The 223,071-nt window shown below is 51.8% G+C and overlaps 72 protein-coding genes across 72 annotated transcripts; 33 read left to right on the top strand and 39 right to left on the bottom strand.

Annotated features, from left to right (window-relative positions):
* Nucleotides 1–9,729: 9,729 nt before the first annotated feature.
* MAA_06508 (Ubiquitin-conjugating enzyme, E2) lies at nucleotides 9,730–12,044 on the top strand (the record flags this gene model as incomplete). Its single annotated transcript, XM_007824506.2, has 6 exons — nucleotides 9,730–9,862; nucleotides 9,913–10,455; nucleotides 10,617–10,860; nucleotides 10,991–11,085; nucleotides 11,156–11,910; nucleotides 11,964–12,044. 6 exons carry the CDS (start codon nucleotides 9,730–9,732, stop codon nucleotides 12,042–12,044), a joined length of 1,851 nt encoding a protein of 616 aa, XP_007822697.2.
* A 2,461-nt stretch (nucleotides 12,045–14,505) lies between these two features.
* MAA_06507 (ribokinase) lies at nucleotides 14,506–15,468 on the bottom strand (the record flags this gene model as incomplete). Its single annotated transcript, XM_007824505.1, has 1 exon — nucleotides 14,506–15,468. One exon carries the CDS (start codon nucleotides 15,466–15,468, stop codon nucleotides 14,506–14,508), a length of 963 nt encoding a protein of 320 aa, XP_007822696.1.
* A 1,207-nt stretch (nucleotides 15,469–16,675) lies between these two features.
* MAA_06506 (GRF zinc finger domain containing protein) lies at nucleotides 16,676–17,476 on the bottom strand (the record flags this gene model as incomplete). Its single annotated transcript, XM_007824504.2, has 1 exon — nucleotides 16,676–17,476. One exon carries the CDS (start codon nucleotides 17,474–17,476, stop codon nucleotides 16,676–16,678), a length of 801 nt encoding a protein of 266 aa, XP_007822695.2.
* Nucleotides 17,477–17,989: 513 nt separating this feature from the next.
* On the bottom strand, nucleotides 17,990–19,349 carry MAA_11332 (Heterokaryon incompatibility; the record flags this gene model as incomplete). Its single annotated transcript, XM_011413320.1, has 2 exons — nucleotides 17,990–18,700; nucleotides 18,777–19,349. The coding sequence occupies 2 exons, from the start codon at nucleotides 19,347–19,349 to the stop codon at nucleotides 17,990–17,992; spliced, it is 1,284 nt and encodes a 427-aa protein (XP_011411622.1).
* Nucleotides 19,350–19,929: 580 nt separating this feature from the next.
* On the bottom strand, nucleotides 19,930–22,062 carry MAA_06505 (Sugar isomerase (SIS); the record flags this gene model as incomplete). Its single annotated transcript, XM_007824503.1, has 1 exon — nucleotides 19,930–22,062. The coding sequence occupies one exon, from the start codon at nucleotides 22,060–22,062 to the stop codon at nucleotides 19,930–19,932; it is 2,133 nt and encodes a 710-aa protein (XP_007822694.1).
* A 389-nt stretch (nucleotides 22,063–22,451) lies between these two features.
* On the top strand, nucleotides 22,452–23,858 carry MAA_06504 (UNC93-like protein; the record flags this gene model as incomplete). Its single annotated transcript, XM_007824502.1, has 1 exon — nucleotides 22,452–23,858. One exon carries the CDS (start codon nucleotides 22,452–22,454, stop codon nucleotides 23,856–23,858), a length of 1,407 nt encoding a protein of 468 aa, XP_007822693.1.
* A 390-nt stretch (nucleotides 23,859–24,248) lies between these two features.
* On the bottom strand, nucleotides 24,249–25,067 carry MAA_06503 (uncharacterized protein; the record flags this gene model as incomplete). The annotated part of the gene is made up of 1 exon (XM_007824501.1): nucleotides 24,249–25,067. One exon carries the CDS (start codon nucleotides 25,065–25,067, stop codon nucleotides 24,249–24,251), a length of 819 nt encoding a protein of 272 aa, XP_007822692.1.
* Nucleotides 25,068–25,843: 776 nt separating this feature from the next.
* Nucleotides 25,844–28,114, top strand: MAA_06502 (Fungal transcriptional regulatory protein; the record flags this gene model as incomplete). The annotated part of the gene is made up of 1 exon (XM_007824500.2): nucleotides 25,844–28,114. One exon carries the CDS (start codon nucleotides 25,844–25,846, stop codon nucleotides 28,112–28,114), a length of 2,271 nt encoding a protein of 756 aa, XP_007822691.2.
* A 462-nt stretch (nucleotides 28,115–28,576) lies between these two features.
* Nucleotides 28,577–29,775, top strand: MAA_06501 (peroxisomal targeting signal 2 receptor; the record flags this gene model as incomplete). The annotated part of the gene is made up of 3 exons (XM_007824499.1): nucleotides 28,577–28,749; nucleotides 28,810–29,035; nucleotides 29,113–29,775. The coding sequence occupies 3 exons, from the start codon at nucleotides 28,577–28,579 to the stop codon at nucleotides 29,773–29,775; spliced, it is 1,062 nt and encodes a 353-aa protein (XP_007822690.1).
* A 479-nt stretch (nucleotides 29,776–30,254) lies between these two features.
* On the bottom strand, nucleotides 30,255–32,260 carry MAA_06500 (DEAD-like helicase; the record flags this gene model as incomplete). Its single annotated transcript, XM_007824498.1, has 2 exons — nucleotides 30,255–31,845; nucleotides 31,902–32,260. The coding sequence occupies 2 exons, from the start codon at nucleotides 32,258–32,260 to the stop codon at nucleotides 30,255–30,257; spliced, it is 1,950 nt and encodes a 649-aa protein (XP_007822689.1).
* Nucleotides 32,261–33,306: 1,046 nt separating this feature from the next.
* MAA_06499 (inner centromere protein) lies at nucleotides 33,307–37,182 on the bottom strand (the record flags this gene model as incomplete). Its single annotated transcript, XM_007824497.1, has 4 exons — nucleotides 33,307–33,939; nucleotides 33,991–36,810; nucleotides 36,859–36,949; nucleotides 37,007–37,182. 4 exons carry the CDS (start codon nucleotides 37,180–37,182, stop codon nucleotides 33,307–33,309), a joined length of 3,720 nt encoding a protein of 1,239 aa, XP_007822688.1.
* A 783-nt stretch (nucleotides 37,183–37,965) lies between these two features.
* Nucleotides 37,966–41,472, top strand: MAA_06498 (nuclear condensin complex subunit Smc2; the record flags this gene model as incomplete). Its single annotated transcript, XM_007824496.1, has 3 exons — nucleotides 37,966–37,995; nucleotides 38,050–41,138; nucleotides 41,208–41,472. The coding sequence occupies 3 exons, from the start codon at nucleotides 37,966–37,968 to the stop codon at nucleotides 41,470–41,472; spliced, it is 3,384 nt and encodes a 1,127-aa protein (XP_007822687.1).
* A 249-nt stretch (nucleotides 41,473–41,721) lies between these two features.
* On the bottom strand, nucleotides 41,722–43,273 carry MAA_06497 (MOSC domain-containing protein; the record flags this gene model as incomplete). Its single annotated transcript, XM_007824495.2, has 4 exons — nucleotides 41,722–41,968; nucleotides 42,030–42,138; nucleotides 42,209–42,320; nucleotides 42,389–43,273. The coding sequence occupies 4 exons, from the start codon at nucleotides 43,271–43,273 to the stop codon at nucleotides 41,722–41,724; spliced, it is 1,353 nt and encodes a 450-aa protein (XP_007822686.2).
* A 7,453-nt stretch (nucleotides 43,274–50,726) lies between these two features.
* On the top strand, nucleotides 50,727–53,065 carry MAA_06496 (c6 zinc finger domain containing protein; the record flags this gene model as incomplete). Its single annotated transcript, XM_007824494.2, has 4 exons — nucleotides 50,727–50,844; nucleotides 51,140–51,855; nucleotides 51,913–52,712; nucleotides 52,810–53,065. The coding sequence occupies 4 exons, from the start codon at nucleotides 50,727–50,729 to the stop codon at nucleotides 53,063–53,065; spliced, it is 1,890 nt and encodes a 629-aa protein (XP_007822685.2).
* Nucleotides 53,066–53,629: 564 nt separating this feature from the next.
* MAA_06495 (Mob1 family protein) lies at nucleotides 53,630–55,202 on the bottom strand (the record flags this gene model as incomplete). Its single annotated transcript, XM_007824493.1, has 2 exons — nucleotides 53,630–54,916; nucleotides 54,987–55,202. The coding sequence occupies 2 exons, from the start codon at nucleotides 55,200–55,202 to the stop codon at nucleotides 53,630–53,632; spliced, it is 1,503 nt and encodes a 500-aa protein (XP_007822684.1).
* Nucleotides 55,203–55,624: 422 nt separating this feature from the next.
* Nucleotides 55,625–57,035, top strand: MAA_06494 (NOT2/NOT3/NOT5 family protein; the record flags this gene model as incomplete). The annotated part of the gene is made up of 6 exons (XM_007824492.2): nucleotides 55,625–55,730; nucleotides 55,793–55,876; nucleotides 55,937–55,948; nucleotides 56,005–56,101; nucleotides 56,150–56,648; nucleotides 56,712–57,035. The coding sequence occupies 6 exons, from the start codon at nucleotides 55,625–55,627 to the stop codon at nucleotides 57,033–57,035; spliced, it is 1,122 nt and encodes a 373-aa protein (XP_007822683.2).
* Nucleotides 57,036–57,129: 94 nt separating this feature from the next.
* MAA_11333 (Peptidase cysteine/serine, trypsin-like protein) lies at nucleotides 57,130–59,883 on the top strand (the record flags this gene model as incomplete). The annotated part of the gene is made up of 8 exons (XM_011413321.1): nucleotides 57,130–57,247; nucleotides 57,818–57,925; nucleotides 58,009–58,153; nucleotides 58,460–58,896; nucleotides 58,956–59,289; nucleotides 59,343–59,552; nucleotides 59,614–59,755; nucleotides 59,818–59,883. The coding sequence occupies 8 exons, from the start codon at nucleotides 57,130–57,132 to the stop codon at nucleotides 59,881–59,883; spliced, it is 1,560 nt and encodes a 519-aa protein (XP_011411623.1).
* Nucleotides 59,884–60,730: 847 nt separating this feature from the next.
* MAA_06493 (Ubiquitin system component Cue) lies at nucleotides 60,731–61,390 on the top strand (the record flags this gene model as incomplete). The annotated part of the gene is made up of 2 exons (XM_007824491.1): nucleotides 60,731–61,000; nucleotides 61,106–61,390. The coding sequence occupies 2 exons, from the start codon at nucleotides 60,731–60,733 to the stop codon at nucleotides 61,388–61,390; spliced, it is 555 nt and encodes a 184-aa protein (XP_007822682.1).
* Nucleotides 61,391–63,046: 1,656 nt separating this feature from the next.
* Nucleotides 63,047–65,849, top strand: MAA_06492 (DnaJ domain-containing protein; the record flags this gene model as incomplete). The annotated part of the gene is made up of 3 exons (XM_007824490.1): nucleotides 63,047–63,134; nucleotides 63,207–64,187; nucleotides 64,231–65,849. The coding sequence occupies 3 exons, from the start codon at nucleotides 63,047–63,049 to the stop codon at nucleotides 65,847–65,849; spliced, it is 2,688 nt and encodes an 895-aa protein (XP_007822681.1).
* A 763-nt stretch (nucleotides 65,850–66,612) lies between these two features.
* MAA_06491 (uncharacterized protein) lies at nucleotides 66,613–67,491 on the top strand (the record flags this gene model as incomplete). The annotated part of the gene is made up of 4 exons (XM_007824489.1): nucleotides 66,613–66,672; nucleotides 66,860–67,040; nucleotides 67,217–67,327; nucleotides 67,388–67,491. The coding sequence occupies 4 exons, from the start codon at nucleotides 66,613–66,615 to the stop codon at nucleotides 67,489–67,491; spliced, it is 456 nt and encodes a 151-aa protein (XP_007822680.1).
* Nucleotides 67,492–70,882: 3,391 nt separating this feature from the next.
* Nucleotides 70,883–74,127, top strand: MAA_06490 (Peptidase cysteine/serine, trypsin-like protein; the record flags this gene model as incomplete). Its single annotated transcript, XM_007824488.1, has 4 exons — nucleotides 70,883–71,226; nucleotides 71,307–71,503; nucleotides 71,568–73,865; nucleotides 73,919–74,127. The coding sequence occupies 4 exons, from the start codon at nucleotides 70,883–70,885 to the stop codon at nucleotides 74,125–74,127; spliced, it is 3,048 nt and encodes a 1,015-aa protein (XP_007822679.1).
* Nucleotides 74,128–74,968: 841 nt separating this feature from the next.
* MAA_06489 (Increased sodium tolerance protein 1) lies at nucleotides 74,969–75,883 on the top strand (the record flags this gene model as incomplete). Its single annotated transcript, XM_007824487.1, has 1 exon — nucleotides 74,969–75,883. One exon carries the CDS (start codon nucleotides 74,969–74,971, stop codon nucleotides 75,881–75,883), a length of 915 nt encoding a protein of 304 aa, XP_007822678.1.
* A 664-nt stretch (nucleotides 75,884–76,547) lies between these two features.
* On the top strand, nucleotides 76,548–78,926 carry MAA_11334 (Acyl-CoA N-acyltransferase; the record flags this gene model as incomplete). Its single annotated transcript, XM_011413322.1, has 3 exons — nucleotides 76,548–77,352; nucleotides 77,408–77,829; nucleotides 77,904–78,926. 3 exons carry the CDS (start codon nucleotides 76,548–76,550, stop codon nucleotides 78,924–78,926), a joined length of 2,250 nt encoding a protein of 749 aa, XP_011411624.1.
* A 330-nt stretch (nucleotides 78,927–79,256) lies between these two features.
* On the bottom strand, nucleotides 79,257–79,756 carry MAA_06488 (Adaptor protein complex, sigma subunit; the record flags this gene model as incomplete). The annotated part of the gene is made up of 2 exons (XM_007824486.1): nucleotides 79,257–79,656; nucleotides 79,725–79,756. 2 exons carry the CDS (start codon nucleotides 79,754–79,756, stop codon nucleotides 79,257–79,259), a joined length of 432 nt encoding a protein of 143 aa, XP_007822677.1.
* A 1,030-nt stretch (nucleotides 79,757–80,786) lies between these two features.
* On the top strand, nucleotides 80,787–84,360 carry MAA_06487 (Malate transporter, aliminium toerance; the record flags this gene model as incomplete). Its single annotated transcript, XM_007824485.1, has 2 exons — nucleotides 80,787–83,124; nucleotides 83,180–84,360. 2 exons carry the CDS (start codon nucleotides 80,787–80,789, stop codon nucleotides 84,358–84,360), a joined length of 3,519 nt encoding a protein of 1,172 aa, XP_007822676.1.
* Nucleotides 84,361–84,617: 257 nt separating this feature from the next.
* MAA_06486 (Transcription initiation factor IID, 18kDa subunit) lies at nucleotides 84,618–85,612 on the bottom strand (the record flags this gene model as incomplete). The annotated part of the gene is made up of 2 exons (XM_007824484.2): nucleotides 84,618–85,433; nucleotides 85,523–85,612. The coding sequence occupies 2 exons, from the start codon at nucleotides 85,610–85,612 to the stop codon at nucleotides 84,618–84,620; spliced, it is 906 nt and encodes a 301-aa protein (XP_007822675.2).
* A 710-nt stretch (nucleotides 85,613–86,322) lies between these two features.
* Nucleotides 86,323–87,474, bottom strand: MAA_06485 (Leucine carboxyl methyltransferase superfamily; the record flags this gene model as incomplete). The annotated part of the gene is made up of 2 exons (XM_007824483.1): nucleotides 86,323–87,152; nucleotides 87,216–87,474. The coding sequence occupies 2 exons, from the start codon at nucleotides 87,472–87,474 to the stop codon at nucleotides 86,323–86,325; spliced, it is 1,089 nt and encodes a 362-aa protein (XP_007822674.1).
* Nucleotides 87,475–87,834: 360 nt separating this feature from the next.
* On the bottom strand, nucleotides 87,835–88,641 carry MAA_06484 (methyltransferase type 11; the record flags this gene model as incomplete). Its single annotated transcript, XM_007824482.1, has 1 exon — nucleotides 87,835–88,641. The coding sequence occupies one exon, from the start codon at nucleotides 88,639–88,641 to the stop codon at nucleotides 87,835–87,837; it is 807 nt and encodes a 268-aa protein (XP_007822673.1).
* A 1,418-nt stretch (nucleotides 88,642–90,059) lies between these two features.
* Nucleotides 90,060–91,255, top strand: MAA_06483 (ubiquitin carrier protein; the record flags this gene model as incomplete). Its single annotated transcript, XM_007824481.1, has 2 exons — nucleotides 90,060–90,182; nucleotides 90,314–91,255. 2 exons carry the CDS (start codon nucleotides 90,060–90,062, stop codon nucleotides 91,253–91,255), a joined length of 1,065 nt encoding a protein of 354 aa, XP_007822672.1.
* An 871-nt stretch (nucleotides 91,256–92,126) lies between these two features.
* MAA_06482 (kinesin) lies at nucleotides 92,127–95,067 on the bottom strand (the record flags this gene model as incomplete). Its single annotated transcript, XM_007824480.1, has 3 exons — nucleotides 92,127–92,358; nucleotides 92,426–94,845; nucleotides 94,951–95,067. 3 exons carry the CDS (start codon nucleotides 95,065–95,067, stop codon nucleotides 92,127–92,129), a joined length of 2,769 nt encoding a protein of 922 aa, XP_007822671.1.
* A 2,089-nt stretch (nucleotides 95,068–97,156) lies between these two features.
* Nucleotides 97,157–97,841, bottom strand: MAA_06481 (Ubiquitin-conjugating enzyme, active site protein; the record flags this gene model as incomplete). The annotated part of the gene is made up of 4 exons (XM_007824479.1): nucleotides 97,157–97,280; nucleotides 97,366–97,590; nucleotides 97,672–97,736; nucleotides 97,800–97,841. 4 exons carry the CDS (start codon nucleotides 97,839–97,841, stop codon nucleotides 97,157–97,159), a joined length of 456 nt encoding a protein of 151 aa, XP_007822670.1.
* An 876-nt stretch (nucleotides 97,842–98,717) lies between these two features.
* On the top strand, nucleotides 98,718–100,083 carry MAA_06480 (acetyl-CoA acetyltransferase; the record flags this gene model as incomplete). The annotated part of the gene is made up of 2 exons (XM_007824478.1): nucleotides 98,718–98,867; nucleotides 98,941–100,083. The coding sequence occupies 2 exons, from the start codon at nucleotides 98,718–98,720 to the stop codon at nucleotides 100,081–100,083; spliced, it is 1,293 nt and encodes a 430-aa protein (XP_007822669.1).
* A 709-nt stretch (nucleotides 100,084–100,792) lies between these two features.
* MAA_06479 (PCI domain-containing protein) lies at nucleotides 100,793–102,629 on the top strand (the record flags this gene model as incomplete). Its single annotated transcript, XM_007824477.1, has 3 exons — nucleotides 100,793–101,121; nucleotides 101,233–101,533; nucleotides 101,664–102,629. The coding sequence occupies 3 exons, from the start codon at nucleotides 100,793–100,795 to the stop codon at nucleotides 102,627–102,629; spliced, it is 1,596 nt and encodes a 531-aa protein (XP_007822668.1).
* Nucleotides 102,630–103,638: 1,009 nt separating this feature from the next.
* MAA_06478 (SUN family beta-glucosidase-like protein) lies at nucleotides 103,639–105,158 on the bottom strand (the record flags this gene model as incomplete). The annotated part of the gene is made up of 2 exons (XM_007824476.1): nucleotides 103,639–104,500; nucleotides 104,572–105,158. The coding sequence occupies 2 exons, from the start codon at nucleotides 105,156–105,158 to the stop codon at nucleotides 103,639–103,641; spliced, it is 1,449 nt and encodes a 482-aa protein (XP_007822667.1).
* Nucleotides 105,159–105,494: 336 nt separating this feature from the next.
* Nucleotides 105,495–106,070, bottom strand: MAA_11335 (glycylpeptide N-tetradecanoyltransferase; the record flags this gene model as incomplete). The annotated part of the gene is made up of 1 exon (XM_011413323.1): nucleotides 105,495–106,070. One exon carries the CDS (start codon nucleotides 106,068–106,070, stop codon nucleotides 105,495–105,497), a length of 576 nt encoding a protein of 191 aa, XP_011411625.1.
* Nucleotides 106,071–108,545: 2,475 nt separating this feature from the next.
* On the bottom strand, nucleotides 108,546–111,164 carry MAA_06477 (elongation factor G; the record flags this gene model as incomplete). The annotated part of the gene is made up of 3 exons (XM_007824475.1): nucleotides 108,546–110,773; nucleotides 110,856–110,916; nucleotides 110,976–111,164. The coding sequence occupies 3 exons, from the start codon at nucleotides 111,162–111,164 to the stop codon at nucleotides 108,546–108,548; spliced, it is 2,478 nt and encodes an 825-aa protein (XP_007822666.1).
* Nucleotides 111,165–111,783: 619 nt separating this feature from the next.
* On the top strand, nucleotides 111,784–112,508 carry MAA_06476 (Golgi apparatus membrane protein TVP15; the record flags this gene model as incomplete). Its single annotated transcript, XM_007824474.2, has 5 exons — nucleotides 111,784–111,803; nucleotides 111,879–111,950; nucleotides 112,094–112,152; nucleotides 112,206–112,274; nucleotides 112,336–112,508. The coding sequence occupies 5 exons, from the start codon at nucleotides 111,784–111,786 to the stop codon at nucleotides 112,506–112,508; spliced, it is 393 nt and encodes a 130-aa protein (XP_007822665.2).
* A 292-nt stretch (nucleotides 112,509–112,800) lies between these two features.
* Nucleotides 112,801–113,127, bottom strand: MAA_06475 (uncharacterized protein; the record flags this gene model as incomplete). Its single annotated transcript, XM_007824473.1, has 1 exon — nucleotides 112,801–113,127. One exon carries the CDS (start codon nucleotides 113,125–113,127, stop codon nucleotides 112,801–112,803), a length of 327 nt encoding a protein of 108 aa, XP_007822664.1.
* A 569-nt stretch (nucleotides 113,128–113,696) lies between these two features.
* MAA_06474 (DNA/RNA helicase, DEAD/DEAH box type) lies at nucleotides 113,697–115,949 on the bottom strand (the record flags this gene model as incomplete). The annotated part of the gene is made up of 1 exon (XM_007824472.1): nucleotides 113,697–115,949. One exon carries the CDS (start codon nucleotides 115,947–115,949, stop codon nucleotides 113,697–113,699), a length of 2,253 nt encoding a protein of 750 aa, XP_007822663.1.
* A 2,997-nt stretch (nucleotides 115,950–118,946) lies between these two features.
* On the top strand, nucleotides 118,947–122,396 carry MAA_06473 (pentatricopeptide repeat protein; the record flags this gene model as incomplete). Its single annotated transcript, XM_007824471.1, has 1 exon — nucleotides 118,947–122,396. One exon carries the CDS (start codon nucleotides 118,947–118,949, stop codon nucleotides 122,394–122,396), a length of 3,450 nt encoding a protein of 1,149 aa, XP_007822662.1.
* A 963-nt stretch (nucleotides 122,397–123,359) lies between these two features.
* On the top strand, nucleotides 123,360–124,788 carry MAA_06472 (phosphomevalonate kinase; the record flags this gene model as incomplete). The annotated part of the gene is made up of 2 exons (XM_007824470.1): nucleotides 123,360–123,628; nucleotides 123,708–124,788. 2 exons carry the CDS (start codon nucleotides 123,360–123,362, stop codon nucleotides 124,786–124,788), a joined length of 1,350 nt encoding a protein of 449 aa, XP_007822661.1.
* Nucleotides 124,789–125,122: 334 nt separating this feature from the next.
* Nucleotides 125,123–125,529, bottom strand: MAA_06471 (uncharacterized protein; the record flags this gene model as incomplete). The annotated part of the gene is made up of 3 exons (XM_007824469.1): nucleotides 125,123–125,285; nucleotides 125,345–125,403; nucleotides 125,464–125,529. The coding sequence occupies 3 exons, from the start codon at nucleotides 125,527–125,529 to the stop codon at nucleotides 125,123–125,125; spliced, it is 288 nt and encodes a 95-aa protein (XP_007822660.1).
* A 4,011-nt stretch (nucleotides 125,530–129,540) lies between these two features.
* MAA_06470 (aldehyde dehydrogenase) lies at nucleotides 129,541–131,111 on the bottom strand (the record flags this gene model as incomplete). Its single annotated transcript, XM_007824468.1, has 3 exons — nucleotides 129,541–129,654; nucleotides 129,748–130,632; nucleotides 130,707–131,111. 3 exons carry the CDS (start codon nucleotides 131,109–131,111, stop codon nucleotides 129,541–129,543), a joined length of 1,404 nt encoding a protein of 467 aa, XP_007822659.1.
* An 834-nt stretch (nucleotides 131,112–131,945) lies between these two features.
* MAA_06469 (RNA recognition motif domain protein) lies at nucleotides 131,946–132,893 on the top strand (the record flags this gene model as incomplete). Its single annotated transcript, XM_007824467.1, has 1 exon — nucleotides 131,946–132,893. The coding sequence occupies one exon, from the start codon at nucleotides 131,946–131,948 to the stop codon at nucleotides 132,891–132,893; it is 948 nt and encodes a 315-aa protein (XP_007822658.1).
* Nucleotides 132,894–133,385: 492 nt separating this feature from the next.
* MAA_06468 (nonsense-mediated mRNA decay protein 3) lies at nucleotides 133,386–135,044 on the top strand (the record flags this gene model as incomplete). Its single annotated transcript, XM_007824466.1, has 2 exons — nucleotides 133,386–133,450; nucleotides 133,562–135,044. 2 exons carry the CDS (start codon nucleotides 133,386–133,388, stop codon nucleotides 135,042–135,044), a joined length of 1,548 nt encoding a protein of 515 aa, XP_007822657.1.
* Nucleotides 135,045–135,118: 74 nt separating this feature from the next.
* On the top strand, nucleotides 135,119–135,691 carry MAA_11336 (uncharacterized protein; the record flags this gene model as incomplete). The annotated part of the gene is made up of 1 exon (XM_011413324.1): nucleotides 135,119–135,691. One exon carries the CDS (start codon nucleotides 135,119–135,121, stop codon nucleotides 135,689–135,691), a length of 573 nt encoding a protein of 190 aa, XP_011411626.1.
* Nucleotides 135,692–136,541: 850 nt separating this feature from the next.
* MAA_06467 (aspartate aminotransferase) lies at nucleotides 136,542–138,225 on the bottom strand (the record flags this gene model as incomplete). The annotated part of the gene is made up of 3 exons (XM_007824465.1): nucleotides 136,542–137,612; nucleotides 137,825–137,884; nucleotides 137,998–138,225. The coding sequence occupies 3 exons, from the start codon at nucleotides 138,223–138,225 to the stop codon at nucleotides 136,542–136,544; spliced, it is 1,359 nt and encodes a 452-aa protein (XP_007822656.1).
* Nucleotides 138,226–138,428: 203 nt separating this feature from the next.
* MAA_11337 (uncharacterized protein) lies at nucleotides 138,429–138,990 on the bottom strand (the record flags this gene model as incomplete). The annotated part of the gene is made up of 2 exons (XM_011413325.1): nucleotides 138,429–138,469; nucleotides 138,705–138,990. The coding sequence occupies 2 exons, from the start codon at nucleotides 138,988–138,990 to the stop codon at nucleotides 138,429–138,431; spliced, it is 327 nt and encodes a 108-aa protein (XP_011411627.1).
* A 1,033-nt stretch (nucleotides 138,991–140,023) lies between these two features.
* MAA_06466 (t-SNARE protein) lies at nucleotides 140,024–141,242 on the bottom strand (the record flags this gene model as incomplete). The annotated part of the gene is made up of 3 exons (XM_007824464.1): nucleotides 140,024–140,264; nucleotides 140,339–141,024; nucleotides 141,090–141,242. 3 exons carry the CDS (start codon nucleotides 141,240–141,242, stop codon nucleotides 140,024–140,026), a joined length of 1,080 nt encoding a protein of 359 aa, XP_007822655.1.
* A 1,312-nt stretch (nucleotides 141,243–142,554) lies between these two features.
* Nucleotides 142,555–144,270, top strand: MAA_06465 (Major facilitator superfamily domain protein; the record flags this gene model as incomplete). Its single annotated transcript, XM_007824463.1, has 1 exon — nucleotides 142,555–144,270. The coding sequence occupies one exon, from the start codon at nucleotides 142,555–142,557 to the stop codon at nucleotides 144,268–144,270; it is 1,716 nt and encodes a 571-aa protein (XP_007822654.1).
* A 427-nt stretch (nucleotides 144,271–144,697) lies between these two features.
* MAA_06464 (uncharacterized protein) lies at nucleotides 144,698–145,285 on the bottom strand (the record flags this gene model as incomplete). Its single annotated transcript, XM_007824462.1, has 2 exons — nucleotides 144,698–145,060; nucleotides 145,160–145,285. 2 exons carry the CDS (start codon nucleotides 145,283–145,285, stop codon nucleotides 144,698–144,700), a joined length of 489 nt encoding a protein of 162 aa, XP_007822653.1.
* A 1,301-nt stretch (nucleotides 145,286–146,586) lies between these two features.
* Nucleotides 146,587–148,913, top strand: MAA_06463 (AP-2 adaptor complex, beta-adaptin subunit; the record flags this gene model as incomplete). The annotated part of the gene is made up of 4 exons (XM_007824461.2): nucleotides 146,587–146,831; nucleotides 146,889–146,964; nucleotides 147,020–147,384; nucleotides 147,446–148,913. The coding sequence occupies 4 exons, from the start codon at nucleotides 146,587–146,589 to the stop codon at nucleotides 148,911–148,913; spliced, it is 2,154 nt and encodes a 717-aa protein (XP_007822652.2).
* Nucleotides 148,914–151,861: 2,948 nt separating this feature from the next.
* Nucleotides 151,862–152,732, top strand: MAA_06462 (Ubiquitin; the record flags this gene model as incomplete). Its single annotated transcript, XM_007824460.1, has 2 exons — nucleotides 151,862–152,504; nucleotides 152,572–152,732. The coding sequence occupies 2 exons, from the start codon at nucleotides 151,862–151,864 to the stop codon at nucleotides 152,730–152,732; spliced, it is 804 nt and encodes a 267-aa protein (XP_007822651.1).
* Nucleotides 152,733–153,729: 997 nt separating this feature from the next.
* Nucleotides 153,730–154,179, bottom strand: MAA_06461 (20S proteasome maturation protein Ump1; the record flags this gene model as incomplete). Its single annotated transcript, XM_007824459.2, has 1 exon — nucleotides 153,730–154,179. The coding sequence occupies one exon, from the start codon at nucleotides 154,177–154,179 to the stop codon at nucleotides 153,730–153,732; it is 450 nt and encodes a 149-aa protein (XP_007822650.2).
* Nucleotides 154,180–154,691: 512 nt separating this feature from the next.
* Nucleotides 154,692–156,635, top strand: MAA_06460 (ABC transporter-like protein; the record flags this gene model as incomplete). Its single annotated transcript, XM_007824458.1, has 1 exon — nucleotides 154,692–156,635. One exon carries the CDS (start codon nucleotides 154,692–154,694, stop codon nucleotides 156,633–156,635), a length of 1,944 nt encoding a protein of 647 aa, XP_007822649.1.
* A 271-nt stretch (nucleotides 156,636–156,906) lies between these two features.
* On the top strand, nucleotides 156,907–157,304 carry MAA_11338 (uncharacterized protein; the record flags this gene model as incomplete). Its single annotated transcript, XM_011413326.1, has 2 exons — nucleotides 156,907–157,167; nucleotides 157,242–157,304. 2 exons carry the CDS (start codon nucleotides 156,907–156,909, stop codon nucleotides 157,302–157,304), a joined length of 324 nt encoding a protein of 107 aa, XP_011411628.1.
* An 884-nt stretch (nucleotides 157,305–158,188) lies between these two features.
* MAA_06459 (uncharacterized protein) lies at nucleotides 158,189–160,719 on the bottom strand (the record flags this gene model as incomplete). Its single annotated transcript, XM_007824457.1, has 5 exons — nucleotides 158,189–158,955; nucleotides 159,018–159,392; nucleotides 159,455–159,598; nucleotides 159,842–159,910; nucleotides 159,969–160,719. 5 exons carry the CDS (start codon nucleotides 160,717–160,719, stop codon nucleotides 158,189–158,191), a joined length of 2,106 nt encoding a protein of 701 aa, XP_007822648.1.
* A 1,161-nt stretch (nucleotides 160,720–161,880) lies between these two features.
* Nucleotides 161,881–163,893, top strand: MAA_06458 (Armadillo-type fold domain containing protein; the record flags this gene model as incomplete). Its single annotated transcript, XM_007824456.1, has 1 exon — nucleotides 161,881–163,893. The coding sequence occupies one exon, from the start codon at nucleotides 161,881–161,883 to the stop codon at nucleotides 163,891–163,893; it is 2,013 nt and encodes a 670-aa protein (XP_007822647.1).
* Nucleotides 163,894–164,166: 273 nt separating this feature from the next.
* MAA_06457 (DNA mismatch repair protein Mlh1) lies at nucleotides 164,167–166,533 on the bottom strand (the record flags this gene model as incomplete). The annotated part of the gene is made up of 3 exons (XM_007824455.1): nucleotides 164,167–166,065; nucleotides 166,147–166,326; nucleotides 166,444–166,533. 3 exons carry the CDS (start codon nucleotides 166,531–166,533, stop codon nucleotides 164,167–164,169), a joined length of 2,169 nt encoding a protein of 722 aa, XP_007822646.1.
* Nucleotides 166,534–169,079: 2,546 nt separating this feature from the next.
* On the bottom strand, nucleotides 169,080–172,520 carry MAA_06456 (c6 zinc finger domain containing protein; the record flags this gene model as incomplete). Its single annotated transcript, XM_007824454.2, has 5 exons — nucleotides 169,080–170,302; nucleotides 170,644–170,651; nucleotides 170,713–171,620; nucleotides 172,284–172,365; nucleotides 172,486–172,520. The coding sequence occupies 5 exons, from the start codon at nucleotides 172,518–172,520 to the stop codon at nucleotides 169,080–169,082; spliced, it is 2,256 nt and encodes a 751-aa protein (XP_007822645.2).
* Nucleotides 172,521–182,046: 9,526 nt separating this feature from the next.
* On the bottom strand, nucleotides 182,047–185,263 carry MAA_06455 (Peptidase S16, Lon; the record flags this gene model as incomplete). Its single annotated transcript, XM_007824453.1, has 4 exons — nucleotides 182,047–182,134; nucleotides 182,382–182,551; nucleotides 182,675–184,725; nucleotides 184,795–185,263. The coding sequence occupies 4 exons, from the start codon at nucleotides 185,261–185,263 to the stop codon at nucleotides 182,047–182,049; spliced, it is 2,778 nt and encodes a 925-aa protein (XP_007822644.1).
* A 614-nt stretch (nucleotides 185,264–185,877) lies between these two features.
* On the top strand, nucleotides 185,878–186,848 carry MAA_06454 (DNA-directed RNA polymerase I subunit RPA1; the record flags this gene model as incomplete). The annotated part of the gene is made up of 3 exons (XM_007824452.1): nucleotides 185,878–185,881; nucleotides 185,955–186,058; nucleotides 186,126–186,848. The coding sequence occupies 3 exons, from the start codon at nucleotides 185,878–185,880 to the stop codon at nucleotides 186,846–186,848; spliced, it is 831 nt and encodes a 276-aa protein (XP_007822643.1).
* Nucleotides 186,849–187,172: 324 nt separating this feature from the next.
* On the bottom strand, nucleotides 187,173–188,125 carry MAA_06453 (GCN5-related N-acetyltransferase (GNAT) domain protein; the record flags this gene model as incomplete). The annotated part of the gene is made up of 3 exons (XM_007824451.1): nucleotides 187,173–187,373; nucleotides 187,466–187,718; nucleotides 187,815–188,125. The coding sequence occupies 3 exons, from the start codon at nucleotides 188,123–188,125 to the stop codon at nucleotides 187,173–187,175; spliced, it is 765 nt and encodes a 254-aa protein (XP_007822642.1).
* A 1,138-nt stretch (nucleotides 188,126–189,263) lies between these two features.
* MAA_11339 (uncharacterized protein) lies at nucleotides 189,264–189,705 on the bottom strand (the record flags this gene model as incomplete). The annotated part of the gene is made up of 2 exons (XM_011413327.1): nucleotides 189,264–189,609; nucleotides 189,665–189,705. 2 exons carry the CDS (start codon nucleotides 189,703–189,705, stop codon nucleotides 189,264–189,266), a joined length of 387 nt encoding a protein of 128 aa, XP_011411629.1.
* A 560-nt stretch (nucleotides 189,706–190,265) lies between these two features.
* MAA_06452 (Isopentenyl-diphosphate delta-isomerase, type 1) lies at nucleotides 190,266–191,196 on the bottom strand (the record flags this gene model as incomplete). The annotated part of the gene is made up of 3 exons (XM_007824450.1): nucleotides 190,266–190,501; nucleotides 190,588–190,926; nucleotides 190,995–191,196. 3 exons carry the CDS (start codon nucleotides 191,194–191,196, stop codon nucleotides 190,266–190,268), a joined length of 777 nt encoding a protein of 258 aa, XP_007822641.1.
* A 613-nt stretch (nucleotides 191,197–191,809) lies between these two features.
* MAA_06451 (calcium binding protein) lies at nucleotides 191,810–193,512 on the top strand (the record flags this gene model as incomplete). Its single annotated transcript, XM_007824449.2, has 4 exons — nucleotides 191,810–191,837; nucleotides 191,891–192,447; nucleotides 192,501–192,735; nucleotides 192,794–193,512. The coding sequence occupies 4 exons, from the start codon at nucleotides 191,810–191,812 to the stop codon at nucleotides 193,510–193,512; spliced, it is 1,539 nt and encodes a 512-aa protein (XP_007822640.2).
* Nucleotides 193,513–193,652: 140 nt separating this feature from the next.
* On the bottom strand, nucleotides 193,653–194,828 carry MAA_06450 (Pyridine nucleotide-disulfide oxidoreductase, FAD/NAD(P)-binding domain protein; the record flags this gene model as incomplete). Its single annotated transcript, XM_007824448.1, has 2 exons — nucleotides 193,653–194,660; nucleotides 194,730–194,828. 2 exons carry the CDS (start codon nucleotides 194,826–194,828, stop codon nucleotides 193,653–193,655), a joined length of 1,107 nt encoding a protein of 368 aa, XP_007822639.1.
* A 1,227-nt stretch (nucleotides 194,829–196,055) lies between these two features.
* On the top strand, nucleotides 196,056–196,528 carry MAA_06449 (Acyl-CoA-binding protein, ACBP; the record flags this gene model as incomplete). The annotated part of the gene is made up of 3 exons (XM_007824447.1): nucleotides 196,056–196,167; nucleotides 196,244–196,311; nucleotides 196,355–196,528. 3 exons carry the CDS (start codon nucleotides 196,056–196,058, stop codon nucleotides 196,526–196,528), a joined length of 354 nt encoding a protein of 117 aa, XP_007822638.1.
* An 825-nt stretch (nucleotides 196,529–197,353) lies between these two features.
* MAA_06448 (vegetative incompatibility protein HET-E-1) lies at nucleotides 197,354–201,696 on the bottom strand (the record flags this gene model as incomplete). Its single annotated transcript, XM_007824446.2, has 3 exons — nucleotides 197,354–199,546; nucleotides 199,608–201,210; nucleotides 201,272–201,696. The coding sequence occupies 3 exons, from the start codon at nucleotides 201,694–201,696 to the stop codon at nucleotides 197,354–197,356; spliced, it is 4,221 nt and encodes a 1,406-aa protein (XP_007822637.2).
* A 2,197-nt stretch (nucleotides 201,697–203,893) lies between these two features.
* MAA_06447 (prp 4 CRoW domain-containing protein) lies at nucleotides 203,894–204,709 on the bottom strand (the record flags this gene model as incomplete). Its single annotated transcript, XM_007824445.1, has 2 exons — nucleotides 203,894–204,366; nucleotides 204,427–204,709. The coding sequence occupies 2 exons, from the start codon at nucleotides 204,707–204,709 to the stop codon at nucleotides 203,894–203,896; spliced, it is 756 nt and encodes a 251-aa protein (XP_007822636.1).
* Nucleotides 204,710–207,859: 3,150 nt separating this feature from the next.
* Nucleotides 207,860–209,242, bottom strand: MAA_06446 (uncharacterized protein; the record flags this gene model as incomplete). The annotated part of the gene is made up of 3 exons (XM_007824444.1): nucleotides 207,860–208,173; nucleotides 208,248–209,113; nucleotides 209,169–209,242. 3 exons carry the CDS (start codon nucleotides 209,240–209,242, stop codon nucleotides 207,860–207,862), a joined length of 1,254 nt encoding a protein of 417 aa, XP_007822635.1.
* Nucleotides 209,243–214,946: 5,704 nt separating this feature from the next.
* On the bottom strand, nucleotides 214,947–216,506 carry MAA_06445 (DNA recombination/repair protein RecA/RadB, ATP-binding domain protein; the record flags this gene model as incomplete). The annotated part of the gene is made up of 6 exons (XM_007824443.2): nucleotides 214,947–215,243; nucleotides 215,334–215,656; nucleotides 215,716–216,006; nucleotides 216,060–216,112; nucleotides 216,186–216,396; nucleotides 216,449–216,506. 6 exons carry the CDS (start codon nucleotides 216,504–216,506, stop codon nucleotides 214,947–214,949), a joined length of 1,233 nt encoding a protein of 410 aa, XP_007822634.2.
* Between the last annotated feature and the right edge of the window lie 6,565 nt (nucleotides 216,507–223,071).

Here is a 223,071-nt window from a genome sequence, read left to right on the forward strand (position 1 = left end):
CCTGGGGTGTTCGTGTTGTAAGATCGCCCGGAGCTCGTCGCGTGTCCTTGTACCCCTAACACGGAGAAAAAGGAAATCAGTCATGGCTGGTTAAATACCCTGGGCCTCTCATGCTTCCAGTAATTGCGGTTTCATTTCCACAACCTAAAATGGCCAGCCGATACAACTGTTTGGTTTTCTTTTTTTCTTTTTCTTTTCTTTTCAAGAACAAAGAAAACGCGCCATGCGAATAACATTTGGTAATTATTATTCCGTACGGAGTATTCGTCCAGTGATTGAGGCATCCAATGCGCGTCCCGAGACTGAGATCGACAGGAAGTATCATTGTCATCGTCTTTGCTTCTCCTTGTCCCTTTCTGCCTTTTTGATGTGAAAATGTTATTGGCGACCGCCATGACCCTCTAAATACACCAGCTTCTGCAATCTGCGAATTAGATTTGCCAGCAGGTGCATACCAACTACCTTACCCTTTGGCAGTTTTTGCATGCGTCAGACTTAATTTTCTTGGTACTCCCTTTAATATTCATCAGAAACGTGGAGGCCTTCGGTTACGCAACTGATACGTAGTAAGTTGAAAAGCCATGGCCAGCAGTGATGGGGGCCACAGCGAACAGAGGAAGCAACGTCGCAGGCGCCCAATCCGATGCCTAACAGCTAGACGTCATAAGCACTGGATTAATCCAACGTTTAAACCTTCGGAAAGAGCGCTTATTTAAGGCTGGTATTGTGCCTCGGGCGCAATGGCCCTCGCTGTTTTGTCGAATGAAGCGGTAGAACGAGCATGCAGCTCTAGCACATGACACATGTGCATATGATTGCCTTCGGTGAGGAATAGTATCCGCTTCAAGTCGCATCTGAGGCGGTATGTAGGTGAAGGCAAATCCTGCAAGCCCCGCGTGACGTAGTTGTTACATGACAACTGTCTATAATTGGGACATGCCATGTACCTCACGCAATGTCTCGTTGAGCCGCATTGCGGATATCTCAGCGTGACCACAAGGGTTTGCCAAACCCTGAAAGAAAGACTTCAGTCCGAGACAAGAGGTCTATTCGACCATCCGATCAGGTATACCTTGAGATAGAGCGGGAATGCTAACACTACTACTTTATTAGTAAATCTGGCAAGTCGCAAGTATTCCTCATACAAACTCGCCTTGGCATGAATGTGCAACGCGAGGGCCACCAAAACAATATTGCTTATCTATAATATAACCCGGGTGCCCTGTAAAATGCTAGTGTCAACTACCACAACAGTCCAAAATCATAAGAATAGTGAAGGAGAGCCTGATTTCCCAAATGCGAACAGCCGATGTGACTAGAATACTGACTAGCACAAGAAAACACCAGCATGCCCCAGGAAAAACCCGTGCACAAATGGGTATTCCCTGATGTGCATATCCATGGCGTCTCTGTATGTTGATCGAGTTATCCGACACCGGTGATCCAGCAACACCCAGACATTGCGCAATGGTCCCACGATAGACAATCTACGTACGGACAATAATTGCATGTGAGCAAAGTTCAACGGCAATGATCCAACTTGGCATAGAGAATACTGATGTGAAGAGGAGCCAATGACGGTTGTTCCGACCTTTCTCTGCCTGTGTGGTCCAAATTCCGAAATTGACTATATTGTTGAATCGCCCGGGACGCCAGGTAAATTTTTGCTCTAGTTCACTTCATAAGATTTGCGTAAGAGCGAGTGCTGTTTACAGAAGAATCCTCAACGACCTTCACGTAGTTCACCGAACCATAACGGCGTTTCGCGTCTCATGCTTGATTGCGAGATAGTTCGCATGGGATCTAGTCTGGCGTGCCAAATGGCGCCGCATGCTTGATTTAGCTCCGGATTGAGGATTGGGTGAGTGCCATGTGGCATCAAAGCTTGCTAACCGTCCTCGTATTGTGTTAATCACCGCCGTGGTTGACTATAATAGGGGTGACAGACACTATGAGGATACGCAGAAATCTGGATCTCAAATGGGGCAGCTTTCGCCTGCTAGTCATGCGCCAAAATCTGCCAGGGGGTGCCACATGCTGTAGGAGCAGATTTTGACATGGGTTGATTCTTTTGGACCCTTGGTGACCAGGCTATCAAGCAGTGGATTGGCTTAAATGGGCCCCCATTCTGGTCCGATGCTTTGGGTCGCTGCGGAAGAGTGCCGGAATTGCATCGAGCTCCACCACAGGAGAGGTACCGGTCATGGTACTTTATCTAGCCGCCGTTGTGAAGGATTTGGAACAAGGCGAGGTCAAGCTGGACGCGTGGCGAACGGTGCTCCCTTCCCTTCCCCCTTTTTTCCCCACATGTCATCATTGCCAGCCTTGTCCATCTGTTGTGTGCAGGGCTGGCTGGCTGGTAATACTTGGTGGTTCCCAGAGGTCCGAGTTGCAGACATTCCAGAACAAGCATCCACTTGGATTGGCAGTTGCAGAGAGAGCAACCCCCCCTTTTGGACTTGAAACAGTGGTAGAATTTGCGGAAAATGACAATGGGTCGATTTTCTGCTTAATCACGCCGACCCGGCTTGAAACATGGTTTTGGCTGTTGCTTTCACACCTGTTGGTAGTTGTAAAATAATTTGCATCCCTGCTCTTTTTGAACTGTTTGAAGTGTCCCATCTCCTTGAGATGATGTATGTACACCTTTACAAAGGTATTCGGAATGTCTGTCTTGGTCTCATGTTCAATTCCGATACTCCATAATGATGTACTCAATCCGATATAACACCCGTACGGAGTACTCCGTAATAATGTGGCCTCATGCATGACATGCCGCGCTATTCATGGCTTTTTGGAAAACCCGACAACATGGATACCCAAAAGTGCATGCGTATCGTTCCAAGAGGCAGGGTTGCATCAACAAATGACCGAATTTTCGTGGTGGCTTGACCCTGTAATGCTTGTGCATGATGTGCCGATTTTCTTCTGCAGCGGTATGGCTTCATCCGTGCTGCGAATATGTATGTTGGCTTCCTATTTTCGAGGATGTTGCGACGTTTTGGTAGAACAACCCAAATTTGTGTGGAAATTTGAACATCATCGTAGCTAGTGCGGATGTAGCTCACCGCTACAATCATATGCCTTGTGATCTTGTCAACATGGCTGGTAGTTTGTTTAGTGGCGCTGCTAGTAATGTCGATGGCGGTCTTAGGGCTCTCAAATTTCTGCGGTTCATGTCGTCATTTGTGCAACATGCCTTTCCCATTTTCGTCCAATAGGCTCGAGTCAGCGAACAACAGCAAACTGTCGGGGAGGATTTCCTGCGTTCCGGCTAGCGGGTCCCGGTTCAGTTCCCCGGGGCCTCTAAAGCTAGCCAGTCCACTGAGTGGCTGGTACTTGATGTACCGGAAAATTAAAGCTGGTTTGGCTGGTAAGCTAGCTCCCCTTTGCTGTATCGTAGTAGTAGCATTTAAGCCTATCAAGCAACCACTACCAGTGGGGGCCGAAGTTATACTCGGCCTGTTTAGGCTTCTTGGCCATACATGGGGTAGTTAAAGGGGGGTGTCAACCAAGATGGATGCCAGGGGCAGCGACCCGGTAGGCTGGTTGATCTAGAGCCCATTTATGCTGGACCGTTTGCGGATACACCATTCATTCCTTGGATGTTGGACCGGGGAACCTCGAATATCCGACCCGGTGTCTGTCGCGAGTGAAGATAAATCAAGCATCGGATAGATGAAGAGATTAGGTGGGGGGCTTTTATAGCGCATATCGTCAGAATAGAGACAAAATGAACCACAAAAGAAGCGGAACAGCATGTACTGAACAAAACCTCTAGGGGCATCTTGTCGCAAGGGGCAATTTTGAATAATACATACATACAGTCATGTACTACTGCGTTTTAACCAGATCGAATGTGAGATGGTCTGCAAGGGACAGGGTGGGCACGGGCCTCTTTTTCCCAGAAAGACTGTTGTAAGTGCCCATCTTGTTGTTCCAGGATGTTTTCATTGTCGGCTTTTCTGTGGCGCTCTTATCCTTAGCAGATTTGCTTTTCTGTTTCCATTAGAACTTGCTTTTGATATGCGTTTCTCGGCACACTTCTGATCATGGAGTACATACTTATGCAAGTGCTTGTACGACGGAAGCAATTTTTCCTTTTGGTAGAAGATGCATCCCAGCCACAGACTGTGAAGTCGCCTGATTCTCGGCTCGTATTATGCGATTTCTCTAGCACAGCAAGGGTAACTGCCTGGGATTCCGATCAGCTGACAGGCTTACGTCGTGATACATAGAAGTACAAAAGTTGTTGGGACAATGGGATCTTACCGGAGAAGAAAATCTCCAAACGGCTCAAGGTTCATGCCACGCGGGGACACTCACAATAATTGGACGAATAAATTCTTGCTGACCAGAACGTGGCATGCTTGCAAAATGTCGCATATTGGCCATGCTCTGTGTTGTAGCGATCGATCCATGGTCTTGGCTGTTGCTTGTCATTCTGGCAAGACGATGCGCCATACATTGACCAGCGCAGGAAGAAGGAGCAATGAGGAGGAGTAAAGGATAATTTTGCCAGAGCACATCGACCAGAAAGGAGATTGCTTCATCTACCTTGCCAGCGCTCTGGACCTCTCTTGCCCGATGTTGTGACCAGGCTACACTCATCTTACAAAATTGGAAAGAGCGGAGGAGCTATTGGCAACCTCCAGGCTATTTGGTGATATTGAGATGATGCCTGGTCTTTGCATGACTACGGAGTACCTAGGTAGGCAATTCGAAACCTCAATGTTGCAGTGGCTTTCCTGTGCGTCAATCGAGTTGTGCAAATGCAAGATTACGCTTTTGCTTTGCAATTTTACTCGAACGATGATGGCTTGGTTTGTGGAATCATTCTGTGCTACATTGGCTTCGAGAACAACAGCTCTGTGCCCGAAACGCCGAACACATTCCCTGCTTTCAAGCTCTGTGGACCGATTCGACGCCTGGCTACGTCTGCCGTCATACTCGGACGAGCATTGGTTGGTCCGCCAAGATCGTCGTGGCTTGAGCTGTACACGTCGAACTGCAACTCTGGCCATTGACAATTGAGATGATTTGATCTGAGTCTCGCGCGAGCAGACACGGACAGTCTTTGGAGCATCGTCTGACTGCTGCACCCAGCTCGCCTGATTTCCTCACCGCTCATCGACGCAGTCCACGGGAAACCAATACGGCGACTGCAGCTCTTAACTGATCGATTTTTAAATATGCCTCCGTACAGGGCTGCAAGGCAAGTTCTAGGATAAAATTGAACCCAACCTGCTGAGTACTACGTACAAGAAACGGAATTAGCGCGGTACTGAATGAAATTCGGCATAGGCGCCTAATTGGGCATGCTCGTGGACTGCATACATAGTCATGTATCTTTCTACTTCTCATGACGAGTTCATCAACTATAGTCGTTTGCTATTATTAGAGGGAGACTAATCGTCAGAAACACCCATATAGGCCCGTGATTTAACGATGCAACACCAGCTCAGTACGTATTCCTTACCACGGCGTTTCTTCGCTATTCCCGCCAGTCTCTCATTCGTTGTGTAGTACTCTTTTCTATACCTGAAGTACATCAATCTGATTTGCTCCGTCGTACAGAGTTGAAATGTACCACGGCGACCCCCATCTTCAGCTCTATGCAGGACTTTAGCTGCGCAACAGCCCCATACATGTCTCCAGCAACCAGAGACTCGGATCGACCACCAAGCAGAGGCTGGTAACTACTTCGCACCCGGGAGCCAGCGGAGGCGGATGAGGCACCACAGATTCTGATAAGATATATTTACTTGTCTATCCCGAGGCGATCCTTTTCACGCGAACATGCTACAAGGCAGAGAGGCATGTTACACGATATATAAAGACACTATAACGCCTGAATTGTCTCATGGCGTGCTTGTATACGCCGACTTTGATCTAATCGAGACCAGATTCTTATAAGGCCCTCATCAACTAGTGCATGCTTTGTGACTATTGCTCATTGAAATGACATCACCCCCGCCCCCTCCCTCGTGAGATTGTCTCTGAGATGCTGCAGCCCGCGCTGACCACAATGGCCTGCAGGTGTATGGCTGATACAGGGCGTGACCTCATTACCCAGGCAGACTTGGTCGTTCATAACCGTTGTACGGAGTACAAGCGTGCCCGAGCTACCTGTGCTCCTGTTTTTGACATGAACTGCATTACTAGGCCGCTTAGGTACATGGGGTGAATCTGACTGAATACTGTTTTTCAGCGGGAAGTTTCGTCTCGGAATTCAAATGCCTGATCTGTTACATTTGGCAGGATAATATGATATCTGACATTAGGATCTGTACCGCCAGTACACAACAAGCTCCGATTGGTCCATCTGCTGACTTTGAACCGGAGCAGTTATTGTTTCATGCACCAGAAGATGCTGTCAATGCCATATTAGTGATGGCTTGTGACCTTATCAGCCACACCGGAGTCATTTTCGAGGCAGAAGACGTCGAATTCGAGATTTCACACCATGTAGTTGAGCCAGACCTCCTGCATTTTTTGATGATGGCCTGCGTAACTCTAACGTTTGACAACACGATCCAGTACTCTGCATATCCATGGACGCCATGCCAAGGATCGGTTGTCTGAAAGGCCCCTACACATGCCCCATCACACTAACGTCAGGCATTAAAAAGAAACATTGAAACCATGAATAAAGCGACCTCAGTGGCGTGCGTGCCAAGCTTCCGCCAACCTCTGGATTTTCACTTTTCAATCTGTTTTTTTTTTTTTTTTTTTGGGCTGGCCTACGCAACTCTTTGGGGGAGCATATCTTTGTGTACTCCGTAAGCACCGGCGGCAATGAAACCTGGCCATGTGCTTGCTGGGTGGACACCCCAATGAGACACAAACTGTCAAATCACCCCGGTGAGACATTGGTAGGTAGCTCTCTTTTATACCTACCGCACTCCGTACATACAACTTACTTATGTATGTAGATAGGCATCTAGGTCCCTAGGTAGGCGGTGATGATGCTGAGTCCCTTGTCCCTTTGTTCAGTTGGGCAGGTGAGCGATATTGTGAGACCGCAAGCCACACCCACAACAGCAATGACAAGAGAGAAACGAAGCAAAGGGCCATTGGACGATGAAGAAAGAGGTGTTTGTTTCACACTAGGGCAATGGCCATGACGACTAATCGAGTGCGTACTAAATGCTTGTGTGAGACTTTTGGGCACATGGCTAGATAATATTGCGAGCTTGGAGATGTGCCGCACGAAATGACCACTATGATGTGCAGCTCAACGGTTAAAAACGACCAGTCATGACTCACTACTGTGAGAACTGGTTTGAATGGATCACAAATGAGATCTATATTCCGGGATATTAAAATGCCCCCGCTCTGTGCTTGTCTGATTTAATTGTTTGATCTCACTTTGATTTTGTCGGTAGTACGTACTTGCACAAAGTTAGGAAGAGAAGAAGAAGCCAGAGGAGGCGAGAAGACGACGGCAACGTACATTCGTGTAATTTTGTAGTACTTGGATACCTGAAGATAAGGAATGCCGTGTCGCGCGCCGGGAAATTAGAACACCGTCACTGTTATAACGGCCAGTTGTGGCGGTGGGCAGTCTGGAGCTGATCACAAAAAATGATATTCAAGTTGCTCACAAATTGGAATATAATGCGGCTTGCAACAAATGAAAGAAGTTTGCGCCCGCCGAGAAGAAATGCCCCGAAACTCGGCATGACGTCGACCAAGTTGCACAAAAGGAGCACACGGGACCGCCTTTGTGACGGTGACGGACGAGGATGTATGCACAAGAAGATGCTGAAGGACTTGGGTACTATGTGGTTCGCCATGGAACCGGCAGCATTTGAAGCGCAAGCTGCGCTCGACGGATAGGCAGATGGAGGCCAGTTGTTGCGACAGGCTCGAATAGGAGCCTTTTTCTCGATCTCATGGGCGCGGAGAACCCATGGTAACCAATGGGCCTCCCCAAAAACGAACTTGACGCTGGAAAGCGCATGCAGACTGTCTGCAGCTGGGGAAGTCAGCTGCCATGATTCTGCCAAACCGGGTGCCGTTCTGGGTTATGGCGGTTATGGCCATAATGAAGCAGCAAATGATTGTGCCAGGAGGTCTCGGCCACGCATATGCGCCCCTTCCGCCGTGGTCATCTGACAGTCATGCCATCCACGCGGCGGTATAAGAGTCTGGTGTCAGTGACCGCGTAGACGGCATGTGGTGAGTACCGGCCGGGCTTCTGGCATCGCTTCTGGGCTTGTCGAGGCCGGTGAGGCCGGTGAGGCCGGTGAGGGAAGGGAGGAGAGGAGAGGAGAGGAAAGGGACGTAGACTCGAGGAGGCGGCGAGAAGGGGGGGGGTTGATTGAAACCAGTTGACGGCTGGCCTTGTCATGCATGGTGAAGAGCCGAAACGGGGGTGCTCGTGTGCGTCTCCTCCGTACTCAGTCCAGAGTCGGCAATAAGTGCGAGTTGCCTTGTACGTTGTGCGTTCCGCGCTTTGCGTTGTGCGGTCTGCCTGGTGCAAATGCAAGCGGACGGAACAAATGTTTGCAAAGCTGCTGGCGAACAACGCACAAAGCCACAACGCAATCACGCAACGGCCGACCACAGCCGAGCACGCCAGCGGTACGTGCACGACAGGTCCCTGGAAGCTCAAACGCCCAGGTTGGTCTGGCATCATCGGCGAGATACCGCAGAGTACAGTACATACATACATGTACATACATACATGCAGCAGGCCCTGTGCAGGGTGGACAACACGTCGACAGCCGGGCCCTCGACGGTCCGATATCCTCAGGTGCTTGGGCCGATATGCCTCTGGTCAAGCGGCAGGTGGGTGCCAGGTTTTGGCACTTGGAGGTCCATGTCGCCTGGCTTGAGCCATGACGACATCCAGTGCCTGCCATTCTTGGATGCTCATGTGGGAGCTGGGAGCTGGGAGGTGCTGCCTCGAGGCTTCCATGTTTCGAGGCTGGAGTTGGCCATATGTGGCTAGCAGCCCTACTTGGCTCTGCCTAGCTCTGACTGGCCCGAGGCTGCAGCGCGGTTCAATCAATAGTATCAACCAGACGTTGCCGCATCCGCCGCGCCCCTCCAGCGCCCGCAGCCACTCCCGTCATGGCAGCTTTCGAGCGTTGAAGCTGGAACCAGACGGAGCCTGCCAGTGTCAAAACCAGATGCGCCAACCCCCGTCCGGCGTTGGGCTGTGGGGTGCAGCATGGCATCACCGTTGACGCTGGAGCATCCAGCCATTGACCCTGACCGACCACGCGGCACATGCCAGCAAAGACCAGTTGACAACCGACATGGAGCCCCAGAGTGCCGGTGTCCTGCGTCTGAACCGCTGGCACCACCACTACTACACTGCTACCAGGCGCAAGCCGGCATTGCTGGCTCTGGGCCCTGCTCGCCGCCCTGCACATGTGCTGTCATCCAGACCCAGGCTCAAGTCGTGGCCGGGGCCACTCAGGTCGGGTCTGGTGCTGTCTAATATGCCAGCCAGCTGTTCACTGGTCTGCCCTGCTCACTCCATGTCCGCTGTGGCTGGCCAATCCGTGAACCGACAACCACCAGTTGACCAGACATCCCCCGAAAACATTTGACTGCATTGCAACCACGCTGAGCCGGTATCACAACAATCGGCCGACGCAACCACCCGACACATCCTCTATCAGAAAACCGCGCACACCTGGAGCGGTCTGAACCTGCACCGACTTCTCCGTCACCCGAGCTTCTTCCGAGCATTGCCGAGCCATTGTTGTCGTCATGGCTGGCAAGAAGGGCGAGAACTCCAAGAAGGTTGCCGGCAACGCTCGCAAGGCCGAGGCTGCGGCGCAAAAGGCCGCAGCTGCCGATGCCAGATTGGAGGCTGAGGAATCCGAAAAGTGGCAGAAGGGCAGTAAGAGCAACGCCAAGAAGTAAGTGTGGCAAAACATGATGCGTCTGTAGCATCTCGCGCACGAATACTGATGGAAGCGTCGTCTCCGGTCACCAGGGAAGCCGAGGCCGCCAAAAAGGCAGAACAGGCTGCAAAGAAGGCCGAGAAGGATGCTCTTCTCAAGGAGGAGGAAGCTAGCCTGGGCGGACGAGCCGAACCCAAGAAATCAAAGGCTCCTGCTAAGAAGTCTCGCGGCTTGGACCTCTCCCAACTTGAGGGCGGTGCGCCTTCAACACTGAACGCGTCCGGTATCGATAATGCACTCGATGCCTTGTCGCTGGCGACCGGGTCCGACGATACCAAGATTGACAAGCATCCTGAGAAGAGATTTGCTGCTGCGTATGCCAAGTATGAGGAGCGAAGACTCACCGAGATGAAGGCAGATGGCAGCGGCGTTGGCTTGCGCTTGGATCAACGCAAGCAGAGGATCAGGAAGGAATTCGACAAGAGCCCTGAGAATCCCTTCAACCAGGTTACTATTGCTTACAATGCCACACGTGACGACCTGGACCAAGTCAAGGCTCATGAAAAGTCCAAGATCGAGAAGCGCCTGGGTCAGTGATCCACCAGCACTGAGAATTTCATTGTAACTTGGGTAGCAAGGAAAAATCGAACATCAGGAGCTTGGGTTAGCACTGTGAACAGTATTGATTTGACAAGTTTTACATTATTTTATATAGAGAAAATGATCCCTCTCGACTCAATAAAAAAACAGAGGGAGCGAATGCCTGGCTTTTAATTACACGATTATCTGGGTTACGCTACCCGATGCAGCCCTCATCCAGCCAATTTATGCCCCGCGATATGACTCCTTCTGAGCCCCGCGATGATGTCGCGCGACAGTTCCCACCGGCAGAATTCCTCACCGCTTCACACACCGCCCAATTCAGACAGCTTCCCAAGGCGTCGTCCCCGTTCGGCAACCGACCACATCTTCTGCTACCCGGCAGCGTTGACGGGTGTGATAGATGCAGTGAGGATGGCTCGCCCAGGTGACCTTCCATCATTACGAATACAACACCTAATATCCGAATTGTTGGTCAGGACCAGTTCGTGCGACATTTCAAATGACTAACCGGGCGTGTCCAGTACCGGCTTGAAGCAAGCATGTCCCGAAGGTGTTTTCCTTAGTCTAACCCCTGGAGACCCTACACTCTGGTCAGCAGTTCTGTTTGTTCGCGATGGTTAGAATCACCACCGACCGAGACTGTCATGTGCCTGTCGTAACTAGAAGAATTAATCAAATGGATACAGGACCGTACGCGGCGGCCGTTCTACGGTTCCAGATTTCCTTCCCAGACACATACCCGAAGCTTCCGCCCCTGATTCTCTTCTCGACTGACATATTCCATCCACTCATCACCCCCCTTACGACATATATGTACGCAAAGGATGTTCAAGATAAGGGCACTGGCAGTGCTACCGATCAAGAACGACTACCGCCTGGTGCATTCAGCCTGAGGCATGGTTTCCCACAGTGGTTTGGCCGTGGGCAAAGTACCGAGCCTGGGAGCAGACTGGCTAGCGGCGAAAGACTTGATAGTTCAGGGTCTGACGGGACTGGCGCGCCACCTGAGGGTGTTGTCATGTCGCCGGAGCCATCTCATGCGAGCTCTCCAGACTATAGCCAGACCTGCAAACCAGGCATGTCTATTTACACTATTTTGAAGTATATCCGCAGCACCTTTGATACCCCAGAAGTTCTTGACATGGTTCCTCTAGAAGCCTCGGGAAATCCCGGAGCATGGCATGCGTGGCGCGCGCACAGGCGGAAACATGGCAAACTCGCAGACCAGAAACCCAGCAGTGGCGATGATTCCGATTCTGATGGTGTCCGAAATAGCTCTTCTGGGAAGGCAGAGGAGCCAAGTCTATCGCCCACTACAGCGACTCGGCAGCCTGGTCAGTGGAATTGGGACGGGGTGTGGGAGGACAGAGTGCAAAAGGGAGTTGCGGCTAGTCTTTCTGAACCCGTCTTGTACGGAGGATCAGGCGTGCCTGATGAAATGGTAAGCAAACCACGCCAATACTGACCGAGTGCAGGCTTACAAAACGCATGTAGATTCACTTCCTCGCAATGGAAGAAACGGATTTGGAGTCTGTGAAGGATAATATTCGTCGTACACTCGGCAGTGCGGCCTAATTATCTGACGCTCCTTTGAGCTCAGGATGTGTCCGCCCTTTGCTTTCATCGAGCTGAGGATGCACTTGCGGTGGATGGCTGCCGTCCACAGTCTTTCTCGATATAGGTTCCTCCTCACCACTGAATCACTCCTACTCTCCTAAGTGCTTGATAGAAAGCCTAGTCCTAGCGATTCTCGTTGATACCCAACTTAGACCAGTCTCTTAAATTTCATCACTTGGGTGCCTGGCTTGTCGTATTTTATCTTCATTGTATTGCAGACTGCATCTTCGCAATGGACTGCCGTGGGCCCATGGTTTACGGTGCCTGGGAAACCTCGCATTTCGTTTTCGACGCGTTTGCGGTTTCCCAAGTTGCTCTTGCCACGGCCGCCATAAATCGCTTTCATCACGTCTGGTGTAACGGACGAATCCTTCTCTGAGGGATTTTGTCTTGACCTTCAGCAACGCATCTTCACTTGGCAAATGCCTTATTCACTTCTTCCACTAGTTGCAGAAAATCTTAGCCCGGTTACAGCACATAACTAGAATGGCATCTTACCATGAGCAGTCTATGGAAGGGCGCCAGAAAGCTAAGCAGGATAGGCCAAGTCCTTTGCGTATTGTTAAGCGATGTCGAGGCAATAGCTCCGATGTCGATTTGAGAGCCAATAAAAAGTTAGCAATAGACGACAGTGACAGCGATGTATCGAGTATAACCGATAGGACAAAGCATTTGCAGGTGTGCAAAAGACGTGTACAGCATCAGAGCCCGACAGGACGAGCCGTTTGGGCCAGTTCAGTGGATTTGAGACACCCTCAGACTCGATCATGGGAGGATGCGATTGCCAGATGCCGAGGTCTATTGAGGAAGTCGACTCCAAACATGAGAAACTACAAGCGATACCTACCTGTTGGCCGTTCCAGTTCGTCACAAACAGAGTCAAGCGGACGACTATCGTCAACGTGTTCCTCCCAGCCACGGACGCGCACTGACGGCGATCGATTATCATCAACGTCATCGTACGAAATGGAGCCTAAGACTACCGATGACAATAATCTTGAGCAGTATTGTCAACCCAATGGGGTCTTCCAGTCCCAGGCACCCGGGACCGCCTCTAGCAGGCTAAGTCCGCGGCAGATGTCCCAAAATACGAGAACGTACATATTGTCGCCTCGTATCGTTGCAATCCCGCAACAAACGGAGTTGGATGGGTCCGAAGTTAGTGTTTGGGTTGCAGTAGAAATATCCGGGAAGCTTTCTCAGATATCGCCGAGCAAGATATTGGCACCTAATGAGACGCAAAATGACATAGTGGCTGGAATATATGTCAACCACAAGCTGGGTACGGTTTACAGCCTGCTGGTGTTGGTTCTTCCTTTTAGAATAATCTGCTGATATTGTCGACAGATCGATTCTTTGACTTTGGGTGTCTGTATGATTTAACCGTAGAGGTGTCGGCAGTACCAGGGACTGCTATTTTGGAAGTTGTGCATGAACAATCATGGCCCACGTTCGTCTCCCGGCCGTCGTTGGCTTTTCTGTGTATATGACTAACAAGAAAGATACAGGACTATTTATGCTGGGACTAGTGTACTAATTGTGGTTCATGTTCAGCTGCATAGTGCGACAAGAAGACCCGAGATGGGACACACTCGATCAAGGTCTAATGAACTAATGGAAGAACTAGAACGTCAGTTGGGGAGTGTTCAAACGCAACTTATGAACATTCGAGTATCATACCACCACTCGGCTTTCCCAGAAATCACAAATGCAAAATCACCGCAAAGTGGCCTTTGCCACCTCCAAAGTCGAATGGAAACGACAGCCACGATAGCTATTACGCAGAAATCTGGAGGCTCTCTTTGGTCCCCTCGGGGCAAGGCACCGCAGAATAGCCTGTTTCCTCTGATGGTGCAACATTGGGGAGACGAAAAAGCAATCAGTACGCAGAGGCGCATCACGGATTCTCAGGTCACACGAGTGAAGGACGTTGGGCACGATGTTGCCTCAGTTACAACCCCCAAGGTTACAGAATCTGCTTGCATGACATTCGACTTTGACATGGATTCTCTTTACAGGTCGCCTGGACTCCAACGCTACCTTCTCGATGGTACTTCTATGAACTGGCCACGTGCAAATTGCCTCTCGAAAAGTCGATGGCCACAGTCGGTGGATAAACTACAGGAAGCAGGACGGAGTTCGAGAAGTCCAGTTCGCGACATGTACTATTTCGGGGAAAGGGCAATACGAGCATTGGCGCCGACTCCAACTTCGGAAAAGAATGTGGTTCGAATGCACCCGGCCGTAAGCCAAGGGTCAGATATGGGGCTAAAGCACAAGGACTCTAAATTCTGGGATTGGGGATCGTGGTTTTAGACATCATTTGCACCAGTAGATTTAGATGCAAGCCTAGAAGTCAAGACTGGGACATTTGGACCGCCTTTTTTTTCTCAATTCATCCCCTCCCCAGGAAACGTGTCTATTGCAGCTCGTCTTTCCAGGGAATAGATATTTGAGCCCCTTTTCTTGATACTGTAATGGCTGATGCTCTGTTCGCCGCCTTGACAGCAGCGTCGATGTCGAACTTGCCCTCACCAGCATTTACTATAGATAGCGCATACGACCCGACGAATGTATCGCCAGCAGCTGTGGTATCAACGACATTCGCCTTGAGCGCAGGCACCAGCCCCTTGTTGCCACTCTGAGTGGCATAGTACACACCGCGTCCGCCCAGTGTAATCACCACATTACTTACCCTACGCTCGAGGAAAATGTTGGCAACGCCGTCAAGCCCAGCCTCGTCCTCCAGCTCCGACTCGGGCCGTCCGGAGAGGATAGAAGCCTCGGTCTCGTTCACAATCAAGTGCGCCAACCCGTCGTAGGCACTGGCGGGGAGAGCCTGGGCCGGGGCAGGGTTCAACAAGACGGGGATCCCCTCGGCCTTGGCGGCCCTCAAAGCCTGCATGACGGTATCGAAGGGCACCTCGAGCTGCATGATGAGCAGGTCTGGCTTCGGGGCGGGCAGCTCCTCGAAATGGTGCGGCAGGAGGGTGTGGTTCGACTCGGGCGACAGGATGATGCGGTTCTGGCCCGAGGGCTCGTCGACGACGATGATGGCGATGCCCGTCTTGGCGGCCTTGCGGACCGCGACGCCCGACGTGTCGACGCCGTACTCGGCGAGGCTGTCGAGCAGCGTGGTGCCGTACTGGTCGGCGCCGACGGCGCCCAGCATGGCCACGTCCGCCGACGGCGAGGACAGGTCGCTCGCGCGGGAGAGCTTGGCGCACGCCACGGCTTGGTTGGCGCCCTTGCCGCCGGGCGAGGTGTCGAAGTGCGTCGACGTCAGGGTCTCGCCTGGCAGAGGGTGATGGGGCACGTAGCTGACGAGGTCGATGTTGAGGGAGCCTAGGATGGTGATGCGCGGCCGGTGGGGGGATGCCATGGCGGGCGAGGGCGGTGCTGCTCTTTCGTGCTTGTTGAGATTTACATGAGAAGAGGGAGGGAGGGTGAGGACTATTGGAAACGGGGATGGATGGCTTTAGAAGGGGCTGGTGAACCCCCGTCCAACGTGGGAACACTGGTGAATTTTCTACGGTTTGCGATTGACGTCGTTGCTTCTGCGGAAACTGGTCTGGTGGGTTCGGGTCCAGATGTCGGCGGTTAAGTAGCCTGATTGAGTAAGTAGGTTTTCCAGCATCGCTTGCTGGCCATGGGTCGGTTGGAGCCGCCATGGTGGGGCAGCGGCGGTTGGCTTGCCTGTTGGGTCGGTAGAGTACCTGGGTACCTCGACCTAGTAGTAGCTATAGGAACCTTTGTCTGTACCTACATGTTTTTCTTCTTCGGTGCTTTCTCCCTCTTTTCTTGTTTTTGTACAACCATATCCAGGTTCTTCGCGATTGTGAGGCATGGCGCGCTGCAAACTCACACTGTCGTATGTTCAAGGCTCTTGCGTCTTGCGTCTTTTTGGTTTCGTGGAGAGCCAACAAAGCCGTACCCAATTTAGCGAATGACATGACCCAACCGAATTCACCATACAACGCTTCAGATCAAATCGTGTTACAAGTCAGCAGATGGCTTAAGACGAATGGCCCAAGTCTGCATGTCTGTTCCGTTGATACTGGAGCTCGCCCTCCAGATAGCCACCTCGGCCCGCGCCTCCACTCAAGCAAGCTGTCTGGTGCATCCAGCATGTATTTCGCTAGCTTCCTTCTGGAACACTTCCGCGCGTCTACTTAAGGAGTTTTGGCCCCCGCTTCCCGCGAAACCTTCAATCACAGCATATTCACAATTGATGCATGAGTGAACATTCATATTCATTACTTGCATCCTTTCAAACCCCATTTGCGCTCCGAGCCCGGCCACCTGGTGAGCGGTTGCTTGTCGCCCCGTGCCAGCAACACGGAAGTTGGAACTAAGCCTTCCCCGAGGCGGCGCTCGCCGACGACCGCTACACATTGGGATGTTCCACTACTACGGAACATGTCGGGTGTTGCGATGGCTCATAGGTTGGTAGTTTTGTAGTTTTGTTGTGTTCGACAGGGCCATCAGCAGGGACCTTCTGCTAGATGTATACTGTTCGACGTGTCGTTACCGGACACGACCATGTAGGGATCAATGGCTTTTCCCATCGGATGGCTAGGCGCAGGCAATCATTGAGGAGCTAGTGTCCCGCAAAGGACTACATCTTCTCCAAACGGGTGCCATGATACGTTAGACAATCTAGCCGCAGCTTGCGGTGTTCCCTCGGCATCGCAGACTCTGTCTGGTGAGACGACGACGCCTCCTTTTCCAAGCCAGGTTGGCGCAATAGTCACAATGACTGAATCGATCAGATTGTGATTTGTTGGACTCAGCAACGAGTTGATGATTTGCCCTCCGCCCTCGACCATTACGCTTGTGAGACCTTCGGACAAGAGAGTTTGGAAGACGTCGTTCCACTCAAAGCGTACTCTGTCCTTGCTGGATGTAGCTGGTGCGATGCGAATATATTTCCCTCCGTGCTGCTGTAAGAGCTCGACAGACTCCCTTGGTATCTGGGCCTCGAGTAGCCCAGTGAGAATGAATGGTGCAAGGCCAGCGCCGGAACGGCAGATCTGGAATACTTGATCCGATGAGCGCGGCGTCCACCGCAGATGCGGGTCAATGATTATCGGGCGCGGCTGGGATGCCGAGCCTTCAATGCGGCAGCTTAGACCTGGATTGTCGGCGAGCACGGTTGAGACGCCGACGAGGATGGCGGCGTGTCGGGACCTGAGGTAGTGCGTCATGGCCTTGGAACCCGGCCCGGAGAGGTGTGTGCGAACGCCTGGCGCGAGAGAGAGCGATGAGTCGAGAGACGTTGCGAATGTTAGCGTTACGAAGGGCCGGTTAGACGTTTGTGTATCTGGTCGTGGGAGATGACACTCGAGGGCTGCCGCTGCAGGCGCGGGGAAGGTCAGCTTTTCTGACATGGCGGTACTTGGCATATCCAGTATTCCGGCCTGGGCCATGGGAAGGCTCGAATTTCTGGAAGGGGACCGGGCGGCGAAAAGTGATGAGGAAGAAGATGGTTCAAGAGCACACTGTTAAAATTGTCATGAGACGGCGAAGGTTGAGGAGCGAGAGAGTGAAGTGCAAAGGGAGACCCACTTTACTCGTCTTTGTTGCGAGCGGGCAATGGTTTGGGATGAATTGTATAATTTTTTTGCTCGGCAGCCTAATAAGAAGAGGTTGCTCGTATCTTCTACATACGACGGGTAGCGATGTAAGTGATCTCGCCTTGGCTTGAAACTTTCCCTTGGGAAGGCATCATCATCATCCTTGTCTCATTCTCCCTATTTGAGCAAGCACAAACTGACAGACCAAACCAGAGTGCATTTGACATAATCATTGTTCATAAATACATAGTTGGCTAATTCCAGATTCTCATAATGCATCAAGGAGAAAAAAAAGACGTCCTTCGTATAGTCGACGTGACCCACCACTTATCGTTCAGAATACTTCACCGCATTCCCACTTACAACCGGATTCCCGTCATCATCAAACTCCGCCCACTGGAAAAACGAACATCCTTCTTTCCCAGGGACATTCCCCGCATGACACATCCAAAAGTATTTTCCAAAATTCTCCTTCTTCTTCTGCACTACCCTCAACACACAGGGCACCTTGCATACACACCTCGGCGTATACTTGGGATGCATCCTCTGCCGATAATCCCTATATGTGATGTTGATCCGTTTATTCCCTGCAATCGGATGCGGGTCGATAGATAGCGCCGGCGTCACACTGTGTTTCCACCCCTCCTGCATCTCGGCATGCATCACCAGAAGCGAGTTATGTGGAAGGTGTATGGATATCTGGCCCCCTGCGTCAGACTCGTCAGTTGATTTCGTATCACCGTCCTTCGGCAGCACTCTCCGAACACGAAATTCGCGTGCAACCCCGAGCGAAATGGATCCAATGACGGCCCGTGGGCCAAGATAGGTGAGCTGATCGCTGTGCCAGCCGACACTCTGTTGTGCCCCGTTGTAGCAATTTACAAAGGCAGAGTTAGGGATCCATGGATTGGGAGACTGGTGTTTGAGTTTCTTGCCGTCGGGATACCGGGTTTGGATCCGGTGCTGAATTTCTTGATTCACGGCGGCTTGTACGATGGGTTTCACTTTGGTGAGCTCTGGTGTAATGCGCCGGACGTCCTGCAAACCGTGTTAGAGTGGTGCTACATATGGTTTTGCTTGTTTATATTATCATGTATTGTTTCCTGTCGCTTACCGTCAGTTGGGACCCATTGTAGTAATACTCCGACCTCTGCGCCATCATCTCTTCGTAGCTCTCTACGAAGAAACCTGACGTATGTGGACTTGAGACAACATTATCGAACAATTTAAATGTAATTTTCTCAAAAGAATCGGCTTCTTTCAGGAGTTCTTTGAGGAGAGAATTCGCATCCTCGGGGGGCAGAAAGTTGTGGATTATGGTGCACGGCGTATGCTCCTCGACGTCTTCAGGGTCGTATAAATGCAACGTGCTGCCCTTTTTCGATTTAGGCTTCTTCTTCGTCGGTGATGTGTAATCCCCCGTGGTGTATTGCCTCAATGATTGTTGATGGCCTATTATGCCGCTCTTTCGAGCACCTTGCTGGTATTTGTTGGATTTGAGAGCTTGAGACGCTTGGCTGACTGAACCATCATGAGCGAGGAGAAGATCGAGCAAGGTCTCTTGGTCTACCTCGGGATGTACGGAGGAGAGGAGGACAAGCTTGACCTCTGTCGGTTCATCGTCATCTGTGACGGGTTTCGGCTCTGGGCTTAGCTTTCGCTTTGGCCGTGTGAGAAATGACTTCATGGCACCAATCTGCTTGCTACAAGATTGCACAGGGGACGGATGTTGGAGAGACTCTGTCCCAGTGGTATGGGAAAGTGAAAAATTAACCGATATTTAGGAAGGCATTTCTCTAGCCGCATTTCTATCTCGGCTTGTTTAGTAATTGCCGTTGTTGCCTTTGATGTACAGATGATAGATCTGCGACGTGATTCTGTGGTCTTTGACGTGTTTAGCGCGCAGGCTAGTGACGCGACATCATGTGACTAGCTGCAATCAATTTATTGGGTGTTCCAAGCAACCCTAACCCTTGGCGTTATTTTCCACGTCGATCACAACCCCTTCCCTGGATCAGACATGTGTTTGCTGATGAGCGTACTCTAACAAGTATAAATAAAACTGAATGTGGCATTTTTTCGAAAGTAATTCTGACTTTCTTTTTCCTTTATTGTTACACTATCGCTATTTTGAAGGTTTTTGAAAGTCCTTCTGTTCTGGGCGCTCGTTTGCTCTACTTTGGATTCACGACCTCGTCTTTCCAACGGGTCGGTAACTAGTGAGATGAGCATCTGCTTTGCTAGACGGATATTGTGCTCCCCGTTCTTTATTCCAGCAGTACACATGGACTCAATAACCGTTGACTGGTGACATCAATAGCCTCTGAATCGACAGCCAAGTCCCTCACAGACTCCTTGATATGGCCTGACCTGGCAAGAAAGTCGACGGCGTATCTGGAAGGGTCCTCGACGAGCACTGTGGCATTGAAAGCGATTCCTTGAGATTTAAGTTTGTCGAGAACCAAGTCTTTGAATGGTTCCACCTTCATCAACGCTCCGGATAGCGCAAGGATGCTTCTGCTTGGGTCGGAAACGCGAGCCTTGATCAGTCGTTTCAACAAGTCCACTAGACATTCAACAGCGTCTTGAAGAATATTGAGTGCATCTTGATCGGGATGAACAGGCCTTAGACCCAGGACTGTTACCACGGGAGCAAGGCTTCCTATTAGTAGCCTTGATGTCTGCTTGCCGGCGTTGGTGCACAATATGGTGGAAAGAAGATCTGTTCCATCGCAGTTCAGGTGTTGCAAGACGGCGGTCTGCAAGGGACTGAGTGGCCGAGAAGAGGAGGGCTCACCTTGGCTCTCCTCCAGGCTCGCTAGAACAGTTTGTATTGCTCGCCGGCCGATGTAAAATGCACTTCCGGCGTCTCCAAAGAGATGACCCCATCCACCAGCTCTTCCGACTTGGGAAATGGCATCATTAGGTCCCCGTCTGAACGCTGTAGCAACAGCACCCGTGCCAGCAATAAGAGCAACGCAGCCGTTAATGGAGCGATCAGTGCTCATACATGACGACAAAAGCGAAGTGTCACAGGTCAAAGACAGACTTCCATCCTGGTGCGAGACCCCTAGCAGGCGTTCGAGGCGGCATGTCAGGGCTTTTGCTTGGCGGCTGTGATGCAAACCAGCGATTCCCACCCAGGCCTTTTGAAATCTCGGCCACGTTCCTTGTGAGTGACCATTGAGGGAACCTGCGGCTCTGTCAATCGCAGACCTTATCTGGTCGACAGCTTCCTCCAGGCTCACCGAGTTCAAATTGCAACCTCCAGCAACACCTTGAGCCACAACATCCCTGCGGGAGGCAATGGAAGCAGCACACTTTGTCCCGCCGCCATCCACACAGAGGAAATAGTCTTCTTGTTGACGGACATCAGCCGACTCAACTGGAGCTTGGGCTTCAAGGGTACAGATAAAGCCGTGCAGGTCTCCTTGGACGGTAGTCAACATTTGCTTTGCTGTATCTGGCTCTAACCCGGAAAGCCCAACTGCGCAGGCTAGCTTGATACTGCCATGGCACTTCTGAATGAGGGCATCAATGGTCGTGTCAAGATCATCGATGTCGTCGTTCTCGGTGGTGCCTTGCACGGCAACATGCGGCCTAATGTTCTGTAGCAATGGTCGCCCTTCGCACACCTGGCTCACGATTCGCCTTCCCCTCGCCTTGAGCTTGTCATTAACAGCCCGCACATCGACCATGAGCCCACGGTAAGTCTTACCCAGCTTGATCATGGCACAAGTGCTAATCATGTTGAGGATCTGCTTGGCGCAGCTACCAGCCTTAAGCCGAGTGCTCCCTGTGACAAACTCGGGACCGACCAGGACGGCAATGGGATGAGTGACACCGAGTTTCTCAATGGCGGACGGCCGGCAATTGGTGATAGCCGCTGTAACGGCATTGCGTTCCATGGCTATTTTGAGCGCTCCAAGGACGAACGGTGTCCTGCCAGAAGCTGCTATGCCAATGACTGTGTCTAGTGGACTCAACTGCAATTCATGCATCTTGTCCGCGCCATCGTCGTGCAAGTCCTCCGCGCCTTCAACCGCCTCCACTACGGCCCGGCTTCCGCCAGCAACGACGGCGAGGAACTGTGCCGGGTCTGCGGAAAATGTCGCCGGGAGCTCTGTGCAGTCCATGTAGGCAACTCTTCCGCTGTTACCAGCACCGATGTAAATAAGCCGTCCGCCGGAGCGGAGGCGTGGAACAAGATCATCGACCAGGGCCGCAATGGCCGGTAGGCTGGATGCTATTGAAGATGCCACACGAGCCTCTTCTCGATTGAACGCGACACACAGTTCAAATGTGTCCAAGGACTCCGTAGTGCCAGCTAGAGGGCTGATTGCCTCCGTCTGAAGGGCACCAAGAGCCTCGTGTTGAGGAGGGTCCGTCGATGGCGCCATGGCAAGCAGTATTGTCGAATGTGCAGGGGGATGATGGCCAAAAGTGGCGTTGATGCAGTCTTTATTTGGCCATCATTTCAATCTATGCAGATTGGCTCCCTTTTATTGAATGGTATAATTTCCAGTCGCCCCCGAAATATCGGTGCCGAGCTTCGGTCTACATTCGAGTCAACGGATCTCGGCACCGTGATCCGCCAATATTTCGCACCACCATGGTTTGACCCTGCAACTCGTCTTTATCTTTGAATTACGCATGATGCATTGCAACTATTTAAAAATGCGGCAAGTTCCAGGCAAAATGTGAGGAATGCTTGGCTACATTTCAATCTAAGACATCTCTTCTATAAATCATCATTTGGACTTGGATCTTGCCCATGGCACCAACCGCAATGGATGAAGCACATGTTGAACATGACTCTGTGCCAAAGCAGTCGAGGGTTCAAAGGCTTCTCCATGAGCCGTGGGCTCAGATCATCTTGATCTCAATCATATCCTTCTGCAACCCAGGCATGTATAATGCCCTCACCGGCATGGGTGGTTCGGGCCAAGTCGACGGCACCGTCGCCGCCAACTCCAACGTCGCTACCCATGCTGCCACCGCCGGTGCTGCTTTACTCTTAGTTGGTGCGTTTTACAAATATCTAGGGCCTCGGACCTCGCTCCTCCTGGGAGGCTGGACATATGCTCTCTACGCCGGCTCGCTCCTCAACTTCAACCGAACTCAGAACGGAGCCTTTGTCATTGCCGCAGGTGCTTTGCTTGGTCTTGGAGCCGCATTCTTCTGGGTCGCTCAAGGCACCGTCATGGTGACTTATGCCAATGACGCGACTCGTGGGAGGGCGATTGGCGTGTTCTGGGTCATATTCAACCTCGGCGGCGCCATTGGCTCGCTCATCAGTTTCGCGCTCAACTTCCACTCCAAGTCCGGCACCGTCACCGACTCAACATATGTCGCCTACATTGTTGTCATGCTCTTTGGGTGGTCGCTCTCTGTACTCGTCTGCTCGACCGAGGCACTGTCATCCAAGTATGCCGGCACTCGCATCGCCCGCGAATCCAAGGCCGTCACCTGGGCCAACCTGAAGCAGTCTATGCTCCAAACCGCCAGAATCGTGCTGAACTGGAGAATCATGTGCCTGTACCCCATGTTCTTCAATGCGAATGTTTTCTATTCGTACCAGCAGAATAACGTTAATGGACAGACCTTCAATCTGCGAACCCGATCACTCAATGGCGCTCTTTACTGGATTGCCCAGATGTTTGGCGGACTTCTAATGGGCCTCATTCTCGACATGCGCAGATTTAATCGCAAATCCAGCGCCCTTACAGGCTGGGCCGTCCTCTTCATCACCGGTATGGCCATCTGGGGTGGCGGGTATAAATTCCAGCTCTGGAACGATGAACGGTTACGTCACGGGCACAAGCAGGATATTGATTATACGGATGGAAGTAGGTTCCTTGGACCCATGTTTTTGTACTTCTTTTACGGCATGTACGATTCTTTCTGGCAGTCTTACTGCTACTGGATCATTGGTGCGCAGTCACATAATCCTGTGGTGAATGCGGTTATTGTTGGCACATATTCGGCGTTGAAACCGGCTGGAGGCTCAATGGCGTGGAGGGTAAATGCTGAGGGATACTCTGCTATGACGCAGTTTGCAATGAACTGGGGTATGAGTATTGGCAGCTTGGTAGTCGCAGTTCCGGCTGTGCTAGCTGTTGGGAGGGAGTTGTTGGTTGGAGAAGGGAGTAGCAATGAGGAACAGGTAAATGAAAAGATGACTGGACCTGCGTAGATGGTCTAGCCTTGGGTATTGAATAGCAACGCAGACAGTACAATTGTCCCCAACAATCATAGCATCCTTGGCCTTTATACAAATAGCTCACATTATTATGCGGCCACGGAGGAGCCAAAAGCGGGCCTCTTTTCAATGATTGGCAGTGTGATCTGTGTCCATTAATTAGTCTTTGCCCATCGCCCTTATGTTCTCATAGACCATCACGCGCCAGCAGGTTTACGACATCGCCAAGAAGAGCCAACAACTAGGGGAGCATATTATATCGGTGGAACAAATATCTTTGTGAGTTCGGACAAGAATCTTGCCCTAGTCTGTATCTTACAAATAGATAAACTAAAGAGCTAGAGAATTGACCCTGGGAATTAAGAGTAAATCTCCCATCACACATCACACCCCAGTGAACAGTTGACCTCCCTGCTTCTGCGATGCGCCGTCATAAATACCATACAAATCCTTTAAATACGTCCGAGTCGCCTCCAACCAGGGATTTTTGCCCGCACTCGCCTGGCATGCATCGCCGCAGACCTGGTGATTCTTGCCACCCCAAATCACAAAGCCATTTATATCCTGATTGCCCGTCAACACATCCAACTGACTCTTCCACAAGTCAACAGGGAAAAAGGCATAAGGAGAACCATGGTACTGTGGCCACGTGAACGGATACACAGGAAGGGAGGCATCTATAGCCTTGATCTTGGCAAGAACACTATTAAGAGAGGCATTCCAAGTAGTGAGGCTGCTCGAGAATGTGTAAGCTGAAGGGAAGAAGGCGTGGGCGCTATGGTTGGCAATAAGGCCCTGGTAGTGTCCGTACAATGACGCAGCCGTGTTTCCCGAGAGGCCGTACCACCCAATGATTTGATCACTTGGGAGAACTTGGGCGGCCCAGGTCTGCAGCGTCTTCATGACTTCCAGGTTGTGGTCCGCGGTGGATGGCGAGGTGAGGTAGATGTTCTCGCAGTCCAGTACGAGGGGATAACCGGGGTAGATGTTCCATTCCAGCACGATGGATTGCCATGTCTCTGCGGAGGGAATGGCGTTGTTGGCGACGAGTGGGCTGCAGACGTAATTGGGGATCCAATTGATGTTGGATGTGCCGTAGCCGATGGACGTGTTGGTGTAGGCCGTGCTATCAAAGACACGGAAGTTATTGGCACTGATGGCGGAACCTAAGAAAGAGGATAATGTCAAGATTTTGGCGAGCATTGTGCTTTAGGTTGGGAAGGCGGTTTAAAAGCGTGTAAGTGGCAATAGTAAGATGTTTATTGTTTTTCATTTGAACTAGGGGGTTAAATGGGAATACCGGCTGCTTAAATAAAATACGTAAATAAGAATACGCCAAGTCTGTTGCATGTCGAGTATAGCTCAAGTTCTTTCGCATTAGCATGGATAAGAATTCGCTAGTGTAAACCTCAAGGTGGTGGCTTGACCTTGGAGATGAGGGTTGTCGAAGCAGCTCGGGGACGATATCCGCTACGAGGCGGATCTCGCCCGCGATGGTCCCGAAGAGGAAACTACGAGGATTGCGACTGCCCGTTCCACAGTGGTGTCACTCAGTGGGCCTAGTCCACCACTTATCGAGCCCATCTTTATCAAACCCATCATCCAGCCAATGTTGGTTGCTGTGTTGCATGTTTGGCATGTTCAGGGCTTCCAGCCTTCATTCCCTTCGCCCGTCTACTCCCCATTGGGGCTTTGCATTGAGGCATCGACAGGTCACAGCAGACTCCGCTGCCCTGCTCCGTACAAATCCCAACACCATGGAGCCACTCGCTAGTCGGAAACAACTCAATGGCAACATCCGACCTGTTGAAGGCGTATCTGGGGCCCCCGCAATTGTGGAAGAGATAACGTACCTGGGGAAGTGACAGGGTCCTGAGCCTCCATCGTCTGCATCCTCCACGTGCATGAGTTAGTTTCCTTTGACATTTCACTTCGCCTCATCGACCCGGGATCTATCAGGAAGAATGGCATGATACGAAATGGAGCCCAAGAGCTGTGTCGTTTGTCGCAAACGCAAGGTTTATTTTCCTCACTCATATTCTAGGCAATTTACTGAGACTCGACAGGTGAAATGCGACCGCACACCGGGATCATGCCGTAAATGCATCAAATTCGGCACAGAATGTATCTACGCTACAAAGGGGGATGCCATGAAACCAGCCAAGGGTCATGGTCATCTAGAAGGTACTCATGAAATCACACAAGCTGGTCTGAGACGGCGACGTATTCGCAGGTCCTGCGTAGAATGTCAACGGTCCAAAGCCAAGTGCTCTGGGGACCCTCTGTGCAAACGATGCAATAGAAAGGGCCTGCATTGTCTTTATCCGATTCAAGATCCTGAGAGGTGCGGCTCGAGATCCAGCCTTATTAGTCTAGGAGACGATCGCAATGGCCGCTCATCACACGCGCTGGTTGACACCGATATGCCAACTTGGTTGACCTCGCGGAGCTTACCTCCCGCACATCGCGTGCGTGAACTGCTAGACATATACTTGTCACAAGTTCACACCGTCCGATGCTTTGGTTTCCTGCATATTCCTACGTTTATGGCGCGATTCCAAGACGATGACGCCTTTAATGATGATCGATCCGGGCTCATATATATTCTTTGCGCACTTGCTGCACCCTTTTATTACGCTCGGGCCGTGGTTGCATCTTCAGACCAGGGACCTTTACCAATCACACAGTTTCATCATGCTGGACGAGGATGGGCAGCCAGTGCCATGCAGTGTGTGTGCACCAGCTTCGGCAACTTGGGAGTTGAATGTCTGATGGTTGCTGTTCTGCTGCATGAGCACTTTCTTCGAGTAGGAGATCACGCCAAAGCCTTTCTCATGTCAGGCATGGTAGCACGGCACGTCCAGATCTTACAGCTCAACGTGGAGCACGACGCAGATATATTGTGTGAACAAGAGGAATCTATTCCGTGGGCCGTCAAGGAGAGTCGTCGCAGATTGTTCTGGGCGTGCTACCTGCAAGACGCTTTTATTGAATGTGGCATTGATCAGCTGAAGTTCATATCGACCGACGATGTACAGATACAGTTGCCCAGTTTAGAGGATAACTTTATTCGAAACAAGCCCTGTTTGACGGAGATGCTACGGCAAGGCACCATCCTCCCCTTTGTACAGGGAAGCGATGTGCTGAATAGAAAGCCACAAGCAACAGACGACCTGGACTTGCGAGCGCTGTACATTCGCGCAATGGCGATTCGATCCCGGGTTCTCAAATACGTCAAACATTTGGGTGATGATATTCCCTGGAATACCAGCCAGGAGTCGGGTTCTGCTTCGCACTTTCAGCGCCTGGGGCAAGAACTCGTCGCCCTGGAGTCCTCGATACCGGACGCGATGAGAATGGCACCGGAGAACACCTATTTGTACAAGTCCTCTGGGCGCCTCAACCTCTATTTCAGTCTTCATATTCTCCTTGCACAAACATTCAATGATTTGTATCGCGTCGGTGTAGCTGGACTCGTTTATCCCGTCTCGGCAACAAAATGGATACGAGATAACGCACCCGGTGACTTCCTCAGACGCTGTCATCAGATGTGTGCCACCAAGGCAGCCTACATAGCTACACTGTTAGACGATCTATATAAGTGTCACAAAGAGAGCATGGTAGACATGCCATTTGCCATGCACGCGCAGGTTTGCAGCGGAGTGCTAGTAACGACTCTTGCGTCGTGGATCGAGTTAGGCGAATCCGCAACTTCTTCCTTACTGCCAGAGGCTGGACTCCAGCAGTTTCGACAGATGTTGGAGAGCAATGTACGTGTCCTACAACACCTACGAGCATATATGCAAGTAGACCTGTTTCTGGAATCGGCAGCCCAGGCCATGAAGCGCTTCGACAAGATCACGGAGCAAAACCGGACGAATGCGCATGCAGAGACAGAGCCGACAGAAGATCAAAACCCGCGACAATTTTCACTGGACTACATTCTTAATCCTCTAGGCGTATATCCAATCGCACGGACTCAAGCCAGCGACGGACATAAACCAGAGCAATTTGCTTCGTCGGCGGCGGCAAAAGTAGCTGTGGGTAGCACGACTTCTTCGAAGGAATGGGAGTCGTGTGCAGACGACGTAATGAGTCTTGATGGTCACGACGGTCATGATGCCTTTCAGTACCAGAGTAGCGGCCTTTGGGACTGGGAGTTGCAGACCCCAATGCTGGAGTTGACGGGGTATCCGACGTTTTTAGACGATGCGTTTCTAGGTCAGGAGATTGCGGGTGTGAGAGTTTGAGGGCAGACAAACAAATCGTCATAGTGTGCCACGTTTGAGGATAGAAAGACATAGCCAGCGTTGACCGAGTAGAAAGCTGGGGTTTCCTGCTTACACGCACGTTATGTATCCGTCACGTGGCATTGGCCAACTGCGATGCCAAGTGAGGACGGGTGAATAAAAGAAAGAACAATAAGTGACATGCTCAAGCCACCCCCGTCGATCTTCTCCGCCTCCAAGGACCAGTTGACGGCCATATCCCCACATTACGTCGGCGCCGCCCATTACCTAATACCGAGGCACATGCCAATCTGGCAACCTCAATTCCTCCATCGCCAGCCCAGAAACTCGACGAGTATTTACAGCAAATCCGCCTCCCGTAGCTCCCATTCTCCCCTACGGCCTCTTTTCCTCTCGTCCCCTCAGCTGACCGCGTCAACCCACCATCAATGTGCCCGGACGCAGGCGCCGTCACGAATCACAATGGCGGCCATGCTTGAGTTCCGCACCCAAGGGTACAATCCCTACGCAGTCAAGTACTCGCCCTACTACGATTCGCGCATAGCCGTCGCAACCTCGGCCAACTTTGGCATTGTTGGAAACGGAAGGGTATTCGCCCTGGGGCTCACGGCGCAAGGAGTCCAGGTGGAAAAGACGTATGTTTGCGCCCCAGCTGCCACCCTGGGGCGAGACGGGCTAAACGTATAGCGAAATAGGTTCGACACAAACGACGCATTATACGACCTGGCTTGGTCGGAAATCAACGAGAACCAACTAATAGTAGCCGGTGGCGACGGGTCGCTGAAGCTCTTCGACCTGGGCGTAAACGAGTTCCCCATCATGAACTTCCACGAACACAAGCGCGAAACATTCTCCGTCTGTTGGAACCCCGTCACAAAGGACACATTTATCTCAAGTTCATGGGACGGGACCGTCAAAATCGTCAGCAGAAACTCTCCCAAAATTGCAAAGAAAAAAAAAACAATCAAGCTCCCATATACTAACCGCCCAGTCCCTAGTGGTCACCAACGCGCCCGCATTCTCTCAAGACCCTCCCCATCGGAAACTGCACCTACAGCACATCCTTTTGCCCGTCCAACCCGGCCCTGATATCAGCCGTCTCGTCCGACTCGCACCTCCGCGTCTTCGACCTGCGCACCCCGACCTCGGCCAAGTACCACCTCGTGTCCACGATCCCCGTCCACGCGGCAGGCGCCCAGCCCGGCGTCAACCCGGGCCTCGCGGCCGGCAGCCCGCCCGCAGAAGTCCTCACGCACGACTGGAACAAGTACAACGACACCGTCGTGGCCACGGGCGGCGTGGACCGCGTCATTCGCACCTTTGACATTCGCAACCCCACAGCCGGTCCGCTGGGCCTGATGCACGGGCATGAGTACGCCATTCGGCGACTGGCGTGGAGCCCGCATGCGAGCGACGTCCTCATCAGCGGGAGCTACGACATGACGGTGCGGCTGTGGAACGACGGGTCTGCTCAGCCTTCGGGCCCCTTGGCCGGGGCCAAGCCGGGTCACCAGCTGGGCGTCATGAATAGACACACCGAGTTTGTAACAGGTGTTGACTGGTGTTTGTTCGGGGCGGGCGGCTGGGTCGCGTCCGTTGGTTGGGACGAGAGGGTGTTGCTGTGGGATTCAAATATGTTGATGGGCCCGGGTCCAAGATGAAGCTTCAAGAAGCTCTGACAGATAAAGGACAAGCATCATTCATGGTTACACACTACCGTTTGTGAATGGCGGGTGCATGGAGGCTATACAGCACAGTCACAGAGGTAAGGGAAGAGGCGTTCTGGCTGCAGATACATGGTCTGGCATCATTTCAAAAGAAAGAAAAAAAAGACATGTAGGTACATGGAACCCGTACGAGGTTCATTCTATTTAGGTTTCAAACAACCTTTGTGAAGCGAAAGAGAAATTAGTATTCATCATTGGGGAGACTTGGACTTCCTGAACGCCGCGTTTTGTGTGTTGCAACCCTTGACCCAGTGTTATGCCCGTAGTTGTACATGGTGTCTATTCTAGTTTACATTTGCCCTTGCCATAACTGGCGCATCTCGAAATATTAGTACAATGTTTGTCCCTAGAATGGAGAATGCCCCCAGACCGAAAAACGTCTCGGATTGTCAACTTGTGTCTTCACAGTCATCCTAGAAAGAGGATTCCCTGGACTCTCTGGACTCTCTGGACCCTCGGAAGCCTCTTGATCCCCTATGAGGGTTACCGCGGCTACTGCGACCGAATCCCTTGTCATCTCGCCGTACACGACGTCCCATGTCAGCGAAAGGGTCAGATGATGCATGATCGTCGAAGCGACGAGGCCCCCTGCCTTCCCTGCGTCCAGATCGGTCATCTTGGCGTGTAGCCCTATCCTGGATGTTCAATTCGGTATGAAGGAGGCCTTGGTTACGAGCCCATGAATGTGAAACGGGTGGCGGCTCGCTCCAGCCCCATCCAACGGTAGTCCACAGATTCAGATCTTCAACCAGCTCTTCCCGTTGTTGAGTTGAATTCCCAAAGATTGAGGTATAAGCGGAACTGAGCATCTTTCGTGGGAGAGACTGAGTGAGATCTTGAGCCTCCTGGTGGTACTTGGGTAGTTTCTCGGCACCTTCCTCCGCATCAAAGTTGAAACTCTCTAGAGTTTTGTTCGGCTGCAGAGGGAGACCGCGCAGGAGCTTCCTTGCGCTACCCATCGATGTTGGTGGGAGAAGAAGCCAGCCTTCGCCACCCTTATTTTGTCGAGCTGTACGACCTAGTCGATGGATATACGACTCACGATCGCGAGGAGTGTCAACTTGGATAACATGTGTTACGTTGGGGAAGTCCATTCCACGAGCAGTGACATCAGATGAAAACAAAACACCACTTCTCGCATGTCGGAACATATCAGCAGCCTTTGTCCGCTGGTTTTGGGTGAGTTGAGATTGTATAGAGAAAGTGGGAGTTTTCATAAGTCCATTTCGTCTTCGTTGAAAGCCAAGCTCGGCCCCCATTTCAACGAGGGAGGTGGTATTGAAATAAACAATGGCCTTGAATGGGGGCAGGCTGCGATCCTCAGCCGCCTTGGCAGATTCTCGGTCGATTAGTTCAAACAAGCTGGGAAAAACATTGTTCCATGAAGCCAGTGGCACGACATGCTGTGGTACTCGGTCGTGGGTAAGCGACTCGTTCTCCGAAATGGTCTGGACAAACTCGAAATCATCGGCTCGAACCATTGTACGGGCAAGTCTAATGACATCGTCGGGTATGGTAGCCGAAACCAACATGGTTTGGCGAGTTTTTTCGTTCCGACTTGGGAGGCAGCGTGTAATCTCCCCAAGTTCTTTTTCGAAGCCAACATCGAGCATGCGGTCCGCTTCATCCAGAACAAGAGCCGCCAAATTTGGTGCCTCAATGCCACTTTGAGGATCCTGCAACAAATCATTCAGGCGGCCTGGCGTAGCGACCAACAAATGGCATCCTTGGCGCTGCGTCTGGCGCAGCATAGAACCCTTGTGAGTGCCTCCAACTGCCGACTGGACGACAAGGCCAGTGTACTTTGTCAGACGACGAGCTTCGGCCGCAATTTGCTCGGCGAGCTCTCGGGTCGGCGATAAAACAATGCCGCGAATATCATCCGATCGGGCACTTCTCGAGGCACGTCTAGTAGCCAGAGTTGGGTCTTCTTCGATCATACGCTGAAGCAACGGCAGAAGGAAAGCCAAGGTCTTTCCAGTTCCTGTCTTGGCCTGGGCAACACTGCGTCGGATTAGTACAGAGGAGCAACAGTCCCGACAGCTAGCTTATGTACTTACATATCTGTTCCCTTTAGTGCCGGATTAATAGTTTTGGACTGAACGGGTGTCATAGCCTCATATCGCATATCCTTCGTAATAGCGTCTAGGAGATTTCTATGAACTCCAGCCTGCGACAGGTCGGCAAAGTTGACAACGTCGCTCGGGACAGTCCCCTCGATGGGCTTTGTTTCAACAGCTGCAGCTTCTGCGCTGTAGAATCTCGAAGAGTATGATATGCTCTTGAAGGTAGCAGGAGTCCGCGCCAAAGACACGACACCTCTCGGTGCAATGGGGGTGGCCGTCCGGCTGTGAAAGAACACGGACCGTGTAACGGCGCTGGTGAGGCCAGCACAGTGGCGAAAGCCTTGCCTCAGCATACTGACAGCCTTCTTCGCAGAACGAAACAGATTTTATTGATGCGAAGGACACTTGGCTTTCACGATTGGGAAGGGTTGGAAGGGCAGCAAGTGATGGAGAACCTCAAAACGGGATCCGCGACTCGAGAGAATTTCACCAGGGACTCGCGGCTCCAGAACTTTTTTTTCTCTGTCCCAAGGTGGATGGGTGGCAACTGCCTTTTCCCCACAAGATGTCAGCGACTTGACCAATCAGGTTGATATAATTTCCCTACCCCTGCCCATTCTTGAAGCAAGTCTAAAAACACCATGAATTGAATAGCTTCATGGCTACAGTTAATGTAAAGCAAAAAAGAGATAGAGAAAGGCAAGGGGGGAAATAAGTTAGCAAGATATAGACCCGAAAGACACCCCAGTTGTCCGTTCTTCAAAGGTCAACAAACTCCACCACAAACGCGACAAATGTTTGCCACTGCGTGAACCACAATCTCAAAGCAAGAGATTCTTTCCGTTTAATCGATATAATCCCGTATAGATAAAAGAAACATCATTTAATAATATTACTTTCAGAAGATATCATGTCTCCGGTGGCATTGGTGTTGCTGACGTCTCGGGACCCCCTGGTTTATTCTCCCCATATGTACGCTTCGCAACGGCTCCGGGGACGGCTGTGCATCATGGCTGATAACAAGGGAGCTAATAGACCATTCGGTTTCGAGATGCATAGGGTTTAACAGCGCCAACTGACTTCATATCTTGTTTAGTCGCCCTCCGAATGTTACCAGGCGTCTACAACTCGAGACAGTACTTTGACCGAAGCACAAGAGTTAACGCAGCATCTAATGCTTTATTAACAAGAAGAGAAAATGCCGTGAGTATCAATATCAAACGCCAGCCTGGCAGACTTGATCATTCTTCAGCTCATGTCATTGATCATTCCAACCCAATGCTATATGCAATTAACAATCCATAAAACGCCGAACACTGTCCTCTCTCCCATGAACTATGCCTTCTCCTTGACCTTCTAAATGCCATCTTCCTCCAAAGCACGCATTTTTACTCTCAACTTAAAGCATGTCTTTGCTCATCTCATAAGACCAGCCACCATCCCGCCTGAGCTTGTCTCGGGCTGCCATATCCTTTCTAATGTCATCTTCTGTTAGTCGATCGGCCCCAGTCCAGTTAGCACTCGACGTTCTGGCCCGGAATTTGTGCCACCTATCTTTGCTCTTGCTGAACACTTCTTCCATGTTGAGCGGTCGCGGCGGTCCAAAAATCAGTGAAGGATCCATAGTCTCCTGATTAACCAGGGCTTTTCTAAGATCTGGCGAGTCCGCCCAAGGCGCCACTACAACACCGTTTGCCTCATCATCCTCACTATCGTCATCTGTTTGAATTTCAGGTAGTTCAATCGCTTCACCATTCTGGAAACGGGGAGAAGACCTCGGCACAGACTTGGCAGCGGACTTGGCAGTATTGGCAGGGCCAGGTCGGGCAGGAGTCTTATAAGCTGGGCCTGCGGCGTTCGGGTTAGGGGCAAACGGAATGGCACCCTTGGAGATTTGAGCCATTTCTAGTGGGTGGGACGCCTTCATCTGGTTGGCATGCTGGGCAGTTATGGTGGCCTTGAAGAGGTCGCGGGTAGCACCATGTGGTGCATTTGTGTAACCGCTCTGAAAAACAGTCTTGGACGGTAGCTCCTGTTCGATGTTAGTTAAAATTGCTGTCATTGTTTCGAAGGGGCTGCGTACCTTCTTGAATCCAGCTGATGGTCGAACAGGGGGTCCCATAATGTTCTTTTGGCCAGATGCTTCAGCTTCATCATCAAAGGCGTCACTGGTTCGTCGTCGCTTAGCGTCGTTGGTTTGATATGATGGGCCCCCGCGGGATTGAGGGCGTTTTTCATGGCCATCATCGCCTTTCTCTTGGACGAAGTTTCTTTTCGAACCGGCTTTGCCCGTGTTGGATAAGACTGCATTGACTGGCCTACCAAGCTCATCTTGACCCCAGTTTGCAGTGGATGTCATCCGAGACTGGGGGCGCGCAGGTTGACTATCCTGGCCCATCGCAGAGTCCGGTGGACCGTTGGGCTGGGAACGCGCAGCAGGGGGTGGCGCCCTGGTCTGCTTCGCCTTTTCTATAGCAGCTTTTCTCTGAGCATTGCCCTTGGTCTGGGATTGGGATTGCAATGCGGCCTGTTCTTGTTGTTGTTGCTTTCTTTGGCGTTCAGCCTCCTGACGTTTCAGCTGTTCTTGCCTTCGTTGCTCTTCCTGAGCTGCGGCTTTCTTTCGTTCCATCTCAGCCTTGGCGTCGCGTCTCTTCTGGGTTTCCTTTTCTTCTTGTTCCTTCTTCCTGGCAGCCACTTCTTGCGCCTTAGCTCGGCTGGAAGGAGCCGCGCCTCTCAAGCTTTGTGTTGATTGTTTTAGTTGCAGTGATGCCTTGCTAGCTTTGCTTGTAAGTTGTTGTTGCGTTTGGCTCGCAGAGAGACTTGATACATCGGGCTGTGCAGTAGACAATCGATACTGTGAATGTTGAGATCCTGTGTTAACTCGAATCACAGTGGGGGCCTGTTTTGGCCGAGTTTGTGTTTCTCTTGTAAATGGTCGCTTGATTTCCCTGTTGCGTGTAGCGTGAGTTGGACCAACAGAGCGAGGCGCAGACGGTGGTGGCATCGAAGGGGCATCCTCCATGTCAATGTCTCTGTTCAGAGACGTTGTTTCTTCCCCAGAATCTTTTGCATTACGATGTCCAGTCCTTGCAGACTTGGGTGTTTCCTTAACTGCTGACCGTTCATCTTCCTTCTTAGACGCAATTTGCATCTCCATGGCAGCAACTTTCTCCTGTTCCTTGCTAAACACACGGGCTTTCTCGCGTTCCTTTTGCCTGGCCTTCTCAAGTTTCTCATTTTGCTCCTCCATTCTTTTGGCTTCCTTTTCACGCCTCTTCTCTTCTTTCTCCTTCTCAACAGACGCTCGCGTACGCCGTGTCAACCGCGTGGGGCTTGCATCTTGGTTGGCTGGCGCACTCTGGGATGCCTGGGAACCAGTTCCTTGCTGGGAGACAACGGATTCTGATGACATAAAAGAATGAAGACCGAGACGGGTTGAAGTAGGAGACATCAACGATTTCCCTTCGGCGCTGATAGCTGCACTACTGGCGAGCAGTCCTCTGGAGCTTTTGAGAATAGACGAGAGCTTATTCTTAACCTGCTTCAAAGGGCTCTCTCGCAGTGCTCGTGAAGGTGACTTGAATGTGCCCAAAGAGCCAGCTTCGGCCACAGTCAGAAGACTCGGATTGGAGACAGACACAACTTTCTTCAGATAGTGAGTATCCTCCATCGCGGGGCGCATGTTCGGTACAACCGGAACAGAGGCAGACTTCCCATGCCCATATGTATGCTTGGCACCATTGCCTCTGCCCGGACGGGCAAATTGCTTGTCGACCTCGGCATTGTCGTCATCTGACATGACAAAATCTGTTTCGCCAATAGTCTTTTTGCCCTGAATGCCCTCCATAACGTCTGCTGAATGGCTTTTTGGCAGGCTTGGCCGTTCTTCATTTGCCGCTGCTAGAGTTGCTGGTGGCTCGATCCAATCATCGTCGTCATCTTCTGGGAAAGCCCCTGGTGTGGATTGAAGCGTGTTCAAGGGAATCGGAGAAACCGCTTTAAGGGCAGGGGCCTTGCTCTGGGGCTGTGTTTGGACATTCTTCGCTTGAGATTGGCCAAGCATGTTGATCTGGTCTTGAAGCCGTTGGGTGTAAGTTTTGTTGTCCTGATTTGTAATAGGATGCGAAGGGAGTTCATCATCCACCTCCATTTCATTTTCCTGGGTCTCATCTCGGTCCGGCTTCGTTAAGTTCCCTCCAAGACTCTTCCCTCCTGTCGTTCGATTGTAGTAGCTAGTCCTGATGTGGTCGAGATGGCTGGTTCGGGAGGCCCGCGCGCCATTGCTCTTACCAGCTGCGAGAGGCTCCCGGGCTGGCAACGATGCAAAATTTAAACTGCTCTTACGAACTATAGGCCGAATAGGACTAGAGCCGTCCGATGCTGATCGGGCATCATCATCAGGGTAATGTGCACCCTGTTTTGCTTCCAAGCTCAACTGTCGTTCAGGTGACACATCATCTTCGTATTCTGATTCGCGATGGAGATTGAGTTGTGCTTTAGGGATGATCTTTTTTGATGTATCTGCAGAAACTCGTGCTGTCTGGTCCTCTCTAGCAGTTTGGAATGTCTTCTCAGGCGAAGGTTGAGTGGAAGCGTTTGCCAGGCTATTCTTCAGTGGAACTGTCGTGGTCTGCACAGCGCCTTGTTGTAGTGAGTCTTGTCCATCATAAGAGTCTGAGTCCATATGAATATTCACTGGGGCAACATCTTGGCTTCCAAAGTAGCCAGAGTCCTGTGTCCCTTGCATGGCTGACTTCTGTGAGAAAACTGGGACACGAGCCGGGGATGGTCTGAGGGGACTTGGGGAGCCTCTCGCTGCATCATCGTGTACTCCGGGAGATTGCAGACGACTTATGGGACTCGAGGCTCCGTTTGGAGTTGCAGAGAAGACCTCAGAAAGAGGCTATGCCTTGTTAGCTTTCGTCTGTTGTTTGAGTGCGGTTCAACATACTACGCGTGTCTCTAGAGGGTTCGCTTTTCTAGCGGTTCTCGGCGTCTTTCCGCGAAGTTTTGCCGGTGTTTTAAATGTTTCTGCAAAGTTTCTGAGAGACCATCAGCCATCAAATGTCCAACGTCCGTTATCGATAGAAAGTGCATACATTTCATTTTCATTAAAGATGTTTGCCATGTGCTCGTTGAGCCAGTCGAGTTCATTTCGGGCGGAGTACGAGAACTCATCAACCTCCGATTGAGTGATCTGTAGAGCTGCATTTCGTTCCTCGGTAATCCATCCTGCAGAGCCAACTTGCAAGCGCGGTCCTCGCATTGCCGCCATGATATCTCGCGTTGCCGACCAAGGCAGGAGTATCGTAGAGGTTGTTGGCGTTCGATATAGTTGAAACGATCGATATCATGAAGACATCTGGCGGTATGTGATATAAAACGACTTCGACTAATGAGGCTGAAGGGAGAGTCTGAGTTACAGGTGGCCAAGGTAGGTCGATGTTGATGGTGGAGAGCTCTGACGCTGGATTGCCCATTCCAAGCCGTAATGTTTTGATTGATCCCGGATCGGGTTAGCGCCTTATGGACAGCCCTCCTTCCACACAGTCGCGTCCGGCCCGGCACTAGCTGAGGGCATTATGAGGGCTGCGGCTGCGGCTGAAACGGTCAAGAAAAATGGATTTGGTCACGTGGTGATAGGCTGCTTATCAGATACTAAACACGCTTTGTTTACTTTCACCGCGTCGTCGCCAAGGTGGGATGTTTGGTGGCCGACAGCAGCCTCAACTTGACTCGCATGCAGTCAATCCATATTTACCTTCACAGAAGGCAACTGCGCAAATATGAGGGTAATAGAAGTAATTATTGACGTAAGTCAGCTCGTTTTTTGGCCACCAAACACAGCCGACTAATATTCTTGCATAGGGCTTCAAGTCGTACGCCGTACGAACGGTAATATCGGGATGGTAAACACCAGAGTAAGCCATGGGAATACGTTAACAGCGTCGCTAATGTAAGTGATAGGGACGAGAGTTTCAATTCGATTACCGGCCTTAATGGCAGTGGTAAATCAAATATTTTAGATGCCATTTGTTTCGTCCTGGGCATCACCAACATGTCTACAGTCAGAGCACAAAATCTCCAGGTATGAGCCGCCTACACCTTCAGATTTTGAATCATGATATTAACGTGTGACTAGGATCTCATCTACAAGCGCGGACAAGCTGGAGTCACAAAAGCCAGCGTAACAATTGTATTTGACAACCGAGATAAAAAAAAGTCACCGATCGGTTTCGATGAATATGCCAGCATTAGCGTGACACGTCAGATTGTGCTAGGCGGCACTTCAAAATACCTCATCAATGGGCACCGAGCACAACAGCAGACTGTTCAAAATCTGTTCCAGTCAGTACAACTCAATATCAACAATCCTAATTTTCTCATTATGCAAGGGCGCATCACCAAAGTCTTGAATATGAAAGCGGTTGAGATCCTTGCTATGATAGAGGAAGCTGCTGGAACCAGAATGTTCGAGGACCGTCGAGACAAAGCACTCAAAACTATGGGCAAAAAGGAGCTAAAACTTCAAGAGCTGAGAGAGCTATTAAAGGACGAAATCGAACCAAAGCTCGAAAAACTTCGAACAGAGAAGCGAGCGTTTCTCGATTTTCAGCAAACACAAAATGACCTTGAGCGCCTAACAAGAGTCGTTGTTGCCTATGATTATATCAAATGCCAGGAGAAATTAAAGCAATCTGCAGCAGATTTGGAGGACAAGAAAAAACGTCACAAGATGTTGGAAGAATCCGCGACTCGTCTAAGGAGTGAAATATCACACTTGGAGGAGGACGTGAAGAAGGTCCGAGCTCAACGGGAAAAAGAAGTAAAGAAGGGAGGGAAAGCCGGGGCCCTGGAGGAAACCGTCAAAAAGCATGCAAATGAGCTGGTACGACTTGCCACGGTCATGGACTTAAAAAATACCAGTTTAGCGGAGGAAAAGGAGAAAAAGCAAATGGTCGAGAAGACTGTCTTAGAGATGGAAACAGCTTTGAAAGACAAGACGGCTGCCTTTGACGATGCCAAGGCATCATACGATAAGGCAAGAGACGATCTTGCCAAGCAAACTCAAGAAGTTGAATGCAAAGAAGAGCTTTTGCAAACACTTCAAACAGGTGTCGCTTCCAAGGATGGCCAAGAGAGTGGCTATCAAGGCCAGCTACAGGACGCAAGGAATCGGGCCACAGCAGCCACGACCGAACAAGAACAGGCCAAAATCAAAATTGCACATCTGGAAAGCCGACTGAAGGAGGAAGAGCCACGCGCTGAAAAGGCAAAAGAACAGAACGCCGGCCTTCTTCGCGACCTCGACGGACTAAAGGGCCAAGTGAACCAACTTGAAAAAGAGCTTGGGAAATTGGGTTTTGAACCTGGTCAAGAAGAGGAAATGTACAAGCAAGAGTCACACTTGCAACAGACTATCCGAGGCCTTCGCCAGGACTCAGACAAACTCAAGCGCCAAGTTGCCAACATCGACTTCAACTACGCTGATCCCGTTCCGGGTTTTGACCGATCTAAGGTGAAAGGCTTGGTCGCGCAACTTTTTACTCTTGACAAGGAACATACTAGGGCCGGTACAGCGCTTGAAATCTGCGCAGGTGGCCGACTTTACAATGTAGTCGTGGATTCAGAGGTCACGGGTACTCAGCTGCTTCAAAAAGGAAAATTACGAAAGAGAGTCACCATAATTCCCCTGAACAAGATTGCCGCTTTTAAAGCGTCAGCCGAAACTATTGCGACTGCACAAAACATCGCTCCTGGGAAGGTTGATCTTGCGCTTTCCCTAGTCGGATATGACGAAGAAGTGTCTGCAGCAATGGAGTATGTGTTCGGAAATACTCTGGTTTGTGCCGATGCAGAGACTGCCAAGCGTGTTACTTTCGACCCCAATGTCAGGATGCGAAGTATCACTCTAGAGGGTGATGCTTATGATCCTTCCGGTACACTATCAGGAGGTAGTTCGCCTAATTCTAGCGGTGTCTTGGTGACGCTGCAGAAATTAAACAACATCACTCGACAGCTCAAGGAAACCGAGCAGGCGTTAAAAGAATTGCAAACCAAGATTAGCAAAGAAAAATCAAAGTTGGATCAGGCTCGTCGTATCAAGCAAGAACTCGATCTAAAGAACCACGAGGTCAAACTCGCAGGAGACCAGATTAGCGGCAACTCTTCATCTTCAATTATTCAGGAAGTTGAGAACATGAAGACCAGTATCACTGAGATTCAAAACAGCATTACTGAGGCTAAGTCTCGTCAGGCCGAAGCTAATGCAGATATCAAGAGAATTGAGAAAGACATGAAAGACTTCGACACAAACAAGGATGCAAAGCTTATTGAACTCCAAAAATCTTTGGATAAGCTGCGGGCTAATCTTGAGAAGAACTCTGCAGCAGTCAAAAGCCTGCAAAAGGTGCATCAAAGTGCTCAACTTGATCTGGAACAAGTGGGAGCGGATCTGTCCGCCGCCCGAGAGCAACTTCAGGAAGCCGAGGTTGGGATCAAAGCAGCGCAACAGGATGTTGAAAATCTTTCAAGACAGCGGGCTGCATTGAAAGAAACACACGACACTGTCCAAGCTCAACTAGATGATGAGAGAGCCAAGCTAAATTTGTTTGACGACGAACTTCGTTTGTCAGAGGAAGCCATGCGATCGAAAAACGCTCGTATTACTGAGGAAGGTCTAGAAATGCAAAAGCTTGGCCATCAAATCGAACGATTCCATAAAGAGCGGCAAGCTGCCGCAGATAACGTTGCTCATCTGGAATCAGAGTACGAATGGATCCAAGACGAAAAAGACAAGTTTGGCCGGAGCGGCACGCCTTATCATTTTCAGGACCAAAATATTGGTGAATGCAAAGCCACACTGCGAAACCTTACAGAACGTTCGCAGGGCATGAAGAAGAAGATCAACCCCAAGGTTATGAATATGATTGACAGTGTCGAGAAGAAGGAAGTCACTTTAAAGCACATGATTAAGACAGTCATTCGCGATAAACGGAAGATTGAAGAAACCATCGTCAGCTTAGACGATTATAAGAAGAAGGCCTTACATGAGACTTGGGAGAAGGTGAATGGCGACTTTGGCCAAATTTTCTCAGAGCTGCTTCCTGGGGGCAGTTTCGCCAAACTCGACCCCCCTGAGGGCAAGACTATTAGCGACGGTCTTGAAGTCAAAGTGTGCCTGGGTAAGGTGTGGAAGCAGAGCTTAACAGAGCTGAGCGGTGGCCAGAGGTATGGAATTCAACGCATGGAAGATCAGAAAATTCTTGGACAAATACATAGAAACTGACCGGATTACAGATCTCTTGTTGCCCTCTCGCTCATTATGGCACTTCTTCAATTCAAGCCTGCGCCGATGTATATTCTCGACGAAGTTGACGCTGCTTTGGATCTTTCCCATACGCAAAATATTGGCCGTCTCATCAAGACAAGGTTCAAGGGTTCGCAGTTCATTGTCGTCAGTCTGAAGGATGGCATGTTCCAAAATGCCAACCGAATATTCAGGACACGCTTCAGTGAAGGCACGAGCATGGTTCAAGCCTTGACTCCTGCCGATATGAAGTAATCGATGTAGACATGTTTAAAGTCATCATGAGATACGAAAGTGACATGAAGAAGTATTGTACATAGATCATTGGACGGGATATTGACGAAGAGCGTTTATTTCTTTATTTTAGCTTCATGTGCCTGCAGATATTTGGTATCATTATCTATTGGCCCCTTACGGGGTATACTTATGGAGTGGTTTATCTAAGTTTTCTAATCTAAGTATTCGGACCTCTTTGTAGCCTTGACCTTGGGATCACATTGTCCATCACCGCGCGCTTTGTTTGACGTATAAATGAGATCCACGTTCGAGAACGTCAACCTCCATACCGACTTCCAGCACAGACTCCATTTGTTCTAGATTACTGCTTGTTGGAAATGTAGGCAAGAGTTGCATGCCAAGACAGCCCATCTTAGGAGCACCGGCATCAATATCCCGATACTTGCGGAGGGCACGATCTGGTTCCACAATGTGCCGAATACCCGTGGCAGGGTCGACATTTGGTAGCTTGCATCTTCATCCCACATGTTAGTGTTCCTGGCATCATTCTCCCATCTGGACGAATGTCACTTTACCTCACAGTTCTACATGAGACATCAAACCTGCTCATTGTTTCGCTTCTGCCGGGATGTTTGAACTTGACCGATTTCCAGTCATCTTCATCATATTCCTTTAAGCCAGAAACTAGGTTTGTTATTTGTGAGTCAGTATGAGGCAGTTTATCTGGAGCAAGGGGCCTGTGTTGGTCAAGTACCGATTATATTGCCCCGGAACCGTCGAACGTCAATGCGATCAATGAATCTGTCCTTCTGAATCTTTGACTCTAGCGCTCGAATACTTGTCAGATTGAGCAGATGTACCGGGAACTATGATGTCAGTTTACTGCTAGTTTGGGGGCGAGGCAGGGGTGGTAGTAGGGGACGTTGTAATTTACTGCATCGTGAAAATCTATCTCCGCTGCATGACCTGACATCTCGTTTCCCGGAGCAGTTCGGAATACTTTTCTGCGAGCAGATGGGTCGGATCGGAAGATACCCAGCGAGTGCTTGACCCCAAGATACGTGGCAAGTTCGGCCGGCAGCTCGTTGGACATGTCAAGTGCATAGGGAGCGTCCACCCACACCTTGACATTTGCAAACTTATAGCCTCTTGCATCAATTTCCTGCTTGGATGGGAATTCCAATGGCAGTATGAATTCCTTCTCCGGAACCGCGCTCCAACCGCGACTAAGCTTGGCAACAAGAAGTTGTACCAAGCCCAGGAAGCCCCTTTCCTGCCAGGGAAAACGGACAGCAACAAACCCGCCTTGCAGGCTGCCCAGAAGTCTGCTCTTCTTGCCCGCATCCGGTAGCCATATATCAACCTTGACGTTGGCCAAGAGCGGCAGCTGCCTCAGTGTCAAGAATTCCCACGCGCTGCTCGAGTCCGTCTGTGCACCTGGTTCTGTAACGGCGGATGTAGACTTGGGCTTCAACTGAGCAAACGTGTAGAGGCGGTCGTGCTCCAGGCCGGTGGGTAAGACCTTGGCCCTGTCCAACTCTATTCCTCTACACGATTTGATGGGGTAAATGTACAGACTCTCGATTTTCGGTGTCTTTCCCGCCTGCGGCTTATGTCTGGCATCATATTGCGAACGCAAGTGGCTCTCACGCTGCGGGCGGCCAAGTTTGCTATGTGTCTGCCGTAACGCATCACTATGGTCGACAGGCACCGGCGGGAATAGGATAAGAATCGGAACCAGGAAGACGATGATGGTGACAACCATGAGGAAAATGGCGCCGTAGTCGAATAGACTCGTTATCCTGGAAAGGTAGAGCATCTTGCCGGGCGATGTTATGAAGCCCCGCGGTCAGCCCTTCAGCCAAGTGATTTGTGCGAGTGGTCAGGTCGCAGTAGCTTGATTTTGTTCAGGGGTGGCGATTCGAGGAATGTGATTAGATTTATGAGATAATTCAGATGCATGGACGGAAGTTGATGTTCAAGGCCCCTGAATACAAAGGCCTGAAACCGTCAAGGCGAAGCTCCACCTGAGTCGAGGTTCAACTTTGGTTATCCACGTCACAGGAATGAGACCGTCACTGCGTAAACGCTGACCATTAGAGACGAGTCTCGGCGTTGGGCCTTTGGTCGTTATTTCTGACTGGGACGTGTTGCTTTGACGTTGTTGAATCGCTGCCGGACTCTAGGGTAGTGGAAATGCTGGGGTGTTGAGTTCGGCCTGGTGAGAATTTTCACGTCCGTACGGAGCACTGGCTATGCAATAAACGACGACATAAAGTACTGAGCTTGAGCAGAAATGAAGCCGCTCAGGTGCTCAAGGGAGTGTTGAGTACTGAAATTTGCATTCTTGTTCTCCATCTACTGTTCTTTTCACACTGCCTCTATTTTCTCTATCTGCTACGCCCAGGACTGGGCATATGCGTCACGCACTGCAAGGCCATTCCCCATTGGGTTGCAGCTTGCGCCGCAGGGTAGGTGCGATCATGACCAAGGTGCGTGCTTGCCTGGCAACCTGGGTAACTTCTCCGTACTCCGTAAAGTAGATGGTGGTGGTAATGGGCTCCCTTTACAGCAACAACACCCAACCCTGTTGTGACGGCTGATGGCGGGATATCTTGTTATTCCCGCCTCCAGCAATTAACGTTGCTTGTCCGAGGTGCCATGCACGGTCGACCTCTCGCACATCATCAAGCCGTCAGGTTACACGAACTTAGCACCCCCGCCGCGCTTGTTGTGTCTGGTCGTCCAGTCGGAGACTCTGGCTGGAATCAACATCCTGGCAACCCACACCAGCACGATGTGATTGCCCGTCACAATGCCTCCAAAACGATGACTTACATGGCCTCGGACTGTTGCTTCGTCCTCAGCCAAGGACTCAAGTGCAACAGCATCTCTTTGCCAGACGAGCCTGAGTGAAGGCTGGATCTGACAGCTCCTTTTTCAATCAACAATCATGCACAGCTGTGGGCCCCAATCCAGCTCTTCCCTTGCCATCACCACGACAGCACCACAGAGTCCATCCATGACATGAATTCAACGCAAACCATGAGCGGATTGCTCCGCCCGGCCAAGTCCGTCGACATCACACAACTACAGTGCTCTGTTGTTTGGAGCTAATTGACCCCTTTCTTCAAATTGAAATCACCCTGTATGACCCATACTGTCATATTCTACCGGGCAAGCATCACATGAATCGAAGTGATTTTTTTCTGCACACCAGCCGCTGTTCCGAGGCATGGACCCTCGACGCTCCTGGATGATCAATCCCTGGACCTGTAGGATCTGGCCGATCACTCGTACACCATGCCTGCCTGTCCGTGCCACTTTCCGCGGCAGAAACCACATTTCTCTCACTCTGGGCCATTAGGAGGTGGAGGTACACAGCATGTACGGTGGTGTATGTCGGCGTGATTCCGCCCCGTGTTTAGCGCCCAGAGTCAGCGCCACAGCTGCTGAATATCGATCCATATCATGGGCCTGCCTGCAGAGGATGCATTGAACTTGTCAGGGCCCGAGATAACAACGAACAGGAAGACGACACCAGGGGACTAGAGACAGTGCCTCCCCGGGGCGGAGACTTGGCTTGATATTAAAGGCGAGGAAAAAGGAAAACCGAACGGATGAGGCAGGTTGATGAAAAGGCATGAAGCTCGCAAGACCCGAGGGCGGTCTTCTTCGACCGAAGATGTTTCCGAGATGGACATCAAACAAAGTTTCATATCAGCAGCATGCTCCGAATTATTACAAGAGGTGCAAACGAAACATTGGAGACAAATCAGGCAACCATAGCGTATGGAGCGAGGCCACTTGTCATGAATTCAATCTTCCATGTCATATCATCCACTTCAGGCCCGAACTGGCACGCCACGCAGCTTGTTGTGAATGCCATCAGTACTACGAATCCCTGGTGATAGCATCTGTCTGTTAAGTGACCAAACTCTGCGCGGTCGGGGACCCTTCAAAGCATCGCCCCTGTCTGCTTTGATCACTTCGCCGATTGAGTGGGTGGAGCCTTGTACGGTTGCACTGTTTTGGACATCAACATCTTTGTCGCGCCTTCAGTCAATTTGGTGTATTGTACAAGACGGAGTCTTATATGCCCGGGACTTCCAGGCCCTGGAGGACACAGCAGCTCCCGTCGGAAGCATTGAAAAATTTCCGGGCCCGAACTTAGCGGTTGATGGAGTAGTACTATGTAAATGTCATCTGTCCATCTCTTGCCTGCCGCTGGACGAAACTATCCCCGTCTTCGACATGCCAATGTCAAACCTTAAGTTGCAGGCGTATTACATACATGCATATCTTGACACATTTCTATTCACTTATATATAGTATTGAGGGTGACTCAGACACATACGACAGGCGGATAAGTTCAGGTAATAATCCGGGCGCAGTGCGGTTTCTGACACAATTTTTTAGTTATCGTGACAAAGATCGTGGCAACCAGCATGGCAAGTTTCCTTGTCAACAGACTCAACACAAAGCGGTAATCTATTGAACCCTGCTGGGCAGAGGAACTTCATTCGGACGCGACCAGTCTGCCAATTCCAGCGTCTGTATTCAGGCGGAGGATATCTATGCAGCATGCCTCCAGTGGTGAGTTGCAGATGGCCACCGGTATTTGCCAGCTACGCGCAAACAGAGTCCTGACAATCATCCAGGAGCTAGCCCTAGAGAACCGCTTGACGATAGGGGACCGTTGCGACCAATGCTAAGCTTAACCAGCCTAGGTCTGATTGTAGTACGAATGTTTTCTAGAATGGCCGGATCATTACAGAACCCCTGTCGGAGAGAACTCTACCTGCTTCATCGTACTAGTACTCCGTACTCCGTACTCCATAAAGAGGGCTGGATAGCCGCCGCAACAACGTAAGATGCTGCGGATACTACTCATCAAATCCTTGTCCTTGCCCAAAGTATAGTGTTATTCTGGTTGCCTGGCTGTAATTACAGGACCAGCTAGCTCTCTCCCCTCTGCCCAGGCGCCAGGATGTTATCTCTTTGTATGTATGTATGTATGTTCGTACACTTGATACTACTGCTAGTCTCAACATGCTAATACTGGCTATTAATGCGGCTAAGTTTGACATCACGGCGCCACGATGACATTGGCACGAAAAACTGCAGTCTCGGCCCTTGTTCTGGAGTTGTCTTGCAGAGGAACCAGGTGCTTGACATTTCTTTGCGTCTACCCCTGTTGGTAACTAGTAGTATCTCAGCATGGCCGCACTTACATACAAAGTACCTGGGTAGTTTAAGCCAAGCCGCCGATCGACTTTGCGTACGTAATTCACGGGAGTTGCCCTGTGGGGGGGTAACTTGAAGTAAGTGGGCAACCGTCGTTGATGTTAAGCATACTCCGTAGAGTAGGTACCAGGTGTTAACACTTGACGGCTGATTTTCGGATAGAGGACTGGTGGACATTGTTGCGGAGCATGGTGCATACGAACAGGCCAGTCCTGTGTTGCGTCTGTCATGCCGAATCAAAAGAGAACCGCAGCAGGGTCCAGGACTACTACCTGGCAGTTAGCTAGACCAAACCCGAGCGAGAGGCAGTTGAGTGACAGGTGCTTCTGTGGATGAGTGGGCACGGGGACGTTCTTTCAACCAAGTCATCGGGGCAGCCGCGGGTTCCTGTCAATCTTCCAGCATGCCAATGCCAGGCTTCTGACTCGCACCATTTCTGCACCTTTCGTACCGCCGTGCACTGACGCCATGCCGTTCTGACCGCGCAAAGAATATGAAAAGAGTCTGTCCACCTGGCAGCCACACCGTAGAGCCAAGACTGGGGGCCTGGGGATACGGAGTGCCGGTGGCAGGAGAAATGAAGTGACCCGTCCACTGCGGTTGCATGCTCCTGGACACACTTGAACTTTCGAAGGAACTTTCGCAGATTAGCACTGGCAGGTGAACAAGCATAACGGCGACTGGATGAGATGAGCCCCAGCAACCAGCACCTCCTGCAAACCTGAGAAAACGAACGAGTATGCTGATGGATGGCCGAAGAGGTGGACGGAAGCAGCCTCGCAATACCCAACCTCGACTTGGCAGATCCTCCACAATACGTCGAGAACTTGAAAGTAGGAATAGTGGAAAGCACCGTAAAGTCCTAGCACTGGTCCCGCTGCTATGACATGGTGGTTGGGTCGCAATCCAGGCCGAGACCTCCTTGCTACAGAGAGTCTACTGAACAGCAACATCTTCACGACGCATCATCTGAGATGGCAGCACCATCACAACCAGCCCAAAACCAGTCACCAAAGACAACAGATTTCCACGTTGCGGCAGCGGGAGATATGTATTTGCAGTGGCTCACGCAGGACGTCAAAGTGCAAGTATGGAGTATCTGCACCAAGTATTACGAAAGACTTCATATGGATACACATGTACTATGTATGTATGTGGAAGCCCTGTCTGTTTGATGTCAGAGGCGCCACGATGAAATCATCCTGCCCGCCTTACTAACCGGGCTAGTCTGCACATGGCATGGATCACGGTGAATTAAGCATTTGAGAGATCATCCAACCACACCTACGCGGAGTATGGAAGCACATGGGAATCGCGGCTTATTGCAAACAAATCCCTACAAGGAGACCCTAGTAAACCCAGACGGGATGGTCCGTTTTGACTCTGCAGCATGTACGTCCTTTCTACGCGCTGTACGTATTCGTCCACCTCAGGAGTTGGAGTTCCATCTGGAGCAAGTACGTCAACAAGTATATATATCAAAGAACAGTGTTCGGAAGCGCCAGCCATTGTGCTTGGCTGAGCTTATGCATGACTGCGGACGACCAATTGTTGTGGGATGAATCAACCCTTGACGTTGCGGATGGCTTTGCAATTACATCCGCAGAGTTTCCAGAGTTGGCTTTCAAGATCGACTCAAATTAGTCTCAGCCGCCCCAGGACAGCCGCTCCACCAGGGTTAGCATGGAGGAGATGGTGGAGTACCACCATCACGTCGTATTGTCTGGAGGAGCACGTAGGCTATCCTTGCCATGTTCATTTGCAAGGCTTCTGTCCATGAACCCCCCACAGGCCGGCATTCCGACTGGAGCAGATGGACTGGCAGTCGAATGTACTGGAGATCACTTGCTTTTTCCGGGAACTGACATTCCGCCTCTCATCCCGACACTGGACTGAGTCTGCCGAAAGCAAGCCTCTCTCTGCATACACCCAAGGGCTCTTGACCGGTTTTGAACCTTTGATAGTAGTGAACGAACCACCTGTGGGTTCCTGTTCCTGTGGCCGAGCAACGCAATTATCACAACTGACATTTCACAACTTTGGCCTGCATACTCGGGACAGCCTACCGATGCCGTTCACAATACATACATACTGTGATAATATCCGGTTCAAGCCCGTTGGCCAGCCCGTTCGCCCGCCCCTTCGGATACTATAATACGCCCTTGTATTGTATCTATGAGAAATGGAGTCGAGGCTTGCTTTGACTCGTCTTATTATCTGCCCGGCATTTATCTAGCGGATGGATCCATATCATTTGCCATGCTCAATCAGCTAACAATCCACTGTGTTTGCCCGTGTGTTTTGGAATCAAGTTGGGATCTGTCCTTGGCAAAACTGTAGTCCAGCTTGAGAAGGGAGAGGGTTGCGAGCGAGGGTGAGTACTACATATTCCGTACCTGGCTCTAAAATATCCGTCTTTATTATGCTGCCTAACGTCAGCTGCCCAAGGGGTAGAGCTTTCGATTCCAACACCCATTGCCTCTGTTGGGTACCTAACCAACTTGCCCGGCCGCTGCGACCATTCAGGTGCCCGAGTAGTGTCGCAAGCGTTCTGACTGAGAATATCTATCTAGGCCAATGCTTCTCACTTCTCTCTCTACGACCTGTGGCCGTAACTAACTGAGAATCCGCCTACTACCTTGGAGCGAAGAGCTCCGTCTCCACGCCACACCACATCATATTATACCCGCAAAAGACCACCGTTACAAGACATCCTCAATCGCGTAAGGGTCCTCCGGCTTGTGTATGACGCGTCCGGCTCAAGGCTTGGGCTCTTTTATTTATTTATTCCTTTTCTGTGTGTGTTACTCTCTTCTTTTCGAATCCAGGATCTGGTGTGAACCTGTCACGAGCAACGAAGATATTGTGCCTCATCCCTTGCCGCCGTTGGCAGCTACAGTTACAGATACCCATCATCCTTGCCAACGACGACGTTCACAAGAGTCAAACTGACTCCTGAAGGTCATTTCTGGTTCTCAATATCGGGTCATACCTGCAAGCAACGCACCACTTTAATTACCTTGACCTTCGGAGTGTGGCGGACTGGTGGTTGTGCGGACCAACCCGGGCATCTGCCGTTGACAAGTTGTGTTCTGGCACTTTTGGACAAGGCTACCAGGGGTAACTGCAACTCCCTGTCATGTGCCCCATCTAACACAACCACTGCTTCCGTCACTATACAGGGGGTTGATGCTATTCGAAGGAAGGTGTTTCCCCCCCTCAGACGCCCGTCTGGAGGACAGCACCCACTTTTGATGTACGAGCTGGCCCCTACGACGTCTCCGTAAACTGGAAAACGTTCGGAAATGGTTTCCTTGCCTGGTTTCCTTGCTTAAAGATACATCTCTCAGACACACCTGCAAGATCTCAAATTCCCGCCGCGCCTCCGGACTGATTGTCGTCACATTCTTACAACAAGGAACAACAAGCCACCTCCATTCCGCTTCTTTACCAAACATCGTCGCTGGGCTTTGCGGCCGATTCGTGGCATCAGAACCGGCAATCTTTGAACTCACGCTTGATAACGTCTAATGCCATCGGATCCCGTGACCATCTTTTCAGGGCTAGCACGCCTGGTTACATTCTTTGCCTTGAGCACGGCAAACAAAATCAAGGCAGACCCACGGCGGTGCCAAAACAGTCAGTCCCCGAAGCCGTCCTCGTCAAAAAAGGGTGTTGCTGCTGACTCTGCTTACCCTAGCGGGAGTTGATACATCCTCTGTTCCATGACACGGCTGGATAACTGTGGGATCTCCCCCAGACTTTACGCGACTGCTGCGGTATAGCTCCGCTTGGTGGCAATCTAAGCCCACACCTCTGCAGCGAAACACATTGTTTGCCCTATTGAGTATGGTATATACACCCCGGTGCTGGAAAAGGCTGCATCCATCGACATATATACCGGCATCACTTAACATCATCCCCAAGAAGTCGTCATGGATGAGTATTATCACCATTTCCTGACATCAATGTCGGGAGTGGGAGGTTATTTCCCTAGCAATCCCGAAGAGTTGAGCATGTCCACCATGCCAGGATATCACGTTCCAATATCAGGCACGATGATGCAAAACCCATATCATAATTTGGGACATTTGGGAACGTATCCTGACCAATCCCATCTTCATGCGTCAAAGACTGGGAAAGGTAGGAAAAAGTCTATCACGGGTCCGACCTTTGGAACTGATCATGTCAAACATCGACGGACACGGTCAGGGTGCTTCATGTGCCGGAGCAGGCGCGTAAAGGTAGTACCTCCATGCTCCAAACAGTATTGCCAAGTCAGAGAATCATGCTAACCACGGCTTCGAGTATCTGTAGTGTGATGAGACCCGTCCGATATGTGAACGTGAGTAGATGCAACTCTCAAGCCGAGGGTATTCTTCTACGGTGCCATCTACTTCCCAAACCCAACTCCTGTCGCAGTGCTAATAACCATCAGGTTGTAAAAAGGGCAACCGTGATTGCGTCTATCCTGACCCGCCAGCTTCAAAAAGCTCCAAGTCCAAAGACAATAATACATCTCAGAAGACGAGCCCAAAATCATCGAATGAGGGGGACGACGCTGATATGGACCGGGTCACAAACTCCCTTCAGACGATCCTCGACGAGGACGAACCTGAAGAATTATCTTCTGAAGAGAGGTCCGATTCTCAACTATCAGGAAGCAAAGCCACAGGTTCCTCAAATCGCAACGTCACCACGCGGCAAAGCACTGAAAGCTTATCACCGGACGGAATCAAAGATTCTTCTCCTTCAGTATCGACTGGCGGCAGCAGTGTGACTGTGGCCCCGTCCATTGACCTAAACATACCTACGGATGGCCGTGCCGATTGGTCGCATCTTCCCTTGGACTACCAACACTACCTGAATTATTTTGTGGAAAATATCACCAGCTTTCACTATAGCATCATGCACGATGCTGATGACTTCTTTGGTACTATTCTGCCTTCTCTAGCTGTTCAACACGAACCTCTTCTTAATGCTGTTGTTGGCTTTGCAACATATCACGCCACCCTGCAGAATCCCGCTGGCAAACTCCAGGACTTCTTGAAATACTACAATAAAAGTGTCACACTTCTCCTGGAATCTATAAATCGAAAGGAGATGAACAATATCCTGAACCTGATAACCATTCTGCAGCTATTGACCATAGAAGTAAGCTCTTCTTGCAGCCTGACACGGCAAGGAGAGAGATGCTGACTATTACTACAGGAATATTTTGGTGATTGGATTAATCTCATGGGACATCAAAAAGCGGCCTTCCAAGTTATTCGAAAAATATTCACCCCTGACACGGTTATGCACACGCCAGTTGGACGAGCCTGCATCGATTGGTACACCCGCTACGACTGTTACGTCGCCATTATGGGTGGGTTCCCGACTGATCTGCCACGGGAGTGGTTCAACCGAATGAACGAGTACAACGAGTCGCAACTTGGCGCCAGCCCCGACGAGTTTCGCTGGAAAATTAGTTCTCGATCTACTCAACTTCGCTCCATATCGTACGATATGTCTATGCTCTACGCACGTGGTAGTCGCGGGCAAATAGGACCCGAAGACTTCACCAAGGAGCACAAGAGAATAACCAACGAACTTCTCGAGTGGAAATCGACCTGGGATGCCGCCCTTTCGGTGCCGGAATATTTGGTCACGGACTTTTCTTACCAACGCGACGTGGTTCCTGGTGACATCGTGAATCCGTACATGCTAGGTCTTCTTTACGAGCAGCCACTCTTCACAAATACCTTGATAACCACTGAATGGACCTCTATCATGATTATGCACCTATCGCAATCGTCGGACATCCCTGCGGAACAGGTTTTTATAGAGATGGCAAAACATGCCTACACCATATGCCAGTATTTCGAGACTGTAGAATTTTGGCCACTGAAACCCAAGGGAGCCCTAATACCACTGCAGCCTTGTATTTCCATTGCTGCTCTCTTCCTGCCGCGAGACTCTCGTCACCAGATGTGGGTTCGCAGGAAGTTTGCTCTACTAGACACAATGGGGTGAGTATAGCCCGTCTCCTAACCAGAACCGGCGGCGCAATGCATTAGTTGCCTTGAAACAAGAACTGCAGAGTCACTGTCTAACACCATGTTCAAGATTTATACACCCTACTACACGACGAATCAAAATGGCGCACCTGTTCCGTGACCCGTCCTGTGCCCATTGGTGGCTACCAAACGACGAAGGGTTGACTCCAATATTGCAAGCAATTCGCACTTTTGCAGACGAGCGAAACACAGCAGCTGTGAACGCCCAACAGGAAAATATTCGGGAAGTCCGCCATTTATTTGCCAAGATGGAGGCCGCCGAATTAGCCCTAACAGCGGGCAACGATGTGACGGGCATGTCTTGATTTGGATATTGGCGTTGTACGTGTGAAAAAAATTTGGAGAAACAAAAGAGCAACAGGACCTAATATTACTGATGAAAGGAGGACTTCTACCTACCTTTATACTGGTAGGGTATTTCTTGTATATTGTAAACAACAAAATATGGCGTTCTCTAGGAAGCATGGCGATGCTTGAAGATTATTCCCCTGATAGATGCTAGGATACAAATACCTGGCGTGTTGAACATAATAAAAGTGTTTTCCACTAGACGGCTTATTACGTGTCAAACATCATATAAATCCGGTGGTTCGCGTCTTTTTTTCTAGAGCTGTTTTCAAATTCGCGACAAAATATCCCATGCAAGTCACAAAGTCCTCCAAGTTGGAGGCCTAAGAAACACGATCGCTGTTCGAATTTGGTGAATTATACAATATGCTCTCATTCGTAAGAGGAATCCCGAATTTTGAGAAAGGTGTGTGTGCGAGGATTGTAACGCTACAACTACCATTATCCTACTTGGAAACATCCCACCACTCCCCGGGGGTAATGTACCATGCACCAGGTCATTCATTCTCGTGTCATGCTGTTTACTCTGGATCAGGGACGTGTCCAGATTCTCCAGCCATGTCCTCTGACTTGGTCTCCTTGGCTGGTTCCTTTTCCTCCTCAGCTGACTCTGATGGGTCGGGGGCGGTTTCGTCTGTCGGTTGTTTTGATTCCTCATCGTCAGTTTTTGTCTCTGAAGAGGATTCCTCGACATGAGGTTCGGACGGTCTTGTATCGGTTTCAGCGGACGGAAGGGGAATGTTGGACTCTTCATTTTGGTCTTCGTCTTGATTGCTAGCGAGCTCAGGCTCTACAATTGTCTGATTTGCCTCTTCTGCTTCTGCTTCCACTTCCGCTTCCGCTGGTGCCGGCGGCTCCACTGGCTCTGGAGGGTGTTGTTCCTCTGATTTGGAAGCCCCTTCTATGACGGAGCGCTCAACAATGACAGGTACTTCTGCGCTTTCTGGCTCCTGGCCAGTTGGGCGAGTGTCAGAAATGTGCAGACTTTCCATCTTGTTGGAAACGTTGTCTGTGTCTTCTTCGTCCGCTTCTATTACGGTTGTCACGGCACTGCCTGTCGAAGGACTACTCCTAATGTGTCTTCGAGTGTTGGTGCGGCCACCGGGGTGCAGACCGTCATCTTCTGTTCCAGCAGGCCGCTGCTGTGATGCCGGCTTGAGAATAGCTGGCGGGGGCTTGTCGGCCTCGGCCTCGATCGGGGGCGCTTCGAGACCCTCGGCTTCCGGTGGGAGCTTGTAGTTCTCAGCCGGGAGCAGATCGTACTGGTCGCACACCGTCTTGAAGAAGACATACAGACCGGTCTGGCTTTCCACGGACCAGAATACGCTGCGGTGCTGGAACCAGGCGTGGGCGAAAATGCGGTGTAGTCTTCTGAATACATTTACGAGATTTTTCACTCCGGCATTCTTGCTGTGAGCATCGCTGAGGACTGCGAACCGACTGGGGAAGAGCTTTTGGTCGGACACGACGTTGGCTGCCCAGTCGAGCGTGTGGCAGCAGTAGTCGATGGCGCAGCAGCTCTTGGGTTGCTCATGGACCGCGCATAGAAACTGCCACTCGGAAGCTCGCATCTCGGGACACGTTTGCGCACTGCAAGGAGGGGTGTCGAAGAGGAACCCTACGACGAGTTGGTTGCATTTGGAGATGAGGAATCGACAAAGCTCGTAGAGCCAGATGGTGCGATCGATGCCCGCGGGAGGTTGGGTGAGCTGGTGAGCTGTCTCGCGCGTTATCGCTTGCGTGCCAGAGGCTGTGCGGTCGTAATGCAGGGCAGCAAGATGCTCCTGCAACTGAAAGGCTGAATCAAGCTGGCGAGAGGCTGCTCGTCAGCGATGGATTGCAACATATTTGTGTGAATAGAGCCACGATGCTTCTCACCTCGCTCAGAGGCACCAAAGGTGGCCCGGCAGCCATATCAGCAGCCTTTGTCCCCGGATGTATGCGACGCCTGGAATTGGCATCCAAGACGGATTGCTCCATTTGTGTAGCATGAGGACTTGCCGGTGCTCCTCCTGATGGCGAGTTTGGGCTGATTTGGATCTCGGCGGGCGGGGGAGGGCTCGGCAGACGAGGCGAACTGGGAGCCAGCGCCATTGTCGGTACTGTTGTGTGATTGCTGGAGCTCTTAGAAATATGGCCAACAATTGTTGTCGTTGTGTTGTTTACAAGCTGCAGATGCCCGCCCAGAGGCAATGACAGGCTCGGCGCTTGTTCGCTTGATCGTGTGCGTGCTTGTCTTTGATAGGTGCATCTGGCGGCGAGTGCTGTGTAAATGCATGGAACCTGCGCTAAGTGGATACAAGCGGCTTAGCGGGGCATGCTTGGAGGCGACGTGAACAACGCCAGCCAGACTTGCCATGAAGCTCGATCCACCACGTGAACGAATTGGTGGACGCGGCTTGCATTTGGGGAGCGAATTACCTTTGTCCTTTGTATTTTTTTTTTACTGAAGTCTCGCCCTTGATCTTCTGATTGATCCTCTTTCGTCGCGTATATAGGGAACATCGCCGGCCGTAATGGATTTCGATGACGATGCCCCTCCAGAGTTGGTTGACACTGCGGGGCAGATTGAACAAAATGGTGAAGAAATTACTGTCAAAGTCCCTATTACAATTGTGACTGGTCTGTGCTCTCAGTCTTAAAGGGAGAATCGAATAGTACGCGTGTTGCTGATGCAAAATTAGGTTACTTGGGAGCTGGAAAGACTACACTGTTGAATTACATCTTGACGGCTCAACATGGCAAGAAAATTGCCGTTATTATGAATGGTTTGTGTCTTGAATTCACCTTCAGCGGAACTGGGCTAATCCTCGTTTCTTGCCTCGCAGAATTTGGAGATTGTGCGCAAACGAAGCAGTGATCCATCCCACATAAATGAATTCTAACACCTCAGCAGCACTGGACATTGAAAAGTCTCTTACCGTCAACCAGGGAGATGATAGGGTGGAAGAATGGCTAGAAGTGGGAAACGGCTGCATTTGCTGTTCAGTCAAGTAGGTGGTGGTATGGGGTTGACAAACAGTCGATTCTAACCTTGGCAGGGATACGGGCGTAAATGCCATAGAGTCTCTTATGGAAAAGAAGGGCGCATTCGATTATATCCTCTTAGAAACCACAGGCCTCGCAGACCCAGGCAACATCGCGCCGTTGTTTTGGGTAGATGATGGGTTGGGAAGCACGATATATTTAGATGGAATCGTTACCCTGGTCGACGCGAAAAATATTCTGCGCAGCTTGGATGATCCGACTGGGAAAGTTGAGGGGCATCAAGACCATGATGACCACGGGCCGCTGATGACGACCGCGCATGTGCAAATATCTCATGCAGATGTCATCGTTATTAATAAGTCAGACCTTGCTACAGATGCCGAGTTACAGCTTGTCAAGGCGCGAATCCAATCCATCAACGGCCTAGCAAAGTTGCATGTTACAGAGAAGAGCGTCGTGCCCCAATTAGAAGGACTATTACTTGACCTGCATGCATACGACCAATTCAACGAAGCGAATGAACGGCTCAAAGGCCACAGTCATCTCGATCCCGTAAGTCAGCGAACAGAGCATTGCCTTTACTAGAGAATGAGTCATGTTGGCTAAGCAGACCAGACCATATCAACAATGTCAATTCCAGTGCCCTCCCTCTTGCCAGGTAAGGTGGCCGAGGTGGACAAGTGGTTACGCTCTGTGCTGTGGGACAACAAACTGCCGGGAAGCGAGAAAGAAGGGGCGTTCGAGATTCATCGATCCAAGGGGCGCATAGTCTTGCGAGATGGGACGGCCAGGATGTTGCAGGGTGTGAGGGAGGTGTTTGAGCTGACCGACGCCCCAGAAACTGCGCAGGTGCAACCAGAGCAAGGCAAAATTATATTTATAGGGCGAAGGCTTGTAGAGGAAGATTTTGTACGGAGCTTTAACAATGCCATCAATTGAGCAGCCATGAAGGGCAAGCGAAATTAATCAAATCCCCAACGAGACTGATGATATATTGGATGAAGAAATGACGGCAAATTACGTTGACGTCGTCATGTCCCACTGGGATCTTGCTGCGAGTTGCCGTCAGCCTTGGCACAAGCGTGTGAGCGTGATTGGCCCGGAGCCGCCTTCGGCACGGACCCACTTGAATCCGGCCAGCGACTTCGTGGGTAAGTTAGCCTTGTTAGCCTTTCTGAAGATCGATTCCATCACAAGATCGGGGACTAAGCAATCTTCAACCTTTAAACGGCGAAAGCAACGCACACGTTACATACCAGACGAACAACACCCTTCAAATAGAATACGGATTTCTCTGCGACGCGAATTATAATATTGGTTCCACGCGATTACGAAGACATTATGAATCGGCCAGGTAGGACGTGCCCAAGTCTTCTTCCGCATGATCTTCAATCCTGCCACCTCGTTACGTCGCCCGGCCCCGTCTTTGGCCAGAGTGCTATGCTAGCTGGTGCATGACGGGGAAGACTTTCGTCCGCAGATTTGGAAAGGAGTTGCTATATCTCTTGCCTGGCTACTTGCCCTGCAAAGAGCGAAGATTGGGCCATCTATGAAGATCAAGCGATTGACGATCATATCGTATTAGAGGGCATTGGGCTCTTTCAGCGTATAGTCAACAGTTGGCGCATTAGTCTTTGAACATTTAGAGGCTAATGCGTTCTGCTTGGGCAACAAAAAAGATGCTGTCAAGGAACCGGACTAACGCGATACATTGGAAATAGGAACGGTGCCGCAGTCTCTCAGAGGCATGCCTGGCAATTTTGGCGGTCAGCAACAGCCTCAACTACCAGGACGATCGGTATCGAGCCGGCTGCCAAACGGGAAGCTAGGTATGATTTTGTACCGGCGTTAAGAAGCTGCAGCCGTCGATCACACGACCGTGAGGGCTGACACTGTTCATTTACGAAATTAGCAAACAACGGATCTGGCTGGGCATTCGGTGGAAATATACCGATGGGAGGTGCTGGATTCCAAAATCAAGCCCGGCAAATGGGAGGAAATGTGAGTTTTGCGCAGAGCTTGAGCGGGTCGCAACCTGCCACTCCGTTGGACTTAAAGTACGTGCTTTCCGTTTGTCTTCTCACCTCTTGTTCACCATTTCCATTCTGCGTCACCAACGCCGCCCTCGTCTGGATTTTCTTCTGCCTTTTACCTCATCTTGTTGCTTTTTGAACATGCAGACCACGACAGGCATATGCAGCGGACTGGCTGGACTAAAGCCACCAATGCTACAAACATCCAACTGGGATTATGCCGCCGTTGTCAAGGGGTAACCTTTTTTTTTCTCTCTCTGGGTGTCACCATGACGTGATACCTCTGTTCGTAGCTTACTTCAAGGGAACGCGTGCTGACAATCCTTACAGCGAGTTCCCGTCGCTGTCGAACAACTCACAGCTCAACAACGCCAACCCTGCATCGATGTGGTCGTCGGGAGCATCCCGAAACTTGAGTGGGCCTATTCAACGAAATCAATCGACTCCCGTCTCATCTCAGCAAGGAGGCCAGGATGATTTGTTCGCATCAGGCTCATCGCGTTTGCCTTTACACCAAACCTCCTTTCGATTTGGTAACCAAGGGAATATGGCGACAGCCTCCCAAGGACAGCCAAGTAGCGTTGATGATTTTCCTCCGTTAAATAGAGCTGGAAATGGGGAGATTGGGTCGGATCGAAGTGGAAATCTGATGTCATTGGCGTTCGGATCGCAACAAGGAGCGTCAGGAGCGCAGAGGGGTAATGGCCTTCTAAATGCTTTGTCCGCCAATAGTCGGGCAAACGATGTGCGGTCGCCTCCCGGAGTTGGTGAGTCGTGAACCAAGATCCTCTCGGATGAGGTTGACTAAGCGAGCTGATACCTGTAGCATTAAACCGCGGCCAAGACCCGAAGCGGCTGGGAGCCGACGACGATAGCAGACAGAAACCCATTTCCAGGGAAGACGGCTTAGGCAAATCTACTGTTGATGACACGAATCAAAACCCCCTAGGAGCAATCGGAAACGAGGACTCGATTGCAAAGTTACGAGATGTGAAGGAGAACAAGGCCCCGGACGCGGTAGATCCTCTTGGCGGAATGAGTGCCGTAGACAAATGGGGAATCAAAGGACTGCGGACATTAATGAACAACTACCCGGATTACCAGGCAATGGTAGTTGGCATGGATCCCATCACAATTGGACTTGATATCAACTCGCAAGAGTGAGAATGTTCCAGCTTCCAATTACGCAGTTTGTCTCACTAACAAAGCGCAGGATGATTTCGACACAAGTTTACTCGCTCTTTGATGATGCCCCCCCTCGGCCGACAGTTAATGGTAGCAAGTTCCGACTTCCAGAGTGCTACAATGTGACGAACGTCCAGCCAATTGAAAGCAAGATTCAGAATTTCAACGAAGAAACTCTGTTTTGGATATTCTACAGCTGTCCCGCAGATGTCAAACAGCAGATGGCAGCGGTAGAATTGTAGGTCGAAACTTTGGACTAGTAGTTTTGGTGTGTACCTTGGGTTAACAAACGTGTGTAGGCATTCTCGAAACTGGAGATGGCACAAGAAACATCAGATATGGCTCACCAAAGATGAACACATGACCCCACAGATCCTGAGCCCAAACCACGAGCGGGGATTCTATATTGTGTGGGATACAGACAACTGGCGAAAGGACAGGGTAAAGAACTTCATACAGCTTCCACGACTTAGAACGTTGATGGCTAACTTGGTTTGTTTTAGCGAGAGCTCACTCTGTTCTACGGCGACTTGGATACTACATTGAACCAACCGCCTGCAATATCTTAAACTAGGGCACGGGTGGCGGAGGATGGTGTATGTTTATGCAGTGGAAATCGGGTTTGCTTCATAGCTGGTCCTTAGGACCGGTCGGCGTTCTGCCACAAAAGAACGGGGGCAATGGTTCTTTGCGGCATATGAACTTGGTTCGGTGGCCGGAGGGCTGGGAATGCATTATCAGGTTGTTATCGGCAGGTTTTTTGCCATATTTTATGGTATATGAAGCATACGATTGCCGCTCCGCAATATATGACGTTCCTGGGCAATGTTTCATGGAAACGCTACGAGCAGCCAGTGACGTGAACGTGATGCAGTGATGCTTGCCACAAAGCATATCTGTCTCTTAAGCTTTGGAGATATCAGTGCACAACGTGAGAAAATATTTCTCGAAGAAGCGGATTGCCCCATACCCCTCTGTTGTCCCCGGACGTCATGCGGGTATGATAAAAGAGAGTGTGGTGTGCCTTCCGTGGTGCAGGTGGTTCTGACTTGGAACCAGTTATTGATTATTAGCCGAGGTTCCACCACCCTACTAAGCCAGACATTACTACCAGGTGCACACCGTCAATAGCGGCTCCGTTGGCACGGAACATTTGTGGTCCGACCACTTCACATCGCGTGCTCTATAGACCTCACTCCTTTATTTCTATCCACGAATCATCGATCTGTCGACCTATAAGGGCACAACGGTCAGTGGCTTGCTAGTTGTCCATTGCTATCAGTTAAACTAGCACCACCACCACGCTGCTGCATAAGTCTCACGCGAGATACTTTTGCCACTCGACCTGACTGGGCAAACCAATCTGGCGAGTGACACCGGTTTGTTCCTCCGCCCACAGGCTTCCCGCGACCCAGCATGGCCAATGAACAAATATCGCTGCCATACCTGGCAGGAATCCTACTCCTGTCGGGGCTCATAATACGATACCTGTTCTTTTCCGGAACGCAGACACCTCGGCCGACAAGGTCACCGGAGGACGTACGGAGGTCACGAGAAACAGCAGTAGAGCGGATACAACAGATGTTTCCCCAGGCGGAAAGACGGAGCATCTTGTGGGATTTACAGCGTAATGGGGGCAGTATTCAAAATACTACGGAGCGAATCTTGGCTGGGCGGCTTGAGACTGTAAGCACATCATTCTCATCTGCAGATGCACCGGAATGCGTTGCCAATGGGATCTGGGTTGGGCGTGGGATCTGGGGATGTCGGCTAACATAGGGTATGAAATAGCCTCCTGTTACGTTCCAACCACCCCCTCCGCCAGGGCAAGCTACGGCCGGAGCAAGCACTGTTTCTGCGACGAGACAAGCCGACAAGCCATCACAACCAGACCTAATAACGCGATATAACCTAAAGAGCAAGATTACTGAAGCAGCATTTGAGGAGGACGCCAAACCGAAAGGCTGGAGTTCGAATCGGGACGAACGCCAGGCGTCGTTGCAGAAACGACGAGATGAGATGATCTTGGCAGCGCGGCGGAAGATGGAAGCCAAGATTGCAGCGGAGAAAAAATAATTAAGGGGGGTGAGATGGGACTGGAAGAGATGGTATATTTTGTACGACGAATATATTTGTTTTCAGCGATGCAATTCACTCGGTTATGCTGTCACTTGACCACCAGTGCTGGGGGAACCACTGCGACCAATAAAGGTGGCTTAATATTGTCCTTTGGGGTTCCGATGACAGCTCAATGTAGAAACTCTTGACCGGTACCCGGAATTTGTATAGTATGTGAGGGTTTTTTTGGTGGGCTTTTTTGACAATCAACACTAGCTGCTTGTTGAAGTTGACATGAAGTTGAGAATGAGACTGTAGGTTTGTGTCTACATTGTGTATAAGTAGGTATGGCTGGGGACCGTCTAAATCCTGGCTGGGAACAAGCAAGTATCATGTAAACTTGAGCGCCATGACAGTGAAGGATCGCATTTCTTACTAAGCAGCTTATAACAAGAGAAGCGCGTCAAGAATTAAGCTGTCTTTGATCTTGACTGTCAACGTCGCCACGTTTGGAGGGGTATTCTGTAAGTGTCAGGTACGGGGTACTCTGTACTTAAGTACCAAATACTTTGACAAGGACCTGGTCCCTGAAATAGCAACGACAAAGGCGTCATGAAACAATCATCAAGCGATTGATGATCGGATTTGGATCAAGGGAGTTGAGACCACATAGTCGACGTGACGGAGGAACTTGCTTGCGTACGCAGTAGATCCTTGGCATTTCTCGCTTGAGACTGGTACTTGATATGCCTTGAGAGTGTCTGCTGGAATGGACCGTGGTGGAGGCCGCTCGGGTGCCGAGTCTCGGCCAAAACCAGCAAATGTTCCGTTCACTCTGTATAAACGTGCCTGCCTAGCAGCCTAGATGCTCCGTATGGACGGAGTAATGTTGTGCAATAAACCATTGAGTTGCGATGACGTGCGTATTCATCAACTAACTACTGCGTACCTAGGTACTTAAGTACTCAGCCACATTCAACTTTGCAGCGGCGCCATTAAAAGACGACCCGCTGCGTCACCGCGGGGACCACATGCAAACTGCAAGTGCGATTTTGTGTACCAGACACCAGACACCTTGGCTGGTCCCGCATCCTCCCCAGGTCCAGTCCGCTGGTCCCTGTCAACGTGTGATTTATGCGAAGCCAACCAATGTGAATACTTTCACGGAAGCCCTCTCGATCCTCGACTTTCCTAATCTTGAGCTTTTCCTCTCTTTTTGGTTTCTTTTGCACTTCCCGTGGTATTTCAAGATACAGCCCTGGTCTGTCTATTCCTGCGTTATTTTTCAAGCTGACGTCAACTTCGCAAACTTGGGTAAGCTACGCATTCAACTTTGGCTCAGACTGGGAGGCCTTCCGAAACATTCCACCTGCAGGCTCGACGGATGATCAAAGCTCGCTTTGTCGTCTACCTTCCCTATTGTATGGTTACTGACCACTCTCAGCTCTACTTATTAGATTAATTACCTTTTGGTGTCATACTCGAGTGGCTTCGTCGCTCGCACTCCGCGAAGGAAGGGCCGACCTGGGACCAAGCGCTTCACCACTACCAGTCCACGGACGTCGACACCCGATAGACAACTCTTCACTGTCATGTTGATTGAGAAAAGCCTGCTAGAATTCGACTTCAGTATCCCCGTTTACCATCTGCAGGACCCGGCCAACGCCTTCTTCAATGGCAGCCCAAAAGGATTACTACGCCGACCTTGGGATGCCGCGTGATGCGGACATTGAAGCAATCAAGAAGCAGTATCGAAAGTTGGGTGAGGATAAATACTCCCACACCAGATAAACGAAATCTCCTTGCTTCAAAGCATGCTGACTCAATGATGCAGCGTTAAAATATCACCCCGATAGGAACAGCGGCAACGAAGACGAAGCTATTGCCAAGTTTCAAATCATCCAGGAGGCTCATGAGATCCTCTCGGATCCAACCTCAAAGGCGAAATATGACGCTACTCTGGGAAGGAGCCGATATCCCGGGGCCTCGGGTGTGAGGGGAAACCCTTGGGCCGATGTTGGCCAACAGTTTCCCACGCCTCCACGACGATCAACGGCCGCGAGAAACGCAACCTCAGGGGCGCAGCGGTGGCAGACAAGATTCTCGAGCGGGGTGCCCCCTACGGCAAAACAAACTTTTGGATCCGATCCAAATGCGAAAAAGAACGCTGCCAAGGCGTTTGAGAACATGCGCAAGAATACACGGGGCGAACCTCGTCCATCTGAGCCGCCTCCACCGCCTCCACGACAACCACCAAGAACGGAATCGGCGAGACAACGACAAGAAGCCTCTTTCGGCTCCAGGAAGTCTGGTTACTATCCTCGGTCGACTATGCCTGGGGACGAGGCCCCTGTATCAAATGCAAATTACACCAATTCTGAACGACGGAATGTACCACAGCCCCCGCCTCGAAAGCCAGTGCCAAGCCCAATGCCCGATCCGTTAGGACAGTTTAGGGAGAAAGGAGCCTCGTCTGATTCACGTCACGGTACGTCTTATACTTCTCGAGGAGGGCAAAAGACAGATCCTTTTGCTGCAGTGCCGTTAGGCTGCGCTAAGAACGCTCGCGACGACAACCTTGCTGACGAGGGATCTGCTTCAGATGACAATCAGCGCAGCTCTAATGTTCCAAGACGACCGACTCAAGAAGAGCGGGATGCAAATCTTCGAGTACCGACAGATGGAGGCCAACATTCTCAAAGTGCGGACGAGGGTACGAGAACGTATGCCAATACGTCGTCTGAGTCACGGGCCGACGCGAGATTCGACGCCGATCCTACAAACGGGACTGCGAAATCTCCTATGGATGATAATTGTAAGTTATTTCCGCATGTATAACACGCTGCAACACACCAAAGCTTACGCGCCATTAGCAACGGGCAACAAGGATGAACCTACTATGTATGAAACTCCTCTTAATCACCATCGTCATAAAGTGTCAATCTTTTCCACATATCCAGGCTCCACAAAACCTGGGATGGCGTGGACATCTCCGACAGCCGGTCTTGATAGTTCAGGAACCGTGTATCAACAAAGGTCTCCGAGTGGGAAAAAGGGTGGCAGTGTCACACTTTTGTCGTTTGAGCGACAACAGACCAATATCTTGAATAGGCTTATCAACAATAAGGAAGGCCTTCCGTGGCTCACGGAAGAAGAAGGATGCATTTTGTCAATGGGTTGCTACACAGAGACATCGAAACATGCACAAGCAGCTAACCGAACCCGATCACATAGCTTTAGCTTCCCTATAAACGATGACACTTTTGCGGAGACTCCAAACGTGCCTGGCGGACACGGCTTCGCGAAGAGTAGCCTTGATGACATAAACACCAGTTTTGTCAAGGACGACAACTCGAACACGTATCAGTTCAATGCCGGCACGACTGAAGAGGACGCCAATGTGGGTTTTATGCCCTCTTCGTGTACTCAACGAGCTCGTCGCTCGACGATCAAGCGTCCAACCATGCATCACAGTGATAGTGCTAATACAACCTCTCATGCTGCGCAGGTCGAGGGTGGTTTTAATCCCGATGGATGGAGCGACAAATTCAATGCTCAGACGTTTGTCCCACAGCCACAACCTGGCCCGTCTGCTTCGCCAACACGCGCTAGCCGCACCAACTCTAGGAAAACAAAGATTAGGCCGATGGCAGGGACAGCAGCGACAGTTGAAGAAAGCAGTAGCGAAGACGAGACCTACGAATGGCGCGGAAGAAATGCAGAGGCGCAAGGGCAGGCACCAGCGACTGATAGCCCGCAGGCTATGGATATCGATTCGCCGATGTCCTCTGGTGCATCTGCAACTCAAACGGCACGAAATATCCCCGTCGAGCCATCTCGACCAGAATGGCGTGCCGGGAAAGTAGCTGGCGGCATGGCTAACGATGAAAAGCCACAGCGACCGGCAAAAGTTCCTCTGGACGCAAATGCTGCGGGTTCGGAAGATAGTGAAGAGTTTAGGGCGAATTTTGCAGACCTTAAGAACGTTCCGCCCTTCTCCCAGCAAAAAGAAGGTCTCGAGTCCTTCGACGGAATGAAGGATAATTTACCTTTCGAGAGCAAAGCATCTGACGGTCCACGAGTCAAGGTACCAAGACCTGTACCTTTGGAGTTTCCCTCAGTCCCACTGGCACCCCGTCTGCCTCCCACAGTCGCTATCGACGGGATGAAACCAAACACTGCCTCCTGGACGAAATATGTTGGCAATTTTGAAAGTTACTTGCGACAATGGGACACGTTCAACGGGCTAGTTGTTGATCATTTCGCTACTAGAAAGTTACTGATTCAGAACACGAGAGCAAGCAAGGGATATGGCTTTTTGGCAGCTCGTGGAGATGCCGATTTACAAGCGTATTATAGCTGGGTTCAGCAGGATAACGATGTGCGAAGACAATGGGTCAGTGTATGTGAGGAGCATGAATCACGGCTGCGAGAATTTATGGCGTTTAGAGACAAGATGAAGGACAGTCGCGCTTGAGCCCGGGTGTTTTTGATCGGATTGCAATTCTTTTATACTTAGCGCGAGATGGAATAGTCGCATTTATTGTGTATTTGGGAGTTGGGAAGAGAGAATACTCCCCTGGAAATAAACGATACCCATGGATTTACGTGGTAGATGTATTTTCCTTGCGATAGAGCTTCAAGCATAGAGAGGGGGTGGCCGTCCATGCAGGCAGGGTGTCATGAGAGCTTTCATACATGGCTCTCTTAGGATATGTTTATTTGCTTACCTGAGTACCTACGTAGGTAGTAGTGATCCATCGATACTTGTCGTTAACACAATACAATATCTAGCTCACTACTTCTTACCTGTTATTTTATCCGAACAGACACGTTGCCCTAGTAGCAGTAATGACCAAGACCATAACAGTGCATCAAGACGTTTGTTATTTCCACAAGGAAAAAATATTGACTCCGCCAACCACGTGGTGTGCCCTGTTGCGATGTTCACCGGGACCGCTCGCTTTGCGGATCAACTCACTTTTTAATCACTTTTGGCTTCAACCACGGAACATCTAGCAGGCTTCCATGTACATTGTGCACATCCGCATCATCGGAGGATCTTATTTCTTCTCCGCTCTTCTCCTTTCCCTCGCGGCTCATCCCTAGACCTTACTACTCCTTACCTGTCATCTCTGCCTTGTCATTTGCGACTCTGTCAAACATTCATCTAATACACATTTTCTTCTCACTCTCCTACACAACAACCGCTGGACAAAATTCTTTTCCCTAAACTCGAAATGGATCCAAACGGTGACAAAGTCGACGGCAAGGCCCTTCCCTGGACCGAAGAAGCCAAAGTAAGTATCTGGTACTTCCCACTCATTGACACAAGGTGAATGAGGCAAAGGAGCCAATGGACGGTGGGTGTCAAAGTAGGAATTTGTCCATCATAGAGATGCGTGTGGGGGAGTAGTGTTCCGTGATATAGGAGCATCATGCCGGGATTTCGGCCTCGGCCTGCACCTGCGACTGACGGGCATACAGTTCCAGTTCCTCATCCGCATTGTCGCTCAGCTTCGCGAGAACGGACGGTCCATCAACTGGCAGAAGATCGACATGCCAGGCCGTACTGTCAAGTCTATGCAGAATATGTGGACAAAGATTAATAAGATGATTGCGGAGGTTGAGACGGAGAGCGGAGATGCGCCAATCAAGAGGCCAAGTCGTGGGTTCCCCCCTATTTCTTTTCTTCTTTTTTTGTCTCTTCTGTTCGCTTCTACCTTGGTTTCCGACTACTTCTTCCTTTTCACCTGTTTGAAGAATTAAGCGGTCTTGAGACGCTTTCCTTGGTTGCTGGCTTGCCGTGGAGAATTGGGAACTTGATGACTGATAAGCCGGCAGCTCGCAAGAGGACCCCGAGGAAAGGTCAAAGTGTCGCCGCCTCAGAAGATGATGACGAGCGTTCGACCCCGGCAAAGTCTCCTCGGAAGGCGGTGCCCCAGAAACGTGCCTGTGAGTCCTCACTGTTCGTGGTAATAGGCAACTTGGGACTTGGGACTAATTCTGGTATAGCCACTGGTAGGGGCGGTAGTGCCAAGAAGCTCAAGAGAGGAGCCGATGACATCGACGACGAAGACGACATGGTGTTCAAGCCTGAGCCCGAAGTGGATGTATGAATCTTGTATTGTAGACACGAGCTTATGAATTCAATTAGCTACGAGGGGAAAATGGTTGCTTCACTAGGGGATGATCTGGGTCAGGATGGGAAAAGCCAACACGCAGACCGAGAATTGAGAGTATGAGTTGACATGTGCTCGGCAGAGCGGTATTTGCTATTGGGACGAAATTATTCATATCTCGCGACAGATTCGTACAGGGCGGCATCAATGGGCCGTCGCACCATGGTTTGATGATAGGTTGGGTTTGTGACGAGGACGGGAAACAGCATACATGGTATGCGTGTCGTTAGGATGCAGTCGAGTTGCTAAACAGGCTTCTGCGAATAAGAAAAAAAGTGCATCATTCATCCCCAACGGATATTCATGGACGGACTGAGACACAGATGGCCGGGGATACTTGACTCTTTTCCCCGCGGCGTGAAAGACGACAAAGTAGACAAAGTGCGCTTGTCGGGAATAAAGTGTCTCTTGTCCCTGCCCTGCCCTCAAGTGTGGCCATGCGGTAGCGCCATGTCTCTCTTCGATTGTGTGGAGTAATCGATTAGAATATTGTTGTAGTAGTACTACTTGTGGTGGTATGGTGTTGAGATTTGAGATTTGACGAGCCAGGCCCAGTCCAAATGTAGTGCTTGCACCAACTGTCGCGTGACAGCTCCAATAGCCACACGAATGACGCAGCACGACTGCATAGTCGTCACCTCATCTTTGGGCACCGGCACAAGAGCTTGCCCCGGCACACGCTGACTGTCCTTTCCCTCTCGTCTATACTCCGCGTCATCATCACGCCTCAAGAAAATCACATTTGCATTTGGTGTGTTTTGAACGCGACTACAACCAGACGGCACTATCGAGTCTCCAGAATGGTCGACGACAGTTAAATGGGTATGTAATTTATTTCAAGTCAACTGGTGGGTCTTGACTCTTGACAAGTCGGTACTAACCGCAATCGTGTCAAGGGCGCCTTGGAACTTAGCGACGATTCGGACATCGACATCGAGGACCACCCCAACGTCTTATGAAAATGCTGTCAATAATAAACTCTTGCGGCGAGTATCCGATCTGCTCCAGTCTTTGGAAGCGGCTGGGCCGGGAGCTCACAGCAGAAACCCTGTCGAGATTGCATTCGAAATGAACATGGCGCTGGCTATGCGTAACCCTGAGGACGATAATCCTCCAGCGTGTCTAGAAGGTGTCAAGGGGTCGAGTCCGAGCAACCCTTACCTGCACATTCGAAGATGATCGCCGGGTTACTGGACAAGACGAATAAAACACTGGATGAAAGGGGCACACTGGCTGCGGAACGATTCGACAGCCTCGAGGTCTGATTGCTCAATCAAACAATAAACTGGAAGAATCAATAAAGGCAGACGGAACCAAGATCGCCAGCGAGAGCTAGACGGGTTTGCAGTGTCCTTCCAAGGGATGACTTCACCAGGACATCGCGCCCAAGAGGCTTTCACCAAGGATGTTAACGAACGATTTCAACGTATCCGACAGCTGGTCAAAGAAAACGCGAAGCAACGTGCCACTAAAGATGAAGATGTAGAGCAAGTCATTTCCGAGCAGTTTACCCCCAACATGAGAGCTGCACTGAAAACCGGCTTGCTAGAAGAGGTCAAAGTTCTCGGGAAGATGAGAGTTGAAGACGCCCAAGATGTAGTCGCTCTTCTAAGTGACGTGAGCTATTCCTGCATCCTTTCTTAGCTTAACAACGGTTCCGCTAATGCATATGTGCGCGCTTTCTTTCGACGAAAAGGCTGGTTGCCTGAGTATAGAACCTGATATCATCGACACGACTGCAGAGGAAGGCCAGGAGCAGTTGAAGTATGTTGAACAAGTCGTGAACTCTGAACGTCATATTCCAATGGATCCGCAGTGAATGAAGACTAGACTCGTAGTCACGGAAGGGATGCACTTTCACAGCCATTTATCTCTGCCCATAAACCTTGGAGCCTTGGGCAATCCAGTAGCCAAGAACTTCTGGGCTGTGCGCTGTGAACCTGTGAGGGCACACTTACCTGCAGCCTGCCTTTAATTTATGATGCCTCACACAGCTGATGGTAAAGGTGGAGGGGTGTACCGGTGCATAACTCCCGCAACAAAGAACGGGCGCTCATCCCAAAGACCCCAGAGGATCGCCGGTGTAGCCAAAGTCCTCTTTGAGAGCTTGAATTGCATGCAGCAGCATCATATGTGCTAGGCAGGGATTTGCCAGAGACATCCTGCTCGAAGTTGTCTTCCGGCAAGTCCAAGTCCGTAAAAGATGGACCAAGATTGACCTCGGGTTCCTCTAAGCGGCCCTCATCATCGGCATATGTAACATGATGGCCATATTTTGGTTTCTCCCGTATTCTCCCGTCCATATTAGGTTGGATCGAAGCGGCATCTCATCTCCAACACTGTCACGAGATTGACTCTTATGCAGCGCCATTATGGTGGCGATTCTTGGGTTGCAGTAGTTCGGGGTACGAGTTTGCAGAGCAGCAGATGGTGCACTGCACTACGAGCTTGAAGAGCGAGTTTGCAAAGATGGCGACGGGTAGAGATGAATAGCACTCGGCGAGATTGGCGATTACAGCCATGAGTCGTTTACGTGGTAGTGTGAAAGTTAAGGGCTTTCTCCAGCAAAATATATCCAATATTGGCAACAGAAATACAGTTGACATCAACAACAATAGCAACAATGGGTCTTTGGGGGGGGGGGGGGGGGGGGCATGGCTCTGCATACAGTCTGGTACTAGGCACTAGGTACCTAGGTACTTAGTGAACATACTAGACACTAGCAACAGTCGACCCCATTCCCCGTCCCCTGTACCGGGTTGGTCCTTCCGCACCCATCAATCACTGGCCGAACTGAACTGGTCCAGGCCATTCCCTGCACTAACATTGACCGTACCAAGCTGCCACACATGTGCACCCTGATCGAAGGTGTGGGCTGCAACAATTATCCTGCTGATCCACACCTTGTTCTTTTCCTCATCTCAAAAGCTATATATCCTCACATCACATGGACTGACTGTCCATCCACCAGCCCTCCCCCTAGCTGGCGACCATTTCGAGCCGCCCCAACCGTTGATTCTGCTTCTAGCGCGCTACTCCTCCGTATTTGGATGCATCGTCACACCCTGTCGATTGGGAACTTCTTCACGAAAATCACGAGCCCACTGTCTCCTCCTTTCCCCCAAGAGACGTCGTCTCATTAGGAAGGAGCTGACTTCGCAACATCCGAGTTTGCAGCAAGCAAGTCGCCATCTGAGAACTATCACCGTTAGATACTAGAAAGCGATCGTTCTTTTTTATACCCCCCTTCTTCCAGCCTTTCTTTCCTGGTCTCTTGCGACTGTGTCGTCGCAAGATTCCCATGCCCATTTAAAAAAAGCTGCCCAGCATGAATGGAACAACAGCCTCAGCGAGAGGCAAGAGAAAGACCCAAATCTCCCCCGAAAATTCACCACCAGCTAAACGAATCATCAACGGCAAGCTGTCCCCTGGTGACAATACTCCAGATGTCGCTGAGATTGTACAATACGACGGCGAGTCAGAGAGTGATGACATTCACACCAGTGCTCCCATATACATAGGCACCCCTGGAAGCTTGAGCGAGTGGCAGGACACAATCCAAAATGTTGTGCGGAACGTTGTCGCAATTCGTTTTTGCCAAACCTGTTCTTTCGATACCGATCCAGCTTTGACGAGTGAGGCTACCGGTTTCGTTGTGGATTCGGAGCGAGGGTATGCGATTTCAAATAGTGGCCAGCACTTGCCCACATGAGATTTTTTTATTCATTCGCGTATGCTAACCGAAAATATAGATATATCCTTACAAACCGGCATGTCGTTGGCGCTGGACCTTTTTGGGGGCATTGTGTCTTTGACAACCACGAAGAAGTGGATTGTTATCCCGTTTACCGCGACCCCGTACACGATTTCGGTATTCTTCGATACGACCCTAAGGCGATCAAATATATGATCGTTGATGGCTTAGACTTACGTCCCGACCAGGCCAAAGGTTTGTTTCTTCGTACAATAGGTGAATCAAGACTGTTGGGGAGTGGACTGACATGCTCTACCAGTTGGCGTTGAAATCCGAGTAGTTGGTAACGATGCCGGCGAAAAGCTTAGTATCCTGTCAGGCGTGATCAGCCGCCTTGACCGAAATGCTCCCGAATACGGGGAAGGCTACAGCGATTTCAATACATGCTACTACCAGGCCAATGCCGCTGCCAGTGGTGGTAGCTCCGGCAGTCCCGTTGTAGCCAAGGATGGTTCTGCTGTTGCTCTGCAGGCTGGTGGCCGCTCCGATGGCGCTTCGACTGACTACTTCCTACCACTTGATCGACCATTGCGCGCTCTTCGGTGTATCCAACAGGGAAATCCCGTCACACGTGGCGATATCCAGTGTCAGTTTCTGTTGAAGCCATTTGATGAGTGCCGTCGACTGGGTTTGCAACCTGAATGGGAGGCAGAGGTGCGGAAAGCCTTCCCTGATGAAACAAACATGCTTGTTGCCGAGATCGTTCTGCCATCTGGGCCATCAGATAGCAAAATCGAGGAAGGTGACGTCCTTGTCAAGGTGAATGGGGAGCTCATTACCCAGTTCATCAGGCTCGACGACATCTTGGATTCGAATGTAGGCGAGTCGATCAAGTTTCAATTGCAGCGTGGCGGCGAGGACATCGAAGTGGAAATCAAGGTTGGGGACTTGCACAGCATCACCCCCGACCGCTTTGTCTCAGTCGCTGGCGCGAGTTTTCACAACCTGTCCTACCAACAGGCTCGTCTCTACGCCGTTGCCGTCAAGGGGGTATATGTTTGCGAATCTGCCGGGTCTTTCAGGGTTGATAATACGGACAACGGCTGGATTGTTCAAACCATCGATCACAAGAAAGTTCCCGACCTCGACACGTTCATCCAAGTCGTCAAGGCAATTCCTGATAAAGCAAGAGTAGTGGTCACATACAAGCACCTTCGCGATTTACATACCCTCAACACGACCGTTGTATACGTGGATAGACACTGGTCGTCCAAGATGAAACAGGCAGTTCGAAATGACAAAACGGGCCTCTGGGACTTTTCCGACTTGGGAGACCCGCTGCCACCGGTTCCGCCAGTTCGTCGTTCGGCATCTTTCATCGAACTAGATCACATGCCTCATCCTGGCATCGCAGAACTGATCAAAAGCTTTGTTCACGTAAACTGCACTATGCCGGTGAAGCTGGATGGATTTCCCAAGAACCGAAGATGGGGTATGGGTCTAGTCATCGACGCTGAAAAGGGTCTCGTTTTAATTTCGAGAGCCATTGTCCCATATGATCTATGTGACATTACTGTCACCATCGCAGACTCCATCATTGTGGAGGGCAAAGTTGTTTTCCTGCACCCGCTTCAAAACTATGTCATCATCCAATATGACCCAGCTCTTGTGGATGCCCCGGTTAAGAGTGCTAGATTGAGCAGTGAGCACCTCAGCCAAGGTGCCAAAACTTACTTCCTGGGCCACAACAGAATCGGTCGTGTTGTGCACGGTGCTACAACCATCACTGAAATCACAGCTGTCGCCATTCCGGCCAACACCGGCGCTCCCCGTTACCGTGCAATCAATGTGGATGCTATTACCATTGACAGCAACCTCGGTTCTACTTGCAACAGTGGTGTTTTAGTCGCTCCTGATGGAACTGTTCAGGCTTTGTGGCTTTCATATCTTGGTGAGCGGTCTCCCTGCACCCAACGAGATGAGGAGTACTATCTCGGACTGGGGACGCCAACCTTGCTGCCTGTCATCTCTACCATTCAAAGGGGCGAATCGCCGAGACTGCGGTTACTGTCGGTCGAGTTCAGAGCGATTCAAATGTCTCAGGCGTCTGTTATGGGTGTTTCCGACGACTGGATTAAGAAGGTGACGCAGGCCAACCGATCTCACCACCAGCTCTTCATGGTCAGCAAACGAACTTTTGAAAGAGTCAACCAGCCAGTTTCTCTGCTAGAAGGCGATATCATTTTGACTTTGAACGGCAAAATTTGCACCACAATCTCTGACTTTGACGTCATGTATTCTAATGAAGTTCTCGACGCCGTAATTGTCCGAGAGTGCGAAGAGATGCCCTTGCAGCTGGCCACCGTCCCCGCAGATGACATTGAGACCGACCATGCGGTGTCATTTTGTGGTGCTATTCTACATCGTCCTCATCAGGCTGTCCGCCAACAGATTCGCAAACTTCACAGCGAGGTGTATGTGTCTAGCAGAATCCGCGGCTCGCCAGCCTATCAGTATGGTGTTGCACCTACCAACTTCATCACACATGTGAACAAAGTGGCTACACCAGATCTGGATTCATTTATTGCTGCCACCCGAAAAATCCCTGATAATACCTGTAGGTCCTACACTGAGCCATGCACATACCACCGCATTCTGACCTTTGTATAGACTTCCGCCTAAAGGCTGTCACGTTTGATTGCGTACCGTGGGTAATAACAATGAAGAAGAACGATCACTACTTTCCCACGATGGAATGGATCAAAGACAGCAATGAAGCATGTGGATGGCGTCGTGTTACTTATGAGGGAAAAGAAATTTTCCAGGGAGAGGCTGTCGACGGTGTACTCCCTATTGCTGAAGACACAGATATGGAATGAGTTGTATGCGGTTGAAACGTGCCACTCAGGCATGATATCGATTGTCACGGTGCTTAAAAACCGTGGGTTGTAGTATTATACTGCATAGCACAGGCCGGTCGTAGTACCAGGACCTAGTGCATTGGATACAGGCGTTACAAGGCTATGAAGGAATTCATGATAATTCTTTGGAGCTAACTTACAGCTGTGGTTACGGCAGGGATGTGGATTTTCTCTTTTCTGTTTTGCTTTCGTCATTTGGTATGATACCGTTGAACCACAGAATTGTCACCGATCTGTTACATGCAGAGTACACTAGAACGGTTTTGATTTAGCTTTTGGGGCCCCGTATGGCGGAGGCTAGTGTTTGAAAAGAATATACATGAATAGAAAGCTGCTCCTGAGCAACTGTGTAGATGGTACTGAGTTACATTTGCAGTACCATGGCTGTTAATGATCTCCGTGCATGTAATGTAGTGTGCAGGACTTATTTATGCCCACTACGGAGTAGACGATGCCAAATACTAGTGGTGGGGCAGAGCTGCCCCGCAATAAGCTTCGAGGCTGGCCAACAGCTCCGGACATCAAGTCGACCAGTCTGGTGTTGCACAGCAGGCTCTGTCGCATTGCAGGTGACATTGGTAGGCAGCAGAGCTGGATTTATCCAACCTCTTCCATTCGTAATTTAGGCAACTCTTTTTTTTCTTAGCCGTGACCTTGCGCCAGGCAAGCGGTGAATCCGACACCATCCAACTTATATTATCTACCCAAGTCGCCCGCTATGCCTCCCGCACAATCCATCCTGGTGAGCTCCAGAACCTCCCACGGGCCACGACCCCGCCATATCCATCGGTGACGCAACATGTATCCTGAAGCCATGAAGCTGACCAACACTGATTCGTCGCAGACCAAACTGAAGGTTCAGCTCAAGCTCGCAATCGCGCGACTGCGAATGGTACAGCAGCGCGATGAGCAACTGGGCAAGTCTCAGCAGCGGGCAATGGCCCAACTTCTCGAAGCTGGCAAGATCGATTCCGCCACCATTCGCGTCGAGAACATCATCCGCTCCGATATCACAACCGAGCTCCATGAGATGTTGGAGCTCTACTGCGAACTATTGCTCGCCCGTGCGGGGCTAATGGAAAGTTCCGTGTGCGATCCTGGCCTAGAGGAAGCTATCAAGAGTATCATCTATGCTGCGCCAAAGACGGAAATCAAGGAACTCGCGACAGTTAGACAGCTCCTCGGGGAGAAGTACGGCAAGGAGTTTGTTCTCACAGCCATGGATAACTCGGATGGCAAGGTGAATGAAAAGGTTGTCAAAAAACTAAGTGTCGAGCCGCCAAAACAGGAACTCGTACAAGGATACTTGGAAGAGATTGCGAGAGCATATGGTGTTGACTGGCCAAAGAGGGAGAAGGTCACGCCCCCCGCGGAGCTAATTGATGGTTTCGACGAGGGTGATGACGAGGATAATCAGTCGGGAGGGCAGAAGATTCTAGCAGAGCAGTTGACGACCGGAAGAAAGCTGTCCAGGGGCGAGGAGGAGCTGAACAAGGCGACCCCGCCGCAAGGTTTTGCTGGTCCCAGGAGCCCTGTGACGGTTACGCCGCCGAGGAGGACGACGGAGAATGTGCATCCCAAGGTGACGCTGGGGTCGGTCGAGTTGAAGCCGAATAAGAGGATGGAGGCGGCGGCCAGTAGAAAGGAGCCCGAGGGGGCGGTGCCCGATATAAGTGATTTGGAGAGGAGGTTCGCGGCTTTGAAGAAGAGGTGACGGATGAATGGCACGGGGTGGTTGCAGAGACAAGGAGGCATGCGTAGTTATTTGTACCACTTGCAGGCGCAATATGCTCACAGCGTTCATTTTCATATACAGTCAGCTTCTGGCGAGATGCTTAACAACTTGAATAAATAAGTGCCGAGCACTTGTTATGTTGAATACTTTTAGATACTAGGTACCTAATCTATAGGTATGCATGAGTACACGTTCACAAGTCCTAGTATCTTAGAGTATCGCGCGCGATATGCAAGCATTCCGATGGGCTAACAGGCTTAGCCTCCCGTTGCAAACCGTCGTGTATTCGGACCTGAAATATCTTGATATAAATATATTTCAACGTTCTAAGAAGTATGCTAGGTAGCCACTGGGTACCTAGGTACCTAGTAGATATGGATCTAGGAGTTAAAGTCCTCATGTTGTATTGAGCAACTGTCAATGGCCGTCTGCCAGCTGGCAGGCAACTCCCTGTCTTTTCCCACACGCGCCTTCTCCTTTTAATCTTTCCTTTTTTCCCCCTACGTTCGAGACTTGAGATTGTTTGCGTTCTCGATTCGCCTTGCTGTCTGTTTATTGGCAACCCTTTGGAGTCAGCCATTTATTCTTGAGCGCTTAAACGCCCATTATGTGCAGCCATTGGTCTCCCAGAAGCATCATCGAAATGGATAGCCCAGACTGCACGCTCAATATTCTCCGATACATCGTGGGATTCAGCGGTCTTCGGGACTTCAACGACCTTGGCAAAATGAGACTAGACACTCTTCACAGTCGGATCAGAGCCGTCAATAAGAGGCTCTCACGATACAATGTCATATCCATGTGCATCATTTGGCTTCAGACCAAGGCTTTGCAGACACCGTTCTCGACACTTCCAATCGAGACTTGGTGCACCTCCTGGGCTAACCAGCGATGCAATGAAGAGGATGTCCTTAATTTTTGGAAGTATTCTCTGGAAAATATCTGGCTCTACCATCAACGATGCGATCCAGGGTCAAGAAAAATAATGACCAGGCTTTATGAAGAGATTAAAAGTCATCTGTGTCGGGGCCAACCTTCCCCTAATAAGAAGCAAGCAGGTGGCTCTGGTTCTTATCCTCAAGACGCATTTTTAGGGAAGACTATGGATAACCACTGGGAGCCACCCCCTCCGGTCGTTAAACACTCTGTTGCTGCGGTAGGCTGCGCAGAGAAAACGATCAAACTAGGCTGGGAGCCCGGTGAGAGCCGGGATGGTGTCTCTACACATCAGACGGCAAAATTGTGCTTGGATAGAACGGAGCTCCTCAAGAAACGAACATCTGAACTTGTGCACCTTGATGAGACGCCTGGCCAGGAAAAGGAGGCACACGACCAGGCTGCCCAGAAGGAAGGCATTTTAAATAACTTAGAAGCCTCCAAGGCCCCGGGTGGTCTTAGCTTGACAAAACCTCTTGCCAAGGATATTTGTCGAAGATGTCACACGGCAGGTGAGTGTATCTAGCAATTTTTGCGACATATTCATGGCTAAACAGGTTGCCTTAGGGCATGCCATCTCCGATTGTCCCACGATCAACGACTCATCGTGGGATCCCCCTCCACATCCAAGATATATTTGCGCTATTTGCGGAGTGTCCGGCTCTCACTATGTCTGGGACTGCGAGTGGCGTCGGCCCAATACCCAATGGAGCACATACAGCAAGAGGAATCAGTTTGCTACCGAGAAGAACACGCAAGTCCCTTCTCAGGTGTCTCCTCATCCAGCAGAAGTCATGAGGGGGTATTTTCTAACAAAGCCGACGCCTACAAAACATTGTGATGATTTTTTGCCGTCGGTCAACATGGAACAGAGTAAACTGGCCCTTCGCCCTGGTGTTCGTGATGGTTTGGACTGTGGGCCACAGAGTCGCCCCAGGATGAGTATTGAATCTGAAAAGAGTCGCCAATGGAGCATTCCCCGACATGAAGTTGGTCGCTTATCCCCCTAGGAGGAGGTGAGTATAGATGATTCACGTTGTTTTCTCGGCCTAACGCCGCCTAGGACAATTGTGACTCGTTGGATGAAGAGAGAGATGCTACAAAAACAGTGGACAACGAAGCAGGTGAAGTACCTTGCCAAACCGCAGATGATTTTTTGTCCAGATTCGGGCTCGCACTCAAGAGGAAATTTTATCAAAAGACTTCTCCTGAAGAACTGATCAGTCTAGAAAATGAGCCGATGACCAAGAAGCTCAAAACAGGCCTTGAAGATGGCGAAGTGTTGGATGGCAGCCATTCGCCATCCCTTTTGACCAGCCGGATACCTATCCCGGGTGCAAATGACAAAGACGGGAGCTCCGTCCCGGAACCACAACCGGGCGGTCCTGAGAGTACAGAATCGATGAATCCCGCCAGTCGTCTTGGCCGCAGCCCAAGTGTCCATGACCTGTTTCCGAATCGAGAGTGGGAGCACACTACCCATGAGGCACGGCAAACGGCAATGGAGCTGTGGCAGAGCAGCAGTGACAATATCGAACTTACTACCGGAGCCGAAAATGAGGCTCCGTTGGTCGCAGTCAAGCTGGAGGATAGTCATGGCGCCATTGACCATTCCATTGCAATTGAAGGTAATAAGAATGGTGCCGCAGCTGGCGGCATTGCGGGAGGGGAGGAAGATGACAGCATTTCCTCTGTAACAAGCCTGTCTGGTTCAAACAAGCAACGTGAGGAGTGCGATGATATTTGGCACGTCGCTGCGTGCCAGTTGCACCACCATAACGGCGAAGCTATTTATTTTGCCAGCATGGAGGTAAAGCAGATTGGCGACACGGCTGACCCTTTAGTTGCAGCTGAAGACAAGAGCGACGCCGCGGTTGTTGGCGCTGTTGAGGAAAAGGAAGAGGGGAGCGCATCTGCGACAAAGGCTCTTGTTGCAGGTGAGGAGGACAGGGGCCGAAGTAGTATTGGGCACATCATTGCAGATAATCTGCAACGGAGTAATGTAGCTATTCAGCCCCTTGATGTCGAGGCGAAGCAGGATGGAAGCGGCTGTGAACTCTGTGAGCATATCGAAGTCTTGGGTTGAAATGATGTTGAATGTAGTGATAGTCGATGAGGGCAAGGCAGAAGTAAACAACCGACAGCGTGACTGGTGTTACGCCACTGCTATTTTCCTCTCGAGAAAATTAGATAATTGAATGTAATGAAATTGACCTTAAATAACCAAGCCACCCAGCAATGTCGTCCATGGTATCCCGGTTAATCCTTCCGCAACGCCCAACTCCATGATGTAACTTGAACCCTCAACAAGGGATATCGTCAAGTGCTATGCAATAAAATCTTGAAGAGGTTGACCCTTCAGCGAAGCCAAGCCATCTCCGCCTGCATTTGTTCTCTGTCCAACCAGAAGGGACAATCACTCCAACTTGTCCAAATGTTCTAATCTTGTCAAAACAACTTGCTTGCTTGTCTCCTCGATCTCACCGGCCAAGAAGACCTCATCCAGTATCGCATACACTTTATAAAAGTTAAAGACAAGGTCCAGCTCGCACACGTTTCCGAAAAAGGCATCCAGCACCTCGACGAAGAAGTGGATGGCCTCGAGGTACGCCAGCTCGTTGTCGTTTGTGTCGACGCACGCACAGAAGAAGAGGCCGGCGTACCGGCGGTACACAATCTTGTTGTTGCGGAACTCGACGAAGTTGGATTGGTATTTTTGGTCGCGGGGCGCCACGAGCCGGTGGACCTCGCCCTTGAGCTTGATCTTTTGGTCGTCACTGTAGGGGGCGTACCATTTTGCCAGGCGGGTTTTGCCCCTGGTGAGAAGAGGTTTGCATTAGCGGATTTGGACGGGTAGTATTAGGGGGGGAGAAGGGGGACGAACTGGCGATTTTGGATGAGGATAAAGGACAGCATGGCGGTGGCGGGGGTTGGCCGGCTGCGTTGGACGTTGCGGATGTGGTGGTGATGTGTCTGTTGTAGGGAAGGGGTTCGGAGCTTCGGTGGTTTGGCTTGAGGGGGGCGGTCGCGTGGCGGGGCGCTTGTTGGTGAAGAGCAGGTCTGAGGAGCACTGACTGTGGTTTGACGTGATTGAATATTGGCATTTCCGCAATTACTCCCGGTTGTAATGGGCCAATTATGTCAATTGAGTGAATCGAGTCTACGGCGGCATAAGTTGGGATCTACCTGCCCAAGTAGCTGTCTAGTAGTCATACAGCACAGAAAAGGTTGGTATGCAGCCAGGCATCTTGTCGGTCAGTTTCTCTACCAGTTGATATCTCTGTCTCCCGCTGTGGGTTGCCGATGGCAGGTGTAAGTGGCCCTGGAGGCTTGGTGTAACTCTTACATACAATGGAACGCTGGTTGGTTCCTGGCATTGTACTCGGCACGGTACGGAGTACATTTAACGCTAAGACAGATCTCTTTGCTGAAGCAGCATCAAATACATCTACCAAAGACGCACAGGGCTGCCATTTTTAAAAGTCTCTGGATCGGCGTAGTTGTTTGGGTACCTGGTTCTTCATCCCTTGCCGGTCTCAGTCGCTCCTTCAGTTTAAATGGCTCCATCGTCAACGGCAAGTGTGGGGAGCCATGGTGAACTACTGTCAACTAGTTCAACTTCTCGTGACCAAAGCTGCCGTCTTAGCGTAGTGTCATGACTTCACCTCACATTGTCGATCCGCCCCCAACCGTCATGCCTAGGCTAAATTGATGGTACAATATAAGTCTTCTTCAGTCCCAACGCTTGAGTGGACTGCAAGACTCTTTGATTTTTGCCTTTGAGCTTGTTCCTATCAGCCTGCGGCGGCCCGCGTATTGCGTTGTGGTAGAGATTGCAAATTTTTGGTGCCAACCAAGTCTGGCCAATACCTCAAATCCTCTCGGAACATTCTCGTCGGGTCGCGATGACCGCTGCAATGGGATTCGGTTCACAAGTTCGCAAACTATGGCAGCCTCGAATCCATTCCGGAGCCTGGTCATAGCCATTTGGGGCGATTGGCAACAAAATGCATTGTGGCAGCGGATCGTCAAGTATTCCCTCGCCTGCACCATTGCCACCATCATTGCTATACTTCCTCACTTCAAAACCACGGCGACATTCTTGATACCCATGGTTGTTGTGTTTGCCCATCCTGGACAACGAATGGGTCGCATGATGGAGGAGCTGCTCATGACTCTGTTTGGGGCGCTGTTGGGCCTGTCATGGTCACTTCTCGGCTTGTACCTGTCGAGCCTCGTTCAGGATATTAATGCACCCGCAGCATATACTATCCGTGCTTTGTTTCTTCTGGTTGCTGTGTTGATTCACGGCTTTGTGAGATCTATGAGCCCTCGGCTCTTTAATTTTGTCTTGTTCCTTCTTGTTGCTGCATTGCTTACGATTCAGCTACCGAGCAACGCAACCACATCCTTATTTACAACCATTTATATACCTATTTTGCTTGGAGGTGGCGTTTTGGTGGTGGTTAATTTGGCTCTCTTTCCGGAACTATCCAGCAGTTACCTTGGTTCATCTACGATTGAGACTCTGTCGACTACCGTGGACACGTTGGCACGAGCGACTCACTGGTTTATCACACCAGGCTGTGATGCTCCTGAAGCAGCAAAAATCAGCTCAAATGCTCTCGCCACAACTTCTACAGCCAGGACCAGCAGGACCATGAATCGAGCAAGACGAAAGACCATGAGGAACATTAAAGCCTTTGCTTCAGAGTTCCCCAACCCGTTTCATACGGGCAAAAGCCAGGCAACAGTTGCTACTATGCCTGTCCACCGAACTACAATGGCTTTTCTCACAGCGCAAAAGTCCAAATTGCGTTCACAGCTCTCCCGTTGCAAAGCCGCTCAAGACGAGGTCAATTTTGAGATCTCCACCTCACCTCTACCCCCGATCGCCATGAAGCCTATTAGTGTACGCTACATGACAAGTCTTGTCCAGAACATCATTACACTCATAGGCAATTGCGAGAATAAGTTTGTGCTTGTTGGTAACGAGGACCATCTTGGCATCTTGCCAGACTATAAAGAGAGCACTGAATCGGAAACGCCAGACTTTCAAACAAGAAGGGCACAACGAACCCATCCAATTAGTCCAAATAGAAGGGAAGCATCACACCACAAAGAGCAGGTCAAGATCGTCAAACCAGTCAGGGAGATTGAAGCAGGCAGTTCACAGCTTCTCGAGATGACTATCCAACGTATTCGACTCCCAGTACAAGATTTCCAAAGTTCTATAAAAGAGGCAGTGAATCTACTAATAGCATGTCTTGCCTATTGTTTTGAAGTTCCAAAACTGCCCTCTGGATCGCCCGCGCCGGACGGGATACTCTTGGAAGAGATTGATTCCCGGATCGACGAGTTCTCTGCTTGCATATCCGCTTTCGATGCAGGATCTGCCCAGGCACTCAAAAAAGCCATTATGGATGAATCGGGGCGTGCAGTAGATTTCATGCCACGTATGGAGACCTTCCTTGTGTCCTCATTCATCCTTGCACTTCGCGACTCGGCGACTCAGATCCTGCACATGCTTCGACACGTAAGAACGCTTGTAGAAAAAAGACAAAGACGACATAACAAATTTCGGGTCTGGGTTCCTCAATACAGGAATATTCGGAAATGGCTAACCTCCGGCGGGGAAGCCGATGCCATGGTTCTTCCCAAAGAAGCAAAAAAGGCAGCGCGTCAGGGACTTCAAAGTCCATCTTCCGAGGAAAAGGCCGAGCCATCAAGCGACGAAATCAAAGCTCCAGTACCGCCTAATGATGAGGAAACATGCTCTGCAGTCGCTGGTAGCCACAAGACTCAAGAGAAACAAGACTCGTCAAGCAAACCAACCCGTCGGGACAGGAAACAGTCCCCGCATGGCCGTGTTGCGCAGTTTCGAAGCACAATAGCAGACGTTTTGGAGTGGGTACAGCAGTCTGACGACGTCGAATACGCATTGAAGCTGGCAATTGCAATATTTTTGGTCACCTGGCCAGCTTTTGTTTCTTCTTCGAATGCCTGGTACAGTGAGGCAAAAGGGGTGTGGGCTCCCATGCAACTTATTCTTGTATTCGAGGTTGCCATTGGCACTTCGTTATTTGTTTTTGCCGTTCGGCTTTTTGGTGTCATCTTTGGTTGCGTTGTTGGATATCTCTCGGTGGAAATTGGACGAGGCAACCGTGTTGCTGCTGTGGTGATTCTTCTTTTTGGTATAGTTCCGTCTGCATATGTACAGGTTGCTACCAAATATGTCAAGGCAGGGATGATATCGATTGTGTCGCTGGCAGTTGTTGCTTTAGGTGAGCAATATAACACAGAGGCCGCAATGTGAGTAACGAACTGACTGTATATCAGCTGCGATTAATGAAACTACTGCAGCCTCTGAAGTCTTCTACAAGCGACTTGTTGCGTTTCTAGTCGGTGGTCTGGTAGCTATGGTAGTTGAGACCCTCGTCGTGCCTGTGCGAGCCAGAGACCGCCTGGTAGAGTCCCTATCTACATCGGTTCGCCAAGTCCAGAAGATGCAAGCCGCCGTGGCGGTTGGTATCGATGACCCAGAGCGGCCAAACTTTCGGTCTTCCAAGCTTCTGACCCGTTTTAGCCATTCTCGCGACAAAGCTCAAGGGGCACTAGCAGCAGCTGAGATGTTCTTGCCGTTTTGTCTCACTGAACCACGTCTAAAAGGGAGTTTCAAGCCATTGGCGCCGATATACAAGGAAATCATTTACGTCCTACACCAGATCATCGACCGCATGGATAACGTGGTCCAACTCCGCAGAGTGTATGGTTCATCCATCCTGGAGGACTTGAACCCGAAAGTGTACACGTACCGTAGAAACGTTGCCGCGAGCAGCACTTTGATCCTGTTTTCAGTGCATGAGGCGCTAACTACGTGGCTTCCACTACCTCAATTCCTTCCATCGGCTCGTCTGGCTCAATTAAGGCTCATCAGTCGTATCCGAGAGCTCTTGATAGCGCAAAGCCCAAAGGGACCGAAACCAAACATACTTGCGTACCACCGCCGAAGGCCCAATCTCGATGAGGACACTGCAAGTCTAATAACCCAACACAAGTTTCTATCTTGGAATGCCAGCACATCTGGTCAAATGGAGATAATTGAGTATCTTGAAGAGCTAGCAGAACTGGTAAAGTTGTTGGTTGGTGTTAATGCCTTCCGAAGCGGTTTGCTGGAGCGGCCGCAATATCGGCAGTATATTCGACAGCTGGAGACTGAACAAGATGAGGACTTGGACAGGGTTTTGTCCAAAAGTTCACATGCTTCTAGTCGAGTAAATGGTGAGGGGGGTGGCCTAGAATTGGAGACGCTCAGAAGACGGGCAACCGCAACAGAGCCACAAGGCATTGGCCAGCCGTTAGGACTAAGTCAAGTGGAAGGCGAGCCAGGTCGTGGAACCGATGACTCGGAGGATGAAGACGAAGCCATACCAAGAAGTCTACAGCGAGTTGGGGCAAGATTAATGAGAGACGATACGGTAGTAAGGAGACGGCGATTTACAGTTAGCCACAGCGCGTAGCATAGCAAAAAGTTCAAAAAGTTCATTCCTTGATATTCATCAAGGCGGATCCCACGCTTCCTGCTGTGGTCGTTGAAACCATCTATAGGTGTTCAAGACATGTCCAAAAGTGTCAGGCGCCAACGCAATGCTTCTCCGTGGTACATCATTCAGACCAAAGTCGTTACTAAACCAACGCCAACAAGCCCAAGCCACCACCCAAGGTAGAAATACAGTCGAACAAAATACAAAGCCGCCGGAGGCGAGCCGCAACAGCCTCAAATGATGTTGAGAGGTGTCTTCTGCACAATCCTGGTCCCATTCAGCATAGCCCTCGTCTTCTTGGGCCACTGCTGGAAGCGTCTAAACGCTTCCTGGACGTGCCTGGGCTCGACGGGGGTCTTGCCCTCGCTCGGCGGATCAAACAGTCCCCCAAGCTGCAGCTTCCTCTTCTTGGTCCCCGCGTTGTCCGCGCCGCTCTGCGCCCTCGCCGTGTCCTCCTGCTCCTTGACCTTGAGCGCCACCTCGGTCAAGGTGGCCACCATCTCGAACGTCAGGAAGCCCAAGATGTCGACAATATCGTCCGACGGCTTGCTGTCCGTCACGATGCCGAAGCCGGCCCACTCCCTGAAGCGCTTGCCCTTTCGCCATGTAAACGACGCCTGGCGGTACTCGGACCACGTGACGTATTCCTCCTTGGTCATGGCCTTTGTGCGCTCGTCGGCCTTGCGCAGGCGCTGGAGCGTGATGTAGTTCATCTCCTCCTCTTCTTCGTCCTCCTCGTCGTCGCGCTCGGGGACCTCGACGGAGTAGAAGGATGCCGGCTCCCAGGGCAGGCCGACCTTGGCCTTTTTGTTCTTCTTGGCCGCCTCGTCGACGGGGCCGCCGGGGACGACGGCGTCGTCGCCACCTGCGAGGTCCGCGTCGGCGCCCTTGTCGTCGGAGTCTTTGACGTTTTTGCGCACGTCTTTCCAGGAGAGGAACGTGCGGAGGCGGCTGACTTTGGCTTGGTCGTGGCGGATTTGGAAAATGAGATCGTTTGTCGATATGGATTTGGAGCCGCGCCGGGAGGCGAGTTCTGTGCAGTTGCGGAGCTGGGGAAAGGCGTTGCCGGTGAGCGTTGTATTTCGGAATAGGAAGGGGATTTGGGGAGAGGGGGGGTGAGCGCGATGCTTTTGCTTACCAGTTCTATCACTTGTTGGCGGACAATGTCCTCGATGATGCTAGTAGTTTCCACTGAGGGTTCGCCGGTTTCGCCAGAGACGTACATCATCTGCCGGGGTTAGCGGCGTTTTACTTCTCGCACACCTCGGCATCTTGGAAGGCCGTGATATGTTTTGGAGATGTGGTACCTGACTGATTTCTTGGCGGTATTTGTACGCCTTGTTGTCCCTGGAGTCGGCCATCCTTGCGACTCAACGTCTACCGAGGAAACAAGGATGGATGACTTGAGGTGGCTGAGGTGATGAAGTGCTCGACTTGTCTACCCTGCTATGGATGTGAGATATACAAAGATGGATGCCTGATCGCGTCACAATTCGGTGATGAATTTTGGAGTTTGGATTATATGCGAGGCTGGTGAAAGACATGCGCAATGAGCGCTGGACTGAAGGGCGACGGAGAGCGAGAGTGAGTGAGAGTGAGCGTGAGGCTTTGTATCCAAAGGTGTCTTTGGTACGAGCGTTCAGAACGAGACTAAGAAAGGGCACGCCCCAAAAAGTAGCTGGACGGATTGCTAGTTGAAGCAAGGTATACAAGGCCGCAGCGATGTATGTGTCGTTGGCAATAAGTTATGGGAAGGTTTGGTTTGCCGCGAACTCGGAGCGAGAGATCACCGCACGGGTACACGTGACCCACTTTCCGAGTTCAAGGTTGAAGGTTGACCGCATTGACACCATCTCTTGACTTTCCAACCATGGAATCGAAGATGCCGTTTCGAATTTCCAACTGTATTTGGGTCGAATTTACCATTTTTATTATTATTCATTTTTGACCTTGAATTTCTGCGGATTGATTCCTATCGGCCAAGGGACCAAATGTAGCACCCCTAGCTCCCCAGACCACCACATAATGTGCCGCCAGGAGCTTCCATTCTTCGACTTCGTCCAGCCCCTCTAAACGATCTACTCTCTCCCTCTCCTTCTCATCAACCCACTTATCCCACGTATTTTCAATCGTGGCATACCCAACACTGTCGAATCCCGAGTGCCGCAGCCTTGCCAGTTGCCCTTGCTGGTCTTTATATGTCTGCAGAGAAGGCATGTAAATGTGTCGAGCTTTGAGATTAGAAACCATCATGTCGCCAAATGCGTCATGCAACGGCATCGGTTCATACAACAATGCCGCGAGGCTATGAATCCTGGAGCTGAAAAAGTTTAAAACATTTTCAGAGTCTTGCTGCGTTAGATAGCAGAGGCAGCATTCAGACAAGAGCAGGGTTGGGACGTCGCTGCGAATGTGGGACGGCAGCTCTGTGATGGACTCGGATATGCTGCGTAGATCTAATGCGTGGCAGTGATACTCGCCGCCCTTTGAAGGCTCGGCGCTCCATGATCCGCCGTCGTGAATGCTCAGGTCATTGAATATGCGACGTAGTCCGGGTGATGATTGGGTGATGGCCAACTTGCGCCGGCATGTAGGTTCAAAGTCCACTTCGTGATAAATGAGATTTTGGGCACCAGGCTTTTGCAGCATGTGCAGTGGTCTTGTGTCTGTTCCAGCGCCAAGAGATATCACTTGCTTCAGTGACGGCCCGTTGTGTGAGAGGAAGGCGTCTACCATGGCATCTAGGGACTTGGTTCGCATATAGGTGCCTGTATGGCCATCAGTATCTGTTCATATGGGCGTTATGGTGGTCTTGGTGCCGCGGTACAGACCTCGATTGATAATGGGCAGCCGTCTTGTCGGGGGCCCGGTTACGAAGAACCGCGCATAGGGATCTTCCAGGTAGCCCAGTTCGACGGCACTCAGCCGTGACACAGCCGCATCGGTATCTGTGCCCTGAATAGTGGCATCTGGAGATACTCCCGTGGATGAGGCCGATGGACCAGCCTGGCGTCTTCCCCTGCCTCCACGGCCTCCGCCGCGACCGCTGCCCCTCAGGGAAAGGAGATTCGGTATGGATGGAGCAGCCATCTGCCGTGAAGGGCTGCAGTTGCAGTCTGGTAGGAATACGGATGGCAATTTACGTTGGCTTGGTCTGGGCAGGCACGGCCGAGCGAGAGGCTCTCCGAGGCCGCAACGCGCTTGCAGCAGGAAGGAGCGGCGCAAGTGGTCTAGTGGCAGTTGCGCCGTAACTTGGCAGGTTTTGACCACTGATCAGCAGTGATCACCGATGGCTGCCCCACCACCGGCAGACCATCAAATTGCTTTACATACATGCAATCGAGTTATGTACTCTACAGGTTGCCAGAGCTCTCCGCAGCTGCCAGGCACTTTGATATCATTACTCATCTCATACACTTATCTCATACAATCTCGCCCAGCGTCTACGGCTTATTCCTTCCAAACAAGAAGAGTACATAATAGCGGATACGCTTGTAGGCTGCGCCATCCATCATCGTCGCCCTGGAGGCCAATCTCCTCTCGCCATGTTTCGCCCGGAAACTCGCAATTCTGCCACACAATTCTCCCCGCCATCCCTCCAGCACGGGCCGCCTGTTCATAGAGGCTCTTTTTGAGATGAAATGTCCCAAATTCAACCTTGCTATCTGGCGAAACAGAGCCAAACACTGTTATCGGGAAACCAACCCCCCCCGGAAGCACGTTGCCGAATTCGTAATGAACACCCGTTTGAGCCCAGGCGCTGTTGTTCACGCCAGAGGCGAAAGATTCCAAGTCATCTGCGGGGTGCATACATATGCCGATAAAGACTCCGTTGGAGTTTAGATTCGTGGATATGGTGCGGAACATGGATGCCAACTGATCCAGGTTGCTGGCGTAGTTGAGAAACCAAGCTCCAGAAACCACATCAAATCCTTTATTCTCTGCGCTATATTCTTGTGGAATGATTCCATTGCCCTGCACAAATCGAGCTTGAGACGCGTATGGTGTCTCGGCTATTCGAGCCTTGGCCGCATTTACCATTGAGGACGATATGTCGACGCCCACGACGAAGCTGGCCCCCCATTCAAGAAGGAGACTCGAGTAGAATCCGGTTCCGCATGCTAGGTCAAGGACCTTTGTGCCGTGGCGTTGGAGGAACGGCTCAATGTGCTTGCGAAAATTAAACTGCTCGAGTTTGTTGAAGGGCGTCTTCTTGATGACATCATACTGCGTTCCGATAGCATCATACTGAGCCATGTTCTGAAAATATCACGACGGCAACTTTCTGGTGATGACGGCCACGCCAGACGGGGACAGGCAAGAGGAAAGGTGCAATATACAGAATGGTAAAAACGAAGAAGAGCAGCAGCCACAAGGTTTATGTATCACCCAGATTTGGAACAAGCGGAATGTTGAAGAGGAATGGCCTCGCACCCGATCCAAGGTGTAACGTAATAGAAATCATCACGTATGTATTATGAGTCTCCTTGCAATAAAGCGCCATGATGGTGGATCGAGGGGCGGCATACGGGAAATTCGCCTCTCGCTATAAAGGCAGCAACTTTGAAATAGCACGAGGCGGTGGACGCGAAGTTCCAGAAAGAAGAGAAACGCAAACCTTGGGCCCGTCGGCAGTCCAAGGCAGGCTCTAATCTAAAGATGGTTTCTTGGAGTGACAAATGGTGTTGGGGAATAGACCCCCCAGGCCAACCATTGTTTGTTGGTCAAGTCAAAACCTCGGTACGGTGCCGTTGGAACGGCTCGACTTTTGAGGATGAAATCCTTCGCAAATATTTGTCTTGGAGCCGTGCATCTCGGCCGTTAAAATGCCCCGCGGCATCGCACAGAGACCCTTGTCACTTCTCACGCAACATGGAAGGCAACGACGGGGACTCAATCTGCGCGAGCATGGTGTGAACACGCTCAACTTCCAAGCTCCAGTATTGGTCATGTCTCGAGTACTAGTAGTTACTTCGTACTGTGATTCTGTGAATGTGTGTGTGGCCTCGGCGGCGGCGGCGGCACCCACTGGCGGCTACCGAGTACCTGGCCATTGCTGGTGCGGAACACAGCATTTGAACACACGACGAAAGATAATAAAGCAGACCGTACGCTGTTTGTTTCGGCCACCTGGCAGACTCGCCACTGGGTCGTGGCCCGCCGAAATAAAAAGGCTCACTGTCTGATTGTTCCGGCATTGATTATCGACGCCGCGACGGGGCGAGAGGCGAAGCTGTTCGTATCACACTTGTAACATGTTGGCCCAGGACGAAACAGTGGCCTGCGCAACTCCATTGGCCCTCGATCCTTGGTCAGTCAGCTTCCAGGCATTAACAACGGATTGGGAAACGGCCGGAGTGGATGCAGGGGGCAGTGATGATGAATGAATGAATGAATGGATGAGGCTGAACTCGTACTCGTGCCAGGCTCCAGCATCCCGCGGCCAACTGTTCTCAAGCTGCTGCTCTTCATACTCAACGCCGCCCCGCATCTCCTTCCTCCATGTCGCTTCCGCCATAATCCTGGATTCTCACCATTGATTTTCATTTCATGTGTTAAAAAACATTCCTGCATCCGTTTGCAGTTTATCTCAACAGCTTCTTGATCTCTTTTGTCGCCTTTTTTTCTTTTCTCTCCCTTTCTCTGCCGGCATCGAGGTCGGCGTCCCACCCACCATGCAGTTCCACGTCAAGCGCACCCTCGAGGGCGGTCATGATATCAGAGGCTACGAGCTGCCCTCATGGGCGCTGCTCGTCTTTCTCGTCGATATCTTGGCTCTGATTCCCGTCTTTCTCCTTGTAAGTTGACTCTGCGAATAGCCCATGAGCCGAGTCGATCGCTTCTGCACGGCTCCGTCGATACCGCTTTGCAGCATCGCCGTTGCCACCAAACGTGGCCCATCATGTTCTGACCCGAATCTCCTCAACAGTTCCAGTACACCTTCAAGCTGGTCTACCCCGTCTTTGCCATGGTAGAAGATGAGAACCCGCCCGCCTACGAGCCCGTCCCTCTCGATCAGCCAGTGTCCGGCGGCGAAGAGGGCGTCGCGCGCAACAGCTTCAAGCCCACCAACGGCCGCCCTCGCACCGTCACGTCGTCCTTCCGCGCCATCAACCGCCTCCTCATGGCCAACGGCGGCGTCGCGGCCAACTTTCGCGGCTTCTTCTGCTACCTCGCCCAGGTCCTCCTGACCACCCTCCTCATGGGCATCTTCACCGGCACCTTTGGCGGCTACCTCTTCCCCGTCGCCACTCTCCTCGCCTCCCTGGCCCTGGTCCAGTACAGCACCGCCTGGGTTCACATCGTCATTTCCGAGCCGTCGCCTCTGCCCTTTTGGTCCCGCCTACCTCCCTTCCGGCGCACCTTCGAAGCCACCTGGCAGGCCGTCACGATTTTCTGGTTCGCCAGCGAGGTCACGCGCTTCGTCCCCGTCGTCATGGCCCTCGTCCTCGGCATCACGATGCCCCAGGGCGGCTTCAACGAGCCCCTCGACATGGACGCCCTCGGCCCCGGCTTCTTCGCCAAGTCCCTCGTCGTCACCGTCGTCACCGTTGCCGCGTCCGTCTTCGTCATCATCCCCGCCTACGTTGTCCTCGTCCGCGTCCAGGCCTCCCTCTTGCCCGTCGAGCAGAGCACCATTATCCCCTTTGACCGCTCCTTCGAGGGCAAGGTCGAGCCCGAGGTCGTTGGCGGCAAGGGCTACGCCACCGTCTCCGACGCGTGGACTACCTTTAGCAAGACTTCGTGGCGCCGCCTCTTGATTCTCTACGTCAAGATGTTTTGCCTGAGCCTGGCCGCTATGGCCTTGTTGGTCGCCGTTCTGGTGCCCCAGACCATCTTCATCGCCAAGCACAGCAAGGAAGTGCGCTGAGTTTTGACAACCAAGCCTGATAGGGACAGCGTAGAATGAGGACCCCTGGACAGCGCTCCATGTGCTTTGCCTGCGCTAAGGGGCGGCTGTGCTTATGAACATTACGATCTTCTACTCTATTCCTGTTGTTTCCTGAAACTCGTCATCAGTCGCATCACAAAGAGCGTTTCTTCTCTTTTTCTTTTTCCCTCACTTGGTATTTATATTGAAACAATATACAAAGCATATCGTCAGTCGTTGCCACTCATCGTATAATTCAAGACATGTCGCAAGTATGTTTCAAAAGTGGTGTATTTACTTGTGCATATGTAGTGAGTCCACACGTGAGCTCTACAATCATAAACTGTCCATCAACCAACTCCATCTTCAAAGCTCCATCAAGTAAGTACCCATGACTCCGCTTCTCATCCTTTCTTTTCAGCCCTTTCTCAGGGCGACGCCTTTGTCCAAATATTTCTTTCCTCTTTGCTCTTCCATTGAACATGCCTTGTCCTTCTTTCTCAAAGGCCCGTTCCGTCATAAATCCAATCGTGATTGCCACCCAGTTTATCTATGTTGTAGAGGGGCGAAGGAGTTGGGAAGGGGAGGGGGGTGGGGGTGTGTTTCGTGCAATTCTTGCACTTTACCTCGTGGAAGAGGTAAATGTGGTAAATAACATAACGAACAAGGAAAGTTTGGTCAAAATAACAAAGAAAAGCCCATTGGTAATACCATAATGTTGCTAAAGGGAGGCGTATCAACGTGTGAGAGGACATGGGAATCGTCTTTTGCTTGGAATATATCAACTGAGTGTCATGGGGTATGTTTGGTGTAATCTATTCGTAATATCTACTCGTTAACGCCCTGTCAAGAAGCAAAATGACGTGCAAGATTACGACTTGTTGAAAAACCAGCTACTTCGCTTGTTTGTGGCACCCTCGTTCTGCAGCGACTGAATGGTAGGAACGTTGGGCCCGTCGCCGCCGCCGCCGCGGAGGGGCTTGGCGATACGACTGCCAGCGGCAGAGAAGCTGAAGCCACCGGTAGTGGCATTGAGACCCTTCGTGCTGCCGGCCTTGGCTGCCTCGAGGCGTTCTTTGACGGAGGCGAGTTGAACCTCGAACCTAATGAAGTAAGGCGTCAGTTACCAACGTTATCATAGATGGACGGATACATTTGGCGGCTACATACTTATGGTTGGCGGCTGCCATCTTCTCTTGGCTGTCTTGCAGCAAGCTTTCCAGGCTCTGGATGCGCTCGTTCCTTGCAATGAGCTTACGCTCAGCAATAGCAACCTCCTTCTTAAGAGCAGAGTTCTGTTCAACGAGCTGGCGCTGGACCTGAGTGAGCTGCTCAAGGTTCCTCTCCAGGAAAGCCATCTTCTTCTGCTGTGCCCGGTTGTTGGATGACCGGAGTACATTGTTGTACTGCTCACGAGTCTCATCCAGCGAGATCTCAAGCTCCACAACACGCTCACAGCGGTTCTGCAAATCTCGCATGAGGCTCTTCTTCATGACATCAAACTCGGCAATCTGTTGCTGGATAGTCTTGCCGTTGGTTACAGGGGTAGCGCCGCTGCCGGTCTTGACCTGTTGCTGGAGGTCCTCGATCAAGGTCTTCATCCTTGAGTTCTCAGCTGCCTTTTGGGCAGCATCAGCCTTCAGCTCGTCAATAAGCTCGACTTGAGTCGTTTGTCGGTTGGCATAGGCGTGCTCCAGGCGGGCCTTCACCTCTTCGACATCGCTCTCGCTAAGGTTCTTTGTCAGAAGATCTTCATACTGCTGCTGCATAGCCTCCAGCCTCTCTTCTAGTTCGTGCCTCCTTCGAGAGTCCATTTCGCCAGATGATGAGCCAAACATTGATAATTCTGCCTGTCTGACAATGCCTTGCGTCTCCACAAGCTTGGCACGAAGATCTCTAAATTCATCCGGTGCAATGTTGTCGCCCACCGAGCTGATCTCGTGTAGCTTCTCAATGTGTTGAATAGCCTCGCTAATGGATCGCTCATTGTCGCTGAAAACATCGCTCCCAAGATCAAAACCAGCCATCATCTTGGCCATCTTCTCAGCCTTGCGTTTCTCCTTCTCATCAAAGGCTGCACCTGTTTCCTTGGCATTCATCTTGATATCAAGCAGTTGCTGCTTCACATCATCCAGCTCCGTCGTCAATTCCGAGTTGGCCTCCTTCAAGGCATCCATGGTAATCTGTGCCTCCTTGCTCTCAAACGTCAAGCGCTCGAGTTGCATCTTGAATTCGTTCGTCTCCGTTGTGAGTCGTTCATTCTCTTTACCCAGTCTGCTGTCGTGCTCCTTGAGGTAGGTCATCTCCTCCTTGGTGTCGCGCAAGGTCTTCTCCGCCAGCGTCACCTGGGACTCCTTCTCAGCCAGCTGATCTTGGAGCTCATTTTCACGGCGCAAGAACTCTTCGCGTTCATCCTTTTCCAATGTCAAACTCGGGGTTGAAGCGCGGTCGGTAGCAGCAGGCGTTTCTGCTCGGCTCTCGGCTGTGAGTCTAGATGGGGTGGAAGGACGGGGAGTTCTGGGCTCCGTCCTTGCGCCGACAATACCGTCGCCGGGCTGAGCCCATTTCTCCTTGGGGACCGATTCTCCAGAGCGCCATAGCTGAACTTCCCCTTCGAGTGTAGAAATATAGTTCTCGAAGTTTGTGACTTGACCTTGGGCCTTCTTGAGCAGCAGCTTGAGCTCGGCGGGGCTGAGTTCGGCATTGACCTTTGCCTTGTTCTTGATGGACTTTGCTCTTGTGCCGAATCGTAGTGTGCTCAGCGTTTCGGCATCGTTGTAACTGCTCGGTGAGCAGTTAATGATGAGGGTGGTCCGGCTGTTGCCACCCAAGGATTCTTGCAAAATTCTCGTCAATTTAGAGTCTCGGTACGGAATGTGAGATGATTTGCCGTCGGTCAAAGCATTGATGACCATGCCCAAGGCACTCAAACTCTTGTTAATTTTCTTGGCTTCTTCGAGCGTTTGTCCACTGGCGCCCGTCTTTCCTACCTTTTCACTGCCTGCCAAGTCAACCAAGAAAAGCTGGCCGCTCTTCGCCGAACCTGTCTCGACATTCTTCTGGGTGACAGTAATAACGAAGATGGAGTGCGATCGTGAGGACTCCTGGTTCATGTTGGTAGCGGCCACAGCTCGGGCGTTTCCTCCCCTCCTCATGACTTCGTAGACTTCTTGCACGCTCGATACGTAAATTTCGAGCAAGCCCTTGACATAGACGCCACGGTTCTTCTCCTCATGAACGGGTAGGTTGTCGTTTTGGGGGGCCAAGAGATCTCGAATTCTTTCCATGTAAATCTCCATATAGCTGACACGCACGGTATATTCGATTGTGCTGGGGCTAGACATGATGCTGGCGAAGATCTGTTCAACAATTCGCGGGATGACGCCTCGTCCGTCGTCGTCGTCTATATTCGTGCCCATCATGGTGTACGATTTGCCGGCACCAGTCTGGCCATAGGCAAAGACGGTTCCGTTGTAGCCATTCAAGATGTCGTCTACGGTGGGTCGGATGGAGAAGTCGAAGATGTCCTGCTGCTTACATGCCATGTCGAATACTCTATCAAAGGTGAATCCTCCTTGAGCCTCTTTGGACTGTACACACTGTCAGCTAGGTCCACGGATACAAGACTTTTGGGCAAAGGCGGCAAGGGCCAGTCGTCAGGCACCAGTGACAAGACGAGGGGAGGGGTTCCATACGTCGAGGGAACATGAATCCTCTGAGCTAAAGGTGACGATGGGTTTTCCACCCGACTCCAGCTCGATCCGGTTTTGGGGCCGGAATCGGGCCACAACTTTGATGCTATTCGCAGACATTCTGACGGTGGTATTCGTGCCGCGGTGTTGTTGTGATCATGGACCACGCCCCTCGTGATGGAGGCACACAGGTCAGGGGCGGTGGGCACGGGCAACGCGCGAAATGCAGCGACCCCAAACGAATAAGGCGAAGCAGCCTCCAAAAGAAGGGCGATTCCGGGTAAAAGACGAGAGCCGCACAAAGGGATTGATGCTCCTCAAAGCGAGCGGACGTGTCTTTGCAGTGCAAAAACAACGACTGCCTCGGCGGTTGGTTAGATCAAAAACATACAGGGCAAGGTTAGGGCCTTGTGTTGGTGAGGGACGCGCTTTGGGGCGGTCGAGCTTGTGGTTTACGTACCTGTACCTGAACCGCAGCCATCCATGCGCGGTCGCCAGATGCGGTTTAGCGTGCTCGCCGCCCTGAGGCCTCTACCTTGGAGTCTTTCTTGATGGCCAAAATTGAACCACGCACACTCAAACACTCAGATCTCGGCTTGCCGGAGACCATGTTTGCAGCTTGGAGAAGATTCATCAAAGGCAGCGTGAACACCGCGTGGAACGTAAAGCAGCCCACTTGGAATAACTCTTTGTCACGCCAGGTCTTGTTTTAAAGACACAAAAGCATCGTCCCATCTACTGAGGGAATTGAGAGACGTTGGCTGTCTGTCGAGTACATGCGTGCATACGAAATACTCGATAAAGAATTGTATACTGCGTACCTCGCGCTCGCCTCGCATGGCTCATCTATCAATCATGGGTACTCCGTACGCGGTAACTAGTTCATAAGTACTTGTCTAAGCCATGACGCGGCCACGCCACCACGGGCGCCGACACACACAATGTCTTGACCGCTGTTCGCAACGATACGAAAATGGGCTAGCAGATGCGTTCCACCTTGAAGCTTGTCTACTCTGATAATTTTTCTAGATATGGGTCTTTCGTCTTGAACGGTAGGCGGTTGCTATCATCCAAGGCATTGTCGCACAGACTGGTCTGACCAAACAGCGCCCTTGTGCCCTTCTGCCCTCGATTACAATTCCGAAACTGTCGGCCACTGTAGCAAGATGCTCGTGTGGCTGGCCCGCAGACTCGTTCATGTTGCCATAATCTACCTGTCGTGGAGATCCTGGCGCATAGCATAGAGTTTCGATGAGCGGCGGGAATGGCGTTCTGCTAAAGCAGCGTTGCGACTCGAGGGCCCAGGTACTTGCCCAGGCACCCAAGTACATGTACAGAGCAGTGACTTTTTTCTGCTCACGCACATGCACATGTATGTGCAGTATGTATGCGCCGAAAGCAAGGGTCCTTCTTGTCTTTTCAAATCGCGGGGGCGTTTCAATGTCGCACGATGCGCGCCCGGAGTAGGGCGCACAGAACGCCAGTGTCTCAACGGCCATTCTGGGCCACGCCAAGACCTCGATTTGATATTCTGCCGTTGCAGCAGCCAGATTTTAGTGGTCGTTCTTGGCTTTGATCAAAAATATTGGGGATAGAACGAAACAGCTTTTGAACTGCCTTGTAGCATGACTTCGACTAGTAGCCGTACGGAGTATGTATTTGGCCATGGTCCCGCAATCGTCCGACTCAATACTCAGCCAATTCCAGCCGGTGAAGACTCTAAGAGTATCAACCGACCTGCTTCGGAGCTTGCTTGGTTCGCACTACGGCACTTCCTCAAACAGCAAATTGCAGTGGGCTGCCTCCTCTGCGCCCTTCATGCAGTTGTTAGACCCCGTACTCCGACCGTAAATAACGTCAAATTAGGTCCACATGCGCTATAAAGCACTTGTAAGCACTTTTTATGGTACCATCATGCACCAGCACCGGCGAAACGCAAAGGGCCAAGACTGTGTCTGATAAATGACTAAAAATGCCTTCATGCTATCTGATATGCAGTTCCCTTGGTATAATCAGTCCAACACCATACACCAAAAACGCCTGCCAAGCCATGTCCACCTCCTTCACAATTCGGCCGTCCCTAGATGAGCCGACAAGAGGAATACTTGCAGTGAGTGTTTCATAGCCGGAATGTATCTGAGATGCCCACATATAGATTCGACCTACGCCCATCCGTCCGTGGCCAACGTTGAACCTCGTGCACCAGTCACTAGTCCTCCCAGCTTTTCTCGACGGTTTCTCTCACCCTCTTTGTATATTCTTTGCGATTGTCTTTGTATAAATTCGAAGCTTCGACATTCGCTGGTGACCCAGTGTTCGGATCGTTGAGCAAACTGACCAAGAAACACGTTAGTACATGTCGTGCAGCTTTAGAGTCAAATCACATCCACTCGTCTTCTTGTCACACGGAAAGCATACCTTTGAATACTCGTCAAGACAGCCGCAACGTCATATGTCGGACTCCAGCGGTTTTGAAGGATATCAAGACACAGTTCTCCAGTCGCATACACGTTCGGGTGGAACATTTGACTGATGAATTTGACCTGTGGCGGCTTGTTGGGATACTGTTCTTCAAATTGCATAACCAGTCGAAAAGTTCCATCTTCGAACGGCGTATCAGCAGGTCCAATAATGACGGCATTCCTACATCAAGACGTGGTCAGCAGCGGGCTAGGCGTCGGGATGTTTGACCGTGGCCATCGATCGTGAATGACGGTGACGTACCATGTCATCACATTATCAGGAATAGGGGAAGCGGAAACTCCTGCAGGAGGATCTGTCTGCATGCGCTGCAGAGCAAGAGTCAGTACTTGATGCTAAATGAAGCACATAATGACAGGCGAGTGGCAAACCTTGAAGTCACGCATCAGACGACGCCTTGCTGCGGTAGACATGGTATGATCGGCCCAGCTTTGGAGCTGGTTATGTGCAAAGGGAGAGGTGAGGCGGCGTTAGGCAAGTAGAGGTCTCGAGGATGGGGTGCGACGCAAGCAAGACACTTTCCAGCTAGTGTCTCGTCCCAACAGCTTGAGGCTTGACGGAGACTTTGACAGGCGGATGGGATGTGAACAGAGAATAAATGGGGTTTGGTCATCGATGAAATGGGCTGCTGAATGGGCTTCCAAGGTAGGACCTGAACCGCCCCAATATCGGCGGCCTGCCAATCACGCAGCATCAGTCCCAGGCCAATCATAGTGCTGCCTGAGATCTGAAGGCACAGTTGAAATCGGTTAGAATGTATCACGTGACAAGATCTCGACGGCCCTGTCGCACGCGTGCGGTCGCAAGACCGAATGAACAATTGTCAACCGGAGGCAAGCAATGCACACTGCGGCCAAATTCTCCTCATCGCAGGCCGCTCGACACAAACGGCAGCTCGATGCAAATGCCAGTTCAGGCTCACAGCCGGATGCGACGTCATGCTGCTGGCTACTTACATAAGTAAGCTGTCCCGTGTTCCGCGCCATGCCAGGTGAAGGCGCATCTTGCTTTTGGTGTCGGAAATTCTCCACCTCGGTTCCGTCGCTGGCTTCCTAAGTCGTTCCAGGTCGATCTGTTCCTTCCCCGGAATGCCGGACTCCCCCGCTCTAAGCCGAAGCGTACCGAGCTAGCCACCTAGAATGCCACCACCCTACTAAATATCTAACCGTCGCCCAGTCGTCCGACGAGTTTGAGCTTCTTTTGTGTTTTCCTTCTGCAGTTGCCTCCTGCCACTCACGATATTCTTAGCCTGGCCAATTACACCATTTGGCTCGCTTCGCTCTTCCACAATGTCTGTTGCACAGCTCAGATCGCCACGCCTGGCCAACCAGCTGGCCCGACATGTGAAAGCGGCTCGCCACTTTTCCACCAGCGCTGCTTTGCGTAAGGAGCTCCAGGATGCTTATATCCTCAGTGCTTCCAGAACACCAACGGCCAAGGTTAGAATCTAGCTTCTCACCTACATGTTGTTCCCGATGTGTTCCAGGCTGAAACTAACTAGACCCTGCCTAGTTCAATGGCTCATTCTTGACTGTGCCTGCTCCCAAGCTGGGTGCTGCTGCCATCAAATCCGCCGTCGAGAAGTCCAAGGTTCCTGTCGAAAAGATCACTGATGTCTACATGGGAAATGTCTTGCAGGGCTCGGTTGGCCAGGCTCCTGCGCGTCAGGCCGCAATTTTTGCTGGTCTTCCCGAGTCCATTGAGGCGACCACCATCAACAAGGTCTGCGCTTCCGGTCTGAAGGCCGTTGCCATGGCCGCGCAGAACATCCAAATGGGCCTGACAGAGGCCCAAATTGCCGGCGGCATGGAGAACATGTCCCAGGTTCCTCTCTACTTGCCCCGCGCCAGTGGACTTCCCGCCTTTGGCCATGTCAAGATGGAGGACGGTCTGATCAAGGATGGTTTGACTGATGTCTACAAGCAATTCCACATGGGCAACTGCGCCGAGAACACTGTCAAAAACCACAACATCACTCGCGAAGAGCAGGATGCTTACGCAATCCAGTCCTACAAGAACGCACAAAAGGCCTGGGCAGACAAGGCCTTTGCCGACGAGATTGTTCCCGTCACAGTTCCAGGCCGAAAGGGCGACAAAATCATCGACACCGACGAGGGCTTCCTCGACGTCAAAATTGAGAAGATTCCCACTCTCAAGCCTGCCTTTGTCCGTGACGGAAGCGGCACCGTTACTGCCGCCAACGCATCCACCCTGAACGACGGTGCTAGTGCTCTGGTTTTGGGCAGCAAGGCCATCGCACAGGAATACGGGACCGGCTCCCGAGTCCTTGCCAAGATCTGCAGCTATGCCGATGCTGCCATGGCTCCTATTGACTTCCCTATTGCTCCTGCCAAAGCTGTCCCTATTGCTCTGGAGAGGGCCGGCATCACCAAGGACCAAGTCGCTGTGTGGGAGTTTAACGAAGCTTTCGCCGCCGTCATCCTGGCCAACCAGAAGATTTTGGGTCTTGAGGGCGCCAGGGTTAACCCTCTTGGAGGTGCTATCTCTCTCGGCCACGCCCTGGGTAGCTCCGGGTCCCGTATCCTCACTACTTTGCTGCACCAGCTGAAGCCTGGTGAGTATGGTGTTGCGGCCATCTGCAACGGTGGCGGTGCTGCTACGGCCATGGTTGTACAGAGAGTCGAATCCGTGTAAAATGTATGTGTATGCATGATGGAAAACAAGACGGCATGTATATCGGAGAAGAGGCAAGTATCTGCCACATGTATCTGGAGTGGTTGATTCAGCATGGAATGTGGCGAGTTCAGGTCATGAGATGATTACTATACCAGCTAAGCGCATTAAGGGAATGGATGGACATTGGGTAGCCATTTTGAATAAGGAATTACATGCAAATATCGGGATCAATATGGAATTGGCGGCGTATGCAAGCTGAGGAAACATTGGCAAACAGATGTTGGAACCTTTGTTCGCTACGACGCCTTGTTGAGAACATGTCCCCTGCTGAAGCGGCTCGAAAAGTGAAGCCAGTGTCCATCTTCCCATGTCAAATGGTCTGGTAAATTTCTGGTTATTCTGAGCCATCAGGAATGAGTGCAATCCATGGCGACTTTCTCTGTTTCGCGGCTTGGAATAGATTCGCATCCAAACGCAGCAATTGCCCAACAGAAACGAGAAAATATTGGCTTTCGTATACTTGCTACGACGTCGGCTTCAATGCGACGACTTACACGGTCCTCGCTCCATTGTTCGTTCATTCGAGTCCCCAGCCGCCAGAGCATCCAGTCGTCGGTCCCCACCAACCAGACATGGAAACCTCGACTCACTCACGTCTCACACCTTCACATCCACGTTGCCAACCTCACTCACCTTCACATCACGCGCAGCACCCCAGCTGCCCACCATGTCCCTCGTCGCCCAATTCCTCACCCAGATCAACCAGTATGTGCGTCTCCAGCAAGGCGACAACCTCCGCGCCTGGCTGCAAGTGGAGCCCAACTCAGCAAAATCCTACTACGACATGGCCGCCGAGCTGCGTGCCAAGTTCAACACAGCCAGCGGCTTAGAAGCCGCCATCGACACGCATTTGCCCGTCGACGACGACGTGCCGGATGGCCAGGCAGCAGCATGGCCGAGTTTCCAGTCATTTATGAAGGATTACCTTACGCTCTGGCGGGATATCAATTATGACGACTTGCTGGGAACGCACGAGTTGCTGACAGCGTTGGTGAAGTGAGTTTTTGCTCTGTTCCGTTCCGCACTCAACTCACCCCCATGCCACGCGCAGCATACATGGAACTCTTGGACCTTTTTGTTTGGCCGAGTTGCTAACAAATCAGAAAGCTCCTGCGGCACGGCCTTCACGCATCCCACCTACGGAGCCATGCTTCTGCAAGCAAGCATGTCCTTCTCCGTAACCCTGGCGCGCTTCACGCTCCAGCTCAACAGACGCCCTGATCTTACGCGGCGCATCCGTTCTGTCGACGAAGATAGCGGCGGTAAGTCCGTCGCCGAGTCGTCTGCGGAAATTATCCAAAAGATCTTCACCACGTGTTTGACGGATCGCTCCGTGGGAAGGGTGCCGGAGGGCAAAAAGGTTGGCGTGTACATGTTTGCCAATCTTGTCCTGAAGCTCTTATTCGCAGTATGTCCGTCCTTGGCCCTTTTCACCTCTCACTTCTCTCCTTTGTCAAAATTTAATGCATCTGCAAAGAAGAGAAGCAAGGAAAAGCAAACGGGAGTAACACGCGACTAATACACACCTTGGCAAAAAGTGTCGAAGAACAAACCTCGCCAAGATGATATTCGTCAACATATCCACCATCTCACCCCCCTTATCCCTCTACCCTGCCTCCCAACGCGTCACCTTTCTCTACTATCTCGGCCGCTTCAACCTGTCCAACCAGCACTACCAACGCGCCGCCCTGTGCCTCGAGCAGGCCTACCTCCAAACGCCGCCGCCGCTCGTCTCCCACCGCACCAATATCCTGACGTACCTCATCCCCTGCAACATTCTCCTCGGCCGCTTCCCCTCGAACCTGCTGATGCAACGGCCCGAAGCGGCCACGCTCAAATCCGTCTTCGTCCCGCTCTGTGAAGCCGTTCGCTCCGGAAACTTTATCCAGTTCCAGCACCACCTTGCCACCCACGAGACGTGGCTCTTCGAAAAGGGCCTTTTGCTAGCTCTGACGCACCGCCTGCGCCCTTTGCTATGGCGCTCGCTGGCTCGCAAGACGTTTGTCCTGACCTATGTGCCGCCCGCGGACGCTTCTTCCCGAAAAGCAGCCACCCTCGACATCAGCCACTTGCACGCAGCGGCCGTCTACGTGCAGCGCAGACTAGAAGGCTGGATCCACTACCATCCAAACGCCCGGGGCAGGCCGTCGTCGCAGGCAAATCCGTTGTTTATGAGGGCCGTGACGAACAACGTCCAAGAGTCGGCGGAAACGACGCTTGTTCCTCCGCCACGAGGGCCGACCAAGCTCCGCCCAAATGAGGGTTTGATCTGGGGCAATGCAGAGATTACGCTGGACGATGTGGAGATGGTGGTTGCCACGCTGGTGCAGCAGGGCCTGATGCATGGGTTTGTGGCTCACGGGCAGGCGAGGTTTGCGATTATAGGGGCCAAGGCCAAGGGCCCTGTTGTCGCGGGGTGGCCCGTGGTTTGGCAGGCCATTCAGGAGAGGAGGTATGAGGAAGATTTTGATATCAACGAGGTGCCTGGGTGGGTGAAGGGTTGAGTGTCAGCGTGGGTGTGAGTGTCAAAACTACAACACGAATAGAATAGGTGGTGCTCCGAGTTTTTTTGTAACATGGCTGGATTTATGTTTGGGCAAGATACCCCTTGATGAGAATTACATTGCATTTACTACATCACGCAAATACCCTACGTCATCAAGTAACAAGGTGAGAGAATTCCAATTCAATGCTGTCATCTACCAGCCCCGAAGTAGCTCAATGGCGCCGTAGGGTGCATATTCATAGCATAAGAATCTCATCTATATATTGAAAATAACAAAGTTTTTCCTTTTCCAACCTCGAGGTTACGCAAGGCTAGGAGAACTTGGCTGCAAGGGCACGTCTAGAAGGCTGCTAGTTATCCCAAGGATCGTCGTCCATTTTCCAAAGCATCTGCGCTACCATACAGATTGTAAATGCATCAATCATATCCCTTGAAAAATAAATAAACGCTTTTGTATCCTTACACCTCCAATCCCCACCAACAAAACGTTTCCCGCAGTCAAAAAAAAGGCCGAAGTCGAAAAATGTGAAAGCATCTCCCGACACGAGAGGGTATCGATGAAAAATATGGGTGAAAAGGCAGAGAGCACTTTTCAAAGAAAAGAAAATGTAGAGTGTGCGAACGTGTACCGCAAAATAGATACGATGGGCTCCGATAGAGGTGTCAATAGACAATAAACACTATCGCCGATAGGATTCGGTTTGATATATAGTAAGAAATGAAGCTAAGATCCAAATGGCACGCTTGAGGGAGCCCAAGTCGGTCATGGGTATAAAGAAATGCCTTTCGCGGATAAAATTACTAAAAATTGAAGCCAGCCACAATAAAAGGGACAGCTTGATCCCAACAATTGAAAAATGACGAGCAGCTCAACCGAGGATATTGACAAAGTTGATCGGTATGCTCTGTAGGTTGTAAATACTCGGTCAAAAATTTGACATCGAAGAGAAGATGTGGCTGGCCATGAGCATGAAGCGTTACAAACGTCAAGACAGAGATTATTCCAGCTAGAACAAGCAAGCGGCTGCGACGAGGGCCACGACGAGGCCGGCCACAGCTGCACTGCCTTGCTGCCGGCCAGCTTCTCCTTTCTTTTCGGTGGGAATAGGGAGGTTGGGGACGGTTGTCTCGGCTATCGAAGTTGTGGGGGCTGTGGACGACGCCAATGTGGTCGTGGAGTTGCTCAACGAAGTACCGTTTTCATGGAATATACCAGGGATGAGAGTAGGAAGAGCATATGATGTTGTTGACGATGAGGATGACGACGACGACGACAATGAGGATGACGATGAGGTCGTCAATGTCGAGGACGAAGTTGTTGGGACGAGTGTCGTGGTAGGCTGAGAAGTCGTAGTCGGCGCGACGCTGGTGGTGGTTGGCTTAGGGGGCGTAGACGATGTCGTAGGGATCTGGGTCGTCGTAGGCTGCTGGGAGGTGGAGGGCGGGGGAGGAGGAGGGGGGGGAGCAGATGAAGACTGCTTGGGTGGTTCCTTATTACCGCCAGATCCATCGAAGGCCACAATATGGGCAGAGCTGCCCTTGGCAACAGTGACGACACAGAAAGAAGAACCACCGGCACCGACAGCGGCATCTTTGCTGGCAACACTGCCCTCGGCAGCGGACGGATCGATCTGGCAGGGCAAGCCAGAACAGCCACCGTCGGGACATTCAATCTTTACGCCGAATCCAGGCTTCGTCCCCTTGAGGCCGGATGATTCCCAGATAGGGTTCCATCCAATCTTGACAAAAGTTTGGCCATTGCTGTCGGTGTTGGCGCCAGCAACGTAGGGACTCCAGTTACCAATGGCTTTGTCTTCAGTGCCCCAAATGCAGCCATCGGTACCAGTACCAGGAGGGTTAATGTAAAAGCTGAATCAGTCAGTTCGAGTTTCTATCTGCATGAATATGTTCCATATACATGGGGAAAGGGAAAGTCTTACTGAGCGGCAGTGCTCTGCCAGTACGAAGAGCCAGGAACAGCGATAACAGCTTCAGACTTGACAAGAGTAGGGATCAACATGGCCTCATTGCCAGGTAGAACAGTCTGACACCAGGACATGTGACTTTTGCACTTGTTGATGGCTTTGACGGACCCGGTTCCTTCAACACAGTTGGGCTTGTTGGGGAAAGGCTTCTTGACGTTGCCGTTGTCGTCGCAATGCAATCCACCATTCATAGAGGCAGGATAAGTATACGTCGAATCCGGATCCCATTGATTCATAACCATGCCGGGCTTGCAGGCAATAGGACAGTAGCTGCCTGGCTTACACTCTTGATCAGGGCTCATAGCCCATCCCGCATTCTTCTGATCAGGGGTGACAGCAACGAGGTTGGGGTCATCAGTAGGAAAGGCGCAGGTTCCTCGCTTGACTAGGACGTTGGACTCGGCTCGCGAGTGAACATGGCCGTGAGGATGAGCCAAACGCTGGTACGCCTGGTGCATCCGATGATGGTGAGAGGTGGCATCGCATCCAGCGATGAATACGGCCGCTGTGCCAAGGATGACCTGAAAGATCAGGCTCTTCATGATGTTGTATGACTTGAGTTGACGGACCAAGTTGAGAGGGCGTTGGCAAGTATACAAGGGTCCAAAAGTCTATCGAAGACTGGGACGTTGAGCGCCAGGTTTCGTCGCGTGGTTGTCGAATGCTGATCCGTTTCGAGAGTGGCGGCACCTGGCAACGACGAGGGTACGTTTCAGTTGGAGGGCGATCCGTTTGTTTCGAGTTGTTATCCGTTATATTACTGCTAGAGAAGACGTGGTTCCATGTAAGAGAGCGGCGTTGACGTTAGACAGTCAATTTAGTAATGAGCGACGAGGGTCAAAGGAAGGACGAAAGGAAAGAACAAGTAATGAGCGAATTCAGTAACCAGGCATCAGGAGTTTAGCAAACGGGCTTAAGCTCTGGAGATGGGGAGAGAGGACAAAGAGGAGGAGGAGTGAGGGCCAAGAGACGGCAATATCGAGCTGAGCACCTCGAGCCACCCACAACTCCCAATCGAGAATTGGGGGAGACGGGGGGACGGGGAACCCGGGGGGTGATTGGGCGTCCATCTTGGGAGGAACTTCTGGAGGGCCGCATCCAGCAGCCTTGTTTGTGTCCGAGGCCAGGCTCGAGGCCGGATGATGAGAAGAAGGCGGGGGGGCGCGAAAAGCGAGTGCTGGTGAAATTGCGCTCCATCCGTGCCCCCAAGTGTGGCGGCCTGACTGTGAGACGTCTGCGGGCCGTTGCCAATCGGCGGGAAGCTCTGCGCCTCCCCCAGTCTGGCAAGGCGGTCTAAGGCAGGAACGACGCAGGTACAAGACCGTTGCTGGCCAACCAGGTGGCGCCAACGGCCAAAACGAAATGAGGGCAAAGCCACGGGTCGCAGAGATGGGTTGGCCGGAAATGAAGTCGACAACCAAAAACATGCGCCGGCCCGCCCACCATTGATCCATCGAATATCCATCCATCCTCGACTCCTGCGCCTGCGCCTGTCCATCTAGCTTAGGACAGCCCTACACTGGCCCAAACCACGACACACAAGGAATAATAATCAGTCCCGAGTACACACGTACATACGGAGTACATACAACGCCGGTCCACGCCTTCGAGCAGCTCTACCTACCAACCACCTAGTAACTACCTACTCCGTACCTACTTGGGTACTAAGGGTAGTCGTCTTTCTGTACGAGCGCTCAACTGTCACGACTTGTTGCTGCGGGCTCATGTACAAAGGAACGCAATTAAACACTGGACGGGGCTCGGAAGCATAAAGGAAATTCTGATAATTGCACTGTTTCAAGATGGCCCTATCATTCGCCGCCAACGCACAGACTTTCAACCCTGGGCAGGGGCCATCGGTCCAATCAGACGCACGCGATGGTTTTGGCAAATCTGGCAAAAATCTGACATCTGCTTGTGGCACCTGCGTCCTGTCCAGGACTGTCCCTGGCTAAACTAAACTACTAGTTCTGTTGACCTGGGCCACACTCAACATGTGGTGATGGCGCCTTGAGCTCTGTCAAGAGTACTGTCTGGTTGTATGTACATACTCCGTACTGTGAGCCACATTACATCCTGAAGCGCGTTGGCATGTGTTGACATTGCTGAGACATCTATTCGCGCTATGATTCCGAGACGTCCTGATTGGGAAGAAGGGGGAGAGAAATTAATAAACAACGCATGATGGGGCACCTCATAAAAAAAAAGAAACTGGCAAGCCGGGTCCATTCCTCTTCTTAGACCCTCAGCCTGGCCGTGGTTGCAGCCGATTAAGGACAGAGACTGCCGAGTATTACTACCGTCACAAACGCGATTAATGCAGCATCCTTGTATTTAATGCCCACGACCCTACCGGCTCGTCTCGCCTATGTATGCTCGGGCCAAATCATGCTCCCTTGTTGCCTGGGACGGCTCTTTACGTCCCTGGATCGAATGCGTCATTTGGCTTCTTCCCTCCGATCGCTGTGGAGGAATACTACAGGCATCTTTTCATGAGTCAATTCTTGTCGCCGCCCCAAGCAATTCACTTTTTGGGTTCCCTGATTTGGCCCCTACGGAGGCAACCTCGTCCTTTTGGGCGAACCAAAGAACAGGATATGAGCTTTTTCGTCTTGAAGCGTCATACGTGGCTTCTTCCACTTCCGCTGCCATGCATTAATAGTCGATTTTCACAAATCCAACGTTTCCTTCCAGGATGCGGAGTGCTACATACATACATAGGCTTGAGCCTAAACTCCCAGCTCCGAAAACTTTGTAGATGATGATGCTGTTGCTGGTGGCCCGACCTGCACCATTACTTTGACCTAGTGCAGGCTTTGAGCAAAGGGAAAGGAATCGGAATCGTACTCCGTACAACCATTGTACAACCATTGTACAACCATCATCTCCACGCACAAGTCGTACGAATATCGCACGTGAGTTGACTAGCACAACATTCGAAGTCACCATGCAACCGCATGATCATCCATGATGATGCTCCCTAGCCATGATGGGCTTGTTCCGTACTCCGTACAAGAAGCATAATTATTCATGCACAGTATCTATGTACACAAACCAGTTCAGTGAAGCTTGTTTGTGCCGCATTCCAGCCTCAGAGTAAACACATTGTCGCGAGACGATGGACGAACCGTGAAATGCCCTCCAAGCCGGTTGTCCGGCACAACGGCTGTTTAGGGTAGGCAACCACGAAGAAAGGCCGACGACCAACCCAATATGCGTTGCAAATGATTTCGGCCTTGACATGAATATTAGGGGCCTGTGTAGATTTATGCACTCCGATGGGGTGCGGTATTGACAAGTGGCGTAGTGAATCAAAAGACTGCCATCATGCCCAGCGATCCATGCATACGATCATCATGCTGACCTCAAGCCTCATGGTTCCCTAGTATTGAGATCTGTACATATCCTTACCATGTTGTATCCGCTCTGAGACGTTGCATAGGAATACCAGAACGGCACGCTCCTCGATATGGCAGGCAGCTTCGTGGCCACATCAGAGCTCGAGTACGACCATGGTCTCGTGAATTGTGGTGACGAGTATTTCTCTTGCTCGTATCGGCGCCATGACACCTCACGCGCGCAATGTTTTTAGTCCATCGTGAGCTAGGTCGAAAGATGCCCATCAACAGCCAATTTTGTAAACTAGCAGGGAATAGTGTACATACGTTCTGTTGCTGTTGTTGTATCCTGCATCGAGTACATTTCTTGGACGACTGTTGTGGCACCTTCACTCTCCTCTCGGGATACTCGTGTGACGCGGCTAGCAACATTATACAACACTGCTGTCGCATTGATATACTACTACCCTAGCCATCATCCAGGCATTGAGCATGACACTGTCATGTTCATCAAGGGACATCTCTGTTCCATCATACAAAGGCTAAATATTACACATACACATACATGCATACACATCTACACGGGGTAGCTCACAACATCTTCTCCCTGTGCCCGACCACCCTCGCAAATGAGTCGAAAGACATGGTCATGGAATGGCGTCCAGCGGTCTTACTTCGTAGGTGGTCGTCGTAGTCTAGCATTTCCTTGTATGGCACCTTGGCTACAATCTCGACCATCCTGTCCGTCGACCTCTTGCCCCTCAGAGACGTCACTGAGTCGTACGGATCGGGTGGAGCGTAAATCTTGGTCACATCAATCAAGTCGTCGCCCATGGACTCGGCAGACCTATCCTTGACTTCAAGGACTTGCCCGCCGGCGCCAGCTGTAATGTCGTGCTGGACGGTTCCGGCCGTCGCTTCCGGGCAAGTAATGTGCGTAAGCATGATGGGCTCTAGAACCCCAATCTGTTGCTTGTCGAAGGCGTCTCGAAGCGTATTTTGCACCGCCGTTCTGGCGACACTGCTGAAATGCCCACCTGTAGGGCTTTCGAGTGAGCCCTCAGAGGTGTCAAGACTGACCTTGACATGGCAGCTGTGAACCGGCGAGGCTCGGCGAGGACCCCGTGCCAATCCAGCAATGGCTCCGTTAAGAAGCTGATGTCGAGCCTCTTCCACGTCAAAGGCCAAAGTAGACGATTCCTGCGACTGGGGAACTTCAATCTCATAAATATTGCCGTCTATTTCAATACCAGATTCCAGGAGGGCGTGCCGGTTTTCTTCATCAATAGGCTGTAATATTACTGTACAGGCAGCCTTGCCCGGTTTGCTGGCGACCGGTCTATCAAAGACTGTGTACTGTGGTTTGGTAGGTTGAGTCACACTTTCCTTGTAGTCAACCTCGATTTGACCAAACTCAGCATCGATCCTATGCTTTTGTCTAATGTTATAAAGAGACACATCCAGGTGGAGCTTGCCCATTCCCTGAATTGTGAATTGATCCGTCTTTGAGTTTCGGCCCCATCTAAGACTGGGATCTTCTCTGGAAGCATTTTCCAGCGCCGTCTGTAGCTCCTGCGCCGCGACGTTCCCATATGGTTCCACTTGTAGAAATGCCACCGGAGGTGGGATTTCAGGAGGTCGAATCTGGACATGGCGAAGATGCTCTGGAACCGGTTTGCCGCCCACAGTCGTAATCAACGTATCTCCAGTTCGGGCTTTCTTCAGGCCTCGGAGAGCGCCGATTTGCCCGATTGTGAGCTCTTGCACATCTTGTGTTTTTGATGCCGATATCTGAAGGATACCCATGGGACGCTCCTGGGCGTTGATATTGGTATTGAAACTCGAAGCATTACGAGTTAGGGTGCCGTGGTAGACTCGGACAAAGCTGATGACACCTTCCTTTGGATGAGTGACGACCTTGAAGATGGATGCTACAGAGGCAATGTTTGCTGCTGTCTTTTTGCCCTTGCTGTCCAAAACGCTGTGAAGCCCGTGTTTGGCGGACCCAACTCGCACCTCAGCATCCGGTCGTTCTGCTGGGTTTGGCAGATAATCGGTGATGGCGTCCATCAATGGCTCAACACCGATATGGCGAAAGCTAGAGCCAGCGAATACCGGAATGACCCGTCCGTCTCCGCTTCGAATGGCGCGCCGGATGGCCTGCTTCAGCATTGAATTTGGAATATCAGGATTCTCAGCCAGGAATTCGTCCATGATTGCCTCATCAAAATCGGCCAGGCCCTCAATTAAACGTTGCCTTGCCAGCTGCATTTCGGCCAGTAGGTCAGGGTTTGAAGCAGAAAGCCTCTCCTTCAACTCACCTGGTCCATAGTGAATCTTCTCGCGTTCCGACTTCCATCTGTACCCGATGCTGTTGATGATGTCTATCACACCAACAAACACTTCCTTTTCCCACCATGGGATTTGGCATACGAGAGGCCAGCCCTTGAGCCTTGTGCCAATTTCCAACACCGCTTTTTGGAAAGATGCACCCTCACGGTCCAGCTTATTGCAATATACGATGCGAGGAATCTTGAATTCTTGCGCAGAGCCCCAAACTCGTTCTGTGTGGGCTTCAACACCTTTGACCGAATCAATGATGCAGACAGCACCATCGAGAATGGGAAGACATCGATCAACTTCGAATCTAAAGTCTTGATGGCCAGGTGTATCAATCAAGTTAACCGTCTGGGGACGAGTGCCAGGAGTACAATTCTGAGCTTTCGGCCAATTGAAGGTAATGGCGGCAGACTGAATCGTGATACCTCGCTCTCTCTCCAGCTCCAGAAAGTCAGTGACGGTGTTTCCAGCATCGACATCTAGAGGTTAGGGTCAGTTGATGAATTTGCCTTTGGCATCATGGAATATCACATATCAAACGGCGCATGTATCGCAACTCACCTCCAACTCTTTGCGTGACGCCGCTGTAGTAGAGCATGCGCTCTGTGGTTGTTGTTTTACCCTGAATTTCGCAATTAGTCAACCATTTACAAAACAATACTACCAATTGCACCAACATACGGCATCAACATGAGCAATTATACCGATATTGCGGATGCTCTGTACTTCAGCATCTTGCTGGGATGCAGCTTGGCTATGCAGAGTGCGTCGGCTGAGCGCTATTGACTTGAATACCACGCCGTGTCCTAAATTATGCGCCAGTTTCCTCCGAGAAGGCGACATCCTCCGACACAAGGATAGAATAATCATGTTGAGTTATTGCCGATGGGATATTTTGGTCATCGGAGTCCACTTCATTGGGGTTCAACGCCCAACGAGTCCGCCAATGTCTACACTTAGAGTACTGTGACAGTCATGGGATCAAAGAACCTCGGAGACTTTGTACTGTCTTTGTTTCGCAAATTGTCCCACGAAGCCGTCAGTTGTCGCGACAGCCAGCAAGCAGTATTGGAGCTTGGCAGTCGCCAGAGTGGCAGAATTCCTGAAGCTCAGGTTTGTGCCTTACTGACCATTCCAGCTCAAAACCGGTAGGCGGTGAATAGCCCCTTCCACGTTGCTCGCTTGTTGCTGCCTCTTCTAGGCCCACTTATCCAACCCATCATTGCGTCGCCCCTGATGTTGGACACTTCAGCCGGTAACGTCAGTGTCGGCGTCAACTCAGTCCCAATCGACTCTTCACTTTACCACCACCTCTTTTGCGACGCGCAACCAATTGCTCCAGCCATCACCGCTCCGCCCTAGAGCATAAAGCTGTTGCCTGGATCTATATCGATAGCGCCCCCCTTTGCCGCTTGTATTTATATCCGTCTCTATCTCTGGGCTTTGCGTTATCTTGTAGACCGCAGCATCGTATCCCTCGTTCATCATCATGGAGCTCTCTGACATTTTGTATGTGTCGCATGGCAAGCAGCTTTGCCCTCCCCAAACTCGACAGCCACTGACGTTTGCATGTTCAATATATAGTCGAATTGTCAACTTGGCCGTTGCGGTCATCACCATTCTCGGTGGCATCGCCTCGATTTTCGGCTTCCAGCTGTACGTTGTCGCCGCTTAGAAAAGTTTCCATCCTTGCTGGCGGGGTTTCGATTCGCGACTACGATCGCAGACACAGACGCTCCCGCCTAGCGCAATCCTCTAGAAGCGACGTCGAGACCACATAAGCTAATAGATGATGACAGGCAATCGATTATCCTGGGCGCTTACATGATCGTTTTCGGTCTTGCTATTGCCTTGCTTGGTAAATGTCTAGTGACGTCAGTTGTAAACGATACTGCAGCTAACAAATCTCAGAGTTCCAGATCCCTCCTCAGGTATCTCGATACGCCAACTTCCTCTTCTCCTTCATTGGAAGAGGTATCTGTAAGTGGAAACATAGACGAGACATGGCTGCGGCTAAAGTAAATCTAACTCCATATCGTAGTCTATATCCTTCTTGGTGGTCTTCTTCTTGGCGGGCACGTCCTCAGAAACATTGCTGGCAGCATTGTCGGCATTGTCGGTGTCGGCTACATTGCTCTCGAATTCATCCCCTCGATCGAGCCACCTAGCAACATGCGCGAGGCCGATGCAGGCTGGGGTGCCGAGCAGGTCTAAGCAACGATGCCCGGAAGTTCCCCTGAAAGGGAGCGCTGCGCTTTTTGTTGCATAATCCGTGGCAAATGTCACGACTACAGTCAAGAATGACTCTGGCGAATCGGTTTTGAAATGCTTTGACACGAACCCTCATAGAGTGTGAATGCAAGTACTTTTTATTGGGAAGAAAAAGAAGAAGGATTAGAACGGTACGGTTTGTTCGACTTACGAACATGGTACGGAGAGGCGCAAAGTTGATACGAAGAATTAAAAAAACACCAAAAGTATTATTCCATCCGTGTCATACTATATATTACTGCTTCTTGTTCCAGTTTCCGGCATTCTCAACCCCCCCTGCAACACTATTGATACCACCCTGAAGACCACCTCCAAGTGAAGTAATTCCGTCGCCCACTGGCCTGACTGTGTCGCCGCCCACGCTGTTCACCGTATCTCCCAGTCCCTTGGTCGCAGCCCCGGTGACGCCTCCAACCGTTCGGGACACGCCGCCGACAGTGTTGCCAAGCGTGCTGGTCAGGAATCCAAGTCCGCCTTGGACCTGGTCGCCAGCATTGTTTGCCTGGTTGGAAACATTATCAGTCGCATTATTGACTGCGCTAGTAGCCTTTTGATCTGCCATGATTGTTTGTTCTCGGATATGAAGTAGAAAAAATTGTGTCTTTTTTTGTTTTGTTTTCAGAGATTTGATCTTTTTTTTGCAGTCTAAGATCCCTCTTATCAAGTGGAAACAACCGAGATACTCGTGATATTTATACTTGTATTCAGTGGTGTACAATGATTCGCGTAAACAAGTTTCCGGAGGACCAGCGTGATAATCCTGACGTCATGTGGGTGGTGGGCTTGGCATCATCATGGCAAAATCCCCAACGTCTGGCGAACCCGCTGAGTGATAGGCACTAGTGTGCTCTAAGGGGCCATGCGAAATCCTGTTTACATGAAATCCGGGGCTCGGGGCTACTGGGATGGATTGTGCGTTTTAGGAAGTCAAGTCCTTGGATGGATGGGGGGGGATCGTGTATCGTTGGGTCAACGGGAATCTCATGTGATGCTGCATATACTATTCAGGAGACGAAAACAAGACAAAAGACATGATTAGGCTTTTCGCTACGCCAACAAGAGCTAAATAATGTATTTCCATGTGAAAACCAACCCCCCTCTTTCTTTTGGTTTGGAAAGGCGATGCTCAACTTAACCAATGTTGAATTCATCTGCGGCGCCACTCATCAACATCATGCTCTTCTGCTTAATAATATCCATGGCTGGCCTCTGATCCACAGCCGCTGATGAAGTGTCGTCGTCCTTGAAGGAAGAGTGGCGATCCTTGTGGTTGGCCGAGCCCTTCTTCTTCTTGGCTTTGCGATCGATACCCGCGCCTATGCCGCCAGGTGGATCGCGGAGGCCGAAGCTTTTCGCGACGTGCCCCAGGTGCAGCTGCGTGATGTCAAAGTGGACTCGTTCTTCACGGATATGTGTTGCGTACGCTCTGATATGAGACTTGAAGCCGTTGCGTGCGAGCTCCAGGCGTTTGTTGTCGTTGAGGAGGCGCTGTTCAAAGTGAAGCTGTAGTGATTCAGCTTTATCGTGGTATGATTGGCCGTCTGTGGGGGTGGCGGAGGTTTCGACAGGGAACTCAAGCTTGTTCATTAAGCCCGTCTTGAGGATGTTCTCATATGATTGGGACGAGGGAGGGGTCGAGGATTTGAGGAGCTCAATGTAGCCTTCTTCGGTCCCGGGAAGGAGGAAGAGCGTGGCGTCGCCAGATCTACCGGCACGGGCTGTTCGTCCCACGCGGTGGATGTGGTCGGCGAAACTGAATGCTGGATCGTACTCAATGACCAAATCCACGGATGGGATATCTAAGCCTCGAGATGACACGTCGGTGGTGATGAGCAGGGATGGCGACTTGCAGGCGGAGAAGGATTTCAGGGTTGCTGTCCGGATCGGTTGAGAGAGCGAGCCATGCATTCTATGCAAAATGACGTCTGGGCTTGCGGGTGACGTGATGTACGCAGCCTTGGAGACTGTCTTCTCAATTAGCTCCTTTTCCTTTTGTGCAGCTGCTGGCAACTCTGTCTCGTTGGGGTTGCGGAGCATTTCATAATGGAAATCAACGGTGTCAGCGCATGACATAAAGATAATGGCCTTCATAGTGCGTCCACGCCTGGAGAAGACAGATTTGAGGTATGACGTGAGCGTCACTAGACGAAGCTTGGAAGGAACGATAATGTACGTTTGGTGTAATTGGGCCGGGGCTTTGTGAACAATGTCCTCGTTAATTTTGTCGTCGTCGCTCTTTTCGGTAGCCAAAAACGTTGCATCGGCAAGACTCATTTCTCCCAGCTTTTGAACATTCATCTTCATAGTAGCTGAGCACAGCACAGTGACTCGTCTCGCGGGCAGACTCTCGAGAGATGTTCCGTTTTCTGTAGTTTTGGCGACCGGGACATTCTTGAGAGCATCAATGGTCTTTTTCAAATCCTCCTCGAAGCCCAAGTCCATCAGTCGGTCACCCTCGTCCAGAATAAGCCAGCGGACAGTGCCCATATTCAGAGCCTTTGTGTTGTCAATGTGATCAGCCAGACGTCCGGGTGTAGCAACCAGAAAGTTAACACCCTTTCTAATCCTTGCTTTTTCGGCCTTTTTGGACTCTCCACCAGTGATTGCGGTCGATACCAGCCATGGAAAGAGTCTGATAAGCTGCTCAAGGACGGTATGTGTTTGCTTCGCAAGCTCTCGGGTAGGTGAAACGATGATGGCAAATATACCGGAATCTCGATGTATTTGTTTGCCGTCGCCTTGACTGCTGAGCATCAGAACTCGATGCAGTATGGGGAGGAGGTAAGAAAATGTCTTTCCGGAACCAGTTTCGGCTTGTACAAAGGCGTCGCCACTATTAGACAGCATATGCGGGATGACTTTTTGTTGAATGGCGGTAGGACGTTCGAGGTTCATCTTGGCCAAGGCATCGACAAGTCGAGTGGAGAGGGTCAGTGAACCAAAATTGGCAACATCGGTGAGTGGCGCATTGGTGGGTTGTGGTGCTTTCCATTCTTCTTCTTCTTCTTTTTTACTTTCGGTCGTCTGAGCTGGATTGAAGGAAAAGAGGCGCGAGATAACCTGGCGATTACCCTTAGCCGAGGGGTCGGACTTATGCTGATCGGGACCATCATTTTCTACGGCATCGTGGCCAGATCGATTATATCGAGAGGTTTGTCCGTAGCTTGGCTGAATTCCTGATGTGTCGTGATTGACTCTTTGCCGTTTTGACGATCGAAAGCTGTCGTCGTTTTGCGTTTGGTCGGAGGAGGGACGGGTTTGCCGCAGGTTTGCGCTCCTCTCAGCGCGCTTCCTGTCTCGCCATCGACCGCCTTTATATTTGACCTGGGTCTGGAGAGGCCCAGAGCCCAGCTCAAAATTCAGAAGCATACCATCATCCGCCATGATTGATAACTGTTCGTGGTTCAATTGTTGATAATGGTGGGGCTGGGGCTGGATCTTCAACATCAGAGGTGTCGCTGGTTTATTTTTTTTTTCTGGAAAGCGGTATCCAGCCTTATCGATAAGATGGTGGATCCACCCGGGCCAGCCTGCGTGAGTGACGATGTACAACATGTGTAGTACTACTCCGTAAAAGGGTAAGGCAAGAAGAAAGGCATGAGTATACAAATTAACCACCTAAGGGTAGTACTAGTAGATTGATATTACACCATCAGGATGGCCTGCGCGGTTTGATTTGGACGGGCCGGCAATCTAGATGCCAAGAATTCAATGCAAGTTTGACCCAAGAGCATGGACACGGCGGGCATGGATCGAAACCTTTTACATTCACATGTGGATGCTGTAAACCTTTGTAGTACCTGTCCAAGCAGCTATCTATTCACCTAGGTACGGAGTAGTGCTTGGGCATTGTCGGTTTATTCTTAATAATAAATGAAGACAAAACTTGGTGAACATGACCACATCTGATATTGCGGGGTGATCCAAACTCCCCTTGTCGCATCTCATGGTTTGATTCCTGAATGTTGGCCTAAATCCGAGTTTGCTCGGGAACGGGCTTCCAGCATACCAAACCCAACTGACAGTTGATGAACTGGACCTGGCGTTTCGGGGCCGGGCTTCTGAAAAGACCGAGATGCGATGGCTCGGCGACTCGTGGCTTGGGTGCTGGACCGTTAGCCTGGCGTCCTGAGGTCTCCGGGGCATCCGAGTGTCCTGGCGGGAGATTATCGTGCCAAAGGCCATGTGACGGCTAAAGCCTGGCAGAAGAAGCTGGGGATTGGAGAGATTGATGGCCCGCTAAACTACAGGGCGTCTGGTACTGGACACGTAGGGTCCCAAGGGTCTGGTAGGTGGACACTTACCTCCATGTCAGTACTTATGGAGCCAAGTCCTAGTCTCAGGCGCTGGCTGGGTACAATCATTGATGTAATAGGGCGGTGCCCTGGCGGCTGCCGGCGCTGACATGGACTTGACGGTTTCAGGGCAGCTGGGCGTTGCATGTGCCACTGAGTCACCGCCGCTAGTTGGTGAGGGTTGAGTTTCCACAGAGCACTACAAAATAGCATGAACTTGACCGTTGACGTCTCAATAGTAACAATTGATGTCGCCGGTCACTGGTGCATCCCGCCAGAACTGTCTGCCCACAGCGAGCAAACGTGCCAGTGTCTCTGTATTCCCTCTCTGGAAAGCAGAAGGACATTGCCCTGCTCCTTTTGCCCCCCGTGCATGACATTTACGTGAAATTAGAGTGGTGAGGACGAAAAAAGGCCCGCTTATGGAGTAGAATTTTCCCAAAATTAGGCCTGGGCTTTCTGGCCAAGCTCAAGATGCCATGGGCTTCCATCGGATGCGACCCGACAGGCTGACAGGCGGCCGCTAGGCTTCCCGGCTTCTTCCATGGCCTCCACCGAGGGCAGGCACTCGCATGCGACCAAGGCCGGTTTCTTCTCGATGGTGTGGATGCGGCGCAATGGACAAGGTTTCGCCCTGCGCCATGGTGGTGGTGGCTTTCCAGCTAAACATCATGTTCGTCATCCCGCAGCGTCGGCGCGCACGTAAGATGCCTGGCAGCCTGGCAGCTGTCGCGTGTGCGGTTCGACGAGGACAACATGGCCTTGCAACTGCGTCTAATCAATCTGTCCGACAGTTTGGCCAGGCTGCCATTCGGGCTGCCGTTCAACCGTGTGCTTCACATCGGCCGGGCCATGAACGGAGTACGTACTACTACATCTTTTGCAGACCGAGTAGGGCGTGGTTGGCTAGTACTCGCTACTCCATACCTGCGCTAGACAATGTTTAGAACAGCCGCGAACGTTGGCGCTCCTGACGCGATTCCATGTGGACATGAGGTAGGAAATTTATGCATCTTGGCCGACAACAAACTTGTTTGACGCAGGAGCTTTTTCGTAATAAATAACTATTATTGTGTACCTAGGCACGTATATTATGCATATCTTTGGGCCATGGCTTGTTATCTGTCGCCCTGCCACACTGACCCGTTTTCAATGGGCTCCGGCCAGTAGCTGGTCAAGTCTTGCGTGAGCGTGTCCGGAGCAAAGTGGTTAGCAGTACTACTGCGTACTCCTACATGCACGACATTACAAACTGGGAAGCACACAACCGCTCGTGTATGTAGAATGGGTGATGCCATCAATCAACACGCCAGAGGCCAAAATGACAACCGAGGGAGCTGCACACCCACCACTTGCTAGTGTCTGCACCTCAGCACGCAGCCCTGCCCGTAAACTTCCAGGCAAAAACATGAGGGTGATGTGCGGCATTTGGGGCATTTGAGCACAGATGAGTAGTACTTCGTTTAGTTGACAGGCTGACGGGCGCTCAGGAGGCACCTGGGGCGCTCAGTGGCTCCCCCCTGCTCTTCCGTATCCTCCTCTGGCTAGTCCCGCGCGTCGATTGCGCATCCATGTCAATTGCTCCCGTCCAAACCGGCAACTGGTCTTCAGTGGCCCGCATGTTGGCCCGTTCACCTTCAGAAATGGAAACGCCCTCGCTCCTTCCCAAGGGCATCCCCACACCTGTCCCTCTTAACTACACGGTACTTCGCTCTTCATCGCCCACGCCATTTCCCCCGATCCCACCAGTCCATTACTCATACCAAGATTTGCCTGCACCATCCAAGGCCAAATTTTTGCACCTCGTTTTTGCTATTGGCATTCTTTTCCTTCCTTCCTTACCTTTCTTAATCTCCAAACAATCATCATTTTTTCCTCACCTGGACCGCGCGTTCGTTTGACGGCAAGATCGCTGTCAAATGAACCTGCAATCGACGTATTTATTTAATCTCCCCGTGCGTACTTCTCCTCTGCCCTGTAACCGAATCCCGTTGTGCCCGCAAGCACAACTCTGAATACATGGGAAGAGAGCCTCTCCTGCTGACACCCAAAGCACACAGTCTTCTCCCCCCCAGGTGTAATCTAAATGCCCACCATCTATTCCTCGCTGTACTCGAATTTTATCCGTCAAGGATCTACTGTCGCAAAGTCCATCACAACCCATGGCTACGCTCAGTCTTTCGTAGCTGCTACTCATCCACACGTTCTCAACTCGCAGAACCGCCCGGTCTTTGGACGTCGACATACCAACCGACTCGGCCTTTCCGCCCTCCAGTTTCATTCGACTTTCCACAAGGATCTCAACGGCGCTTCCGACCACAAAAATGCGCATACCCATTTACCGTTAGACGCCTACTTCGAGGCCTTGCAAAAGCACCAAGCTAGTGGCGAGCTTGACAAGGAATGGACGCAGTTTGAGTTCCCAAAGCAGATTGAGTGGAAGCCTAGCGCCGCCACCGTCCTCCAAGGTGAGGATGCGGTTGTCGCTGAGGCAGAGGCTCTTGCGGCATCGGAAACTCACTCGGCTATTTCTGCCGAAGATGAGGCTGCTCTCGCACACATTGACGCCGCTCTTGAGAGAGAGCTTGAAGCGCGGAAGCTCCTGGAGGCTGCTGAAAATGCGCCTGCTGTCGGGCAGTCTTCTTCGGTGCCTCTGTCTCGAACCGGAACACCCTCTGGCCGGAGATCCAAGTCTCCAGCTATCGCTCGCACTTCGTCGCCCGATGTCGACCGCCAGTCCCAGTCTTACGCTGACCACCTCTTCAAACTGTCGGCAGCTGGACGATATGCCGAGATTCCTGCCGTGTTTGAGGCCATGCTGGCCACTGGCGTTAAGCCCATTGCCAGCGCATACAATGCCCTGCTGGTAGCTGCCATTCATATTCCTAGCAAGAAGATCGAAATTGTATCCAAAGCACTCGACGTCTATGCGGACATGGTCCGTCGCCGGATTTCTCCTGACAGCGATACATACGATATCCTTGTTGGCCTGTTGGCCTCTCGATCTGTGGAGGTGTCTGAGATGAAGGTGGCCCTGGAGGACAAGCGTCAAAGATTTGGTGGCATGGACGAGCCTGGCAAGTTCATGCTCGCTTCTCACGAGCTTGAACATGCCATTCTTTGTGAGGATGATAGACTTGATCTTGCCATGAAGCTCTTCAACTCATCGGTGGACGTTGATGCGGCCATGTACTCCTCTGAGACATATCACCAGTTGATCTCCGCCTGTGCCGAGTCTGGCCGTGTTTCAGACATGCTTCGACTTTTTGAGCACATGGAGTCCACCAAGACAGTGCCATTTGCCTCTATTTTCCCTACTATGATCAGCGCCTTTGCTGAGCGAGGCGACCTAGTCAGTGCCGTCGAGTGCTACAACGAGTACCGTAGCCTGGCCGTTGCCCAAGACGGAGGCAAAGCTACTCTGCATGACCGCGTCGACTCCGAGGTATATGCGGCTGTGATCAACGCCTATGTCGTCTCCGACAAAATTGAAGGTGCTATGAAGTTCTTCGAGAAAATCGTCAAGGAGTATGGCGTTCGTGCCAAGGACATCAAGGATGCGTTGGTCAGCACAGGGTTTGTCAAGGGCTTCATTTCTCGAGGCATTTACCAAGAAGCCTTCCAATGGGCACAGTCTGTTGAAGCCGAGTCACAGTCCGAGGCTATGATCCGAATTGCCACTGTCGCAGCGGACCACAACGACAATATAACCGCTACCGAGGCTTACGCCAATATCGTAGCTGACCCGCAGGCCCTCGTCACACCTACGACGGCCCTTTTGGCCATGAGTATCCGAGGTGGCGACGTTGCTGCCGCTACCAAGTACTGGCATGCGCTCAACAACCCCGAAGTAAAGGCTACTGTCGACTTCATTGAGCCCACTGTGATGTATGCTGTGGCCTTGATTGGATCTGGACAGGTCGCTGAGGGTCTGGCTCAATCTGAGATGATGTTTAAGAGAATTCGCGCTTCGGAAGCTGAATTAGCTGAAGAGATTGACGAGGGCGTTGACTTCATCCGGCGTTATATGGAACGCCGTGGCCTCACCGATCCTCGTGAGATCGCGTCCCAAACTCACAACGGCACTCCCTTTATGCCAACACCTTCTGTTGCTAGCTTTGAAGACACTTTCGACCCTTATGCGCACAACACGGATTTCAAGGGCTCTTCTCTCATTGCTGAGGACCTTGAAGGTGGCCATGGGCGAAAAGGCTCTCGCTTGAATGACGCCCTTGGACGTTTCCGCAACATTCGCCGTGCTGGTCGTCATCCTCGCTACATCACCTACGCAAAGTTGATTTCTGCTGCCGCTCGAGATGGAAAGATGGACTTGTGTCACGAACTTTTCGCCATGGCTCGAACAGACATGCCCTTGCTGGCTCAGTACGCAGTTGTTCGATATGGCTGGTTCTCTATTCTCGATGCCATGGTCGCTGCTTGCTTGACCTTGGGCAACCGTGGCCGCGCCGAGCAGTACCATCAGGAGCTCTTGGAAATGGGCGCCGCTCCGTCTGCAAATACGTATGGTCTCTACATTACGACCTTGAAAGACTCCACCAGGACTTTTGATGAGGCTTCTGCAGCTGTGCAAATATTTCACAGGGCCAAGTCCGAGGGTGTCGAGCCCAGCTCTTTCCTCTATAACGCTCTCATTGGCAAGTTGGGCAAGGCCCGCCGTATCGACGATTGCTTGTTCTACTTTGCTGAGATGAGGGCTTCAGGAATCAAGCCCACTTCGGTTACATATGGAACCATTGTTAACGCTCTGTGCCGTGTAAGCGACGAGAAATTCGCTGAGGAACTGTTCGACGAGATGGAGGCGATGCCTAACTATAAGGCACGTCCTGCGCCATATAATAGTATGATGCAGTTCTTTCTCACTACCAAGCGCGATAAGACCAAAGTACTTGCCTACTACGAGCGCATGAAGGCCAAGGGCATCGCTCCTACTTCTCACACTTTCAAACTTCTTATCGACACTCATGCTACATTGGAACCCGTCGACATGCCTGCCGCTGAGAAGGTCTTGGAGGTGATTCGTGCTTCCGGCCAACCGGAACCTGTCCACTACTCTTCACTAATTCACGCCCGCGGTTGTGTACTGCATGATATTGACGGGGCCAAGAAGCTATTCGACTCTGTTGTTCGCGAATCACTGGTGCCTGTCAATGCAAGCTTGTATCAGGCACTCTTTGAATCCATGGTTGCCAACCACCAGGTTGCCGATACCGAGCCTCTCCTTGCCCAGATGCGACAGAAGCGGGTTGAACTTACGCCGTACATCGCCAACACCTTGATTCATGGTTGGGCTGCCCAGAACAATATCAGCAAAGCCCGTGAAATCTATGATGCTGTGGCTCGTGAGAAGCGGGAGCCAAGCACTTACGAAGCTATGACGCGGGCCTACTTGGCCGTTGAACAGCGCGATCAGGCTGAGACTGTTGTCTCAGAGATGCGTACTCGTGGGTATCCTAGTGCTGTGGTGAACAAGGTCTTGGAACTCCTTGGCGGTGGCCGGGAGGCCCCTGTTGTGTAAAGCTTTTTGCTTTAAAATTCAATGTGGGTATATTGAGGGTGACATTTCCTTTGTTTGATGGGCCTCTTGTTTTGATACCCTGTTGCATTGGTTAAGAGGTGTTATGGGGTGTCGCTGTTAATATGAGGCTCAATTGCCTGTTTTTGATTACATACTGGTTTCTGGTTCGTGTTTTTTGTCTCATATCGGCATGGCGTTTAGGGTCTTACTAAAAGAGAGCGGCCTCTGGATAGGCTGGGCGTGCCAAGGTTTGAATGGCATTGGATTCCGTGGGTGGTCACCCACTTATAGACACATCTCCACTCGGGCATGATAAAAAGCCATTTGAGAAGCAACACATGGGTCAACGGGAAAGGGAGGGCGGTCATCGTGGCATGCAGGAATTGGGCGGCTACGATAAAGCAAGGACATGATCCTGTTGCTTGTATTATATAGACCGGATAATAAAAAAGATCTAATGCCTTATGCCAAATAACCTTTGCTGCTAGTATATCATGTGTCTTGGTCGTGCGACGGGAGGAGAGTGATGCTGGAGGTATGTATGTACTCGTTCTACGTACTGTATGAATAGATGTTGAAAGGCGAGTCCCACACTGTGATACGATGCCCCACCCATCAAGTTTCCCACTATGACATGATAATACCTTGATAACTTGCCGAGCCAAACAGAGTTTACCGACCATGCCGCATTCGTACGTCACAAAAGATCCGTGACGTCTTGGCCCTTTCGTCCTAGCTCACGGAAGCTCGAAAGCTCCGAATTGCTATAATCTCAACGGCTTCTAGAAGTCGTTTACCGGCCAGGCCTCTTGAAGAGTTCATTCTCTCCCCAGCATCGCCAACTACACCACCCCTCACTAGCTCCCCCTCATTTTTAGCGCGCAAAAGCCGAGCTTTGCATGCTTGACCCCTCCCCCATCAAGCCGGACGCCGAAAAAGAAAACAACCAAGAGGGAACGAACCATGGCAAGCAAGAATCCCACCGTGGCCGTCTCGGCGCCCGGCAAGGTCCTCCTCGCGGGAGGCTACCTCGTGCTCGACAGGAGGCACACGGGTCTGGTGTTCGGCCTCAGCGCCCGAATCAACGTCGTCGCGGGGGAGATTCACACGAGCCAGGGGGTCCAGCTGAACGAGATCATGGTGGACAGCCCGCAGTTCCCGGACGCGCAGTGGCGATACGGGTACCATTTGGCGCCGGAGGGGGGAGGCATCCAGGTCACGCAGTTGCAAGTGTGAGTGGCATTTACCAAACGGGCGAGGAGAAGCATGAGATGAGAGTCGGGATCCATGCTGACTTGTTTCAATACATAGGGGCTCTGTCATTTGCAAGAATCCGTTTGTGGAGACGACGCTGAGCTACGTGTTCACGTACATCCACCGCCTCATGAGCCGGGTTTCTTCGGACCACAGCCTCAGGCCGGCTCGGCTCATCGTGCTAGCTGACAATGACTACTATTCTCAGGCTACGCCGAGGAGCGGCGAGCCGGGGCGCTTCGCCAAGTTCACGGTGCCGCTGGGCGGCGCCAACAAGACCGGGCTGGGGTCGTCCGCCGCGCTGGTCACGGCCCTCACGGCCGCGCTGCTGAGCCACTACCTCCCGTGGAGGCTGCTGGACATCACGTCGGCGCCGGGCAAGCGCCGGCTGCACAATCTCGCGCAGGCGGCGCACTGCGCGGCCCAGGGCAAGGTCGGATCGGGGTTTGACGTTGCGGCCGCCGTGTACGGGTCGTGTCTGTACAGGAGATTCTCGCCCGGTGTGCTGGGCCAGCTGCCCGAGGCGGGATCGCCTGGCTTCGCTGAGAAGCTGGTGTCGGTGGTGGACGGCGTGGCTTGGGACGTCGAGGTGCTGACCGAGGGGCTGCGCCTGCCCAAGGGCCTGGCCCTGCGCATGTGTGACGTCGACTGTGGGAGCCAGACGGTGGGCATGGTCAAGAGGGTGCTGGCCTGGAGAGGCAGAGACGCCGACGTGTCGTCCAGGTTGTGGGACGAGCTGCAGGCGCGAAACGAGGACCTGGCCGCCAAGTTGAGAGACGGAAACGTGGCTGACATTCCCACCGCCGTGGGCAAGGTCAGGGAGTTGATTCGCGAGATGGGCAAGCTGAGCGACGTGCCCATTGAGCCCGAGTCCCAGACGGAGTTGTTGGACGCGTTGGGTGCCCTTGAGGGTGTATACGGTGGTGTCGTCCCCGGGGCGGGGGGCTTTGACGCTCTCGCTCTGCTGATGAAGGATGATGAGGAGACCAAGAGGCGTGTGGAAGAGAGGGTTGCCGAATGGAGTCGGGAGAAGGACTCCAAGGTTCGCTTGTTGGATGTAAAGGGTGAGATGGAGGGCGTGAGGTGTGAGAATCTAGACGTTTACTCTGGATGGATAGAGATCCATGATAAAGATTAGAAAGAACAGATAAATTTCAGCTCGCAGTTAGCCACAGTGTAGAGATGAAAAAAGGAGAACAAGGAACCTTTCATTTGCCCGTTGCCAGAACCAAGCACATTACCCATGCTACAATACTCTAACTCCAGGGAACACCGTTTCCTCCCTCACTTAACCAATTCTAATAATATTCTCCAATTCACAAGGTGTCCTCTCTACGCCATCCTGTCTTCTAGTGCTTTCCATTTCTTTATTCAAACACAATTGACATAATCTTGCTGAGAACCAGCCGCGACACAAAAGAAAATGATGGTACACGTGTTGTCGTCGACACAAATTAAATTACTCGATTCGCCTAATACCACAGGGGACGTGTCTCGATCTCCATAGTGGCAGGCTGCACGGGACGAAGTCGTGGAGACGGGCGGGACCTCTTGTGGTACTCGGATGGTGATTCGGGACGGAGTTCGAGGACGCCGATGCGCGAGGCAGCTGCTTTCTCTCGGAGGATGGAGATCCTTCATCTTGTTAGTCTAAAAGCTTCCAAACAGTTTCATAAGAGGAATGGATTACGTACTCTTCTTGAGACACGCCAGGGAGGGTAGCGGGTTCGAGCTTCAGGTCAAAAGGAGCAGACTAAATTGTTAGCGATACACTGGATAAAACTATTCTGGCAGCATGAGGCCAAGCACATACAATCTCAATGTCCCGTCGGGCTCTTCTTCGTTCCCGAAGCAGGCTCTGAAAACGTGTGTAAAGCATGACGAAATTGTTCTTGACGTGCATATGAACACTCCCCGGTCGATCTTCCCGAACAAAAAACCAAATATTCAGGAGCGTGATGGCCGTGTGCTTTTGTGAGAAATGTCGAGATTAGATGGGGTAATGGTAAATAGTAGGAAATGATGTCGAATTTCGAATAATCGAGTCCAGCCTCGTGGGGGCCAAAAATCCAAATGATGGTCTATGTTCTTCCAAAACGTGCTTTTATTTGTTATTTTCTCCTTCTTTTATATTATCGACCCTTGATAAGATGTGACAAGGTTGATTGATGTGGCGTTTTCGTGACCCGAGAGGCTGGGACGAGAGCAATCTAGAAGAATGTCGAAGCGAGAGGAAGAAGAAAATAAAGACAGAATGTAATAATGGCGTTCAATAATTAAAAATAGTATAAAAATGTCGAAGGTGAAAAAGCAATGTTCAACTTAGGGTGATGATTGACGAGACGAAACGACAAGCGAGAGAAGTCGAGAAAGGCAATATATTCGTTTGTTTGGTGTAGATGTTCAAAAGAGTGGCACGCTGACTTGGGCTACAGGCCGGTCAAGCGGAATTATCGAAGTGGGAAGAGGATGGAGGTCTAGAGAGGATGTTGAGGAGGTGATGAGGTTGAAGATGGAGATGGAGGGGACAGATGGTGTTATATTTAAGATGGGATTTGCTCTGCGTATCGTCTAGCCAGCGTGTTTCGAAGGGGCGGGTCTGAAGTGTCTTGCGATGCAAGCGTGCTTAAGGGAGCATATTCACAAGAAGACTCGGAAAGGTGTTTTCCCCAAGACAGGCGTTTAGGAACTGGAGGGACCGGGGGGTTGAGAGGCGTGTGAGATTCGAAGTCCAGGTTCAGGAACAGAGACACCCGGGGGTGGCCGAGAGTAAGAGAAACCTGAGGGTGCCGACCCAATGGCGCGGAGCCAATGGCGAATTCCTGACGAAAGGGCGAGCAAAAGTCCAAGACATGAGAGGGTCTTGGATATTGAAGCCTTGAAGCCTTGGAGCTTCGGAGCTTCGGAGCCTCGCAGCCTCGTTGGGGGCCGGCCACAAGACAGGAAGGATCAACTCACGATGGCTCACGATTGGACTCGAGAAAAAGGGACCCAAAGGTTGTCGTCGTCTAAAGTACCAACTATGGCGTCGCTTTTGGCTCGGTGCCGTCAGGCGTGGTGGTGTACCTGATGTGCCTGACGTGCCTAGTGGTGGTACGTCGTATCTAATGTATCTAGCGTGACACAACATCAAGGGTCTTGTATTGGTGCCAAACCCGAGCGAAGAATGCATCCTCGTCTCCTTCCCAAACGTCGAACAACGGAGGCAGTGGTGCCACGGCTGCTGGGCCCTGCTGGGCTTGGTCGGGCTGAATCAGGAAAGAAGGGGTCGTGCAGCCATCTTCATAAATTGGCAGGCGCGTGCCTTGCAGGAAGCTCTGCAAAACAAGGAATCGGAACCATGCTGGTGGGATTATTGGCAGGGCAGCCTGTTTCCCGCGTAACCAAAACAATGGGGGGGCACGATGCCTGTTGCTTATTCCTTTTTTCCCACCTTGTGCTTGCTTGTTCTTCTTTTACATAATACAATACGGAGTACTACGCGTCTTTGTCCGGTGACGTTATTGATTGTCAAACCTAAAAAGTGTTGTCGGGTCGGCTTCCGCTCCGAGATGAGAAAGAGATGGAACCCCAGCGACGGTCTGAAATTGGGCGGAGCCGCGGCAGCCATGAAGTGAAGCAGACGCCGACAACAAAACAAAACGAGCAGGGAACATGGCTGCAACAATTCTTGCTGGCCCAGCCAGTAGGCAGCGTGAACGGGCAAACATATTGGAGGCCAAGAAAGGTAAAAGTTGAAGTTGAATGGAGCGGGCCGCGTGGCTGACGCTGTTGGAATGCCACCAGTTATCATTCTCTTGGTCAAGGCCGTGTCGCCTCGTATTGTTCGATAAGGACCGGGGGCTAGCTGGAATGCTTTTTGATTTTGATTTATTTTATTTTATTTTGCCCTATTTCACTTCAACTGCCTTTGTTCATTTCTGTACCTCGTATTCTCCGATGCCGCTCACGCCCACCGTGATTAATTACAGGTGCGCAGGGAGAAACAATGAAAAAACATTCGTGGCCCAACCAACACATGGGGCCGCGTCGGTGCACGGAATTCGTCTTTTATTTTCCTCCCCTCGACATGAGGCTGAATAATTTACGTATTGTAGAATCTACCAGAGGATTTGTGCATCCACAGGCTAATTACTAGACGGGCAAGCAAGGGTCTTGACGTGACATGGCAGCTTCTCCCTCGAGACTTGACTCTGGCATCATCGCGGGTAAAATGGGCAGATATGCGTCTCCTCTGCATGTTCCCTAGCTAACTGCCAGGCCAACTCCCTCGGCCTCCTTGAAATCTTTCTTGCAGCCACCGCCGACCAAGGCTCGATTTGTCAATGGGCACAGACAGTGGAGTTTTTTTTTTAGTTTTTCTTTTTTTTTTTTTTCCAGGCCGTCGGGGCGGGTGTTCGCTGCTTTCAGCTGGAAGGCAACCGTGCTGGCAATTTCATCCCGGTTGCGATGCGTCTGGCATCGAATGATCCACCTCGGCAACACTGCAAGCAGCAGGGCAGCAGGGCAGCAGATGGCCTGCATCGACGGCCACCGCCGCCCGCAAAGCCACCGCCGGCTTCATTTTCCATGCTGAGCTGTAGATGATGTAATGCGCTGGCCCGTCCGTACTCGGTCGGCACCGCGTCAATAGTACCACGTACGTTGACCCAAGCCTCGGTCAGCCTATTCACGCCTCTGCCTCCGTCCATGGCGTCCGTCCGTGAACCCTTCACCCCCAGTCCATTCAATATTCCAGTCTGGTGACCACCGCCGCGGATAATATCTGAACAGAACATCCACCTCCACCACTTTTTGACAGCCAAAACACTAGTAGCAGTTTCCGTCATCCTCCCTTGCGTGGCGAGCCTGTCTTACTCCCTTAGCGAGTCAACGTCACAGTTCGAATCAAGTCCCATAATCATACAACAGGTGGGACAGTGTTAAACACCCAATGATACTGCCACCACCACATACTACTACTAGTCCTCCAGCGACTTGCCAAACTCAATTTGCACAATGCCCACAATGTCCTGATGTCCACAGGCACGTCGAGACTTCCGTGATCTACATGCGCACATCAACTAGCGAAATCCCGCCCCGGCTTGGCGACGAGTTTGTGTTAGGACCCCGAGACCCTTTGCTTTGACAGCATGCCAAGCGTATTGGTGCCGCCATTTCTGCGGGAAAATGGCCATTCTGACCAATATCGGCGCCCAATACTCCGTACTCCGTACCGTCTCTCGGCTGTATGAGATTGACGAGATTGACCGTGTCTGAAGTTTTTGGTGGTGAATGCAGGGCACGCCAGTGACTTCTCAGCCGTCAACCACATCATCATACGACACTGGCCTCGCCGCTCGTCTGAGCAGAGACAGCTGAACGCAGAGAGATTCTCATTGACTGTTGCCGTGCTCCAAGCATTCATGTTTTACAAGTTCGTTGTCAATTTCCGAAACTCCTTTGCGAGGACTCGTAGCTCTGGTCCCTGCGCGGGTCGGGTCCCATATTCCGAGAGTCTAGTCATCTACCGCACCATGCACCCCAGCATTCAGCAATCAGGAACAATAGTTACCAATACTACCACCGACAGGGGTCTCCCCACCAGTCGCTACTTCAAGGGAGATCTCGCTAATCGCCTGATCGAAGCCCAATTTAACACGCCCCCATCTCTCGCTCTTCCTCCTTCCCCGACCTGGTGCCTGGCTCTCTTCCGAGTGAGTCCATGCTCTAAAAGGCCGTCTTCCAATGCTTCCTGGCGTTAGTTACCATCCGGCCTCGGTGCCCAAAACAGCTCAGTCGCTCCGACAGACGCCATGTTTTGCACGCAAAGGCCGCCGAGTAGAGCAAGGGAGGTCAGCCTCAAGTCGCACCAGCCAATCCACCGACGCACCGGCACGGTGGAAGCTGCTTATTGCGGATATTTCTTCATGTGGAAGCTCTTGGATTTGACAAATTGCTCAAAACCGAATCGTCCCAATGTTTGGCCCTTGCCAGAGTTCTTGAACCCTGTCCAGGCGAGATCCTAGTGTCTTCAGTCAGCAACTAAAACAAGGGAATCCAGATGCAGATTCACTCTTTTGCCAACACCGCGCTTTGGTGCCAGGGATTTACTCACAGGACTGGGGTAATCACAACGGTTCACAAACACAGTACCCGCCTCCACATCTTCTGCCAACTCGTATCCCTTTTCCGTGTCTTTGGTCCAGATGCTAGCAGTGAGGCCGAATTCACTATCGTTCATAAGCTTGATGGCCTCGCTATCGCTCTTGACCTTCATCACCGGAATTACTGGGCCAAATGTCTCCTCAGTCATGACCGTCATTGTGTGGTCCACCCCAGTCAGCAACGTAGGTTTCACAAAGTTGCCTTTAGGTGGCGGGTTATTGAAGCTCTCGTTGTCTGGCGTAGCATCCTTGGCGCCTTTGTCTAAGGCGTCCTTAATGTGTGACTCAATTGCCTCTTTGGAACGCCTGGAAATGACAGGACCAACGTGAGTTGTCTTGTCAAATGGATCGCCCAACTTGTAACCTCGAAGCACCTTTTGCACGCTCTCGACGAAGGCATCGTGAATTTTTTCGTCAACGTAAACTCTCTCAAGCGAGCAGCAGCTCTGGCCGGAGTTAAAGACAGCTCCATCGACAATCTCCTCAGCAGCCCAGGCAACATCTACGTCGTCTCGGATGTAGGCAGGGTCCTTGCCACCCAGTTCCAGCCCAACATTCACAATACGGTCAGAGGCAGCCTTTTGAACAGCCAGGCCGCCGGCCACAGAGCCAGTGAAGCACACGTGGGCAATTCTTGGGTCCCGGATCAGTGATTCCATGGCACTCGGCGAACCGCAGTGGAAGTATTGAAGGACCCCCTCTGGCAGCCCAGCAGCCGCAAAGAATTGAGCGACGTGCTCCACGATGGTGGGAGTTTGGGGAGATGGCTTGAGAATTACCGTATTTCCAGCCAAGATTGCGGGGATGATGGAGTTCATGAGAATAAGGTAGGGATACTGAGACACCATTAGCGTTAGCGTTTGCCAAATTCTACGACAGCAGATTCTGCGGCAAGCTCTGAAGCACCTACATTCCAGGCAAAGATTATGAGCACGGGTCCGACAGGCAACTTGCGAATGAAGCGCGTGAAGCCCCTTTCTGGTTCGCCTTCCGTGTCCTTGAGGGCCTCGTCGCTAATTTTAAGCAGGTATTCGGCGCGCTTGATAGCCGTTGTAATTTCCTTGCCAGTGAAGGCAATGGGACGACCCATTTGGACGGTCAATTCCTCTGCAAGCTCAGCCTCGTGGCTGGAAAGCTCCTTTAGGAATTTCTTGACAATTTCTTGTCGCTCCTTGAGGGTAGTCTTGCGGAAGCTCTGAAACGCCTCGGTGGCGACCTTGGGCATCAGGTCAAGTTCTGCGGCGGAGACTCCATTTCGAGATAAGATAATCTCGTTGGTATTGGGGGAGACGGTGTTGATTACTTCGACGGACATTTTGGCGGTTTGTGTTGGCTAGCTGAGTTGGAGCAAATTTTCTGCTTGTTCCAGAGAGCCGTCGCCCAAGAGGTTGTAGTTGGTTCGAGGTCGTGGATGGCTCTCGAGGGTGAGGAGATGTCGACGTAGATAAAGTGGGCAAATAAGCTCAACCATGACCTCACCTGCACTTGCACTTGCACACCAGTTAACAATTCAAGAGCCCCACGTCACCCCACGACACATGGAGGCATCAAATGGAGGAGCTTCAATCAGGGCACCTAGCCGCCGTGATGATTGCATGAGCAGCGTCTGATAGCCGCGTAGGGGCCGTAGGGGCGGCAGGGACGCGCGCACCGAATTCGGCTCCATCAGTGAGAAGCCAGATGCCCCGCCGCGGCAAAGACTTGAGGTGCGGCATCTTGTCTCCTGTCAAGCAGCGCAGATAATCATGAACGGGGAAACTACAGCGTATGAGGTGTAAGCGCGCCAGAGCTGTCCCGTCCACGCCACACATGCGGTAGACATTCACTCTTCAAGGCGCGGACCGTTGATTCTTCAATGTTGTCCCATGGCGGGGTCAAGCCACTGCCATGATGTTGACTTTTAGCGATTCTGGAAAGAAAGACGACAGCGGCGCTCACCACCTGCACATTGATGTGAGCAGTTGACACCCAAGGCCAGTGCACTCGCTAGGTTAGTATTCCATGTCCAGCCAATGGCAACGCCCCACCTACACTATGTGCAGCCTCTTATCGTTATCGCTCTTTCGACGGCAACTTTTTTTCTGGTCGATTGACATTCCCAAACAGCTTGCAACGACAAGTTCGTCCTGCCAGCACAACCACAGCCAGAATGGCCCCAGAAAAGAGAAACGAGTTTCTGGATGCCCCCGAAAGCGACGATGACCAAATTGACGACTACAACTCCGACGATGAAATAACAAAAGGCCGTCGCAGTGCAAAACGGCGCCGGGTTGACAGTGATGATGAAGATGCTGGTAGCGACGTCGACCGAAGTGCCAGCGATGACCAAGGTTCAATCGACCAGGATGGACAGGAAGACGATTCCTCAAAACAGGTCAAGAAGTCTAAATCAACATCTCGAAAAGAATTACCCAAACTAGAGACGGGCCTTCCCGACATCACCAAGCCCTTGACAAAAAAGAACCTCGTCGCTTCTGAAGAAGCCATTAAGAAATCTGGCGTGGTATACATGTCCCGCATACCGCCAGGGATGAAGCCCTCTGCCCTACGATCTCTCCTGTCGCCATATGGGAGGCTAAATCGGATATTCCTTGCTCCCGAGGATCCCACTGTCCGCGCCAGACGAAAGCGTGCCGGTGGCAACAAGAGGGTGCTGTTCACCGAGGGATGGGTCGAGTTCGTTAAGAAGAAGGAAGCAAAGGCTGCATGCGAATTATTAAACGGACACAATGTTGGCGGCAAGAAGGGATCTTTTTTCCGCGACGACATCTGGAACTTGGTCTATCTGAAAGGTTTCAAGTGGCATAATTTGACGGAACAAATCACTACCGAGAACGCAGAGAGGACAAGCCGCATGAGAGCTGAGATTAGCAAGTCGACCAAAGAGAACAAGGAATTTGTTAGGAACGTGGAGAGAGCCAAGATGTTGGATGGTATGCAGGCCAAGGCGAAGAAGAGGAAGGCTGCCGACGCGGAGGATGAGCCTGTACGACAGGGTGAGCGGTCGTTTAAACAGGTAAAACAGGTGAAAAGGGATGATAAGATGGCACAGGATCAGCCAGAGAGCGTCACGAGAGTCTTGAGCAAGATTTTCTGAGGGATTTGTTGCCATGGGTTTTATCTTGGATGTATTCGCATAGCGTTGTATTGACTGGCAGGATCTGATATTTGATACTTGCAAATTACTTGCTTCGTAGATGAAAGGAGCACGCACGGTGATGAAATGTACGAGCGCTGTTCCGACATGTATTTGATAGTTGCCTCAATTCACAAGGTACTTTCAATTCAGTCTTTGGTTTGATCCGCGTGAATGTCCTGTCGGTTTGTCTCGCCAGTCTCGATTTCGGTTGACCGCCATTGGCCCACACACAGGCTTCCCGTCCGCCGTCTAATCGTGGTTTCTCGCCCCCGCCGTCGATAAGATTCTTCAGACGCTTATCAAGCAGCGGGGCAAATAATTTTCTTGACCCCCGCGAGTCACCACCAAGCCAAGTCGTCGGCTGCTGGTCCCAGTCTACCTAAACTCGGCGTCAATCTCACTTCAGCCAAATCCTCATCTTCATCCGGCGTCTAACCTTGGCCATTCAAGATGTCGATGGATCTTGATGACGCTCCGGTCCCTCTTGGGCCGGCGACACAGCAGACAGCTGCGACGTAAGTTCCGCCGCCTTTACATGCCCTTTTTTTCGCTCTTCTTTTTTTTGTCGGTTCTGTGGGCGAAAATCGCCTCTCGAGACGAATGACTAACTTGACAACTGTGCCAAGTATTCTCTGCTGCAACTGCGGCGCCCCTATTGACGGAACGACTGCCACCGGCGCCCTCTGTTTCAACTGCGTCAAACTCACCGTCGACATCTCCCAAGGCATCCAGCGCGAAGCGACGCTCAACTTCTGCCGGGACTGCGATCGATGGCTGCTCCCACCGAACAGTTGGATTGTGGCCATGCCCGAATCCCGCGAGCTGCTGGCCCTGTGTCTCAAGAAACTACGAGGTCTCCACAAAGTCCGCATCGTTGACGCAAGCTTTGTCTGGACGGAGCCACACTCTCGAAGAATAAAGGTCAAGCTGACGATCCAGGATGCCGTTCAGGATGGCGTCTTGCTCCAGCAGAGTTTTGAGGTTGTGTACGTGGTGGCGACTCAGCAGTGCCCTGAGTGCGCCAAGTCATATACGGCCAACGTCTGGAGGGCGTGTGTGCAGGTGCGACAAAAGGTCTTGCACAAGAGAACGTTTTTGTTTCTGGAACAACTCATTATGAAACACAACGCCCACAGAGATACGCTCAATATCAAGGAGGCCAAGGACGGTATCGATTTCTTCTTCTCGCAAAAGAACCAGGCTGAAAAGTTTATCGACTTTCTGAACTCGGTTGTACCCGTCACGGTCAAGGCATCCCAGGAGCTCATTTCTCAGGATGTCCACACCTCCAAAAAGTCGTACAAGTTTTCTTATTCCGCAGAGATTGTGCCCATTTGCAGAGATGACTTGGTTGCCATGCCCATCAGGCTCGCCAAGCAATCCGGCAACATCTCGCCCCTCGTCCTGTGCCACAAGATTGGAACCTCGGTCTATCTGATGGACCCCCAGACCCTCCAGACCGCCGATATTGCCTCGCCGATATACTGGCGCGCCCCCTTCAGATCGCTTGCCGATGCTCATGAATTAGTGGAATTCATCATTATGGACATTGAGCTCACCAACACCCGAAGAGGAAAATGGGTCCTCTCCGAAGCCACCGTCGCCAGAGCATCGGACCTCGGCGTCAACGACAAGACGTACTTTACGAGAACACACCTGGGCAACTTTCTCCAACCCGGCGACTCCGCCATGGGGTACCTCCTGACAGGCACCATGTTCAACAACCCCGAGTACGAGGCCATCGAAGAGTCCAACACGTACTCGTCCACCATCCCTGACGTGGTGCTAGTCAAGAAGCACTACCCGCGTCGCCGGAAGAACCGCCGCCGCAACTGGAAGCTCAGGCGTATGGGCAAGGACGAGGGCGAGCTCCTGCCCAAGAAGGCAGATCAAGATCGCATGGATCGCGAGTATGAGCAGTTCTTGCGGGATGTGGAAGAGGACGAGGAGCTGCGTGCTGCCATGGCTCTTTACAAGAACGAGAAGAAGAGAGCAGAGGAGGAGATGAGTGTTGCGGAAACAGAGGAGGACGAGGATGACGGTACTCCACAGGTCAATATGGACGAGTTGCTAGACGACTTTGACGAGCTCACAATGCAGGACTCTTGATGGCAGTGGCTGGAGGGTAAAAGAGAAAAATAGTGAATTAAAAAATCAACGTTGGCGTTTTCTGCTGGGCGTTCATGTCCCCATATCTAGGCATTCCAAGTCGTGTATTTCTCGCAACCCGCATTCATAACCGTGACTCTGTAAGCTCTGCCGCCCCATCTCAAAAGAAGCCAGGTATCGTATCCCGCTCCGGCCTCTTGGGCGACCGCGTCTCCCGCTCACCCGTCCTCCTGACCATCTGCTCCCTCGACTTCTCCCGCCTCACCCGCCTCTGCCTGACGCCAAAAGGATCATCATCGTCATCGCCATCGCCATCGCCATCGCCATCATCCACCGCCCCAGCAAAAGACGACGCCTCGCCATCCCCCCTGCCCCCAACCTCCTCCGGCAGACGAGCAGAAACGACAGCCTGTCGCGGCCGCACCGCCGCGCCCAACCCGACGCCCGTCAAGCGCGCACCCTGCCCGCGCGGCGTCTCCATCAAGCCCTGCAGGCTGCTTCCCCCCCGGGTCCCCTCGCCGCGCACCAGCCCTCGCCGCGCCGCCGTCCGCGCAGCACGCCCCCTTCGCCTCGTGGCCGTCGCCGTCGCCGGCCCAGGCACCACCGGCCGCTCCATCTCCCGGATCGCCGCGGCGTTCTGCGCTTGAGGCGTGTGTACTCGGCGCGGTGGAGGTGCGCGGTGAACAGGCCCGCCGTGGCGAGCAGCTCGTCCTCCACCATGCGGTACCTGTCGTCCCCTGCTGGGCCGGCAATCATGAACCTTTTCCCCCCGGGGGGATGATGAGTGAGCGGGTGAGACGCGGGGGTGCGGGCGTATTACTGGAAATTTATTTCTCTTTTACTTACTGCTGGGCTGGCGGCTCTGGAGGCGGCGATGTAGACGGACTACGTATCCTACTGGCACCTGTGTGTTCCTGGTTAGCTCTTTTGCACGTCGAGGGTTTTCGGGTGGCGGGAGGTAGGTGCTACCGTGTTCCAGGGAGCGACGACGCGAAACGAGCGGACGGGTGGAAGCGTCTGGCGTGGACGTGGAGGGTTCAGGACGAGGGCTTTGCTTCTTGGGCGTCGTGGTTGGCGGCGAGCCCTGGGGTTCCGTTTTCCAGGGGAGATTGCGCGGCATCGTCGGGCATGGTGGCTATGGTGATTTGCGGCTGATGGTGTTTTGTTTAAAAGTTGTTGTTAATGTGTTGAGTGAAGTGGCGTGGGGTGAGGTTTTCATGACTTGTCAAGGGTAGGCAAGGTACGTGAGTTGAGTGGTTCTTTTTTTCAAATCGAGCTACACCATGTTCCGTCACATCACATAAACCATTATTGTCTTTGCCGCGAAACCTTCATCACTACTATCTAGTGCGTTATTCAAACCTCTATATTTCTAGTACACAGACCGGGTGTTCCAGCTCTTGGCCCCTTGTACAAATGAAACGTGCTACATGTAAACACAAAAATCATGGCTTCCTCCTTTTCCTTCATCCATGTGATTTCATCTCGTACTTTTTTTTACTGCACCTCTCTCACAACCTTGTCAATTGCACTAGCCACGTGGTCAATGTTTTTCGAATTCAAGCCGGCCATGGAGATACGACCGTTCTTAGTCATGTAGATGTGGTAGTCCTCGCGGAGTTTGAGAACCTGGGCCTCTGACAGACCAGTGAAGCTGAACATGCCAATCTGGTCGGTGATGTGGTTCCACGTTCCAGGGGTGCCGAGTTTCTCGAGTCTTGAGCGCAGCTCGTTGCGCATGGTGATGATGCGGCCGGACATGGTCTTCAAGTTGTCCTCCCACTCAGCAAAGAGCTTGGGGTCGTTGAGGACGGTCGCAGCAATACGGGCGCCATACAGGGGAGGGTTGGAGATTTCGGATCTCTGGAGAATGGCCAACTGGGACCCAATGCGGGAGATGGTGGTGCTGGCGTCAGGTCCGGGGCTGGTCACGAAGTGGAAGCATCCAGCTCGCTCGCCATAGAGGCCAAAGTTCTTGGCGAAACTCTGGCAAACGACGGTCTCGAATCCTTGCTCAACAAAGTAGCGGATGGCGGCGGCATCCTGGGCGAGGTTGCCAGAAGCGAAGCCCTGGTAGGCACAGTCGAAGAAGGGGAAATGCTTCTTCTGAGCGATAATGACAGCCAGCTCCTTCCACTGGTCGAGGGTAGGGTCGACACCGGTCGGGTTATGGGCGCAAGGGTGCAACAGGATAACGGAACGGTCGGGAGCAGCCTGGATGGCAGCCTTCATGCCCTCAAAGTCCAGGCCATTGGTCTTCTTGGAGAAGTAAGGGTAGTCGGCAACCTGGAGGCCAACGTTTCCAAAGATTTGCTTGTGGTTAGCCCAGGTCGGGTTGGACAGGTAGACGGTCCTGTTGCCCTTGTAGAACTTGGCGAGGAAGAGGGCACCAAGATGGACGGCGCCGGTGCCGGAGATGGTCTGGATTGAAGTGGCCCGTTTCTCTTGGAGGGCGGGCGAGTCGGCACCGAGAATCAACTCGGCAGCCTTGGAGGTGAAGTCGGCAATGCCGGCAATCGGGGCATATTCGTGGTTCAACTCGGGGTTGTTTCGGAGAATTTCATCAGCCTGGCAGAGCGGCGGGTGTTAGCCATGAGACACGGTTCTGGTGGTGACGCATGCGGGGAGCTCTGGAGCGGACTGGGGCGGCCATTGGTGTTGGCATGGGGGGGTCATGATGGCTTCGTCACGACCAGTGGCCATGGCTGACGGAGCATCAGGCACATCAGGCACCAGGCACCATGCACCGGGCAAAGGGCAAAGGCAGCTTGGTCACGTACCTTTTTGACTACGGGGAGAACCCAGGGCTTCGCATTGTCGTCGCGGTAAGCGCCAATTCCCTATTCGCACAGCGTTAGCATTGCACAGCAGGAGCGTTGCCAAGCCAAGTAGAAAAGCAATTTGAAGCTCGAAAGCCGGTGCTACTGCACCGTCCCTGTCTCGTGGCACGTACCAAGTCGACCTTGAGGGAGCTCTGGTCAGCCTTGTAAGCGCGTGCGAGGCCAAAGAGAGGATCCTCGGGGGCCTGCGGCACGGTGTCGGCGGGGAAGCTAGTTGCAGAGGCCATGGCGGGCGAGATGTGGTTTGCAATGTTGTTTATTCTCGCGAGCGAGGACGATGAAGAAGGCGAGGCAGACGGAGAGGCAGAGGACGACGATGAGGATGAGGATGGAGGAGCCATGATGGCGAGGATAGTGGGGTGACTATAATAACTAATGGGCTGATGGTGACTGGCGACTGGCGACGGGTGACGGGGACTTGGCGACAGGCCAATTCTCCTCCGTTGTCCGTAGTCTGCGGTTCTTCAATGTTCCAGCTTCCGCAGTCGCAGTCGCAGGACAAAGACGGCCGCTTCTGGTCTTCACCCCGTAGAGCAAGGGTCAGTCAGGGTCTAGTTGAGACACGCAAGAGGATGCAGCGGCGGGCTGTTGGAGGTTAGCCAGAGCTCGAGCGATCACGCAGCGCGGCAAGTGTTAAGTGTGAAGTGTCAATGTTCAGCGTTCAAATGCACAGGGGTGTCATTGCAGCCGCCCTCGTCCATTTGTCGCACAAGAAGGACCAGTGGCTGGCTCTTGGAGGGCGGCGGCAGACGCAAACGCGCAGATGCAGCGCTCGGCAGCCGTCGGAGGGGCCAGTGGCAGACATGGACATGGAACGTACAGGTTGAGTCAATCTTCAGGATCGCGGCGTCGACGTCTCGACTCTCAAGGTCAACTGGTCCCGAAAGCGGCGGGCGGCGCCATCGCGCGCGGGGGTCGAATGCGCTTTTATGGCCCGCAGGTGGGCAAAGATGCCGAGTCCCCAGCGCTTCTGTGCGTGGCATGGGCGTCGTTTTGGCCGAGGCCCTTCGGCTCTCACGGGCTCGCAAGTGCTCGTTGATGTGGCCTGTGTGGCCGGGGCGGGTGTCGGGCCCAGATGATGCCTCGACAGTCGGACTTGACTCCATGTCTGCTCCAAGGGCCAGCAGCAAACAGGTCTGGTCGCTGCCGCTGCCGCTTGCCGCTGCCGTGGGGGACGGGGTCCCGGAGCGCAGTTGACTGACATGTGCCACTTTGCCATGGCAAGCACAGTGAGTGGCACGGAACGCGGAGCATCCTGCAAAACACAAAATGCACAACTACAAGTTTATGCGATTCCTTCTTGGCATGTAGAATAATAATGCCTGTACTAATAATAGTAATAATGCACCATCTGAATTCGTCTTGCTAATGCGTAATGCAGCCCGCCTCAAGTTCCTAAGGTCATTCATGAATTTGCCGTGGCTTGCCTGCGGGCACTGCGCAACATCGTCTATTCTGGCACGGTGTGTCCTTCTTCTTCGAGCCGTCCATTCAATTTTATGACTTATCTCTCGTCTTGGTATACCCACACTTCCCCGGCTTCGCCCGCCATGGCCTGGCACCCCTTCTCCGGTCTCCTGACCATTGTCTCTAAGTAATGACCAATTGATACATGTACCTTTCTGCTTCGCTGCCCACGGAGCGCGCTCTCCCAGGTTAGGTCCCCGCGGCCCCTTTCCGAGATGAACGGGTGGCAACGGCCCCCCGAAACTTATGAACGTCCCACTGCAAAGGCAGGCAAAAGCCACTGTGCACTAGCTTCGTATTTAACCTACATAGATATCTGGAACTTGCAGATACTACTGTCCCCATGACCTTGAACTTTTTCATGGGGAGTGGATCGACGTCCCCGAGTCTGCGAGTCTGCATCTGGGGTTGGAAAAAATCTGGGGGTGGCTCATCAACCATCTGAAAGTCCCCCACACATGCAAGGAGCAATACATAACTCGACAAAGGGGCCCGTCTCTTCCTTCACATGTTCCCCGCCCGACACCGTAGCGACTCTGTATTATAGTCCACACTACTTCTTAACCGAGATGGCTTCTCTTTTAATCAACATGCTCGGCTCGCAGTCACCCTCATCTCCAAGTCCCAGCGAGATTCCGTTGCTAGATTCGGTCGGCAAGCCCAGCCCTTCCTTCATATAATGAGATCCCACAGCACCAAGAAAGCACACAACCCGCTGGCCGCAAAGAAGGTATAGCGTGCCGTGCTGGGCCGTTTCGTAGCCTTCTCAAGCTGCTTGTTACCTCCGCCAATGTTATCCGCGGTTGATAAAGAGTTCGTGACAAGCTGCTCAATGTGCTCGGATTGGATCTCTAGATTGTTGACCAGAAGGGACTGGAGCTCGGAAATCTCGACCAGCGACTTTTCTGCAGTTCTGCCACACTGCGTTAACAAAACAAGACACGGAGAGACACCCTACTGAAAAGAATTGTGGGTGACGGCACATACCTGACCTTGTCCAACGTGCTTTCGTAATGCTGCATCATGTCCTGATTGCCTTCCTCAAACATTTGCAACTGCTCCTCGGTCAGGCCCTGGGTGAATGCAGACGCCTGAGTGGCCGTCTCGCCTGCCAAGGCCGGGTCTTCAGAAATGGCGGCCGCCATAAACGCCTGTTTCGACACGGGCGGAAAGGGCGCAAAATCTCCGACCGGAGGGGATAGCATGCCGCGAGACTTTTCCACTTCTCTCGTCAACCTCGTCTCCATCATGTCCTGCTGCGTGCGACAGCACAGCTCCAACCTCTGTCGCAAGTACCACAGTATGCCATCCCGGTGAATGTCTGTTTGTTGGGCCTGGGCTTCCGCCGCTGCGTGTTCTGGCGACCTGCTTGCGATGCTGCCGCCCGAGGCCCAGGAACTCAAGGCACTGAAGCCGCTCGCATACTTTTTCCGAATGAGGGCTGATTCCGTCTCTCGGCGAAGCTGCTCGGCGTCTTCCAGGCCACGGATGCTCGCGTTGAGCTCTCTAATCATTTGCTTCGCATTGACGTCGACGTCTTCCCGCTCGCGATCGGTCAAAACCTGCGGCGGGCCATGAGCCGTGCGGCCAGGTGTCCTCCGCGGCTGGGCTGTCGACAGGTATGCCTGTCGGACATCCCTGAGTTCCTTGTGCAAGCTGGTAATGTGCGAGTTCTGTAGCCAACACATTGGGATTAGCAATTGGGGTGATGGGAATTTACTCGCAAGGGCGGACTGACTATGCGATATGCCTCTTTGACAAAGCCTTCGAGTACGTCGACGTCGAGAGCAGCTTTGCCTGATGTAGGTGCGGCGTTGTGCTTTTGCAGTGCATGATTGAAGTCGTCGGTCAGATCTGTGGACGGGAGATGGGATGCCGCCGAGAAAGCCATGGTTGACCGGCACAATAATGCCGGGTAGCTCCTTTGTATGTAGCGCAACTGCGTGGCTTGTGGTGCTGTCGCGATAGCAGTCGGGTGGGATGAGATTGGCTACGTAAGGTGTAAGGTGGGAGCTCTCCGAATGCTGCTTAGTCATTACACAGTGTATCGACCCAAGTGCAAGTTGTAATTACGCGTAGCCTTGAGCCTTGAGCCCGATTCCCCGCCAGATGCGGCTCTGACATTCATGTGAGGTGTACATACTTCGTATAGACCTTGCTTGACAAGTTGGAAGGGAGGGACAAGAAAAAAAAAAAAAAAACTCAGAGTGGCATCAATGAGACTCCGTCACACCGGCGGCGGTAGTTGTTCCATCCACTCGGCATAAATTTCATTCCAATCTCGAACGAACTGAAGCTGCGATCGGCAACGGGTGGGTGGTCGGAAAGAGTTCATGGCATGCTTAATTTAGCCCTAGCTTCGAGTATCAATCTGGTTCCCGTCGAGTCATTGGCTGGATTCGTTCTAGAGGCATGCAGGCGACAGAAGCCCCCCAACACCTGGAGGCAAGGTTATCACTGTGGACGTTGGTGCTGTTGTCTGGCCGCATCAAATTGCTCGCAATATGGCTACTCGCAGGTGCTTGAGTGGGTTCAGTACTCCGTACGCTCTTTTTTTTCCATCTCTCCCACTCCATCGCCTAAATACTGAGACAAGTTCGCCGTCCCGGTCCTTGGCTGCCTCACAAGTACCGAGTACCAGACCCTTTTGATGCTCGGAACCTGGCCGTGCGCCACCAGGGCGGGAAAAAAGGACTTGTCCAGACTGTCTGTTGGCAAGCGCCAAAAATCAACGGAAGTCGACCGAGCACTACTCGCAAGTCGTCATTCGACGCTTCACGCTCGGTTCAATGTTCTTGCTGGCAGCCGCTCTGGCAAAGCTAGGATGAAGACGCCAGGCCAGACGAGACGAGACGGGACGTTGACTTTGACGCTAATCAAACTTACGTCTGTATGTACATAAAACAAACCCAACGTCGGAAATGCAAGACGACACGGACTTTACCACCGGACATGTCATCCACTTGGACGTCCATGTCCCCATATTACCAAGTGGCCGGGCCTGAGTCAAACCACCAGACAACACAGACAATCTCTCCCCACAGCTGGTGCTGCCGATATGGCGCCGGGCCCGAAACTGGCTCCAACTCTGGTTTATTTTTAATACCTTGCCTGTCCCTCTCCTCCCGTCCTCAAGCCTCTTCTCTCCAGTGCATGCATAACACGGGTGATGGGGTTGTCGTCCATTGCTCTCGTCTGTGGCAATGAAAGATGAGAGGGAACCCAATGTTCCCGTGTCCGACCCGGATTGCCAGAGGGCCGTCGCCGCCACGGACCCGGTGGACGCGGCGCCGGCGGCAGAGCCAAGCTTGAGGGCAGAGCCGGTATCACGGGCTGTATCAACCCTGTCAACACCATCGTCACCACCGCCACCCCAAGTCGTTCACCAACCTGACCTGCACCGTGTGCCCACCGCCGTTCTCGAAAAGATGGCAACCGTCCCGGCCAGCCAGGTCCTCACGGGTTCCCACGATGTCGAGGCTGTGTCTCGCGTTGCCAGCGCGCCGTACAGTGCCTTCACACGCCGGACCAAGATATGGATTACTACCATGGTCACCATTGCCAGTGTCATCTCGCCAATGACGGCCAACGTCTATTTCCCTGCGCTGGACTCCGTTGCCGACGACCTCAACGTGTCAATCGCCTTGATCAACCTCACCTTGACCACTTACATGATCTTCCAGGGGTTGGCGCCCACCATCTTTGGCGACTTTGGCGATACAGCAGGTCGCCGTCCAGCATTCACGCTGGCCTTTACCATTTACTTGTTTGCCAACATCGGACTGGCCTTGCAGCGCGACTACACTGCTCTCTTGGTCCTGCGCTGCCTGCAATCAGCCGGCAGCAGCGGCACCCTCGCCCTGGCGTATGCCGTTGTTGCTGACATTGCTTCCAGCGAAGAACGCGGCCGCTACATGGGACTTGTCGGCGCGGGCGTCAACTTTGGCCCTGCCGTCGGGCCAGTCCTGGGCGGCGTTCTAAGCCATGAGCTTGGATGGCCCTCCATCTTCTGGTTCTGTGCCATCTTCGTCTTCGTGTGGCTCATCCCATGGGTCTTGTCTGTGCCGGAAACGTGTCGCAATGTTGTCGGCAACGGCTCTGTGCCGCCGCCAAAATGGAACATGACGGTGATTGATCTCCTGCGGCCGGGCGGCGTCAACCAGAGGCCAGCGTCGGCGCCCAAGGTCAAGATTCGCGTGCCGAATCCCCTGCGCACTCTGTCCATCGTCTTCCAAAAGGAAGAGGGGCTCATCCTCTTCATATCCGCCATCATGTACGTCAACTTCATCCTCATTGGTGCCACGCTCTCCATTCTCTTCAAGGAAATCTACGAGTACGACGACCTCGAGGTAGGCCTCTGCTACCTCCCCTATGGCGTGGGCTGCTGCATGGTCATGCTGCTGCAGGGGCACATTCTCGACCGAAACTTTGCCCGCATCGCCAAGAAGTTGGGCATGGCGACGAGCCGCAAGAGGGGAGAGGACATGCTCAGTTTCCCCATTGAGTCTGCTCGCATACAGCCCCTGTATCCTGCCATTACCGTTGGAGCGGCTGCCCTTATCGGATGGGGGTGGTCGCTGGAGGCCGAGACAACCGTGGCTGTGCCGCTGGTCCTGCTCTTCATTGTTGGCATGCTGGTGCCGTCGTCGTTTGGTGTCCTCAACACGCTGCTGGTCGACCTCAACGAGGACGCACCGGCCACGGCCGCCGCAGCCAACAATCTGACCCGATGTCTTTCTGGCGCTGCCGCCACCGCCATCGTGGACCAAATGTTTGATGCCATGGGCCGCGGCTGGACATTCACCTTGTTGGCTTTGCTGATGGTCGCATGCCTACCTGGGTTGCGCGTTCTGGAGAAGCGTGGTCCTCGCTGGAGGGCAGAGAGGGCAAGGCAAAAGGCAGACAAGCAAGATAACTAGACTCTTGCCAAGACGATGCGAGACTGGAAAGGCAGGTGACGCTGTGGCCGAGCATTTTAAGCAACCAATTGATGACTTGATGATAATGACAATTTCCGTCTCAACATGCAGGCGGGGAATGTAGAAGATACCATACCACAGAGACTTAGCATAGCGGGAGCGAGGACATTTATTCAAATATATTGTCCGTCTTTTGTTTTCCTTTTTTCTTTTTGTTCCGCTTTTGACACGGGTTTCATCTCGTTGGTGATAGTACATACCGAAACCGCTACAATGCAGTGATAGCCTTGTCCACAGATTCCCTCAATGACTCCCACATTAACCAATCTGATCTCGTCGTCCTGCCAGAATGACCACGTTAGCCTAAAATGTCCTTCTACAGCCCCAGTATAAATCCAGCGAGGCATCCAAACGCTACGGCAGGTACTTACGGCAACAGCCCCATTGAGTTCACCTTCCAGATACCCACTCCCAGCGCAACAAGCTGCATCGCCACATACACCAACTTCGTTTGCAATATCTGAGCGGCGTTTTTCTCGGTATTGAATCGTTCAAAGGCCTGGTTGGTAGCCATCAGGCCTGCGATGGGGTTCTTGAATGCCATAAAGACCATCATGATGCTGAAAATTTGGAGCGAGTTGCCGGACATGTACATCATGATGACGGTCATAGGAAGTGCTTTGACGGGACCGAGGGCGACCTCCCATGCTTTTTTAAGCTTGAGGGTTTCCATTTCTTCGCCAGTGGGTGCCTTTCGAGGAGGTTGGCTTTTGCCATCCTTGCTGGGTTTCTGGTTCATTGGTCATTAATATATAATGGAGAGAAATGAGGTTGAAGATAACGAGGAGAGCACGGGCAATTCGCCATGCCTCCCGAGTTGCGAACGTACCTTGGAGCCCGACGGGCCTGAGGAGAAGCCAATGGGGTCGGGGACGCCTGGGACCCTGGCTTTGGCACCTGGAGGTGAGCGCAGCTGCGAAACCCAGGTGGGAACATTTGAGTCTGGTGAAGACATTGCTATTGCAGACGTAGACGCGAAGCGGCTCGATTGATTGTTGCAGTCGGAGTAACGATGGAGGTTGAGGCCTAGACACCGCGTTGAGTAGGCGTCGGTCGTTGATTGTATCAATTGGTGGCTCCGGCACGTGGGTCCTTATCGATAGCACCTTGGATTCTCTGTGCTCCGAAAATAGGCAGCTCCAGCATGGTCTCAGTGGACATCCGACTGCTCAGTGTCTGCTCGGTTACTTTACAGTGGGGTCTAGGACCCTGACTCAGGCTGGTACAGGTCGATGTAGTTACAACGTTCAAGTCAAGTTGGCAGCACTTGAGCTTGAGCGCAGACGCCGGCACGTTGGCACCGCTGGTTCGAGTACCCCTTTCGACTCGGGCTTGACGGAACGAGAACTCAGCTACAATTGTAACCTGCCTCTTGTCAACTGGTTGTCGTTACGAACCCGGCGAAGTTGAACCACATCATTCTCGACCCAAGGCCTTTGTGCTGCCAGTTTTATACGCTTGGGTTCATCTCATCACGACGTTTCTATTGACAGCACGACAAGGGTTGGTCCGCCGGCGCAAAGTTTCCCTTGAAGCTACATGTGACGATTTCCCACCCTCCAACAGCAACAGACTGTGCGGTCGTATCTCTTCTTGACTGGTTGGATCTCCCAACCGGGCGTGCCGCCCTATCAACATTTGACGCTTGGGACCATTGATCATCGAAGCATACACTGGGCGAAAACCAGCCTCCTTAGACGACGAATCTGCACAACTCTGTCAGAGTAAAGGCTGAGGGTGGTGTGGACGAGTGAGTCCCGGCGACCGGCACGTCCATCAGCATTTTGCGTCGCGTGACGAAGCAGCATCACTCCCATCGCCGAGACGAAGAGCAGACCACCACCACCACCACCACCACAGGCCAGCTGTGTTTGCTACGTAATTTGTAACCTGGTAACCAGGTGTCCTGGGTCATCGCGCCATATAACCACAACCGCCAGCTACCACCACCATGTCTTCTAAAGACAGTGGCGGGGACTCAAAGCTGTTCGCTCGAGTAAGCTTGCTCCCATCTTCTTCTGTCATACATTTGCTCTCCCTACTTTGTTTTCTACCACCTTGCGACCTTATCCTGTACTTGCCCCCGGGAAAGACTCCTGACCGTTGTCACTTTGACACTCAACCGACCCCTCTACATCGCTTAATAACCTGTATTGGAAGTGCAGTGGCGACATCGCAGCGCCCTCCGTGCCTTTGTCTTGCTCATAATATGCTTTCTATACTCTGCGCACCTGATCCTCTGCCCATTGCGAGATGATGGCTGTATTCCCAATGTACATGCCACCGTTGGCATTCGATAGACTAAGAACTCCACAGGGCAAAGTAGCCGAGCTGCGACTCGAGCTGAACAGCGGCGGCAAGAAGGATAAGAATTATGCGATAAAAAAAGTTGCCCTCAAGAGAATCGTTGCGAACATGACGATGAGCAATAACGATATGGTGGCGCTGTTTCCGGACATAATTGCCTGCATGCACATTCCCAGCTTGGAAATCAAGAAGATGTACGATGCCAACACGCCTAGCATTGGCCAAGCCATGTCGCGACTAACAACGTCTAGGTGCTTCTTATACCTGGTCAACTATGCTCGAGTACGACCGGAAATTGCCGTCAAGGCCATTCCGGTGCTGGAAAATGTAATTGATACCTGAACTCTGCGAGATGGAAAAGATGATGCTGACTTTGTATTAGGACATGGAAGACCAAAATCCCTTAGTACGAGCCCTCGCACTGCGAACAATGTCATATATACACGTCAAAGAGTTTGTCGAAGCAACAGTTCCTATCGTAAAGCATATGCTGCGCGACAACGATCCATACGTCCGCAAAACAGCAGCCTTCTGCGTTGCCAAACTTTACGACCACGACCGACAAATGGTTGAACGGTCGGACCTTATCGATAGACTAAACTCTCTGCTACGTGATGATAATCCTACCGTTGTTGCTAGTGCGTTGGCGGGACTGATGGACATCTGGGAAAGAAGTGATGCTATTAAGCTCACCATTGACTATAGCAATGCATCAAAAATGGTGGCAATCTTGCCTGATTGCTCAGAGTAGGTGGCTTGACAAAATCCCAAATCCTGGTGGAGTTGAACCATGTTAACACAGGAATAGATGGGGCCAAACGTACATTCTTGAGGCGTTAATGTCCTATGTGCCACAGGAAACAGGCGAAGCTGCTTTGCTGGCGGAGCGCATTGCACCACGCCTCTCACACTCAAATTCATCTGTTGTGTTGACATGCATCCGCGTTATTCTGTACCTGTTGAATTACATTGCAGACCAAAAGCAAATCACTACACTTTGCAGAAAGCTTTCGCCACCATTAGTTACTCTTCTCGCCAAAGGCCCTGAAGTCCAGTACCTGGCACTTAGAAATGCCCTGTTGATCTTACAACGACGACCCGAGGTGCTAAAGAACGATATCCGAGTATTTTTCTGTAAATACAATGACCCAATCTACGTCAAAGTCACGAAACTGGAACTCATTTTCATGCTTGCCAATGAAAACAATATTGATGAGGTGCTGACCGAGCTGCGAGAATACGCGACGGAAATTGACGTCCACTTTGTTCGAAAGGCCGTTCGTGCGATAGGAAAGTTGGCTATAAAGATTGAACCAGCGGCTAAGCGGTGTATTGACCTTCTATTGGAGCTTGTCTCAACGAAAGTCACGTACATTGTTCAGGAGGCGACAGTGGTCATCAAGAATATTTTCAGGAAATACCCCAATCAGTACGAGTCCATCATCGGCACCTTGTGCGAGCATCTCGATTCGTTAGATGAACCAGAGGCCAAGGCTGCAATGGTCTGGGTTATTGGACAGTACGCCGATCGTATTGAGAATAGTGATGCACTTCTGGAGGATTTTCTCTATACATTCTCAGAGGAGCCTGTTGAGGTTCAACTGGCTCTCCTGACAGCCACGGTGAAGCTATTCATTCAAAGACCAACCAGAGCCCAAGAACTGGTTCCAAGGGTTTTGAAATGGGCGACTGAGGAGACAGACAACCCCGACTTACGTGATCGAGCGTACATGTATTGGCGACTGTTGTCAACAGACATGAACGCAGCGAAGCAGATCGTCATGGGAGACAAGCCGCCGATCACTGCTGAAGCAGAGAGGTTAGAAGCGCCGACCTTGGAGGAAATGTGTCTCAATGTCGGAACCCTGGCCACCATATACCTCAAACCAGTCCAGACAGTCTTCCGGTCAGCGCGCCCACGGAAACTTCAAGAATCACCTGCGTTGCAAAAGCAGAATTTGCTGGTGGATGCAGATAATCAAAAGAGCATCAGCATGTTTGGTCGTGGCGGGCAGCCTACAAATATTGACTTGAGGAGTCGTAATGCCGCCCCTGCCAACGGGGAGGGCAACCTGTCGCAAGCAGTCAGCGATGCAGACGCATACTTTTCCAGTATTGGAACGCAAATGGCGGCGATGACATTAGACCAAGGCGAGGATATGTTTGGCGGCAGTAGCGGGAATATGACGGGCTATGTTGTCAGTGCTCATGCACCACAAGCTGTGCTGCAACCGGCGCAAGGGGCAGGGAGTAACGGCGATTTGTTGGCGCTCTGAGATTGGAGACAGGTTGAAGTTGAACGGACGTTTTGGCAGGACTTTCATGTCAGGCGTACATTATAAGCGAAGAATTATCTTGCAGATAGTGTCAGTGACAGTGGACATAACAAATCTTACCTATGGGTGCACGGCATTTCAATATACGACATAAAGCCAACGTCTCCGCACATTTTCTTTTCTTTTCGCGAAGACGACAGAGCAGGTTGCTTAATGCAGTAGCATTCTCTCGTATACGGAGTACCCTGTACCGCTTCATACATGCGGGGGCTGTCCAAGCCAGCAAATGTGTTGAATACCTCACAAAACCGTCTGGTTGTATGGATACCTACCTAGGTACCTAAAGTAGGTAGTGCTTAGGAACCCAAGTTAGATTAGTAGGTCTAAAAGCCGGAGAAAATTCATATGAGAATTATCATGTACCTATTTGGCATGCTGCCACGAACCGCATTACGTGATCTGGGCACAAGCTTGTATCAAAGTTTCTCAATCTTCTGGTTCCTCGCTATTTGCATGCTTTTTAGTTCTTTATGTGTATTCATGATAACAATAGTACGCAATGGCCTGACAAAGCTAGCCCCTGAACTATTATGGCGAAGTGCTCTATTGGCCTCATCTATTTTGATAGGAATGCCTGTAGCTGATCTACCTGCTGGTCCGACAATGACCACGGGAGGTTTTGTTTCTGATGATTTGGAAGACGATCGGATTACACTATTCCTCCGTCCGGAGAAGCTTGGTTCGTTGTAAAAGAGAGCCTGAAGAGAGGCTAAGCTGAGGAGATGGTTAGGCGGATCCATTATACTTTTTGTCAATCTTCAGCTACTTAAAACTACGGCTGGATATTGGGTGCTACATTTACTAGCTATTCCCAGAGCGTTTTCCAATAAATCCAATACATTTGTCTTCATGTTTTGTATTTTCTGTAAGCACGGATGGTAGATTCTCACTACGGTAGGAAAGCAAAGCAGGTATTTCATACCGAGTGTGTACCAAGCGTTGTGACGGATGGCGGTGCGTCGAATTAAGACCAGGTCAACTACTCGTACTTCAGATTCGAAGTACGGGGTATGCAATCAAGTAATACGATCCTCGATTAAAAACATTGGCTGTGTTGGTGAGCCCAGCCCAGGCCGCGATGAGGAAGAGGATGCACAATCTGGAACACTGAGCCACCAACTCAGCTTTCAGCTCTTAGTGGGTATACCAGCAATCTGGTTACGCCTTACTGCACCGCAAGGGGCGAAACGCCAGCCCATCGATGCTGTGCCCAGCTGTCGTGTTTGCCTTTGCGTATAGAGGCGAAGAAAGGGGAGGGGGCTGTATATCTGTCGTTGGAGAAGTTGACGCCACAAACATGCCACACGCATGTGAGTGCTGGCAAGCTCATGTTCGCGAGCTGAAGTTTGTTGGGCTCGGCCTTTTAATTCTGGCGGCGTGATTTGCGGAACCGGGCCGTGTTTTGGGCCAGCATCATGAGGCACGCAGAAGACGAGCAAAGGCTGTTCATGCCTGCAGGGTTCAAGGCGTGAGCACGGAGTGCTAGTGCGTATATTGTGACGAACTGGACGGGGAATCGTCCATGCATCTAGATTCAGGTGGAGAAGGGAGGCGGCAAGGTGTTGATTAGATCTTGGACGAGCCTTTGTCTTCTTCTCTTTTCTCTCGTGGGGGAACTCGCATGCAAAGGAGGCAAACTGCTGCTCGTTGCACCGACATGGGTTGAGGGATGCCGCCGGCTATTTTGAGATGGATGTTGTCTGCTCGGCATTTCTGTGTCGACTCTCTGCGTGAATGAGCTCATTGTGACGGAGCGCCCAATTACGACTGGCCGTGTCGAGATGGGTGTGCATGGCGTTTTACCGATTGGCATACAAAGGTGCTGCTTCGACCTCACGGCGGCTGCGGCTGCTCTGGCGCAAATGCATTCGAGGTTTGTGCTCAACGTTGAAGGCTGTTTGTATGTACTACTCGGTTGTCTGTCTTCAGTGGGTCTGAAGAGGCCTCATTAGTACGGAGTATTAGTACTTGCATTCTTAGTTGCCCCGTCCTGTTGTAAAGTACTTAAGTACCTAGGTAGGTTGCAACTCAACTAGAGGCCCGCTTAATGACGGTTGGGCACAATGTCCCACGAATAGATCTCAATCATTACCCACGGCCCACCATCCCCAGACCCGCGACCTTCTGTTGAGGCAAACACTAGCCCTTGAGCTCTTTGAAGATTGACAGCATGAGCCACAGGGAGCATGGACGAGCCCGCAGCTGCACGAACATGATAGCCACCAGTGCCACCACATGCCTGTAAAAAATCAAGTTCAAGACGTTTGAGGATGCTCTGATACACACCGCTCAACCCAAAAGATGGCAGTAGCCATCTCTGTATACAAATATTCAATGTTGCGTCACTGCACACAAGGACCTTGAGTGTATACAGACGAGTAGGTGCACTCCCATGTACACCTGCACGCTGCACGCTCGCATGTGTACTTTGGCGCGGCGTCGCAAGCCCGTCTTTCCCTCTCACACTCTGTGTCGCTCGTCGCTCCTTCTTGTCTACGCAGGAGGACCTGACATGGAGCACTTGAGAAGCCGGGCTTCCGTGTGTGCCCCCACTCCCGCCTGCTCCGGCGAGCCTGGTCATCCTCGTAGTCAATCCGTGACTTTGCTCAACCTGACATCTACATCATCATCTTACCACTAGTCTCCGAGGACATCCGACCTCCTCTGCTGTTTATCGCTCAAGGCCAGGTCGAGGGCCGCTTGATCTTGGAGCCCATATATGAATTGATTGCCCCAGCATTATCTTATACGCCTGCGCTTTGCTTGCGTCCCTGCTTGCTGGCTGCAGGACCCCCGTCGTACAGCCACCCTGCAGTCCCCAGTGCTTCTGTGTCTTTCGGCCACCGCCGCCGCCGTTGTTGCTGCTGCGCATCTCCATGGACCCAGCCATGAGTTCTGCCAACAACCACAAAACCGTCGGTCTTCCCGCTGACAACACTCGACTCCAACAGCCCAGCGACGCCGTCCCCATGGAGAACATGGCCCAAGGAACCACGCCGGCCGAGGACCTAAAGCCGGCCGCCCGTGTCGATGCCTCCAAGGAGTCTGAGATTGTCGCCACTGAGCCACTGCCAGCATCCAAGGCAATCCCTACCGATCCCGAGCAACGCAGCACAGAAAATGAGGACAACACTGAGGCCGTGTCAAAGGGCAAGGAGAAAGAGGAAGTGGCCCCCGTGCCGCCTACTAAGGAGAGGAGCGATTCCATCATGGCTATTGGGCCTGCGCAGGACGATATTCATACCACCCCTGGCCAGTCGGACGGTCCTGTCTGCAACATCACCCTCCTGCTGACTTCGGGAAGCCGTCATCCGTACAAGATCGATGCCAAGTATCTCACCAGGAGAAATGTTGCCATGCCCGACGAGACAGAATCTGGACAGCCAGACCCGTTTAGTATCAGCATCTACACCTTGAAGGAACTCATTCTACGAGAGTGGAGAAGCGATTGGGAGGCGAAGCCTGCTAGTCCCAGCAGCATAAGACTGATTCACTTCGGAAAGCTACTGGACGATAAAGAACAGCTGAAGAGTAAGCCATTTTTTCAAATTGAGCCATGGTGTGAAGAGTAAAGCATTTCTCTAACCCTCAATGACAGAGTACCAATTCAGCACAGAAAGCCCCAATGTAGTGCATATGAGCATTCGTCCTCAGGACCTGGACGAAGAAGAGCCCAAGTCGGGAAGCAAAAACCTTCCAGGCGGAAGCGGAGACGGACAGCGATCCAGACCGGGTGGAATGTGCTGCGTCATCTTATGAGGGCCTCTCCTATCCCGCTGATCTACCTTAACTCACTGCACTTTTGTGGATATTTGTTTTAACCACGACTAGAGAGGTGCTGTTTGCGATTTTTGTGCCGGCTCATTTTATTGCCGGAGCCTTTTTGGAAAGACAGAACATACGTCGACATGTACATTTTCCACGACGAGCTGGCTATCGAACTAAAGAGGCCTAGCGAAGCCTGAGAATGGCGTCCTTTACCTGCAAGGGAGTCAGCGGCCTACCGAGTCTGTGGCATGCAGCTTGGTAGCCACAACATAGTCACCTCCCGGCTTGAAGAGCCAATCAACATACACACACTCATTCTAATACTCAGCACATCGTTTTGGGTTTATTCTATTTGGAACTGGAAAGCAGCGATTGATGGGAAACATGATGGAAGAACGCAAGGATTACCGGAGTCAACATTGGCGCATCGTCATGTATAAATGATTTGGCTATTTTTATCATTGTCAACCTTTTCATCCAGAGGCCTTGTTATATATATTTGTCAAAAACGTTGGGTATAGACCCAATCAGCGCGGGCCTTTGGAGACTAGGCCGTCTTCACCAACAGGATAGAGGAATTGCAGTCAATTCACTACTGTTCTTACAAACTTGCGAATCTTGTGACTTGCTTGTGACCGGATTTGCCCACGGCTTTCAAGCACGACATGGGAAAGTGTAGCATTCAAGTTGAGGTATTAGAACATCCCAAGGACTCACTCACTAATTAGGCACGTAGTAACACCTTCAGTATCCCGAAGCATATTTCACGACATGGCATGGCAGCCCTTATCCACGCCGCTATATCGCAGTATCTTGGGCGGAATTATCACAGGGTTGGAGTAGACAAAGTCGAATAGATTTTGCCCCCCACTCTGTAGTCCAAAATGGTTACTGTATTGTGTCGTAATAATGTTACACATAATCTAGCCGCTTCCATCATCCGCATTCATGCCCCAGAAATCCAGAAGACCGCAGCCCGCTTGTTCTACTACTGAATCTTGAGCTTCTTCTCCATCTCATCATGAACTCCAGGAACACCCTTCATCTCCTCGCCGGTGAATACATCCTCCCACGTAATCGTGTCTTCTCGTCCCTTCAGGATGTCCTCGTGTACGCTGGCCAAGCCGTTTCCAAGAGCCAAGGGCCGCCACTCGCCGTCTCTGACAATCTTGAGCTCCATGCCCCGACGGACAGGCTCGGCAATTCCGAATGTACGACGGAGCGATTCCATGCGGACGGCCTCCTGGGTCGCCTCCCAGTTCTTGAGACGGGCTTCGAGAGGGTGTGCGGAGGAAGGCTTGTTGGCGGCCGCGTCGTAGGGGGACTGGCCGACGCCGTGGCGGAGAGTATCGTGGACGCCGGGGGCGGAAGGGGCGGACGAGGTGTGCGATGTGTGGGTGAAGGACTCGGGGTTGGAGTTTGCGGGGACGATGCGCATCGACTGTAAATGTTAGTCTTCTTGGAGATGCACGAGGATGGGAAGGCGAGGTCTACCATCTTGACGTAGGTTTGTGGAGGGAAGAAGTTATGTGGTGTATCTTGTGCGGTTGTTGATTTGGGCCTCGTGCTGGTGCAAGGTGTAGGGCGAGGATGGCAGTGAGAGCGGAGATGGCAATGCGTGGTGCAGGTTGGCGTTGATGGTGGTGTCTGTGAGTGTCGATGATGAAGCTTGGAGCTGCCTTCAGGCTACGAGTAGCCTCGCGTCCGTTGGTTGGCCGGTGCTCAAAGGTACGTACCTCTGCGTTCTGACCCGCGGTTTGTCATGTCAAAATGCCAATTCATCCCGGCTATTACCAAACCATACGGAGCTGGCTACTTTGAATTCAACTTGAGTCACACTACGGAGTAACATCGATGCCCTTTGCCGAATAGGATCTCGCTGGAAACCCAAGTCGGGATGTGAGGCTTCCGTCACAACCCATAGGCAACGGTTAGGCCGCACCAGACATTATGAGATCCATACCCTCGCGGCTGCCCATTATTCGCATTGCGAATGGCACTTTTCATCGCCATCATCCAAATTCCCAGGTTTCTCATGCCAATCCATCCTTATTCAATGGCCTATCCTTTGAGCTGCCATCTTCGTCACTCCAACCGCACAATTGGTGCGTCGTGGGGCCCTCGCTCTCGGGAAAGACGACGTTTCTCCAAATCCTCCGAGGGCGATTGCTTTGTGAGCCGCCTACGGCTCGATCATACCCATACTTATCCGGCGAAGATGTATCCTTGCGGCTGAGGAATCCGCAAAATGCTATTCGGTACGTTGGCTTTGACGCGGAAGCCGCCGGGGGTGGACTGGGAGGCAATGTGACAACATCAGCGTACCTGTCGGCCAGGTATGAGTCGAGGAGGGAGATTACTGATTTTCCATTGAGAGACTTTCTCTTGGGGAATACGGAGCTGAATCCCCTCAAGGCACCGCTGGGGGAAGATAACGACGGCGCCGGATCGAAAGAACTGTTGAACAGGGTGGTTACGGATTTGCGATTGGGCCATTTGCTGGACTTGCCTGTTACCTTTTTGAGCAACGGGCAGGGAAGACGGGCACGAATTGCACGAGCCTTGCTCACACGGCCAGAGGTTTTGCTTCTGGATGAGCCGTTCATGGGGCTCGATCCGACTACGGTGTCGGGACTCAGCCCGCTGTTGCAATCGCTTGCTGAGAAGGCAACTCCTAGATTGGTGATGAGCGCGAGGCCGCAAGATCCATTACCGGAGTGGATTACGCATTTGATTTACTTGAGAAACGACTGCCAGGTTGCATCAATGGGACCTAAAGAGGTTGTGTTGGACGGTCTGCGGAGGTATGTTCAAGGAGTGAAGCTGGGCGGCCTCCTGGAAGACGATAAACTCCCAATCCATACACTATCTGAAGTTGGGCGCGTCCTGGGGTCAAATGTGCCATGTACTCGGACAAACGGAAGCCAGGGCAGCGAGCACGAGTTAACTCCTGCAAATCCCGACGCAGAGCCACTCGTCGAAATGGACGGGTGCCGTGTACAATACGGGGACAAGATTGCCCTGGGAAATTGGTCGCAAGAAACGCCACAGGGCCCCAAGGACGGCCTCGTCTGGACCGTTCGAAGAGGCGAGCGCTGGGGAGTTTTTGGCCCGAACGGCTCCGGCAAAACCACCATCGTGTCTCTCCTCGGCTCCGACCATCCGCAGGCGTACTCCATGCCCATCAAGCTCTTTGGCCGCAGCCGTCTGCCAGAACCCGGATCGTCCACGAAACCCTTGACATTTTGGGACATCCAATCGCGCATCGGCCACTCCAGCCCCGAAGTCCACCAGCACATGCCCCGAGGCCACACCATTCGCAAGGTCATTGAGAACGCATGGGCAGCTACATTTGGCGCGCGGCCGAAACTAGACGCCAGCGCCAGGGCAAAAGTAGATGCTGCATTGCGGTGGTTCACTCTCGAACTGCGGCCTAATTCTGAGTCGAATCTACGCGGGGACGACTTGTCGTGGGCGGACGAATACATGTTTGGAGAAGTCTCCTTCTCGGCTCAACGCGTGGCGCTCTTTATACGATCCATGATAAAGTCTCCCGATGTGGTTGTTCTAGACGAGGCGTTTAGTGGCATGGATGATGCAGTCCGCGATAAGTGTGCTTTGTTCCTTACAGATGGGGAGAACAAGATACACGCTGGCGGAGAGGTTGTTCGGAGCGAAGTTGGGAAGAGGGGAGAGGTCGTTGTCGAGGGGCTGACGGATCAACAGGCACTTATCTGTATTGCTCATGTCAAGGAGGAGGTGCCGGACTGTGTGAGGGAGTGGATGTGTTTGCCAGAGGCGAATACAGGGCGTAGGGCGAGGTTCGGGAGGCTGGATGGGCCTTTGGGTCATGATGAGAGGAGGTGGTTTGACGTGTGGGGGTTCTCTGCGTGATGAGTTGATACATCTCCAAGGCTGTGTCGGGAGAATGACGATCTTGTGTGAACGTAGATGCTAGAAGATGCTAGACATGCATGATACATACTCCGTACTTAGAGCTTTTATGAGCGACACACGATAAACCGCCGATTTTCCATTTATCGAAACACATACCGCTGAGATAATTTGATCCCATGGCATGTTTTCCTTGGTAGAAAAAAAAGGACTCTTGATTCCCCCGGTAAAAAACCAGCCATCTAAGAACGCGGCGTAAAGGGGAGCAGTGATGGAACGTCGTCCTCACATGACGCCATCCCACACTTCAACCTCCAAGACCACCAACCACCACCACCTCCAGCTACCAAAACTTCCTCCTTCACAATCGCATGACCGACACAAGCTCGGAAATGGGGGCAAAACCAGCCACAATGCCGACCGCACCCCCATCGCGCCCCCCCACTACCTACCTCGACGACGAGGACCTCAGCGTGAAATGCTGCACCCCAATCACGTCGCTCGTAGCGCCAGTAGAAGTCGGCAACATAGGGTTCGAATCTTCCTCCTCCCCCGCCAAAACAACCGACGATTCAATGAAGAAGAAACAGCACTAACGATCGACAGGTCCGGGCGCGCCGGAACATCGGCCTTCTTCGCATGGCCGCTCCTCGGCCCGCTCCTCTTTGAAAACGAGACGAGCGACGCGCGCGACCACTGTGCCAATGAACGGAGTACGTCTCTGCCCTCCCCCCCCCGCGATGCGAACGCAGTGGCTAATTGCGCAGCGTTCCTATCCTACCTCCGTCTATCCGTCTTCATGGCCATCCTGTCCGTTGCCATCACGCTCTCGTTCCACATCAACTCCAAGCCGACGGATCTTGAAAGACGCATATCCAAGCCTCTCGGGGCCATCTTTTGGGTTTTCAGCGTCGTTATGCTGGGCCTAGGGCTGGCAAATTACATCAGTACGCTTTTTTTTTTATTTTAATTTCCTTCCTGGGCAAGAAAGAGGGAATAAGTTGGCAAATTGTCGAGGACGGCGAGCTAAGTACTGTGCGTAGAAACAGTGAACAAGTATAGCAAGAAGGCGGCCATCGTGCAGACCGGGTGGAGGACGCAGCTAGTAAGTGCACACAAACCATTTCTGCATTCACCCCCCCATCTACTACATTTGGATACGTGTAGGGAGAGAGCAAAGAGAAATGTGCGGGTACTAATTGCGTAGATTCTGGGGACATTGGCCTTTTGCATCATCGGCTCGAGTATAGTTTTACTCGTCACCACCAGAATTCGTCATCAGGGAGGGGGTTGATCTTTGTGTTTTGGATATCCCCATATCGTTTCCAGCCAGGGAACATTTGACTGTGAGAATAACATGCCGAGGCATTTACAGAATCTAACACTGTGATAAAATACTTCGAGGTGTCTCTCATTTAGCCCAAGTATTTACTGAATCCAAAAGGACACTAATTCGCCCAGTTTCGCTTTGTTTTGCACGTTGACAAGCATAAATAATATACAGGCACGACTCATCCCAACCCAAGGACACAGAAACACAACAAAAGACCATATCACGCCTTGGGTTTACAAAATAGGTCCCCCGCCATGTTGTTTGCAATGGGATGATTCTTCAAATAGTCCTCCCCGCACTCACCAACCTCTCTCCGGAACAATGTAGTGTACTCACCTGCATCCTCGGCAATGCTGTCTTTCGTCTTAGCCTGGCCATCCCACGACAATAGTGGTAGGGGGCCAGGTGATTGCAGCTCCCCATTGTGAGGTAGGGTCTCCAACATGTCGACTGGAGATACTGGGTCAAAATCCTTGTCCACTTTATCTGAGTAGTCTTTGGGCGACTTTGGTCTCGATTCATCCTTTGAGTATTCCTCTGGTGCATCGGGAACGTCGCTATGCACGCCGATGATAGCTTTCGCCGTTTCTCGGCTAGGATACAGTGTAAAGTATCCTCTTACGCGTGACAGCCGCAGAGCATATTCCAGCCATGCGGGATATTCCTTGCTGGCCTGCTTCTTTGCCAGTAGGGCGGGTGTTGAAGACATTGATCGTTTCTTGTAGAGTGTTTGCGCCACGAAGTGATGAAGCTCTACCCACTTTCCGCCCAAAAACACCATGGCCTCGCTGTTGGGCCGCTGCCACAAGAAGGCGGTCTCACCCGGCTCGTCTTTGTCGCCGTGGAGTGGCTTGGGAGGTGTGAACGGCTGGGTTCCGTCTATTAGCGTAGTTGGTACTGAGAGGCTGATGCCCAGTAGGCTTGCGTGGTAATCTTCCATCCGAGCAAATTTTGAGTGAAGCTGATACAAAAGTGAATATTTCACGTCTAATATTCAATTAGTGCGAAGTCGGACTAGGGGTATTAGGCCGAGGGAGACGGAGACGAACATTGGAAGAATTGGGGCGTAACCTCTGTATGAGGAGCTAGCACCAAAACATGAGAGCGCCGAGGGTCAGTTGGCCAGAACGATTCGATGAAGCGCACAGAACTATCTTCCTCTTCCATCAGCTGTCGCGTAATTCGGCGACGGAGTGAAATCATCTGTGGTCTTTGTCCGTCGGATGGAGTTGGACGCGGCCATTTGAAGTTTGCAAGATAGGACTCCAACGGCGCATCCGCGACGAAAGGAAGCTCGACGGTAATGTGTGGGGTCTGAATACCAGCTAAGTCTGCCCTTGCAATCGACCTGAGCAGCCTCTCGAGGTTTGCTGTACCGGTGGGTGCTGCATGAATCAAGATGTCAAATCGAACATCATTCCAAGCTACAAGATTTCCAGTCCGGTTAATTCGATTACCTCATTATGCGACGCGCCCTTGAACTTACCTGACAGAGCTGCTGAATCTAGTTTGGATATCCACGCGAGACTTGTTCGAGAATGCTCGGGTAGCTCTATAAGAGCAGATTGCGTGGACGAAACCTGGTCTCGGACCGCGCGGAGGAAGTAGCTTTCTTCTCCGTTTGTGGAATCTATGAATACCGCTTGTGGGTGCATGTGGAAATTCAAAAGATCTGAGGATGACACTATTAGCTTGAAAATCCTTGCGACCTAGAACAAAGCACAGTAGGGCGACAAAATATTTAACCACAGTGACTAGATACCCAGACGGCGGCGAAACATAACCAGAGATGGTGAAATGTAGAAGACTGCATTTGATGACAAGCAGATATATCTTGCTAGACAGTATCGTGGAGCGGGCGGCAACAACGTACACAGTGCTTTCACAATGGCCAAGGACATGCGACTCTCTGTCGACATTTGGTAGTGGTCTGGGCGAGCATCTATTGCGCAGGGCATTAGAAGGCGATCCAGACAATCTTCCACGGCAACAAGTCATACCATGTAAAAGAAGCGGGCACGTCTTGTCGATACCATTGACCTCGAGGAGGTCCTGCATCGCAATATCCGCCGTGCCGATAAAGGCAAAATGAACATAGCTCTGGCGCTCCATTGCCATTTCGCATGCCATAGGTAGCAAGGTAGAAGCGCTTTTGAGACTGGCAGCTGCAAATAGGACGTTGCGATTACGGGGTGAATCTCCGCCGGTCGTTGCGATGGCTCCCAGTGACGAAGCCAGTGCAGGATACCGTATTGGGCCGTCATATTTGGGAGGAGACTTGGCACGGCCGTTGTCAGGCTTGTGACCTTCCTTGCTTTCTTCATCAATGGACTCTTTCGGCGATGAAATGCCTTTCTGTTGGCCATCGACCTCTGCAGGTGGCGGCTGGTGCGGAGGCGATGGCTTCTTAGGCGCACCGTCAAGATGCGCCGTCCGCGCTGGATCAAAGCGCTCCTTGTAAGCGGCCGCGACGGCGTCGGGATCGTCTCTGCTTCCCGGCAGGGCAGACGAACTTGGCGAATGGGCGCGGTTAAAGAGGTATACAAGAAACACCATGACAAGCGCATATGCTGCAAGGCGTTTCACCCAGGTCCGGCGTGGCATTCTAGCCGATTGCCACTGCGCACCGTAGCTACGGCCATGGTTGGAGTGCCTGGGTAAGGGGAGGTCATCGTCCTTCTTGGATATCTCGTCGGCATGACGCCATGGGGGCCATAGATGCCGTGGATGCCATCCGCGCGATGCGGGCATGATGTGAGGTTCTCTGGCTCCAAGGTACCCAGCAACCGAAGACGATGTGATGATCAGGATACAGACACCATGTCAGCAGCCACAGCTCACAAGGGTCCGGAGCTGGCCAGGATTGCAGGGTGCGATAATGGCAACGGGAAACAAGGCGGGCGCGTCAAGTCAAATCACGATCTTGTCTTGACTTACGGAGTACTCCGTACACGGCAAGGACAGATATGGATCTGCGACGTTTGCTTTGGGCCGCAGAGAAACATATAGGGTCATCGGGGGATGACTGAGACGAGGAAAAGGATCTGCGTCGGGACTCCCCGTCATGGGCGTATGCAGGTGTGTGAGTTGGTGATGTATGTGAGCGCGTTGCAGGAAGAGGGATTGGATTGACTCAAATTTGCCAGATGATGTAGTTGGCAGGTGGCGTACGGAGTACGGAGTACGGAGCTCGGTGTGCGGTGTGCGGTGTACGGTGTGTGATACACGGTGTGCATTGCATGGTAGGCTTTCATGCAACTGGGAAGGTGCCCGGATACCTGGTTCCCGGGTTAGTATCTACTGATGGGACAATGAGACGATGAATAGGTTGCAACCATGAAAATGCTGATCTTGGTGTCTCAAACCCTGGGCAGATGTGGTGAGACGAGACTGCGGCGCAAACATGAGTTGAATGTCGGGACGCGGCCAAGACACGACGGGACATTTAAGGGCCCTGGGCGGGCACTTTGCACCGGACGGCAAAGGTGACCACTTTACCCAGCTAGGCAGCTGATTGAATTTGGCCAGACCATGTCGAAACCGTCTAATACAGGGTATTACTTGGTACACACGTACTCTGTACGGAGTACGGAGTAGTACTACACGAAGTACTATTCCGTAGACATGCCCGTGTCGCCGCCGTTGACGCCACATCTACCCAGCGGGGCATCCGCTGTGGGGTCGTTGGTGACGATGGGCAGCAACACCAAGACACAAAAAAGACATGGGGAAAAAAAAAAGTTGCGTCTGTAAGCTCTCGCGTCGAGCCTTCACGCCGCCAATTGGCACCAGCACCGCCTCTCTTCCGTCTTTCTTTCGCGTTCTCCCTTCACATAGCTACAGAGTAGGACGACTGGGGACCAAAAAAAAAAAAGGAATTTTCCAATTTAGACCCCGCCCAACCCGCACACCATGGGTAAATCGCGTCGCAACCGAGCCGGTACCTCTCAGCGACGAGACCCCCTCGCCAAACCCGTCAAGGCACCCTCAGACCCTGAACTCGCCGCTCTTCGAGAAGCCAAGATCATCCCTGTCATCAACGACCTTCAGAATCCCGACCCCAAGTCTCGCTCTGCCGCTGCCGTCGCCGTCGCCAACATCATCCAGGACACCAAGTGCCGCAAGCTCCTGCTCCGGGAACAAATCGTCCACATCATCCTCACACAGACTCTGACCGATGCGGCTCTCCAAAGTAGAGCTGCTGGATGGTGCATCTTGCAGGGCTTAGTTCTGGAGGAGGAGGATGATTTCTGCGTGCACCTGTTCCGCTCTGATATTCTGCCAGCTATCGCACACGCTGCTAAGAATGTTTCGGACAAGTTATCGTCCCTCGGTGCTGGCTCCTCAGAATTTTCCCCGCCAGAAATGCCCCTTGTCTTCGGCATTTCTGCGTCTCTGATTACCTTGCTTACTACATTGGCCGAGGCTGCTGACGATATTCTTGAAGCCATATCCTCCAACACCACCATCATTGACTTCCTCTTCGTTCTTGTTGCCCAAGACCTTCTTGTTGCCCCAGCCAACACCGACGATGTCGAATCCGACGGTATTTCAAGCCTCCGAGACGTTGCCTTGGCTTGTCTTATGCTTCTTACCGAAGAAAATGGCAATCTGGCCAAGAAGATTGTCACCAACTCTAAATGTTATCAGGCCATGTCATCTCTCAAGAACCATGTCACCGGCGAGGGCGTCCTGGCTTGTGCCACCCTTCACAATGTTTTTTCTGCGCTTGAGGGACTCAAGGACGCACCCAATGTTACCGGCGCAGACGATTCTCTATTAGTTCCCACACTTACCAAGGCCATTGCGACTATTCAGCCCGATCAACAGGCTGCTAATGGCAGTCAAGGCAGGTCAAACCCACTGAAGATGCAGCGGCTGGCACTCGAAACATTGGCCTCCATCGGCACGACTCTGAACTCTGCCAACGTGGACACGCCCGTTCCCGCAAAGCCTGACGCCGAGGAACCCAAAGACGACGAAGACATGGATGATGCCGATGCAGGCGGCTCTGACGCCGAGGGTGAAGACGACGACGACGACGAAATGGACCAGGATGCGATGGAAGCCGATATGGAAATGGTCACTGGCGTAGATGGCGACGATGACAAAGCCAACATCGACGACATGCCCGTCCTAAAAGCCCTTCTCCAAACTGCCCTCCCTGAACTCATTCGCATCTCCTCCTTCCAACCAACCAACAATGACTCTCTGCAACTCCATGGTCTCGCCCTCTCCGCTCTCAACAACATTGCCTGGTCCGTCTCACTCGTCGACTTCTCCGTAGACCAAAACGCCGGCATCCAAAAAGCCTGGGCCCCCGTCGGCCGCACCCTGTGGGAACAAGTCATTACGCCCATTCTCTCCAGCGACACCGCCGACGTCAATCTCGCCACGCAAGTGACGGGCCTCGCATGGGCTGTATCCCGCAGCCTCGGCGGCAGCACACCCCTCATGGGCGACGAGCACCGCAAATTCATCTCCCTCTACCGGGCCACCAAGTCCATGGAACCCCAGGATTCTGAAGATCCCTTCCAGCGACTTGGCGTCAAATGCGTAGGAGTGCTCGGCCAGCTCGCCGCCGATCCTGCCCCCGCGTCTCTGAACCGCGAAATCGGCACGTTCCTCATCACCCTTCTCACCGGACTGCCTGATACACCCGCCGCCGATGCCGTCGAGGCATTGAACCAAGTTTTTGACATTTACAGCAGCGAGGGATTCGCGTACGACGGGGAGGTTTTCTGGAAGGACAATTTCCTGAATCAGCTTGAGGCCGTGCTGCCCAAGGCCCGGGCAATGGTCAAGAGTGTCGACAAGAAGACGCAGCCTGAGCTGAGGGCCCGCGCGGACGAGGCGGTGATGAATCTGGGAAGATTCTTGGCGTACAAGAAGAAGAACAAGCCCGATGATGTCAACGGCTCTTGAAAGAGAGAACGAGGTGGAGAGGAATGAATCATGAATGAGACATGCTGCAATCTAGCAATGATTTGTTTGCTAAAAGGGGTTGAACATGGATCATATGCATTGGAATAGTAGACTGAAGACTAAAAGTTGACTCACTGGAAGCATTCGCAGTTCCACATTACGAACAAGAAATCCTGTCCAGCAAATATAATACATTACCGTATTCCCCAGCAAACAGGGGACAAAAAAAGCACTACACTTGTGGCTCTGCCGATATCGACGCCTAAAAATTCCTCAGCACCGCTCAAACACCTTGTATAACCCTTTCAAGCTCGCAACCTCCAAGATGCCCCCGTCCATGAGCGCCTTTGTCGCCACCAGCTTTGTTTTGAACGCCGGAAAGAATATATGCTCTACTACCCATCTGACATGCTGCCTTCTCGTCTTCATCTCTTCGGGGATTTCCTCCTCTTCCTCACCCCCACCCGGAGCTGGCGGGGTAGGTAACTGCTCCGGCACGTAAAATGTGGCCAGCTCTCGCGTAAAAGAATCAAAACACTCCTTTTCATCGTTCCAGTTGACGTTGGGACCGAGTCGTAGCAGGAACCGAGGGAGCTTCGACAGTGGGGGCGTGTAACCCTTCAACATCAACGGAATAGAAATCAACTCGCCTGTTGGCGACACTTCAAGAGAAAAGTACTCGTGAAGCATTTCCCTGCGCTCAATGAGCTGATTGGCAACTTTATCAACAATCTTCTCCACGGGGAAATCATGGTCAGCTGCCCCTAGGACTTTCTTTTCGGTCTCAGCTGCCATTTGCAGCAGGTCTCTAAGTCCCAAGGGAGGACTAAATCGAATAACGCCAAAATTCCCAAAATCTGTAAGTCCCAGTTGGTAAAAATATTCAAAACATGTGTGGCCGTAGTCTACCAGGTATAGTCTGACACCGCTCTGAATAGCTGCCAGCCTTCGACTATCGTCTACTATGCCAACAAATGTATGTGATGCGAATATTTCAGTTAAATCGTGATGTATGTTGTCTCGTACTTCGCTGCGCAGTTCCTTTATACTTTTTAGCCGGCACGCAGTCATCTCTCGGTCATTCGTTTCGTATTCAATATTTTCCGGTACCGCCAGTGGCTCTTCCTCTTTGGACGTCTTTGCCTTGGATCCCTCACCACCATCAGCGTGGGAGAACATGGTAGTAATTTTGCGTGCATACGTATCAGTTCGGACCAAATCGTTTGAATTACGCCTTCTCTTACCCGTCACCATGATTCTCGGAGATGGCTGATCCTCGTCTATGGATTCGGGTACGGGTTTTGCTCCGGGAAGCAATGTTTGTGTCTTAAAGGTTCGGCTAGTATCGACATTTGCTAGACGTGACTCCAGCTCGGTGCAAACTGCGTGGAGGATTTCATCCTCATTCAGGAAATGAACCTCCCGTTTTGTTGGGTGAACATTGACATCGACTCGTGCAGGATCGATTTCCAAACTAAGATAGACAAAAGGGTGGCCACCCTTTGGCAGAAAATTCAAATAGGTCTGTTCGATTGCTTTTTTGACATTTGCAGACTCGACGCTCCGGTTGTTTATGAAGAGGAGAAATGTCGTCTTTTTGATATGATAATTTGCGTTGGTCGCCAGGACCTGAGCTTTGAAGCCCCAGCGTGCATCGGATGCAGAAAAATCGACCAACTCATTGGCGACGCTGCTGCCATATATCTGACGCACTCTATCCAGCGTAGTAGCTTGGCTTTGGATTGACAAGGTGTTGGAAGATTCACCAGCCTTTTTGCAAGTAAAACCGACGCCTTGACAGTGGATGGAATAGCGGCCAACCATGTCGATAATTTTGTTGAATTCATCAGAATAGGATCGGAAGGCTCTTCTTCGAGTTGGGATACTGAAGAACAAGTCCTCCACTGTGATTTGAGTCCCTGGTCGACCTGCGACTCCCTTGGGCTCCGCGGGCTGGCCAGGTTTGGGAGCAACCATCTTGCCATCTAGATAATGTGCGCGCCATGCCAATGGTGAATCTTTTGTCTTGGTGGTAACTGACAGATGGGCAATATGGCTTATACTAGCAAGGGCCTCTCCGCGGAAGCCATAAGTACCAATGGATGACAAGTCCTCGAATGCTGTGATTTTGGATGTAGTGTGGCGTTCACAGAGGATAGCCAGATCCTCCTTCTATTATCTCATATCAGCAAAGTCGGTCGAATCACGGCAATGAAGCACTAGATGCCAGCGGGGGATAATGCATATATATACCTCAATCCCACAGCCATTATCTGTGATCTGGAGGAGCTTCAGGCCGCCATCTTTAACGAGGATTTCCAACGCCGTAGAGCCGGCATCCACTGCATTCTCGACGAGTTCTTTGAGAGCGTGCACAGGGGCGACGATGATCTCGCCGGCTGCAATCTTATTCACGACGTCTGGATCCAACGCCTAATTTGCAGTCGGGGCAGAACGGTTAGCAAGCAAGATCTATCATTTGTCACTTTTTTCCCTTCTTCTTCCCGGGCAACACCCAGAAAGGGGGTGAGCAGCAAGATGTCAATTTACCTTAATTCGCCGAGCGGGCCGAGGATCGTCCGGAATGTCATCTGCCTTGCGTTTCCTACCCGCAGGTGCATCCAGATCCATTTCCTCCATGTCTTTGATATACACCAAGCCGATGAAGAGTCACGATAACTTGACGGGATGCGTGCCACCAGTGGCACCAGCACACCAAGACTAGCGTGGCCGCGTACCGCTCGCTATGCGGCTATGCGGCAGCATGGACAAAACCACTGCCAAGGCTTCGGGGAAAGCCGCAATTCCGACCAGAAATAGACAACGGTTTCAAGAGGCAACGCTGACAAGAGAAGAGACAGGACAAGAACAAGGGGGGGTGGCGTGAATAGGCGATGGTGAGAGAGAGTGGGGTTCGTAAATGTTCAAGCTTCGCGGGACCATCGAATTCAAACGGGACCCGCAGAGACGCGAGGCTTCCGCGCCTGCACGTGACCGTGCACCATGCGCACCCCGTGTAGTACGGGATTAACAAGGGATGCACAGCAAGCGGGCAGCCCATTTTTTCGCTGCCAAGCTGCCCAGGCCCGTCCGGTCTTGTAAAGGTATCATGCAGATGTTCGGGGTCGACGCATTGTCCGGGTGGAAATGGGGGCCAACTAGCAACGGGATGTGACTTTGTCTCCGGACTATTGAATACCTCTAGGTACTTGACCCAAGGTATGTACATACATACATTGAGTACTTGGATGTACTAGTAGTACGGAGTAGTAGTACTTGCTACTAGTCTGCTGCGACCGTCCCAAGTGCCAGCGGATGGTCCGGTCCCCAGCGGCCCAACGGCCCCGACACCAAAAATCCCAGACCACTGATATCCCCCGTTGCCAGCCGTCGAGTCGCTCACTCTGAGATTGGGATCTTATCTGCCGTGTGCCGCCGCCCATTACACTCATGTTCCCCCTCCTTTTTCCCTTGCAGAAGCAGCCACGCAAAAAACTATCCGCACGCCACACAAACCACCATCGAGACATCACGCCATTACTGATTCCGCATGTACAACACCAAGCTGAAGCTGCTCTCATTTGCGCATTGAAGCCTCCAAAAAAAGAGTGAAATTGGCCCCCACTGTTGAGATTCCATTGGGCCGGGGTTTTTGGACCCTGTTGACCTGGATCCCCCGCCCCCCCGGTCCCCCAATTGTCTTGGACCGTGTACCACACCCTTGGGATGGCGGCTGTGGATGGCGGTGGATGGCTGTGGGATGCTTGGATGCTTCCATGTCCCATCCTGGCAACCTGGCTAGCGCAGATCTCGTCCTCCCCGTCCGGATGCGCGACGTCGGAACCCTTGGGGCGTCGTTGAATGCACTCATTTTCAGTTGCGATAGGTGCTTCCTGTGCGGGGATAAGGCAAGAAAATCAAACAAAACCTGCCCGCCCTGGCTCGGGCCTCGCATGGCCATGCCAGCTTTGCCATCATCTGATTACGACCCGTCACTTTTTGGGCAAGGATGGTGGGCTGCGGCCTCAATGCTGTGTCTGGTTTGTGCTCGTGCTCGTGCTCGTGTTTGTGATTGTGCTTGTGCTTGTGCTTGTGCTCGCTTGCCGCCACATCAGACTCCTTCCTATATGTACCTCCCCTTGATCTGGCCCAAGTTTCTCCTCCGTCCAAGTACTTATGTACATGCAGAGTTTGCTCACCTACTTTACTTTAGGTTGGCCAACGAACCAACACAACACACTCGGCAAAATCTGGCAATGGCCCCCTGCCTGGTCGCCCGGACTGTCCTGCTTGCATCAAGTGCTAGACAGTCACTTCTCCGCTCTGCTCCTCGTGCTTCGTTTTTCGTCATGCTCTACGCAGAACCTGGCTATGTACTTCAACGTGTACCAACACCTCACAAGGCCAATAGTGTGTCATGGCTCATATGACAAGACGAGATATCTGAACGTATATCACCAGCTTTGTTCTTAATAATGTTATTTGGTAACAGTTTAAAATTTTAAACAAGCATCTGATTTTCTTGTTTGAAATATCGTCCAACAGTACAGAAATCTATTTCTTTGCTTTCCATCTCCCGGAGCTTCATCGTCGTAGACGAGGTTGTTCAAGCATCTTTGCCGTCTAGAAAGGGAGGCAGATTCGAAAAACGGCCTCACGGCTGAATTCTCATCGAATGCTGTTGTCATTATTTTGTGTGCTTTCAAAAACTCTTGATAACAAAATGCAAGGTCTAAATTCATCGGCATAAATATCATCTAGCCAACTGGTCCCTCAGCCACAATATATCATCCAACATCCAAGACATGTTGTGACCCTGATAAGCGTCCATGGCACCTCATGGCTAGTTCTCTTGTGTCTAATTCCTGCTGTATATGCTGCAGTTGAAATCCGGGTGATTGTCACATCCATTCGTATGTTATCGTTTTAGACCTCGCTTCATCAAAGCTATAGTCATTTATTCTCCACAGCTCGTCAAATGATTCTTTCTCCGATAGTCAATGTAAACGCTTCTAGCCGAATGCGTATCAATTTTAGCCGTCTTAGCTGATTCAAAATCAATGCAAACTTTTCTACAACCGCAGCCTTTAGGGTCAGAACTCGAAAGGCAAATAGCTACAGTGTAGACAGTCTTGGTACTTGGGTCCAATGAAACTGGCCGCAGCTTTTTAAAATTTTCTAAAATTTCAAGGCAAACGCTCCCCTCGAAATCTTGTGGGATCATCCGGTTTGTCAATCAAGACCCCTATGTCAACACGGCTTGACCGTTCGTTACGGGTCCAGGTTGCTGGTTCACGAAGCGCTGGTTGCTCTGTTCGAGATCGTATAGGGGGAAGCTGAAAGCCTTGTCGAAGGCTCGTATAATTTTGCCCAGCGGATTCTTGTTGGGTAATTGGGTATGATCGTCCTCTGTAAGGTTGCCTCTCCATTGCCCCTTCGTATTGTTGTCCTGCTTGATTTGAACCTTGCTCTATAAAACCTGCTAGTCTTCGAGGGCGACTTGATGGTTCTGCAGCTAAATTAGCTGTATGGAAATTCTCGCTGGATCGATTGCGGATAGGATCAAATGGTGGACGTTGTGTAAAAAATATCTCCGGGTTGGATCGTTTATACGGTAGATTCGATTGTGCTCTGGGTGGATTGGAGGTAGGGGGTATCTGTGGTTGTCTTGGTGGGATGTTAAGTAACAGTACAATGAAGTAAAAGGAGCCTTCTTTTGCCAGACCCGCACGAATTGCCATTGGTCGGGCGTAGCCATTTGAGCCTACAAATGCCATATGGTCATGAAAGTTCAGCGGAAACCGCCCGAAGTCTTCAATAGTAAACCCAAGTCCCTGGATACTCTGAGAGCCGGTGCCAAGTATTGGAGGTAAATAATTTGGCTCCCGTCTCTTCTGCTCATTATTGAAATGGCTTTGGATTTGTGACACCTTTTCGAGCTCAGCAGGTAAGACTACATCCCCTAAGTTGCGGCCAGCCATGTTTGGCAAACCAGCTGCGTCCCAGAACGATACAGACCCTTTAACAAATTCGAGGGCCATAGTCAAATAGGCAACAGGTTCTGGTGATCCTGACGTAGCTGAAAGAGAAGTATTGTAACTATTCGAATCCGATGACGATGCTCGTTCGCCAGGCCTCGCCGAGAAGCTATTACCGGTTGATATCTCTGGCTGCCGAAATGATGGATGTCTCTCATAAAGATCGTCAAATAAAGGAGGGCCAGTACCAGCAGAGGGATAAATGCTCAAAGGGCGTCTTGGAGAGACATCCTGGGAGTGCGGTGGTCGCAAAGGGTCAAAGCGAGCATCTCTGTCATCTCGTAGTCGAGGCCTCCCACGTTTTTTATGCTGTACGTCAATACAAGAGTCTTCTTTTCCGTTACTCATACACCGAGAGCAGGGCCGTTGTGCTATTCATCAAGTCAGCAGTGAAATAATTTTGAAGTAGGCAACCCCAAAGTACGAGAACACTCTGCTTATAAACAGTGACACTAGATTCCGCATTGCAACTGAGCGACATGTTGGAATACAGTAGCATTTCGTGTTCTAGGAGAGGCAAAGCATGCTACAGTTTACTGGGACTCCATCGACCGGCTTAGTGGTTTTTCAGAAATACAGTGTCAAGTCCCTGGCTACAACTCATGGCCGCGGGCTCGATAGTGAAGACAATGCAAAAATCTTGGGGGAAGGGCATATCAGAGCGATAAAATGTCGAGATTGGAAAAAAAAAAAAATCATATGAATCACATACCATCGCATCTGTGCAGTGTTAAAATACTGTATAGTGATCGAGGAAGCAATATTTCAGGGGCAGGCTTACCGGAGATGTGCTCTTTTGCAGGGAACACAAGCTGAGGCAACGTGACCTTTGGTTTTGCGCTGAGACTTCGGAGAGCCCATCGATTGATTTTCTGTCGAATTGGGCCCGCTCTCTACAGACTGCTGACTTGTAGAACTGGTGCCAACTACCATGGAGCCATACTGGTGAAGATGTTGTCCCTTATTGAGGTCAGGGGGCTCGCGTGAAGAATACAAAGCCGCTTGCGCCGCCCGTCCGTCCAATCCTTGATATCCATACGGGGGTTCCATATTTGATTCTGGCCGGTATTGTACAGATATGCGAGGGTGGTATTGTGGTGGTGGCCGTCGCGGCGGCGGAAGTTGTAACCGTAGATCTACTGGTCGTTGCTGTCCCGAATTCGTTCGATAAACATCTTGCGAGCTGGTGGTTGTGGAATACGCGCCAAAGCCTTCACTTCGGTCATAGAAATTTCGAGGGTCTTTTGGCGGCAGAGAAGGAGACCCTGACATCGGCGGAGAGGGATACGCCGGTGCGCGAGCAGATATCTCTGCCTTGGCACTTTTGGTGTCCCAAGCCAGCGTATGGTCTGAACCGCAGTCTAGGAGCAGTAGACTAGGATGGGGGCTCAAAAGGGATGAGGATGTGTCTCTGGAGCGGCTTGTAGACAGCATGGAAACAGCAAAGCAGCATTCCTGGTTTCTCTCTTCGGTGATGGGATCTGCGGTCTCGGAGCCTCGAAACCCTCTCGCGAACTTTCCAGTATCTTGGCTCGACTGAGAGAATGGCGTTTCAGCAATACCGAACGGAAGGGCAATATATGACAGCGCGTGAGACCTTGGGAGCTCAGGAACCAGTCGCTGCTGGTTACGGATGCCACTCTGCTGGCAGTGATGATGAAGACGGTAAGTTAGATGCGGTTGTCTTGTCTACAACGACAATCAATGCGTTGTCTCGACGAAGGTTCTGACGACAGAAAAGCTCTGCTGTTCCCACGTCACAGTCGCAAAACGTGGTTATGGCCGAAGGACGATATGCTGCTTCGGAGTGATAATTGACGAGTGAGATGCCGGACAACGGTGCCCAGACTTCATATAACAAATTTGATCCAGGGCGGCGGGTGTGAAACGGAGTGCAGCACCGTGATACTCCAAAGGAGGTAATATCAGAGCGCTTAGTGATACGGGCCCCCCGAAGCCTGTGAATAGATGTTGAACGGGTTTGAGAACCCAGGGAGTGATTGTAGCACCTCTGGCGCGACAAACAGCCGGAGGGGCGTTGGAGGACTGTAGCCAAGGTTTCTGCCGTCGGAGAACGGATAGTGGGATGAATGACTAAGTCCAGAGCATGAGTAGACAGAGCGACAGCCCAGGTCTTGTGTGACTGGCAGACGTGCTGGAGCATAAGAGGTAAAAACGAGAAGCAGGGGATGCTGGGGGTTGGCAAGCAGGGTTTCGGGGACAACCCTAGCCTGGGCGTTTGAATCAAGGTACTGTATGCCGACGATGCCACTGCTAAAACTCAATGACACCGGGGTGGTATGTCATAAATGGACAGATTGTTACCCTGCCAAATGCAACTCACATACATACAATATCTCGATATCCACGTGTCTCAAAATAAGCCTTCCACGGTGGATTCGAATTTCTGTCTTCACTGCCCTCGGCGCCTTTGCTTTCTTTGTGTAAGATTTGTGATCTGTAATAAACGCTTAAGACATCTTAGAATTGGGAACGGGGCCGGAAACGAGCACCAGATACAAATTACTAAGTTGCGTACGGAGTACATACATACATGGAGATCAAATTGGTAGGGGTGGGGGGTGTCATGTCTCGCTTCTAGCCGTACGGTGCCAGTTCGGCTGCCGGAGGCCAACACAGCTGGTATCCTACTTGAGTATGTATGCTGTATGTACATCCGAAGGAAAGGAGTCTTGACAATGTCACAGACCGGTTGGGAGGAAAGCCACAAAATAACTGCTTTGCCTGATCACTGAGAGGAGTGTGTGTGGACGACAGGGGGCGGGGCGACTCATGGCATCGCTTTAACATGCGCCAGACCAACCTAATACAAGGTGGAGAGAGGGAGAGGGATGGAGAAGAGCGGAATCAAGGACGACTTGTTTCTGGAAGATGCTGTGATTGGGGGGGATCGGGAATATCGCGACCTTGACAGCGTTGGAGAGCATTCGGGATTGAGAGTGGTGTTTGAGTGGACATACTGTGCACATGGAGGACAGGGATAGGAGACATTCAGAGACTGCTGAGGAGGGGCGTGTGATGGCCAAGAGGCGAGTAGAGGAGGGACTGGCTGGCTTGTCTCCGTGACAGGGTTGTCAATCAATTCTGGTGTGGTTTACTCCGTATGTTGCCTGGCAGTTCCTTTGCCAGGGTATCAGCCACTTGAGCACATAGGCACATATGTACGAAGTATGTACTCGGGTTTTGGTGACGAAAGTAGCAAGCTACTACTAGCTTGCTGTTGGCACAGAGCGATGAACGCCTCAAGAACCTGGCCTGGCGGTTTCAGCGCCACAAGGAATCGTGAGAGCGGAATTCGAGTCCAACTGCTGGGTACGTGCGTCTGGGGCAAGCATCCTGTGCGGAAAGTATCAGCTTAGCACGACATTGGCAATGGGGCCTGTACTCGGAATTAAAATAGCCATGGACGTACCGAGTACGCAGAGCACGGATGGCCAGGCCCCATTCCATGTGTTGGGAGCTTGTCACCCAATTGCGAGTCGAAAGAGTCTGGTCGGTTGGAAAGAACATGGGATGGGAGCTAGCTGGTGGGGAAGGCGAGATGGGCTCCCGATGATAACTATGCGCCGGATTGTGGGCGTTTGGCCCTAGTCTTGAACAATACCCAGCGCAAAGCGAAAAATGACATCAAATGAAATAAACACAAACTGACGGTGAGGTGATCCGGCAGGGCCTTTCCTGGAAGCTCGGTAGGGACGTTGGGTCTGTACAATGGCATAGCATGTCGTGGTGCTCGATCCTGGATAATTCAACATTAGCATTGCTTCTATCCTTGTTCTCGAGTCTTTTATCGACCGTCTCACCTTATTGATATGGCCCAGATGGGACTTGTGGGCAAGAAGCAGAAAGGCGTCTTCGGATTATTAGCCAGGCACACCAATCGACGCATCAGCCACGCAGACTCCCTTTTGTGGACATTGGGTTAAGGACGCCTCACCAAGTGACCAGGCCTAGCAGGCCAAATATAAGGAGCTGTCATGTTCCCAGTTGGAATCGGTAAGCCACTACAAATTCCATGCGAGTTTTATTAGCGGTGAAGCGCTTTCAGGAGTTCAGAATACTGGCCAAGTCCATTGCTGTAGGTCAAACTCATATAAGCCATCGACACATTGCAGCCTCCAGTTATTTCCAATCAGCCCAAGAATAGCTTTCCGGGGACCACTAGTGTTGGCAACATTGTCAAAAATGGAAGCAACTCAATGAAACGGGAGCCCGCCGACTGTCACATAAGGCAATGATCTAGGTCAGCCCAGCTACTCAGTTCATGTGTTCGCCAACTTCTTGGAAGCTAACACATGGGGTCGGAAACTAATAAACGAAAGAGAAAAAGAGTTCTAGCTGGCCGTTAAATTATATATGGTGTCATGTCGAGCTCATGAGTGCTGAGAATAGGATGCATACATAATGTAGCGTTACTGGTCCGCGGCCCGGCCCATCTCAAGGGCCCTGTTCATTACCACATCTCATGAAGTGAGATTTCAAGCGGAATGTATCCTAAAATTGGCGGAATGCGCAGTATCTGGACAGGGCTGAGATGTGAGAGACAGATCGCCAAACCGCAGAGAATGTTCGATCGCAGATCTCCAGCCACGGCAATTGAACGGCCACAGGTTCCGACTCGATGTTCGGTTGTCGGTGGATGGGCAGCGAACAGCGCTCAAGGTGGTGTAGCAGTCAATTGGGTTCAAGCTTCAACAATCCACAGACCCACAGGCTGCCCCGAAGGCGGCAGTCCAGGGCCCACTCCAAGTTTTTAAGATCCGACAAGCCGTCCCAAGTCCAGCAGAAGCCAAAAAGCTGCAAGAACAGATCATTTCGTGGTCCACGGTGAGAGAGTCTGGTTGGGTGAAATACCCCCGGCCATTGGACCCCAGCCCAGCAGCATGGCAACGGGCTTGGCCACCACGAGGCAGGGCGCTAGGCAGGGGTGAAAGGAGCCATGGGTGGTGGGCAACGGCTCTTGCGTCTCTCAATGTCCAAGCCAGAGGAGAAACGAACAGTAGGAGAGTCAGTCGCTGCAGAAGTCTTCAAACCGGGGTCATGTCGCCTCGTCGTCTTAGTGTCACACTTGATCCATCATCTGCATTGGCGATCTTGTCGGGGTCGGAGGATGAAATAGCAAGGCAACCTCCACTCGGTGCTGCGTGACTGCTGCTCCTATGAATTTCGAGTGAAGTTGGTCTTACTTTGCAAGTGCCGTCACCAGATCTCCAACCCAAACGCCGCCCAAATCCACAATGCCCTGGCGTCTCCGTCGCACCACACCATCATCCATGATCACCTGTAAGAGTGGGTGTGTTATTGCTAGGAGGAATGAATGAGTTGGTCCGAAGTTCTGGTTGCAAGCGCCAAGAGGACAGTAGAGCCGGCATATTTGGCATCGCTCATGGGCGCTTATTCAACATGGTTGGCGACAGGAGTCGAAAAGTTTGAAATTGCGTGTACAAACAAGGAAGTTCTGGGCAGAGGATAGTGTCTCGCATTGCAATTGGTATTTGGCTTTAAAATGACGAAAAAAACCACCATCTGAAAATGATGAGTACATGTAGTTAGAACAATGGGCAATCGACTGTGCGGAGGGGATAGAGGGAAGGCTCCCAGGGTCCTGCCTTGCCGTGGCAAGCGGTCTTCCTGGCTCCTTCCCCAAAGGGTGCCTTGGCATGCGCTCCTGGAGTCCGAGTCCTGCGTTAAGAAGGCAGTGGGCAGGGGCAGGGGACGCGTGCTTAATCATGATGACTGATGATTGGGTCCAAACTGGTTGCTCCATTTCGATCCAGGGAAGCCACCCTCTGTACTCCGTACATGGCACGCAAATCCAACTGCAAATAACCATGATTCCGCCTCGAATCCGGGGTCCAATTCTAATCCTAACGACAACTACCTACCTAGGTAGGTATGATCATTCTGTCAGACAGGGAATCGGCGCCCCTTCATTCTCAGCTCTAATGAGCGCCGAGCAGAAAATGGTTGAATGGCCCGGATAATTTTGCTCCCACTTATCTCCTCCTCTGAAACGCTTGCATGGTTGCCCTAATAGGTCCGGAAAGGTAGCCCACGCGGGTTTGCCACCGATTTAGGTCAGTATTAACACCCACATGCATAGGATATACTCCGCGCAAATACTCCGTACACATGGCTAGGCTGCTCGGTGCTTATCCTTTCGGCCCACTGATGAGCATGGAGCTGGAAGACTTTGGACCACTCCGGGCTAAATTGTTATTGGCAGCAGATGATCGTTTCAGCTGATGACCGTCTCAAGCAAGGAGCAGGTTGGTCCGCCACACAATCCTACTTGTACAGTTTGGTTCCTGTGGAACTGGGAGCACCTCTGTATTAAGCGCAGTCGGTGTGTCCCATCATCGCTTCATTGAGGTGGCTGGTCTCACTAGCCGTGGCGTTCGTCTAATCTGGATCCTTGATCCTCGACACCCAATGCGACTTGCGGAGAGTGAATTTTAGCTGCACGACAGGGCAAGCCTCCACGACGTCAGTCCAAATGTGGCCCATCCGCTACCACTACCATGCAGAAGCAAGACAAGTTCATCGACCGGAGTCCACTCCGAAGCGTTCGTTATCAACTTATGTGCCAGGCATCGAGCATCAAGTGAAGTACGTGGGGGAACATCACCATCTGATTACTCCCACAGCAAACTATTCTTTCAACCATAGTTCAGCCTCTGGCTCTAATACGAACTGAAATACTCCGTACACATCTCAGTGGACATCATTGGACCCTCAACTCCAGCCTCAGTTGTGGGTAGCAGTACAAACTAAGTACCTTGTTGTGGAAGCTGGGCTGGTTTTTTTTTTTTATCCTAAAAAAAAAGATGAATGAATGAAAAAGAGAGAGGGTATCAACTCCCAGATTCAGGTATTTGGTTCACCGGCGAGTGATAGCCGCTACCAGAGGACTCCAGGCTCTTTGTTTTAGTCTTGTCGTCGTATAGTACCGCCATCCTTCGTTGCAATCGCTTGCAGGCTTGCAGCAGTGACCTCGCCGGCATCCTGATTTTCTGTCTTATTTTTCTCGTTCACCCAGTAGTGGTCTGAGTATGATGTTGCAACTCGAAATCAGTCACTATCGTGCATGGCAGGAATCTGGTCTGACAATTTAGAACCGCACTTTGATATCCCGCTAAAGTTGGAAGGACAAGGGTAGGTAGGGTATTTGGCGGTGCGCATTTTCAAGCGCAGTGGGTTCAAGATGCTGGCAAGTCCCGTCGCGCCCGGAAAGGAAGGCCTTTATGGTGGCATTCATGAGAACGACCAACAACAGACTCTCGGGGCGGGTGAGCATCTCATGCTTGGTGCGGGAAATGAAAATGTTGTTTCATGGTGCATCGGATCTAGCCATGATCAGCAACAAACTCATACTCCACTCTCTCTTCCTTGGTCTGACGATGTCGAGGCATGTGCTACAAAGACAACCGCAGGTAAATGGTCAACCCGCGTCATTGCTTCGGCACACAATCAGAGATACCCGAGGGCCTGCTTGCCGAATTATCGGCCATGTTAAAGGCACGCGCCGCGTTACACAGCCTGAAACCAGCGGGTTGACAAGCGAGACTGGAGACGAACCCCTTCGATGAGACACATACTTTCGTATTCCAGTCGGAACACGCCCTTGCCAGCGCCCAAAAAGCTCCGACCGACTTATGCGAAATGAATGGCCATATCGAACTAGAGACAGGTACATATGTACGAGGAAGAATGCAATATTATATGTCATAATAATTTAACTCCATGGATACTCTCCGATATGATGATACGCTCGCTCATATTGATCTGACGGATGTTGGTCTTGGTACGAAAAACACTGAAATCTTGTCGGCCTAATTCCGTACTCTTGGAAGGCGGCGCAGGCCTTGCGCAAACTATACGACAGGGATTCCGCCTTGGAGCGGCTGCCTTTCCTATCGGGATGATGCAGCCATCAGACCCATCGAGCGCTGAGCCTGTTGCATGAAGATGATTTGGGAAATGACACAGCCTGATGAGTGTGGGGCGACCTCGTCCATGCGACATTCTTGGACCACGCATCTTGAGCGAAGCACTCCAACTACTATTACAAGCTGTATCCTGCTTGTCAAGCATGAATATTAGCAACTGGCACGGCTACCAGTCAGTCAGTGTCTTGAGCATTCATCCGTCGGGGTGGCAATACAACAATCTATCGTTCCGCACCCCTAGGTCGGACTTGTTTCGCTGGCTCGCTAAGTAACAAGCCCCTCGGACCTATTACTCTGGTTGTCCGTTGATCTCACAAAGCTGTGGGAAGGACGATGAAGTCTCACATGCAGTCATTGGCGGAACTCACACGGTCTCTCGCCCCTCAGAGAAAGTACGGAGGACCGAGGTCGCAGTACCTCAACCCTTGGGAAAAGATGGAGCAAACAAACAGCAACTCTGCGAGTACAAAGCCGTGGGTTCCTGCAAAGAGTGCGAGTCAGACGGACTACGATATTATTCAGTGGGATTCAAGTTTCCTCGTCCGTTAGAATTCAGGTTTGCGTTTGTCTCAGATGCTATTGTCCAAGGTCCAAAGCCCTGGGGCCACACCATTTCCCCAGCATGAAGCTGCTGCCCTAGGTCCCATTCCAAATCACATGAATGTGGCCCGCTTCCCAGTCCAGCTCACTGCCACGTGCCAAGGAGGTGAATAATATCCCTCTGGGACACTTGGTTACACAACGGTGATCCATATCGTTGTACGGAGTAATGGTCGGGAATCTGTGGCGTGGACACAGGTCCTCTTCTTGGGTAATGATGCCGACAATGCCGGGTGGGAGGGGGGGGTTATTTAACCCTATCCATCGAAAGCGCTTGCTAGTTTCGGCTGATAGCACACCATGGGGACTTGGCGGCGATGTTTTGCCTCTGAATGGTCTACGGACAAAGTCAGCTGCCTTTAACTTTAAGCTGGGGCAAAACGAGTAGCAGTTATTCGTCCGGGGCCACCTAGCCGCCTTTAGGCACAGCTCGGGCTGCGTCAGTCTGGCTAAGCTCTCTTGAGGCTTTGTCCTTTCCTCTTATTACTCCTAACAACTGCGGGAGCGTCCCGTGTGGAGTGCGTGAACACCATCTCCGCCCACAGGGTCCTGCTCATGCTAACACAGTGGGACCATTTTGTCCCAGGCTCTGGCCGCGGACCCGTATTCTTGTCCGATCTTACCTAGGTAAATCCAAATTTCAGATTCTTGATCACGAGGCGGCTCTCATATCTGACTGCGGGAAATGACAGGTCAGTTGACAAGTGTGTTGAATCGTCCTCCCTCCTTCTGTCAAGGGAGCTGGCTCGACGTCTCCAACCCGCTGCCCCATCCATGTGTGGCGGGTAATATTATGATACCTAGTACTACTTTCTTTCTTTTCCTTGCCCAGTTCATTCAAATGCTTCCTTGGTACCATGCCATTCCCACATAAGCGATGCCACCTCTCAAAACCGGGCCAATCAATCACCAATTCTACGCGTAATGCGATTGGCAATACATAGTAGCGGTCGGTGCGAGGTAACAGATTAAACTTTTTCGTGCCCGGTTTTTAGCCAAGGTGGACAGGGTACGATGTCATTGCACACCCTATTCCCGGACATGTTTCCCGAGGGAGTTGGGAGGTGCTAGGGTTCATGTGAGTGTCACCTGTCTCTCCCACTCATCAAGGATGCTTCTTGTTGTATAGTAATACTTAATACTACTACTACAGTACGGATGCAGGCTTGCCAAGACCGGGACCAGGGGATATCTCTCACTCACCAGATCAGTAGGCAGTACTACTATCCAACATGTCTCTTCAGCCCATCGATCCAAAGAAACCTCCGAACAAGATACTTGCCGAGGAAATAGTTTAAAGAAGCCAACTGCTAGTTAGTTGGGGTCGATGTAACAGAAACCCGAAGGCTGCAAATGGCAAATGGAACAGACAATCTATCCCAAACATGCCCATCCCCATCAGGCAAGGATAGCGAAACACACTGTTCCTTGGCAGGCTGAAGCTGGTGTAGCAGACTGAGCCATACATACATACATCCAACTAATGTGTGTTTTAACATGGAAAGTTGAGATTCCATGGGGTAGACATGATAGATAGGGTGCGAGAGAGGACAAGAGGAAACCGGGCGACAAGAACAAGATCGCACATGCCAGTCAAGTCAGTCAACCTGAACTCTGGCACGCATGCACACCAACATGTCGCCCAAAAATATACAGCGCGACTCGACAGTACTTTACACTCCCCTAGCCACCAGTGCATCGATGCACTTGGACTTGTACGAGCTGGCACCGCTTCCTTCTCCCACTTACTTGCATTACAGAGGCTGAGAAGGCGTCGTTAGCAGCTGTCGGATAAGATTCAGACCCAAACCATGCAGTGGCCCGACGTGACACGACATAGACGCATGCAAGTCGGGTCGCACATGAAAGAGAGGAGCACCGAGTGTTCAACACCATATTTTATCTACTGAACACATTACAATGGCCATGTACGGAGTCTACACCACCCGTTGAAACAAGGCGAATGGCACGAATCGCTACGGAGTAACTAATGACTCGGAGTAACGGTGGCCGTGCTAACATATTATGTCTTATGTACATACATCGCCCAAATCTATGCCGAACTTATTGCCCGTTGGCAACTAAGTGGACTAGCTTAAATGGACGGGGACAATGTTATCGGCCATAAACTAGTATGGACGGAGTATGCATGTGCATACTATGACATCCGAATGCGGAGTGCTCTGTCGGAAGATAAATGCTTCTCCGCACTACGGAGTAAGGGCCAATCCAATGTGGCTGATGAGATTGAAGCACACACGCCTCGGTGTGGACTGGCTCGAAACAAACCTTGACCTGGCGCGCGCAACGGCGTTGATGCACATGGGCTTGCCGCAAATAAACTTGGATGAAATGTCGCCAGAAGCTCCGTATTGACATCATTTGCCGCCATAGCCTGGCTCGAAAATGACCAGGTCCTCCTGTCCAAAGAGCTTCTGGAGAGGGACAAGCATGGTTCATGTCGGAAAAGACATCGGCTCAAGACGGCAAACTCTAAACGAAACAAACATCGTGGCCATATTTCAAGGTGGCGTGCAGTAATTATGTACAGTGCATCTTCTGTCCTGTCATCCCGCCGGGTTGGCCCTCTTCTATAAAGCCATCGTACGACATGCATAAATAGCACAAATTGCAAAAGTGGGAGGAGCCAGGAAACGAGATAACATGGGGGTACTCCGTACGTGCTGGCTAATGTCTGGTTGCTGATTGCTGAGCATACGGTATACCTCACCGGACGACTTGTTCTTTTTTATCTCTATAGATGCGGACTGGCTCGTGGAGACTCGCTTACCTAAGAAAACTATATGGCAGGGGAGTCTCCACGAGCCATTCCGCATCTAAAGAGATACTCACCCAACAGGAGACCCAAATGTGACAAAACCCGTTGCAAAACCACATGACCAGCCGAAATGAGGCGTATCCTCCGCCTCCAGACCCCCTTTGCCAAGTGATATATTCCGCACATACGGATACAGTTACTGGACAAAAGTCTCGATAATAACCTATTTTTACACTAAAATTTATACTTTTAAAGGTAATATTATTAATAAAAATAATAAATTCAGGTATAAAATTGCTTACGGAGTACCATCGTGACTGTTGTCCACCTACTGTATATACATGCACTGTTTATCTGATGGGGTCGACAAACTGCCCCTATCCTAGTAGTTTTACTGGACCCCGTGGTCAGACGGCATCGCCGACTCTGGAGTGTAGCTGTGGGACCCTCAATGCCAGGGAATTCAAGAAAATTAAAAATTAAAAACATTTATAACTTATGCATTATCTCCGCGCCTCCTCTGCTGGCCATCGCCATTGCCGGGTCTAGGTAGATTGTCTGGTCTGGAGCCAAACTAGGGGTCCTTGTTCCATCACAACCAGCTCAACCAACAACCGACTAACGCCGCATCAACGACGAGGCTACAAATGAAACGCGAAAAGGGCGGTATCAAATAATGCTAGTTTGGCATGGCATTGCTGATTCGTTGAATAGCACTAAATAGTAATCCAAGCGCAGACATCAAAATGGGGTTCGATATACACCCTCACAGCCGGCTCTCAATGCCGGCGTAGTGACTATCCGCGGCCCAGTGGGAGTCCGGCCATACTAAGCGGATCGCTTCCCAGATATGACTATATAATTGAAACGTTAGTTTAACTTTACTTGTCAGCTTGACGTGGTGCTTGGGCCTCTTGGCCTTGGCCCAAGAGTGTGTGCGTTGCAATAACACCAAAAAACCGGGAAATATGTCGGACAAGTTCGAAACCGCTCTTCGACAGGCAATCAAAGTATACAATATCAAGCATCATGCACCGCTTTTCTGCGCTGAAGAGCCGGAAAAAAATAAAAAAATACAAGGAGCAGGCAGGAAACTCATACCTAACGTGTACAATTTGTAGGCCGTCCTTGACTTCCTGCGGCAAATCCTTGACGTCCTTCCTGTTCTGTGCTGGAAGCAAGACTGTTTTGACGCCCGCCCGGAGAGCCCCAATGAGCTTCTCCTTGATGCCGCCAACGGCCGTGACACGTCCGCGAAGAGAAATTTCACCCTAAACAGGATCATGCTGTGTTAGCAAGAATTGACTCACAATGGGGCCACTCTCGTCTATGCAAGTGACTGTTCCTGGACAAATGACTCGAGACAATAAGGAAGAAAGGGGCTGGTAACATACCGTCATGGCCATTGTTGGAGGCACAGGCTTGCCAGAAAACAAGGAGATGAGAGCAATAGCCTGTCCGATACCGCTGCTTGGCCCGTCCTTGGGGATCGCACCAGAAGGACAGTGTACGTGAATGCTGCGGTCCTTCATGATGTCCGTCGTAGGCTCCGGAGTGAGACCCAACTCGTAGGCATGAGCCTTGACCCAGGTCAGGGCGACTTCCACACTCTCCTTGAGGACATCGCCAAGCTTGCCCGTCAGCTGTACCCTGCCATTGCCAGGCATGTCGGCGACTTCAATAAACAAGATACTACCGTTGCCGCCGGTGCTGTAGGCCACGAGACCTGTAACAATACCAGGGCGGCTGATCTTCTCGGCAATTTCCTCTTCAAACTTTTCAATGCCGAGAATGTTTTCAATGTCCTCGATTGTGAGAAGCGGCTTGTACTTTTCAATACTCCCGCCATCTCTTGCCTCAGCATACTCCACAGCTTTCGCACGGCATACAGACCCAATCTCTCGTTCCAGGTTGCGAACCCCTGATTCACGAGTGTACGACTCGATAATCTTGGAGACAACATCCTTGTTGAAGGTGACTTGGTCCTCGACTAATCCATTGGCTCGTATCTGCTTGGGAACGAGGTGCTGCATGGCAATATGACGCTTCTCTAGGGTAGTGTAGCCCGGGAGATAGATCATTTCCATGCGGTCCAGGAGCGGCGCGGGAATGGTGTCCAAGTTGTTTGCCGTGGCAATGAAGAGGATCTTGGACAGGTCGATCGGCATGCCTATGTAGTGGTCCTGGAAGGTATGGTTCTGCTCTGGATCCAAGACCTCGAGCATGGCGGCCGAGGGATCTCCGTGGACGCTGGCCATACCGATCTTATCAATTTCATCTAAGAGGAAGACTGGGTTGGCAACACCAACCTTTCGCAAACCTTGAACAATCAAGCCGGGCATAGCAGCAACATATGTTCGACGGTGTCCACGAATCTCGGCTTCGTCTCTAACGCCGCCGAGAGAGATGCGATGAAACTTCCTTCCAAGTGCCGTGGCGACGGACTTGGCCAGACTTGTCTTGCCAACTCCAGGCGGGCCGACGAGAAGCATAATCGGTGACTTGTCCACCATCCTCTTTGATTTCAGGATCTGGAGTTTTGCGCTGTTCCCCGGGTTCGCAGCGCTCTCAGTGGGCGGGTTGCCAGAATCATGCTCAGGGGCAATCTCTGCCTCGGCCTTACGAATTTGCTCCTCAACGTCGTCGTTCAAAGACTGCTTCAGACGAAGAACGGCGAGATACTCGATCAACCTCTTCTTGACCTTGTCCAAGCCGTAATGGTCATCATCAAGCTGTTTCCGTGCTCTGTTCAGCGTCTCAGGGCCCAGACGATCATCTGTTACTGCTGCCCAGGGGATCTCTGACAGAGTTTCAAGCCAGTTGCGCGTAACTTGATATTCCTGATTCATGGGCATCATTTTCTGCAGCCGTCGCAGCTCTCTATCAACAGTCTTGGCCACCTCGGCTGGGAGCTGGGCATTTTGCAGCTTCTTTTTCAGCTCATCAAGCTCATTGGCCTCTTGCTCGTCTCCCTGATCGTTGCCAGATGGCATCTGACCAGCGCCCGAAAGGAAGTTGACGCCGGGAATTGGCAGACCCGGGCTGTTCCTCTTATTAGGATTGTCATTTAGCCTGTCGAGAATCTGGACAGGGACGGAGGTGAATGTAGTAATCTTGAAATTGTTCTTAATGCCCCCTACTTGCCGCTCCAGCAGCTCAATGACCTTTGTGATTCTGACCTTGACATCCAGCGCAGCTAGCACGCCCAGCTTCTCCTCGTGGGACGCCTCGACAAGGTTTGACATGAAGTCAGCCAGAAGCCCTGCTTCCTTGATCTCGCGTCGCATGATGAGCATTTCTAGCCGTTTCGTAAGCCCGGGTGATAATGCCGGCCCATTCTTAGTACGTGGTAACAGCGACGAGATTCTTAGGATGGTAACGAGTTCGCGAGACTGAGCTTTGAGCAAGCCAAAAAGATCCTGGAGTTGTTTGTCGGCCATATCAACTAAGAAAGAAACGCATCGTTAGAGCACGCCGCTGGATCACTTGGCAGGAACATCAAATTGGGACGTACTTTCATCGCTAAAGTATGTAACCTTGCCCTGGAAAAAGGGTCGCTCGCGAGAGATGTTATCTACTCTGACACGAGAAGTACCTTCAACACGGAGCGCAAACTCGCCGGCACCGCGCCCATCAATGCCGACAATCTTGGCGGCAACACCAAATCCGAAGACATCGGCCTTGTTGGCACTGCCGGGATTCACCTCGGCAAGCTGCGAGGTGTCAATCTCCTCTCCATTGTTGATGAGAAGCTGGCCCGTGGGGCCCACGAAGGGTGATGAGAGCGGAACGCAAGCGATGGGTATACTGTCGATCCGTCCCTCCGGGCCTTTGGCGGCAGCTTGTTCGTAGACGTGGGCGAGGAGCGCGGGGATATCGGGGCGGCTCGAAGTGACAGAGATTCGCTGAATTAGGCCAGGGAGCAGGACGGTGCCTCTGGCGAGCGGGATAATGGGGAGAGATGCAGTCTGTGATCTGCCCATGGCGCAGCAAGACTGAGCACGAGGACGTCGGTTATATATATACGTGTACAAACAAAGCTGCCCCAAAGAAAAGTTACGGGTGTCGCCGGGAGGCCGGGCTCGTGATGTTCGACGATGAACGGGGCGGCGTAAAAGCCTGATTATTTCGCACGAAAGGAGTCGAGGTACAATATGTAACACGTAAGACGCAAATGATGCACAGGCTGCGGATGAATGAGACAGAGACAATGCGGTGGTGGATGAATGATGGTCGAGGAACGGAGTCGTCTGTCAGATGCGAAAAGCTGGGGAAAGCCCAGTCATCACCCGCCTTGTCTCCGGCTTGGATCCGAGCTCGAGACGGAGTGCTGGAGCCTGGAGCTCCGCGCCAACCAGTTGCCGAGGCAAAATGACGAGGTCGAGGCAGGCTGTGGGTCTCGGACTCTCGATAAGCTTGATCATCTCATCCTCCTTGCCCCAGCAGCGAACAACCTGCTTACTCATCTCGTCTCGCTGCAAACGCCCCACACCGCGGGGCAAATCCAATTAACCAAAGTCGCGCCCAAAACGCGTCTCCCACCGTCACAGAGGCACCGTGAATTCTTCATACGCAAATATCCCCGTCCAAACCAGTCATGTGTACGTTCAAACACTGCAAACCACTCCTATTCCCGAAATAGACCGTGTCCATGTCTTCTAACAAGATACACAGCAGCATATGCAGGCTACTCCAAAACGAGCTACGGCGCCCAAGGCGGCGATGACTCGGGCGGCTTCTTCGCCGGTGGTTCACAACCAGGCAGTCAAGGCGGCAAAGTAAAAAAAAAAAAAGCCCTTTCCCTCTCCTTCCAACGGCTCTCTAACGTCCCATGTTGCTCCCCAGTCATACCAAGATGAATCCCTCCGCCCCGTAACCGTCAAGCAGATCCTCGAAGCAGACGAGGCCTTCTCCGGCGCCGACTTCAAAATCGACAACACGGCCATAACCCAAATCACCTTTGTCGGCCAGGTCCGCAACATCAACCCGCAACCCACCAACGTGACGCTGAAAATCGACGACGGCACGGGCCAGATTGAAGTCAAGAAGTGGATCGACGCGGACAAGGCAGACGACGGCAACGCAGACCAGTACGAGCTCGACTCCTACGTGCGCGTATGGGGCCGCCTCAAGTCGTTTTCGAACAAGCGCCACGTGGGCGCCCACGTCATCCGGCCCGTCACCGACTTCAACGAGGTGAATTACCACTTGTTGGAGGCGACGTACGTGCACTTGTACTTGACGAGGGGCCCGCTGGGGCAGGACGGCGCGGCCAACGGCGGCGGGGAGAGCATGTTTGTCGACGGCGGCGCGTACGGGGGCAACGCCAACGGTGGTGGTTCTGGGCAGATGCTGAGCAAGGTGTCTGGCTGTGGGCCGCTGGCGAAGAGGATGTTCAACTTTATGAATGGGACTCCCGGCATGAACGAGGGGGTCCATCTGAATGTGATTAGTAGCTCGACGGGCATGTCGGTGAGGGATGTGCTGGCAGCGGCGGATGAGTTGCTGGGCCAGGGCTTGATTTACACGACCGTTGATGATGAGACTTGGGCTATTTTGGAGTGCTAGGCAAGCGTGGACAAGACGTTGGCGACCGTATGGTTCGGTTCGGGCACTGCACTGGGTAAATACAGGTGTTTTTCGGGATAAAGGCACAGGTAGTCATGTTACGATTTCAATTTCTCCTTAATATGCAAATACTATGAGCTCAACGCGGTAGGGAGGTTTCCAGTCTCCTTTTGTTCAAGTATTGAAAACAGTCTGAGATTGCCAAATCCTACGCTATCCGTTTAAAGGAGTGTGAAGAATGAAATCTTGCAAAGCGGTAAAGACAGTCTCACGCAATCAAATAGCACAAAATAGAAACATTAAACACATCTGGTCAAACTCCAATCAGTCCTTTTCGCCCCCCATATCGACCGAGCTACTAGCCTTGTCGTTTTGAGGCTCCCGCAGCATGCAGAACAGGCGGATAGGAACCGGACCACGAGTCAGGACGATTTCCTTTTTCAGTTCGAATCCAAATTTGGCGTAGAATCGGTTATTGGACTCATTTGACGACTCGAGGTACATGGCACGGTTTTCAGCGTCAGCCTACAGTAAAAGAGGCCATGTCAGCATCTACTGTCCATTTTTGGGGCTGAACGGAGGAAGGGGGCTTAATTTTCATCTCGTCTCTCTTTTACCTTTTCCATGATATGTCTTAGCAACTTGGTGGCATGTCCCTTGCCCCTCGAGCTCTCCTTGGTGCCCAGGTAGCCCAGGTAATAGCTGTCGCTGTTGCGGTCGCCCAACACCTCAGCCTTGGTGTCATGCAGCGCAGGATACAGCTCATTGAAGAGACGTATCCGGCTCTCACGAGAGAGCTGGTACCACAGACGCCAGGTTCCGCTGCAGAGCGTGGCGAGCCAGTCGTCGTTGGTTGTCCCTGGGGGCATCCTACACAAAAGAAAACGTCAGCGTGGTCCGCAGCCGGCAATGGTATGGCCGCCCTGCAAAAGAACAAGGATCGTGAGGATTGTGTTTCACACTCACCACAATGCAATGGCGTCGAAGTCTCCGCCGATGGCCGTTGCAAGGCCCCTGAGCCGGTACGAAACATACGAGTACTGCATGAGTCGGACATGCAGCCTCCAAAGCTTCTCGGACGGCCAGCAAGTCGCGTCATCCACGCCCATGACATACAGGGACAGCGGATCGGCAGCGAAGCTGTGGGCAAGAGCAAGGCTGGCCTCTCGGCGCTCATGCAAGGTGAGTTCGCGAACCTCTGTCTCCCATGTTGGCGGAATCAAGGACAACCGGGGATTAGGATGAGGGCGGGTTTGGACGTGGTTGACCTGCGCCATGTTGGTGGGCGTTTATGTTTACTTCTACCTAGCTTGTTAGACTGCAACAGAAGACAGAACAGATGGGGGAAATCATTTTTTTCTTTTCTGGGTTCGATCTCGCTTTCGGGGGCCAAAGCGAGAAAGGAAAAGGCATCAGTTGCAATCACAAAAAGGTTGGCACCCAGTCACCACGGGGCAAAAACAGAGCTGAAGGATTGAAGAAGCATGGTGAGAAACTGGCTGCTCGTCTTTTTGGATCTTGTCTCTGCTTTTTCAGCTGAAAATCATGCATGGGTTTTCTTTTCTCTTCTTGTTCAGTACATTTTGCAAACTGTGGCCCAGTCACTAGTTATTATGCCAGCAGAGTATCGTTCGCGACGAGTCATGCCCAATAAATGAGACGAGGGCTGGAGGAGCGTCAAAACGATTTAGAGGAGAGGAGGGGGGACGAGATTGGGGTCTTCGCAGAAAGCCTGAAAGTGGTTGTATTGAGGTTCTATGTGCGTGGAGTGTGAATCCGACGACACTGGTGGCGGATGCGCACACAACAGAGGCGAGAAGCTGGTTTGGTAACAGCTGCCAGGGAGGATGAGGTTCAAAGATGAATGTGTCGAGTATGGTTGAAAAAAGTTAAAGGTATGTGCTTGGGGAGAGTCGGGCCTAAAGTATGAAAGGATAGGATAGATAAGCAACTTGACCCGCTGGGGTAAAACAACCTTAACTTATGGACTGAGACCAAGCCTGCCGCGCCTTCCATGTCTGGCCACGAAGTCTAAGACATGAGACGGGGAGTCGAGCAAGAGGCTTGCGTCGGTGTCGCTCACCTACCGAGTCCGGCATTTCTGCGCCCCGAATCACTAGCCAAGCACCGGGAACCGTAAACACTGCCATCTCGTTGGCCAGGAATACCGGGACGCTGGTCTCGGAGCAATCCATGGATCACAAGATCATGCAAAGGAGGGGCGGAGTGGAAGCCGTAGACAAGTTAGGATGCGGCTGTGTTCTCTTGGTGGTCTTGGTCTGGTGTCGGCCACCTCGGACACCGGCTGCCGGATGAGCCAGCCGGCACACCGTGAGTGCCTCCATGTCCCTCATTGCGCGCTCCACCCATTGCTGCCAAGACGGCTCTATCATCAACAAGTGTACCGGTAGTGAGTCATTCATTGCTTGCGGTTTCAATGCTCTCGTCACTCAGCCACCAGACACGGCGCGGAGCTGTCAAACGGGCGCTACCACGGGCACTAATACCACGGGCGCTGCCAGGGACCGCTAGCACGTGCACCAGGCCGTCCAGCACCGTGGACACCGCTGAGGCGGCCCAGCTACGGGGCTTTTTAGTGGATCTGCGTGCCTCGCTGCCACCAGCCGTGGACGCTCTTTTCGCCGCCGAAGAGCGGGCGCCTCGGCCTCCTTTGCACAGCGCTTGAGCTCGAGCACTGCCAGGCTGACCCTCCGTGCCCGTGCCCATGGCTTCGCGCATCACATCCGTTACGTCACGGGCGCTGCAGCGCATCAGCCTTCACTCATCATCCGTGTACGCTTGGCTACGTGGCTCACCGAGGCGTCACCTCGACCATACCCCTCTGTCCTTCCTGCATGCATTAATGGTCACGCTACAGTGGTGCTGGGCGCCGACGGGATTCAAAGCTTCAATGGTCCGTGACTCCGTGTGCGCACCACGATACCAGACACGATGAGCACGGCAAGGCTTGGCGCCCAAGTGCTGCGTCAGACGGTCTATGCAAGCTGGCGCTGTTGCTGCGGACTAAGCTGCTGGTTATTGGATGCCATCACCCGGATGCTGTGATATTGATCGTCCCGAAAATGACCACGCTGGAATTGACGACACACTCTCCGGTCCGGGCCCAAATGCATTGCCGCTAAATGTATGTATGTACTTTGTATAGAAAAGCTGCGTGTCTGCTTTACATAATTATCTTCCAACCAAGTCCGAGTCTGCGGCTTATCCGCCCACAGGCCGACGCCACAAGCATTCAGCCGCTGTCAGCAGCTATCCTCCTCTCGGGTGACCCTCTCTCTCTCCTGCCATGCCAGCGACTCGCAAAGATGTATGTGTCCGCCCGCTCTGCATCTCTATTCGTCCCTTTCTCTCTGTACCCCTCACACACATGCACACTCACATAATGCAGTGGTCACTTTACAGCATGCGTCGGATTTCCTGCTCGTTGGTGTACTTCTCCAGACCAGAGTCAAGGCTCGCCCACCACTCAAACAGCATCGAGTTGCAAATGAGCTTGAACCAGGGGGTGAACTTCAACGAGGGGTCCTCGAATAGCTTCTTGAGTTTGTCAGCGCTGACGTACTGAGTGGCCTGGACCTCGTTGGGGTTGGGCTTGAGATCGACGTTCGTCTTGATGAACAGGATGTAGTCAACTAAGTGTCCGGTTAGCAAGCACGTTATTGGGCTCCCATTATCCAACACGTTTTTCATCTGCCCCTCAAGCAATCAGATTGCTTACTTTCATGTTCTCCCCACTTGCCGTCACTGGGAGCCTTGTAGTGAATACGTGTGAGGAATCGGAACTTTTCGATTGGAACCTGCTCCTTTTTAATGCCCAGCTCGTGCTCAAGCTTTCGCTGCGCCGCACGCTTCGCTCCTTCAATAGCATCGGGAAGGTTGGAGCCAGTCTCGCCGGACACGGCCAGAGGGTGCGAGCAGCAGGTGTTGGTCCACATGTCGGGGAAGGTGATCTTTTCGGAGGCACGCTGCTGGAGGAGCAGCTCGTTTTTGTCGTTGAACAGGAAGACGGAAAAGGCCCGGTGCAACAGTCCCTTGTCAATGTTGGACATGAGGTGGCCTGGACGGATACACAATTAGCATACACCATTGGTCACTGGCTTCGTGAGGAACCCCGTCACATCATACAGAGCTTTTTGCTGGCCTTGCCTACTGGCATGTCATTATCATCCAGCACAATGCACACCTCGTCCATCAGCCGGATCTGCTCCTCGTCGTGGCCGGAAAGTGCCTCCGAGCTGGTGTCGATGTCGGGGAAGAGGCGGAGGATGGTGTCAGCCGTCATGGGCTCTGTTCGGGTCTCAGTGACCGTGACGGTGGTGGTCGCCATCTTGGTGTTATTTTCGAGACTGTGGAGAGTAGATCAAGCTCGTCCGAGGTTTTGCGCTGCCGGCCTTTGCGAGAGGACGCAGGAGAGTCCAGATGTTGTTGGTGTCGTCTCGGCGGGAAAGGGTCCAATCTCAATTTAACCAACATTTCGGTTTGCCCCTCGAGGCACGACGTAAATTGCGGGCGTCCACAGTTGCATGTGGGGCTGTCATCCTGGTCCGTTGACCCACGACAAGTGACAAACCACGCTGCGTCGACTGGTCAGTATTCGGAGTCTCAATGTTTTATTTGAAGACGCGGCAACTTGTTTGCCCCTTGAGACCAATCCGAAACTATCCAGTTAACGATTTAATTAACAAAATAAAAGAAGAAGAAGAAGAAGAAGAACAGCAAGTATGTACTATACTATTCAAGGAGCCCCCACCACTTGAACCAGGCTGTGCCGTGCTCTGTACCATTACAAGATCCAACTCTGGCTTCCTACATATTAACTACGGAGGACGGAGTACAATGGGAGGCCAAGGTATCTAGCCTTGCAAAACAAGATGCCGGTATATCTAAAGGTATGTACCTAGGCACCCGATAAAGAATGTCCTGACAGAATGTTTTGCTCCATGGCTGAGTCATCAGCCAACTGCCCAGGTACCTTGCTGGAGGGGCTTATGTACATGTAGAGCCTGGCCTTATTAGACCAGCACTTGAGGACAACTGGGGCTGCACAGTCACTGAACACAGCCTCGGGCTAACTGAAATCAGCACAGTGCTGTTAATTGAATCTGGTCTGGTGTCTGAAGTGTACCGACAAGTCCACAACCTCAAGCCAGGAGCTTCGTCACTCAAGCCATCGTGTGTGCCTCGTCTTCCTTGGTCTTGGAACTTTGGCATCCTTCATCCCCTTCACGGCGCACGCAGCCATACAACAAACCGCACAGAGCGTCCATCTCCAACTCTCATCCGCACCCGAATTGACCTGCTGCCGCCCGACCCCCGGCAGCCTCAGCGCCCGGCAATCATGGCGCCTCCCAAGATTGAGGCCAAGGAGATTGAGACGTACTGGAACATCTTCTCCGACCGAACAGGCGGTGGCCAGTTCCTCACCGGCGAACAAGCAGCCCCGGTTCTGAAGAACAGCGGTCTCCGCGATGATCAGCTGGAGCGCGTGTGGGATTTGGCCGACGTTGACAATGATGGAAACTTGGACTTTGAGGAGTTCTGTGTCGCCATGCGACTCATTTTTGACATTCTGAACGGAGTATGATGCACCGACCACGAGACTCAGGCTTTGCGAATACTTATGATGATCAGGAATATGCCGACGTCCCCAAGACACTCCCCGACTGGCTGGTCCCCGAGTCCAAGGCTCATCTTGTTCAGGCAACTCGTGCCATCGCCGGCAAGCAGCCGCAGTTTGAGCAGGTCGAAGACGACTCAGACGATCTAGGTCTCAAGGATGGCTTTGAGTGGTACATGAAGCCCGGGGACAAGGCCAAATACGAGCACATTTATCAAGAGAACCGGGATATGCGGGGTGAAGTATCATGTGAGTCTCGTCCGGCTTTTTGCGTCCGTCTGCGCACCCTCTCATCTGCTTCTACTAGTCAACGCCCTCGAAGAACTCTACGAATCTCTCGACGTCCCCGACACCGATGTCAGATCAGCTTGGAACCTCGTCAACCCCTCCGCCGGCTCGACTATCAACAAAGACGCCTGCCTCGCATTCCTCCACATCCTTAATTACCGCCACGAAGGCTTCCGCATCCCCCGTAGCGTTCCTGCCTCGCTGCGCTCCAGCTTCGAGCGCAACCAGATAGACTACCAGCTGGACAGCCAACGAGCAGGCACCAACTCACGATGGGCCACCAAGGCCGACGACTCTACCTCGACCGGTCGAAAGACGAAATTCGGTGAACAGTACCTCACACGCCTGGGTCGAAGCGGATTCAAGACAGCTGGCACCGACTTCTCGACGGAAAAGACGGAAGATTGGGAGGAGGTTCGGTTGAAGCGACAACTTGCCGACTTGGAAACCAAGATTCAAAAGGTTGAGGACATGGCCGATCAGCGGAAAGGCGGCAAGAGAGATTCCAAGCCTGCACTTGTAAGGAGGGAACTCGACCAGCTGCTGGACTATAAGCGCAGAGAATTGAGAGAATTGGAAGAGGGGAGGGGCAAGAGCGCTGTTGGTTCAAGCCTGAAGAGCGTGTCAGAAGATTTGCAGACAGTGAGGGAGCAAGTCGAGGGTTTGGAGACGCATTTGAGTTCGAGACAAGCGGTATTGGATGATTTGCGGAGACAGATTGACGCAGAGAAGGCGTGATGTATTTTTTGTCAAAGAATGGAGCAGGATGTTGGATTCAGCGAACCTATGTCTAAAGCATTAGACGAAAATCTAATTTGTACAGCGTGCCACACAACCCCTGGACGACGTGCCATGTCCATCTATTGTCTACCTCTCCATCACCACATACTCCCATCGACGTACTTTTTCGTCCGCTCTACCCCCAGCGTGCGGCCCTTGCCGAGCCACGCCGCCAGGGACGGCATGGGGACGAAGCCAAACCGTCCCGCGGCCCTGGAGCGGCCCGTCGAACAAATGAATATGTCTATCGACGGGCCATGGACAGCCTGCTGGTCTCTACCTCGTAGCACCAGATCGATATTCTTGGCCACGCCCGCTGCCTGCGCCTCCGTGATGAGAAACCCAGCCCTCGGCTTCGAAACCGCATCCCCAACCGCCCACACCGTGCCCCCGGCTTCCTGGGCCGCAACGCCCATGTACTCATCGACATGCACGTAGCCGCTGTCGTTCAAGAAGCCGCCCGGCAGGTACGCCGTGTTGGGCACGAACCCCATCGTCGGGAGATACAGGTCCGTCTCCAGCTCCTCGCCCCCCTCTAGCCTCACGACGGTCCTGCCTCCCTCCTTCTCCTCGGTGCCGGCCACCCGCACGCCTCTGCGGATCGTGACGCCCAGCTTCACCAGCTCCCTCTCCGCCGCGGACGCGATGCCGTCCCCGCTAAGGAGCTGCTCGCCCGACGACAGCAGCACCACCGTCTTGTCCCGATACTCGAAGCGTATCTCGCCCGCGAGCTCTACGCCCGTCGCGCCCGCCCCGGCTACCACGATGTGCGGCGCCCTTCGGATACCGTCTGCCGCTGTGTGCAGGGCCTCGACGCACGCCTCGTGGGTGGACGAGGCTTTCCACGGCATCGAGGGCGACTTGCTGGTCGATCCTGTCGCGATGACGAAGTAGTCGTATGCAATGGCGCGGGTGTCGCCGGCCGTCGAGAGGTGGACTGTTTTGGAGGCCGTGTCCAGGCTTGTAGCTTCGCCGAGGACGAATTCTACGCTGTTGGGGGGGTATTGCGCGAGGCCGGGCTCGATGGGCTGCAGGATCTGCTCATCTTTGAGGACGCCGGGGATGACGGCGCGGATGGACGCAATGTTCCAGTAGAAATGGGAGTTCTATTACATTGAGCTTGGTTGGAAGTGAGAAGGGGGGAGGAGGCGAGGCACCTTTGTGATTAATATTACTTTGAGATCCGGCTCGTGAGGAAGCGTGTACTTGAGCAGACGGTGAGTGACGGCAAGGCCGCCTAATGAGCCGCCGAGGACGACGACGGTTTTGGACATTTCGGAGACGAGCGGGGCTCGGGGGAAGTGACTGTGATGGAAGGATTTACGATGCTATGCGTTTTTGTTGTTGTCTACCTGCTCCTTCCCATCTTGTCTGTGTCTGAAGTTGTCTCGTCGGGCGACGATGTATGACGACTCGGAGTTTCGAAGCTCCCCCAGACTCGATTTTATCTGACCTACGGCACTGTTTGTCCCAAACAAGGATCCATCAAGGTTGCTTCGTCATGGCGTTCAAAGACGTCAACGTGAGAAATCACACCGGCTGCTCTTCAACCCCCATCTTCAACATCCATCGTTGCGGCGCACCTTCCAGACCCACCGCATGCTCCCACCCACCGTTGACGCTTTCATGTGAAGATGATTCATCAGACCAGCACAAGCCAAGTGAGCAATGCACCTCCGTACGCAGCACCAAAATACTGCATACGTGACCTTGTCACACCTTGGCGAGCTGTTGGTCCTCTCTCCCAAGGAACTGGGAAATGCTCCCAACAGCATAGAGTTTAAACCCAGACCGGCATTCAGCCATATCCCACTCCCCTGGCAAGGTACCCGTGCTTTTCCATGCGGCCAACAGGAACCGGTGACGCCCAAAAAAAAAAAGGAATGCAAAAAAAAAAAAAAAAAGCCCACCGCTCTTATACAACCACAACATCGCCCTGAACAACTCGTCTGCCACGTTCGTCTCATCGCAACATTACTTAAGTACACATGCCATCAGATGCCAGAAGCAAGCCCCCCAGCACGAGACGCTAGCCCCTCAAAGGGAAACGCTCCAATGGCCCGCAGTGTCTTGACACTTTCCACTTGTGCCTGCCGTTGAGCACCTGATGAGGGAAGAGCCCGCTCCACCCGCCAGACACCAAATGGGGCTTCATCCTCACAACTCGGCCAATGGACTCGCCAAAGACGTCACCTGCCTGGGCCGTAGATTCCCCCTCTATTAGGCTTGGTGAAGAGAGCTTTTTGTTGTGCTCGTGGTTTGTGTACCCCGCCGAGGAGCTGGGGAGTGGCAGGTGGGGGGGAGAAGGCAAGTCACCAGACAGCTGACCAGACTCTTCCGCCATTTTCCCCTTGCCCCAACATCTCCAGCTCCACGTGTTGAGGGACAGTCCTGATCCTTTCTCCGTCTTGCATACATCTTGCTTCAAGTTGCAAGCTTCTTTGTTTGTTCTTTGTAAGCCCCATCTATTTTCCTAAAGTAACACTGCTTCATCCGCCACCATGTCGGCCAAAACTAGCAACCCGGTCTTCAATAACGCGGCCAATGAGGAGGTCCAAAAGCTGCCGGGGATGGGAATAAACCTTTCAAACGACCAGTTACTTGAACTCTACGGTTCGTTTTCCCAGGGAGATTCATCGGGACTGGTCAATCATTGGGTACTGGGGCTAAAATCCATTCATGATACTAGGCTACTACAAGATCGCTACTGGCTGCGACATTACCAAAGAGCCTGCCCCTGGCATGTTTGACATTCGCGTAAGGAATCGCCTCCGTCCAGCTTTCGCACTCTGTAATGTAGTATTCCTGTCTTTCCCAAGCTTTGGTTGCTAACGTTTGTTTTGCCGAGCAGCGGAAGGAGAAGTGGAGGAGCTGGAAGGCTAAAGTCGACGAGGGAAAGACCGCAGAGCAAGCTCAGGAGAAGTACATTCAGCTCGTGGAGGAGTACAAGAAAGGGAAGAAATCTGGCCAGTAATCTCAAACTGTAATGTTTTGGCGGAGTGGGATAAAAAAAAATTGAAATGCACCATTGGTGTGTATTGAACACGACGTACAACGAAACCTGTGATAGCGTGTGCTGCGCTGTTCGCAGCAATTCCTAAACGCTTTCCATGTAGGACCCTTGGGTGTCGTTGGCACATGGCATAGGCTAGTTTGGAGCACTATCGAAAGACTATTTATGAATTTGCACCCCAAACGTCTGATGCTTGGTTGGCCGTAACTGCGGGAGGTCCGTGACAAAGCCAATAAAGCACATCCTCGGAGTTGAACGTTGGATAGGCAGCCACCTTGCCAAGCAATACAAATTTTACAATCAGTCAGAGGGACTCATCGCTTGAGCTTCACGATGCGTATTCTTGAGGAGGTCCGAGAGGGCTGGCAAGTCATCGGGTAATGGGGACTAACTTCATTGATGCTACTAGCTATGCCTCTACAAGACCGCGGTTGGCTTCGACATCACCAAGGAACCTGCCCCTGGCATGTTCGCATCTAGGTCGGGTTATTCTACGCCCGAGAGGGCCCAGAACAGTATGTGACGAGGGTTGAAAAACTCAAGGAGGATCACAATATCGTGTAAAGTTTGGATGCAAAGAGTCAATTGAGGAGTGCACTAAAACTGTCCAAAGCATAAATCAACACTAAATACCACAGTCCGCAAGGCTAATTCATCCTCAATGAAATGCTGCTATGTCTGGTCAACGTGATTTCGTCAACCTATAGTCCATCGCAAAAGTCTTTCGTCGCTTTACCTTTTGAAACGGTACTTTGGAAAGGTGTAATGCGATACATGATTACATTTTCAGGGTTTGGCTCGCATTGGCATCTTGTTAGCGTCAAACTGAATAAAGCCCAGCCTGTCAGAGAAGCAGGACCCAAGGACGACAATATCGTCAAATACTGCTCTTGGGGAGTTTCGAAATTCCATTGGGACCCAGACTAGACGCTCGCCATTCCAGAGAATCCAACACGAATCCCGACTAATTGAATATCCAGAAACAACGTCTTCTGAGTTGACGTTGACTGTTTTGTCCGTTGCAAAATTCAGGCAACTTCCTGGAATCGATCCTATGTCAGTCAAGAGAAACTGCGCTGTGGCGTCGAGTGACAGACGATTTGATATCTGTCCAGTGCTGATGGTCTGCACACAGTGACCCGAAGCTGTACAACAGATGCGAATGTGAGCTCCTTCCCTCCTGTATTGCGAAAACGCTACCATGGTAGAATCTGGCCAAAAAAGCGCGGCTTCGACAGTGCCCCTGACGCCATCAAGTTGCGTTACTCTTCCCCAAGACGTTGTATCATAGATATATGCCCCGCCAATAAATGCCACAGCCAGAAGTCTTCCATCTGGCGAAAATTGGGCTGTTTGAAAAGGGCCACCGCTTGGAAAAGGCTTCAAAATCTTCTGTATAGGGGATTGGAGGGGAAAAGACCAGATTTCTAGGGCATTATTATGGCCAAAGACAACATATTTCATATCGGGCGACACCAAAACTTTTTCACCTCGCCCAAAACCACGAGGTAGACTCTGTAGCCGCAGTCGAACGGATTCTTCTTTGCCCAAGTGCCAAAATTCTACACCCAAAGTTTCACTGCCACAAACAAGGTATTGGCCGTCCTTGGAAAAGGCAAGGGATGTGACACGGCCAATATTGGAAGAGAACTCAGATATCAGCTCTCCTTTGTTTATATCCCAAATTTGAATAGAACCTCCAGATTGTGTCGCTACTCGAGTTGAATCAGAGGAGAAGACGATAGGATCCGAAAGGCAACAACCGTTTTCGATTGTATGGATGCGCTTTTGAGTGGCAATGTCCCAGACTACCATGTCGTCTCGATAAGACTGCGATATCAAATACTTACTATTTGGGGCGATGTAAAAATTTGTTGTGGAATCATCTACTTGAACCCCATAATCCCCTACTGACCAGAGGCAGACAGTGCCATCCCATGACGCTGAAGCAACCATGGATGAGTCCGGTGAAAAGTCAACACCATGAGCGGCGCTCTGATGGCCATAAAAGACCTGTATGGGCTCGCCTGTCTCTGTATTCCATATCTTCACAATTGCAGACTCCTCACATGTGGCAATGAGGGAGTCGTCCGGCGAAAATGTCACGCCCCATACCTGGTCGATATGTCCTCTGAGGTTCATTAATTCTGATGACTTGAGACACCAAAGCTCGACACAACCACTTCCTAAGCCCGCCACTGCCATCGACCCGTCGTTCGAAATAGCACATACATTGCTGCAACAGTCGGTTTCCAGTTTGCCTATCCGCTTTCCATCAACAGTGCGCCAGATTCGAACGCTGGAGTCATAGGACGACGTTAACACGCGTGTCGAATCCCGGGATATAGAAACAGAGGAAACCTCACGATCATGACCGCGGAGCTCCATGGTACATTTTCCAGTAAGAGAATCCCAAATCCGAGCAGTTTTGTCAAACGATGCAGAGACCACAAGCTTGGAGTCACTGGAAAAAACAGCAGACGAAACCTTTCCACTATGGCCTCTAAGTTCTTGTACGCATTCCTCTGTATCAACATCCCATAGTCGAATGATCCCGTCGTCGCAAGCCGCAACGACAAGTCTTTCATCGTGCGAGAACATTGCAGAACTGACTCCAACTGGATTATGGATTACTTGTAAACATTCTCCAGTATTCGTATCCCAAATTCTTACTGTTCTATCCGCCGATGCAGATACCATACGTGCACTAACAGGCGCGAATTTGGCGGTATTGACTGAATTCGTATGTCCCTCGAGGATCTGTAGACAGCTACCCCATCGGGATTGTGTATCTGGCCAGGAGCGAATCCATTGAGGAATACTATTGTAAAATAGGTTTCTGATAGAGCTCTCTTTAGGGGAGAATAGAAGAGCCGATGAATACAGCTGTAACGGGTATGAGGAAATTGTTCCCATGTTTGCCAACAGAAATCGGTAGGCGTCTCCAATCAAGTCCGAAAGTTCTTCACTATTTTGAGCCTGTTGTTTTGTCAACGCCAAATTTCCTTTCAGGCGATGATCCGGTACCATAGACACTTACAGCCAACAGCCCCTTCAAAGCCTTCATCATGCCGATGGTCTCCCTGACTCGTCCCATTAAACTGAGAGCCTCGATCCAATCCACAAATCTTTTTTTAAGAAACTCATGAGCTTCACCGTTGTTGCTTAAGGTGGATTTCGACAACTGAAGATGCAGCACCCAGTTGGCGCAAGCATACTGAACATCGTCGGGTATACACTCATTCACTCTTTCCGGGTCGATAGAAGACTGCAACGCCGCCGGATCCTCAAGGTTGCAAATATTTTTTCGGAGAGAATCATCCATTAAGCGAAAACAGTTGGAGGCCATTGTGTCATGTGCGGTACTTTCATTTACCCAGAAAGGATTATCGTCCTTCTTGTCAGGATCCAGGAGAAAATCCCGAAATGATAGATGTAGCAATCTGACAGGAGCATCCGACACCTTTGGCACGCTCAACACGGAATACAGGCCATCCAATTGATGCTCAATGGATCTCTTGGGAATACACAGTATCCTCTCCAGTGAGAGAACGGAAAGGGGACGGGCCAAAATGATAATTGACCCAACAATCGCTCGAAATTGCTGCAGGAGCTCGACTTGTTCCTTTTTGTCAAGACCCTCAATCAGCGGGTCCAACACGGGGCGATAGGTAGCATCAAGCTTTGACTGCTGCGTTCTAGTCTGATAACGCAACACCTTCGCAAGCTGGTCGTCTGGGTGCCAACGCAGATCTGCGAGAAAGCGGCAAACAGTGGCAGCAAAAATAAAGAGAGGGGTAGCCATCCTCACCAGTGCCTGAACCGTCTCATGACCAGGCCATGTAAGTGGCAGGCGTCGGTCTTCTGACACTGTGACATTGTACTCTCCACGTATTTTTGCCAGTTGATGCTCAAGGAACATGCTAATATCATGTTGTATAACGTATTCGGGCATCTCTTGAAGTGCCACGTTCCGGTACAAGATGTTAACCAAGCTAAACCCAATCCGAATAGGCAGCTCAGGTCTACTTGTGACGAAGACTCGAATACGCAGTGTCTTGAGAGTGCTAGTTCGGGACAATATGTGAATTACACGCCGAATGTCATCGTATGAGCCGCCGCATTCGTCCAATGCGTCTATGAGTATCACTAACGTAAACGACTTCAGTGAGGTAGGAACGATTCTTGACAGTGGTTGTAGTATCAGTTTGTCGAATTGTTCCAGCATCGCCTTCTGGAATATGGTTGGGTCAGCATCTATCGCATCCTTCATGTGTGTGGCCGAGTCAGGCAATCGGGTCGTCAGCTGGGCGGCAACGGTAGTGAAGAGTCTGCGGAGGTTATCTCTGTCCGCCTCACCTCTCTTGAAGAAGAAGCTAGCGCCAAGACAACTGGTCCTCGCAAGTATTCGAGAAACAGTCCGTGCAATAGTAGACTTCCCAGTGCCAGCCATGCCATTGAGCCAAAATATAGACTCAGCATATGGATCGTCCACCCATTGCGTTATCGAGTCTAAAAGAGAGACACGAGTATTTTCCATGCAGGTCGGGTTGCCCTCTTCACTAAACGAGTCGTAAGTTGCTCCGGCTGCTATGGGCAGGCGACTCAAGACAGCTTTTTGATCAAGACTCAGTAGGACGGACCTAAGATATATATGTGTTAGTACGGTAGAAAGGGGAGGCTTAGCGTTTTTCAACAGCTCACGTTTGATCGACTTGCAAAGCAAGTGATATATTCTGCCCACACCGTCCAAGTTGCTTGACGGCTTTTTCCACATCTTTGCTCTTTAACGGCCATTTGAGCGCGCCAATTCTCAGCCTACGGAATATTTTTTGGCCCGACGACGGGCTCAAATCGTCATTTAATTTGCTCAAATGAACCCGTGCCTCTTCAATCGCATCCAAGAGCTTGCTCGACGTCTTCAGTCTGTTCCCACAGGGGCCATCGAGTAAATCCTGGACACTGCTGGTCGTCTCACCGAGGTTGTTGACCTCTCGTAGTAGACGGTTGACTTCGAACTTTGCATTTTTCACCCCTTTCGAGTACTGGAAGCATATTGCTGCCACACGTCCGGATATTTCGATCACGGCTATGACGCTTGAGGCGACGCCCAGAGCCTCCAACGCCATGGCACCAACAAAACTGGCAAGGCAGTAAGATGTCGGCCTGAGATGTAAGATTCCATGATGAGGGGAATACAGGAACACACGGAGATGATCTCATCACTGGTGGCCTCATAATGAGACGCTTGAGATGGGGCATGCAGTTGCTTCAGATTGTGCAAGGCATATGCCAAAATCAGGCAGAGTTCAAGTCAGGCGCTTATGCCACAGGATGGCGTCGAATTAGAGACGGAGCTGGAACAAGGGAAGAACTGCAAGCTAATCGGAAGCTGCCGCGTGGGTAGCTCTTGCTTGAGGGTGCATTTAAAAGTGGCGCAGACAACGATGGCCATGGATTCATGCAGGAGTTTCTGCAAAATTTTTGAAATGGGGAACAAAGAATCAATTGTCACCAAATAACCGTCTTGGAAGACGGACCCAGTCTACTCATCCGGAACTGACATCTGAGACGTCTCCAAGCACTCTCTGGGACGACAATTCTAGCAGCAAACAACATCATACCTGCGAGGAACTTCTATGTAGCAGACCTCAGCCAAGGTTTTGCAATGGCGTCAATCCGACCAGAGCAGCCAATACCTCACTTTATCCACGAGAGGAGATATGGGGCACACCAGACAATTCCTCAAACAACCTGACAGGTTCCAGCGACTGTTCAGACCAAAATCGACCCAGCTTGCGCCTCGAACGATGAGATTCCATGTACGGAGTACTAACTCTGTACGGAGTTATACTTGGGATCTCCACAGCAGAAGATGCCTCTACTAGAGCGGTCCGCCTCGATACCGCCAGCGATGCTTATCTCCTCGGGCCTGACCTTCCAACTCAGCATCTCTTCCCTTGTCTTGTCATCTCGCTAATCCAAGTTATCTCCAGCCGATGCACCAGCTTTTCCAATGCATCTATGGAGTACGGAGCACTCCGTACTCTGTACAATGCATCAAATTACCATCGATACTACCACACAGCACGGGCGAGTCATCAAACTCCCAACAGCCATCGCCGAGAGCATCGCGCGACATGTATTGAGCCGTCCACTTATCCACCATCAATGAACACTTCACAACTCATACATAATTCAAATTCACAAGTCAGCACAAGTGGAGTTGCTCGTATTTGCGATCGCTAACCCAGCCGTCACAGCCACCTCCAGATCGAGCCCAGAGACGGCGCGACGGCTTCTCCCGCATGCTCTGTTCCCCACAGCCAAAACCACATCGCCACGCACGGTCTACTCATTGGCTGTTTGCAAAGAGGCCAACGAACCTTATTCAACCTCATGCACAGGTCTCCCCGCCTGTCCACAACACATTCCAGACAATCAATGCCCTCGGTCCACTAAGCTTCCCCGGCAGAACGCGAGCCAGGACGCGACAGAATTCCTCGCCAAGACATGCTAGAAATGTCAGCTAAACCACTTCAACGTGTAAACAAATGTCGGCCTCAACACCACCACCATCACAGGTAGGGAGGTAGGGAGGTAGAGGCGAAGCAGGACAAAAAAAGCGTTAGAATTGTGTGCAAATACTGAATTACTAATTGTCTACTAGGCCACTAGATCTAATACGTACATGCGTCAACCTCCCCCATCCAGATCGCTCTAGACAAGATAGGACTGCCGTTCTGAATCTTAAGCAAATAGGTATAATGGTGATGTAAATGTACGAGTGTTCCGAGCACCATTGTCCTCCACCAAACCACTTCAACTCGGGCCCCTTATTGAAAAAAAGAAAAAACCACCAAACCGGGCTTCACTCGAGCAAAGAGCAGCCTATAAAAGGGGAATCATTGCAAGAAAAGAAAGAAACAATCAAACCAGAAAGATCAAGTCAAAAAATAATAAAAGATGATAATAAAAACAAGACACAAAAACTGGAGGCCCATTGTTCGCAGGCAACTCAGAAAAGTTACACACACTTCTAGGCGAGGCAGCAGGTTTTCCTTTTTCGGATACCCTCCAAAAGAAAATTGCTCAACGTCCCAAATGCTGACTGGATTATGTTAGAAAAAGAAGTACCGCCGTTGCCATTGGTTCGTGAAAAACTCGTAAACTCGTGGTTGCGATTAAGTATGTAATTGCCGCTTGTGTTCCCTGGGTTAAGATCATATCCTGGTAACCTAACGCCTCCACTCGTGAAGAGTTTCTTGTTCAGTTGCCGTTTTTTTCTCACACTCGCCCGCGCATCCTTGACACTTCTGCTTTAGTTTACAGAAGGGCCAAGACACCAGCAGCGACGAGCAGCAAAGCGCTGACACCAGAAGAGGTGGCGGCATTGACGTTGGTTGGAGCAGGAGGAGGGGCGCCAGTGACGGAGGGAATGCCCGCGGAAGGTTGGGTAGGAACGTGGGTGCTGATGGTGCTGTTAACAGCAGTCCAGGCGGTGGACTTGCCGGTGCTGGCGGTGAAGATGGACGTGGTGGTGTTCGTGTTCTCACTAGTAGTGATGACGGGAGTGCTGCTCGTGGTGCTGCTCGCGATGCTGGTGCTCGTGGTAGTCGGAGGAATAGAAGTGGTGGTAGGCGCTTGCGAGGTAGTAGACGGAGGAGGCTTGGAGGTCGCAGCGACGAGACCAGAGATGGTGTACGCAGCGGCGCAAGCGGTCAAGTCCATGTCCTTGGGGCAGCACCAGGTCTGGGCCTTGGTATCATGAGTGCAGTAATAGCCATCCTGGCAAGAGTCTATTCACACCGATTCGTTAGCATCGCCGCGCAACTTGCTCCAAGAGCGCATGAACCTACTGCCAGAGTCGTCGGTGCAACAAGACTCCCCCGCCTTGGGGTTGAAGCAGTGGGCAACATCGGGTTTTCCACCGGCGCATTGTTGGTAATCGGCACCGCAAGACTCGGCGCAAGTGTTTCCGGCTTTGCACTGCTTCTGGTCGGGCTTGTAGCCGCTGGTGTCGCGACGCATCAGGCTCTGTCCGGGGAGTGCCATGACAGCCAGGCGGTATGGCTGTCGGGCCTCGACGGCGACGGCACCGGTGGCCAAAAGGGCGATGGAAGCGACGGTCTGGAAAAGCATCTTGGCCGGTATTGACTTGTAGCGAGGAACGAAGTGATTGATTTATCGACGGCGTTTCGGTGGAGGGGTCTGGTTTGTTTGTAACGAACGTGGCGCACGCGGATGTTTGCGAATGGCGGTTGTGTGTAGTTGCGAAAAGAGCGGCACAGAGTCAAATAGTACTCTGGGAGACGGCGAAGTGATGGGACGGAGCCCGGCGCGCAAATGGCCTCGAACCGAAGAGTTTGGGAATGGACTGAAGACGCAAGTGACGATGGCGGAAGGGAAAGAAGGAAGAGGAAACTGGGCGTCGCGATGGGTTGGGGCGCTGGAAGAATGGCGGGCAAGAGGATCGGCTCCTTTTAATTTCCCCTAGCGCCGTGGTGCATCCCGATGACCAGCAACTTGACCGCACCAGTCCACGACACTCAACACTTCGGCTCCCGTCCAGAACTTGCAGTCGCCGACTGGAGCCACGGCTGGCCTTGGCCCATTCACAGCTCTGGCTCGTGCCAGCCAGGCCCCGGCTCAGCAGACGGCCTGCGCGGCGGCCTGCGCATCTCGTGGTCGCGCGGCCAGCTGTCTGTCGTTTGGTGTTTGCGTGTCTCAGCCGAAACCCCAGGTGCCAGATTTGAGCATCTGGACCCAGCGGATGGCGATCCACCAGGGGGCACTCTGAACCGCTTGGCCAGGCACAAGCGCCAGCTAGTCCCGCCAGGCACTCATCGGCAGTGGCCTGCAGCCAATCACAGGGCGCCATCGCGTACTCGCCATGCCCTGTTTTGGCCGCACTAGGGGCAGGGACTAATGAATATAAGTGGGTCCCCTTTCACGGTTTCCTGGGCCACAGATGACAACTGCCTTTCAATGATGCCTGCACAGACTGGCTCACGGGCAGCCACCAATCTTTGCGACTTGGGCTGCTTCAGATTGAAAATACACTTTTTCACCACATGCAGCCAACCGTTGGCTTCAAGGCGCCAGTGGCTGGCCTATCCTGGCGGTGAAATTTTTTCTTTCTTGGCCCTCACGTGCCCTGTGCAGCAACAACCACACCATTGTTGACATTTGGCGGCCATCCAAAATATCCAGCTTAGCATTGAAAGCAGGCCGCCTTTTCGAGTACCACATGGTGCGGTATGTGTTGGTGTTCCTGTATGATCTGTAGAGCCTTGGACAGCTGAAATATGAAGCTTGTGCGAAGAGCATCAGTCGTCGCGGACTCAACCATGCGAATAAGTCACAAGGTGTTTAGGACCTTGACAACAAAAACCTGAACTTGGAAGGAGCGACCCCAAAGCAGTGGTAACTCTGAGTAAAGGCTAGGGAGGCTCTTCCGCTGTCCTGAATTAAAGCCCATCGCCACGCGACACTGAGGAAGAGCATCCAGAACCAACCATTCCTCGGCCACTTGCGGCGCTAAAGTCCACATGCAATCTTGTGGACACTTCGCTCAGGTACCCGTCTACCCGTCCAACAGTCCAACAGTCTAACGGTCTGGTCTAACGGTCCAAGTCAAGCTTCTTTCCTCTTCGGTATTGCCTACTAGTGCTCCAGCAATTCGCCTGCCAAGCTCGACACCGAATCCACGTGCTGGCTCCAAAAACAAGAAGCAAATAAAAATAAATTCGTCTTCTTTGCGTCTCCTTTCCATGAGAGGCCGACAGCCTTTGGTGACCACCTCTGCGGCCTCTTTGTTGTTCGGCTCAGGTGCGATGGAACAAACAGCTCCGTACTACGTAGTCTGTCGGAGCGAGCCAACGCCGCCAAGTGTACGAGGTCAAATGAGTTCGTTTCAGGTCGTTTTGCCCGGGCCGGGTACTGACTATCGTATTTTTTGCGAACTTTGTTTGCCGTTCTGTGGGTTCCGCCCCCAGCTTCGCACGGAGTAGTTTATCTTGACTTAAACTTTGGTTCACTGCATCCTCCACAGAGCGTAAATATGACTCCGAGAGATCCAGCCAATTGAAACCGCACAGACACTCGGAAGGGTATCATACGCTGCGCGAGCTTCTTGGTCAATTTCGTTTCTTCTACTCCGTACTCCGTATACTGGCCGGCGTTGATGATTCTAGCATCCAGCCCGTGTCTGCCAAGTCCACCACATACACTGTCTTACAATGTCGCATCTTACATTGGCGATTGCCACTAATACGGATTACAGAGGGCACGAGAAATGAAGGGGGGAATAAAACAATCTCCACTCAGTCTCCTACTAACGAATGCTGACAAGGACCTCACGTTTGCTCTGGCCCTCGAATCAAAGGGATACGCGACATTGCCTTTGAAGTGTGAAGGGCAGTACGGAGTGCTCCGTAGTATTTCGGACTCATTGTTGAAAGGGATATTGCCGCGTAATTAAGAAACCGCGTAAAATACACGTTCGCCTGTGAGTTTCGTGGACGGCTCGCTGCAGCGATACGAGACTTGTCTTGGACACGGCGTCTCTCCTCGAAGTTTTTGCGCCCTTCTCGTCACCACTGCGTGGCTCATGCAGAAGTCGAGTTGTACCCCGTCACTGCTTATCACCCTTGGGCGAACAGACACCCCGGCAAGGGGGCAAGTTCAATTCGCAGCATCTAGAAACATTGCATGGCCTGCGTTGCGAGTAAATCGGCCCCCTTTTCCTCACATCCCCGGCACGACTTCAATTCATTTTGGCAAGGCGACAGTGTGAATCCATATTTCCGCCGTATGTATTTGCGTCCTCGACCTCACTTCCTTTTCCCCAGGACATACGAACATGAGTGTCCAGTTGAGTCCATATGGCCTCACTGCAGCTCACAACTCTATAATGACGTCAGCAGTTGCAATCGTGGGAGAGGATACCCCGAGACACCACAATACCCAGAACAATACTCACAAAAGTAACGGGAAAGAAACGGGCAGCAAAGGACACCAAAATAAGCCGGTTATACTCCGTACACATGCACCTGTGATGCCACCACTAATACAATTTGCGTTCTCTCAGCCCGCCATTCCCCAGCCACCGTTGTTCCGACAAGTCCTGTCCCTCAACAACCACCCATTTACACGTCGACGGTTTCTGTATGCTCGCTGTTATAAAAACCATGTCCACCACTCGCTTTTGCCCTTCCCGCTAGTGATATTACACATTTGCCCGTAGTACCTACCTTGCTGCGCCGCCAGACGAGAAGCCCGGGCGTGCCACTACTCGCCTTCTTCACCGCCCATCTTGGCGATCCATTTATTCATGTGGGAAAACTTGTCTTCAAACGTCTTTTGCAGCTTTTCTGCAGCCAGCCACATGGGGTCCCCCTTTTTCCAGTACGTGTAGCAGTTTTCAAAGATTTGCCGCATGTCGGTGACAAAGGCGTCCTCGGTGGCGTACTCGCGTCGGTCCATTTTGGCCTTGATGGTCGTGAGGTCCATGGGCCGCTTGACTTTGTCAAAGTAGTCGGGGACGCCGTCCTCGGCCGGCTCAACGGGGTCCCTGAAGGGGCCGACCAGTCGTGTCCAGAAGCCTGCTCATTCGCGTTAGCACGTTACTTTTGTATTTGTGGGATGCCGTATACATATGGCTGCTCTTGTTCCTGACCTGGTCCCGAGAGCATCCTGGTGAGCAAGTCGGCGCAGAATTCGAGTTTCTGACTCGTAGAAAAGTTGCGGCTGTCGACATAGGCCGCGCTGGATCTGCGCTTCTGCGGTTTCGGCAGAGGCGTGCGGGATGCTTTGCGGCCCAGCGACTGGTCCGTCCTTGCTATGATGGTCGGGGGGCCACTCAGGCGGCGGTTCTTCCTGATGTTGTTGAGGTCGTCCTCGCTCTGGTCCTCCAGGTAGTGCACGTTTTTCCTGGGCAGCTCTGGCGCCGATACGACGGGGGACTGGGACGGTGCCGGTGCTGGTGCTGGCGCGGGCGTGGGCGCGGCCAGCTCGAATGAGCTCATGGCTACGACGAGCTCACTGAGGACTTCCTGCGGCAGAGACTTTGCAAACTCGGCCCGGGAGTCGGACGATCTCATGTACTCGGCTGCCCAGGACAGGAGCAGCATCCGAATAGACGAGCCCTCGGGCGTGTCTCTCCAGACCTGCACCAGAAGCGGTGTCGAAGGAATCCGTTCAGTCAACCTCCGGCACTCGGTCATGGCTTCGAGTGTTTTGTCGCAGAGCCCGTCAACGCCGAGTTTGTGGCCCAGGTTCCAGAGGCCGACTAGCGAGTCGTACGATGGAACTCCTTCGTCACCTGACATGACTTTTCCGGTGAAGAGGAAGTTTTGCGCCAGCCCAAACACTTCGGGCGTTGCGTCTGCGAGTTTGACCACGTGTTCTACAGTGTCCTCAGTCTGATTCCCCGCAAAATACTTCCGGTAGAAGTCGGAGCGGTGGCAGAGAAAGTCCTTTTGTATGCCAAACGGTTGCTCTTCAGAGCCAACTAATATTATCACAAAGATGGGGTGTGGTTGTCTATACAATAGTTAGCTCGACTACACTTGCGTGTCGACAACGGAACTTTGCTTACAACCATGAGAACTTGGGCTTCTCTGCTTTGTCCGCCGTAGCGGCAACGCTGCCAGAATTCGCTTCACTAGACATTATGATCTTGTATGATGGTGATATCAGTCTTTGATGAAATAAGGCAGCGGTGCATTATGAGAGATGAACATTATGAGCAGACGTAATAGAGATATTGTAGGTTGGGGATACCGATGGGAAAAGCTGGGTCGCTCCGATCCAACACTGTCCGCCGCGGTACTCGGAGGTCACAGTATGTCAAACTCGTGAGAGACGGGGGGTGAAATGATGATTCAATGTTCTGTTAAAACAGTGACTAGGGAAAATCATTGCGTACCGAACGATCCAGTCGCCGGCGAGACTCGTGTGATCGTAACGGGTTACTCACCACCGCTTCTGCGACACAGGCGACTCTCTTTTCATTACTCAGGTGATTAAAACAAACACCGTCCCGGGTATAAGTATATTGAAGTGAAAGACTCACTCCCGCTGATGCCTAGTTGGCCATGCACTGAGAATGGTGAAGCACAACAGGATGATTTCTGAACCATTAGGTTGGAAGGGGTTGGCGGTTCGTCATTGGCCAATTGGTGCTTACGTGATGCACCGCTTTCAGCGCCGTCTGCAGACGCTCATTAACGACGACACCGTCACAGACTCACACTAAGCAAAGCAAGTATATATGCTGGTCGTTTAGCCGTGACATATGGAATGTTAATTTCTTTGGTTTTGAGGGGCTTGTATGGTTGGAGTCTCGCAGGGGGTGGGCGGGAAACGTCAATCAGCGAAATGCAATGGTGTTCAGCCAAGTAGCCAGGACAGTGAATGCCACGTACTTGACGTCTATATAAAGATCACAGACCGCCCTACCAAAATCGAAAAAAATCAAATCCAGGTCTATTTTCCGGAGAAGAAGGAGTTATGATTCATCTCTCCCCAGTCACAAGCAGCTTCACCAACACTGCCAAGTTCGTATACTTCGCCAGGAAACAAGTCTACCCTATAGCGGTCTTGCGATTTTGCATCAACCAAAGCAAGCCACATCCGTCAAGAGAGAAAACGACCTACGTCCATTCTCAGTCAAACGTGAAGACACTCTGCGGTAACATGAAGCTAAAACAACCATAAAGGTGTTCTATGGCTTGACAAATACTGGCGTTCAGGGATGGTCTTGGAAACAAAGGCGACTACAAACATACGATGGCACGACTATTCAACCACCTATAGTGGGAGGCAAAAGTACCTAGGTATCCAACCAGGTTAGGTACCTGGCCATCGCGAATCTATAATATACTACAGTATGCTAGCGTACACTTCTAAGTGGGCAGATATATTCTACCATAGACGGTATGCTATCGTCGAGGAGGACAACTACACGCAACTCAGCTACCAGGAATGGACAAGAGGCGCCAGAACTACGACTCGGACAACACGTTGAAAGGCGATATGGACCCCCCTTTCTCTCCATTTCATGCTTGGACGGTTTCATGTTAACTATGAAAGGAGACACAAATATATGGGTTGATCTTTAGAGGACTGCAACTATGCATTACGGGGGGAACTACTTCGCAGCACAGGAGCGATATGGCCTCGTATAGGATCGAATTCCCCCATCATCAAGCCCTCGGGATACATTGTCTCGCGAGACTTGGTCTCCAGGCTCGTAGGCTTCAACGACAGACACGCGCGTCTCATATGCCACAGTCGGCGAAATGGCAGGATATCGCTCCGAGAGCCATCTAAAGAACTTGGGAACACTGGGACGGGGCGGTCAGAATGTTTCCTCAGGCCGGATGGAATCACAATGCGAACAACTTCAAGAGAGCGTCTACAACTCACACCGGCCGCCAAGTAGATTCGAATGCGCATTAATCTGCCACAAGAGCACCACCAACTCAACCAGCGTGTACCAATGGCAACTACCTAAAACCACACCGCCGGCAAACCACCCAGGCAATGCTCAAATCTAGAGACCATCAAGTACGTTGCAGAGTACTGCGGACGCATCTCAAACCGGGACGAAAACAAACCGCGAAAGATTCCCAAGTCTACGCAGACGCCCTCGATGAAATCGCCACGGCTTCGTCAAGCATCCAGCACCCAGCATCCAGCCACTCTGGGCGATGCAGGCCTGTCCACGACATGGCTTCCAAAGTCGCCGACAACTCGCAGCAAACAGCGCACCCAAATAGAAGGCAAGCCGGACGACCAATCCCTAGCACGGAATGTCGCAAAACGACTACGCAAGCCAGTAAGCCACAACTAAGACAAGCAAGCCCAGAGCTCTAATCTTGGAACAAACACCCCGGCATTCGCATCTCGATTGCCAGTTCCCGGGTGGCGCAACGCACAGGCATAAGAGAGGGGAGAGGGGAGAGGGACAGAGATAAGGAGGCACCTAGTACGCTGAGCATTCACATGGCAATTTTTTTTTTTTTTTTAAAAAAAAAAAAACGAGGCTTGAGCTCAGCTAAGTTCTGATAAGTGTCTCGCCGAAATTTCCGGGGCCGCCAAAAGCCAAACGTTGTCTGGAGCAATTGTGTGGGGAACACATTGAATTCATTTAGCATGTGACGGATGACGGTATCAGCAACCCCGGACATGTGGTCATTATCAGCTGTTTTATTTGCACAAACGATAAAGTCGAATGATGGCGACTACAGCCACCAACTCCTCCTCCTTATGTACGTACATACATACACAAGATGAAACAAACCGATGCGCCGTACTCGGTACATAGCCGCGGCATTTAGCCGAAAGGAGGGGACAGCCAGGGACATGTTTGTCCTGTTGTAGTACGGAGTATGTAATGTGCAACTACAATAACGACGCTGTAGATCTGTCGCAGGTAGATTATCGACTGATTATAGACGGCGTATGTCGGCGAATCGCGATGCACCACCGCTCGTAAAAGGGTGTGAGAAGATGGTGCTCCAACCAAAGAACCAAGGCATGCGGTATAGCAAGGCGGCAAAAAAACTTTACTCGAATGCAGCTTGCCTCACACGGCCCGAATCCAGCCTTCTTTTCGTGCTTGTCAATCCGGCATTAGTCTCGTCAAGTCGCTTGCCCGGCCGCAGACAGACATGCACTGCAAACTTGATCACACAGCAGCTCCTGATGCCGAGGGACAGACAGGCACGATGCCGGGGCCGGTAACGACGTGCCGGCCTAGTGCCGTCGGTCGGACACCCCAGGCACACCCGGGAATGCAGATAGCCAATACTAATCTGGGAATAGGAACACGGGCGAATCTGTCAATGTGTTTTAGTGTGTCGGCAACACGGGGGAACCTCTCTTGAGCCGCCTCCCGGAGGTCTCCTCTGGCACACCGCACACCGTGGGAACGTTCCGTTGGCTCAATTCATTGGCACACCTTCTTCATTGTCACACCATCCGGGTAGCGATCAGCGGGGGGAGAGCATTGCCATTGCTCCGCCGAAAAATAAACCATTTGATGCAGAGTACTCTGTAGTGACGTGACATCTGCACAATGCGGGATCCGGTTGCCATTTGTTGGGTTTGCCTCTTGTTGTTGGTCGTTGTACGGTTTGTCCTTTGGCGGAACCAGCGTTTGCTGTGAGTCTGTGACAGATTCGCCCCGACTTTGGGGTAAAGTGGCATCGGCAACCGGCCAAGACCCCATGCGTGGCATGATGGTTCGTCCAAAGGCCTGATGTATCGGGTTGCGAATCAGCCGACTAGGGCATAAATGTGCAAAACAGACAGGCATTACATCGTCCCGATCGACTGATTCTGCCATCCACTGCCAACTGCTGCCTCCCTGCCGGATGCGAGAGCTGCGTTTCCGGCTGCAGGGCATCATCCATCACCCAACTCCCCGTGCTTTCATGCCATTTGCACCCAACCGAAGTTGACGAGGTGCCTTGTTCCCGTCCCCGTCTTGGGTTGCAAAAACTGCGCCAGACCATGTTATCCCGCGGCTCCATCAGCTCAACCTGCGGCTACATGTGGAGATGGTTGCTTTATGCCGCGAGCCAAGGACTAATTTTTTTTTTTAAAGATGCAACTGTTGCCAGAGTACGGAGTTTATTATGCCTGCCTGAGCATACAATTGGTGCCGCAGATATGGAGTATACGCACCCCAAGTAAGATCGTAGGCGGGCCTCGTCAGACCCCAGAACCAGGCATGTTTCAGGCGTTTCAAGAAAGGCATTGTTGGTTTGGGCGTGTGCTTCTGTTTGAGTCATCCTGTCAATAAGCGGCAACTATTTATGGACGATCCAATGGAAGCGGCATCAGGCAAGTTGGAGGGCTTTGAGTTTCGCTCCCACCCTCGACAAGACATTTTGTCATCATAAAAGATCACTGTTCCATCTGCTGTGGCTATAACCCTTGTGGTCAAAAGAGTCTCCTCGGCGGCTAAGGCGGAGGGAGGGAGACGTCGTAATCGCCTGTCATTGGCAGCCAGAGACCACTGATCATCGCCTTCATTTATGCGAACTCGAAGCTTTGACAACGCCAACAGAGGAAACTGCCTGGACTGACGGCGCATTAGTGAAGATCCCGTAACATAACTGGCTTTGCTGCATAATAAGCAGAGGTCAAGGCAAAACAGCAATGGCCAGAGCTTGGGGCTGTCCAAGCCCCGTACTGTTGTGACTCAGGCGTGCAAATACATACATACATACATACTTGTAGAACTGACAACATGAGCAATACCCAACCCACATCTATGCCAACCCCAGTGGCTGCTCTTTAAATGAATGGCTCGTGCCGGCAGTAAGGACACATGTACGGAGTACGGAGTACGGAGTCTTGTTATTGTAGGCACCAACAACCAAGCCTCCACTGTGAACAGGAGCAACCATGCCACAGGGGCGTCGTCCCTGGGAAGGCATTGTATGTATGTATCTCGGCCCCAGGAAATCGAACTCAACAGAGTAACAGAAGCCGACCGCTAGGCGCAAGATGGCCAGGGGAACCCCAGCGCCGCTACTCGGTCCCTTTTTGGTTGTCGATTCAAGATGTCCCCGTTGCTCAAAAATTTTGTTGATTACTAGCATGTACGTACTGTACAATGTACTACTAGTTCGCCCTCCCCCGGTTCGCATGTAAGGCTGCTGCTGTCGCTGCTGGTGGCTGGTCTGATGAATGAGGTGTGCCGTTAAGAAAACGTGGAGCAGATCAGGACGACGCGAGAAAAAAATTCTCCATGTACGGAGTACTCAAGTACCTTCTCCCCACAGGTACAACACCACAATGTGGGGCGCCCAAGCCTGTTTCTTCGTCTCTCAGTGCTCAACCGTATTGCATGCAATGTGCTCCGTACAATATTGTGTGTACTAGCATCAGCCATTGTCTGCCTGTCCCTCCAGCGCCCAGCGCGGGTGTCTCTGTGGGGGCGCCGCTAGGCCAGTGTTTCGATGATGCCATCAAGAGAATTTCTTGGGCCTTCCAGAAGCATTCGCATAGCGGCGGTGGTGACGAGCAATCGCAGAGCGCGACGAAGCCCTTTCCGCCGGCGCCGGAATTGACCGATCGTGGGCCAAGCCAGCCAGACATAGTCAAACCGACAATTCGCCGACGAGTTGATACGAGACTAGCAGGTTGAGAGGGTTCTTGAATCATGGCAGTTGGCCCTTTCTGCCCCTTGCCCCGTGCGTGCCTGCAGGCGGCATTTGCTTGGCTCAGATCGACTGCCTCACCGTCAAATACTCTCATTCTATTCACTTACGGTGGAGGCTCTGTGAGTTGAGGCTCCGTGCAGCGGTCCCATTTTATGCTATTTTCGCCCCGGTATTATTCGGTGCTTCACCGGTCTCTAATAAGTGGCCTCTGAGGATGGCGTGTGGCTGCCTTCACAGCCATCCTCCTCCTCATCCCTACCATCGTCGCCTCGGCCAAGCTCCTGTCCTAACAGGACGTCTTCACTCCCTTGCCACTGCGGTGGAGGGGCTGGCAGGGCTGCCTCATCATCGTCTGCCCAGCCATAGTCTTCGTCGTCTTGGCTGTCTGGGACTTCCAAGTCGGTCTGTTCCAGCTTTCGCTTTCCTCGAACCACGTCCGCAGGCTCTACGGGGGCATTGGAGGCATCGCATTCCACTCTTGCAATGCCAGTCTACGCCATTAACCGTTAGCAAAAAAAGCACATTCTCATGCGTCTCAAGGTTGCTGGTGTGCAAAAGCCAAACTGGACAGAGAGACTTACTCTTGTGACGTTGAAGGCCGCAACTCGCTCTATCGCGTCGTAACCAGATTTACCATCTAGCTTCTGTAGCCCTGCCACGAAAATGCTGACAAGTGCACCGTTCTTCCATGCCCAATCTCGAAACATGACTATTCGGGTCGATATCCCTTGCTCCCATACTGAGGCATTGACTGCTGGCACGAGGGTGGCCCCGTGCTCTGATTGCATTCTAGTTGCGCATTGCGAGGAGACGACAACGGCGCAATTCTTAGTCGCCGCTACTTTCTGAAGTGCATTAATGATAAATTGCAGACCTTGGAGCCGCTTGGTTGAAGCTGTTGGGCCTGCGCGTGGTCTCACCGTTAGCAGCTGCGCCAGAGCTGGCACAGGAGTTTGCACTTACCCTTGTTGCTTTTAGGACCTGGTTTTCCATCTACACTTCTTGGCAAAGACGAATTTATCAAGGCAGAGAGGTTGTGGACGACCATCAAGGCGGTCCCTTCTGGTATAGACTTTGCATTCGGCCGTGATACCAGGGCCATGAAATGTGGAAGGGTCAAACATGAAAACTGCGCAAACCTACCCCGGCCGGCAGCGGGCGGTTCAGCCCTCGTCGAGCCATCAGGCACCGCATTTTCTGCTATAGATGCCAGCACGTTTTCTAGCCGAGAGACGTCCATTTCTTGGAAGCAATCTGAAAGCCGTCAGAGGAGTTGATGTGTAAGTGTGTGAGGGTACGATGCTTACCAATCCAAACAACATCATTTCCATTATGGATGGAATTCGCAGCCAATTGTATCCTGCACATTAAATTAGAAAAAAAAAAACACCTCATCATCATTGAGCAGCCGGGTTGGTTCGGGCGAGCTTTACGAGACTGCAGTTTTGCCTGTTCCAGACGGACCCCAAATTTCTGTTATTTGACCCCTCTTGATTCCGCCAACGGAGGTAGAGCCTGGAGATCCGGCTGGCGTAGGCGGCAAGAGAGCTTGATCCAGCTCTTCCAAGCCCGTGGATAAGTAAAGGTTGCCATCATCCTGGAGCTCGTTCAAGGCCTGTGAAGCCTGAACTGTGGGCAGCCGATCTGTAGACGCCGTTAACGATTGACAAATCAAGACGGATTCCGAAAAGCTCACGAGTTCCAGCTATATCGAAACTAGATATGTCATGTCCATGGATGGAATGATAGTCCATTTCCCGAATCCATGGGTTGATGCGGCATGAGATTTCGTGACGACGATGCCCAAGCCGTCACGCAAGACGCGAGAGCCTAGTCGGGTCGAGCGCGACATCACGTGACACAGACATGTTCGTTGAGGTTCCCCGGCTTGGATCTGGAGTGGAGGGTGTCGCGCTCGTGAGGAAAGCTAATTTTGGCCATTTTCGTCCGAAGAGCTTCACAGGATCTGTATGTAGGTTCACTCAGTGGTGCCGCGATGGACAAATTGTTATCGTCGCATCTGGGCCATCCATGCCGGATACTTTATCCAAAACATCATCACAAACGGAAACATGGGATTCTCCTTATCTCCCCGCACGCCCCCCAGAGTCTGGGCCATCCTTGTACGACGTTGAAATCATTGCTTGGCACGTCTTGACAACAATAGTCATGTCGAAACTTGTTCCAAAAAAACGTGCTCAAGTCATTAGCCTCGGCGCTTTTGTGTTTGGGATGTCTTCGGTGTCAGTCAGAACTACTTCCATGGCCGGAACGCTTGTTGGCCCATTTGGTGACTGGTGAACTTAATTTCGGAATTGCAGAGGCTATTCCGCCCGCAAACTCAGACGCCATCAGTGTCGGTTTTTTTAAGTGGTCGATGGGTTTCTGGCAAACAGCCTTTGTTTGAGTTGAGCCTCAATAAACGATATGGAGCCAGATCCGGGGCAGGCGAGCAAAGTACAGCCGAATGTCCGGGGTAATCATCAGCCACCGGAAGCTAGAGAGAGTGCGCCCACAACTCGAGAGATAACTCAGATAAGACATCAGGCTACATACATTGGAGCAAATGATCCCCCGGCATGGGAGACCTAAAGCGTCTATTCCTGCAGCTCGGGCGTTGGAATCAAGTTGGGATTTGAGCGAGAACATCTACAATGACTCGGTGCTATTGTCTCGTTAGGACATGTAACGTCGCGGACCGGAATTTCGAATAATGCTCGCAGCTGAGCGCATCACGTCGAGCGTCGTGGGATCCCTCCACAATTCTCAAACTCAGCAAAAGGCATTTTGTAACAAGTTGCACTGCCACTGCAATCAAAGCGGCTCCGAGCATTGACACGGCACAGTTGATGCCTTTGATTCTATTTGCACAATGCAAAATTTCTTGTACTGTCGATGAGTTGAAGGTCCAAGATTGGCTGGCCATGAGCGTATGGCAAATGCCCACCGGCTATTGACTTTAATGCGGCGATCCGAGGGGACCATTGACACTGCGGATTAGGCGCAATACTCGTTAAAGCTGGTGTTTGTTTGTTTATGCTCCAGCTGTTTCCGTAGAGATGACTCAAAAGCACAATAGCCATCCATCCATGAAATTCGAGGAGAATGGTGACACGGCAGCAATCTACATGTATCACATGACCGCCAAGTCAATGCACATACACTTGTATATTGCGAAGGAAGACGCAGCCTTGAGCGCAATGGACTGATGAATGAATACCCCTGACCCTCTGAGGAAACATGGTATTTTCAGTAGCAGGCTCTCTCTCATCCCCTCTCTTCTCCCTCTCTCTTTTTCAAGCCCAGGGATAGTAGATGGTACCTGCAGGGACAGGTGCATCTATCCGCAAGGGTGTGCAGCAACAAGGCCTGGAGACGCCGCGAAAAAGATGCAAGCCAGACTCACCAAAAAAGGGAGTACGTAGGGAGTACATACATACAGAGTGATGGATAGACCCGTCATTTGTCTTGGGCTCTCATCTATCGTCGAGGGCATGAACCACTCACTAGTGGCCGTCAAGGTTGCAACTAGATACGGAAAGTCGGGCAAAATAATTTAGCCATGCGGAGGGAGGGAGATCTGCTATCAATCGCGTGGCTTGAACTGACAACGGGGCACCGCATCAGCCAGCAGCCTGGGGGAAGGGGGCCGGGTGGTACTACCGCCATGATCATTCTGGCGTCAAAATGAAACATGGGCAGGCTGTTGATGCACCCGTGATGGTTGAATGGAGATTGAACTCGCAATGGCACTGCTGATATCCTCGGTGGACTGGCCCTGGAAAAGGAGGAGGTTGAGCGGAGACGGCGATGCCGAGGCGTGATCTCGGTTATTGATTGGGTGGCAACGTGACGCAGCGGGATGCGACAGGACGCAAGATGAACCAGAAGGAACGACAAATCTGGAGGAAGTCACCACCAGCCTCGGGTCGGAATCCGACCGCCGAGCGGAGCCCCGCGCCATCGCCATTTGGCCCTGCCGTGAGGTGAGGTGAGCCTCGAGGTGAGAGAGAGAGCAGCACAAGGGCACGTGGGGTGTCGGCAATGTGACATGGGCTCTGCGAAATGTAGGCGTCACAATCTCCGCGGTGAGCGAGTCTGGAGTAGTAGTCGTATGTGTTGGTATTAGTATCATCATCACCAGTCAGTCCTTTGGCACGTGAAAGAGGCTAAAAACGAAGCTAGTGTGGAGATGAAAGATATCGTGGCCTCTCGTGCCCAAAGAAGGTTCCAATCATAGTTCCGAACGAATATCCCGTGCATCTCTAACGCAAATGGGGAGTGAATGCGAGGGCTTCCTTTGTTGCTACGATGTAGCAGCCTTCGTTTTTTTTTAATCTTTTTGGTGCTAGTAGGTAGGCACGCGATACTGAGCCACAATTTGTCAAGCAACACAATCGTGCCCTTGGCACTTGGTGCACGCCAAAAGGCCGCCGACCGTTGTGTTATCTACAAGTAAGTTGTAGGCAATAGCCGCCATCCACGGTGTCTGGAGGAAACCTTGTCCACATTTGGAAGCTGGCCTGTGAGGCTTGCAGCCAAACCAGTCCGCTGGAATCATTGCGGCTTGCATATTACATGCTGTCTGGAGGAAATGAGTAGACTGGTCCCAGGGACACCAGAGACGAAAGACGAAACTTGCTGATGCGCATTGCGCAATGATGGCGCGATGGAGTGTGTCCATGGGGTCCATGGGGGCCCATGGGGGTTTGCCATTGTCTATCGCGGTGCAAGCCTTGTCAAACTGATACGCAAAGAGCGGTTGCCATCGGATTGACTGGTCCACTCGCTACTTACCTGGCCGTGTCAAGGAGATTTCAAGACCAAAGCGCCCCCCGGGATTGCCCAATGGAGCTAGGTTGGGCGAGGCAATTCAATATCACAGCAGCCAGCCCGATGCCCTGCGGACTAGTGTCTCGAGAAGGGCATTTTATGACACATGTACATGGAATGATGTGCTCGTCGCATGCTATTGTACGGCCCCCAAAAGAGGTGCAACGTCCGTCATGTTCAGCTTGTCGATACAAGCTGCTAAGGAGGTTGAAAGGTGTGGTGTGGTCGCGGGCGTATGTTTGAAGGACGAGGCGGCCAATCTAAAAGCTGTCAATTGGTTGACCTTGGCCAGAAGCAGTGCAGATTACGACAACTACATCCGAAGGTGCGGTAAACCTGGGGAATGGAACGCCCGGGGGTACGACACGTCGTGCCGATGAGACAAATTGCGTGCCCAAGCCCTCGCGTACGGGGTAGAGAGAGATATCAGGACTTGGGGGCTCAACACCAGATGATGTGCTGGCGTTGGCAGCCCTTTGGCCTTTGTCCAGGCCCCTCGACGTCGAGGGTGAGGCTGATAAGCGCCACGACTCCGCGTGCAAGGCGAACTATCAAGATAGTACTATGGCGTTTGATAGCCTGACACCTCAAGAGGCCATGGGACCTCATTTGGCCACGATGGCAACCAGAGCGCGTGGCTGCCGCGGGAGCTAGGCTGGCTGCCGCCGACTCAGACATTGTCTGTTGAGTGATGCGGGAAGTACTAGGGCAAAGGCGCAAAAAGAACAAAAAAGAAAAAAAAAAAGAAAAGGAAAAAGAATGTAAAACAGAGAGGAGCCGGTAGACTGGGGGAGCAAACAACCGGGGAAGCATCCCATGGGGGCGACAATCTGAGACCTGACGAACACCAGCCCTAGCCCTGCTGTGCGTGTTTACAGTCGGGAGCGTGCACCAGGTCCCTGCTTACATTTTCTTTGTCCTTTGGTTATAAAAAACCATGAATCTTGCCGCCCGTGCCCATGCTAACACCCGGGTCTTTGGTACGGGATAGACAGCGCGCGCCTGGTCCCGCGGCCTTGGCAAGTCTTGGAGTCTACGATTGCGCAACCAGAGCGGAATTGGAATCATTGAGGCATCGGTCCCTTCCATGACGAGCTGGCAAGCCTTAGCGAGTAGCCCAACACACTCCCTCCCTCCCTTGGGTGCGACAAGAGATGCCGCATGGCTATACTACATACATACATGCGAGGTCCAACTGTCGGGTCAAGCCAACAAGTTGCACCGAGTGGCTTCTGGGCTGATTTGGATTGACTCGTCCAGATACGTCTCCGTTTAGCCCTCCAATCATGTTCCATTTCCACGCGAGTGCAATATCAAGTTCCAACGATAGAGTCCATCAGCAACCAACCCCATGGTGGATCGTGGATCGTGGACGGCATGTGCAATAAATATGTACAGTAATACTACTACTAGTACATACGTAGATTCCGTACTTGGGTACTTAGTAGGCGGACTGGGGTAATACGGCAGACACTCTCGGCACCACAGGTATCGTGCAAGGGAATCGAAGCCAAAGTGGCACTTTCAAGTCGCACCTTGGGGGAGAGTGTCTGGGGAAGCATTCCTACGTACCATGATTCTCCATGGCCATCGGCTCAACCCACAAGTGTCGTCGCATGGATGGAGACGTAGCATAATCAAGCCGGGGGTTCATGAAGCAGCATCTTGTTGCCTAAGATTGCGCGACTGGCTGTGCTCCGTCCTGTTCTGGAATATGGTTCCGGCCATTTCTGGCCCCCAGACTCGCATTATGGAGTACATACTCCGTACACATGCTGGTCTATTCATACCCAGTAATACATATGTACATGCAGAGGGAGAGAAGGAGAGAGAGAGAGAGGCCTTTATCGAACCACTTATCAGCACGACCAAGTCTGGGGCGCGCATGAGGTCGGTGGCATGCTTACATACGTACCTATGGCGCTCCATTCCAAACGGATAACCTTTTCATCTAGCTGGTCGTTGCGACGTGCGACATGACATGACATGACATGAGCATGACCATCGTGTCCAAACAGAAGTAGTAACAAGTTTGGAAGAGAGGTGCTCCGCCGAACGTAGTCATGACCCGTCGTCCCGGGCGGACTTGGTTGAACCACATCGCGCCAGGTTGACTAGCCTAATCTCCAGGAACGTTGGAAACTTGGGTAGTATCACAGTAGTTATCATCGTCCATCCAAGTCTCGAGCCTTGAGGGCGCTTTGGGCGGCACGGCTGCCGACGGCGAGTCTTGCCCACCGACGGACACCGGGATTGCTGCTCACGGAGAACGGACTGGGACAGGGGCGCCGCCGACGACGTGTGTGGAATACGGAGTAGGAGATGACGACAAGGCCAGTTGGTTCCTCTCTCCCCACGTTATGTCGTCCGTCGTTGCGCTTTGTTGGTGACGGGGATGCTAGCGACAAGTCAGTTGCAAAAGTTGCCCTGGCTCGTCAATGCCATCATTACCACACACTGCCAAAGAACGACGTACTCGCGGCATGAGAACCAATCAGTCGGGCAAAGTTCGACACGACGGATGCTGCGCCCCACGCCATGGCTCATCGTTGGCGTAGTTGTGGAGAGGCAGAAAGATGATGAAAAAAATGGCCAAGATGGAAAAAAAAAAAAAAACTCACCTGAATGCCCACTCAGTCACCACCAGTGGCCGTTCCACATGTGCACACCAACGGCTCTTGACAAAGTCGCTCGCCTTGGACCCTCTCTCTGCATTTAGCCCTTCAGGCCCTTTTTGATGCTTTCGCCTTGGGGCATTACATATTACCAGACTCCTTGCGCAGACTTCAGATGCCTGACGAAGGGGGGGTGTTGCCAGATGCAACGCGCGCCCATTAATCCATGGGTGTGTCGGCATACCAGTCCCCCAGTCGCCGCCCCAGCCGGCCCCAGCCAAGCCACCGACTCCCCAAGTCAGCCGAGGACGGCGAGAAATCTGCACAGGTACCTTGGATGCCTCAGTACTTCCATCACCCGCCCGTCCATCGCTGGGTGGCTCCAGCCCCGGCGGAGGGGTGGCCCTTGGCCCCAGGGGGCGTGTCCCAAACCAAAGGACCTGTGTGCTGGGGTTGCCCCAAAGGTCAACAGGTCGACGTCTGCCCGCCGCGCGCTGCCCACCGGCCGCGCTCAGCGAACACCGAACTGGGAAGCATCAATCCCCAGAGCGTGTGCGGGCAGGTACATGGTCTGCAGAGCCGACAAGTACCAGTTGACGACGGGCACCTGGGCATTTGGCCGCCAGATGTCCACCCCAACGTCGCCCCGAGGCGTCCCCAGGCGTCCCCCAGGTGTCCCCAGGAAGCTTGAATGGTCCCCCGCCCGCTGCAACCTGCTTCCTGCTACTAGTACCAAAACCCGACCTGCTTGCTTGCCCTTCAATGTTGCCTGCCACCTGCCCGCCAGACATGATACTTACTTAAGTACCATTGAGATGCCTGGCGCCTCCCAACAGCGCCCAGTGCCTCTAGTCCTGACTTGACGGCACTG

This window comes from Metarhizium robertsii (assembly GCF_000187425.2).
Source record: "Metarhizium robertsii ARSEF 23 chromosome Unknown MAA_Scf_6, whole genome shotgun sequence".
Lineage (NCBI taxonomy): Eukaryota > Fungi > Ascomycota > Sordariomycetes > Hypocreales > Clavicipitaceae > Metarhizium > Metarhizium robertsii.